At 36.1% G+C, this 265,896-nt stretch overlaps 29 protein-coding genes, 2 long non-coding RNA genes and 4 pseudogenes across 39 annotated transcripts; 16 read left to right on the top strand and 19 right to left on the bottom strand.

Annotated features, from left to right (window-relative positions):
- Positions 1–2,431: 2,431 nt before the first annotated feature.
- On the top strand, positions 2,432–3,329 carry LOC125218172 (agamous-like MADS-box protein AGL62 pseudogene; annotated as a pseudogene).
- Positions 3,330–40,004: 36,675 nt separating this feature from the next.
- LOC125223693 (uncharacterized) lies at positions 40,005–41,304 on the top strand. Its single transcript, XR_007176767.2, has 2 exons — positions 40,005–40,958; positions 41,036–41,304. It is a non-coding gene; the product is annotated as an uncharacterized LOC125223693 (long non-coding RNA).
- A 7,480-nt stretch (positions 41,305–48,784) lies between these two features.
- Positions 48,785–51,506, bottom strand: LOC125197929 (serine carboxypeptidase-like 14). Its single transcript, XM_089061885.1, has 13 exons — positions 51,373–51,506; positions 51,142–51,287; positions 50,957–51,033; positions 50,754–50,876; positions 50,566–50,668; positions 50,230–50,360; positions 50,023–50,109; positions 49,775–49,930; positions 49,629–49,700; positions 49,425–49,543; positions 49,237–49,350; positions 49,104–49,158; positions 48,785–49,070 (listed from the first exon to the last, which is right to left on the bottom strand). The coding sequence occupies exons 1-13, from the start codon at positions 51,504–51,506 to the stop codon at positions 48,930–48,932; spliced, it is 1,458 nt and encodes a 485-aa protein (XP_088918011.1). The 3' UTR covers positions 48,785–48,929.
- Positions 51,507–68,485: 16,979 nt separating this feature from the next.
- Positions 68,486–72,277, bottom strand: LOC125220616 (serine carboxypeptidase-like 7; annotated as a pseudogene).
- A 3,047-nt stretch (positions 72,278–75,324) lies between these two features.
- LOC125220133 (serine carboxypeptidase-like 13) lies at positions 75,325–78,063 on the bottom strand. Its single transcript, XM_048122272.2, has 14 exons — positions 77,891–78,063; positions 77,661–77,806; positions 77,488–77,564; positions 77,284–77,406; positions 77,067–77,169; positions 76,953–76,990; positions 76,765–76,866; positions 76,598–76,684; positions 76,358–76,510; positions 76,211–76,282; positions 76,016–76,134; positions 75,813–75,926; positions 75,677–75,737; positions 75,325–75,585 (listed from the first exon to the last, which is right to left on the bottom strand). Exons 1-14 carry the CDS (start codon positions 78,025–78,027, stop codon positions 75,502–75,504), a joined length of 1,416 nt encoding a protein of 471 aa, XP_047978229.1. The 5' UTR covers positions 78,028–78,063; the 3' UTR covers positions 75,325–75,501.
- Positions 78,064–89,990: 11,927 nt separating this feature from the next.
- Positions 89,991–92,716, bottom strand: LOC125220134 (serine carboxypeptidase-like 7; annotated as a pseudogene). The gene is made up of 14 exons (XR_016134723.1): positions 92,514–92,716; positions 92,280–92,425; positions 92,106–92,182; positions 91,902–92,024; positions 91,716–91,818; positions 91,609–91,646; positions 91,408–91,509; positions 91,231–91,317; positions 90,991–91,143; positions 90,844–90,915; positions 90,591–90,709; positions 90,392–90,505; positions 90,255–90,315; positions 89,991–90,172 (listed from the first exon to the last, which is right to left on the bottom strand). The product of XR_016134723.1 is annotated as a serine carboxypeptidase-like 7 (transcript).
- A 19,454-nt stretch (positions 92,717–112,170) lies between these two features.
- LOC125223261 (uncharacterized) lies at positions 112,171–114,144 on the top strand. The gene is made up of 2 exons (XM_048126330.2): positions 112,171–112,838; positions 113,243–114,144. Exons 1-2 carry the CDS (start codon positions 112,255–112,257, stop codon positions 113,946–113,948), a joined length of 1,290 nt encoding a protein of 429 aa, XP_047982287.1. The 5' UTR covers positions 112,171–112,254; the 3' UTR covers positions 113,949–114,144.
- A 1,865-nt stretch (positions 114,145–116,009) lies between these two features.
- LOC125223329 (uncharacterized) lies at positions 116,010–119,990 on the bottom strand. Of its 2 annotated transcripts, XM_048126428.2 has the most exons (3): positions 119,775–119,990; positions 116,881–118,327; positions 116,010–116,367 (listed from the first exon to the last, which is right to left on the bottom strand). In XM_048126428.2, the coding sequence occupies exon 2, from the start codon at positions 118,278–118,280 to the stop codon at positions 116,889–116,891; it is 1,392 nt and encodes a 463-aa protein (XP_047982385.1). In that variant the 5' UTR covers positions 118,281–118,327; positions 119,775–119,990; the 3' UTR covers positions 116,010–116,367; positions 116,881–116,888. The 2 variants fall into 2 exon arrangements, with proteins under 2 accessions (XP_047982385.1, XP_047982382.1); XM_048126425.2 differs by lacking the exons at positions 116,010–116,367; positions 119,775–119,990 and adding an exon at positions 119,622–119,763 and having other exon boundaries at positions 116,654–118,327.
- Positions 119,991–124,466: 4,476 nt separating this feature from the next.
- Positions 124,467–126,751, top strand: XTH10 (xyloglucan endotransglucosylase/hydrolase 10). The gene is made up of 4 exons (XM_048127156.2): positions 124,467–124,680; positions 124,762–124,862; positions 125,585–125,778; positions 126,172–126,751. The coding sequence occupies exons 1-4, from the start codon at positions 124,503–124,505 to the stop codon at positions 126,572–126,574; spliced, it is 876 nt and encodes a 291-aa protein (XP_047983113.1). The 5' UTR covers positions 124,467–124,502; the 3' UTR covers positions 126,575–126,751.
- A 2,810-nt stretch (positions 126,752–129,561) lies between these two features.
- On the bottom strand, positions 129,562–130,137 carry LOC125220618 (pathogenesis-related leaf protein 6-like). Its single transcript, XM_048122773.2, has one exon. The coding sequence runs from the start codon at positions 130,135–130,137 to the stop codon at positions 129,643–129,645; it is 495 nt and encodes a 164-aa protein (XP_047978730.2). The 3' UTR covers positions 129,562–129,642.
- Positions 130,138–135,633: 5,496 nt separating this feature from the next.
- LOC125224238 (pathogenesis-related leaf protein 4-like) lies at positions 135,634–136,259 on the bottom strand. Its single transcript, XM_048127601.2, has one exon. The coding sequence runs from the start codon at positions 136,247–136,249 to the stop codon at positions 135,776–135,778; it is 474 nt and encodes a 157-aa protein (XP_047983558.2). The 5' UTR covers positions 136,250–136,259; the 3' UTR covers positions 135,634–135,775.
- A 2,631-nt stretch (positions 136,260–138,890) lies between these two features.
- Positions 138,891–139,527, bottom strand: LOC125185217 (pathogenesis-related leaf protein 4-like). The gene has a single exon (XM_048081716.2). It carries the CDS (start codon positions 139,510–139,512, stop codon positions 139,039–139,041), a length of 474 nt encoding a protein of 157 aa, XP_047937673.1. The 5' UTR covers positions 139,513–139,527; the 3' UTR covers positions 138,891–139,038.
- A 2,811-nt stretch (positions 139,528–142,338) lies between these two features.
- LOC148933877 (uncharacterized) lies at positions 142,339–142,977 on the bottom strand. Its single transcript, XM_089061874.1, has 2 exons — positions 142,668–142,977; positions 142,339–142,556 (listed from the first exon to the last, which is right to left on the bottom strand). Exons 1-2 carry the CDS (start codon positions 142,975–142,977, stop codon positions 142,339–142,341), a joined length of 528 nt encoding a protein of 175 aa, XP_088918000.1.
- Positions 142,978–147,186: 4,209 nt separating this feature from the next.
- On the top strand, positions 147,187–147,825 carry LOC148933876 (uncharacterized). Its single transcript, XM_089061868.1, has 2 exons — positions 147,187–147,496; positions 147,608–147,825. Exons 1-2 carry the CDS (start codon positions 147,187–147,189, stop codon positions 147,823–147,825), a joined length of 528 nt encoding a protein of 175 aa, XP_088917994.1.
- A 3,378-nt stretch (positions 147,826–151,203) lies between these two features.
- On the bottom strand, positions 151,204–151,927 carry LOC125223589 (pathogenesis-related leaf protein 6-like). Its single transcript, XM_048126795.2, has one exon. The coding sequence runs from the start codon at positions 151,880–151,882 to the stop codon at positions 151,412–151,414; it is 471 nt and encodes a 156-aa protein (XP_047982752.1). The 5' UTR covers positions 151,883–151,927; the 3' UTR covers positions 151,204–151,411.
- Positions 151,928–153,941: 2,014 nt separating this feature from the next.
- Positions 153,942–157,657, bottom strand: LOC125218915 (protein trichome birefringence-like 13). Its single transcript, XM_048120719.2, has 6 exons — positions 157,174–157,657; positions 156,688–156,865; positions 155,655–155,792; positions 154,985–155,105; positions 154,601–154,735; positions 153,942–154,424 (listed from the first exon to the last, which is right to left on the bottom strand). Exons 1-6 carry the CDS (start codon positions 157,580–157,582, stop codon positions 154,161–154,163), a joined length of 1,245 nt encoding a protein of 414 aa, XP_047976676.1. The 5' UTR covers positions 157,583–157,657; the 3' UTR covers positions 153,942–154,160.
- A 627-nt stretch (positions 157,658–158,284) lies between these two features.
- Positions 158,285–161,728, bottom strand: LOC125217651 (putative pectin methylesterase CGR3). The gene is made up of 7 exons (XM_048119173.2): positions 161,576–161,728; positions 160,766–160,901; positions 160,517–160,556; positions 160,318–160,359; positions 159,302–159,676; positions 158,998–159,053; positions 158,285–158,670 (listed from the first exon to the last, which is right to left on the bottom strand). The coding sequence occupies exons 2-7, from the start codon at positions 160,883–160,885 to the stop codon at positions 158,518–158,520; spliced, it is 786 nt and encodes a 261-aa protein (XP_047975130.1). The 5' UTR covers positions 160,886–160,901; positions 161,576–161,728; the 3' UTR covers positions 158,285–158,517.
- A 7,281-nt stretch (positions 161,729–169,009) lies between these two features.
- Positions 169,010–172,231, top strand: LOC125222449 (CBS domain protein (DUF21)). The gene is made up of 11 exons (XM_048125070.2): positions 169,010–169,316; positions 169,425–169,501; positions 169,591–169,674; positions 169,794–169,907; positions 170,003–170,089; positions 170,163–170,302; positions 170,389–170,476; positions 170,919–170,992; positions 171,459–171,586; positions 171,680–171,933; positions 172,019–172,231. Exons 1-11 carry the CDS (start codon positions 169,139–169,141, stop codon positions 172,061–172,063), a joined length of 1,269 nt encoding a protein of 422 aa, XP_047981027.1. The 5' UTR covers positions 169,010–169,138; the 3' UTR covers positions 172,064–172,231.
- Positions 172,232–176,459: 4,228 nt separating this feature from the next.
- Positions 176,460–177,052, top strand: LOC125222451 (histone H3.2). Its single transcript, XM_048125073.2, has one exon. It carries the CDS (start codon positions 176,521–176,523, stop codon positions 176,929–176,931), a length of 411 nt encoding a protein of 136 aa, XP_047981030.1. The 5' UTR covers positions 176,460–176,520; the 3' UTR covers positions 176,932–177,052.
- A 227-nt stretch (positions 177,053–177,279) lies between these two features.
- On the bottom strand, positions 177,280–180,151 carry LOC125222450 (G patch domain protein). Its single transcript, XM_048125072.2, has 4 exons — positions 180,002–180,151; positions 178,814–179,030; positions 177,829–178,096; positions 177,280–177,716 (listed from the first exon to the last, which is right to left on the bottom strand). The coding sequence occupies exons 2-4, from the start codon at positions 178,980–178,982 to the stop codon at positions 177,404–177,406; spliced, it is 750 nt and encodes a 249-aa protein (XP_047981029.1). The 5' UTR covers positions 178,983–179,030; positions 180,002–180,151; the 3' UTR covers positions 177,280–177,403.
- Positions 180,152–180,683: 532 nt separating this feature from the next.
- LOC148933875 (uncharacterized) lies at positions 180,684–181,330 on the bottom strand (annotated as a pseudogene).
- Positions 181,331–181,504: 174 nt separating this feature from the next.
- On the bottom strand, positions 181,505–183,655 carry LOC148933874 (uncharacterized). Its single transcript, XM_089061861.1, has 2 exons — positions 182,431–183,655; positions 181,505–182,346 (listed from the first exon to the last, which is right to left on the bottom strand). The coding sequence occupies exons 1-2, from the start codon at positions 183,653–183,655 to the stop codon at positions 181,505–181,507; spliced, it is 2,067 nt and encodes a 688-aa protein (XP_088917987.1).
- Positions 183,656–183,712: 57 nt separating this feature from the next.
- On the bottom strand, positions 183,713–185,004 carry LOC148933873 (uncharacterized). The gene is made up of 2 exons (XM_089061859.1): positions 184,745–185,004; positions 183,713–184,658 (listed from the first exon to the last, which is right to left on the bottom strand). Exons 1-2 carry the CDS (start codon positions 185,002–185,004, stop codon positions 183,713–183,715), a joined length of 1,206 nt encoding a protein of 401 aa, XP_088917985.1.
- Positions 185,005–186,640: 1,636 nt separating this feature from the next.
- Positions 186,641–191,705, top strand: LOC125185561 (uncharacterized). The gene is made up of 4 exons (XR_007170171.2): positions 186,641–186,978; positions 187,358–187,426; positions 187,525–187,600; positions 191,314–191,705. It is a non-coding gene; the product is annotated as an uncharacterized LOC125185561 (long non-coding RNA).
- Positions 191,706–193,084: 1,379 nt separating this feature from the next.
- LOC125221668 (LL-diaminopimelate aminotransferase, chloroplastic-like) lies at positions 193,085–196,558 on the top strand. The gene is made up of 9 exons (XM_048123861.2): positions 193,085–193,338; positions 193,794–193,861; positions 193,962–194,078; positions 194,491–194,553; positions 194,722–194,826; positions 194,939–194,989; positions 195,158–195,478; positions 195,747–195,953; positions 196,103–196,558. Exons 1-9 carry the CDS (start codon positions 193,176–193,178, stop codon positions 196,394–196,396), a joined length of 1,389 nt encoding a protein of 462 aa, XP_047979818.1. The 5' UTR covers positions 193,085–193,175; the 3' UTR covers positions 196,397–196,558.
- A 113-nt stretch (positions 196,559–196,671) lies between these two features.
- On the bottom strand, positions 196,672–199,264 carry LOC125221666 (uncharacterized). Of its 2 annotated transcripts, none has more exons than XM_048123859.2 (2): positions 199,120–199,264; positions 196,672–198,718 (listed from the first exon to the last, which is right to left on the bottom strand). In XM_048123859.2, exon 2 carries the CDS (start codon positions 198,617–198,619, stop codon positions 196,862–196,864), a length of 1,758 nt encoding a protein of 585 aa, XP_047979816.1. In that variant the 5' UTR covers positions 198,620–198,718; positions 199,120–199,264; the 3' UTR covers positions 196,672–196,861. The 2 variants fall into 2 exon arrangements, with proteins under 2 accessions (XP_047979816.1, XP_047979817.1); XM_048123860.2 differs by having other exon boundaries at positions 196,672–198,759; positions 199,120–199,256.
- Positions 199,265–200,327: 1,063 nt separating this feature from the next.
- Positions 200,328–203,339, top strand: LOC125224033 (uncharacterized). Its single transcript, XM_048127374.2, has 9 exons — positions 200,328–200,625; positions 200,970–201,034; positions 201,119–201,180; positions 201,265–202,116; positions 202,198–202,276; positions 202,357–202,461; positions 202,540–202,671; positions 202,761–202,945; positions 203,023–203,339. The coding sequence occupies exons 1-9, from the start codon at positions 200,433–200,435 to the stop codon at positions 203,165–203,167; spliced, it is 1,818 nt and encodes a 605-aa protein (XP_047983331.1). The 5' UTR covers positions 200,328–200,432; the 3' UTR covers positions 203,168–203,339.
- Positions 203,340–203,381: 42 nt separating this feature from the next.
- On the bottom strand, positions 203,382–208,006 carry PIP (proline iminopeptidase). Its single transcript, XM_048127375.2, has 11 exons — positions 207,856–208,006; positions 207,173–207,390; positions 206,476–206,574; positions 206,283–206,393; positions 206,152–206,214; positions 205,930–206,023; positions 205,605–205,702; positions 205,124–205,225; positions 204,329–204,442; positions 203,965–204,039; positions 203,382–203,645 (listed from the first exon to the last, which is right to left on the bottom strand). Exons 1-11 carry the CDS (start codon positions 207,962–207,964, stop codon positions 203,541–203,543), a joined length of 1,188 nt encoding a protein of 395 aa, XP_047983332.1. The 5' UTR covers positions 207,965–208,006; the 3' UTR covers positions 203,382–203,540.
- A 257-nt stretch (positions 208,007–208,263) lies between these two features.
- On the top strand, positions 208,264–212,710 carry LOC125221849 (pentatricopeptide repeat-containing protein At5g15280, mitochondrial-like). Of its 6 annotated transcripts, XR_016134719.1 has the most exons (3): positions 208,267–211,999; positions 212,471–212,538; positions 212,639–212,710. XR_016134719.1 is itself a non-coding variant. In XM_089063280.1 (2 exons), exons 1-2 carry the CDS (start codon positions 208,315–208,317, stop codon positions 211,629–211,631), a joined length of 3,216 nt encoding a protein of 1,071 aa, XP_088919406.1. In that variant the 5' UTR covers positions 208,264–208,314; the 3' UTR covers positions 211,632–211,762. The 6 variants fall into 6 exon arrangements, 5 of the variants coding, with proteins under 5 accessions (XP_088919406.1, XP_088919405.1, XP_047980099.1 ...); XM_089063280.1 differs by lacking the exons at positions 212,471–212,538; positions 212,639–212,710 and having other exon boundaries at positions 208,264–211,438; positions 211,540–211,762; XM_089063279.1 differs by lacking the exons at positions 212,471–212,538; positions 212,639–212,710 and having other exon boundaries at positions 208,265–211,460; positions 211,540–211,744.
- On the top strand, positions 212,485–213,996 carry LOC125221851 (malate dehydrogenase 2, peroxisomal-like). The gene is made up of 7 exons (XM_089061853.1): positions 212,485–212,538; positions 212,639–212,755; positions 213,010–213,324; positions 213,441–213,530; positions 213,592–213,711; positions 213,764–213,853; positions 213,916–213,996. Exons 1-7 carry the CDS (start codon positions 212,485–212,487, stop codon positions 213,994–213,996), a joined length of 867 nt encoding a protein of 288 aa, XP_088917979.1.
- A 1,579-nt stretch (positions 213,997–215,575) lies between these two features.
- On the bottom strand, positions 215,576–217,525 carry LOC125221850 (protein TUNICAMYCIN INDUCED 1-like). The gene is made up of 3 exons (XM_048124143.2): positions 217,293–217,525; positions 216,822–217,169; positions 215,576–216,740 (listed from the first exon to the last, which is right to left on the bottom strand). The coding sequence occupies exons 1-3, from the start codon at positions 217,422–217,424 to the stop codon at positions 215,916–215,918; spliced, it is 1,305 nt and encodes a 434-aa protein (XP_047980100.1). The 5' UTR covers positions 217,425–217,525; the 3' UTR covers positions 215,576–215,915.
- A 6,217-nt stretch (positions 217,526–223,742) lies between these two features.
- LOC125220621 (transcription factor bHLH25-like) lies at positions 223,743–225,245 on the top strand. Its single transcript, XM_048122776.2, has 4 exons — positions 223,743–223,778; positions 223,875–224,090; positions 224,729–225,091; positions 225,177–225,245. Exons 1-4 carry the CDS (start codon positions 223,743–223,745, stop codon positions 225,243–225,245), a joined length of 684 nt encoding a protein of 227 aa, XP_047978733.2.
- Positions 225,246–227,300: 2,055 nt separating this feature from the next.
- LOC125224291 (transcription factor bHLH25-like) lies at positions 227,301–229,415 on the top strand. Its single transcript, XM_048127669.2, has 4 exons — positions 227,301–227,440; positions 227,512–227,817; positions 227,893–228,219; positions 229,236–229,415. Exons 1-4 carry the CDS (start codon positions 227,405–227,407, stop codon positions 229,311–229,313), a joined length of 747 nt encoding a protein of 248 aa, XP_047983626.1. The 5' UTR covers positions 227,301–227,404; the 3' UTR covers positions 229,314–229,415.
- A 7,126-nt stretch (positions 229,416–236,541) lies between these two features.
- LOC125219733 (transcription factor bHLH25-like) lies at positions 236,542–238,827 on the top strand. Its single transcript, XM_048121784.2, has 5 exons — positions 236,542–236,624; positions 236,738–236,805; positions 236,886–237,344; positions 237,653–238,024; positions 238,328–238,827. The coding sequence occupies exons 2-5, from the start codon at positions 236,770–236,772 to the stop codon at positions 238,391–238,393; spliced, it is 933 nt and encodes a 310-aa protein (XP_047977741.1). The 5' UTR covers positions 236,542–236,624; positions 236,738–236,769; the 3' UTR covers positions 238,394–238,827.
- A 6,295-nt stretch (positions 238,828–245,122) lies between these two features.
- On the top strand, positions 245,123–248,963 carry KPL (kokopelli). Its single transcript, XM_048122777.2, has 5 exons — positions 245,123–245,257; positions 245,768–245,889; positions 246,298–246,375; positions 246,483–247,203; positions 247,284–248,963. The coding sequence occupies exons 2-5, from the start codon at positions 245,788–245,790 to the stop codon at positions 248,756–248,758; spliced, it is 2,376 nt and encodes a 791-aa protein (XP_047978734.1). The 5' UTR covers positions 245,123–245,257; positions 245,768–245,787; the 3' UTR covers positions 248,759–248,963.
- The last annotated feature ends 16,933 nt before the right edge of the window (positions 248,964–265,896 follow it).

The raw sequence follows: 265,896 nt of genomic DNA, 5'->3' as shown, positions 1-265,896 counted from the left end.
TTCACCAATTTTTTACACTCACAGTCCAATATAAAACTAATACTTTAAATGAGTTTCACATTTTACTCACATTCTCTTTTTACTTTTCTTTACAAAGTTAAATAATTTTTTAAAATCTGTGTCGAGTCAATATATTTCTTTAAAATGGTGGACGAAGGAAGTATCTGGATATCATGTAATACTATTATCTAGATATTGTATATTAAAATATCTAATTGTTTTATAATAAAATATTTGTAAATAGAATATTAAAGAAAATAGCAGAGAATTCTAAAAATAGATGTCTATATATGTGTGTGTAAAGTCTTGTTTTTTTTGCTTATTTTCATTAAAGTCAATCACCACCGCTTAACAAATGCTTTATAAAATAACTGAAGATAGCCATAAACTTAATATTACTCCCTCCGTCCCCCATTAGCAGTTACAGTTTGACCGGACACGGGTTTTAAGAAATGTAAAGAAAATTGGTTGAAAAAATTGGGACCCACTTTTTTATATAGGTTTTATAATAAAATGTGAGTGAAGTGAGTTAGTGGAATGTGAGACCTACTACCATTTATGGTAAAAATAAAGTGTGACTCTTAATTGGGGACGGACCGAAATGGAAAAGTGTGACTCTTAATCGGAGACAGAGGAAGTATATGTTATTGAGTTGAACATGGTAAAATAAGAAATTGAAAGATTTCGTCGAAATTGTAAGTTTGGAAATTTCCTCAAAAGCTAATCATGGGTTCTTCTCTCATTCAGAAAATCAAATTTTTCCTCATAAACGATGTTATTACTGATTTTTTTAAAAAATTCATGCTATAAAATAAACTAAATTCAATTCCATGTTCAACTGAAATTTCTTCAACTTTTGATTAGTCAAAATCAAACTTTAATATTTAATATAATTTGTAATTTATAAAGCGGTTACAACTTACTCTTTAAATTGATATATACCCAATTTTTGTGAAAGGTTGACTTGTAAATGGCTATCGGAGTATTAATGTTGTCCGGATTTCTTTTTGTAGATAAAATAATTTACGATTTTTAGAAAATTTTATTTATATTTTTCTCTCCTTTTTATTAGTTGTGTCATATAATTTTGAGCACGGCTAGATTATTTATATGTCACAAGATAAATACTACTCCGTGTTGTATTGATAACCTTTATTAGTGGCACATCTATGAAAAATCATTTCGCTTTATATCATTTCATTAATTCGTTGTTAAACTCGTTCTTTAATTAATTCAAAATATGACTTCAGGCGAGGTGCATGTGAGTTGTAACTTGTAAGTAGAAGAATATGTTATAAAATTGATCGATTTAATCCATCTTTAACTCTTCACAATCAACATCGATCAACGTTAAAAGCAAACGTTTCTATGTAGTGATTCCCTCCCTTAATCATAACATCAATGCACAATAAATACCAATTTTTTTGTGAAAGGTTGACTTGTAAATGACTATCGAAGTATTAGTTTTTCTTAATTTTCTTTTTGTAGATAAAATAAGTTACGATAATTAGAAAATTTTATTTATATTTTTTCTCTATTTTTTTTTTCTTTTTAATTAGTTGTATTATAATTCTGAGTATGGATAGATTATTTATATGTCACAAGATAAATACAATCGTATATTTGTATTGATAACCTTTATAAGTGGCGCATCTATGAATAATCATTTCGCTTTATATCAATTCATTATTTCGATATACTTGTTCTTGAATTAATTCAAATTTTGACTTCACGTGAGATGCATGTGAGTTGTAAGTAGAAAAATATGTTACAAAATGGATCGATTTAATCATCTTTAACTCTTAACAATCAACATTGCACAATAAACAATAACTAGGTTGACCATATATGGCACAACTAAAAGATTATACTTCATTACTAATAAAAAAGGAAAATTATCAAAAAATCCGTTAAATTTGATTCACCTTAAAACTTCTAAAATTGTTCGAAAAAATCGATAAAAATTAACATTTTTCGCAACTATACTATGACAAAATATTTAGATCACACATGTGTAATATATTATTAATATCGCGCATACATGTATTATACCGAAGATGCGGTTGAGTGAATGTTAAATGTGTCTCCAAACCAAAAATTCTAAGTATAATGATTCGAATAAAGATTGATTATGAACTTAACCGTTTTTTTGAATGACTTTTAGAGTTATAGGACATAATTATGAACACTTACATCAATAAAAAACAAAATAATTGTAAGAAACATTACAAATTTACATATGAGGTTGACTTGTGCTCAAAAGCAATGATTGATTAATTAATCATCATTCAATAACGCCAACTAAGACACAAACTCACCTGAAAAAACAAAATCCACACAATAAATAGCAAAGATTTTCGAAACTCCCAAATCACACCCAAACAATCACCTATAAATCCATCACAAACCTTCCATTCTCTCTCATAAAAAAAACCAACACAAACCTCCCAATTCCCTCTCATCACAAACACAAACCATGGCAAAGAAGCCAAGCATGGGTAGACAAAAGATCAAGATTGAAAAAATCCTAGTGAAAAACCACCTCCAAGTCACCTTCTCGAAGAGGCGTTCAGGCCTCTTCAAGAAGGCGAGCGAGCTCTGCACCCTCTGTGGTGTAGAGATCGGCATCATCGTCTTCTCCCCGGCCGGGAAGGTCTTCTCCTTCGGCCACCCCAACGTGGAGTCCATCATCGACCGCTACCTCACCACCCGCCCCCCTCTCCCCGCCCCCCACGACCCGTTCCACCTCCTTGAGGCGCAGAGGAACGCGGCCGTGAGGGAGCTCAACCTCCAGCTGGGGCACATGTTGAGCGAGGTGGAGAGCGAGAGGAAGAGAGGAGAGAGCTTGGACGCGATGAGGAAGGCCAACCAGAGCCATTACTGGTGGGAATCGCCGATTGGGAAATTAGGGCTCGAGGAGCTGGAGCAGGTGAAGGAGGCCATGGAGGAGTTGAAGAAGAATGTGAATCGGGAGGCGGCCAAGCTCGCAGTTTACGCGGCCGGGAGAGGTGGGGTTTTTGAGCAGTATGAGACGAAGCCGAGCCAAGGGGGTGTGGGGTCAAGTATTAATAATATAGCAGCGGCTGCTGCCGCGGCCGCAGCCGCCGCTAATGGCAATTTTGGATATTGCCATGGATTTTTTTAATTTTTATTTTTATTTTTATTTTTGGTTTTGGGGTTTGCCAGTATCTCAGTGCATAAGAGAGATATGGTGTGGTTGATGGTTTATTACTTCTTTTTGTGTGTTTTTTGATCATTTTGTGGTTCATGGTTTATGAATTTATTCTGATCAAGAATCGCTTAGATATTCTAGTTATATTGTAAAGGCATTTAACCGACGTGCATCACTTAGCTAAGATAAATGCTAAGTGTTGTCTATATACTCCCTATGTTAGACCTTAATTGTTTCAATTTGCCATTTTCGTCTCTCATATGTGAACAATTGTCTAATTTGTTTTTTTACTATTTTTAGTAATGAATCATATATTTTACGAAATTTATCTTATTCGTTTTATTATATAAAAGTAAGACCGAATTTTTAGTTTTACTAACTTTGTTCATACAGTTTTTATTATATTTATTGAATCCATGACAAATCAAAGTGAGACTATTAATAACAGATGGAGGGAGCAAACTTTTTTACTTGCGCTGATTTTATAACAATAATCTTGGTTAGCTTAATGGTTTGGTGGCAATCGGTTTTGGTTATTGTTATTTATTATAACCAATTTTACTGTAATTTATTTTTGCTTTTTCTTTTTGTTTATTGCATTTTTTAAAAATTTTCTAAAAGTATCATACTTCCTCTCTCTTACTAAAATAGATGTATTTTTTCAATCAGGATTTAAAAAAAATGATGGTTGGTAAATTCAGTAGAGAAAAAAGTAGATTGGTAAAATGAATAATTATAATTGAAGTAAGAGAGAATAAAATAGAAATGAGAAGAAAAAGAAGATACATGAAAGAGTGAATGTATTGTTTTTTTTAAAAAAGAGAAATAAGTCAATCAGTTGGTCTTATAAAGTATGTTTTGGACCATATTTAACCGAACGTTCCGTCAAAGAGTTAACGACTCGGGACTTGAGAACACATCAATTAATACTTTTAGAATTTCTATATTAATAAAATTATGCATTTAAATTCAGTAGAGAAAAAAGTAGATTGGTAAAATGAATAATTATAATTGAAGTAAGAGAGAATAAAATAGAAATGAGAAGAAAAAGAAGATACATGAAAGAGTGAATGTATTGTTTTTTTTAAAAAAGAGAAATAAGTCAATCAGTTGGTCTTATAAAGTATGTTTTGGACCATATTTAACCGAACGTTCCGTCAAAGAGTTAACGACTCGGGACTTGAGAACACATCAATTAATACTTTTAGAATTTCTATATTAATAAAATTATGCATTTAAATTGGATCGCATAAAATATTGCTTTTCAAAATTTTGAGCTCGAAACTTATATAGTTCTTTTGCATTAAAAATGTCCTCTCTTCACCACTACCTACCTATGCACACATGGCATTTTACATCAATGGTGTAGAACAAATCTATCCGGTCCAAGGGTTGACCGATGCGAGGCTTAAGACCCACCAATTAATTCTTTAGAATTTCTAAATCTATAAAACAATTAACTTTTTCAGCAGTTAGTGTGAATCGTGTACAAAGAAGGCATATGCAATTAAATCGAATCACATACACTTTAAATTTTAAGCTCGAAGCTTATAAAGTTCGTTTATGTTAATAAGTGTCCTCTCTCGACCCCTACCTGCCTATGCACACGTGGCATTCTACTTTAGAATTTTTAAATTTATAATTAATTTGACACGTAGTTTATGCGGATCATAGTGCAAAGGCTTTTGCAATTAAATTGAATTACGTAAAATATAGCTTTTCAATATTTTTAGTTCGAAACTTTTAAGGTTCGACTTACATTAATAAATGTCCTCCCGACCGCAACGTGCCTCTATGCACACGCGGCATTGCTACATCAGTGATGTACATGTTAACATTCTTATATGTCACTCGCGATCAAGATATTTCGACGAGAATCGCATTTTCAATTAAGAACGAGCTAGAACTTCAAGTTAAAGAATCTTAATCTTTACCATAAAAATTTACTAGTACCTTTTATTTATGATTATAATAAAAGTAATATTTTAAATTTCATTTTAAATGTGTCCGCGACAAGAATTCCCATTTCTTATGTAAAGAAAATTCTGTTAATGTGTCTTTAATTTATCGTGACATCTATATGTAATTATTAAAAGAATCCCCAATTGTGATTTTCCAATAGTTGAAGAACTTTGATGAATGATTGCTATTTAACGAAACGAGCTAAAATTAATTATTGCGTTTCACCTGTCTTATATCTCCAAAAGGTTTCTCTCTTCCTCTGATGGATTCTCTGTTGGACATAATTTATCATCATATATTCAAGAAGACATAATTGAATATAAGTAAAGCAAGATCTTCGAACATCATGTATTTCACGTAAAACCATAAACATAATAGGATCGAAACATACCTTGGCGATCCATAGCGGAAGCGAATGAGGAAGGAGGAGACGATTTCCTTGAACTCCTTTTTTTTGGCGTAGTAGCGCAGCTCCAACTCGAAGGATTTGTTTCTCTCTCTTTTCCTCGTTTATGTGTTCTCTATAATGTGTGTGATTTGATGGGATCCCACACTTGTATTTATAGGCAGAGAGAGGACAAACCCTAATTATCAAACCCTAAAAGCCCTTTCCATCAAAGAGGCCCAAAATAATTTATTCATAATCATAAACTTGATTCTCAAGTCTCACGTAAATCACAAACATTATTCCTTACTTATATATTCCTTTCCTTAATATATGATAGGAAATATATTATTCCCAAATCAGTGACTATATATTAGTCAACTAACAATCGGCCATATACAATTATATATAACCTCAATTTCCTTGTTAGTCATAGGAATCATATTGTGAATTACCATTAATTGACTAATTAATCACATGATTAGGAAACATCCCAATTGTTGGTGCACGCAGCGGAAGAGCATGTAAATAAATCACATAATAATCAGATCTATTTAGCAGATTATTTAGACAAAATCTATTCGCGCAATTATCACATGTATCATGCTCATAACTTGAATTAATCATGCTTTAAGAATATTGAAAACCTAAAACATGCTTTTCTACGGAGTAGAATAATACCTAATTAATTCTCCAAAGAATTGAAGATGGCTAGCGACTTCTCCACGTGTAGCTTTAAGTACTAGACCACAAATCTTCTCTCTGGTTCCCGAACTGTACTCTAATATCAGTGTGGGCTGATCTTACTAGAATACTAGGACTTAAATAAAGAAGACAGAAGAAATCCTTTTTGGAATAGGACTCAAATTCGAAATCTCCTACAGCTGGGAGAGATCGAAATTTTCGAAAATTGCAATATGAGATATTGTGTATTTTCTGTCTCCTTTATTCTCCTATTTATATTAAGTTCCTTTTGGGCCCAGACAGGGATCTATGGAAGGCTTTGGATATGGGCTCATCCAATTTACTTTTTACTAATTAAATTGAACCCACAATTTAATATAAGTTATAATTGGAATATTACGAGCAGCCACTACAGAAGTAATATTGAACTCTCCCCATCCAAATCCGAAATTATAAGTAATCCGGGTTTCCGTTTATCTTTCATTTCCCGTGCTTAAGATTAATATGTCCATTAATTAATTAATGTCTGCTATTGACTTAATTAATTAACTTCTTATTAATTCCAAGAGTGGACTTAGCATGAAACACTCATTTATTATTCATAGAGTAATCATACTCCAACTAGCTAGGTTCCGAATAATAAAACTTAGTTTCGCGCTCCTCTTGAGGACATTATCAAACGAGACTCACCTCGTGCACGATTCAATATAATAGCAATCCTAGCACCGCTAGATATCGATCACCACTGCCCAATATATCAGGATAATTGGGCTACGAAAAACCCGCACCATTTGATAAGTCAAAGCAATGCATAATCAATACCGTATGCTCAATGCTAACCTACATTGATTAAGAAATAAATATTTATCAAGACCTCGCCTTTCAGTAGATAGCCCAAGGCAAGTCTTGCTGTTAGATCCGTTCAGTGCTATACCACACCAATGTCATCTTATTTCAGTAAGGCTTAGAAATATACGGACTGACATTGCAACCTTTCTCGATGGGTAGTCTAATTCCATCTAGGTTGTGAAATTCATATTTTTCTTTGTTTAGAACTGACCGTATTACCTTAAAGTGGACGACGCCCACAACCGGTCTACTAAAACAAAGACTTAGACTTTGTTAAGTTAACTTATACATTTAAACATGCATTAACATCCATTAAATGTAAAACATAACAACATTATGACAAAAATAATCTGTTTTATTCATTGGAAAATAAAATAAGAGTTTTACAGTATTCAATCACTCGAAACGTGATTTCTAGTATACAAACTCTAACAATCTCCCACTTATACTCAAAACACTTTCGAGTATACAAAATGTGCTAACGTCTAAATCTCCCACTTATACTGAAAGCGGATTGAGGTCTTGAATTAGTCGAACTCCCATTCCTTCAACATGGCTTTCATACGGCTTTACCGCTAACGCCTTCGTGAAAGGATCTGCCAGGTTGTTTTCTGACTCAATCTTGACCACTTGTATGTCTCCTCTCTGCACTATATCTCGAATGATATGATACTTCCTCTCTATGTGCTTGCTCGCCTTATGAGCCCGTGGTTCCCTCGAATTTGCCACAGCACCAGAGTTATCACAATAAACGGTGATGCGCTTGGGCATATTCGTAACCACACCTAAGTCCAGAAGGAAGTTCTTAAGCCATACAGCCTCCTTTGCAGCCTCCGAAGCGGCTACATACTCGGCTTCCATGGTAGAGTCTGCAATGCATTTCTGCTTTACACTCTTCCAAACTATAGCTCCACCTCCTAAGGTAAACACATATCCGGAAGTTGATTTTCTCGAATCCAGATCAGCCTGAAAGTCTGAATCTGTATATCCTAAAGGACAGAGCTCGGCTGCATTGTAAACTAGAACATAGTCCTTAGTCCGATTAAGGTACTTGAGTATGTTCTTTACGGCAGTCCAATGTCCTTGGCCGGGATTTGATTGATATCTTGCTACCATGCCAACAGCAAAGCAGATATCGGGTCTAGTACAAAGCATAGCATACATGAGACTACCAACTGCCGAGGCATATGGTATTCTTCTCATCTCTGCTATCTCAGATGCTGTCTTAGGACACATCTCTTGAGACAACTGGATGCCATGTCTAAAAGGTAGGAAACCTTTCTTGGCATCTTGCATGCTAAAGCGTCTAAGTACCGTTTCGATGTAAGATTCTTGGGATAAGCACAACATTTTCTTACCTCGGTTCCTAAGAACCTTGATACCGAGAATGTGTCCCGCATCACCCATATCTTTCATCTCGAACTGGCTGGACAACCAAGTTCGCACTGATGACAACATCTTTTTATTGTTTCCAATTAGAAGAATGTCATCTACATACAAAACTAAGAACACAACATTTCCTTTTTCAACCTTCTTATACACGCAGCTTTCATTAGGGCATTTTTCGAATCCAAACTTTTGAACAGTTTGATCGAAACACTGGTTCCATGATCTAGATGCTTGCTTGAGACCATAAATGGCCTTCTTAAGCTTCCAAACCATGTGTTCCTTGCCCTTCACTACATAGCCTTCGGGTTGTTCCATGTAGATGGTCTCCTCAAGACTCCCGTTTAGAAACGCAGTCTTAACGTCCATCTGCCATACTTCCCAATCCATGTAAGCTGCTATAGACAAAAGTATACGGATCGATTTGAGCATGGCCACTGGGGAGAAGGTCTCATCGTAATCGATACCTTCCTTTTGGGTATACCCCTTAGCCACTAGTCTTGCCTTGAAGACTTTAACTCGTCCATCGGGTCCACGTTTACGTTTGTATATCCACTTGCTCCCAATGGCAGTACAGCCTTCGGGTAGGACAGACAAATCGTAGACGTCTTTGTCTAACATAGATTGTAGTTCCGAATCCATTGCTTTCACCCATTCGCAATGATCGACATCAGCCTGCGCCTCTGCAAAATTCCAGGGATCCAGTACATTGCTGTCCGAGGAGTGATCCATACACTCACCCAAACCAATGTATCTATCGGGCTCATGAGAGACCCTCCCACTGCGGCGCGGCACTACAATATCTGGAGTATTAGTTGAAGTTTCTGGAATTGTTGTTACACTTGGTAATTGTTCTTGGTTAATGGAAGTTGAAACTTGAGTTAGCTCTTCTAGAGCAATCTCACTGCTGGACTTATGATTCATTACATAGTCTTCCTCTAAGAATGTGGCATGAGTGCTCACAATCACTTTCTGATCTCTGAGACTATAGAATTCATAAGCTTTCGTTCCTCTAGGGTATCCTATAAACACGCAAACCTCAGTCCTAGATTCCAGCTTAGTTGGATCCTTTTCCAATACATGAGCCGGACACCCCCATACTCTGAGATGTTCTAGATTGGGCTTACGCCCATTCCACAACTCATATGGGGTAGTAGGAACAGATTTAGAAGGTAAGACGTCTAAGAGATAGTTTGCAGAAAGCAAAGCATGACCCCAAAACGAAACAGGTAACCGTGCATAACTCATCATCGATCTGACCATATTTAATAAGGTCCTATTCCTTCTTTCAGCCACGCCATTCTGCTGGGGTGTGCCCGGCGCAGTCGTTTGGGATTCAATCCCAGCTACCGATAAATAGTCCAAAAACTCGGCACTTAGGTATTCGCCTCCGCGATCAGATCGCAGGCATTTGATACTCTTACCATGTTGCGTCTCTACTTTAGCCTTAAACTCCTTGAACTTGTCAAAAGTTTCAGACTTGTAGCGCATCAAATAGATGTATCCGATTTTCGAGTAGTCATCTGTAAAGGTGACGAAATATCGAAAACCGCCCCTTGCCTCGGTTGACATTGGTCCACACACATCAGTATGAATGAGCTCAAGTACTTCTTTGGCCCTATTCCCCTTTGATCTAAAAGATCTCTTAGTCATCTTGCCTTCGAGACAGGACTCACACTTCGAAAACGGTTCCTTCTCAAGACCTTTAATAAGATCTTGATCAACCATCGCATGAATCCTTCTTTCGTTGGCATGACCAAGTCTAAGGTGCCATAAGTACGTTTCATTCATTGAAGTTGAAGGTTCTTTTCTTTTCTTAGAAATTTTCGATGTAGCATTGAGTTCTGATTTACGTTGATTAAATTGTGTAGAAGTGATCGTGTACAGATTGTTTTCCATGATACCGCGACAGATATAAGAACCATCTTTCTTAATAACGCAATTGTCATTAAAAGAAATCGAATATCCATCATAAGACAATTTAGAAACTGAAATTAAATTTCTTCTAAAAGAGGGTATCAACAAAACATTCTTCAAAATCAAAAATCTATCACTAGAAAAACGTAAATAAACGTCTCCCACTGCAACGGCCGCCACTTTCGTAGCGTCGCCCAGCTGGACCTCTATCTCACGATCATGTAGCCGTCTTGTCACCTGCATCAAGTCAGGATCAAAACATATATGATCAGTTGCTCCAGTATCAATAACCCAAGTATGAGTAGATGTCAAAGCCAAACATGACTCGACTACTAGAGCATGGTGCATACCTGTAGCCTTGCCCTTTTTAGGACAATCTGGCTTCCAATGACCTTTCTCTCCACACTTGAAGCATTTTCCAGTTTGCTTCTTGTCACCCCGCTGTTTCTTCTTTCCCTTAGCATTGTTGACTGCTACTTGGTTCGGTGCCTTTTTCTTTCCTCTTCTAGCCTTAGAGCCAGAGGAATTAGGCGCGATACTCATCATAGCTACTTTAGCTTGAACCATAAGGTCCTCCGCCGACTGAAGTTCAGTCAGCAACTCTGCTAAAGTATAATTCCGTTTGTTCATCTCAAAGTTGAGCTTGAACTGCTGGAAGCTAGGGGGAAGACTCTGAAGGATTATAGTAACCTGGGACTCGGGATCGATCGTCCCTCCCAATACCTCAATCTGGTTGAGGTGACTCATCATCTCGAGGACGTGTTGCCTCACAGACGAGCCTTCCTTCATAGACTTCGTCATGATACTCCGAAAGGCTTGAGACTTAGCCGTTCGATTCTGAGTACCAAAAAGATTTGCGAGATTTGTCATGATCTCGGCGGCAGTTTCCATGGCAGAATGCTGATGCTTGAGTACTGATGACATAGAAGCCAACATGTAGCACTTAGCCATCTCATTCGCCTTATGCCACCGTCTATGCGCATCTCGCAATGCTTGGCTGGCACTAGCAGCCGGGACAGCTGGGCGTGGAGTAGTGAGTACGAACTTGTACTCTTCTGCTGTGAGAACGATATCCAAGTTTTGTTTCCATTCGATGTAATTTTGGCCTTCGAGTTTGTTTTCTTTGAGAATGGCAGAAAGAGGATTAAAAGACATCTTGACGAATTTTATTGCACTGCAAACAGAAGATTTTACTATTTGTCATAAACTTATGTAAGGAAATTGAGTAGATTAACCATAAAACTTTTCAAAATCTTACAACAGCAAAATTAATAAATTGTATCCTCCTCAGGAGGTTAATACGCATTAAAATTTCGACAATTTACTGGTCACAACACCGACATATCAATAGCTTCCTCCTCTGGAGGTTGACATGTCAAATGCTTCCTAAGCACGACCACCTGGTTTAGCATTACAGTATTTTATTTCTACAACACACTCCCATAACAATGTTCATGTGTTGATAACAAAATCAAGCTATCTCATAAATTCCGATTGAACCCTGAAACTCGCAATTCCTTAGGATTATTGTCCCTACTCTGTAGGTGGCGATAATATTAGGAATCACTTTCTAGTTCACTCTATTCATTATTTGAGAAGTCCGCCCTTATGAACTTACTGTTTTCGTAGGATTATTGTCCCTACTCTGTAGGTGGCGATAATATTAGAAAATCAGCTTCACAAAATTTGGCAGTCCAACCGATGGAGACCATATATAAACCATTAGTTCATAATTATCGCTTAGATATTTGGGTTATGGTTTTAATTAATTATCCTTTAGCCTTAAGGCAGATTAAGACTAATTAAATTCTGTTGGTATTTAATTTACTGGATAATTAAATCTTTTATAATCTTTAATATCTTAATATAGAAACTATTAATCTAGAATTTAATTCTCATTCATGTCTTACTATAAGATATATCTAAAATAAAATACATTATTTATAATCTTAATTAGACATGAAAAATCAAATTCATATAATTTCCAAGTTCAAGATTAGGAAGAATATCAATTATATTATTTAATGTATTCTTATATATATCATATCTTATAATAGATTCTAGATATATATTATAATTAGGAAACTATTAAATTATTCTTATCTATATCATCTAGGATATAAAATATTCATAGATATAGAAAATAATCCAAATATTCCTAAAATCTAGGGAAATCTTCCCAAAATGTTTTATTTCATTAAATAATATTATTTTTAATGATATCTATTAATTAAACAATTAAATAATCATTAAAATAATCTTTCGTCAATTTCTAGAGATTCGAGGTTGGCACGAATCTACACAACGAAGATACGAAGATATCCCCGGAGATTCTCGCCGGGACGGCGTGTTCGCCCCCCGACGACCGCCGGAAAACCCGCGCCTTACGGCGCGCTCTTCCTTCTCCCTTCTTCCTCCCGGCGGACAACCGCCGAGATTTCACCCTCCGTCGTCGTCGAGCCAGAAGGCGCAGCCAGAGCCACGACCTCCCGGCGATCTCCCACTGCCCGACGAGCTCGCGCGCACCAGCAGCCGGCGGCTGCTCTCGGTTGCGCCTCGCTAGGGCTGGGTCGGCTAGGGTTTCGGTATTAGGGTTAGGGTTAGGGTTTTGCGAAGAAGACCGGCGCCTCGGTGGTTCTCGGACGAGCCACCGTGCCAGGCTTCCTCCGTCCGACGCGTCTGGTGCCGCCTGGGCTCGCGGTCTCGATCGGCGGCGCGCGCGAGCCCCTGCTCGCATGCGCGTCGCCGCGTGATCGCACGTCCTCGGCTCCTGTCGCGTCGCATCGCGTTTGATCGGGGCCGGCTAGGGTTTGGCGGGCTTGGCCGGTGGCGCGCGCGAGCCCTTGCTCGCCGGCGCGTCGCCCCATGCCCGTCGCCCTCGGCTCCCACTCGATTGGCAACCCTCTTCGATCGATCATAGCGCAATTCGTCCCGGCGCAAGCGCCGACGAATCGCACATCTAGTTCGTTCGAATAATTCAAGTTCTATGATTCGAATGTTCTTGAGTTCAACATGCATAAACATAAAAAATAAAAACACAAGAACATGCTTCGTAATCAATCAAGACATGCATACATGAATTTCGCGAAATTTAAATCCAAATAATCAGAGCCAAAGACTGGCTCTGATACCAATTGTTGGTGCACGCAGCGGAAGAGCATGTAAATAAATCACATAATAATCAGATCTATTTAGCAGATTATTTAGACAAAATCTATTCGCGCAATTATCACATGTATCATGCTCATAACTTGAATTAATCATGCTTTAAGAATATTGAAAACCTAAAACATGCTTTTCTACGGAGTAGAATAATACCTAATTAATTCTCCAAAGAATTGAAGATGGCTAGCGACTTCTCCACGTGTAGCTTTAAGTACTAGACCACAAATCTTCTCTCTGGTTCCCGAACTGTACTCTAATATCAGTGTGGGCTGATCTTACTAGAATACTAGGACTTAAATAAAGAAGACAGAAGAAATCCTTTTTGGAATAGGACTCAAATTCGAAATCTCCTACAGCTGGGAGAGATCGAAATTTTCGAAAATTGCAATATGAGATATTGTGTATTTTCTGTCTCCTTTATTCTCCTATTTATATTAAGTTCCTTTTGGGCCCAGACAGGGATCTATGGAAGGCTTTGGATATGGGCTCATCCAATTTACTTTTTACTAATTAAATTGAACCCACAATTTAATATAAGTTATAATTGGAATATTACGAGCAGCCACTACAGAAGTAATATTGAACTCTCCCCATCCAAATCCGAAATTATAAGTAATCCGGGTTTCCGTTTATCTTTCATTTCCCGTGCTTAAGATTAATATGTCCATTAATTAATTAATGTCTGCTATTGACTTAATTAATTAACTTCTTATTAATTCCAAGAGTGGACTTAGCATGAAACACTCATTTATTATTCATAGAGTAATCATACTCCAACTAGCTAGGTTCCGAATAATAAAACTTAGTTTCGCGCTCCTCTTGAGGACATTATCAAACGAGACTCACCTCGTGCACGATTCAATATAATAGCAATCCTAGCACCGCTAGATATCGATCACCACTGCCCAATATATCAGGATAATTGGGCTACGAAAAACCCGCACCATTTGATAAGTCAAAGCAATGCATAATCAATACCGTATGCTCAATGCTAACCTACATTGATTAAGAAATAAATATTTATCAAGACCTCGCCTTTCAGTAGATAGCCCAAGGCAAGTCTTGCTGTTAGATCCGTTCAGTGCTATACCACACCAATGTCATCTTATTTCAGTAAGGCTTAGAAATATACGGACTGACATTGCAACCTTTCTCGATGGGTAGTCTAATTCCATCTAGGTTGTGAAATTCATATTTTTCTTTGTTTAGAACTGACCGTATTACCTTAAAGTGGACGACGCCCACAACCGGTCTACTAAAACAAAGACTTAGACTTTGTTAAGTTAACTTATACATTTAAACATGCATTAACATCCATTAAATGTAAAACATAACAACATTATGACAAAAATAATCTGTTTTATTCATTGGAAAATAAAATAAGAGTTTTACAGTATTCAATCACTCGAAACGTGATTTCTAGTATACAAACTCTAACACCAATAACAATAATTAATTAGGGAAAAATGTGTCTAATACCATGTTAATGTATTATATTAAATATCCAATTCTATTTAGGATTCTATCACATGTCACATATGTGAGACATAAAACTTACATTCTCCCACTTGGCGAACATGTGGGACACAAAGTTTTCGATTCTCCCACTTGTCACACGTGACAGAGCCACGATAAAATAGACATAACAAACATAAGGCGCGCATAATATTGGAATTTATAAATACTTTCATCATTGGTAAACATAAGTATTATATTAGAGAGACTACTAATGCGAGTCATGGCGGGCGTATATCATTCAATCGATACAGTTCCTTCCATGTACCACATCACCAATATCCACTCTAGTATAATCTATAAGTGACACCGTGTCCGTAATTGTCTTATTTCAAGACCTACTGCATTAATACTAAAAACGTACATATGCATTTCAAATAATAAGTATATGCAGAAAAAGTAGAAACAACTTTATTGAATTCAAAATATCCATAACTTAAGTGTCTGAACCAACATGGAAACATAAAGATTAGACGTTTCCATACCCAAGACCCATTTTGTTAACTTATTCCATAAATGTCTTAGGCGGTAACGTCTTAGTCAATGGATCATCAACCATAAGCTGTGTGCTTATATATTATATAGATATTCTTTGTTCCTGAACTTCATCTTTCATGACAAGAAACTTTAATTCCATGTGTTTTGCTCCTTTAATACTTGTCATACTTACAGAAAGATACGATTGCACTATCATCACAATATAATTTCAACGGCTTGGATATTGAGGAGACAATACCAAGGCCTGAAATAAAATTTTGCAATCATTAATGCTTCAAAGCAAACCATAAATTTAGCTTTAATGGAAATCCAATAATTTCTAGTTGATCAGATTTCCGTAATGTGAGCATAAAATCTTTTGTTCACTTTAAGTATCTCATTATTATCTTCGCAGTTCTCCAATGTTCAACACCAGGGTTACTTTGGTAACGGCCTAGCATTCCAACTGCAAAGCTGATGTCTAGTCTAGTACAGACTTGAGCATACATCAACTTCCCACAATAGATGTATAAGGAATATTTTCCACATCCTTACGTTCCAATTCAGTTTTTGGACATTGATCCAAACTGAATTTGTCACCTTTATGAATTTGAACAACACTTGGAGAACAAGCACTCATGCCATATCTCTCTAAAAGATTCGATCTATGTAGCTTTTATGAGATAATCCAAGAGTCCACGTGATTGATCACAAGATATTTCTATCATATGCCATAGGATGTCTCACACATATCTTTTATGTTGAAATTTTTAGAGAGATAATTTTAATACATGTAGTAATCCAATGTCACTATTAGCAAGCAATATATCATCAACATACAAAACCAAAAATATGAACTTGCTCCCACTAACCTTGAGGTATATACACCGATCAACAGTGTTTTCTTAAAACCAAAAGCAGTAATAGTGTCATGGAATTTAAAATACCATTGTCGAGAAGCTTGTTTCAGTCCATAAATTGATGTCTTAAGTTTGCAGACTAAAAATTTTCATTCCATTTCTTAATGAAGTCTTCAAGTTGTTTCATGTAGACTTCTTCTTACAAATCGCCATTTAGAAAAGCAGTTTTTCACATCCATTTGATGTAGTTCCAAGTCGAAATGGGCTACAAGTGCCAAAATGATTCTAAGTGAGTCCTTCTTTGATACTTGAGAGAAAGTCTCTTTATAATCAATGCTATTTTTTATGAGTATAACCTTTGGCAACAAGTCTGGCTTTAAATCGTTCGATTAAACCATTTATGTCGAATTTGGTCTTGAAGACCCATTTACACCCAATATACTTTTGTCTATCAGGTAATTCGACAAGGTCCCAGACTGTATTACAATCCATAGATTTTAACTCTTTCATCATGCATCAATCCATTTATTAGAATTATTACACTTAATGGCTAGTGAATATGAAACTGGATCATTACGTATTCATATATCACATTCGGATTCTTGGAGATATGCCACATAGTCATCAGAAATGACCACATTCGTTCTCATTAAGAAAACATCAATGACACTTCTAGAGATGCTTCTTCCACACCTATGTTCAATGAACTTGGCATCATCATTAGTCGTTCAAATGTTCAATATTGTTAGGCTATTCAACAATATTTGGCACACTTAATTCTTAAGGAAATGAGGGAAGAGGAAAATCTACCCTTATTTCACTAATGACCGCATTATGAGTGTTAAAACTCCCACTGATCTCACCATTCTCAAAGAATTATATATTTCCAGTTTCCATAATTCTCATGTTATCATTAGGATAATAAAACCTTTACCCTTTGGATTTATCTGGTAACCTATAAAGTAACCACTAACTGTCTAAAATTCAATTTCTTTTCTTGCGAAGAGTATACTCTAGTTTCTGCTGAACAGCCCCAAATATGAAGGTGCTGCAAACTGGGTTTTCTACCTGCCCAAAGTTCATAAGAGAGTCTTTGGTACAACCTTACTAGAAACCCGGTTTAATACATAAATAGCGGTTCTAAGAGCATAAATTCACACAACAATATGGGTAAGGTAGAATTATCATACTTTTAATCATTTCCATGAGAATTCAGTTTCGTCTCTTAGCAACATCATTCTGCTGAGGCGTACTTGGTATAGTATATTAAGCATAAATGCCAAGCTTTTCTAAGAATTTGGTAAAAAGTCCAAGTAATTGACTTATTTTAGTGGTACGATCATAACATTCACCACCTCTATCAGATCGAATAATTTTCACCTTTCTATTTAATTGTCTTTCAACCTCAGTCATAAAATAACTGTGTCTGAGATTTTTCTTGCAATAAATAAATCCATAACGTGAAAAAAAAAAAAATCATCAATAAAGGTGATAAACTATTTTTATCCACCAAAAGTCGAGACATCAAAGGTCCGCAAATATTTGTATATATAATTTAAGGAGCTCATTGCTTCTTATGGCATTTTTAGTATTGTGTTTGGTTTGTTTACATTTAATACAATCCACACAAACTGTAATGCTTGTAAAGTATAGATTCGAATGAATATTATCCTTTATAAGCCTCTTAATTCTTTCACTAGAATATGATCCAGTTCCTTTATGCCATAAGAATGATAAATTCGAATGAATATTATCCTTTAGATGCTCCTTCGGTTGCAGTGTGAGCATGAGATGCACCCATTCCATACTTCTTCATCTTATGCTCCTCCTAGACCAATACGTTTCCCAATTCTAAGAGTCCACTAATCTTTTATAGTGAATCAATTTGGAATGGTCCAGATTGAGGAGGTAAGGAAATTAGGGTCAATTGGACAAGGAAATCCTCATTCATCTATAATCCTAATTTCAGCTTAGAAGAGATGTTATTTATGTCCATCACATGCTCGTACATAGTCTGAGAACCATTATATTGCATGCTCATGAGATCCTTCATAAGTTTCCTGCAATAGACTTTATATGCAGTTGTGAAGCGATCCTCAACATTCTGCAAACATTCTTTTGCAATGTCAGTCGTTGAGAGACTTTATCTGCAACGAATATTCTAATGAACTGTAAACTTAGTCCTATTAGATTTTTCCCTAGTATTATGGGTAATCAGCCAACTACTTTGATCATAAAATAATTGGTTTATCATTCAACAGTGTTAGGTCCTAGTCCATTACTTCAAGAGTGAACTTAAGTTTCTCTTTCCATTCAGAGAAGCTAGTTCCATTAAGTGCGGGAAAATTTGAGATAAACATACTAGTAGCAAAAAATATATGTTTTTACATTATAAGAGCAATTAAGAAATGAATGCTCACATATAAAAGCTTTGAATAATAACACGAACATTAATTTGAAAACCCATATCATGAGGCAATTATGAAAACTCCTTTGGGTAGTCTTCATACAATTATAAAAATCATGCTTTTAATATTCATATCTTAGTTCAATAATTGAGTAATAAAAAATTGGCGTTACCTTTGGGTAATCGACACCAATTTAAATTATTAACTTCATAAGTGTTTATTATGTTGCAAAGACTATTTCCTTTGGGAATCTAGACCTTGTAACAAACAAACTATTTAGATAATGAATAGCCACAACAAGCATGATGATTAATTGCATACATAGATTTTCATATTAACTTGATTATAAACTCTTCTCATTTTACCTCACTTTGGTGATTGCAAAATAAACATAATATAATCAAGAATGTATAGCAATTAATTGCTTAAGCAGGTTTTTACTTAATTTGATTATAAACTCCTAATATTTTACCTCACTTTGGTGATTGTAAAATAAACATAATATAATCAAGAACATATAGAGATTAATTGCTTAAACAAATTTTAATATGAGTTTGATTATAGACTCTCCTTATTTTGCCTCACTTTGGTGATTGCAAAATAAACATAATATAATCAAAATACATATTAAAACGAGAATTGAATTATATAATCATTCATTCCACCGTCTCGGTAGATTCATAATCATGAAACATTTAATTGAAATCTTAGTTCATCAATGCATATATTCAAACTCAATTTACATAAAATATATACACAATCAAAATACCCAAATTAATTCCATATACATAAATAGAATCAATATGGAAACAATATATTTCAAACATGGAAGGAAAACCATTAGTTCACGATAGAGAACATTAAAATATAAATTGACAATTCATCAATTAAAATATCCATGATTAAAACTATGAAAATAAGATTTTGATAAACATAAATCCTCAAAATCAATATGCATATGATGCGTGCATAATTATATGAAAACATAAATATATTTTTCACTGTTTTCTTGGTAATTGAAATTAAGAGAATTAAAAATACACACTTACTGTACAACATATTCTCTCGAATCTATGGCATCAAATAACCATCATTCAATTTAAATTTCAATTTGATAAGCGTACATAATTAGACATATAAAAATACGTAATACACGAATTGAACCAACTGAATTTGAAAACACAATCCATTAAAATGCCGACAGAGATTTACCGAAACCAAATATACAATAATACATAAGTCTCAATTAAGCATATGAATTCATTAAAGTCACGTAATACATGAATTGAATTCAGAATTCATACTATGCCAACATATTAAAATCACCGATTCATTCATAGCAATTTATTAAAATAAATTAACAAATATGGTTTTCAATCATACGAAAATACATGAGTTCTCAACCATGCTCTGATACCACATGTTGGACATAATTTATCATCATATATTCAAGAAGACATAATTGAATATAAGTAAAGCAAGATCTTCGAACATCATGTATTTCACGTAAAACCATAAACATAATAGGATCGAAACATACCTTGGCGATCCATAGCGGAAGCGAATGAGGAAGGAGGAGACGATTTCCTTGAACTCCTTTTTTTTGGCGTAGTAGCGCAGCTCCAACTCGAAGGATTTGTTTCTCTCTCTTTTCCTCGTTTATGTGTTCTCTATAATGTGTGTGATTTGATGGGATCCCACACTTGTATTTATAGGCAGAGAGAGGACAAACCCTAATTATCAAACCCTAAAAGCCCTTTCCATCAAAGAGGCCCAAAATAATTTATTCATAATCATAAACTTGATTCTCAAGTCTCACGTAAATCACAAACATTATTCCTTACTTATATATTCCTTTCCTTAATATATGATAGGAAATATATTATTCCCAAATCAGTGACTATATATTAGTCAACTAACAATCGGCCATATACAATTATATATAACCTCAATTTCCTTGTTAGTCATAGGAATCATATTGTGAATTACCATTAATTGACTAATTAATCACATGATTAGGAAACATCCCAATAACAATAATTAATTAGGGAAAAATGTGTCTAATACCATGTTAATGTATTATATTAAATATCCAATTCTATTTAGGATTCTATCACATGTCACATATGTGAGACATAAAACTTACATTCTCTACGTGAGAAAATCAGCAAGAACTGTTACTCAAATTGATAATGAAGTAAAACCAATTTGTAAATTATACATCACCCTCGATTATAAATAGCAACTCAACCTAGTCATTTTGTACCAAACACAAACACAAATATTATCCAATCAATTATCACAATGCTTGCATCTGGTGACGGCAACGACCAACCCGGGAACAACAACCCGACGCGTCTCGAAAACGCGCATAGGAGGAAGGGCAAGGGGAGGAGAAAGGTGGACATGGAGAAGATCCAGAACGGCACCAATTGCCAAGTCACCTTCTCGAAGCGCCGCGGAGGCCTCTTCAAGAAGGCGAGCGAGCTGTGCACGCTGTGCGGCGCCGACTGCGCCCTCCTGGTCTTCTCCCCGGGCGAAAAGCCCCACTCCTTCGGCCATCCCAGCGTCGAAGCTGTCACCAATAGGTTTTACTTTTTATATAAATAAAATATGAAACAGTGAAAAAACGCGCAAAAGAGATTTTTTAAAATAATATTTCTTAATTCATCATATGATCTAGTAGTTCATAGTTGACTTTTCATGCAATAAATCAATAAATATATTTGTATCATTTTTCTTCTTATATAAATAAAATACGAAATTGTGAAAAAGCGCGCGAAAGAGTTTTTTTATAAAATAATATTTCCTAATTCATCATATGATCTGGCAGTTCATAGTTGACTTTTCATGTAATAAATCAATAAATATATTTGTATCATTTTTCTCGTTATATATAAAATACGAAATTGTGAAAAAGCGCGCGAAAGAATTTTTTTAAAATAATATTTCTTAATTCATCGTATGATCGGTCAATTCATAGTTGACTTTTTCATGCAATAAATAAATAAGTATATTTGTGTCAGGTTCCTCCAGGCTAGCGGCGGACTACTGCCTCCGCCGCCAGCTGGAGTGAATTCAGCTGAGAGGCTGATCAGGGCCCACAACGAAGCTGCCATGCAGCAGCGGAACCAGCAGCTGGCTAACATGGAGGCGGAGGTGGAGCGGACGAAGCAGCGGAGGAGGGAGATCGACGGCCTGGTCCCGATGATGGGCGACTTCAACTTCGAGCAGATCGGGCAGATGTGGAATATGGCGTTGCAGATCAACGGGCAGGTCGAAGAAGCCAAGCAGAAGGGTGTCGATTCTACGTCGGCGGCCGCTGGTGTTTATGGTTACGGCGGCAGTGCCGCGGGGCAGGGATATGGATACCCGGCCCCGCCGTTTCCGCCGATTGGGGATAATGGAATGGGGGGCTACAATTATGTAGATCCCTTCTCCATTGTTCCTCATGACGGCGGCGCCGGCAGTTCTAACCCGGCGGCAGACGTTGACGGCGCTCCTGACGAGGCTAATTACGGGGCTCCCGACGAGGATAGTTATGACAGATTTCCCGACAATTTCGGCCACCCTGGGTATTAGGGCGTCGCCGATCTCAACCGTCTCCGTCTCCGTCGCCACCAAGTTCATCCACACCACATAGTTTAAAATATTTTTCAATAAAATTTGTCTAATTTTTCGTATTTTATAAAGTTATAAAAATCTCTACAGTTAATACATTGAAACACCTATTGTACTGTTGTTAGAGTTATAAAGTATCCACAGTGATTTAAATAAAGCTATTGTTTTGCTTAATGTAAGTTATTTTCTTTATTTTATGTAAATTAGAGTCTTTTGTAGTTGTGAAGTATGGACAAAATAGAACTAATTCACCACTAATATAAGCTCTTTGCTTACATGCAAACTACACGAAAATATGATGAATTTATGACTAACCAACTAAAATGACTCTGAAATTTTACCTTGTTCTTGACTTTCTTATGAAAGTCACCATTGTATTCCTGTCTATATTTTGTAAATATATAAATTCACTAGTTTTATATCAATAAATACATTTAACTTGATTCTTGAAGTAAAGATTATTTGGTCAAGAATATATCACTCTCTCGTTCCCCTACTAAATGACTATTTTGATACGCTAAGAGTATTAAAATATATAATAAAATTTATATAGCTAAAATAAGATAAGTGAATTGAGATATGTAATGATGGATATTCCAAAATGGAAATATAAGATTTACTCGGGCGCGAGACGTTGTTTGGGAAATTAGGGTTGGAGGATATCAAGAAGAACGTAAAATGGGAGGCTATGAAGCTCGTTAACTCGTTGGCTAATGCGGTTTATGAATTATTCGGATCATATTCGTGTTTGATAATGATAAGAGGTACCTGCTTATTTATCCCGAATTGAGAATCGCATTGATGTTCTAGATATATTGTTTAATTATACGAATTATTCGGATCTAGATCGTGGCCTATTAGAATTAGATGGCACTCTGGCAGCAGATTTTTTTTTTTTTGCAGTCCGTTTCTTAATGATCAGGTTATCTTGCTTCTTTAATTGTAGGTCTATGTTTAGATCTAATTCGTGGCCAATTGGAAGAAGTAGAAGACACTCTCGTCGTTGGGGGATTTTCACGAACATCAAAAGATTATAATTCCTTTGGGGTCGCAGAATTAAATATGATGCAAAACGGATCGTATTCAATATTGTGAAGTTGGGCGTATGGGGATTGGAGGAATGTATAATACCTACATGCAAAAATATGTTTGATAATGTTTAATTATTGTGTAATTTTTGCGTAACGATTAATTCTTTTAGTGCAAAGACTTATGCAATTAAATCGAATTACGAAAAATATAGCTTTACAAAATTTTGAGCTCGAAACTTTTAGGGTACGACTTACATTAATAAATGTCCTCTCCGTCCGCACCCTGCCTATGCACACGCGGCATTGCTAATCAATGATGGTGGCGTTCGGTTTCCATGACTAAGTATCATGAGACTATCCATCTAGGATTAAGTTGTGGGATTATTTTAGTTGGAGGAAAGAGGCTATGACTAATTATCATGAGACTACCCATCTAGGATTAAGTTGTAGGGTTTAATTTTATGAACCAAACATGATACATCTTTAATCATGGGATTTAATCTTGGCAACCGAACACCCCCGATGTATACGATATTATGATATACACGTGAGAATCATTCTTTAAATAAGGCTACACACGACCATATGAATATGTTTAGTCGTGGGTTATCTTATCCAAAGGGCAATTTTCGTATAAACTTATTTTTGAAGAATCTTTTAGTCCAAATTATTTTCTTTTTAAAAGGCTAATTCACAACTAAATTTTTTCTTAACCCTAGAAATATCATCATATTTAAACAAAAAAATTTCAATGAATCCTATTATTGTTCGTGACTTTAGTCATGAAATTTTTTAATTATAAGAACGGACTAGTACTTCACGTTAAAAAAGTAACTAATCTTTACAACAAAATTGTAGTACTACTTATTATTTATGTTTAAATGTTTTTTTCAAATTTCATTTTCGATGTGTCCGCGTCAAGAATTCCCATTTTTTATGTTATGAAAATATTGATAATGTTTCTTTAGTGTGTCATCTATACAATTATACTACTAATAAAGAATCCTTTATTGTGATTTTCCCAATAGTTGAAGAACTTTGATTAATGATTACTGTTTAAACGAAACGAACGAAGATTAATTACATTTCACCTGTCCAAAATATATCTATCTTCCTATATGGATTCTCTACGTGACAAAATCAGCAAGAACAATTACTCAATTTCATAATGAAGTAAAACCAATTTCTAAATCATACATCACTCTCGGTTATAAATAACAAATCAACCATGTCATTTTTTACAATAAAACAAATATTATTCAATCGATTTTCACAATGAATGCACCAAACAATGGCAACGACCAGGCAATGCATCCCGGGCAACAGAGGCAGGGCGCGGAAGGAGAGATAGTAACGCTGACGACCGTGACGAAGACCGGCACTCACCAAATCACCTTCAGAAAGCGCAAGGCAGTCATCATCAAGAATGACTGATGGCGTACATGTATCATTTCAATATAATTATGTGGTTGAGTGAATGTTAAATGTATTTCCAAACTAATAAAAATTCTGAATATGAAGATTCGAATGAAGGTTGATTATGAACTTTACAATTTTGTTTGACTGACGTTTAAAGTTATGGGATATATCAAAATTCCCGCTATTTGCATTAATAGGAAACAATGACCGGTCAATTAATCAACGTTCAATACCGACGACTAGACACAAACCCACCTGAAAAACAAAATCTATACAAAAAATATACTATTGTAAAGGCAATTAACTGCCGTGCATCACTTAGCTAAGCAATGTGCTAAGTGTTGTTTATATAACTTTTTTACTCTTGGCTAGCCTAATGTTTTGATGGCTATCGGTTTTGGTTTTGGTTATTGTTATACATTAAAACCAGTTTTATTTTATTTTGTATTTTGTATTTTCTTTTTCTTTTTAATTTCATTTAATCATTTTTTTAAAATTTCTAAAGTTATAATACTTCCTCTATCCAATTAAATTAGATGTAATTTTTAATATGGAATTTAAAAAATTGATATATGGTAAATTAAACGGAGAGAATATATAGTAGAAAAGTAAAAAAAGAGTAATTAAGCAAGAGAAGAAATAGAAAGATTAAGAAAAAAAATATGAGATAGAATGAAGTATGAAAGAATGAATGTGATGTGTTTTTGCTAAGAAAAGAAATATATCAATTTAGGTGGTCTTAATGTTTTGGTCCATATTTAACGATTTTATAAAAAAGTTAACGGTCGACAATATTTTTACCAAATTATTAACTTAAATACCATCAAATTATAAACTAAAAGGAAAATAACCTCCTTTTATATTTTTTCCCTTTATTGTTTCTGTTATTTTTTAAATTTGTAAATCTGCATGTCGTACGAAAAAGTTGTAAATCTGCATGTCGTACGAAAGAGCATAAAACAAAACATTGATCCCAAAATGATCTTAAGACATCTTCTTCTTCAAAAACAAACAAACATGAATTTAATACTCTATTGATAAAAGTAAGATTGGAAAGCAGAACTTCAATTTCTAACTAAGAACACGATGATTTAGACATAAAAACAAAGATCTACGCAAACTGGCAACTTGCATGAGCGACAAACATAACCGAACGCAAAAGTGAACATCTCCAACAAATAACTCATAATTAAAACATGCACACAATTAAAACTATTCTAAATCTGCACTTCAAATATAAACCAAAGTAGAAGAAAACATTTTAATCAAACGTAAACTACGATAATCTTGAAAAGGTTCATAAAATTCAAGAGATTCAAAGCCTAAACGGTATTCAACAAAAGTATGATTATCTAAGAGATTAAGCTAGAAATATCCAAATCATCAAGCAACTAAAATAATTCAAATCCCAAAAGTAAAGGAAAAACGGAAATGTAAATTGTTTATCGCTCCTAAGAGCGACAAGAAGTGTTAAACTAGCTAATAGACGACATGCTCAATGTTTTCCCTCTCCTCTGGCGATGGAGGTTGAAGGCTTCAAGTATGGAGTGAGAACCAAGTGGAATGATAGATACTTTCTTTGTGGTAAGTCCTTCTATCTATAAGGCGGCTTGGCTTCAATCCCTAGTGATATTTTCTTCTTATCTTAATATTTGTGCCCTCCAAAGGGATCTCTTCTAGAAGCCTGGATTGCTTTCTTGCATTAAAATTCCAAAGTGCATAATTCTGACGAGTTTGACACCTGTTTCCTATCAACAACCCATTGCACGTATTTCTATCCCTTTTTTGTAAGCAACTCATTTGCACATATTATCTTAAAGTACTATCAAACTGACTAGTAACCAATGCATGAAACATGCCTTATCAAAAGGCATATGCAATTAAATTGAATCACATTAATAAATGTCCTCTCTCAACCCCTACCTACCTAACACATGGCATTCTTGATAACGGTGTAGATCAAATCTATCAGTCCAAAGGTTGATAGACCCCATGCTTAAAACCCACCAATTTATTCTTTAGAATTTTATATTCAGAAAATTATTAGCTTTAAACGTTATTTGAATGGATCATAGTACAAAGACATATGCAATTAAATTGAATTACGGAAAATATAGTATTCAAAATTTTGAGCTCGAAACTTTTAGGGCTCAGCTTACATTAATAAATGTCCTCCCTTGCCGCAATTTGCCTATGCACACGCGTCATTCTACATTAAAGATGTACATAAATTCTATCGGTCCATGGGTTGACCAACCCCGGACTTGAGACCCCACCAATTAATTCTTCTAAAATTTCTATATTTATAAAATTATTAACTTCTTTTAGTAGTTAGTGTGAATCGTTGTACAAAGGCATATGCAATTAAATCGAATCACATAAAATATAGCTTTTCAAAATTTCGAGCTCGAAACTCTTAAAGTTAGGTTACATTAATAAATTTCCTCATTGGACCTCTATCTGCTTGTGCATAGTTGGCATTTTCGATGAACGATGTAGATCAAATCTATCAGTCCAAGGGTTGACTAACGACTGGCTTAAGACCCACCAATTAATTCTTCAGAACATTTTTATTTATAAAATCATAAGCTTTATACAGAGTTTACGTGGATCATACTACAAAGGCTTTTGCAATTAAATCGTATTTCAGAAAATGTAGAATTACAATTTTGAGCTCGAAACTATTAGGGTTCGGCTTACATTAATAAATGTCCTCCTCGGCCGCAACCTGCCTATACACACGCGGCATTCCTACATCAATGATGTACATGTTAACCTTCTTACGTCTCACCTATTAATTACTCGCGATCAAGATATTTCAACAAGATTCGCTCTTTAAATAAGGAAACTCACGACAACGAATATGTAATTTTCCCTTTTTAAAGGCTAATTCACAACTAAATTTATTCTTCCACCCTAGAAATATTATCATATTTAAACAATACTAATTCTCAGTGAAATTTATTATTGTTCGTGATTTTAGTCATATATTCCCAACTAAGCACGAGCAAGTACTTAAAGTTAAAAAGTAACCTACTACTCCCTCCGTCCCACAAAAGATGTCATACTTTCCTTTTTAGTTTGTCACACAAAAGATGTCGCATTTCCTATTTTGGATAAAGTTCCTTCTCACATCAATTATAAAATTATATTTTCTCTCACCACTTACCACACAAAATAACATCTCCTAAAATCCCGTGCCATTTCCCAAGTGTGACATCTTCTCTGGGACGGAGGGAGTACTTTTTACATATAATTAATTATAATAAAATAATTTTTCAAATTTCATTTTAGATGTGAAGAATTTCCATTTTTTATGTAAAGAAAATACTAATAATTATAATGTGTGTTTATTGTGACATCTATATATAATTATAACAACGAATCCTCTATTGTGATTTTTGAAGAACTTTGATTTATGATTACTATTTAAGCTAACGACGCAAAATTAATTACATTTCACCTGTTTTATATCCCATAAGATTTCTCTCTTCCTCTTATGGATTCTCTACGTGACAAAATCAGCAAGAAAAATTACTCAAATTAATAATGAAGTAAATCCAATTTGTAAATGATACATCACTCTCGATTATAAATAGCAACTAAACCTAACCTTTTTGTACCAAACACAAATATTATCCAATCAGTTATCACAATGAATGCTTCAGGTGACGGCAACAGCAACTACCCGATGCATCCCGACCGCATGATGCATCCCGAAAATGAGCAACGGAGGAAGGGCAAGGGGAGGCAGAAGATCGAGATGACGAAGATCGAGAACGACACCAATCTCCAAGTCACCTTCTCGAAGCGCCGCGCAGGCGTCTTCAAGAAGGCGAGCGAGCTGGGCGTATTGTGCGGGGCCGAGTACGCTGTCGTGGTCTACTCCCCGGGCGAAAAGCCCCACTCATTCGGCAACCCCAGCGTCGAAGCTGTCACCACCAGGTTCTTTTGAAACAGTGAAAAAAGCGCGAGAAAAATAATATTTCTTAATTCATCATATAATAATAACCATTTGAAACAGTGAAAAAAGGGCGGGAAAAATAATATTTCTTAATTCATCATATAATAACCTTCTGATACAGTGAAAAAAGCGCGAGGAAAATAATATTTCTTAATTCATCATATAATAATAACTATTTGAAACAGTGAAAAAAGATAATATTTCTTAATTCATCATATAATAATAACTATTTGAAACAGTGAAAAAAGATAATATTTCTTAATTCATCATATAATAACCTTCTGATACAGTGAAAAAAGTGCGAGGAAAATAATATTTCTTAATTCATCATATAATAACCTTCTGAAATAGTAAAAAAAGGGCGAGGAAAACAATATTTTTTAATTCATCATATGAATAACAGGTTCCTCCAGGCTAATGGGGGTGGCGGTGGGGCGCCGCCAGCAAGAGGCACTATAGCCGACAGGAGGGTCATGGCCCACCAGGAGGCGGCCGAAAACCAGCGCAACCAGGAGGTGGTCACTGCGGAGGCGCGGGTGGAGCAGGCGAAGCAGCGGAGGAGGGAGCTCGACGCCATGCCTCCGGTGCTGCAGATGGAAAATCTCAGCTACGAGCAGCTCGAGCAGCTGAGGAACTCGGTGCTGATGTACAAGCAAGGGGTCCAAGCCAAGTTCAGTGGCGGCGGCGGCGTTAATGCGGCGGTGTATGGACAGAATGTGCAGTATCCGCCGATGGGGTACAACTATGGAGGTCCCTACAACGCCGCCACTGGAAGCTTCAACGCTAATTATGGGGGATTTCCCGGCAGCTCTGACGCTAACATTAACAGCGCTCAAGGCGGGCTTAATTATGGAGGATTTCCCGGAAGCTCTGACGGTAGCTTTGACGGTGCTCAGGGAGGCCCAAATTATGGAGGATTTCCCGGCAACTATTATCATGGCCACCCTGGGTATTAGTTAGTTGCATCGTCGCTACCAGCTTCACTCCACCACAGTTTACAGTTTTTCAATCAACTTCTTCTCATCTCTACCGTTACTTTTTTTATTTTACTGTTTTTAAGTTATAATGTATCCCCAAATTTTCAAGTGAAGCAATTTGTTTGCTTTGTGTTTTTTATTGTTTTTTATTTATTTAAATTAGCCTATCTCTAGCTCTTTGTGGTTGCAAAGTATAGACAAAAATACAACTAAATATAAGCTCTTTAACTACATGCAAATTACACGAAACTAAGATGAATTTATGACTCACTTTTTTCGGTTTATCGTAACGCAGATAACTAATTCAAAATTTTAAATGAAAACAATATCTCTGAAGATTCATTCTAAATTTCTAATTCTATTCCCTTTATTTTTTCAGAAAACCGAAACAAAACCGTCAAATAATCCATGTCTAATCACCAAACTATTATTTGTAATTAAGATTTTTTTTCATACTAATTGGGTTAATGAAAAAATGGAAAGGAAACGATTTAGTTACACCTGATTTTTGTGGGGAATTAAATATGAATTAGGGTTGGAGGAGGTCCTTAACACGTCAGTAAGCGCAGTTTATAGAATGGCGGGTAGAGGTGGGGTTTTCGAGCAGTATGAGACTCAGCCTAGCCATGGGGGTGTGGGGTCAAAGTAGCGGCATTCGCAGTAATGATCCGAAAATCAGCTACAAGCCTACAACCCATTTTCTCCCGTCACGTCAGTATTTTTAATTTTAGTCACAACACCTGTATTAAAGCAGTCTCATTTTTAGCCTCAAAATTAGTCACAACTTAATATGTACATCAAATGTATCAGTCCATGAGGTATCCGACCTGGGGCTTGAGACCCTATTCTTTTACAATTTCTATATTCATAAAATTACTAACTTCTTTTTAGTAGTTAGTGTGAATCATTGTACAAAGAGGCATATGCAATTATACCGAATCACATAAAATATAGTTTTACAAATTTTTTAGCTCGAAACTTAAATGTTCGCTTACATTAATAAATGTCCTCTCGGCCCCTACTTGCCTATGCATATGTGGCATTTTCGATCAACGATGTAGATAAAATTTATCAGTCCAAGGGTTGACCGACCTACGGCTTAAGACCCGCGAATTAATTCTTTAGAGTTCTCTTTTTATATAAAATTATTATTTTATACGTAGTTTATGTGCATCATAATATGAAGGCATACACAATTAAAATGAATTACAGAAAATATAGCTTTCCAAAAGTTTGAGCTTTAAACATTTAGGGTTTGTCGTACATTAATAAATGTCTTCCCGGCCGCAACCTGCATATGCACACGCGGCATTGCTACATCAGTGATTTACACGTTAACATTCATGTATCTGACCTATTAATTAATTCGCAATCAAGATATTTCGACAAGAATAGCTTTGTTAATAAGGCAACTCACGACAACGAATACGTGTATTCTAAAATTTTCCTTTTTTAATTGCTAATTCACAACTAAATTTATTCTTAACCCTAGAAATATTATCATATTTAAACAATAATTCTCAATGAAATTTATTAACGTTCGCGACTTTAGTCATGTATTCACAATTAAGAACGAGCTAGTACTTATAGGTCAAAAGTAACAAATGTTTACGACAAAAATTTTACTAGTACTTTTTATTTATCATTTATAATAAAATAATATATTTCAAATTTCATTTTAGATGAGTCCGAACGTGCCGCGTTAAGAATTTCCATTTTTTATGCAAAGAAAATACTGATTATGTGTCTTTTATGTGACATCTATATAAAATTATAACAGAGAATTCTCAATGGTGATTTTTGTAGAACTTTGATTAATGATTACTAACCAAACGACGGAAAATTAGTTACATTTGACCTGTCCTAGGATTCCTCTCTTGGTCTCACGGATTCTTTACGTGACAAAATCAGCAAGAGCAATTACTCAAATTAATAATGAGGTAAAACCAATTTTCAAATTATACATCACTCTCGATTATAAATAGCAAATCAAGCTTGTCATTTTGTACCAAACACAAATACATTATTCAATCAATTATCACAATGAATCCATCAGGTAACGGCAAGAACGACCACACCATGCATCCCAGTGTCGAAGCTGCCATCAACAGGTTCTTCTCGTACAAGTAAAATATTATATCAATTAGTTAAAAAGCGCGCGAAAGAGTTCAAAAAATAATATTTCTTTATTCATATATGAAAATAAGTTTGAATAATAATATGCAGATTATCAGCTCACAACTAACATTTTCTTGCATAAAATAAATAATTACATTGGTCATGGCCCACAGCGAGCTGGCCGCCATGTTACAGCGCCAACAGGAGATGGCCAACGTGGAGGCGCAGTTGGAACGGGAGAAGCAGCGTAGGAGGGAGCTTGAAGGCATAGTTCCGCCCCTGCAGATGGACGACGTCAGCTACGAGCAACTCGGACAAATGAGGAACTCGGTGATGATGTTAAAGCCCGGGGCTGAAGCCAAGGTCAATGGTGGCGCGTTTTCATCGGCGGCCGCCAGTTTTAGGGCGTCGCCACAGTGATTGCATTATCCTGATCTGGCAACTTCACTCCACCACAGTTTACAGTTTTTCAATAAAGTTCTTCCCATCTCTACAGTTACTATATTAAAATACCTAGTATTATACTAGTTTGAATTATCAAATATCCACAAATTTTTAAATAAAGTTATATGTTTGCGCAGTGTGCCTTATTGTGTTTAATTTATGTAAATTAACCTTATTTATAGTCTTTTATGATTGCGAAGTATAGACAAAATATAACTAATTCACCACTAATATAAGCTTACATGCAATTTATACGAAAATATATAATGAATTAAAAGTTTTAAATGAAAACAATATCTCTAAAGATTCACTCCAATCCTAGTTTGTTAATTCTTATACCTTTATTCTTTCACTGCAGAAAACAAAACCGAAACAAAACCGTCAAATATTCAATGTCGAATCCACCTAACCTTTATTTGTAGTTAAATATTTTTTCGTACTATTTGGTTTAATGAAAAATATTTAGTGGTTTTTTCTGGCCAATATAAAGATTCAATCTTGAACTTTTATCTTATAAAATTAATTACTTTTTAGTAGTTTGTGTGAATCGTTGTACATGTTATCATTTAATTAAATCGATCACATAAATATAGCCATTAATATTTTGAGATCGAAACTTACAAAATTTCAGCTTACATTAATGAACGTCCTCCCTCGGCCCATATCTGCATATGCACACGCGGCACTGCTACATCAATGATCTACATGTACATCAAATCTACCGATCCAAGGGTTGACTGACCCGAGGCTTATAATATTACAAATTAATTCTCTAAGAATATATTTATATAATTATTATTGTTTTAGTAGATAATGTAAATTATTTTGCAAATGCTTATGCAATTAAATCAAATCACAAAAAATATAACTTTTCCAAAATTTTGAGCTCGAAACTTAGAGCATCCGCAACGTTGCCTCGTTGCGGACTCGATCTCGTCTCGACGAGACGAGACGCCATCGAGACAGCGTTGCGGCTCCCGTCTCGTCTCGACGAGACGAGATGTCTCGACGCCCAACGCGTCCCGGCGAGGCAAGTCTTGAGGTCGCGAGACACGCGCCCGGCGCCACGTGGCGCGCGCGGGCTGGTGGCGTGACGCCCACTCGCCGACCCGCGAGTGGGCGTCGGATTTATGACGTCATAATTCAATTTTTTTTAAAAAAAAATCAGATTTTTCAAAAAAAAAAAAAAAAAATTAAAATAAAAAACTGTAATATTACCGTTGAACGGTAATATTTTTTATTTTTATTTTTTATTTTTTATTTTTTTATATTCTATATATACTCTTCTCCATTCTCAATTTTACACACAAACACACATTTATTCTCTCATCTCTCTTTCTTTCCTCTCCAATCACTTCTATAAAATCGTTCCTTTATTTTTTTCTTCTCCCAAATTTAATCAATTATGGATCCATTTGAGCAAATGCGTCGAATAATGGAAGAATCGCTAGAAGCAGATCGACGTAGGGAGGAGGAAGCCGCCGCGCCTCCTAGGCAACGCCGGACATACATCCACCGTAACCGGGAGGAAGCCGCCGCAAGGTTGGAACGTGATTACTTCAGTCCGAACCCGGTGTGGGGAGATATCTACTTCCGTCGCCGTTTCCGTATGTCACGCCCGCTATTTTTGCATATCGCGAACACATTGGCGGCACGGGAAGAGTTCTTCAGAGAAGGGTTCGACGCTGTTGGCCGTCCTAGCCACACGACGCTCCAGAAATGTACTGCGGCGATCCGTCAGCTTGCTACTGGACAAACGGCGGATGCGTTCGACGAATACCTGCACGTCGGAGAATCCACTGGGCGACTTTGTTTGTTGAACTTCTGCAAAGGCGTCCGGGCAGCCTTCACCGCCGAATTTCTGAAGAAGCCAACCACCGCAGATTGTCAGTTTCTGCTCCGTCTTCACGAACAAGTGCACGGATTCCCCGTGATGCTCGGGAGTGTCGATTGCATGCATTGGCAATGGAAGAATTGCCCTGTGGCGTTGAAGGGGTCATACACGAGCGGCCACAAAGGCACCCACCCCACCGTTATACTCGAGGCCGTCGCCGACTACCGGCTATGGATTTGACATGCGTATTTCGGGGTCCCCGGCTCGAACAACGACATCAACGTGCTCAACAACTCCGACCTCTTCGCTGAAGTTCTGAATGGTAAAGCGCCGGCCATCAACTTCGTCGCTAACAATCGCCAGTATAAAATGGGGTACTATCTTGCCGACGACATCTATCCGAAGTGACCAACCTTCGTGAAGACGTTCAACAGGCCTACGGACGAAAAGCAGTCTCTTTTTGCGCAGAAGCAAGAGTCTGCTCGCAAGGATGTGGAGAGAGTGTTCGGGGTTCTCCAAGCTCGATGGAACATTATCAAAGCCCCGGCTCGACAGTGGTTTATAGAGAATATGGTCGACATCATGTATACGTGCATAATCTTGCACAACATGATTGTCGCCGACGAAGGACCTGAGGCGGGAAATTGGTTCGACCCTGAAACCCCGGGAAGCTCAACCGCAAGTAGTCCGCCTCGAACGGGAGTGCATCTGTCTTTGCAAGAGCGGTTGTCTATTCGGGCAAGGACACGTGATTCTACCGCCCACGCCCAACTCCAGGAGGATCTAATGGAGCACATTTGGGAAAAATTTGGCAACCATTAGATGATTTTCACTAGAGAACTCCTTCTTCTGCTTCTTTGCCTCCATTTTTTTTTATTTGAGTTTAAGTGTGCAATTTGTAATTTCTAGTTTTTTAATTATGTCTTTTTTATTTTTTTTTATGTATTTTAAATTGTAATTTTATTTTATTTATAATGAAGTGTGTTTTTTATTAATGGAATTTGTTGGAATTAAAAATAAAAAATGAAATTGAATGAATAGTTAAGAGATGGATAAGAGATGGTTAAGAGATGGAGGGTTGCAGGTGCTGTCTCTTAGTTAAGAGATGAGCTGAAAAGTACAGTGGGGCCCATGAATAGTGAAGAGATGAGATGGTTAAAAGACGGATAAGAAATAGCGTTGCGGATGGCCTTACGAAGTTCGCTTATGCCCTTGCGACATTCGACATCATAGATGTACATCAAATCTATTAGTCCCAGGGATTGACCGTCCGTGGCTTAAGACCCCACCAAATATTTTTTTATAATTTTTATATTTGTTAATCATTAACATTTTTAGTAGTTTACTTAATAGTTGTGCAAAGGATTATGCAATAAAATCAAATCAATCTCATAAACACACTCAAACATTTCACTAAGTGAGGTATTTTTTTTTTTTCAGCGGATTTAAGAAATGGAGTTTTGTTATTAAGATGAGGAGAATAAAGCAAGAGAGAATAAAGAAAAATTAAAAAATAAAGATGCCAAAGAATGAAATGATGTAGATCAAATCTGTCAGTCCAAGGTTTGACAACCTAGGGCTTAAGATCCACCAATTAATTCATTAGGATTTATATATTTATAAAATCATTGGCTCTATACTTAGTTCATGTGAATCAAGCCTATGCAATTAAATCGAATTACGGAAAATATAGCTTTTCAAAATTTTGAGCTTGAAAGTTTTTGGGTTCAGCTTACATTAATAAATGTTCTCCCCGGCCGCATCCTGCGAATGCACACGCGGCATTGCTACATCAATGATGCACACGCTAACATTCTTATAGCTCCCGTATTAATTAATTCGCGATCAAGATATTACTGCGGGATTCGCTCTTAAAATAATATAACACACGACCACAAATATATTAGCTTAAAATTTTCTTTTGCCAAAGGCTAATTCGCAACTAAATTTATTCTTGACCCTAGAAATATTTTCATACGTAAACAATAATTCTCAATGAAATTTATTATTCGTGACTTTAGCCATGTATTCACAATTAAGAACGAGCTAGTACTTCACGTTAAAAAGTACTATTCCATAACTAATATTTACGACAAAAATTGTAGTACTTTTTATTTATAATTATAATAAAATATTGTTTCAAATTTCATTTTAGACGTGTCCGAACCAGCGTCAAGAATTTCCACTTTTTTTTTATAAAGAAAATACTGATAATGTGTCTTTATTTTGACTCCTATATATAATTATAACAAAGAATCCTCAATAGTGATTTTTGAAGAACTTTGATTAATGATTACTTGCATTTGACTTGTCCAAAGATTTCTCTCTTGTTCTCATGGATTCTCTACGTGACAAAATCAGCAAGAACATTTACTCAAAATTAATAATGAAGTAAAACCAATTTCTAAATTATACATCACCCTCGATTATAAATAGCAAATCAAGCTTGTCATTTTGTACCAAACACAAATACATTATTCAATAAATTATCACAATGAATCCATCAGGTAACGGCAACAACGACCACACCATGCATCCCATCGTCGAAGCTCTCATCAACAGGTTATTACGATATAAATAAAATAAAATAGTGAAAAAGCGCGGGAAAGAGTTCAAGAAAATAATATTTCTTTATTTATATATGAAAATGAGTTTAAATAATTATATGCAGATTATCAGCTCATAACTAACATTTTCATGCATAAAATAAATAATTATATCTGGCCATGGCCCACAGCGAGCTGGCCAACGTGGAGGCGCAGTTGGAACGGGAGAAGCAGCGTAGGAGGGAGCTCGAAGCCATGCAGGTTCCGCTGCTGCAGATGGACAACGTCAGCTACGAGCAACTTGAGCAGCTGAGGAACTCGTTGATGATGTTCGAGTACGGGGCCGAAGCCAAGCTCAATGGTGGAAAGTCTTCGGCGGCCGTTGTTGAGGCGTCGCCACCGTGATTACTCCACCGCAGTTTACTGTGTTTCAATAAAGTTGTTCTAGTCATTTCTACAGTTACTATATTAAAATACCTATTTTACTATTGTTGAAGTATCAACTATCAAGTATCCACATATTATTAAATAAAGGTATTTGTTTGCTTACTGTTCCTTATTGTCTTTAATTTGTAGTAAAAACTAGCGTTAATTATACTCTTTTGTGATTGTGAAGTATGGACAACATATAACTAATTCACCACTAATAAACTCTTTACTACATCGAAATTATACGAAAATACAATGGATTTATGACTCACCAATGACTCACTTTTTTACGGTCTAAAACAATCCAGAGTTACCTAATCTATTGAATGAAAAAGGAACAAGCAATTATTCAAAGAACTTATGAATTTAGTGCATCTTGATCAAGAATCCTACAAAGTGGTTAGGTTCCTCATATTCATAGCTAATTCAATGTTCAAACAATTAAACTAAGAGAAAAGCAAACTAGATAATCCCAACAGATGAATTATCGGAGTAGAAGCTTCAATCCTTCAATCTTCGGCTTCAATCTTCAATCTACAATCTTCACGTCCAAGAATGTTCTTGAGCGTTTAGGTAGTGTGTGTGGCAGCGGGTGCTGAATGGGGATAATGTTAGGTATTTTTTTTCTTATTTCCCTCTCTCCATGTAAAAAATCACGCAAGGAGTGTGCAATTTACCTGATCGAGTTGCAATAAGGGCCAAAATGACCAGGCCGGGTGGAACCTTCTAGACTGGCGACACTTTGGATTTAAGGCCCGCCCAGAAGAGTGTGTTGCATAAAGACACCCGGGGCGGTGAAACCTTTTGGAAACTCAACGTTCAAATTTTGACCCCCGGCTGCTCGGGTGGTCTGATGAACCAATGCATGATGCAACCAGGGCAGGTCTTCGCCTCTAGGATCCAACTTCTCCAATTTTGTTTATTTTTTTTTTGTTATCTATTTTCTCTACAACTCATCAATCTCTAAAGTAATCATTAATTGCCTGATAGTACAGAAATTAACTACAAAACTCGGTAGTAACGGGAATGGATCCCCTGCTGTGTTAAAATCACAGCAGGGGCTGCTGTGGAACTAAACGCAGCCAATTCCTCTAAAAACTCAACTCCCCTTTTATTTATCACTGCTGCAGCTCACAGCCATCACTCAAATTAATACTCCCTCCGTCCCCCATTAGGAGTCACACTTTGATCGGGCACGGGTTTTAAGAAATGTAAAGAAAAGTTGGTTGAAAAAATTAATGGAATGTGGGACCCATTTTTTTATATTGACTTTATAATAAAATATGAGTGAATTGAGTTAGTGGAATGTGAGACCTACTTACTATTTATGGTAAAAATGAAGTGTGACTCTTAATTGAGGACGAACCGAAATGAAAAAGTGTGACTCTTAATCGGGGACGAAGGGAGTAGTATTATGTATTTTTCTTAATATAATATTTGTTTGTATTGGTATTGAATATAATAATTGTCACGACCACAACTCCCTAGTGCTAGTGAGCGTAGCTATTTCGCGACTAAACAATTCTCAGTAATCAAGGAACAACAATAAAAAGGATGGAATCACTTAAATCAATAGTATTAAAGGCATATGGGTACATAGTCAAAACGTGTTCAGAGTATCAAGACTAAGTTCATAGCTTTCTAGCACAAAATTCTAGATTTGCAGCGGAAGAGTCCAAGACAAAATAGCACGTATGAAGACATGCTACCTTGGGCTACCTATCTACTTATTTAAAAAGCTTGTCCCAACACCTTCGCCTGCTCGTCCACGTTCAACCTGCACATTTGAAAATAACATGCAAGGTTGAGTATTTGATATACTCAGTGGGCACATTGCCAAAAATGGTTCTATCTTTAATTGTCAATGCCACAGTTGAGTGATCACGGGGTTTTACTTAAAAGACCCGAGTCACTAAAATACTTTTCCTTGAGTAAAGATTTGATTGCGCAATCACATAACATAGATATACCATATCTGAAACTGATGTGAACCGGGAATGTGGCCACATTCCACGACGGTCACTGGACCGGCCAACTCCTTTGTTAGCTCACGGTCCCCTTATGTGTACACTAGTCCGAGTAGGGTTTGCGGCCCTACTGGGACCCGAATTCGATTTAACTTAAATTGGCATAGCCAAGCAGATAGGTAATTATAAAACAAAACATGGCATGACAACATACTTGAGCAAAGATTCACATTTTCATACTGAAATCACGTTTTGAAAGAAATGCCCACCTCAAAAGCTAAAGCTCCTTCCGTAATTTCCTTAACTTGGCCTTAGATGACGTTCGTAGACGCCCCTTTAGGAAATAACATAATACTTAATTAGATTCTGATAAATCAATTAAGCTTAAACGTGGATGCATCCTAAGTGCGTGCTCTTTTGTTCTTTTCCTTAAATTTTTCTAGAAAGGTTCTAGAATTCTTGAATATTAATTAAATCAGTAGATTTAATTAATTTAAACCAAATGCTTAACTAGAGGGTGTTACCTCCTATGCCATTTATTCAAGCACTAAAATAGACTCGAGGTCTATTCATCATTTCGTACCATAAATTATTCGAGCGCTAATACTAAAGTCCGGGAATTTAATTTACCATCGTAGAATTAATTGGCGGACCATTACTTAACCTCAATTATTTGATTGAGCAACATAGGTGGGCTCATGATTTAATTAAATTCCTAGTCCATACTTTAATTTGTTGGTGGCCCAAGACAATTAAAATAAAGAGGCCCAACAAAAGAAAAAGGAGAGGCCCAATTCCTTCTTTCTCTCAAACCATCGGCCTCTCTCTCAAAACTCTTCTCAAGAAAGGAAATCCCCAAATTGAGAAATGAAACTCGTGCCAGCAAGTTCCGCCGTCACCGCATGGCTGAGGCAGACGCTCTCGGTCGCCTTCCATCGACGTCACGGAGGAACTCTCCACCTCCCGTCGCACCACCGCCGGACAATCTCTCTATAAGCTAAGTTTTTCTGCCTTCTATTGTTTGGCTCAATTCGTGGGTTTATTTAGCAACCTATGTGAAATCGATTCTTGACTATTGGTGATGTTCCAGCTTTGATCTTGTGAGAGTTTGATTATTGAGTCCATTAATTGGGTTTGTGGCAGAAGCTTTATGTTGTGATTCTTGGCAGTAGAAAAGAGAAATGCTCAATCTTGTGGAAATTCCTATAGCAAGTCTAAGTTCTTGCATTTGATTACTGTGGTGAAAGCTTGGTTGTTGAGCATAAGTGTTGTTGTTCTATGCTTATCCTAAATCCGTTATTAGTTTACAGCCCAGGGGTTTTAGATACGTGCTTTAACATGCTTTGGGTTGAAATCCTACATGATTGATATGTAAAATTGACTGGGAAAAAGGGTTAGAGGTGGAATACCTCTTGAAGCTGCGGCTGCCTTGAGGAAATCAGCTCTTAAAACCTCAGTTTTCTTCCTCTCAAACTTGCTACTGCTTGTTCTTGGTTCTCACTAGAGTTGCTAAAATTTGAGATGTGTAGGAGGGTGTTTAAAGGTGGTGTGGAGGGGATTTTATAGGCTGGGCTTTGGCGTACTATGGGGGAATTAAATGGGGCTGATCTCTCTTGTCTTCATATCACAACATATCTCTCTTTTTCTGATCATGCAGCCCCTTTGTCTTAATGTAGTTTGTTGGCTAGTTTGGGTACTTGGTACTTGGTGAATAAATCCCATTGTTTGATTGTGGCTAGGTATAACAGGTGCTGCATTAGTGAAGGGCTTTGCAGGCTGGACTTGCCCCCTTTTTGGGTAAGTCCTTGGTCTTCATAGGAAAAGAAAGGTTGTTTCTTCCCCTCTATAAGTATTCCATTAATTACTCTTGTCCCATGGCCATTAAAACTTGTTTTTATCTTGCAGGTGAGAGAGGAATCTTAGCTCCCACCTAGCTGCACTTCGAGCGGGCCTGGATTTGATGTCTGAGCCGACGGGCTGCCCGAAACGGGCCCTAAATTGGGCCTGGAGAAAAGGCCCGAAATGCACTCCACAATTTATATTTTCCTTTCCTTGTTTTCTTTCTTTAAGGACTTTGATCCATGTAACCTATTCCATTAGTTGTTCATTTTGTTGCCTATGTAAACCATTCGAAACATTTTATTTTTCCGAAGTGTGTCTTTAGTCTGTTTTAACTTGCTCACTTACTTCTTTAGTTTTTACTTCGCAACTAAAAAGATTAAGTTTCATTAAAGGCTCGAGATCCACTAAAACTTCACGAAAAGAGAAGACGTTATATTTCTAGTTTCACATTAATATATCGAAAGCAAACTAATGGTGCGGGTATTACAATAATAATAATATTACTATTCGTGTTTTTTAATTGAAAAAGTGCTGCTGTGCCGGTCACAAGACGGCACCAAAACTAATGGTGTATCATTATTTTACTTTATATTAGGATTTTTTAGTAATAAAAAGAGTAGTATAATAATTTAATCATTATCCATGCATTTAAATGGAAGGGAAGTTGCGTTTTGAGAGGAATTGGCTGCGTTTAGTTCCACAACAGCTGCTACTGTGATTTTAAAATCACAACAGGGGATCCATTCCCGGTAATAACTACGTCAACAGACCAATCAAATCTATTAATCCAAGGGTTGACCGACCTACGGCTTAGGACCCACCAATTAATTCTTTTGAATTTTTTTATTTATAAAATTGTTTGATAGATTTATATGTAGATTATATGGATCGGGTTTATGCAATTAAAACGAATTACGAAAAATATAGCTTTTGAAAATTTTGAGCATGAAACCTTTTGGGTTCGGTTTACATTAAATGTCCTTCCTGGCCGCATCATGCGTATGCACACGCGGCATCGTTACATGCATCAGTGATGTACACGTTAAAATTCTTATAGCTCACCTATTTAAAAATTTGTAATCAAGATATTACGATGAGAATCGCTCTTAATTTAAATAATGCAACTCACGGCCACAGATATGTTTAGCCTAAATTTACCTTTTTAAAAAGCTAATTCAGAACTAAATTTTTTCTTAACCCTAGAAAAAATTATCATATGTGAATAATACTTCCTCCGTTCTATAGTAGTAGAATTATTTTTCCATTTGATACGTTCCATGATAATAGAGTCATTTTTCTTTTTTAGTAAAATGAAACATTTTTTCTCACTTACTTTATTATCTCTACATTTCTCTACCTTTTTCATTTCCTACTTAATTCTTCATTTATTTAACCCACTTAACACAAATTTTCTTAAATCGCGTGCCAAAAGAAATCGTCTCCACTACCGCAGAACGGAGTTCACAATGATTTTTATTATTGTTCGTGACTTTAGTCATGCATTCACAATTAAGAACGAGCTAGTACTTCACGTTCAAAAGAAACTAATCTTCACTTTTTATTTATAATTATATTAATATTTTAATTTTCATTTTAGATGTGTCCGAACCCACGTCAAGGATTGCCATTTTTATATTAAGAAAACACTGATAATGTGTCTTTATTGTGACACCTATATAAACATAACAAAGAATCCTCAATAGTGATTTTTGAAGAACTGTGATTAATGATTAAAATTCAACTAAACGATGGAAAATTAATTACAATTCACTTGTCCAAAGATTTGTCTCTTCCTCTGATGGATTCTCTAGGTGACAAAATCAGCAAGAACAGTTACTGAAATTAATAATGAAGTAAAACCAATTTGTACATTATATCGCACTCTCTATTATAAATAGAAACTCAACCTAGTCATTTTGTACCAAACACAAATATTATCCAATCAATTTTCATTTTTCAAAATGAATGCATCAGGTAATTACGGAAACAACGACTACCCGATGCATCCCGAAGACGGCGACGACCACATGATGGTGCATCCCGAGAACGAGCAGCGGAGGAAGGGCAAGGGGAGACAGAAGATCGAGATGGCGAAGATCGAGAACGACACCAATCTCCAAGTCACCTTCTCGAAGCGCCGTGCAGGCGTCTTCAAGAAGGCAAGCGAGCTGAGCATACTGTGCGGCGCCGAGTGCGCCCTCGTGGTCTTCTCCCCGGGCAACAAGCCCCACTCCTTCGGCCACCCCAGCGTCGAAGCCGTCACCAACAGGTTCTTCTGAAATACTCCCTCCATCCATGAATAGGAGTCCCGTTTTTTCCTTTTTGGTCCGTCCACGAATAGGAGTCCCGGTTCATAATTACCATAAATGGTAAAGAGACCCCACATTCTACTAACTTATTTCACTCACATATCATTTAAAACTAATATATACAAGTGGGACTCCTATTCCACTAACTTTCTTCCACCCACTTTTTCTAACATTTCTTAAAACCCGTGTCGGATAGAAATGAGACTTCTATTCGTGGACGGAGAGAGTAGTTAAAAAGAGCAAGGAAAATAATATTTCTTAATTCATCATATAATAACCTTTTGAAATAGTTAAAAAGCGCGAGAAAAATAATATTTCTTAATTCATCGTATAATAACATTCTGAAATAGTTAAAAAGCGCGAGGAAAATAATATTTCTTAATTCATCATATAATAACCTTTTGAAATAGTTAAAAAGCGCGAGGAAAATAATATTATTTCTTAATTCATCATACAATAACCTTCTGAAATAGTTAAAAAGTGCGAAGAAAATAATACTCCCTCCGTCCCAATAAATATGCAACATTTGGTTTTCGGCACAAGATTTTATGTAGTGGTGTTTTGTGAGTTAATGAAGAGAGAGTAAAGTAAGAGAGAAGAAAAGGTAGAGAGAGTGTTGTTTTCATTTTAGAAAACGTTTCATTTTTATTGAGACAATTTAAAAAGGAAAACGTTTCTTTTCTAATAGGACAGAAGGAGAGTATTTCTTAATTCATCATATAATAACCTTCTGAAACAGTTAAAAAGGCGCTGAGGAAAATAAGACTTCCTCCATCCCTCATTAAGAGTCACACTTTTCCATTTCGGTTCATCTCCAATTAAGAGTCACACTTCATTTTTACCATAAATAGTAAGTAGGTCCCACATTCCACTAACTCAATTCACTCACATTTTATTATAAAACCAATATAAAAAAATGGGTCCCACGTTCCACTAACTTTTTGAACCAACTTTCCTTTACATTTCTTAAAACCCGTGCCCGGTCAAAGAGCGACTCCTAATAGGGGACGGAGGGTGTATTTCTTAATTAATCATATGATCTGTCAGTTCAAAGTGGACTTCTGTGTCAGGTTCCTCCAAGCTAATGGCGGCGGTGGAGGGGCTCCGGCGCCAGTGAACGCAGCGGAAAGGATGATCATGGTCCACAGCGAGGCGGCCACGGCCCAGCGCAACCAGGAGCTGGTTGCGCTGGAGACGCGGGTGGAGCAGGCGAAGCAGAGGAGGAGGGAGCTGGACGGCATGGTTCCTCCGCTGCAGATGGAGAATCTCAACTACGAGCAGCTCGAGCAGCTGAGGAACTCGGTGTTGATGTACAAGCATGGGGTCGGAGCCAAGTTCGGTGGCACCACGTCATCCTCGGTGGGCCCCGGTGGTTATGGCTACGGGCAGCCGGGGTTAGGATACACGGTGCAGTATCCGGCAATGGGGGATAATAATGGTATGGCTGGCTACAGTTACGGAGATCCCTCCGATGTTGTCCCGTATGACCCTGCCACCGGCAGCTCTAACGCTAATTACGGAGGATTTCCCGGCAACCACCACCACTACCACCACCCTGGGTATTAGTTGCATCATTGCTACCAGCTTCACTACACCACAGTTTACAGATCTATAGTGTAGTAGTTTATTAAAGTACCTATTTTATGTTGTTGAATTATGAAGTATCCACAAATTTTTGAATAAAGTTATTTGTTTGCTTTGTGTTCTTTATTGTCATTAGGCTATGTAAATTAGCCTTGGTTAATATAAGCTCTTTACTTACGTGCAAATTATACGAAAATATGCTGAATTTATCACTCGCCAATTAGTCATTTTTTTGGTTTAACTCATTAAAATTATAAATGAAAACAACATCTCCAATGATTCCTTTAAAAGGGATGTAATCAAATGCAAACTCTATTCTATGATCTGGACCGTTAAAAAATGTCAACAGAGTTGTGTTAACATTTTTTGTTGCTGTTATTTTGTCATCTGTTGATATTTTCTAACAGTCCAAATTATAGAATGGAGTTCGTACAATATTTAGAGTTTGCATTTTATCACTATCCTATCCCTTTACTCTTTCAACGCACAACACAAAACCGAAACAAAACCGTCGAATATTCCATGTCTAATCACCAAACTTTTATAAGTAAGTAGTTGAGAACTTTTATAAGTAAGTAGTTGAGAATATTTTTTTTCATACTATTTGGTTTAATACTCCCTCCGTCCAAAAAAAAATATGACATATTTATTATTTTTGGCTGTCCACAAAAAATAGAGCACATTCATTTATGGAAAGTTTTCAACAAAATAATAACCTTACACATCATTTTATTTACCACTTATGCTATTAGAACTAAAACTTCTCTCTTATACTAACACTACTTCTCTCTTATTTTTTTCCCTTCTCTTTTACTTTACCAATTTTACATTAAAATCTATGCCATATAGCAATTGTTCTATTTTTTATGGACGGAGTGAGTAAAAAATATCAAGAACCTGATTTTTTGGGGAATGAAATATGATTTAAGGGCCTATGTATAGGTTGGGCCCATATTTAGTTTCATTAATCCATATAGCAGCCCATCTCTATAAGCCATATACTATACGGCTATACCACTTCTCATTCTCATTCTAATTCTAATTTTTAAATTGAACTATTAATCTATTGATTCAAATTATTCAATGGGAAACTTCAAGTTTTGCTTTATTTTTGTTTAGTTCATGACAACCCTATGGTGACACCAATTTAAATATTAATTATGTCTTTTAAGTTTGCTTTCTTATAATGTGAAGAGTAATCATGATGTAATGAGCTTCTTAACTAGTTACATTGATTAATATATGTCTCATTTTCACTCACTATATTAAATGGAGTACATTAGAATGTGCATATGAGAATCATTATTAATAAACGTAAATCATTTATTATTCTCTCCGTCCCACTTTAGGAGTCTCATTTTATTTTTGTGTGATTGCAAACACGAAAAATCGTAAGGAGCAGCCTCTACTTGTGGAGGAGCACTGCATACATCTATGCTCATCACGGTTGGTTTCTATAGACTATAGCTATCTGTTTGATTACACAATTTGTCAAGTTGCAGTGGTAAAGGATGCACAATTATTTGATTTCCATGTAAAGCTTTTTATTGGTTTGGAAATAGGAGAAAAGTTAAATGGTACTAATTCACATGACCTCTGTCTCACCGATAAGCGAACCATTTTTCTTTTTGGGATGTTTTACTCAAAATGACACATTTCTAAAACTATAAACATCACTCTCTACTTTTTTTATCTTTCTCTTACTTTATTCTGTCTACTTAACTCACAAAATAACAATACATAAAATTTCGTGTCGGAATCGAAATGTACCACTTATAGAGGAACGAATTGAGTATTACATTCGGTGAGTGAATAGTCCATTTATTTTTACTTTTTGGTGCCTTCAAAAATTTTATGGTAGGACATTAATTTGGCCAATAATATTCTACCGTAAAAGCTATTTAATCATAATAAATTGTCACGCACTATTTATAATTCTCACACCTACTCCATTCGTCCGCAAATAAAAGTCTCATTTCTTTCTGGCACGAATTTTAATAAACATTAGGAAAAATGAATGAGATCAAGTTAGTGGAACATGAGTCCACTTATATGCATTAGTTTTAAATGATATATGAGTGTATTAAGTTGGTGGAATGCCAGACCTTTTTACCGGGACGAAACCAGAAATTTAAATAAGTTGGTGCTGATATTGAACCACAAATGCAACGAGCCACATATTTTTGATTTGTGAGTTTAGACTAATCATGTCGCCCAAACATGAGCGACTAGTCTTCTCTAGTTGTATAAGCGTTATGAAGTGACGCGTCCAACAATTTAAGAATTTAAACAAAATATTAATAGTATATTTTGATATTACTATAAATATGATATGAGATAGCTTAAGAGTTTACAAAATAAGCAGTTAACATAGTAATTTATATAGACATGATAATTGACTATAAATACAAAAAAATAATAAATATATTATTATACACATAAATAACGGGATGTGATCAAATGCAAACCATTAATCTGATACAAACCCCAAACTCCAATCCTAGCCATTATTTTCTACAGATTTGTGGTTAAGATTGCGTAGATATTTGATGTCAACAAAACTATGTAATTTGGCAACAGAGGGTATTTTTGGGTATTTTTGTGAGATTATTTTTGAACGATTTATGCTTCCTGATTTCTTTCCCACCTTCCAAAACTGAAAATATTGAGATCTTAACACATAATTACGTCAAAACTTATACGCCGGTGAATTGAAGAATTTAGTTTATGACTTTACCATCACCTCCGCCTGAATCTCATAGTATGGAGGTTTCCATCACTGATAAAGGTAATGACTTCGCCGGACGTGATTTTGATTTTTCATTTCCAGATTCTTGTTTTCTATATGTTCAAGATTCCACAATCGTGATTCAAAATTTCCATACGTTGAAGATTGACACATTCGTGATTCGTGATTTCAATATGTTGAAGATTTTTCATTTTCAGATCGCGTTTGTTGAAACTGAGTTGAAGATTTTTCTGTTGAACCTGTGTTGAAACTGCGTTGAAGATTTTTCTGTTGAACTTGTGTTGAAATTATTGGAATTTTTGTTGATATGTCGTATACTGATCCTATATTGAAATTTATAAGCTACGGTTGAATCCGCGTTGCTATCTTCGTCCCTGTAATTATGAACCGAGATTCTATTTGCAAGACGGACCATAATGAGAAATAAGATTCCTAGTCATGGACGGAGAGAGTATTACTCCCCCGGTCCGCCATTAGGAGTGTTATTCCTTGGCGGCACGAGTTTTAAGAAATGTTAAAAAAAGTGGGTAAAAAGAGTTAGTGGAATAAGAGTCTCACTTGTATATATTAGTTTAAAATGAAATGTGAGTAGAATGAGTTAGGTGAAGGTGAGACCTTATTACCATTTATAGTAAAAATGAACTTGGACTCTTATTCGCGGACGGACTAAAATGAAAAAACGGGACTCCCATTCGCGGACGGAGGGAGTATTTTTCAAAGAAAATAGAATTATGATATAAATGAATCGTGAGGGAAATATACTAGCTGGAGTAATATTTATAGATGAATGTGTGATTTAAAAATAGAAAAAAGACCGTAAAGACTATATGCCATGACTCTTATATCCTTATTTTGTCTCTTATTTACTTTCTTTTCATTTTAATTATTTATTAATATCATTTTCTCAAAATGAGTGTAGAAAATGAAATGACTTAACTACCTACACCCGTCTAAAATGTCGCCAACGCACCACAACAATTGGTGGAGAAGAGTATGTCCTCAGCAATGACTATATGACATGACATACGTTGCAACATAATTTTACACGTTGCGGTAGTGTAGCACGCATGTCGACGTGACAACGTCATATACTTATTTTCCTTGCGCGTGGTGCGTAGTGCGTGCGCATAAGCGTTACGTTGTCAATGCCCTTAAGGACATAAAAAAGAATTCAAAAACATGATGCACATAAAAGAGTGATGATAAAAAAGATCTTAAAAGATCTACAATGGGTACAAAGATAACCATCCTCCGTTCATTTCCAAACATTTTCTACGTTGGGAAATTTATTATTGAAATGAAGATGAGAGAGATTCTAGAGTGGGGAGAGAGATAACCATCTTCTAAACATTTCAAAACACTCCTTAGGCTTGTATGATGGTGCTGTATGCCCTGCCCCCTGCAAATATGCATTCCAACCATAAAAAATTGTTACTACTTCATTTAAAATTAAATATATAAAAAAGTTGCATCTTTATCTTGCCTTAACTGTAGCAAACATGAGGTAAGCCTCTTTGATCTTACTCTTGTATAGCTCTGTGTATCTGCGATTCATATAAAACACAAGGTTGAGCAATGAGATTTTTGCTTCAATCATCAGTTGCTATAGCAGAAAAATTCACCCTGCAACTTGACCATCAACGGTCCACGCCCTCCACTCATCATTCACGGACAAATTCAGTTGGCGTATCCATTTCAACGTGGCCATGTAAGGTACGCGCATGTCATGATCACCGCTGAAACAAAGAGGCGTATAGCTTCACTAACATTGTCAAAAAATATACGTGAGTATTAAGACACTGGATTTCACCTATACACCAAGGCTTGGAAGCCTCTATCACTCAGATTTTGATGATACTCGACAATGCTTTCTATGTCAAATTCGTAGATGAAGCTCCGGTTACATCTATTCCATTCACCTACCGTTCCCTGATAGATTGGTTAATGTTCAAGCAAAACAACATCTTAATAATGTGTTATACTAAAATTCAAAAAGTTGGGTCATGTTTTGTACCTCTCTGATGTGCAGAGCTTCTCTGACAGTTTCGTCGTTAGCCCACACGTTGGAGGCCAGATATGTGTGTTCCTGCAAAAGGCGACAACTTTGAGTTAGGTCGATGATGACATGAAGGCAATGTGACAGACAGAGTGGAGGAATACACGGCATGGTGGTTCATTTTGGCTGGAGACGGAGAGGAAGTCGATTGGATCATCTACTATAGACGGTAGGAACCTTCTAGAACCACTTTGATATGGTGTTGTGATTTCTTTGCACTTTGGCTCTAGAATATGATCACCACAGATAAGCTTGGTGCACTGCACTTGATTAAACGGCAAAGCAATCAGCATCGTCTAAAACATCAAAATCAATTGACATATGCAAAGAAAAGATCATTAGTGATGTATACCTGATTGATACTATACAGAGCAAATAAACATTCGAGGTTATTTGGATCTGGATTCTTATACTCTTCGTTGCAGCTGCTTCTTGCTCGCTGAAATCATTATTCAAGTCACGAAATTAAAGAATATTTAGGCAACAAGTTCACCAATAGAGATATAGTAATATATATAGTAGGCACTAGTTTAAATTTGCAAATAAACAATGAAAACACCTCAAATTGTTTGTCTGAAATGAGTGCCACTCTGTGAGCATAAGGTATCCGTTCATTGTTATCCTGGTCTTCATATGTCACTGGATTACCAACAATGTAGCCCCGTTTCCATTCCACAAAATAATTACTATCTACTTATATCTTATTCATATGATCATAGTATAGAAGTACTAATAAAACAAATTCAAGAATGAAATAATTAATATAGCAAGAACTCCCATTACTTCGAGAGACATTGTTGGCTCTAGTCCAGCTTCATTTCCTGCAAATTTTCAACTTAAATGATGAGGAAATATACAAACCATAAGCATATTTATGTGAGATGCAACTAACTACCTTTAGCTATTTCAAGTGCGAGCATGGGAGCCATCTTTCCCCCATAAGAGTCACCCGAAACATAGAGACGATTCTTGATAAACTCAGGATGAGCTAACAACCACTGTATTTGTTTTTCCAAACAATGACAACAAAAATAAGCAATCTTCCATAAATAAAACAGCTAAAGAAAGGGAGATGATGATAACCTTGCGAAGAAATGCGTAATTATGTTGGTTCGAATTAGTGTCGGAGGAAGGGTAGCTTCCTGCATTGTTGGAATATGAGAATCCAGCTCCAACAGGGTAATCTAGGAATATAATGCTGGCAACCTAACATCATCACCATCATCATTATGCAATGTGGATGAATTAAAGAATGGCAATCAAGAAAGGAGATTTCTGTGTCAGACCTTAGTCCAAGAATATGGGTTCAATACAAGAGAAGGTAAGCTTCCATCAAAGCTCTCAAAATCAAACGCCAGTGGACCTACAAATTAACATTAAATATTCTAATTTGCACCAAATCCAACTTCCCTCATCAACAAATCCTACTCATTTTCTCTGTATGTGTGAGAGAGAAGAGAAGAGAAGAGACCGATTTCATAAACGAGGCTGGAAAAGGCAGAGCAAGCGGGGCCACCGCTGAGCCAGATGAGCAAAGGGTCTCTAGCTGGGTCGTTTTCGGACTCGATGAAGTAGTAAAAGAGCTGAACTTCATCATCCTCTCCAACACCAATATACCTGAATCCCACAAAACAACATCTATTCTTTCCAATTAAACATAGAAAAAACAGAGAAAACAGAGTGAATTGAGAAATGGAGAGACCCTGTTTCGAGTTTGAAAGGCAGAGATCCGTCGTAGCCGGGAAGGGTCTCTACGATAGTTTGTGAAGTAGCAGACTTGATTCCAACAACGAAAGCAACAAACAGATGCACGAATGTCTTCATGCACAGTGACATTGCATTCCTGTTCTACTTTTTCTTATTTTGCTAAAATAGGAATCCTAATTAAATTTCTAATCCAATGAATACCGACGCTCAATCGGCTTGAGCACATGCATGTCACGTTCTGTCATGTTCATGTTTACGTTCTGATCACTCGGCCACACTATCCGAGGAGAGATCCCCTGCAGTATTAAAAAACACATGCTGTATTAAAAATACACGCAGGAGAGGAGATGGTGGGCCTTTTCTTTTCTTTCATGTATACTAGTAGTATTAATTTATTCAACACACTCTTACTATACTAGTACTATTAATTTAATCTTTACAGGAATCTTTTCAAAATTTGCCGATATTTTCGAAATGAGTTCGTATTTTAGTTTATTGATTTCATTGAAAATTATAATATATTTGTGTGTGTTAACAAAAAACAAAAATAATACAATAAAAAAAATACTACCTCGATCAATAAAAATAGATTAATTTTACCATTTTAAATCGTCCATCAGAATTAAAGCAATTCTAAATATGGAAAGTTTTTAAACAAATAGTACTCCCTCCGTCCCAAGGTATTAGACCAACTTTCCTTTTTGGGATGTCCCAACATATTAGACTTATTTCCTTTTTTAGCAAAAAGCATCTATCTTATTTTATTCTCCACCTATTTTTTTCTCTCTTCTCTCCCCTACTTTTTCCCTCTCTCATACTTTACTCTCTCCACTTTAACTATTTAAATATCAATTCCTTAAATCATGTGCCCAAAAGAAGTGAGTCTAATACTCCGGGACGGAGGGAGTAACTCTATATATCATTCTAAATATGGATCCCACAGTTTATTAACACTATTTCTACAATCTTAGTCTCTCAATTTCTCTTACTTTATTAATTGCGTATTAAAACTCTTGTCATTCACAACTTTGTCAAAATTTTTTAGAAATCCTAACCCTATAAGTATTTTAATTTGTAGATATAATTGAATTTAATTGAGTTATTGAGTGTTCAAATAAAAAATATTCCATAATGAAAATAAATAAGCTTGTATTCTATTTATCTTTAAAAAAGGAAGAGAAACTAAATAACTAATACAAAAATAATGATATTATTAAATATAAAAGAAAAAGAATGTTGAAATTTGACTTGTATATTTTTTAATACGAGATCATTTGAAAAAAATTAGATATTGAGCTCCTAGAGGCAAAGGGTCATTTGGTGCACACCCAAGGTTGGCCTTAGAATCTAACAAGCACCCTTTACTCACTTGTGCTTGTGGATTTTCTCTCATTCGATATTTTTCTTTTCTCTTACCCCCACCACTCTCTATTGACTTTTGCACCTCACACTCTTATCTTTTCACGCTCTCTTGGCTTTTTAGACTCACTTTCACTCTTAAGCCTTTTCTCACTCTCTCGTTCTTTTTCTCTACTAATTTAGTTTAAGCTCATCAAAGAGGAGACATTTCCATATACATTAAGAGGCTTATGTGAGAAATGAAAAGAAGAGGATGTAGTCAAATGACTTGATGAGTTACCCATTTGGTTTGTGTCAACACCACCATGTGGGTAGGTAGGCCTCAATCGAGCTCTATATGAGACTTCTTCTTAATTTGGCTTCTCAAACCCCTTAAAGCTAGCATGATTTCTCACCCTCTTAGAATGCCATTGTCCATGAGAATTTGGAGCTCGTTCCCCACGACTTCCCCTATCAAGTCCATCTTCATTGAACCTTGATTTATAGCTACTTCTATCATCACAATAGAGCTCAACTCTCCCTCATTGATTGCCCATCTCAAATCTACCATAGCCCCCTATTCTATCCCGATTTCTCCCCCTCCTTCAATTTCCCCATGCCACTCTTCAAAAAATTCCTCCGGGACCTCGATGGGTGCCACATTGCCCCTAGGAGTGGGAATACTCGACTTCCGTTCACCCCTCAAGGCGGTGATCTCCATTAACAAACTATTTTGGATGGCTTGGTTGCACTCTTTGAAACCCTTCACTTTCTTGAATTACGGTCTCTAGAGTTATTAGGTTGCTCTATTAGATTAAACCCCCTCCCGATGTGAGAAATCCATAGATTAGATGTTGAAACCAAAGTCCCCTTTAAATCTCTAACATCTAACTCCCAAAATATTGTTAATACCAATGACCTCACGTGAAACCTCAACTCTCCCGAGTTCTTTTGAATTAAAGTGCGAATTATCCATTTTTCAAGTCAATTATTTCGGCTCCCGAGTATTCTAATCAACTCTAACATGTATTCAAAAGGTAGCTAATCAACTGAATATAGAAGGCACAGGGATTAATCAAACAATTGCAAGAGCTAACAAGGAAAATCAATTGAATATCTTCACCAAAAATTCTACAAAAGATGTTTAACTCATAGACAAATAATTACAACAATTAAAGTACGAGACATGAAAGAAATTGATAAAACCCAAGGTTGAATCTTCAATCTTCAGTCTTCTCTTGCCTGGATTTGCAGAGCTCCGCTCCAATGGAAGATGGATGATTATGTGTGGAATATGGTATGGATGAATGTGTAAAGGGGGAGAGGATTGGAGGCTCTGAGATAAAGATTATGAATTAGGTTGGAGGTATTTATTTAGAGGTTGGAGAAAGGTTTATTTTCTGATAATTTTTGTGGCCTTCAAGAAATGGGAGAGATTTGGCTTCAAAATATAATAATTTCTTTTCTTCCGTGAATTTTTGCCTAAATTTTCGCCAACTTTCTCCACAGAACTCCGATTGAGACGTGCGAGATATCCACGCGAGGCTCTTTCTAAAACAAAGAGAATGGTATGCATTAAGCACTGAGTGGACTTCACATTTGCTGGAAAAATCGGCTTGAATTGGTGCTGCTGCACTTTGGCCTTTTTTCACCTTTTTCTATATTTTTCTATCATTTATCAACAAACATGTCAAAAATACCAAATGTATAAAATATGCAATTTAAGAACATAATTTGCATGATTGACGGTTAAAACAAGTCAAATCTAGTCCTTAAAATCATGCAAAATCCGTGTTAGTCAGTTTCTAATTTAGTTTTACTGATCTTGTTAATTTGTTTCTTAATATTCTCCTTCTTTTATTTTTCATTATTTTTAGTTGTTTTATGCCCAGTAAAACCAACAAAAAAAAATACTCCCTCCATTCCCAGTAATGGAGGCAGTTCTTTTTGGCACGGAAATTAAGAAAAAATTGTGTTAGATGAGTTAAGCAAAGGGAGAATAAAGTGAAAATGAAAAAGGTAAAGAGATGAAAAGAGAAAAAAGTAAGAGATAGTAAAGTAGGCGTGGAAAAATATGTTGACTTTTACTAAAAGCTCATTCGTGCCTAACTTTAATCCATTATTTCTCACTCACGGGGAATCGGATTTGAGAAGACGAATATACCACGGTCATCTACTCCGAACGTAGATCGACGCTATATCATTTAATTTTAGAAAATTAAATATTTCGTTGAAATTATTATTGGTCAAAACCTTTGACCGGACATAGATTTCAACAGATTTTAGAGAAGGAAAAAACAAACCGTAAGCATATTTATGTGAGAAGCAACTAACTTTAGCAATTTCAAGAGCCAGCATGGGAGCAATCTTGCCACCATAAGAATCACCAGAACCATAAAGACGATTCTTGATAAACTCGGGATGAGCTAACAAGTAATAACCACTATGTTCGTTTTTATTTGTTTTCATACAATTAACAGTGAAACCAGGAAAACTAAAACAAGGTAAGCTTCCATCAACAGCAACCAACAAATGGATAAATAAGGCAAAAAAAAAAAAACAAAAAAAGAGGGTTTCACGATTGATTGTGAAGCAGCAGACTCGATTCCGACAAGAAAAGCAACAAGCAAATGCAACAACATTGGCTTCATGTCTCTCCAACTCATGCTGATGAAGTTTCACCGTGTCTTAATATTTCTAGAGAAAAAGGCCAAAATTGGTCCTGAATATTATGCTCATTTTATGATTTTGGTTCTAGACTTTATCTTTTGATTTTTTAGATCCCGAACATTTTAAATCGAATCACAATTGGTCCTACACTAGTTTTTAACGGTCAACGAGTTTAAATCCCGATTTTGACCAAATTAAGCTATTAACTATGATTACTTACTCCCTAATTATATCCTTAATTATTTTAATAAGTTATCATTTAAATTATAAAACAAATAATATACAAATACACACTTCTTCCTGAAACTGAAAGGGTTTAAGGAGGCGGCGGATATGTCGGAGAATCAAGCAGAAGAATCCCTCTGTGAAGCGGCGAACTCGAGCGAGTGAATTCTCTGATTGCATCTGGAGCTGATGTCACCTACTTCGACGCTGAAGGCCTCACGCCGCTGATGCACGCCGCCAAGAATGGCTTCTCGGAAGTGGTCAGAGCCCTCCTCAACGGCGGTGCCGTGGAACGCTCTCATCCCCTCAAATCTCTCCGCCAGAGACTTCGCCATGGATAATGGGCATAATGTTCCAGACCAATTTTTGTTGTGACAAATAGGGCAATTGTGAAATCGAGACAAACAGAAACGTAAAGAAGACACAGATTTACGTGGTTCACCAACGTTTTTGGCTACCTCCACGGGCAGGAACGAAGAACAAATATTATTCAGAGTATTTTCGGATTATGGCTACAGATTGGATGTGATTGGATTTCAGATCACAGAATTATGTGCTCTACTCCCATATAAATAGGCACACATGAGACAGCCTGGGTCTAGGATATTCCTATCCCAATTAGGAAACCTAATCCTATACAGATTCAAGGCATAGTAACAAATCTCCATCTTGACTGAAATTCTTCCTTGCAGATGCATCATTACAATGCCAGACTTCTCCTTCCTTGCCTCAGATTTGTCGACCTTCACGTTCAGAGCAGACATCCTGATCGATTAACACATAAACCCTAACAGATGCGGAATTCAAAACCCTAGGTTCGAAAACCAGGCTCTAGATAACAGTTTGTTATGACAAATAGGGCAATTGTGAATCGAGAAACAAAAGAACGTAAATAGACACAGAATTTACGTGGTTCACCATGTTTGTGTCGACTGCGTCTGTCCCGATGTGATCTAGTTTGAGGGGGAGGTTTGTTATGTACAAACTCCATCCCACATCGGGTGTCTGAGGGAAGTTGGAAGGTGTATATAATTCCTATCCAACCCCAATTAGTTTGAGGCCTTTTGGGAGTGACAAAAACAAATCCGTGCGGGCTTGACCCAAAGCGGACAATATCAAACTAATATTTGTCGGCGCCGACAATCCTGACAATTTTGACGTTTACTCATATTTCTATTTCAAACATCGGCTAAAATGTCAAAACACCAATTTTCGATTATTTAACATATTCCATTTTTATCTTCTTTCAGTATTCTTTTCATTTTTTAAAATTTCACGTAATTATCTTTATTTAAAACTCATTTCATCTCCGAAATTTCTCTCTCTCTGATGAAGTACTAGTACTCAATTTTCACTTATACATTTTTGTTTCTATTCATCTGTTATTTTATCAATTTTGAATTTAAACCGTCAAAAATTCTTATTTTTAAGAGGTGGAAGGAGGATTATTTTTCAAAAAGTTTTATTGCTGCTTTGATTTTAAGGCTGCTTCAATTATTTAACATGAGGAATATTTGAGTAGCATATTATTATGCCTTTAACTTTGGACAAAAGGTCTACAATCATTATTTCACCCCTGGCATTTTTCGTTTTTTTCTTTTTTTAGTATTTTGGTGTTCGGTAAACAATTCTTTTTTGTTAGTGTATGAAAACCACATTAACTTTTACCGAAGTTCGAAACAAAATCAATCATATACTACTATTATGTATACACAATGGTCACATACCTCCCATCCTCACAATAATATAGCTATCCAAAAGTAAACATGGATTGAAAAAACAATTTTAATAATTAGGTAAAAAGAATTATTGCAATGTACAATCAAATACTCCATCCGTCCTATTAGAAATAAAACATTTATTTTTCAGTACGGAATTTTATGAAATGTTATTTTATGAATTAATGATGAGTAAATAAAGTAAGAGAAATGAAAATTAGTGGATTGCTGCCTTTGAAATTTTTTTAAAGAAAGATACAAGGCCTTGAAAGGTAACCTTGAAAAGGATTTTCACAAATTTGGGTTTTCAACTAAAGAACTAGCTGTGGGCTTTCAGAAAGGTATGATTTTGTACCAAACGGCAAACACAATATAGTTACCAAAAAGTTAGTCTATATGTATGTGAAAAGCCCACTATCTAGGAAAGAATGAAAACGGAAATAGTATTGGTTTTTTTTTTTCTCTAAATCATGAAAGTGATGGATGTAACGAGTTCAATGACGACTGGAGTGCATCGGAAGACATTACTCGGGCCTTATTCGATTGCGTTAATGATGCTGTTGTTGGTTTCTGGATTTATAGGGAAATTACAAGAGATAACCGGGCGTAATACAACCCAAGAAGGAATATAGAAAAAGAACTGAAACAAAAATTACAAACGGAAATCGAAACTGTAAACTGTAGAACAGGAAATAGCCGAGTCGAGGAGGTCTCTTTCCGCAAGACGAGATACGCCCCGGTAGTGCTTTTCGGATTGGCGTTTCGTCCCCAAAGATAAAACGGCTACGTCTCTGGTGAAGCAGCACCGCTATCAACAGAGCTCCGGCGAACTGGATGGAGGAGAGGGCAGAGCTTTCGACAGAAAAACAATGTGGAGAGGGAGAGAGCTTATGATGCAGAATGCTTTCTAGTGTTTGATGTGTGTAGAATGCATGGAATGGCTAGCCTATTTATAGGCTCAGTCCACTGCAGGGGTCAACACAACCTTGATGGCTGTCATCAATGCTAGACCGTAACGGTCGTCGGTTACGAGGCGTTACAAGCCGTTACATGACGTGGACTGTCACGTGTCAGCCATGTTGGCTTACCACGTCATACTGACGAGGTGTCAACCCGCTTGGCTCGCTGACATGGAAACGGTGGTGGTCTAAAAAGAAATAGACCCACTAGCCTTGGGCCAAGCCCACAACTAGGCCCAAGCACCAAGCCCACGAACAGGCCCAAAGAACAGCCCAAAGACCACCAAAAGACAAATTGCCAAGATCCAAGGACAAGGACAAGGACACGGACATGGGCACGGGCACAAGCACGATCACGGGTGCGGGCTCGCGGCTCGCGGCGGGGCGGGCGGCGCGCGCGCGTGGGCTCTTACAGCCATCTTAGTCCACTATAATTATTACATGTAATAATCCTTATTAAATACTAGTTTAATAAGGTTGTAACTTTCAATGTGGGATAATTAACTCTCTTAATTATTCCCTAATCTTCTCTCATAGCTCATTAAGTTTGCAATTTTTGCATGACTTTAGTCCATTATTTCTCACTCACCGGGAATTGGATTTGAGAAAATAAATATACCACGGTCATCTACTCCGAACGTAAATCGACGCTATATCATTTAATTTTACAAAAATTAAATATCTCGTTGAAATTATAATTGGTCAAAGTACATTGACCGGGCATAAATTCCAACAATCCCCCACATGAGTGGAAATAGCCAAATGCGAATGCATGCGGACACAAGCTCAACCCTCGAGAGGTATATAAGCATAAGGATAGGTAGCTTTTAGGTTTAAACCTTCCATAGTCAACGCCATCGGATACACAGGCGACCTAGTAGCGCGATGCTTTGAACTAGTCCCCCACGGCGTGCACCGAGACAATGGTGTTAACACTTAAACACATCAACCTCATCCGTTCTCACGTTTTGTGTCCTTTGCGGCCTTGGACACCACTTTGGATTCATAAGTGTGTGATTTGAAGCGGCCACACTTCACACTTACATACGTGATTCCTGCTCGAGTATCTTGCCCTACTCGGTCACTTTGAGAACTTAATCTCCTTGAGATCCTTAGGAATCATTAAAAGTCATAGACTTATCCTCACCACAAGGCAAGTTTTCGACACTCTACTGCTCCTTAGGGAATAGATGTAGATGAGTGTTTCATACGAACTCTCATAGCTTAGTTTTCCCATTGAACCAAGTTCTTGGGATCTCCAGTCATCATGGTTGGGTTACCACTATGACAGTTCTTTAGTTTGTGGATTTCAAACCCATTCCCTCTAGCAACTTATTCATTTGATCACGGTTTAACCCTTTGGTTAGCGAATCCGCTAGATTATCTATTGACTTCACATAGTCAATTGTAATCACGCCTGTTGTGATCAAATGTCTTACGGTATTATGTCGTCGACGAATATGTCGAGACTTACCGTTATAGAAGCCATTATTTGCCCTCCCGATAGCGGCTTGGCTATCACAGTGAATCAACAACGGAGGCACTGGCTTACACCAACCTGGAATATCCTCAAGGAAGTTTTTAAGCCATTCGGCTTCTTCCCCAGCTTTATCTAAAGCTATGAATTCTGATTCCATCGTTGAACGGGCTATACATGTCTGTCTGTTTCGTGGATTTCCACGAGACAGCACCACCCCCAATAGTAAAGACGTATCCACTTGTTAAAAGTGAGTCCTTATTGTCGGATATCCAATTCGCATCACAGTACCCTTCAAGTACCGGGGGGTATCTCGAAAAATATAGCCCATGATTTTGAGTATGTTTTAGATATCTCAAAACCCTTACAAGAGCTCTCCAATGCTCTTTGCTTGGATTACTCGTGTAACGACTCAACTTGTTCACGGCACAAGCAATGTCCGGCCGAGTGCAATTAGTTAAGTACATAATGCACCCGATGACCCGTGCATATTCTTCTTGTGCAACGGGTTCGCCCTTGTTTTTGCTCAAGTGAACATCGAGTTCAATTGGAGTCTTAACCGGCGCGCCATCGTAGGCATTGAATTTCTTCAATATCTTCTCAACATAATGAGATTGGGTTAAGATGATTCCATCGGATGTTCTTAGAATTTTCATTCCAAGAATTACATCGGCTAGACCCATGTCTTTCATGTCAAAGTTTCTATGAACATGGCTTTTGTTTCGTTAATCACTTGAGTGTTACTACCCATGATTAACATGTCATCAACGTAAAGACACACTATAACGTACCCGTTATCAGTGCTTTTAATATAGACATATTTGTCACACTCGTTGATTTTAAAACCATTTGATAACATTACATTATCAAACTTCAAGTGCCATTGCAACGGCGCTTGTTTCAATCCATATAGGGACTTTACGAGTTTGCATACTTTTTTCTCTTGTCCAGGTACTACAAACCATTCGGGTTGTTCCATATAGATTTCATCCTCTAATTCACCATTTAGAAAAGTAGTCTTAACATCCATTTGATGAATCTCTAGATTGTGCAACGCAGCAATCGCAAGAAGCACTCGGATAGATGTAATCCTCGTTACAGGTGAATAGGTATCGAAGAAGTCATGTCCTTCCTTTTGTTTAAAACCCTTTACAACCAATCAGACTTTATACTTATCCAGTATTCCATCAGCCTTAAATTTTCTTTTAAGCACCCATTTGCACCCTAAAGGTTTGGCACCCTCGGGCAAATCAACCAACACCCAAGTGTGGTTTAGCAAAATTGAGTCAATTTCGCTTTGAACAGCTTCTCTCCAATGTAACCCGTCTGGGCCATCGAATGCTACTTTTATTGACGTTGGCTCTTCATCCAACATAAAAGTAATGTAGTCAGGACCAAATGTTTTTGGTGTTCTGACCCTACTACCACGTCTTAGTACTGCATCACTTGGATCGAGCCTCACTCGCTTGCGCGATTTAGGCTCTTCATCCGCGGATTTAGAACTAGTGGCTTCATCCACTGTTTTAGAACTAGTGGCCTCATCTTCAATTCTTGTCTCAGAATTGATTGTGACTTCTTCTTTATCCTTGCAAGGAAATGTGTTTTCGAGAAATACGACATTACTTAACTCGATTGTTGTTTCTACTGTAATAGTCGATATTTCAGACTTGTGAACAACAAATCTATATGCACTACTGTTAAGTGCATATCCAATGAAGATACAATCAACCGTTTTAGGTCCAATTGTAACTTCCTTGGGCAGGGGAACCATCACCTTCGCCAAACACCCCCACACTTTGAGGTTTTTGTATGATGGTTTCCTTCATTTCCATAACTCATAAGGAGTGATGTCTTTTCCTTTGAGTGGAATTTTGTTTAGGATATAGTTGGCTGTCAAAATAGCCTCCCCCCACATGTTATGGGGTAATCCTGAACTTAGTAGCAACGCATTCATCATCTCTTTTAGAGTTTGATTTTTGCGTTATGCTACACCATTAGATTATGGTGAATATGGAGCTGTCGTTTGGTGAATTATACCACTTGCGTTGCATAACTCCTCAAACGGGGCTACATACTCACCTCCTCTATCACTTCGAATCGCTTTGATTTTACAACCAAGTTGATTCTCAACCTCGTTCTTATAATTTTTGAACGCTTCAATTGCTTCATCTTTACTTCTTAAAAGATAGATGTAGCAATATTCTGTGCAATCATCTATAAAAGTGATAAAGTACTTTTTACCACCTCTAGTTTGCATCATCCTTTAATCACATACATCCGTGTGAATTAGTTCAAGGGGTTTCGTTTTCCGTTCAACTGAGTGAAACGGTAATTTAGTCATTTTAGCCTCAAGACATATTTCACATTTGTCTTGGGTATCCCCATCAATTGCCTTTAGTAAATCTAAATTTACTAATCTTTTCACGGCTTTTGAATTCACATGTCTCAATCTACAATGCCACAAATTTGAAGACACAGTCAAATAAGAGGAAGTAGATGCTTTATTATTATTGTTAGCCAAAGGCTTTGGAACAAGGTGCGTAGCCACACTAAGCTTGAAAATTCTGTCGGTTACATAATCTTTTCCGAGGGACTTCCCAAACTTGTACAAAGCAAACCTATCAGACTCGAATACAAGTTTAAACCCCTTACTAACTAGTATTGGTCCTGACACTAGGTTCTTGCGGATGTCCGGGACATGCAGCACATCCTTCAAAGTGATAGTGACGCCAGACGTCATCATGAGAATCACGTTGCCAATGCCGAGGACCTCGGACGATGCTTGATTCCCCATGTTGATCTTCCTCCCTTCAACAGCAGTGTAGGAGGAAAACTTGCTCCTATCTGAGCAAACATGAGCAGTAGCGCCGGTATCGATGTACCAGCCGCCCTTGTTGTCAACAATGTTGACTCTTCAGTAATCACGGCAACGAGGTCATCTTCATTCCAGTCCTTGAACTCTTTCTCAACGACGTGGGCTGCCGGCTTCTTCTTCTTGCTGCGGCAGTCTTTGGCAAAGTGGCCAATTTTGCCACACTTGTAGCATTCGCCTTCAAACTTCTTTGTAGGCTGCTTTCCCTTCCCCTTGTCCTTCTGATTTGGGCGAAGGCGTTTGTTGGATGGACCGCCCCGCTCCAACAAGTTGGCTTTGGCATCAAGTGGGCTAAAGCCCTTAGCCTTTTGATCGATCTTGCGCACATCCGCTTCAATGTGCAGCTTCACGATCAAGTCTTCAAGACTCATCTTCTTTCGCTTGTGCTTGAGGTAGTGCTTGAAGTCCTTCCAACTAGGAGGAAGCTTCTCAATGAGTATGCACCGCACAAAGTTGTCGGGCAAACATCCCTTCAGCCACGAGTCCGTGGATGATCATTTGGAACTCTTGAACTTGTTCCATGACCGGTCTAGAGTCGACCATTTTGTAGTCCATGAACTTGGATACTACAACATGTTTCGTACCGGCAGCATTGTCTATACTATACTTCTTTTCTAGGCTTTCCCACATCTCTTTGGATGTGGTTACAAGGGAGTATACATTGTACAAGCTATCATTTAAAGCACTTAGAATGAAACTTTTACAAAGATAATCTCCTTTGCTCCATGCTTCATAGTCCGCCATGACCTCAACACTTGTCTCTTGATCACTTGGCGCGGGCGGCTCGTTCTCCGTGAGGAAGTTGGCGATGCCCAATGTTGACATGTAGAACAACATCTTTTGGTACCACCTCTTGAAGTCAGCTCCTCCAAATTTAGGTGGCTTTTCGGTGGGTGGCATCATTCTCGGTGCCAAAGGTGCCGCACTTGGTCCTTGGAAGGAACCAATTCTGTTGCCCCCGAAGGAGCCAACAATATGGTTGGGCATAGAGCCCCCACCATTCATGTTGGGCGTAGAGCCCGCCATGGTCGCATTGGTCCCGAAGGAGCCAAAGCCCGTGTTGAACCCGAAGGTTCCAACACTCGCATGAGACCCGAAGGCCCCAGCAGTCACGTGAGACTCGAAGGTCCCCGCATCCGTGTGAGACCCGAAGGCCCCAACACTCGATCCATTAAAGGATCCGAAGGAACCACTAAAAGTGGAACCAACCGATCTACTCGAGGTGGATCCACCAGTGAGCCCCTGGGTATTAGTATACACCCAAGGGGTTGTTTATGAAGATGGATAGAGCCCGGGAGTTGGCATCATCGTGGTGGATGCCATGGTGGAGGAAATGATGGCGGCGGTGGTGGCCGGAGTGGTGGAAGCGGCAATGTTTGATTCGGTCGAATCTCCAAGCAAAGGTGTTAAGTTTCGAAAATTTTAGGTTCAGTTATGTCCAAATTCTTTCAAAGGCAAGTTATCTCGTCTTGCGATTGTTGGTTTCTGGATTTATAGGGAAATTACGAGAGATAACCGGGCGTAATACAACCCAAGAAGGAATACAGAAAAAGAACTGAAACAAAAATTACAAACGGAAATCGAAACTGTAAACTGTAGAACAGGAAATAGCCGAGTCGAGGAGGCCTCTTTCCGCAAGACGAGATACGCCCCGGTACTACTCATCCTATTGGCGTTTCGTCCCCAAAGATAAAACGGCTACGTCTCTGGTGAAGCAGCACCGCTATCAACAGAGCTCCGGCGAACTGGATGGAGGAGAGGGCAGAGCTTTCGACAGAAAAACAATGCGAAGAGGGAGAGAGCTTATGATGCAGAATGCTTTCTAGTGTTTGATGTGTGTAGAATGCATGGAATGGCTAGCCTATTTATAGGCTCAGTCCACTGCAGGGGTCAACATAGCCTTGATGGCTGTCATACGAGGCGTTACAAGCCGTTACAGAGCTGAGAATCTGAATCTAGAAGCTTCTAGATTCGTTCATGACGTGGACTGTCATGTGTCAGCCACGTTGGCTTACCTCGTCATACTGACGAGATGTTATCCCGCTTGGCTCGCTGACGTGGAAACGGTGGTGGTCTAAAAAAAATAGACCCACTAGCCTTGGGTCAAGCCCACAACTAGGCCCAAGCACCAAGCCCACGAACAGCCCCAAAGAACAGCCCAAAGACCACCCAAAGACCAATTGCCAAGATCCAAATCCAAGTCCAAGTCCAAGGACACGGGCACGGGCACGGGCACGGGCACGAGCACGAGCACGAGCACGGGCGCGGGCTCGCGGCACGCGGCTCGCGGCGAGGTGGGCGGCGCGCGCTTGTGGGCTCTTACAGCCCATCTTAGTCCACTATAATTATTAAATGTAATAATCCTTCTTATTAAATACTAGTTTAATAAGGTTGTAACTTTCAATGTGGGATAATTAACTCTCTTAATTATTCCATAATCTTCTCTCATAGATCATTAAGTTTGCAATTTTTGCACAACTTTAATCCATTATTTCTCACTCACCGGGAATCGGAATTGAGAAAATAAATATATCACGGTCATCTACTCCGAACGTAGATCGACGCTATATCATTTAATTTTACAAAAATTATATATCTCATTGAAATTATAATTGGTCAAAGTCCATTGACCGGGCATAGATTCCAACAGCTGTGGCGGAATATTTGGCGGAAATGGAGTCGAGCGGGAAGCGGCAGTGGCGGCGGCGCAGGTCCCTCGGCCGATTCGGCGTCGGACGTATGTTCGCCGCGAGCACGACGTAGCTCACCAATGTCTGTTCAAAAGTATTTTTCCGAGCAAACACGGTGGGGCTCGACGGTTTTTCACCGCCGGTTTAGAATGCGGCGAGATCTTTTTCTCGGCATTGTCCAGACGTTGGAGGCATTTGATGAATACTTCCAGTATCGGAAAGATGGCGTCGGAAGACCCGACCTTACACCGTTGCAGAAGTGCACGGTTGCACTCCGGCAGTTGGTCTACGGCACCACGGTGGATATGTTCGACGAGTACCTTGACGTCGGGGAGACAACCGGCCGCAATTGCCTGAAGAATTTTTGTAGGGGAGTTGTGGAGGCTTATAGCGACACATATTTGCGAAGGCCGACTGCTGAGGATTGCCAGGCCCTAATGAAGATGCATGAGACGGCGCACGGCTTTCCTGGAATGCTAGAGAGCATCGATTGTATACAATGGGAGTGGAAGAATTGCCCGACGGCGTGGAGAGGCTAATTTACTAGTGGCTACAAGGGCAGCCACCCGATGATGATCCTCGAAGCCGTCGTTAACCATCGGCTCTGGATCTGGCATGCTTACTTCGGTGTAGCGGGGTCAAACAACGACATTAACGTCCTCAACTCATCCAACCTCTTCGCCGATCAATGCAATGGTCGGCAGCCCGACCATCGAGTTCACTGCCAATGGACGCCAATATCATACGCGGTACTACTTGGCCGATGGCATATACCCAGGTGGCCTGTTTTTGTGAAGACAATCAGCTGCCCAATGGGTAATAGGAGAGTGTTATTTGTGGCAAAGCAGGAGGCTGCGCGGAAGGATGTGGAGCGGGCTTTTGGTGTGCTCCAATCGCGGTGAGCAATAGTGAAAGGTCCTGCGCGTTTCTGGTTCAAGGATGTCATCGTCGATGTCATGTATGCGTGCATCATCTTTCATAACATGATAGTCGAACAAGATGGTAGAAGTGTCACCGTTTGGGGCGATGATGAAGGTGGATCTAGCTCCACCACAACGACCTCGCCTGTCGTTCGAGGATTACCGATGGACTTCAAAGAGGTTATTGCCAAACAGATCTCAGTGCGCAGCCAACAAGACCATCCTCAGCTCATGAACGATATGATTGAAGATGTTTGGAAGTGTAACCGCCATTGAGAATTTGTATTTTTTTTTCGTAGTGTAATTTGAATTTTCAATGAAATGAAGTTGTTTTTTCCAATTTTTGTAGTGTTCTAAATATTCAAATAAAATAAAATGCTTAGGGCGGACTTTAGGGTGTCCCACGTGGAAGGGTAGGAGTATAAAATGTTAATGTGGCGGTGCATAGGGCGCCCTATAGGGCGGACTATAGGGCGCCCCATTGTGGATACCTCGACAAAGTGCACCCAGGTAAATAGCGACAATTCGAACTCCCAATTTGGTGTTAATTCTTGGAAATGCCATTTACTTATGATATTCCAACTCGACTATATTATGACGTAAAACATCAAAATCAACATTTTTTTGAAATGTTGGAAGAGGGATGTCCAATAGTGAGAGGAAGCATGTCACGAGATCCTTGGGCAAGCATTGAGATATGTTTCATTGACCACATCGTTAGTACTTCAAAGTCACTTGAGAATATACAACGTACAAGGATGTATTGCATTCTGTCCGTCTATTCATTCCATATAATACATCGATCATCCTCGAGATGTGATTGAGCTCATGGCGGAGCAATAATTTTGAGATGTAGCTATGGCATTTCCAATTAACCCTAAAATTGAGTTTATAGGGTAGTCTGGGGAGCGATCGCCCCCCCCCCCCCCCCCCAATTCTGTCCTGGCCAGGTATATACCAAAATTAAAAAGTTGCATATGTTCTATACTTCTATATATAGATACACAAATTTTATTATGAGTACGATACTATCAACCATTTATAGTCCTATATTTATCCACCATTTGTAGTCCTATATTGATTGATATGATCTTTCAAATTCTGGATTCGTAGCGATTGGATTTTTTATCAATGAAATGTCTTGATCATTTTGAAATGATAAACAAAATAACAACCCATAAAATTTCCTAGTCATATATACTATAATTACACTTTCTATTTTTTACGTTTGTAAGGAAGATGTAGCCAGTTCTGCCATTAAATTAATTAGAAATATTGCAGGTTTGAACATTTCTTCCTTTTAAATGAAAGATTGATTACGTTTTATTATGCAAATATGGAAATTATACTCATGTAATTATATTTCCAAGTCCTCTTTTCCTTATAGCATTTTCGGGAAAGATTTCCTTTCCTTAACTTGATTATTCAACCTTTTAAAGCATTTTGACTATGAAAAATATTTAAGTTAATTTCCTTTAATTTGTTTCTCCTTTTTCTCCTGTATACGAAAATTGAATATAAAGTTGTGAACTCAATTGAGGGATAATGTTATTATATGATAATAGAAGCTTAATTCCTTAAAAGACGGATCAAAATGAAAAATAAGACTCCTAGTCATGGAGGGCGGAGTATTGTTATTTTAAGAAAATTGAATTACCGTATAAATGAATCGTGAGGGAAATATACTAGCTGGAGTAATATTTATAGATGAATGTGTGATTTAAAAATAGAAAAAAGACTTTAAAGACTATATGACATGACTCTTATATCCTTATTCTTTCTCTTATTTTCTCTCTTTTCATTTTAACTATTTATTAGTATAATTTGTTCGAAACGAGTGTAGAAAATGAAATTAGTCAACTATCCGGGCCCATCTAGAATGTCCTCCACACACCACAACAATTGGTGGAGAAGGGTGTGTCCTCAGCAATGACTATACGACGTGACATATGTTGCAACATAATTTTACACGCTGCGGTAGCATAGCACGCATGGCGACATGGCGACGTCATACTTATTTTCCTTGCGCGTGGCGCGTAGTGCGTGCGCATAAGCGTTACGTTGTCAATGCCCTTAAGGACATCTACAAGATTTAAAATATATGATGCACATAAAAGAGTGATGAAAAAAAAAGATCTTAAAAGATCTACAATGGGTACAAAGATAACCATCCTCCGACCATTTCCAAACATTCTCTAGTTTGGAAAAATTTATTATTGAAATGAAGATGAGACAGATTCTAGAGTGGGGAGAGAGATAACCATCTTCTGAACATTTCAAAACACTCCTTAGGCTTGTATGATGGAGTTGTATGCCCTACCCCCTACAAATATGCATTCCAACCATAAAAGATTGTTGCTAATAATAGTGGGGGATCCAGAAATTTCATATTGGGGGTGCGATAAATAATTATATTAATTTGAAAATATAAAATTCAAACGATCTTTTTCTTTTATTATGTCAATTTTTCGATTAAGTCATTGCATTAAAAATAATTATTTAGGGTTATTACTTGAAAAATTTTCACTATTAAATTATGGATTCTTAGATATTTATATAACAAAGAATTTATATTAGTTTATAGAAAGTTCAAAACTAAAAATAAAATGCATCATATTTTCTATATAATCTAAAATATGAGTATAATAGTAATCATAAATACTACTAATAAAGATTATATTCAACCATATAGCTTTATCATGTATGAAGTAAAGGAGAAAACAAATAATATATATTTAATCAAATTTTGATAGAAACTATATGAAGTAAATGAGCAAACATTATCAGTAAAGGAGAGAAATGGCCAAAAACGTGCTTTGGAGGAGTAGATCCTGGTCTATGATGTGGAAGGGTGATGCATTTACCACTAGGCCTACTACCATATTTTGGGGATAGAATGGTATCCCCTTGTTTTAATTGAATCTGCCAGTGGCTAATAATATATACTTCATTTCAAATTAAATATATAAAAAAGTTGCATCTTTAACTTGCCTTGACTGTAGCAAACATGAGGTAAACCTCCTTGATCTTACTCTTGTATAGCTCAGTGTATCTGCAAATCACATAACACAATGTTGAGCAATGAGATATTTGCTTCAATCATTAGTTGCTAGAGCAGCAAAATTCACCCCGCAACTTGACCATCAACGGTCCACACCCTCCACTCATCATTCACGGACACATTCAGTTTGCGTATCCATTTCAATGTGGCAATGTAAGGTATAGTCATGTCATGATCACCGCTGAAACAAAGAGGTGTATAGCTTCACTAACAATGTCGAAAAATATACGCAAGTATTAAGACAATGGGAATCAGATTTGATTTCACCTATAAACCAAGGCTTGGAAGCCTCTATCACTCAGATTTTGATGATACTCGACAACACTTTCTATGTCTTTTTTTGTAGGTCATGCTCACGTTACATCTCGTCCAATAAGGTACCATACCCTGATTGATTTATTTGCAAGCAAAACAACATCTTAATAATGTGTTATACTCAAATTTAAAAAGTTGGCTAATGTACCTCTCTGATGTGTAGTTGCAAATCACATAACACACAAGGTTGAACAATGAGATTTTTACTTCAATAATCAGTTGCTATAGCAGCAAAATTCACCCTGCAACTTGACCATCAACGGTCCACGCCCTCCACTCATCATTCACGGACAAATTCAGTTGGCGTATCCATTTCAACGTGGCCATGTAAGGTACACGCATGTCATGATCACCGCTGATACAAAGAGGCGTATAGCTTCACTAACATTGTCAATAATATACGCGAATATTAAGACTGTGGATTTCACCTATACACCAAGGCTTGGAAGCCTCTATCACTCAGATTTTGATGATACTCGACAACACTTTCTATGTCATATTCGTAGATGAAGCTCCGGTAACATCTAATTCAATCACCTACCGTTCCCTGATTGATTGGTTAATGTTCAAGCAAAACAACATCTTAAAAATGTGTTATACTCAAATTCAAAAAGTTGGGTCATGTTTTGTACTTCTCTGATGTTGGATATTTTAGTGTAATTGGGTTAACTTGATTGATCAGTATTATCATAATGATACATCATATAAGTATGGAAGTGCGGAGTGACGCTTATTTGAATTCATTATGATGGACGGGGGTCCGGGGGCAGAGCCCCTGGCTGGGGTCGAGCTGTGTGAGAAATTCATCCGAAAATGTAATTTCTGAAAGTCAAAGGACTAGTTTGCAATTTCGGAAACCTTTTGAAAAACAGTTAATTCAGTTTTTTCCCTCAACAGATGCACTGGTTCATCTTCTTCAAAATCTGATCGATTCCTTTGGTTCTATATACTTTTCGAACATTAACATAGAATAGTTCTGAATTTTCTGAATTGTATCCGATCAAACATTTTGGTAGAACCACCGAAATTGATTTGATCTGAAAGTGATATCATCACGACTTTCAGATTATCCGTTTGGTTCAATATTCTAAATCTCCCTTACATCTGATGTACAGAGCTTCTCTCACAGTTTCGTCGTTAGCCCGCCAGATATGTGTGTTCCTGCAACAGGCGACAACTTTGAGTTAGGTCGATGATGACATGAAGGCAATGTGCGAGGAAGAGTGGAGGAATACACGGCATGGTAGTTCATTTGAGCTGGAGAGGGAGAGGAAGTCGATTGAATCATCTACCATAGACGGTAGGGACCTTCTAGAACCACTTTGATTTGGTGTTGTGATTTCTTTGCAATTTGGCTCCAGAATATGATCACCATAGATAAGCTTGGTGCACTGCACTTGATTAAACGGCAAAGCAATCAGCGTCGTCTAAAACATCAAAACCAATTGACATTTGCAAAGAAAACATCATTAGTGATGTATACCTAATTGATACTATACATAGCAAATAAACATTCAATGTTATTTGGATCTGGATTCTTATACTCTCCGTTGCAGCTGCTTCTTGCTCGCTGAAATCATTATTCAAGTCACGAAATTAAAGAATATTTAAGCAACAAGTTCACCAATAGAGATATAGTAATATATATAGTAGGCACTAGTTTAAATTTGCAAATAAACAATGAAAACATCTCAAATTGTTTGTCTGAAATGAGTGCCACTCTGTGAGCATAAGGTATCCGTTCATTGTTATCCTGGTCTTCATATGTCACTGGATTACCAACAATGTAGCCCCGTTTCCATTCCACAAAATAATTACTATCTACTTATATCTTATTCATATGATCATAGCATAGAAGTACTAATAAAACAAATTCAAGAATGAAATATTTAATATAGCAAGAACTCCCATTACTTCGAGAGACATTGTTGGCTCCAGTTCAGCTTCATTTCCTGCAAATTTTCAACTTAATTGATGAGGAAATAAACAAACCATAAGCATATTTATGTGAGATGCAACTATCTACCTTTAGCTATTTCAAGTGCAAGCATGGGAACCATCTTGCCCCCCCATAAGAGTCACCCGAAACATAAAGACGATTCTTGATAAACTCATGATGAGCTAACAGCCACTTTATTTTGTTTTTCCAAACAATGGCAGCAAAAACAAGCAAGCTTCCATCAATAACAACCACCAAAAAGCAACAAAAATAAGGGTGAGGATGATAACCTTGCGTAGAAATGTGTATTTATGTTGGGTTGAATTAGTGTCGAAGGAAGAGTAGCCTCTTGTAGTATTGGAATATGAGAATCCAGTCAGAACAGGGTAATCTAGGAATATAATGCCGGCAACCTAACACCATCAAAATCACCATCATCATGTAATGTGATGAATTAAAGAATGGCAATCAAAAATGGAAATTTATGTGTCAAACCTTAGTCCAAGAATATGGGTTCAATACAAGAGAAGGTAAGCTTCCATCAAAGCTCTCAAAATGGAGTGAAGTGAGAAATGGAGAGACCCTGTTTCGAGTTTGAAAGGCAGAGATCGGCCGTAGCCGGGGAGGGTCTCTACAATTGTTTGTGCAGCAGCAGACTTGATTCCAAGAACGAAAGCAACAAGCAGATGCAGGAATGTCTTAATGAACAGTGACATTGCATTCCTGTTCTACTTTTTTTCTTATTTTGCTACAATAGAAATCCAAAGTAAAATTTATAATTCAATGAATACCGACGTCCAATCAGCTTGATCACTCGACATGATGGCCACACAATCTGTCAAGTTCTGTTCATGTAAAGTTTTTTATTCCCATGCTCATAGCCCATCGTCTTGAAGAAAATAGTACTCCCTCCGTCCATAATAATTCGTCGGTTGAAAAAGTAGGTGACATGTGAGTTCTACTTTTATATATTAGTTTTATAATAAATTGTGAGTGTGAATGACTTAGTGGAATGTAGAGTCTGCTACTAAAAATGGTAAAAGTGAAAAGTGACAAATTTTTAGGGACAAACAGAAAAGGAGAAAGGTGAAAAAATTTCAGGGACAGAGGGATGAAGTATTATGGTATGAATGGACCATGAGGAAAATATGATACTAATAATATATGAATGTGATATTTAAAATGTTGGAATCGTGCTTCAGGGTTTTGATCAATTAGTTTTGTGAAATTAAATGATTTACTGGGGATCTTGGAGAGTAGATGACATTAATATATTCATTTTTCTCTAAATTGATTCCCGGTAATGAAAAATAATGTAATTGGAAATCAAATTTGTTATATAAGTTTATATTTAGGTTATGTAGTTGAATTAATTGATTATTTTTACATAATATCATTAATAAAGTCTACAATTATCTTTTATATATATAAATATAAAATAATCATCCATCTAATAGAAAATATACGAATATATAGATATAATATCGAATCTTCTTACTCATATACATATATACACGTAAGGCATAGGGATGTAATCAAACGCAAACTTTAAATATTGTACAAATTTCAAACTATGATCTGTACTGTTAGAAAATGTTAACAGATGGCAAAATAGTAGCAACAAAAAATGTCAACACGGTGTTAACCGTTGATGTTATGTTGACATTTTTTGTTGCTATTATTTAGTTATGTGTTGACATTTTCTAATGACATTTTTTGTTGCTATTATTTAGTTATGTGTTGACATTTTCTAACGGTCCAAATCATAGTTTGTAGTTTGTATAATATTTCGAGTTTGCATTTTATCCCTATCCTGTATGCATATTACATACACATGAATAACTAATCAATCACTATATTTATAGAAGTATTTTTAATAGAGATAAATCATTAACAACTAATCCCTATAATTATGCAAAGTTATTAAAACACGATTAATTATAAGATGCACTTTTTGAAAGAGAAAAGTAGTTAATTATTATTCTTTATAATTATGGAATTCAAATTTGTTACAAATTTTGATTTAGATTGATCAATTAAATTTATCTTATAATAAATAATATATATTGCAAAAAATAAATATATTGAAAGAATTAAAAAAATAGAGTATAAAACTAAGTATATTTGGGCCCGTGTTGATCCTAGATTTGTAAAAATGTCCAATTGGAGCCCGATTAACCTTCTTAGCCCAAGCCCAAGCCCGCTCCATTTCATTGGTCAGTCGAGCATGGGGCGGGATGGGCCGACCAAATAAATAGGAAGACCTTTTATGCATTTCCATACAACAATACAAAATAGAAAATCTGCATTCATAAAGCATTAGCTCTCTCTCTCTAATTTTTTTTTTACATCAAGGCTCTGCCCTCCCCATCATCTAGTTCGCCAGAGTTTATTTTGTCTGAGGTTTTGCAACAAATAAGACAAAATCGTTTTATCTTTGAGGACGATACGTCAAACTGAGAGCACTACGAAAGCATATCTCGTCTTGCAAAAGAGGACTTCTCGACTCGGCTTGATCAGTTTACTTGTTTCCAGTTTTGTTTCTAATTTAGTTTAACTGATCCTGTTAAGAGCATCCGCAATGGTCGGTAGGCCAGCCATAGGCCAGCCATTCTCTCCCCTGCCACGTCAGCAACACTAAAAAAAACCACCTGCCACATCAGATTTAGGCCAGCCATAGGCTAGCCATAGGCCAGCCGCAATAAAAATAATTCAAAATATACTACATTTACGGAATTAAATTTACGACACATATACTGAAAAAATTCGTTAATTTTATTTAAATAAAAAAAATACATTAACCAAAAATAAAAAAAATTACATAATAAAATAAAATCCGGGCTTCCACACACGAGCCACCGCCCCACTCTACTCCTCACTAATTTATTAAAAAATACATTAACAAATGTTAGTATGCTTTGAATCCATTATAGTTTGCCGCTAGCCGAACGGGGGTCTCGCTGGGTATTGGGTCGCGGAGAGGCCGCCGGCCCGACGGTATGACATGTTTCTGTTTTAGGTCTTAAATTTGTATTGGGTCTAGCCCGTCGTCTGTGTGCCTATTTAAAAATTACATAATTAAAAAAAATTCATAAAAAAACATTTAAAAAATACATTATATATTTTTTCAAAAAAAAAAAATTAAAAAATAGCGCTGGCCGATCGCTGGCCGATCGGCACGCCACAATGGCGGCCAGCGCATCGGCCAGCGCAACGCGATCGGCTAGCCCACGCCGAAATTTTGGCCGATTTTCCGCTAGCCTACTCCAATGGTTCGGCTAGCCGATCGGCTAGCCACGTCAATCGGCTAGCCGATGGCTAGCCTACCATTGCGGATGCTCTAAGCTTGATCAATTTGTTTCCTTATATTTCTCCTTCGTTTATTTTCCATAATTTTTAGCTGTTGTATGCCCAATAAAACCAACATAAAAAAATTTAAAAAAGACTATAACAACTATGCTTCAATACAAGAAGTAACTTTTTTTTATTCAAATTGCACTATTTCATTTTTAATCCGTCCTATAAGAGTATATACTTTGTAATTTTGTAAACTTTTTTTTTTCTAATAAGATGAGACTCATTCTCCACTAACAATACATTAATTATTTTTTCTTTCTATTTCTCTCTTATTTTACCAATTATACATTAAAAATCGTGTCCAACCATATGTGCATATTCTTGTAGAACGGAGAAAATAATATTTATTTTAATAGATTATTAACTAATTTCTAGAAATAGAACTAGATTATTAACCATATGATCGTGATCGATGCCATGCCCTTGCAACAAATGATAGTACAATATGTTGTTTTTGGAAATGAAAGGGGAATGATTCGACTAACGAAATAGTACAAGTTTAGTAAACAGGAATACGAAATTCCAAGTGCTTTAATTCAAGCAAGAATGGAAAATTATTACAGAAATGAAGATGAGAGAGATTTTAGAGTGGAAAGAGAGACAACCATCTTTTTAACATTTCCAAACACTCTCTAGGCTTGTATTCTGGTGCTGTATGCCCTGCCCCCTGTTTATATGCATTGCCAACCATAAATGTTACTAATATTTAACTTCATTTCAAATTAAATATTTATAAAAAAGTTGCATCTTTATCTTGCCTTGACTGTAGCAAACATGAGATAAGCCTCCTTGATCTTACTCTTGTATAGCTCTGTGTATCTGCAAATCACATAACACATGGTTGAGTAATAAGATTTTTACTTGAATCATCGTTGCTATAGCAGAAAAACTCACCCTGCAACTTGACCATCAACGGTCCACGCCCTCCACTCATCATACACGGACAAATTCAGTTGGCGTATCCATTTCAACGTGGCTATGTAAGGTACACCCATGTCATGATCACCGCTGAAACAAAGATCAGGTGTATGGCATCACTAACATTGTCAAAAAATGTACATGAGCTTACAGACTGTGGGATCAAATTTTGAGGTCACCTATACACCAAGGCTTGGAAGCCTCTATCACTCAGATTTTGATGATACTCGACAACACTTTTTATGTCATATTCGTAGCTCAAGCTCTTGTTACATCTCGTCCAGTCAGGTACCGTCCCCTGATTGATTGATTAATTTTAAGCACAACATCTTAATAATGTGTTATACTCAAATTCAAAAAGTTGGTTCATGTACCTCTCTGATGTGCAGAGCTTCTCTCACAGTTTTGTCATTAGCCCACACGTAGGAGGTCGCATATGTCCTATACTGCAAAACATGACAGCTTTGGGTTAAGGTCGATGATGAAATGGAGACAATGTGATAGGGAGAGTGGAGTAATACGCGGCATAATAGTTTATTTCCGCTGGAGAGGGAGAGGAGGTCGATTGGATCGTCTAATTGAGATGGTTGGAACTTTCTAGAACCACTTGGTCTTGGTGATAGGTATTTGCATTTTGGCTCTAGAATATGAGCTAAGTTGACAAGCTTGGTGCACTGCACTTGATTAAAAGGCCATCACCATTGTCTAAAACATCAAAACCAATTGATATTTGCAAGGAAAATGTGTTGAATGATGTATACCTGATTGATACTATAAAGAGCGAATGAACATTCGATATTATTTGGATCTGGATTCACATAATCCCCGTTGCAGCTGATTCTTGCTTGCTGAAATCATTATTCAAGATATGGAAGATCAAGCAACGGATATAACACTAGTTTAATTATGCAAATAGACATGAAAGCACCTCAAATTGTTTGTCTGAAATGAGTGCCACTCTGTGAGCATAAGGTATCTTCTCATTGTTATTCTGAGCTTCATCTGTCACTGGATTCCCAATAATATAGCCCTGTCCCCATTCCATGAACTAGCTATAGAAACCAATGACAAGAAAACAAATAAAGAAGGAAATAAGATATCAACAATTCCCATTACTTTGAGAGACATTTTTGGCTCTAGTCCAGCTTCATTGCCTGCAAATTTTCAACTTAAATGTTGAGGAACCAACAAAAGGAAATAAGCAAATTTATGTGAGATGCAACTAACTACCTTTAGCTATTTCAAGAGCAACCATAGGAACAATCTTGCCACCATAAGAGTCACCGGAAACATAGAGATTATTCTTGATAAACTCAGGATGAGCTAACAACCACTGTATTTGTTTATCCAAAAAATGACAGTGAAAACCAGCAAATAAAGGTAAGCTTCCATCAACAACAAAGATGCAAAAAACCAGCTAAAACAATCGGGGGCATTGTAGAGCAACCTTGCGTAGAAATGAGTAATTATGTAGAGTTGAATTAGTGTCGGAGATCGGGAAGGTTCTTGCATTGTTGGAATATGAGAATCCAGTTCCAGCAGGGTAATCTAGGAATATAATGTTGGCAACCTAGCACCATCATCATGTAATGTGGATGAATTCAAGAATGGAAATCAAGAACTATTTAATGTAGCAATAATGGTATGAAACCTTAGTCCATGAATATGGGTTCAATAGGAAAGAAGGTAAGCTTCCATCAAAATTATCAAAATCAAAGGTTAATGGACCTACAAATTAGCATTAAGGAGAATTCATTAGAACCGAAATGACATCTCCGTGTGTTTTTGTTTGTGTGTGAGAGAGAGAAGAAGAAGAGAAGAGACCGATTTCATAAACTAGGCCGGAAAGGGCTGAGCAACCAGGGCCGCCGTTGAGCCAGAGCAGCAAAGGGTCTCTATTAGGATCATTTTCAGACTGAATAAAGTAGTAAAAAAGCTGAACTTCATCATCCTCTCCCACACTAATATATCTGAATCCCACAAAACAACATCAATTCTTTCCAATTAAACCGAGAAAAACAGAGAAAACAGAGTGAATTGAGAAATGGAGAGACCCTGTTTCGAGTTTGAAAGGCAGAGTTCCGTCGTAGCCGGGAAGGTTTTCCACGATTGTTTGTGAAGCAGCAGCACACTTGATTCCAACAAAAAGTAAAACAAGCAAATGCAAGAATGGCTTCATGGCTTGTGACATTGCATTCCTAATTTATTCTTAATAGTGTTGGCATGATTCAAAACACCATTCATATATGTTATGCTTCTCCTTAAATTTAGCATTCAATGAGCACCGACGCGGGTTTGGTTTCTGTCGCTATCAGTTTTATTACACAATTTGTCACGTTGCAGAATTAAATTATTTTCATGTAATGTTTATTTTTTTCTTTATTGGTTAGAAAATAAACATTCGATTTCGATGTTAGTTGGATTTGGATTCTTATACTCTCCGTTGCAGCTGCTTCTTGCTCGCTCAAATCATTATTCAAGACATGGAAGATCCAGCCTATGACGAAATGCAAACAACTTTGAGCAGAAACTTCAGTAATGTAACCATGCTTCTAGTAATTTCTAAACAACAATTGAGATATAATTTCTATAGAACTAGTTTAAATTTGCAAATAACGCAGAGCAAGAAATGGTGTGTGGTAACACCAGGAGCAACCAGCGAGAATCTGTATGCGTTTTTGAACGTAGCGTGTGAACGATTAGTGGACTGCAAAGAAATCAAATGAGGCGGTTCGTGCTACCAACCGTTTACGTTGCACAACCACCTATCATACATTCTCAATTTGAACTTTAACAAAGACATTGGCATCTTTGTTGAAACCTTCTAAGTTTTTTTTTTCTTTTAATATTTTATATACGTTTAGTACTTGGTTTGATTTGATATTTTTTCTAGCAGCATTTGGCAAATGCAAATATACATGAGGTAGCAATAAAAGAATACGACTCAATTACGACAGAACACGGAGCATATAGCTTAACTAGAGCTAATTAGATCCAATGCACCATGAATCAGGAGTATGCTTCTTTCTTTATTATTTTAATTTGCTAATTATGTAATGTAACTATTACTCCCTCCATCCCATAATAGATGATCCGCTTTCCTTTTAAGTTTGTCCCACAAATATTAGTACATTTTCTTTTTTGAAAAAGCTATTTTTCATATTAATATAAATATATACTATCTTCTTTCTACCTAATACACAAAATAACATTTTATAAAATTTCGTGTCATTACCCAAATCATGTGTCATTTATTATGGGACTAGTATGAGCTTAGTAACATATAGAAAATTCCAAGTGATTTAATCAAAGCAAGAACGGATAAATTAGACTGTGTTACATTTATACAGAGTCTCCGAATATTAATAGCTTGAAAATTAAGTGCACGCACTAACAGCAATTTATATCATTAGTCAATTTTTATTTGGTCCTCTTCTGCGTGAGATATAATATACAGTATGATAAATTAAGATAGATTATGAAGCCCCGCTTTACCTTTCATATATTTTTTTTCTAGTACATATATTTTCTCTTTTAGATCCACTTGGAAGAAAGCCCCGCTTTACCTTTCACATAACAATGCAAGAGATTCTTCAATTTCAGTCCAACAGAACTACAGAAGTAGCTGCTGGCCGCTGCAAGAAAGAGGAGGGGAGAAAAGGCGAGGGAGAAAGACTCTTCTTGGTTGTTTCCCACCTAGGGTAGAGTAAGGGCACCTTAGGGATTATGAACATTTTAGAAGGATAAATATGTAACTACTTATTATTATCTTGATATAAAAAATTTCTATTAAACATAAGTGGCTTATATAGAATTATTTAACTAGCTTATCAAACACACAAAAGCAAAATCATTTTTGTTCCATAACTAGGACATAAATCTCTCTCGGGCCCTACCTTGACAATATCCCACACCACTTATCAAACGAGCCCTTATTATTAGGTTATCTAGAATCAGATGGTATTTAAAATAATTTCATTGTTTGGCTAATAAGATTGAAAATAAGATTTGCACTCCCTTCGTTCCATTAGAGTTAGAACCTTTTTTTGGGGGACAGAAATGTCCCGACTCTAATGGAACATTCCAGAAAAGAATGTGTTCCAACACTAACGGAACAAAGGAAGTAGTAATTTAAGTTCATTACTCTTTTCGTTCGTGGATACATGTCTCACTTAAATGAGTGAAAAAAGTAGATTTTTCCTTGCTTGATTTGTTTCTTGCACACATTGCCAGACCATCCCATTAAATCTTTTCTATTGCGGGTTTTTGATGTAACCTAAATCCTACTTTTATAATTAATTTTATAATGAAATTTGATGGAAAGAAGTTAATGGAACTTAAGTGAAACAAGACATTTAATCATAATAGATATCTTATAAACGACAATACAATAAAACATTTAACGATGGACCAATGCAGTATTATTTATCAAATTCAAGAGAGAAAAATTTCAAACACAAATACACAACTTATACAGAGGGAGTATCCAACAGGCGTTTATATAAGTTAATCGTCACATTTGACAGTCGTGTAACATAGAAATTAACATCAACACAAATTAACGTAGATATTAACTTATACAGAGGGAGTATCCAACAGGCGTATTCCGATTGAATGAAGTAGTAGTAAAAATGGTGAATTGTAGAGGCCGCATAACGTAGATAACGGAAGTAACATGGTGGCCTTTCCATAAATGTTAATTATTGTTTCAATGATGATCGTTGGATTGATGTCATGCCCTTGCAACATTCAACTAAATAATTGTACAATACTCCCTCCGTCCCCGAATAAGAGTTACTAATTTTCATTTTAGTCCGTCCTCAATTAAGAGTAGCACTTCACTTTTACCATAAATGGTAAGTAGGTCTCACATTCCACTAACTCATTTCACTCATATTTTATTATAAAACCAATATAAAAAAGTGGGTCTCACATTCCACTAACTTTTTCAACCAACTTTTCTTTACATTTCTTAAAAAACGTGTCCGGTCAAAGTGTTACTCTTAATGGGGGACGGAGGGAGTATGTTGTTTTTTGAAATGAAAGGGGAATGATTAGACTAATGAAATAATAGTAGTTTTAGTAACATGCACAAATAGAAACATATAGATACAAGAATACGAAATTCCAAGTGCTTAAATCCAAGCAAGAATGAAAAATTATGAGAGATTTTAGAGTGGGAAGAGAGATAACCATCTTTTTATTATTTCCAAACACTCCCTAGGCTTGTATTCTGGTGCTGTATGCCCTGCCCCTGCATATATGCGTTGCAACCATAAAAAGAATGGCTTCATAGCAAGCCACATTGCATTCCTAATTTAGTTCAAACGTAATGGCACAAGCAAAATAGTGTCGGCTGCTGCTCAAATGAACATGTGATATTACCTTATCCAATAGTGGTCCAAAACACCATTCATATCTTTATACTCGTGTTTTTTTACTATTATTGAGCATCAATACATCAATACGTTGATAAAATATCTCCCAACAACTACAATCAATAAATTAAAAGATTCGTATCTATTAATGAGGTTAGGTGTGAATGAGTCTCACAATTATTTTTACACATAATAACACTCTTCGCAACATTTCAGTACGATATACCATAAAATCAGTACGATAAAAGCATTTTGGTCTTAAAATTGAAAATTGAGATTATTTTTCGTAGAAAAAAAGTGAGCAAGATAACTGACAAAAAACTGAATTTTACCAAAATGACCCCTGCTTTATCAACACATCTACATTATTAGGGGTGGGATACGATACCCAAACCCGAAAATCATGTAAAATACCTACCCTATACACGACCGGATATATTTTCGGGTACCCAAATACTCATTCCGGGTATCCAAACCCGACGAATCGGGTACCCAAATATGAAATGCCCGACTCTTTACATATGTTAATAACTAATAAAAATTCAAATTAATATTATATTATAAATATAGAGAATATTTAAATAGACTAATATCTTTAATATTCCATACTCCTATATTTTATTGTACACCCTCCGTCCATGAAAATAAGGACACTTTCCTTTTTCGTTCGTCCCATAAAATTATCTCATTTTCATTTACGGAAAGTTCCCCCAAACTTATTATTCATAGACATATATCAATTTATTTACAAATTATACCACTAGGATCCACTATTAAACAATAACAAAAATACGAGTCTCACTATCCACTAACACTATTTTAACTACATTTCTCCTCATCTCTCTTACTTACCAATTATGCATTAATTCCCGTGTCATACCAAATGTACTTATTTTTTTGGATGGGGGGTACAAAACTACAAAAATGGGTCATGTTTATTTTAAAATACACGATTATCTTTGTCTTTATGGGAATTGGTTATGCAATACATAAATGTTATTACACATCTAATCATATACAAAAAAATCACTAATATAATTCAAAAGTCGAAAACCAATCGGGTATTAAAAAATAGACTAAATAATGAATCGGGTATTTGGGTAATACGCAATACCCGACCGGATATCATACCCAAATTATTTTCAATTTCATTACCCGATCTCATATCCAATCCCATAGAATTGGTTATTGGATATAATTCCTAGCGGGTATCGGATCGGGTTCAGATAACCCAATACTCAGATATCTATATTCCCAGCCCTAACGTTATTGTAAGCATCAATCTCATGTGCTCATTTTCTCGACCGTGCTACCCAAATTTGGTCTTGATTCATGACTATGATTTATTGAGTGGATATTGTGTGGCTTGTAACGTGTGACTTGGCAACATATATCCACCGCCCAATACACCAAATAATCACTATACGGTGGCAATCCAGAATCCGAATATGGAGAGGGCAAAAATTAATTATTAAAAATAATAATATAATTTTTTAATTATTAATTTAAATAATATATTAATTAAAATATAAAATACAAAAGCAATGTAGGTAAAATTGTAAACTAGATCCCATAAATATTTTAAATGTTTATTTTGATATACAAGTAATAACATAAAATAAAGTATTGTATAGTACTAAATAACAAATATTGAAAAAATTATTTAACTAAAAAATAAGTAGCAAGTATTGCTAGGATTGGTATACTGAAAAGCATATATTTCGAGCATGTTGTACGGATAGAATTGCTTGTATACAATAAATTCTACAATCCACTTTTAACTCAAGGCGAGAAGAAGTAATTTTATCGCATTGATGTTTGTTTGTGCATTTATAACATGTCTCTCAAACATTTAAATGTATAAGAAGCAAATAGGTCTGACTCTTCTGCATAGTAGACTGGAAATACGAAAGGTTCGTATAGATTCATAATTATTTTATGGTTTGATTTGATACTTAAAAAGCAATATGAATTGATAAAATAAAATAAAAAGGTTAAAAGTGAAAGAAAAATTGCTTTCAGTGAGACTTGATACATAAGACAAACAACTCAACCACCTGCTTACTAACTCTAATACAACATTTATTGAAAATCCATATTTTTCTATCAACAGAGGGGACGATTTTCCTATTTTCGGCTGGACCCTAACAGATATCTAGGCTTTCCGGACGGCCATGGAGGGGGCAGAAACCCCTTCCCCCCCAATCCACCAGTGTTGATACCTATACTCCAACTACACCAATAACATCATATGTTTAATACTCCTTTCGTTCTATAAAAATAAAGACTATTTTTATTTTAGTCTTTCCCATAAAAATAGGTCATTTTTATTGTTAGGGTGTCTCCGGTGGCGCCCCTCCCACTCGTCCCTCCACTAGCCCTTCCCACAAAAACTGCATGCCACGTCAGCACTAGCCCTTCCCATTTCACTGACACATCACTAGCCCTTCCCACTGCACTAGCCCTTCCCACTAGCCCTTCCCACAATTAAATTAATTCACAATTAAAATTAAAATTCACGGAATTAAAATTCGACACGAATACGAACGGGAAATACGAAAATTACATTACATAATTAAAAAAAATTACATAATTTAAAAAAAACATAGTTTAAAAATAAAATTACATAATACCCTAGGCTCTCACTCTTCCTCCTCGTCCTCGTCCCCATCGCCCGTGCCGCTACCGCTTCCGACGTCCCCGCCCCCGATCTCGACGCCATAATCATCAATGGGTGGCAGCCTTAAATCGCGCCGACATTGGTCGACCACCTCCTTGCACAGCCTTTTCAACACTGGATCCTGCGCGTTATACCACTTCATAGTGCTCTGCATCAAGGTCTTCGTTTGCTGTACGCGGGCGAGGACGTCGTCCTCTGGGCCTCCTGGGGCCTCTGATTCGACCTCGTAGGACCCGCTGCCGCTGCCGCTTCCCCTCCTCATCCGCTGCGCAGCCTGTTGCCCCATCGGGCGCCGACGACGGCGAGAGTCTGTTCGTGGTAGCGGGGCCTCTTCCTCGGCTTCGGGGAGCTCGTGCGAACCAGCACTGCTGCTGTACTCACCGGAAGAGTTGATTTTCGTCCGCTTCCAGCCTGATTCGACACCAAGCGCAAACTTTTGCGAATCCTTGACCACGAGAAAGGCCTCCCACTGGTCAAACTCTCTGATGTTCAAGTCTCGGTTGGGGTACTGGGCCAAGGTTTGTCTCTTCACATCATCCTCAGACATGCCGTTGGTTACCATGCGCATGTTGTTTTGGTAGAGGGCGGCAAAACGACTGAGCTTAGGCCTCAACTGAAGCCACTGTTTCCGGCATTGCTCGGGTATGCGAGGCTTCGCCCCAGGCGGTTTGACGTTGCGGTAGGCGGCACTAATACGATGCCACATTCGGTCAACATACTGGTTCGCCCCGACATAGGGATCCTCTACAACACCGATCCATGCCTTCGCAAGCGCGGCATTTTCCCACACGGACCAGATCGTCCTCCTCTCAGTCTCATCCTCGCCCTCCTCCTCCTCTGCCCCCGTGTGCGATGAAGAGCTCGGGACTTTGCCCTTGCCCTTGCCCCTACCCCCGCCTCTGGCCTTGCCCTGCCTTTGCTCCTGCCCCTTGCAGCTGGCTCCGCCTCATCGGGAGTCTCACGGATCAGCGATAGCCCCAGATCCTCAAAAGAGAAAGTCTCGATGCCGGCGTACTGAGTCTCCGGAACAGTACTAGGGGAATCATCGGCCAACAAATCTATATATGGCCGATACACAGATTCCCTAGGCGTCCCCGGGCTCCGCCTCTCCATCGACCCACCCACCGACATATTTGGCGGCGTACCGCCCATCCCCACTGCCCCGGGCATCATCCCTCCCACCCCCGCCATATTTGGCGGCATACCGCCCATCCCCGCTGCCCCTGGCATCGTCCCACCCATCCCCGACATATTTGCCGGCATACCCACTGCCCCTGCCATCTGACCCATCTGACTCGTCCAACTGTACATAGTGTAGAACATTTGGGGAGTCATCGCCGGCATACCGCCCATCCCCGCCATCCCCACCATCTGGGGATTCGTCCCCGCCGTCCCCGCCATCTGGGGATTCATCCCCGCCATCTGGGGATTCATCTCCGCAAAATTTCCCTTCGATCCGATGGGAATCGAGGGTGTGTTTCCTCCGCTCGTGATGGGGGAGTTTCTATTGTACTCCATTGTAGTAGAAATGAAATTTGTAGATTAGAGAGTGAAACTTGTCAACACAAGTGGTGTGAATGAAATGAAGTTGGGGGAGCCCTATTTATAGAGTTTTTAAAAAAATTAAAAATTAAAAATGTCGGATGTCGACGCGAAAGGCGAGCCCATCGCAGGGGCACTCGGGACGGGCGTGGGCGGATGTCCCGCTCACTACGGCGGCGGGCGGACGGGCAGGGCGACGGTGGAGACACCCTTAGTAACTTCCTTCTCACGAATGATGTGACTCATTTTCCATTAACAATATTTCAATTATGTTTTATTTTTGTATCTCTCTTTATTTTTATAGATATGTGTGAGTATCAAAAATCTAGCTCAACTTAATTAATACTCCCTCCGTCCCACAAGAATATGCACTCTTTCTTTTTTGACCCTGCAACTTGACCATCAACGGTCCATGCCCTCCACTCATCTTTCAAGGACACATTCATTTTGTGTATTCATTTCAACGTGCCAAGGTAAGGTGTATTTTTGAAAAGATTTAGATTGAGTAGAGAAGAAATATGCTTATATCGTTATACGGAGTTTTATTTGATGTACTTTAAAGACAAAGAAATGCTATAAGAAAAGAAATAAATTTAAATACTATAACAAAAAAAAACTATTAAGGATATTTTTTAATACAATTAAGGACACTAATTTGTATTTATAAATATACCACCAATGCTTCAAAGTGCATCCTTATTGTTAGTGTTCCAACTAAAATTAGAAGACGCAAATGAAAGCGTCCTAAAAGAACAAGAAATTAAATTAATTGTCCTTAATTTAGGAACTCTTTCTTTTGCTTCCTAAATTGTAAATTTTTTAAAACTTTCGAAATGCAAATACATTTCAATTTTTGTGTCTTTAAAATAGCATGTGTTTTGTAATTAAATATGTAATAAAAAACTTAAATATCATATAGGTATCTAAAGTATAAATACCCTCAAGGGGTATATTTTGGTCCTAAGAATCGTCAAAAGTGGAAAAGGTTCTCATATAGTATTATTACATGTGCCTTCTCATCGAGCGCGGGCCCTTTCTCTTTCCCATCAGCTTCTGCAGAGGTAAGCGCCGCAGCCAATTCTTGTTGTATGAGGATTGCCTTCATCTTTCATAAACCATAATCATTATTTCCTGTGAATTTTTCGGCCTCTAGACGTGCAGCCATTGCAGTGATTCGTGGATTTCGAATTCCCACCGGACGGCGCCAATTGTTGAAGATAAAGAATGATTATGATCGAACAAGAAAACAGAGTTGAATGTGGAAGATGATTTAATGTGAATCTTGAAGAGAGAAACTTTTATTGAAGGATTCTTGAAGAGTTTTACGACTGAATCTACCGCTACAAAGAGCAAATCTCTAAACTACTTATACAAGAGATCGAATGAAAGAGACTTCACAAAATCTGTTACAACCATGAAGATAACCGCCTAAAATGGCTAGTCTTCCTAACTAGCTTTTGAACTCTTCTTGATATGCTACAGCGCATCCTTCGACTTCTTCCCATGCACACTCGATTGCTATTCTCAGTCACCATGCATGCACAACACCCACAAAACAACATCATTTCTTTCCAATCAAACAGAGAAAAACAGAGAAAACAGAGTGTAGTTAAGTGTAGCTAGTGAAATGAGAAATGTAGAGACCCTGTTTCGAGTTTGGAAGGCAGAGATCCGTCATAGCCGGGAAGGGTCTCTACAATTGTTTGTGAAGCAGCAGACTTGATTCCAACAACGAAAGCAACAAGCAAAAGCAGGAATGTCTTCATGAACAGTGACAAACAACGAAAGCAACAAGCAAAAGCAGGAATGTCTTCATGCACAGTGACATTGCATTCCTGTTCTACTTTTTCTTATTTTGCTACAATAGAAACCCTAAGTAAATTTCTGATTCAATGAACATCGACGCCCAATCGGCTTGATCACTCGACATGATGGCCACACAATCTGTCAAGTTCTGTTCATGTAAAGTTTTTTTAGTCCCATGCCCATAGCCCATTGTCTTGAAGAAATAGAATTATGGTATGAATGGAGCGTAAGGAAAATATGATGTACTAATAATATATGAATGTGATATTTAAAATGTTGGAATCGTGCTTCGTCAAAGGGTATTGATCAAGAGTAAAAGCAACAAAACATTTAATTTTGTGAAATTAAATGATTTAGTGTCGCTCTACTCTGAAAATAGATGTCCGTGGTATATTTATTTTCGCTAAGTTGATTCTCAGTATGTGAAAAATAATGCCTTGTTGGTCACATATGGGAGCTATAAAGGAGGTATGAGAAGTCCAATGTATTAATTAAGAGTGTATTAACTATCTCATATTCGAGAAGAGAACCATATAAAAATGGACTCCCTCTGTCCGTCATTAGGACTCCCGATTTATTATTTTAGTCTGTTTGTCATTAGGAATCCCGGTTCACTTTTACTGTAAATGGTGGGTACACCTCACTTTCCACTAACTCATTTCACTCACATTCTATTTTGGTCTCACAATAAGAGTCACACTTTGCTATTTTGGTTCGTCTCACAATAAGAGTCGCACTTCGTTATTGTCATAAATGTTAAGTATGTCTCACATTCCACTAACTCACTTCACTCACATTTTATTATAAAACCAGTATAAAAAAAAGTGGGTTTCATATTCCACTAACTTTTTCAATCCACTATACTTTACATTTTTTAAAACTCGTGCTCATAATAAGAGTGACTCCTATTTTGGGATGGGGGAGTATATAAAAATGGGTCGCACATTTCATCATCTTTTCACACCTATCATTTTTCAAAATTCATGCTAAAAAAATAAATATACTGAAAGAATTAAGAATATAGTATATAAAACTAGTACATAAGTTGTCGGGCCTGGGCTTTGAGTGGGCTTGGGCCCATGCCGATCCTAGGTTTGTAAAAATGCCCAACTGGAGCCCGATTAACCTTCTTAGCTCAGCCCAAGCCCGTTCCATTTCATTGGTCAGCCGAGCCTGGGCAGGATGGGCCGACCCAATAAATAGGAAGACATTTTATGCATTCCATACAACAATACAAAATAGAACATCTGCATTCACAGAGCATTAGCTCTCTCTCTCATTTGTCTTATCCGTCAAGCTTTACCCTTCCCATCATCTAGTTCGCCAAAGTTTGTTTAAACCGCGGTTTGCAATGAACAAGATAAAGTCGTTTTATCCTTGGGGACGACACGCCAAACTAGGAGCACTACCAGAGCATATCTTTCGTCTTGCAAAAGAGGACTCCTCGACTTGGGTTGATCAATTTACTCGTTTCCAGTTTTGTTTCTAATTTAGCTTAACTGGTCCTGTTCAGCTTGATCAATTTGTTTCCTTAGTGCATGTTCGGTACTTCGGTTGGTGACACTAAATAATCATAGATATATTATGAGATAGGTTAGGATGGGCTTTGTCCAAGATTAAACTAATATTGGATTAAGGATTGTTGTTTGGTTTACTTGATTAATCGTATCTTATACTATAACTTTAGTTTGATGTTTGGTAAACAAGATATTAGATTTTATGTTTTTTTTTGGGTTACAAGATTATATTCAAGATAGTTTTTTTATCCAATATAAAATGTTGGATTGATAAGGTTATTATATTTATATCTTGCAAATTTAAAAAAAATTAAAATTAATTAATCTTAATTATGTACGTGTGACCAAAAATATTACGTCTACTCTATCAATTAATTTTATATTTGTGATTTCACCATTTCGATTAAACTTCATCAAGATTACATGTAAAATTAATAAAAATTGTCTCCACTTAATTGTTCATTTCAAATATTATAGATATTATCAAATAATCAAAATTATGGAGGTTGGGATTGCATAACTATTATATGTGCATGGTTCCACTGGACTTTTTATAAAAAGTTTATCTTCATTTGTTTTAATATTGAATTGAATATCAGTTTAGGCAATGGTCTTCAATTGACAATAACAAACCACATCCCAAAAATTCTCCAACCTCAAATGCAAAAATCAAAATTTCCCAAACCCCAAGAACAAATTGTCGACACCATCCACATCCACGAAGACAGTTAGCAAAGGTAGAAGAAGCCAGATAAGTTTAGTCGCAGGGGTGGGGGAGAGATGGACAGTCGCGAGATTAAGGTAAAATATGCAACACCGAGATGGGCCGAGACAAAGAAGACGCAGGCCAACAGGCCGGCGGAGCATGACAATAATGCCAACCGAACAGCAGATTATCCATGGAAAGATACGAATCCAGACTTTGACGGGGCAACCGAACAGGGGCTTATATTTCTCCTTCTTTTATTTTTCATTATTTATACATTAAAAATTGTCGCAAACCAAAAATGCCTAGTGGGACAAAGTGAATAATATTTATTTTCATAGATTATTAAATAACTTGTAGAACTAGAACGTTGCACCGGTTTAACATATCACCCACGCACCACAACCATTGTTCGAGGAAGGTGTGTTCTCACTTCTCAGCAATGACACTACGTTGTCAATGCCGCTATGCTTTTTAGAAACATGATACACATAAAAGTGGTGGTAATGGGTACAAAGATTAAAAAAAAAAAAACCAATACTACACAAATGAATACAAAATTCCAAGTGCTTTAATCCAAGCAAAAATGGTAAATTATTACATAAATGAAGATGAGAGAGATTTTAGAGTGGGAAGAGAGACAACCATCTTTTTAACATTTCCAAACACTCTCTAGGCTTGTATTCTGGTGCTGTATGCCCTGCCCCCTGCATATATGCATTGCAACCATCCACATATTTTCTTTCATTTCAAATTAAATACTAAAAATAAATTACATCTTTAACTTGCCTTGATTGTAGCAAACATGAGGTAAGCTTCCTTGATCTTACTCTTGTATAGCTCAGTGTATCTGCAAATCACATAACACAATGTTGAGCAATGAGATATTTGCTTCAATCATTAGTTGCTACAGCAGAAAAATTCACCCTGCAACTTGACCATCGACGGTCCACGCCCTCCACTCATCATTCACAGACAAATTCAGTTGGCGGATCCATTTCAACGTGGCCATGTAAGGTATATTAATGTCATGATCACCGCTGAAACAAAGAGGCGTATAGCTTCACTAACAATGTCGAAAAATATACGTGAGTATTAAGACTGTGGAATCAGATTTAATTTCACCTATACACCAAGGCTTGGAAGCCTCTGTCACTCAGATTTTGATGATACTCGACAACGCTTTCTATGTCATTTTCGTAGCTCAAGCTCAGGTTACATCTAATCCAATCAGGTACTGTTCCCTGATTGATTGATTGATTAACTTTTGAGCACAACACCTTAATAATGTGAGCACAACACCACCTTAATAATGTGAGCACAACACCACCTTAATAATGTGTTGTTATAGTCAAATTCAAAAAGTTGGTTCATGTACCTCTCTGATGTGCAGAGCTTCTCTCACAGTTTCGTCATTAGCCCACACATAGGAGGTCGCATATCTCATATACTGCAAGACATGACAGCTTTGGGTTAAGCTCGATGATGACATGGAGACAATGTGATAGGCAGAGTGGAGTTATACGCGGCATGTTAGTTTACTTCCGCTGGAGAGGGAGAGGATGTCGATTGGATCGTCTAATTGAGACGGTTGGAACTTTCTAGAACCACTTGGTTTTGGTGATAGGAATTTGCATTTTGGCTCTAGAATATGACCATCGTTGATAAGCTTGATGCACTGCACTTGATTAAAAGGCCATCACCATTGTCTAAAACATCAAAATCAATTGACATATGCCAAGAATATATCATTAGTAATTTATACCTGATTGATACTATAAAGAGCAAATGAACATTCAACGTTATTTGGATCTGGATTCTCATACTCTCCGTTGCAGCTGATTCTTGCTCGCTGAAATCATTATTCAAGATATGGAAGATCAAGCAAAGGGCAAAAAGACTATAACACTAGTTTAAATTCGCAAATAGACAACGAAAGCACCTCAAATTGTTTGTCTGAAATGAGTGCCACTCTGTGAGCATAAGGTATCTTTTCATTCATATCCTGAGCTTCATATGTTAGTGGATTCCCAATAATATAGCCCTATTCCCATTCCACAAAATAGCTATCTTCTTAGGCATAGAGAATCAATATCAAGAAAACAAATAAAGAAGGAAATAAGATTTTAAGAACTGCCATTACTTTGAGAGACATTATTGGCTCTAGTCCAACTTCATTGCCTGCAAATTTTCGACTTAAAATTTTGATGAGGAAATAAACAAAACGTAAGCGTATTGAAAAGCAACTACCTTTAGCAATTTCAAGAGCAAGCATGGGTACAATCTTGCCACCATAAGAGTCACCCGAAACATAGAGACGATTCTTGATAAACTCGGGATGGGCTAACAACCACTAAACCAGCAAAAGAAGGTAAACTTCCAACAACAACAACAACAACCAAAATAAATGAAAAAAACATGTGAAGCAAAAGCAACCTTGCGTAGAAATGTGTAATTATGTTGGGTCGAATTAGTGTCGGAGGAAGATTAGCCTCTTGTAGACTTGGAATATGAGAATCCAGCTCCAACAGGGTAATCTATGAATATAATGTTGGCAACCTAACACCATCATGATGTAATGTGGATGAATTCAAGAATGGAAATCAAGAACTAATTAATGTAGCAATAATGGTAAGAAACCTTAGTCCATGAATATGGGTTCAATAGGAAAGAAGGTAAGCTTCCATCAAAATTATCAAAATCAAAGGTTAGTGGACCTACAAATTAAAATGAAATATTTTAATCAGAACAAAAATCCAGCTGCATCACAAAACGACATCTCCGTGTGTTTGTGTGAGAGAGAAGAAAAGAGACCGATTTCATAAACGAGGCCGGAAAGTGCAGAGCAACCGGGGCCGCCGGTGAGCCAGAGCAGCAAAGGGTCTCTATTAGGATCGTTTTCAGACTGAATAAAGTAGTAAAAAAGCTGAACTTCATCATTCTCTCCCACACCAATATATCTGATACCCACAAAACAACATCAATTCTTTCCAATTAAACAGAGAGAAAATTAACAGAGAGTAGTGAATTGATGAGAAATGGAGAGACCCTGTTTCGAGTTTGAAAGGCAGAGCTCCGTCGTAGCCGGGGAGGGTTTCCACGATCAATTGTGAAGCAGCAGACTTGATTCCGACAAAAAGTAAAACAAGAAAATGCAAGAATGAATTCATGGCAAGCCAAATTTCATTCCTAATTTAGTTCAAACGTGTCTGCTCAAGTAAAATAGTGTCGGCTGCTGATCAAATGAACATGTGAATATGCGATCTTACCTTATCCAGTAATGGTCCAAGACACCGGTAGCGCCCCTCCCACTCGCCCTTCCCATGCCACGTCAGCACTAGCCCCTCCCATTCCACTGCCACATTACAAGCCCTTCCCACTGCACTAGTCCTTCCCATTAGGGATGTCAATGTAGCCTGCAACCCGTGGGCCGGCCCGAATAGCCCGCCAAATTTACAGGGCTAGGGCTGAAAATTTTTAGCCCCCCGATAAACTTACAGTCCGATTAGCCCGCACCCGATTAACCCGCAACCTGTTAGGGCCAGACCCGAAAATTCGATAAAATTTCTATCGTTCTATTTGTTTGACTCTAATTCGACACTTCATTGGTTATTTTATAATATAGATTACTAAAAACATAACTTTTATTTTTATATATTAAATATATAAATTATCTGTTAATTTTTTATTAACATAATATTAGATATATAAATTAGAAACTTCAAATTCACTAAAAAATATATTTAAATTTATAAAACATGCTTTAAAATTTCTTGATGTTTATGTTTTATTTTACATTAATCTCAAATATTAGTATTTAATCATGTTTATGTTTGAATTTAAGCATATATCTTAAATTTATCATAATTAAATATTTTACATTCTATAAATATAACTAATTTTCACCATCATTTATTGGATTAGACATATGTTAGTTTTATCGGTAGCAACCCGATTAGCCCGTTGGGCTAGCCCGAAACCCGAGCTTCTAGGGTTAGGGTTGAACTTTCATAACCCGAAAAAATCACAGCCTGATTAGCCCGCACCCGATTGACCCGCAACCCGAATAGGGTTGGCCCGAAACCCGATTGACATCCCTACTTCCCACTAGGACTTCCCGCAATAAAATTAATAAATTCACAATTAAAATTAAAATTTACGGAATTAAAATTTCGACACGAGCCGTATTTATAGAGTTTTTTTTAAAAAAAATATAAAATAAAAAAAATCGGTGGGACGTCCGAGTGGGACGTCCTACCAACACCACAGTGGCGCCCGTCAGGTAGGATGTCGACGGGAGGGGCGAGGCCATCGCAGGGGAACACGGGACGGGCGTGGGCGCCCTTCCCGCCCACTATGGCGCTCGTCCCCGACGGGCGAACGGGAGGGGCGCCGTTGGAGACACTCTTAGGTGTCTCTGGCGGCGCCCCTACCACTCGCCCTTCCCATGCCACGTCAGCACTAGCCCCTCCCATTCCACTGCCACATCACTAGCCCTTCCCACTGCACTAGCCCTTCCCACTCGCCCCTCCCATTAGCCCTTCCCACAATTAAATTAATTCACAATTAAAATTTAAATTCACGAAAATAAAATTCGACACGAATATGAACGGGAAATACGAAAATTACATTAAAAAACAAAATTACATAATTAAAAAAAATTACATAATTTTAAAAAAAAACATAGTTTAAAAATAAAATTACATAATCCCATCGGCTTTCACTCCTCCTCCTCGTCCTCGTCCCCGTCGCCCGTGCCGCTGCCACCTCCGACGTCCCCGCCCCCGATCTCGACGCCATCATCATCAATGGGTGGCATCCCTAAATCGCGCCGACATCGGTCGACCATCTCCTTGCACGGCCTTCTCAAGACTGGATCATGCGTGTTATACCACTTGAAAGTGATCTGCATCAGGGTTTTCGTTTGCTGCGCGCGGGCGAGGCTGTCGTCATCTTCTCCTCCTGGGACCTCCGATTCGACCTCGTAGGACCCGCTGCCGCTGCCGCTTCCCCTCGCCATCCGCTGCGCAGCCTGTTGCCCCATCGGCGACGACGACGGCGATTGTCTGTTCGTGGTAGCGGGGCCACTTCCTCGGCTTCGGGAAGCTCGTGCGAACCAGCACTGCTGCTGTACTCACAGGAAGAGTTGATCTCCGTCCGCTTCCAGCCCGATTCGACACCCACAACAAACTTTTGCGAATCCTTGACCACGAGAAAGGCCTCCCACTGGTCAAACTCTTTGATACCCAAGTCTTTGCTGGGGTACTGGGAGAAGGATTGTCTCCCACATCATCCTCAGACATGCCGCTGCTTACCATGCGCATGTTGTTTTGGTAGATTGCGGCAAAACGACTGAGCTTAGGCCTCAACCGGAGCCACTGTTTCCGGCATTTCTCGGGGATGCGAGGCTTCGCCCCAGGCGGTTTGTTGGCGCAGTAGGCGGCACTAATGCGATGCCACATTCGGTCAACATACTGGTTCGCTCCGGTGTAGGGATCCTCTACAACACCGACCCATGCCTTCGCAAGCACGGCATTTTCCCACACGGTCCAGATCGTCCTCCGCTCAGTCTCATCCACACCCTCATCCCCTCCCTTCCTCGTGTGTGAGGAAGAGCTCGGGACTTTGCCCTTGCCCCTACCCCCGCTCCTGGCCGTGGCCTTGCTTTTTCTCCTGCCCCTTGCAGGCCCCGCCTCCTCCTGGGGAGTCTCACGGATCGGCGATAGCCCCAGATCCTCAAAGGAGAAAGTCTCGATGCCGGCGTACTGAGTCTCCGGAACAGAAGAAGGGGAGTCATCGGCTAACAAATCTATATATGGCCGATAGACAGATTCCCCAGGCGTCCTCGGGCTCCTGTGCTGCATCGACCCACTCACCGACATATTTGGCGGCGTACCGCCCATCCCCTCTGCCCTGGGCACCATCCCTCCCACCCCCGCCATATTTGGCGGCATACCGCCCATCCCCGCTGCCCCTGGCATAGTCACACCCATCCCCGCCATATTTGGCGGCATACCGCCCATGCCCGTAGTCCCACCCATCCCCGACATATTTGCCGGCATACCCGCTGCCCCCAGCATCATCTGACCCATTTGACTCATCCAAGTGTACATATTGTAGAATATTTGGGGAGTCAATGTCGGCATACCGCCCATCCCCGCCATCTGGGGATTCATCCCCGCAAAATTTCCTTCCGCGCCGATGGGAATCGAGGGTGTGTTCCCTCCGCTCGTGGTGGGGGAGTTTCTATTGTACTCCATTGTAGTAGAAATGAAATTTGTAGAGAGAGAGAAACTTGTTAACACAAGTGGTGTGAATGAAATGAAGTTGGGGGAGCCCTATTTATAGAGTTTATTATTTATTAATAAAAAAAATTATTAAAATGTCGGACGTCCGAGTTGGACGGGCGACCTTCGCCACAGTGGCGCCCGTCCCACTCGCCCGTCGACGGGAGGGGCGAGCCCATCGCAGGGGCACTCGGGACGGGCGTGGGCGCCCTTCCCTCCCACAATGGCGCCCGTCCGGTCGGACGTCGCCGACGGGCGAGTGGGAAGGGCGCCGTTGGAGACACCCTTATACTCCTCGTTTTGTTTGGAGACATCAATACGTTGATGATAATATCTCGGAGGAGGATCCTCTGCTGTGCCTCAAAACGCAGGAATTTATGAACTAAACGACAGCTATGTCCTCTCTACTTCCATATCTATCCTTTTCTTTACATTTTTCATTCCCTTTTTTCAACTTTTAATTAATAATCATCATTCCTAAATATGAATTGCTGAATTTTAAAAAAAGATTTACAGAAACGAGTATAAAAACAAAAAAGAACAGATATCATTATTTTCAAAACCAGAAAACCACTTTTAAAATTTAATTACAAGTAAAGAAAAAGAAAAGTAAAAAAGCATACCTATAGTTTAGTTCCTAATTTCCTGCGTTTTGAGGCACGACAGAGGATCACGACAGAGGATCGTACTTCATCTCCTCCTAATATCTCCCCACAAATATAATTAATTAATTAAAAGATTCATATCTATTAATGAGGTTAGTGCATGAGCCAAAATTACTTTTACACATGTTCGCAACATTTCAGTACGGTATACCGTAAAATCGGTACGATAAAGGTATTCAAATTATATAACTACTGAAACTTCGGTATATAGTACTCCCTTCGTCCGGCTAAAATGACATATTTCTTAGTCGGCACGGGATATTAGGACCAAACAATTGATGTAATATTGGCTTATACTTGTTCAAGTTAATTGAGTTATTTCTATTTTTGGCAAAAAAATAATTCTCCTTTTACTTTATTCCTTCTTCATCTCTCTTTCTTTACTCTATCTTACCTTTTTCACCATCTATTTAATACACTATTCTTAAACTCCATGCCGAAAAAAAAATTCTCTATTAACAAGGAACGGATGGCGTAACTTTATAGGCTGATAAACTATTATACACAATGATCACATACCTCCCATCCTCACAATGATATAGCTATCCAAAAGTAATCATGGATTGAAAAAACTATTTTAATAATTAGGTAATAAAAAATACTGCAATTTACAATTAAATGTTCCCTCCATTTCATAATAAAAGTCTTGTTTGGCATTTCGGTCTGTCCCACAATAAGAGTTCTATTTCACTTTTACCCTAGATGATAAGTAGGATCCATATTCCTATATATATAAATGAGATTCATATTCCACAAACTTATTCAATCACTAAACGGAGGAAGTATATATTAGTGGATTGCTGCCTTTGTAAAATTTTTTAAAAAGGGCCTTGAATGGTAGGCTTGAAAAGGCATTGTTCACCGTCTTTACCTGGCGTTTGGTAGCTTTGAAACACATTCTCCCAACTCAGTGAAAAACATGCAGGTTTCAGACTTCCAGCTACTACTATCCTTGTAGGTTGTGTAATTCTATCATATTTGAAACCAGTTATATAAGGATGACAAACACGGATTTTGCATGTTTTTAAGGGCTAGACTTAACTCATTTTAAATGTCAATCGTGCAAATTATGTTCTTAAATTGCCTATGCTATACATGTTGGTATTTTTACGTGTTTGTTGAGAAATGATAGAAAAAGACAGAAAAATTTGCAAAAAGTCCACGGTGCAACAGCTAGTTCAAGCCATGTTTTCCAGCAGTGTTGAATTCCAATCAGTTATTAATGCATACAATTCTCTTCCTCTCCGAAAGAGCTTTCCCGTGAATACCTTGAACGTCTCAATCGAAGTTCTGTGGAGAAAGTTATGACAATTCTACGAACATTGCGCAGTTTAGTCAAAGCTCACTAAAATTTAGGCAGAAATTCAAGGAATAAAATAAATTGTTGCCCAAATCTCTCTCATTTCTTGCAGGGCACAAAAATTATCAAAACTAAGCCTTTTTCCGGCCTATAAATACCCACTAACCTAATTCATAATCTTGATCTCAGAGCTTTCAATCCTTCTCCATCTTTACACATTCTTCTAGGGATGTCAATCGGGCCAGTCCATCGGGTTTCGGGCCAACCCTATTCGGGTTGCGTCTTAATCGGGTGCAAGCTAATTGGGTTGTATTTTTTCGGGTTATAAAAGTTCAACCCTAACCCTAAAAGGTCGGGTTTCGGGTTAGCCCAGCGGGTTAATCGGGTTGCTGCTGATAAAATTAACATGCGATCAATCCAATAAATAATGGTGAAAATTAGTTATATTATAAAATGTAAAGTATTTAATTATGATAAATTTGAGATATATGATTTAACTCAAACATAAACATGATCAAATACTATTATTTGAGATTTATGCAAAATAAAATATAAACATCAAGAAATTTTAAAGCATGTTTTAGAAATTTAAATATATTTTTTAATGAATTTGAAGTTTCTAATTTATTTATCTATTATTATATGTATAAAAATTTAATATATGAAATTGAAAGTTATTTTTTTAGTAATCTATATTATATATTATAAAATAACCAATGAAGTGTCGAATTAGAGTCAAATATATAGAACGATAGAAATTTTAGCGGGTTTTCAGGCCAGCCCATCAGGTTTTCGGGTCTGGCTCTAACGGGTTGCGGGTTAATCGGGTGCGGGCTAATCGGGCTAAAAAATTTCAGCCCTAACCCTTTAAATTTGGCGGTCTATTCGGGCCAGCCCACGGGTTGAGGGCTGTTAGAGTTTAGTATACTGGAAAAACATCTTTCGTATGCTTGTATATGTAATAACTCTTCTATCCATTTTTATCATTTAATGAGAAAGAATATTTTGTTACATTGTGTTTTGCTTATGGGTTACTTATGTATTTATGAGATGTTGAAATATGTTTTCCATTTAAATACATAGTTTAAGCAAAATAAGTCTAGACTTCTGCACAGTAGACGAGTTGTGAGCAGCGTTCACAGTAGGTAACTTGTCGGTTCTTGCAGAAAGAACTGTTTCACAACCTAGATAGGCTTTGACTGCCTATCGTGAAAGGTTGCGACGTCAGTCCGAAAATTTCCTTACCTAAGGAAATGAACGACGTCGGTGTGGTATAGCACTGAAATAATCAAACAGTGAGATAAGTCTTTCTTGGCTATTTACTGAAAGACGAGGTCTCGGTGATTGTCATTTCTTAATCATTGTTGACATAACATTGAGCATACGATATTAATTGAAAACTACTTTGACTTATCAAATGGTAAGGGTATTTCGTTGCCCAAGAATCCTGATAGATTGGGTAGTGATCATTAATGTCTAAGTGGTGCTAGTATTGTTATTGCAATGAATCGTGTGCTGGGAGAGGCCAGTCTGATAATATCCTCAAGAGGTGTTTAGAAAAAGATTTTATTATTCAGAAAACTGGTCAGTTGGGATTTATTCCATGAATAATAAATAATGTTTCTGAACTAGACCACTCTTGGAAAAAGAAATTAATTAATAAAAGTCAGATAGCAGACTTGATATTAATTAATGGATATTTATATCTTTAACACGGAAATGATTTAATTAAAGAGGAAGTCTTGAAATACTCGTAATTTCGGTTTGGATGGGCAGTCAATATTATATCTATAGTGGATGATAATGATATTTAAGTTTGGGCTTGAATTAAATTAGTTTTAATTTAATTAGTGAAAGCCTAAAGTGTGGCCCAATCCAATCCTCCATAGATCCCTGGTATGACCCAAAATAATAACTTAATATAAAATGGAGAAGAAGAGAAGACAGATTAGATAATTCTACTGATATTTTTCATTCTCTGCAATTTGTGAGAGAGAGTGAATTTTCGAGATTTAGGGTTCTTCAACCCAGAGATTTCTTTCTTCAATTCTTCTCCGGCTTTTGAGGATTTGACAAGCTTTGTCCACACAAAGGTCAATTGCAAGTTAAAGGGAACAGATCAGAAGATCAGTGGTTGAGATCAATTGAAGAAGGTGATAGAATTCAACCATTGAATTCTTACGGTATGTTTTTATTAATTGCATATATTCAGTATGATCTGTGATTATATGCTTATGAACATGTTTCTAGTTTACAATCTGAAAAAGCATGTTTAGATGTAAATCTTTCGATCAATCTAAATAGATTTCCGCTGCAAAACCAACACGGGCTACATTGACATCCCTACATTCTTCCATCCATATTTCATACTCCCTCCGTTCCATAGTAATGGAGGTGTTTCTTTTCGGCCCTGAGATTAAGAAAAATTGTGTTAGATGAGTTAAGTAAAGGGAGAATAAAGTGGAAAATGAAAAAGGTAGAGAGATGAAGAGAGAAAAAAGTACTACCTCCGTCCCAAAAAAGTTGAGTCGTATTCCTTTTTAGTCCGTCCCAACAAAGTTGAGTCATTTCCTTTTTTAACAAAAGACAAAACATCTAATCACTCTTTTTTTACTCCATCATTTACTTTACTCTCTCTTATCTTTCCTACTTATTTCATCTCTCCTATTTATTTAATATAAATTCTTAACTTCCATGCCCAAAAGTTTTGTCTCAACTTTTATGGGACAAAGGGAGTGAGAGATAGTAAAGTAAGTGTGGAAAAATGTGTTGACTTTTACTGAAAAAGGAAATGACTCTATTACTATGGAACGTACCAAAATGGAAAAATGACTTTATTACTATGGAACGGAGGGAGTATTACATAATTCATCCATCTTCCATTGGGGCGGAGCTTTGCAGATCCAGGCAAGAAGAGACTGAAGATTGAAGATTCAACCTTGGATTTTATCAATTTCTTTCTGTCTATTACTTTTGTTATTGTTTTTACTACTTGTCTATGAGTAGTTAAACATTCTTTGTAGATTTTTTGGTAAAGACTATTATGAACATGTTTTGATTTATTAAATTGACCATTTTCCTAGCTTGTGATTGTTTTGCTTGTTCTAGTGCTCTTATTGTTCTTTTATCTGACCAACTTTAGAACTATGTCCGCTTAACTAGATTAATTGAGAGATAGCTAGTTTTACGTGGTAAAAGGAACGAATACAACACATAGGTTTATGCACTCGAGAGAAGGGACCCTTTGTGAGGGCTTGAGTTTTAGGAACTTAAGGATTTAGAATCTAATCTATTGGAATGAGACTTTGATAGTTAGAATCAGATCTACTGGATAGGTGCATTCCAGAGAGGGCTCATCCTAGAATCGTGATTTTCCTAATAATTATAGAGATACATAAAGGTAAAGGTTTTGTGCTAGGTTATAGTAGTTGAATCCTAAAACTCTACATTCTTTAGCCTATTTTGTACTCCCTGTGTTTCGCCATAGTTGAGTCATTTTTCCATTTGCGAAGTTTCTTCATAGTTGAGTCATTTCTATATATGGTAACTTTTTTCTCTTTCTTACTTTACTCTCTTTACTTTATTCTCTCTACTTTATTCACTTTATACTTTATTCTCTCTACCTTTTCCTCTCTCTTACTTTTTTATCTATTTATTTAACACACCCAATATTTATTTCTAAAACTTCGTGACGAAAAGTTTCGCCTCAACTATGGCGAAACGGAGGGAGTAATTTAATTTTTATGCATTTTGTTATTTTTGTATTTATTTCTGTCTAGTTTATAAAATCAAATAAAAAACCTTTACATCTCTAAATAGTATATGACGCTTAATATATGATAGACAATTGCAATCTTATTCCTTGTATTCGATATCTTGATATTGACATTTAGCTATACTAGATCTACACTGTCTTTAGCTATACTAGATCTACCATGTATGCTTGCAGGTATTTTTAGTGATAATAAAAGGTGCATAGGATCGATCATTTTCTTCATTCTCGTGAAAACAAACACTTCTTGTTAGACATTATTTATCATCATATATTCAAGAATACATAATTGAATATAAATAAAGCAAGATCTTCGAACAACATGTATTTCACGCAAACCATAAACATAATAGGATCGAAACATACCTTGGCGATCCATAGCGGAAGCGATTGAGGAAGGAGGAGACGATTTCCTTGAATTCCTTTTGGCGTATGGCGCAATTCCAACTCCAAGGATTTGTTTCTCTCTCTTTCCCACGTTTATGTGTTCTCTGTAATGTGTGTGTTTTGATGGGATCACCACACTTGTATTTATAGGCAGAGAGAGGACAAACCCTAATTATCAAACCCTAAAAGCCCTTTCCATCAAAGAGGCCCAAAATAATTTATTCATAATCATAAACTTGATTCTCAAGTCTCACGTAAATCACAAACATTATTCCTTACTTATATACTCCTTTCCTTAATATATGATAGGAAATATATTATTCCCAAATCAGTGACTATATATTAGTCAACTAACAATCGGCCATATACAATTATATATAACCTCAATTTCCTTGTTAGTCATAGGAATCATATTGTGAATTACCATTAATTGACTAATTAATCACATGATTAGGAAACGTCCCAATAACAATAATTAATTAGGGAAAAATGTGTCGTATACCAAGTTAATGTATTATATTAAATATCCAATTCTATTTAGGATTCTATCACATGTCACATATGTGAGACATAAAACTTACATTCTCCCACTTGGCGAACATGTGGGACACGAAGTTTTCGATTCTCCCACTTGTCACACGTGACAGAGCCACGATAAAATAGACATAATAAACATAAGGCGCGCATAATATTGGAATTTATAAATACTTTCATCATTGGTAAACATAAGTATTATATTAGAGAGACTACTAATGCGAGTCATGGCGGGCGTATATCATTCAATCGATACAGTTCCTTCCATGTACCACATCACCAATATCCACTCTTATATAATCTATAAGTGACACCGCGTCCGTAATTGTCTTATTTCAAGACCTCCTGCATTAATACTAAAAACGTACATATGCATATCAAATAATAAGTATATGCAGGAAAAGTAGAAACAACTTTATTGAATTCAAAATATCTATAACTTTAGTGTCTGAACCAACATGGAAACATAAAGATTAGACGTTTCCATACCCAAGACCCATTATGTTAACTTATTTCATAAATGTCTTAGGCGGTAACGTCTTAGTCAATGGATCATCAACCATAAGCTGTGTGCTTATATATTATATAGATATTCTTTGTTCCCAAATTTCATCTTTCATGACAAGAAACTTTAATTCCATGTGTTTAGCTCCTTGAATACTTGTCATACTTACAAAAAGATACAATTGCACTATCATTACAATACAATTTCAACGGCTTGGATATTGAGGAGACAAAACCAAGGCCTGAAATAAAATTTTGCAATCATTAATGCTTCAAAGCAAGCCATAAATTTAGCTTTAATGGAAATCCAATCATTTCTAGTTGATCAGATGTCCTTAATGTGAGCATAAAATCTTTTGTTCCCTTTAAGTATCTCATTATTATCTTTGCAGCTCTCCAATATTCAACACAAGGGTTACTTTGGTAACGGCCTAGCATTCCAACTGCAAAGTTGATGTCTGGTCTAGTACAGACTTGAGCATACATCAAACTTCCCACGTTAGATGCATAAGGAATATTATCCATCTCTTTACGTTCCAATTCAGTTTTTGGACATTGATCCAAACTGAATTCGCCACTTTTATGAATTGGAACAACACTTGGAGAACATGCACTCATGCCATATCTCTCTAAAAGATTCGATCTATGTAGCTTTTATGAGACAATCCAAAAGTCCACATGATTGGTCATGAGATATTTCTATCCCCATGACGTAGGATGTCTCACACATATCTTTTATGATGAAATTTTTAGAGAGATAATTTTAGTGTCATGTAGTAATCCAATGTCACTAGTAGCAAGCAATATATCATCAACATACAAAATCAAAAATATGAACTTGCTCCCACTAACCTTGAGGTATATGCACCGATCAACGGTGTTCTCTTTAAAACCAAAAGCAGTAATAGTGTCATGGTTTAAAATACCATTGTCGAGAAGCATGTTTCAGTCCATAAATTGATGTCTTAAGTTTGCAGACTAAATTTTCATTCCATTTCTTAATGAAGTCTTCAGGTTGTTTCATGTAGACTTCTTCTTACAAATCATCAATTAGAAAAGCTATTTTCACATCCATTTGATGCAGCTCCAAGTCAATATGGGCTACAAGTGCCAAAATGATTCTAAGTGAGTCCTTCTTTGATACATTAGAGAAAGTCTCTTTATAATCAACGTTATCTTTCTGAGTATAACCTTTGGAAATAAGTCTGGCTTTAAATCGTTTGACTAAACCATCTATGTCGAATTTGTTCTTGATGACCCATTTACACCCAATACACTTTTGTCTATGAGGTTATTCGACAAGGTCCCATACTTTATTATAATCCATAGATTTTAACTCTTCTATCATGCATCAATCCATTTATTAGAATTATTACACTTAATGGCTAGTGAATATGAAACTGGATCATTACGTATTCATATATCACATTCGGATTCTTGGAGATATGCCACATAGTCATCAGAAATGGCACTTCTGTAGATGCTTCTTCCACACCCATGTTCAATGACTTTGGCATCATCATTAAGTGGTTGGTCATTCAAATATTGTTAGGTTGTTCAACAATATTTGGCACACTTAATTCTTTAGGAAATGAGGGAAGAAGGTTATACCCTTATTTCATTAATGACCGCATTATGAGTGTTAAAACTCCCACTGATCTCACCATTCTCAAAGAATCATATATTTCCAGTTTCCACAATTCTCATGCTATCATTAGGACAATAAAACCTATACCCTTTGGATTTTTCTGGTAACTCATAAAGTAACAACTAACTGCCTAAAATCCAATTTCATTTCTTGAGAAGAGTATACTCTAGTTTCCGTTGGACAGCCCCAAACATGAAGGTGCTGCAAACTGAGTTTTCTACCTGTCCAAAGTTCATAAGAGAGTCTTTGGTACAACCTTACTAGAAACCCGGTTTAATACATAAATAGCGGTTCTAAGAGCATAAATTCACAACGATATAGGTAAGGTAGAATTAACATTCTTCTAATCATTCCCATGAGAATTCGGTTTCGTCTCTTAGCAACATCATTCTGCTGAGGCATACTTGGTATAGTATATTAAGTATAAATGCCATGCTTTTCTAAGTATTTGACAAAAGGTCCATGTAATTGACTTATTTTAGTGGTACGACCATAAAATTCACCACCTCTAGATCGAATAATTTTCACCTTTCTATTTAATTGCCTTTCAACCTCAGTCATAAAATGTTCAACTGTGCCTGAGATTTTTCTTGCAATAAATAAATTCATAACGCGAAAAAATAATCAATAAAGGTGATAAAATATTTTTCTTCACCAAAAGTCGAGACATCAAAAGGTCCGCAAATATGTGTATGTATAATTTTATGGAGCTCATTGCTTCTTGTGACATTTTTACTATTGTGTTTGGTTTGTTTACACTTAATACAATCCACACAAACGGTAATGCTTTGTAAAGTCTAAATTCGAATGAATATTATCCTTTGTAAGCCTCTTAATTCTTTCACTAGAAGTATGCCATAAGAATGATAAATTCGAATGAATATTATCCTTTAGACGCTCCTTCGGTTACAATGTGAGCATGAGATGCACCCATTCCATACTTCTTCATCTTATGCTTCTCCTAGACCAATACGTTTCCCAATTCTTTAAGAGTCCACTAATCTTTTATAGTGAATCAATTTGGAATGGTCTGAGGATATAAGGAAGTTAGGATGAATTGAACAATGAAATCCTTATCCACCTATAATCCTAACTTTTCCAGCTTAGAAGAGATGTTATTTATTTCCATCACATGCTCGTACATAGTCCGAGAACCATCATATTGCATGCTCATGAGATCCTTCATAAGTTTTCCTGCAATAGACTTATATGCAGTTGTGAAGCGATCCTCAACATTATGCAAATATTCTTTTGCAATATCAGTCGTTGAGAGACTTTATCTACAACGAATATTCTAATGAACTGTAAACTTAGTCCTGTTAGATTTTTCCCAAGCATTATGGGCAATCAGCCAACTACTTTGATCAAAGATAATTGGATTATCATTCAACAGTGTTAGGTTCCAAGTCCATTATTCCAATAGTGAACTTAAGTTTCTCTTTCCATTCAAAGAAGTTAGTTCCATTAAGTTGGGGAACGTTTGAGGTAAACATACTAGTAGCAAAAAATATATGTTTTTACATTATAGGAGCAATTAAGAAATGAATGCTCACATATAAAAGCTTTGAATAATAACACGAACATTAATTTGAAAACCCATATCATGAGGCAATTATGAAAACTCCTTTGGGTAGTCTTCATACAATAATAAAAATCATGTTTTTAATATCCATATCTCAGTTCAATAATTGAGTAATAATAAATTGGCGTTACCTTTGGGTAATCGACACCAATTTAAATTATTAACTCCATTAGTGTTTATTATGTCGCAAAGACTATTTCCTTTGGGAATCTAGACCTTACAACAAACAAACTATTTAGATAATGAATAGCCACAACAAGCATGATGATTAATTGCATAGATAGATTTTTCATATTAACTTGATTATAACTCTTCTCATTTTACCTCACTTTGGTGATTGCAAAATAAACATAATATAATCAAGAATGTATAGCGATTAATTGCTTAAGCAGATTTTCACTTAATTTGATTATAAACTATTATTTTACCTCACTTTGGTGATTGTAAAATAAACATAATATAATCAAGAACATATAGAGATTAATTGCTTAAACAAATTTTAATATGAGTTTGATTATAGACTCTCCTTATTTTGCCTCACTTTGGTGATTGCAAAATAAACATAATATAATCAAAATACATGTTAAAACGAGAATTGAATTATGTAATCATTCATTCCACCGTCTCGGTAGATTCATAATCATAAAACATTTAATTGAAATCTCAATTCACCGATGCATATATTCAAATGATTCTCAAAAAATACATGCACAATTATGTATACAAAATTACAAATATAATTCATCAACAAACATGGTAAGCGAGCATATAATACAATTAATACATCCAAATCAATTTTATATACATAAACAAAATCAATTTGAAAATAATATATTTCAAATTTATGGCATCATTAAATTTGACATAATCCAAAGATATAACAATCTCTCGAATTATGACACAGAATTTGAGATAATTAAACAAAAATATACACACGCTTAAATATTCGGCAGAAACAACTTTCCATTAAAACCATCCAATCAATACATAAATTTTCAATTTGATTAGTGTGTGTAATTAGACATATGTATTCATCATATTTGAATACGTAATAAACGAATTGAATCAACAAAAATTGAATCGCTATTCATTAAATTTCTTTGACGAAAGAGCACTACCGAAAAGCAAAGTAAAACGAGAACCAAATATACACAGACATGATTCTCAAACAATTAAATTCAAAAATTATGGTTTTCAATTATACGAAAATACGTGAGTTCTCAACCATGCTCTGATACCACATGTTAGACATTATTTATCATCATATATTCAAAAATACATAATTGAATATAAATAAAGCAAGATCTTCGAACAACATGTATTTCACGCAAACCATAAACATAATAGGATCGAAACATACCTTGGCGATCCATAGCGGAAGCGATTGAGGAAGGAGGAGACGATTTCCTTGAACTCCTTTTGGCGTATGGCGCAATTCCAACTCCAAGGATTTGTTTCTCTCTCTTTCTCACGTTTATGTGTTCTCTGTAATGTGTGTGTTTTGATAGGATCAGCACACTTGTATTTATAGGCAGAGAGAGGACAAACCCTAATTATCAAACCCTAAAAGCCCTTTCCATCAAAGAGGCCCAAAATAATTTATTCATAATCATAAACTTGATTCTCAAGTCTCACGTAAATCACAAACATTATTCCTTACTTATATATTCCTTTCCTTAATATATGATAGGAAATATATTATTCCCAAATCAGTGACTATATATTAGTCAACTAACAATCGGTCATATACAATTATATATAACCTCAATTTCTTTGTTAGTCATAGGAATCATATTGTGAATTACCATTAATTGACTAATTAATCACATGATTAGGAAACGTCCCAATAACAATATTTAATTAGGGAAAAATGTGTCGTATACCAAGTTAATGTATTATATTAAATATCCAATTCTATTTAGGATTCTATCACATGTCACATATGTGAGACATAAAACTTACACTTCTCTCAGATTTACCCTTGTCTGTCTCCAAATTGAAGCAACTATTCACGGATCCGTCATCCTTCGTTCTTCATTCCTTCGCCGAATTGGACTTGATCTCCGCACCCGGTTTGGAAGAAATCCTAATTTATTTGTTGAATTCGATTTGTTCGCGTCGAGATGACGACTCCGTGAACAATCAACCCACTCAATCTCGTCCATGGAACAATCAACACTTAATTTCTGTGAACAATCAACTCACTCCTTCATCTGCTTTACACCTCAATCTCTAGCAACAATCACCTCCGATATTCATGGCGGAAACCCAATCAGTTCGTAATTATTTTCACAAACTTGGGCTTTCAACCAAACAACTAGCCATGCATGGCTTTCAGAGATGTATGATTATGTGAAAAGCCCACTATCTAGGAAACCATGAAAACGGAAATATTGCTTTTTTGGTCTAAAGCATGAAAGTGATGGATGTAACGAGTTCAATGTTTGCCAGCAAAGCCAATCATAAGAAGTCTGTTTGATTTGAGACATTATTCCTAATTTTGCTCATGTGAACAAAAATAAAAATAAATAGGCAACACACATAACAATACTTATGTGGCCAACAAACGGTTCAATTGTATAATTTTATCATAACATTTTCAACTTACTAATTTTTATCTAATTCTTCTCAACCTATAATACTATCAATTTTATCAATTGAATTCCATTCTGGTCGTTAAGTTGTAACACGACCTGTACGATAAACTATTACTAGTATTTTATTTCTAAAAATAAGTTATGTGAGATATTGATATTTAACTTAAATTTTTCTTTTTGAGAAATGATTTTCTCAAAAAGTAATTGATGAAATTAATACAAGCTCAAAAGATAGATAAAATTAACAAAATAAAAATGTTGAAACAAGATTGTGATATAATCGATAAATTTGATAAATCGTTAAATGTCAAGATATATTCGATTATTAACCTTGGTCTATAGTTTGATCTTGGCCAATATATTGATAAATTTGAAATGACATCAATATTCAATACCACATTAATTTTCAATTTACTTTTTTAAATCCAGTTCAATTTCCACGAGGATTGAATCTCTCAATTTTTAGGAATTTTATTAGTTTAAATACGTAATTATTAATATTTTTTAATCAAGTACGTAATTATAAATATATCAACATACTCGCATAGTTTTAAAAAAAGTACTAATTAATAGATAGTGATGATAATAATTGAAATATGTGGATTGGAAATCTGTGGGTAGGATATGCCCAACTCAATCCATCCAATTCCACATTTGCAAATGGGATTGCTGTCTTAATAATTTGTTACTACTATTATTTGAAAGCAACAACTGTAGGTGTGTTGTCAATCACATCTCACAGCCGCAATTCCAGTTCCTCCATTTATCTATTTCCCCACCTTGCCTCGAATTCTTTCTGAAAATTTTCATTTATTTTTTCATACTCATTTTTAATGAAGGCAAAATGCCAAAACCACCAACTTATTGAGTCTAAAACGGGAACACAGAAAGAAGCACACGGTTTAAAGATAGAACCAAAAATAAGAAAAAAAACACAACAAAAAATGACAACTAATAAATAAATAACACAACCTAAAGATAGAGTCAAAAGCAAATGATATGAAATGACAAAAGATCGTTGGTTCGAGTATATAATGCTTGATGCCAAAAGTCTCGGATTCGAGCCTATTATCATGCAACCTTTAATTTTATATTTACCCATAAAAAATAGAAGCAAATGGCATGAAATGACAAGGAATAGTGCACCCACCGGTAAATCGCAACGATTCGAATTCCCAATTTGGTGTTAATTCTTGGAAAGTCTATTTACTAATGATATTCCAACTATGTAGAACATCGAAATCCACAATTTTTTTGAAATTTTCGAAGAGGGATGTCCAGCAATGGGCAAGCATTGAGATAATTTTCTTTGACCACATCATTAGTACTGCAAAGTCACTTGAGAATCTACAAGATACAAGGATGTGTTCCAATTCCTTCCATATAATACATCGACCATCCTCGAGAAGTGATTGAGCTCGTGGCGGAGCAATATTTTTTGGATGTAGCTATGGCATTTCCAATTAACCCTAAAAATGAGTTTATCGGGTAGTCTGGTGGCGATCGCCCACAAACTACCAAGTATATACCAAACTTAAAAATCTGCATATGTTGTATACATAGATACACAAATTTTAGTATTAGTGCAATACTATCAACCATTTGTAATCCTATATTGATTGATCTGGTCTTTCAAATTCTGGATTCGTAGCTATTGGATTTTTTTATCAATGAAATGTCTTGATAATTTTGGAATGATGCACAAAATAACAACCCATAAAATTTCCTAGTCATATACTATAATTACACTTTCTAATTTTTACGATTGTAAGGAAAATGTAGCCAATTCTGCCATTAAATTAATTAGAAATATTGCAGGTCTGAACATTTCTTCCTTTTAAATGAAAGATTTTTATTATGCAAATATGGAAATTATCACCAACTCATGTAATTATATTTCCAAGTCCTCTTTTCCTTGTAGCATTTTCGGGAAAGATTTCCTCTCCTTAACTTGATTATTCAACCTTTTAAAGCATTTTGACTATGAAAAATATTTAAGATAATTTCCTTTAATTTGTTTCTCCTTTTTTCTCCTTTTTATACGAAAATTGAATACTATAAAGTTGTCAACTCAATTGAGGGATAATGTTATTATATGATAATAGAAGCTTAATTCCTTAAAAATCAAAATCAATCTAATCATGTTTGTGATTAAAAAAGAAATATCTGGGAGTGGGGCCGGAGTCCATTTATGTAAGAAGAAGACTAGCGTCCAATCCTAGTCATCTTCATAACATAATCCTCTCTTACAGCTGTCTGCCAATTCAAACGTATGCAATATTGAGGAGAGAGAAGAGACGTTAATTCAATTACCAGCTGGCTAGTGTTACAACATTCCATATAGCCAATCATGAAATAGTACATAGAAAGACAAAACACCAAAATAGTATAGGATGCTTAAGAACATATGATTGTTATATTACACGAAGCTTGAATTGGTTCGAGATTAATATAGAATAGGGAAATGTCGAGATACGTTAAGATTTAATCCATCAAAACGTATCTCTAATCGAACAATATATTTATATATGTTAACATTCAATTGGTTCTTAGATAAATTTAGCTTTAATTTATTCAGAATTAATTTATGATTGTAAAATATCATGATATGTTAAAAACTAATCCATCGAATCATATCTCTAATTGAACAATATACATCAAAATTAATCAATTGAATCATATCTTTAATCAAAACAATCAATTCTTGTTCAATACTCTGATGTCTCATTATACTAAATACGGTTTCAGTTTGACATGAAAATTTATGTACGGTTGTTATGTTAAATGGAGAAACTGCAGAATGATAGAAGAAAAAAATAAATAAATAAAATAGTGTTTTATTTTCTGAAAAATCTTCAAAATCGAATGACACATCCGATAACAAAAAATGCTTTAAATAGAGTGCGACGAATTAAACAATAATATACGCCGCGGGTGGGAAAACTGAACTCACGAATTTTGTATCCGCCCCGCAAATCTAAAAATCAATCATAAAAACCACGATCTCTATATTTGTTCGAAGTTACCGGACAACAAAAAATTTAGTGATCTACCGTATAATGTATCATTGTCTTTTTCAACTATTCGATATCGTTTTATTCATAAACAAACTGCATTATTCATTTTATAAGTAACGACGTTCACATCTAACTTTCTTTTGCTGCCTTATCAATTACAAACTCAAGATTTTTACCAAAATTTGTTCATTGTTGCTCTCACAATTTATCATTTACATATTCCTGCATTCGTAGTTAAATACCCAATATTTCTTATTTAGCCTGAAATATGCGGTTATTATTAGTGGCTAAATAAAAAAAGAAAAGAGGAAGGAAGAGTGATTGACAGATGTGTGTGGGATTCCCCTCAGCTGGCACACACAGTGTAGGTGCAGCCCAGCTCATCCCGCACGCCCGCCCCCATCCAGCCTGTCTCCTTCTTCTCCCTTCTTCATTTTCCCCATTTCCTTCATTTATCTACCTTCTTCCTTTCCCCATCCATCACTCTCTCCTCACAATGGATCCCTGCCCCTTCCATCGCATCCTCATCTCCAATCTCTCCCTCCGATTTCCCCTAAACCCTCTCCTCCCCCTCTCCTCCTACTACTGCAAGCTCAAATTCAAGCCCTTCCCCAACCAATTCGCCGACCTCTCCCTCCAATCCTCCGACTCCGACGCCCTCGACAGCAAAATCAACGCCTGCTTCTCCCTCAGCAAGCCGGAGCTCGAGAAATTGGCCGACAAAAGCGGCGGATCCTCCTCCTCCCTCAAGATCGAGATCCACCGCCGCGGCGCCGCCGGATGCGGCCTCCGCCGCGGCGGGAAGCTGGTCGGCTGCGTCGCGGTGCAGCTGGACCTGAGGGAGATTCTCGACAAGATGGGGAAGTGCGTGATTCATAGCGGCTGGGTCGCGGTCGGCGGGTCGGATTTGAAGCTGCATCTGAATGTGCGGGCCGAGCCTGACCCGAGATTTGTGTTTCTGTTTGATGGAGAGCCTGAGTGCAGCCCGCAGGTTTTTCAGGTGAATGGGAATGTTAAGCAGCCGGTTTTCACTTGCAAGTTCGGTTTGAGGAGTTCTAATGAGAGGATCATCAGATCGAGGTGAATATCTTCATTCCTTTCTTCAATTATACTACTAATTGATTAGAGATTTAGAGCTGTAGTGTTTTCCCCTCAATTTTAGCAATTGCTTTTGAGTTCTGAGTTTGATTTTGATTTTGATTTTGATTAGAAAATGAATATTTTTAGGAATGAAATCAGATTCAGATGATTACTTGTATAGAATGTTGATTATAGCGTTGATTGAATTAGTAATATGAGAATTTGATTGCAGATTGGATTTTGCCTTAATTCGATTAAAAATTATGAACACATTCATGGCATCTTCTTCCATGTGTTTGTTAAAATGTTTAAACAGATCTTCTATGATTAATTAGCAGTGTTTGATTCGCAAAATGTTATTCATATCACAAAATAATCTGATCTTTGAATTTGTTGATGAACAGATCTTCACTATCAGAACCAAGCACATCGGCGAGCTGCTTCGGCTCCGGCGCTGGCAACAAAGAGCATCCCTTGAAAGAGCGGAAGGGATGGTCCATCACCATCCACGACTTGTCCGGATCCCCCGTCGCGGCCGCCTCGATGGTCACGCCGTTCGTGCCATCGCCGGGCACGGACCGAGTGAGCCGGTCCAACCCGGGGGCGTGGCTGATCCTGCGTCCGGGACACAACACGTGGAGGCCGTGGGGGCGGCTGGAGGCGTGGAGCGACGGCGACCACCTCGGCTACCGGTTCGACCTCGTCCCCGACGGCGGCATCGACGCAACCACTCTCGCCAGCTCCAGCATCCCCACCAAGAAGGGAGGGAAGTTCACCGTCGACATCACCACCGGCCCCACGCCGATGACGAGCCCCAACAGCAGCTTCGACCTCAGCTCCGGATCCGGGTCCGGGTCGGACCTCGGGTCGGCCTCCGGGTCCGGGTCGTGGGCGCATCTTTTGTACCGAGGGTTCGTGATGTCGTCGACTGTGCAAGGCGACGGCAGGTGCTCGAAGCCGGAGGTGGAGGTCGGGGTGCAGCACGTGAGCTGCACGGAGGATGCGGCCGCGTTTGTGGCATTGGCGGCCGCCGTGGATCTCAGTATGGATGCTTGCAGGCCGTTTTCGAAAAAGCTCCGCAAAGAGCTGCGGCAACCGGATCTCGAATAGGGCATTGCCCTATTCGGGTCGGGTCTCGGTCGGTCCGAGACGCGAGAGCCAGAGTTTTACATCAGTTTTTCCATTGCTAGTGTATAGTCATCGACAGCTATTTTTTTTCATTTTAAACATGTTCCCATCTTCCAATTTTATTGAGTCAATTCATTTGTACAATTGCGAGTTTTCAATTCGAAACTTTAATTATTTATCCGGGGAGTAGTATTTTATTGTAAATTGTGGTTAGCTAAGAATGAAATAAAAGTATTGGTGACAGGTTGGCTTATGCTAAAGATCTGTATATATAAATTCAAAATTTCAATAAAGGTGTCCATCTACCCACTCTAAATGTAATTTGTTGAAAAAGTAAATAAATCCGACCAGGCGACCAGCTTGTTTTGCCTTTTGGTCATTGAAAAAATGAAATAAATTAAAAATTACTTATGTTCGAGAAGAAATCTTATTGAAATTTGATCATCCTCTAAAGTCCAAACCCTATCATGGTCATGGATTCTAGTATTTTCGTTCAAATATGAAATTTTATTGAAAATAGATTATCCTTCTAATGTCTAAAGTCTAAACCCTTCATTAAGATATTTAGATTCTGTGATCTGCAAAATTACCATTACAAGTCCATATCTTTCTCAATTTATGGTATTTTTGTTTAAGAATGAAATCATATTGAAATTAGATCATTATTCTAAAGTCTAACCTACAATGATTTACATTCATCAAGGCATTTAGATGCTATGACGTGCAGATTACCATTATGAGTAAGTATCGTTTCTTGTTTCGGTATTTTTGTTCAATAATGAAATCTTATTGAAACTAGATCATCCTTCTAAAGTCTAAACCCTATCATGATTTACATCTCGTCAAGACATTTAGATACTACGATGTGCAAATCACCGTTATGAGTCAACATCTTTCTATGTTCCAGTATTTTTTTTAGATGTCATAATGTACAAAATTAAAGTTACTACTCCTTCCGTCCCGGCTAAGATGACACATTGCTTAGCCGGCACGGGATTTTAGGAGTTATTGGTTAAAGTGTTTAATTGGAGAAAAAAGGTGGGTGTAAGTATTAAAGTAGAGAGATAAAGAAAGATGGATATTTTAATAGGAGTGATAAAAAGTGGTTGAGTGTATTAATTGGAGAGATAAAGTTACCAAAAAAGGAAATGTGTAATCTTAGTTGGGACAAACTAAAAAGGAAAACGTATCATTTTAAGCGGGACGGAGGGAGTAGTATAATTGCAAAGCCTACGAAATATTAATGAACAATTAAAAAGCAGGACATGCGAAATTATTATCACTATCAACAAATCAAAATCCTAGATCTAATTCAGTGCCCTCTTTAATTCCAAAGCTCTCTAAATATAAGTAACAGTGTTTAATGAACCGAAATAAACTATGGCTTATTACTAGTGGTAAATATTGTTGTGCAAAATTAATTCAATGCGTGAGTGGAATTATAGTCATTTTTTAATTTTTTTCACTATATCATTAAATATAGGTAATTTATCGGGAAATTATGATTTTTTGATAAATTTTGACCCCTCTCGGCCGGAACTTTCAAAATTAATCATAAAAATTATATATTTTAACATTTTCTCAATTTTCCCTTGACAAAATACTCAGATTTCTATTTGCAAGTATGTTGTTAAATTAGTGCACATGTTTTAAAATGATGATGTGATTGAATTATTTACTAAATGTGTTCAGAAAATTGGTAAAATCACAAAAGGTCTCCTCCAAGATTTTTTCGACGCCGAATTAAATACAATTTCAATTAAATTAGACCCCATGAGAAATTTAAGAAAAATATTAAAATTTATCATTTTGAAACTGTTCTTAAATTGCGAAATGAACTAGAATTTGATCAAAATTCATAATTTTCCCCCAATTTGTCTCCTTTTTAGTAATTTAATTGGTCAGTTCCTGCCTTCGTGGAGTATTTCGAGACTATACAAATAACACTAATCTTGTTGTTTAGCTAAAACCTCAATTATGTATTTTAAATTCCTTATTAGTGGTCGACAGTTCAGATTGCACGGCTTGTTTCATGTCCACATATTTTGACCTACCCACTCTTTATTTTATTTCATCAAAGCTTAATATAATCTCCACTCATCCAATAAATTACAGCTTATGAGTTAGGTTGGAAATAATTATAAACTATACTATCTACATAATGAAATGATCGAATATCAGAGAGTTCCAAGCCTACAAGTTTCCTTCTCTTTAAGTATATACTATTAATTTAATCGCTTTCCACTTATTTATCGGGGCAGAAGTGTCTTACCTTCTGAGTTGCATTTTGACATTTCTTCATACCCATTTTCTTAGGCTTACTTTGAGGTTTTGATGTGGATTAGCTAATTCTTGACTTCAACTAAAGTCTTCAATGCTTCCAGAGTATATTGCACCCAACCTGTACCACAATATTATTAAATTCAACAAACTATTTCGAAAAATGCATTCAAGAAACCTATCACAATGAATAGCAAAACAAACAAATACTACAACTAATGCTGCAAGTCCCTTTCAACTAATTCTGATATAGTAAATAGTTTCACCTAATCTTAAACCACATTAATGCTAACATTTTGGCTCCAAGTGCAGCAACAGATACCCTTGATGTCAATGACTTCAAATCCCATACTCAAGAAGTCTTTGTACAACCATGATTCATATATCAAATAATGTAGCATGAAGGATTGAAGAACATGGTTGCAAACTTACTAACATAAGCAAATTAGATTAGTTGATTCATACAATATGAGGCAGAAGCCGGCTGCCATCACCTTGCCTAAGTTCTACGCGTAAAGCTGGAAGCAGAAGCTTGACATTCATACACAGGAAAAGGGACCAAAAATATACTACGGGACCCTGATATTAAAGTGGGAAAACAAGGAAATCGATGCGATTAACAGTACCCTGCTACCTATATATTCACTCTGCAGCAACATCTTTGCTGTTGCTCCCCTCTGTTTGTATCTCGGGGAGTGTGTCGAGATCCACTCGAATATCTTTCTCCTCCATGGAATCGGAAGTATCAGATATATCAATAGCATCCTCTTGAACTTCTTCTTCAGCATTATCAGTCGGTGTAGAATCCGAGCTTTCATCTGTACCATCACTTGTATCTGATATCTCACCATTAAATTCAGTTTTCACTTCTGTAGTGTTGTCCTCTTCTACATGTGAAGCCTCTAATTTTGAATCGTATGATACAGAAGAGTCTGTACTATTATTCAAGAACTCCTCAGGAAGTGATTCTGCCTCGTTTGTATCAGTAGAACCTGTTGAATTAGAGTCCGAACGAGTATTGTCTACATTTAAGGTAGACTTATTGGCCTCCTCTGGATCAACAGTTTTAGAGTCAGATTCTTCTGCAGATGTACGCTCGGTGCCTAACTCAGACTTGCTCTCTGTTGCATTATCTAAGGGCAACGTCGAGTTCTCTATTGTAACATCAGCAGTTGTGCTATTACTAGTCAAATGATCAGTGGATCCTTCGGTTATTGCATTATTAGGAGTAGAGTCATTCTCAGGGTCGTGTAACGTATCATCCTTGACTGAAGTGGCTGTGACATTTGGTTGATGGACATCTCCAGCTGCCTCGTTGCCATCCACCTCCGAGTCTTTCATGTTCTCACTTTTATAAGTTTCTTCACTCTTATTCTCTTTCGAGTTCTCCACTTTTTCATTCTCAATTTCAGTTACAGCACTAGAAGCGTCATCTGCCTTGTAATGTTCCTCACGTGCTTCGTGGGCACTCCTATCTTTCGTATCACGGTCAGTATCGTCAACAGTTGTTTCCTTCTCCGTTTGGGCATGACCTTCAAAATCTGTTTCTTGAGTTTCATTCTCCTCACCATCTTCCCTCTTCCCACCATCCACCAAACCATGTTCTCTATCAACTTCGGTATCAGATTTCTCTTGTTCGTGCTCTTCCCTTTCATCATCTCTATCTCCTTCCTCGTCGTCATCCCTCTCATCGACCTTCTTGTCTTCTGGATCATCTTCATCATGCCTCTCTTCCTCTAATTCTTCAGCAGTTTCCTCTTCTTCAGATATTTCATCATGAATCTCACTCTTAGAGTCCATGTTGTCTACTCGAGGACGGATATCTTTCCTTCCAAGTCTTATAAGATCGTCACGACTTGTTTTTTGAAGCGACCTTTTGGCATTAGTTTCATCAAATTCTGCCTTCTTGTCATGGGAATGTTTAAGTTGGTATAGCAACCAACAGCAAACAGCAAGCAGCAAACAAACTTGCAGCACATTCTTAACCTTGACCCCTTTGGATCTTTGGTTTCTGCTGGATGATTGTCTATACATAATGATTTCTACAAGTATTCTCCTTTCTCACCGCTACTCGAAAGAATCTGCCATTTAAGAGGAAAAAGAAACATAAAAAAATGGAATTTTCATTATGACAATCACATTATTAAAAACTTAAGATGATCAGGAAATCCTTTTCACTGATAAATTCACAGCATTGCAAGTTAGAAAAGGATCATTCGTGGAAAATATCTTCCCATGGGACATGGTTCCGATTCAAGAAATGGTTTCACATATATTTGGGTTCGTACGAAAACAAATTCATGTGCATACCCAAATCATGATTTCCAGCCTCAGGGCCATTTAATTGTATACAAGCTTATATTTGACAGAAGTTAGAGATAATTAATTTATGAGGACATCAATGATACACAGACGGCATACTATCAATATGCTCAGGGTGGGACGTAAAAAGAGAGTGATATATCTTTAAGTAACTAGTGGGAGCAACAAAAAGTCCTAATACAGTTTACATCACCACAACAGATCAAACCTCACGAAATGTATTCAATATCTCTTGCAATCTTCCACAACATATGATTTGAAGGATTCTTTATTTCGAATTAATCATTTTGTTTATAATCAATTATTTGAACCAGAGTACTTGAGAAAAGGGACAAACTGCATATGTTTTTTTCCTGGACCCCAGTCATGTAACGAACCATGCTTAAGAAAGCGATCACAAGAAACACCTCAAATCACACTAAATCACATGTAGAATGTAAACCTCAGAAGCATCAGTTTGACTAACATAACATATAGAAAGACGATACTCTTGTAAGCATCGTAGATGCGGAACAGAATTACGAAGAGGAACAAAAGATCCACACATTAAATTTTGCTATATTGCAAACTGAAGCTTCATTCACGACCACGTTAATTACCCCGACCTGACCCTTCAGGGAGGCAAGCAAGCTTGCATTTGACTGAACAAAGTTACTTACCTTCTTTAGCACACACAAAAACATTAAAGATCAAATCACTCTTTATGGAAGTTAAATACTGAAAGCATCTATTAAGTAGCATGATTAAATCATGATACCAAATAGTTTAGACAAAGCCAGGGAGACTCCACATACTTTATTCCAAAAACAATTCTCAATCTATCTTAGGTTTTCTCTACTGTAGTCTGCAGCCAAAAAAATCTAACAAAAACAGAAAATCTACAAGAACAAGAATTTAGGCATAAATTAGAGCAGTCAATTGTAAAAGGCCTTTATCTCCGATACAACAAGAACATAGAGAAAAATGAGAGACTATAAAAATTCACCGCTGAATTAATCGTTGAAGCAAAATCCCAAGCAAATGAAGTCAGAAACAAATCTATACAGCAATTACCCAAAGCCGAAGCAGGAAACAATTGATCACCACGACATTGAAAAATTCAATTCCACCACAGCCATCATTTAACGAAGTAAACGAAAACACTCAACAAATTGCGAATTTAATTAATCAATTACGAATTTACAGAACACAGAGCCAATGGCATACCTTCAAGCGGTCCCAAAGAAAAACAGGAAATCGATTAAAAAGAGACAAAAGGATGGAAACTTCGAAGCTCGAAATAGCTGGAAAATGTCTGTTTGCTGTAAATAGGAGGGCTTGCCAGCTCCCTCTCTCTCTCCTCTGATCTACTGATAATGATAGAAGGGACTAGGGAGTGTTCCTTGTTCACTCAGAGCAGAGGGATACGACATACAGTTGAACCCATATAATGACCAGGTTATATTCAGTTTCTTCCATATAGTACTTTACAATTTCGCCATGAGTCGCTTCATGCTGGCTTTAAATTTCTGATGCTAAGAGCACTCCCAATGGGTTCCCTTAAAACTCTCTTATTTCTCCCTTATTTCTGCCACATCAGCGCCACATCAGCACCATAATTTATCCCCAGTTTTTAGCCAACTTTTAGCCAACTGCTCCAATGGTTTCTCCCTTATTTCTCCCTAACTCAACATTTCATTTTTACATCATCATTTTTAATATTATTTAATTTTCCCTACAAATGTGTTTAATAAATAGATTTATAATGAACAATTCATCGTTGTATTAATCATTGGAAAATATAATACAACGAGAAAAAAAAAATTACAAATAAAAACCGCAAATAAACAAAGATTTAAAAAAAAAAAAAAACTAAGACGGAGGGGCCGGAGGGGCGTCGGGCTCGAGGCCCATCCTAATCTGCAGGCCTTGGATGCATTTCCAGAGGGCCGCCTTTTCTTCAGGGGTCCCGCCGCCGGTGAAGTACAGCGTGTACATCTGCGTCAGATTGGCGACATTGCTCGAATAAGTGGCTTTTTCTAAGTCGATGTGGGATTCCGAACCGACTTCCGACGTTGTGCCCTTCCCCTTCCGCCTCCCCTTCGCCTTCTTCGCTCCCTCCGGGCGCTCGTGCGGACCATCCCCACTCAAGTCGATGTGGGCCACGCTCCCCTCGCTCTCCGAAACGCTAAGGCGCGAGCGCACCGATTTCCCGTGCATCGCGGCATGCATTCCCGTCCGGAATTTTGGGAGATCCTTCAGCTTATCGTAGATGTTCCAATACTTGAACCCCTTCGACAAGTACTTGCCACAATACCTCTGCATGGCCTCATCTCGGACCATATGCTCGTTCTGGCCACTGGGCATGTCCGCCAACAAGTTAGAATAAATACCGTTGAAGTGGCCGCAGTCCCTCATGAGGCGCTCCCAATGCCGACGGATCGCCTCGCTGCCATGGTCTTTCATTGAGGCAGTCTTGTGGCTCCTGTACTTCGCGGCAACCCACTCCCAGAATATGATCTCAGTCTGGTAGTTGCTGCGCTCCGCGTTCTGTGACGTGTCCGCCCAGCAGGTGGCTATCAGCTCGGACTCTTGAAGTGTGTAAGTAGTCCTTACCCGCTTCGGCCTCTCATCGGAACCCGTATCAGTCGCAGGCGGCTCGGTGGGCGTTTCTTCCACCTCGAAGTCCTCCGCGCTCAGTGTCGCGGCCTGAGATTCTTGGTCGCCTGGGGTTGATCCGGGGGGTGTCGAACTGGGGCCGATACACATCGTCGGCTGGAGAGGGCATTCTGCCGGCATAGTTGAAGTACGGAGAAAGTCTCCGCGCCGGAGGAGTCTGCAAAGGAGACGGACCCGCGTATGGAAGTTGGCCGGGAGGAGAACCCATCGCCAACAACGAGTGCATCCACTGCTCGTTTGCTTCATCCATGTTGGGAATTTGTGAACTCGACTCTTTCCCCTTACCCTTACCCTTACCCGAGCGGGAATTTTTCTTCCAAAAGCTCATAATTTGATGAAGATTGAAGATTGGGAGAAGAGATTGAAAATGGAGAGAATGAAGATTATGGGTGATGAATGGAGGAAGTGGAGGAAATATTTATAGGGGTGGGATTTAAAAATAGCCGTTGGCCGAAAAAAAAAAAAAAATTTAAAAATCGCCGGATTATCGCCGAGCGTCGCCCACAATGGCCGGCGATCGCTCGGCGATAATCCGGCGATAAAACGCCGGTTGGCGTAAAAACGGTAACTTTATCGCCGAATTATCGCCGTTTTCACCACAACGGCCGGCGATAATCCGGCGATGATCGGCGATTTATCGCCGGATTTTCGCCACCCCCATTGGGAGTGCTCTAATGTTTTTAGGAAAAGTGACTAATTGAAGGCGGCAACAATTATTTAAATTTCAATTTGAACTTAATGTAGTGTGCTCAATTAGTTAGATTAATACTTTTATTCATGGTAAATTTATTTTTTGGAGAATTTATATGCTATTGATGCTTATTTTGACAATTTATAAATTGTTATTTTATAGAGGGAACATTTTTTTTGGTCCACGAAATTTATCAAAGTATCATTTTAGGTCCGTGAACTTTGAAAATATCATTTTAGGGTCCGTCAACTATGAGTTAATATCATTCGAAGTACTTTTTTACTACTTCCAGGTTTTTATGGACGAAAATACCCCCAATACCTCGAAGGGTATATATTTTTAATAAACTTATCACATATTCATATATTTTTTAAATATCTTTACTATATATTTTTTGATGAATTTTTTAAATATAATTTAACCTTCGATATTATCATTTAAAATTTTGTGACATGCAAGAAAAGTTCCTTTTTCAACTTTTTATAATTAAAGAATTTCAAAATATTTTTAAGATATGGATAGTCGTAAAAATTAATGTCACAGTCAATAGACGATACTTGAATAGACAATACTTGAATATTGATACACTGATATATTTTTAAATAATATATCAATATTCAAGTATCGTCTAATGACCGTGATCTTGATATTTTACGAGTATCCATACCTCAAAAATATTTTAAAATTCTTTAATTATAAAAAGTTGAAGAAACGTTTTTTTGCATGTCACAAAATTAAGTGGTAATATTGAAGGCCAAATTATATTTAGAAAATTCTTCAAAAAATATGAGTATGTGATAAGTTAATTAAAAATATGTACCCTTCAAGGTATTGAGTGTATTTTCGTTCATAAAAACTTAGAAATAGTAAAAAAGTACTTCGAATGATATTAACTCATAGTTGACGGACCTCAAATGATATTTTCAAAGTTCACAGACCTAAAATGATACTTTGACAAAGTTCATGGAAAAAAAAAATGTTTCTTCTATTTTATATTGCTAAATACTTTTGAAGTGTCCATAAATTTCTATACAACTTATAATCTAGTTTATATTCTATCTCTCTTATTTTTTCAATTATACATTAAAACGCGTGTCGAATTAAATATTCATACTCTTCGGGGGACGAAGAGAAGGGAGTATTAGCATCCAAAACACACTAACAAAGTTTGAAATCAAGCAATAAATTTTTTTTCGATATTATTGGGACAATGCACTCTGTTCTGATCTAGCCCATTGCCCATTTGGGCTTGGGCTAATTATTGTTTAAATCAATGGAGCTGAATTTTTCGAATTATCAATTGTTGGCCATAACCTTTATCGGCCATTAGTTTTGGGCTACAATGCATTCTTGCTAACACATTTAACACCAAAAAATTCAATAAAAAAGTAAAAACATTTTTAAAAGTTACTCCTTCCTCTCACTCCAGAAAATCCATTTTGAAAATTTTAATTTATAATGGATCAAACAAAAATATGCCTAAATTATTTAACAAGTACAAAACCTTTAACTTTTAGCTAAGTATAGGAGTGAAAGTCGGTGCATAGACAGAGACAAAGAGCAACTCTTATTAAAGCGGAGGCGGACATTAATGTGTCGAAACATACAGAAGGGAAGTGATTCCAAAAGTATGCATATATGAGACAGCATATTCGAGAAAATTGATGTTATTTACATCAACAAAGATGCATCTATTTTGGCATTCCTCTAAAAAAAACTCTAAGTTAATTATGTGTATCTTTGAGTGATTGGTTCGTGGGAATAGACGTCAAAAATACAAATATTCTTAAAAAAGTACACATTTCTCTCACTTTCATTTGAAAATTTTCAATTTATAATATCTCTAACCAGAAAAAATCCTAAATCATAGGAAATTTTTAATTTTTAGCCAAAAAACTACATTTAAGAGGCATAAATAAATAAAAACCAGTAAATAAAAAAGTAAAATTCAAACCGACCACGTGGAAATTAAAGGATAGATGCATGTTTGTCTCATTGTAATTTAGTTTAATGTTTTAATTAATCATTCTTACATATAAATGTGGCCAAAAAATTAACTACTTATAGATGAATATAATAGGAAGATCATATCCAAGGAAAAGAATATTTGCACTCACAACAAAGCTGGTTACAAAAGTGATCAAATTATTTTCCAGCTCAGGTTTTCCTCTTTTCTTACACTTTCTGCAATAGGAATACCATGAAAATTGAAAAGCCTATCGATAATGTTTATGTATGCCAAAAGCTTGGAATATTGCAAAAGAAAAAAAAGAAATAATAAATAAACAGCCACATTTTGCATTTAATTAATTTCTGTTTTAACATGATTGTAGTTTGTTACTAACTAATCTAAGGTTGTCTATTGATGTAACTCCAAGCAAACTTAATTAGTTAAATTGAATCTATAGATGTGCTTAATTATGGTTGGTGGTATATAGTAGTAGTATATTTCATTGCTTGCTACTAAAGATATTCTTGCTTAAGCAAAAAAATCTAAGTGGTTCTCTTCTCATTTTGACACCCCTACCATGCAACACCTATATCTAGTCTTTTACACTCATTCTTCATCACACAAAAACAAAATCATGAATAATTTATCTAGTTTTTTCCTTTTGGTCTCAATTTTATTGATCCAAGATTGTTGGGCATCAATTGTTTCAACAGGAGATTTCAACAAGGATTTCTTTGTGACATGGTCACCTAGTCATGTTAATACATCTATTGATGGACATAGCAGAAGTTTAGTTCTTGACAAGGATTCAGGTTAATTAATTGATTATCATATTTTAGTAGTTATGTTAATAAATTTATGTATTAATTGTTTTTTTTTTTTTTTTTGTCTAGGTTCTGGTTTTGCTTCAAATGACATGTTCTTGTTTGGACAGTTTGACATGAAAATTAAGTTGGTGCCAGGGAACTCAGCTGGCACAGTTGTGGCTTTTTATGTAAGTCCATATTTTATAATGTGTTTGTTACGGACTCTTGTAAGATGAAACGTGTCTCATATCGATCGTGTAAAGCAATTGATATGATGTTTCTAGACCAAATGGGTCATTTTTTGAGACAGGACTAGTCTTTTGGGATAAATTTCATCCTTGGTTTATAAAATTAAGGCTTTGAGTGAGACGTCCGACTATATAGTGTGGTGGTCTGGGGAAGGAGGCAGTCGACCTACATAGAGTTGCTAAGTTTTAACCGAACCACCTTGCTTAGTCGTAACCGGCCCACCGGTTCCAATTTTGGAATCATGAGTTGTGCTACCCAGATAAACCGGAATGGCATATCGGTTCTACCGGTCCAATTCCGGTTAACTTACGATTTCAGTCCAAAATTGGGAAAATTGACGGTTTTGAAAAACCAACCGAACCACCGATTTTTCAGTTCAAAACTGGAACCGTGAATAAGGTTTCCGGTTTGTTACGGTTCCATTCCAATAGAATCGGAACCAACGGCAACATTAGACCAACAAGAACGTTTGGTAGCCAACTCTGGGAAAGAGTCTGTCGTGACCAAATAGGATGTTGACCCTTAAGGAGTTGATTGTTACGGACTCTAGTGTAATGAAACTTGTGTCATGTTACTAGTTAAACTACGTATATATAGATAGATATGTATTAACTTCATGATCATGAGTTGTTGAGATTAATTTGTTGTGGTGTGAACGCAGTTGACATCTAATCAACCCAATAGGGATGAGCTGGATTTCGAGTTCTTGGGCAACGTAGAAGGACAACCTTATACACTACAAACTAATGTGTATGCAAATGGCTTTGATGAGAGAGAGCAGAGAATCAAGCTATGGTTTGATCCAACCAAAGATTTCCATACATATTCTATACTTTGGAACCTCTACCAAATTGTGTAAGAATTTCATTAGTTTCCTTCAATATGCCTTTTGGAATGCCTTTATCTTCAACCAAAATCAAAGAATCAAAATTTCACAAGAATCTTAAAAATCCAAATGGTCCTAGTATAATATGATTTGATAGTCGATAAAGATTTGTTTGGTCTATATTTAATAGCTAATCAATGTGATATGGAAAATATAACCAAATTAAAACATTAATCTCACTTGTCGCTTGGGACATTTGAATTTAATATTTTCCAAATTATTTTTCTGCGTCCGCCCCAGCAAAGGCAGATTTAGAAGGTGTTTGCCACCCCAAAAACACATATGATTGTTTTTATAAAACTACCTTGTGAAATTATAGTTTTACCTCAGGAAAATAAACCTGGTCATATATATATGTTCAGGTTCATGGTAGATTGGGTCCCGATCCGAACCTACAGAAACCATGCGGACAAAGGCGTGGCATACCCTAGGTGGCAGCCGATGAGCGTGCAAGCGAGTTTTTGGGACGGCGAGAGCTGGGCCACAAATGGCGGGAAAGACAAGATAGACTGGAGCAAGGCGCCGTTTGTGGCCCCATTTAAGGACCACAAGATCGATGCGTGTGTTTGGAAGGGGAATGAAGGAAGCTGCAGCGACCCGAAGCCCACAAATTGGTGGAACAATAAGAGGTTCAACTCATTGACATGGGCACAAAGGAGGCTGTTCAAATGGGTTGAGAAATATTATGTCACCTATGATTATTGCCAAGATTATCATAGGTTTAATAATACTCTTCCAAAGGAGTGTTTGCTTCCTAAGTATTAATCAATTATCAAATTATATGTTACATGTAATCATGCATGATTGGGTTGGATTATTATGTACTCCCTCCCTATATGGCACAATTTCCTTTTTAGTTTGTCCTACAAAAGATGTCATATTTCCTCTTTTGGAAAAAGTTCATTCTCACATCAATTAGTATAAAATTATATTTTCTGTCGCCACTTAATATACAAAATAACATCTCCTAAAATCCCGTGTCATTCTCACATTTTCTCTCGCCACTATGGGACGGAGGGAGTACTATTCAAATTACTAACGATATATCACACATAAAGTTATGTCAATTTATGCAGGCATGCACTTTGTTGATTTAAATTCGAAAGTAAAACTAAGATAGTTTAGTAATCAAGTTTAAACTTTGATTGAACGTGGTGTTATGTTTGGTATACTGAAAAGCATGTTTCGAGCAAGTTTCGCGCGAATAGAATCTTGCTTGTATACGTAAAACTCTACAATCCACTTTTAACCCGATTCAGTATTATTCGAACAATCTCGCACGAATAGAATCACTATTATTATTACATTGTGTTTGCTTGTGCATTTATAAGATGCTTTACAAACATTTAAATGCATAAGAAGTAAACAAAGTCTTTTGCTTAATAGACCGGTTGTGGGCGTCGTCCACTTTAAGGTAACATGATCAGATCTATACAATGCTTTGCAAAAGAAAAAGAAGAATTTCACAACCTAGATAGGCTTTGGCTACCTATCGTGAAAGGTTGCAATGTTAGTCCGCATATTTCTAAGCCTTACTGAAATAAGATGACATTGGTGTGGTATAGCACTGAACGGATCTAACAGCAAGACGTATCTTTATGTTATCTACTGAAAGACTAGGTATTGATAAAATACTATTTCTTAATCTACATATGTTAGCATTGAGCATACGGTATTGATCATGCACTACTTTGACTTATCAAATGGTGCGGGTTTTTCGCAACCCAATGATCCTGATATATTGGGTAGTGGTGATTAATATCTAGCGGTGCTAGGATTGCTATTATGTTGAAATGTGCGCGAGGTGAGTCTCGTTTGATAATGTCCTCAAGAGGAGCTCGAACAAGGTTTTATTATTCAGAAAACTGGCCAGTTGGAGTTTTATCGCTCTATGAATAATAAATAAATGTTTCTTGCTAAGTCCACTCTTGGAATTAATAAGATGTTAATTAATTAATTCCATAGTAGACATTAATTAATTAATAGACATTTATATCTTAAGCGCGAGAAATAAATAATAAACAAAGTGAAAACCCGGATTACTTGTAATTTCGGATTTGGATGGGGAGAGTTCAATATTACTTTTGTAGTGGTTGCTCGTAATATTCCAATATAAGCTTGTATTAAATTGTGGGTTCAATTTAATTAGTAAAAAGCTAATTGGGGGAGCTCATATCCAAAACCTTCCATAGATCTCTGTGTGGGCCCAAAAGGAACTTAATATAAATAGGAGAATAAAGGAGACAGAAAAGACACATTATTATTTTTCTTAAAAATTTTCGTCCACTCCATCACACAGAAAGAGAAGATTTTTTCTTGTTATTTTCTCCTCCGTGAAAATTTCAGCTCCTCCTCCGTGAGGAATTTTTCTGTCTTCTTTATTCGAGTCCTAGTATTTTGATAAGATCAGCTCACCCTGATATCGAGATACAGTTCGGGAACCAGAGAGAAGATCCGTGGTCTAGTATTGAAGATAATCACGTGGAGAAGGCGCGAGCAATCGTCGATTCTTTGGATAATCAAATCGGTAACCCTAAACCGTAGAAATCATGTTTAGAATTTATATTTCTTTCAACATGAATTATTTGCGTTCTAGCATGCAATTATCTGTTTAACATGTGAATTGATTAATCGCATAATCGGTCAAATAGATCCTTATCTGATTTATTTGTTTTGTACAAGTCTTCCGCTGTGCAAAGGGCTCCAAACCCCAACACATAGGATAGTTGTTATCGATTCCGTAGGATTCTACCTTCTCAATTCTTGATCTATATCATTTATCTTTTAGAGTGAACTACAAAAATGGTCCCTGGACTATGGGTTTATCTCGCTCATAGTCCTTGGACTTTAAAAATATCTCCAGACATCCTTGGCTAAGGGTTTATCTTGAAAATGCCCTTTAGGGAGGTTTTGGGGGGTTGGGCAATTTGGTCTTTTTACACTTTTAACATTTTAATTCTGATATTATTACAATTATGTACTAAATCTGATATTATTTCAAAATGATCATTCTTCTTCCCTTTTGTCATCCTTCACTTTGTTTCTTTAAATTTTGATTTTTAAATATCAATAAGTCTTTTTTTTAATTAAAATTATTAATTCATGAACATATAAATATTGATTAAAACTATCAATTTTTGTTATTTAATATAATATTCAACTGAATTGAAGAAGTATAGAAAAATAATATTAGTCGTGATGGAAAAATAAGAGCTAAACTATTTAGCTTTTGTTCAGTTGTTATAATTGCATGTGATTGAATATTATGAAGTTGACTAAAAATTTGATCCTACTAAAAATTTTATATAGGAGTATATTTGTTGAAATTTTCTAATAAATTTTGATTGTTTTTAAATTAATAAACGAAAATTATTAGTTTTACATTAGATGTATATTTATTTCAGAATAAATCGTGTTATATGATATAGTTACTTTGACGACAAGGGATGTTATCTATATGGGAGAATTTTGTTATCTTTTACTTCTTCTCAATTCCACAAAGCATTATTATATATAGTTTCCAATTCTCAAGAATTAATTAAGTGCCCCACTAGTTCCCTATTTCGGAGAAAAAATATGCTCAAAATCTTGTATCAACACATATATACATAGAGAGAGATAGAAGATCATATATAGTCATAGATACGAATAGTTATGATCAAAGAGTCACATCCTTAGCACACACATATATATATAGAGATAGATCCTCTTAATTATTCAAACAAACAACAACTTTCACAAAATAACATGATTGAAATAAAGGGCCACTTATTTAATTAGTACTACTATTGTAATTTAACATTGACCCTATTGATTAATTAAGATGTGTACGTTCAATACGGACGTTGTCTGACGTAGTTGCCCGGTGGGGCGTAGTTGCACGAAACGAGCCACCACCCATTGTTGCACCGAGCCCTAGCGCAGCCTAGTCTGTTGGAGTTGCGCCACACCACCTGAGTGTAGTGGCGGCACTCCCCACCAACACATGAGTTCGAACCGTAGTTATAGTTAGCCTTCTCACTCACCCACATGTCCACAGCTGCACGGCCGGTGAAATCACCCGAGCCCTGGGCAAGGTTCTCACCGTATTGCCTGTTGCCAGAGTGGACCATGTTGCAGTCTCTCAGCTTAGAGTTCACGTAGTCTCGTGCGAAATTTGCCACGCTTTGGTCCCACGTCATGGGCCCCGCACCGACTTGAGCCCGGGCACTATTGTGAGCACTGAGGAAGTCTTGTTGTGAGTTTTGGCCTTGACATAAACCTTGTAGGGTTGTTAGGGCAAGGAAGAAGAGAATGGGTAGGCAAGGTTTGTTTTGGAATGTTTTCATTTTGGTTAATTATGGGGAGTGTATTTATTAAGAAATAATAGTAATAGTGTGTGAGATTTTTGGTAAATCTTGGAATTGTGATCAATCAACTAGGATGATTAGTGCAATGGAATAAGTCGATGTGACTGGAAATAGGAATTTTGGTTATGTTGTTAGTACTACTACTATTTATTTTCCTACTATTTGTATTGTCACAGTTTTTCAGTCACCATTTGAATATTTTATTGGAGCGGAATCATGTTTTAGCCATTTTTTAACGGGAGATTTTTTTTATTTAAATTACATAATTTTTGGTTGACTTCTAGTCAATTCTATATTTTTTTTAAGTAACTAACTAAATCATAATTTTTGTACATTTCTCAATTGTCCTATACTATTAAATTTTTTAGAAATTTTTTAATTAAATCAGGATTTTTAGTAAACTTCTTAATAAATTTAGTACTAGTATTATTTTATATCATGGTGGTTGAATTTAAGATGATTATTATGTAAGTGGTGAAAATATAATGGAAAAAGGTATAAAAATGACAACAAATTTCATCAAAATTTTAATTGTATGAGCAACTAAAAAATATATACAAAAGTTATTTTTTACTTTTGAAATATAGGATTGCTCAAAAGTCAAGTAAAAATTACTCTACATGTCCACCATTTAAACAGTTATTTTGTCATTTTTGAATGTTCATGATTTAAAGAATCATTTTTTTCACTTTTTGTATGTGGATGTTTCACTTAACTTTTTGCAATCTATTAGAGTATTAAAAATGAGTTCCACATTCTATTTACTTTTCTTTACAAAGTCAAATAGTAGTAATTTCTTAAAACTTATGGCAAGTTAAAATAGTGTTTTAAATGATGGACGGAAATAGTATGATTTAAATGAAATTTTTTTCCTTATCAATAAAAATAAATAGGTGTAATTGAGTTGGCCGGGTAATTTAAATTTGTGACTTCTTGCTACTAGGCCAGCTCAAAAAAATGCAGACTTTAAAACCACTCTTCACAAGTCCGAATAATGTAATATAGAAAATTAAATTAGTTTGGTTTTTCACTCTCCTCTAATGTATGAAACAATTTTTCAAACAAAACATACGAAATTCTCTTGTCAAAATTAAAGCTAAATAAGGTATAGACGTATAGTCGACTTAGACTTCATGACTTTATAATGCTCATTAGAGAGAAACAAAAAATACTAATAAACCCGTCTAAAAAATAGTACTCCCTCCGTCTTACTTAAGATGACACGTTTTCCTTTTTAGTTTGTCCCAACTAAGACGACACATTTCCTTTTTTAGAAACTTTCTCTCTCCAATTAATACACTCAACCACTTTTTTTCTCACCCCTATTAAAATATTCATCTTTCTTTCTCTCTCTATTTTGATACTTTCACCCACTTTTTCTCTCTCCAATTAAACACATTAACCTATAACTCCTAAAATCCTGTGCTGGCTAAGGAATGTGTCATCTTAGCCGGGATTCAGTATTGTTTTTACTTTTTAATTTGTCTACCAAAGTTAGTCTTTATTTAATTAAGAAACCTTTTTTTTCAATAAAGTGAGTCTCATTTTTTAGCAATAATATTTAAACTAATTATTTATTACTATTATTTTATTAATTTTATGTTAAAAGTTAAAAAAAAAAAGTCAGAAGGCACGTGGCCGTCTTGGGCCGCCGCCGTCTAGGATGGGTGAGAAAAATAGGGTTTTTGTCTAAGTTCTTTGTTTTACGATAATTTTTTTTTAAGAAAATTATGGACATAAATTAATGGTATTTTATATCCACTTACAAAACCGAAAAGGTAACAGAATATATACTACAAAAAAAATCATAATAATTAATCTAACTATATTAATATGGTTTTCGGTTTATAGTTTGGTTTATATACATTTTTCAAAAACAAACCTAAACCATAAATCATACTCAAATCAGTATTTCTTAACCGTCAACGATAACAAATCGTACAAACACGATTTAATTAACCAGTACAATTAACGATTTAAATCAATTCAATCTATATTGAATTGCCGATAAAACAAAACCCGATTTAAATCAATTTATGAACATTAATTATAAATATACATTTCCACTAGAATAACACGAATTGTAGCGTAGATATTTTCGCCGCCATTAAGATAAGAATGGAAAATGTAAAGTTTTTTTTTTAAGTGGAATACTTTTCTCTGTAGAATTTAGTAAAATGGACCAATTTAACAGTAACTACTATACAAAATGTGGAAATTTTCGTAGATAGTAAACCCTAAGTTTATTATAGCATTTAGTGGAGTACTATTCAAAAGACAAAAAAAAAAAAAAAAAGTTTACTGTTCTATATATTATGTAGTCTCAAATTAAATATATCAAATAATACTACATCTTAATCCAAATAAAAATTGTATTGCTCCTGCAGTAAGTCTGTATGTAATTCTTCCCACATTACCATAATACCATTTTGTTAGAGAATATTGTCGAAAGATTTAATTAAACATTTTATTAATCTTTGATGATATGTGACTTCTTCATGCAAATTCTTTTTCAGTATGTGGACAGTGGGACAAGCTTTTATTTTTCTTCTAACTTAGGCACATAATAACTTCTTCGTGAAATTTCTTTTTCCATGAAAAAAAGGTTAATTAATTAATTGTATGAGCAAAATTCTAATTTTTGAAGAGATTAGCTTCCCAATTAGTAGAGATTTTTTTTTTAATTCTAGCTTCGTGAGAGACGCATGAGTCTCATGGAGTCCAGACACAGAGTTTTGGCCCTTGGATGAAGGTAGGAGGATGATAGTGCAATTAAGAAAAGAATGGCTAATGGAAAGTTCTTATGGAATTTCATTCTTGGTGATTGCCGATTGGTGCAAAATGATGGACAATTATATGGGAATTTATAGTGGAGAGCATAGAATTTGTTTCAAATGTTCAAATTTTGAATAATAGTGCAAGAATTGTGATACTATAATTATAAATGTTATTGAACGAAATTGTGATATTTTGTGACGGGTACGTAGTTATATACTTATGTGTAGTCGTGTAGAACAAACATAAAAATATACTACTATTACAAAATTGGTGAAATTTAAGAGTGTAGTTAATTATTATGTTTCTAAATAAAAATAAATTTTCATCGTTTGTTATAATATGTAAAAGATTATGTAAATGCATGGATGGATGCATTTGACTAAATTATGCTATACATTTAAAGATCTAATTAGTATTATTTCATTTCTTTAGAAATACTTAAATTAAATAATACTAGTACTTTCATCCCTATACTATATCCCTAACTATAAGTGGCATGTTTAAAAGTCTCGTTTCTAAATGCAATATCAATCGAATTGGAATATAGTTATGGACTTATAGCACCTTCGATATGGGGTGACACTGTGTTCAGATTTTCCCTTCTCTTCGATCAATAATTTTGGCATTAGTAGGCTTGAGCATTGATCTTTTAATAATAATAAAAAAAAAAGTGGCATGTATAATAAAATTAAACTCTTGTTACCATTTTGAGTACTCCATCAAAATTAGATCAATTTTAAAAATAGAAATGTTTTAGCACTACTAACACTATTAATAATATGGATCCACTAAACATTAATACAATATATGTTACTTTATCATGGTGTATTAAAACTTGTATCATTTACAAGTTTATCTATTTTTTTTAGTACTGTACTGCATAAAAAGTTAATCAATGTAATATTGCATCAATTTGAAGCATTTATGTTTTATTCAAGTCCAGTTGCTGTGTGCATGTTTAGTGTTTTGAGATCATGTGGTTAGTTAAAATAAGATTTAATTATTTATGGGTCCCTAATCCTTGGAGAGTAGCCCTTAAATGGTGGAAGACTCAACGTTTCCTGAGAATTCCATGTGTTTCTCAACCAATTCTTCCACAAATTTGTACTATGAATTCTTTATTGTCGATTGTTGATGAGTTATTTAAATAGTAAAATTTAAGGTACTCAATAATCAATAGAAAAATTCCCTTCATAGACCTATTAATGCATATAGACTTTTTTTTATATACAAAAATGCTTCTATTTACGTACGAATAATATCCACGCTTCTATTTGATACTCCCGCTGTTCCACGAGAGTATATACTCTTTCCCTTTTTAGTATGTGCCACTAGAGTATACACTTTCTAATTTTGAAAACTTTTTTTTCTCAATGAGATCCATTCTCTCCACTAATAATGCTACTTTAATTATCTCTTTCTATTTCTTTCTTACTTTATTAATTGTGCATTAAAACTCCCCAACTAAAATTTACATACTCATGTAGGACAGAGGGAGTAAAAGTTTGATTTTACTTTTTTATCGTTTAAACTTCATATTTCAAATTTAAAAAAAAAATTCAAACCCGTCGTTATTTAGAAAACTAGTATTTTTATAATTTTAAAATTTAATTATAGAATATTACTACTATTTTTAATACGCACAAATTAAGTCGTTAATTCTTCGTTATACGTAGCATCGTCAAAATAATTAGGCATAGAAGGACATAGATAATTAAGGTAGAAATAATTGAGAGGCGGCTAGGCAATGTTTGATCTTGAACATTTTTTTATTCTATATTTAATTAAGAGTATTAGTGTAGATAAATTTAAATCAAATTACGGTTATTACATATTGCATCGTTGATGAAAATAGTAAACAGTACCAATCATATAATTAATTATTCATCTCTATTTTTCATTGTTGATTTGATAAATTAAGTGCAATTTTATTTATTAAGAAAAATGTTCGAACCGCATACTGTGAACAAGGTCACAAAAAAACAGTAGCATAATTATAATCAAATATCAAAACACAAAACAATGCCAACCACCTAATTAGTCTAAATAAAACACAAGCATCAATAACCACCGACAAAATACACCACCAAAAACATACTACTCCCTTCGTCCCAGAACAAGAGTCCTATTTTTTTATAGCATGAGTTTTAAGAAATGTAAAATAAAATGAATTGAATAAATTAGTAGAATATGAGTCTCATTTATATGTATTAGTTTTATAACAAAATATGAGTGAAATAAAGTGGTAGAATATGAGACCTACTTACCATTTATGGTAAAAATAGAACTTTTATTGTGGGACGAAAAGAGTACTATGGAGCAACCAGCACAATAGAAATATATATAAGCAAACTGTGTCAATGTTTTGTATTAGTAAAACTTTTGCAACTAATCTTGCCCTATATTATTCGAACGGTATTTTACGGTCAAATTATATTTAGAAATTGTATATTGGACTTTCTACTCTCCCTTTTACTTCTTCTCAATTCCACATAATTAATTACTGACTATTATAAGTGACAAATCAACTTTTCCAATAATTAAGTGACCACATGGAATAATTTCATATTTGGAGTCAAAATATGCTCATAATCTTGTATATGATCTTACTCATATTTAATTATTTTATTATATGATCATAAAGTCACACGTTAATTAGTCATGCATGTCCCCTAGCTGGCTCACATATCACCAAAATTTTACTAGCACAACATCATTTTTATTCATACAAACATTAATAGCTTTCACAACATAACATGATTGATGTAAAGGGCCACTTATTTAATTAGTACTATTGTAATTTAACATTGACCCTATTGATTATTTAAGATGTGTCCGTTCAATACGGACGTTGTCCGACGTAGTTGCCCGGTGGGGCGTAGTTGCACGAAATGTACCACCAGCCGTTGTTGCACTGAGCCCTATAGCAGCCTAGTCGATTGGAGTTGCGCCACACGATCTGAGTGTAGTGGCCACACACCTGGCCTCCAGCACATGAGTTCGAACCGTAGTTGTAGTTAGCCTTCTCACTCACCCACAAGTTCACAGCTGCACGGCCGGTGAAATCACCTGAGCCCTTAGCAAGGTTCTCACCGTATTGCCTATTGCCAGAGTGGACCAAGTTGCAGTCTCTGAGCCTAGAGTTCACGTAGTCTCGTGCAAAATTCGCCACGTTTTGGTCCCACGCCATGGGCCCCACACCGACTTGAGCTCGAGCACTATTGTGAGCATTGAGGTAGTCTTGTGGTGAGTTTTGCCCTAGGCACAAACCTTGTAGGGTTGTTAGGCCAAGGAATAAGAAGAATATTTTCATTTTGATTAATTGGTGTACAAAAAATGTGTTAGATGGAGAGTATTTATAGAGAAATAATGTATGAGATTTTTGGTAAATCTTGGAAAATGTCATCGATTTGTGTATACGTGTAGCCATTCAAATATGAAGATTATTGTATAGTGGAATATTTCTATGTGCCTAATTAATGAACAAATATCAGAGCTAGTACATGAAATTATGCAACCTACGTTACTACGTTGTCATTAATTAGGTTTGAATGGCTATATTCCGGTCTTCTCTTTTGCTATTTTGGATGAGTTAACTTTGATCATTCAAATATCTTACTATAAATTATTTAAGCTTATAATTTTAAAAATAAGATTGATACATCTCCGTGGGTCTAAAATTGTTGTGTAATGTTTTCATGTATGGTGTTTGTTAGTTCGGTTCTTATCATTCATTAGCTTCTCTATTGTTTTTAATGTATTTTTTATTACTACTACTTTGTATATTTATTGCCACCACTTTTGGTGGACCCTACTTGCCAATTCTCGACATTTAGCATTTTTCATTTGTACTATATAACATCTCACCATTTCAAAATGTTATTGGAGCGAAAATTGTGAAATTGATCATAATTTCATCAAAATTTATGATTTTTTTTAAAAAAATGTCCTTAAATATATAGACATTTCTCTTTTACTAAAACTTCAAAGTAGAGATTAATATAACAATAGAGGTCATTAAGCCGGGTGATTCAAATTTGTGACTTCTTGCTACTAGCGAAAAATGTAGAGTTGAAAATTACTCTTCACGTACGAGTCCTAATAATGTGAAATAATTAAGTTTTAGATAAACTTAGTTTGATTTTTCATCTCCTAATCGTCCTCTAATCCATGACACCATTTTTCAAAATAAACATGCAAATTTTCTTGTCAATAGCTAAATAAGTGTGATATATAGTTGGAAGAGCAGAAGGTTTAGTCGACTTAGAGGTCTTGATACATAAGTATTTAATCAACTTATTAACTTTATGATGAAATATTTGCAAGAACATCTACAACAATACACTCTATGTGTGTATTACAAATTTACATATACTAGTAGACTTTCCGGTATCTAGAGAAATTAAAATACATAGTAATCATACTACTAGCTATTAGTTATTCTTCAACAATCAACCCTACATATCACGTTACAATAATTATTGTACACCACATGTGCTTACATATAATTTACATCATGCTACATTTTAAATAGGGGATGGGTGGCCAATTTCTAACACGCCCCTTTTGTGTGCGCCGGAATGAACATCAAACTAGCAATCGTGAGGTAGACAAGACAATAGATAAGAGATATAGAGATCCATCATCGACCTGAATCTGCTCTTATACCATATTAGACCAGACATGATCATTATCAGGTCATTATGGGACAAGATTTAAGAGAATTTTAATGCTTTGTATATTTATTTCAGAAGTTCCATATTGATTGCTCTTGGACTTTGGATTCTGTGCGATTCTTATTTTGATTAATTGATTCGTTAAATAGAGTTTTAAAGATGTCGGAACAAAATTGAAAGTTACAAATAAAATAATTTTATTTGTACAAAAAGAATTCTCATATAGAAGTTATATCACTGCTTTATTTTTGGAAACTATACTAATGCCGTTTTACACACATTGTGGTTGGAAGTTCTTGTGGAATTCATTTTATCCACAAAAAGTTAGTCGATTTTCGATTATAATAGCTGGAAAAATGGACTTGTCACTATAACTTTTTTACAATAACTTTGTTACAACTGTAATTTAAGGTAGTACACTAATTACACATTGTTCAACATATGTTTCTCAATCACAGGAGACTAGTTTTCATGTGTTTCTCAATCTTCCACAGCCTATAAGCATAAAAAAAAAGCACCAAAGCTAATGAATATACCGTAACAAGAGCATAAATAATAGCCAAACATTTATGGAAGCAATGAACTTTGTCCAAATAATAACCACAAATTGTAATAAAAAAACTTAATATAAATTAATATTGAATCTACCGTTGATAAATTGTCCGTTAAAAAAATTGTAGGTATATTTTTGAGTAACATTAACCTCAATTTGGAGTCTGGAAAAATCATAGTAAATTTTTAATGAAACGTATAATAATCAATAGATATAGTCTCTCTAAACCGCGGCAACCGGAGCCTATTTTTTGACTAGTGTCGGCTAGAAACTACACAAGTGACACTCCGATCTGAAGGATTTCTCGAAGAAGACGACGTCAAGCAACTTCGTTTCTTAATATTTTTAACTTAATTTGTGAAATTGAAGTTTTAATTAAAGTAAAAAAAATTTTATTCCTTTCTTCCTCTGCGTTTGGTTCTATTGATATCAACCACTCCAAAATTGTGTCATGGTATTTGTCACCGTTGTTACATGTGACATATCCAATATAACCATAATTCCAATTTAAATTAATGCTAATTCTGCATAGTTTGACGACAAGGGATGTTATCTAGCTATATGGGAGAATTTTGTTATCTTTAATTTCTTCTTCTCAATTCCCCAGCATTATTATAATTGCCAATTCTCAAGAATTAAGTTCCTATATATTTTGAAGGAAAAATATCATAAAAACGAATAATTATGATCATAAAGTCACATCCTTAGATCACATTTCAAAATAATTGAACTAGCAAGAGATGAAGATCATCTTATTCATACAAACATTAATAAGTTTCACAACATAACATGATTGAAATATAGGGTCACTTATTTAATTAGTACTATTGTAATTTAACATTGACCCTATTGATTTTATTAAGATGTGTCCGTTCAATACGGACGTTGTCCGGGGTAGTTTCCCGGTGGAGCGTAGTTGCACGAAATGAACCACCAGCCGTCGCTGCACTGAGCCCTAGCGCAGCCTAGTCGTTTGGAGTTGCGCCACACCACTTGAGTGTAGTGGCCACACACCTCGCCTTCAGCACATGAGTTCGAATCGTAGTTATAGTTAGCCTTCTCACCCACCCATGAGTCCACGGCTGCACGGCCAGTGAAATCGCCCGAGCCCTTGGCAAGGTTCTCACCGTATTGCTTATTGCCAGAGTGGACCATGTCGCAGTCTCCCAGCTTAGAGTTCACGTAGTCTCGTGCGAAATTCGCCACGCTTTCGTCCCACGTCATGGGGCCCACACCGACTTGAGCCCGGGCGCTATTGTGAGCATCGAGGAAGTCTTGTTGTGAGTTTTGGCCTAGGCACAAACCTTGTAAGGTTGTTAGGGCAAGGAAGAAGAGGAATATTTTCATTTTGATTGATGTTCAAAATGTGTAATTGGTGTACAAAATATGGGTATTTATAGAGAAATAGTGGTAATAGTGTGTGAGAATTTTGGTATATCTTGAAATTGTGACTAACTAATCAACTATGAAAATTAATGTAATGGAATAAGCCCATGTGGCTACACATATCATTTACATGAAAGTATGCAACCTACGTTACTACGTTGTCATTAGGACTATGGTTTAGTGTATGATAGTAGTATTATGTTTGGATAGGCAACACTCATTTTGGGGCTATGGTTTAGTTTTTGTAATAATTTCTCAGGTTCTTTTTCTTGTTACTCGTCTTCATCAGCTCTCGGTTTGAGGATTTTGTATATTTGCTATATGCAGATCGTTTGGCCTGGTTGTGTAGTGTACTGTAGTTATTTGGTCTTCATTAATTCGTTGAGACTCAGATGGGAAATTCCGTTGGTAATTTTACAAAATAAATAGAGGTAATTGAGCCGAGTGATTCAAATTTGTGACTTCTTGCTAGCTCGAAATTATTGTAGTGTTGGAACCCACTATTCACATACCCTAATAATTTGAAATGGAGTAATTAAGTTTGAGATAAATTTAGTTTGATTCTCATCTCTTATCCTCTAATTAATGAAACAATTTTTCAAAAAAAAAAAACAAGCGAATTTTCTCGTCAATAGCTAAATAAATGTGATAATCGAGGGTTTAGTCGACTTAGACTTCTTGACTTTAATATGCAATATCTATAAGATCATCTTCAGCAATTCACTCTAAACCATTAATCTTCAACATTTGACGCTACATTTAATATTATGAATCTGTTTTAATTCATGAGAATATTTAATAAAATTGAACTAATATTTTTTGTTAACCTAATTATTGTACATCAAATGTATGTGTTTGCATATATATATATATAATTTAATCATTATGCTAAGTTATAAATAAGCGTGTTCAGGGTTTGGTTTTGTTCGATATTAAAAACTAAAATCAAAGCAAACTGTAAAATACGGGTCGAAATGTTGCATCATTAGTAAAGAATGAAACTAAAAAAAAGATAATTGAAAGATTTTTCAAGTTGAATAGTACTATTTTTTTCTATGTGGAATTTATGATAGTGTTTTCATCGACATGACGTAATTGAGGAAATTAATGGACCATATAGTGACTACAATACAAAATGTGAAAAATTTCACCGTTAAATATTTATTATATAATGTATATCTTTATCAAAATAAATAAGTATATATTGCTCATGTAACACCTTCAAACCCACACATTAGTTAGTAGTTACCCATTTTGTTGGAGAATATTTATGTAATGTTTGTGGAAATGTTCTTGATCTCAAATGATTGCAGAATTTTGTAACCATTTTCTTAAATCTTTGACGATATATAACTTCTTCATGCAATTTCTTTTCAATATGTAGAGAAACATCTCATTTTCAGCTAACGTAATGCACATGACATCTTCATGAAATTTCTTTTTCATGAGAGAGAATTGTACGTAAAACAAGATGGGAAAGAGAGAGACTGAGAGAGAGGAGCGTGTGTGGAAAGAATAGCAGCCGTGATGTCGTATAATCGTGTTGTGTTAAGTGGAGAGAATAATAAAAGTAATTATATTTCTTGGTTTATTTTGTCTTAGGCAGGGAGGGTTGGACAAAAGGGGAGAGTATAATTTGTGTAGTTAGAAACAAAAAAAATATATATATAGAATTCAATTTTAGAAGTCATTTTTTTATAAAAGAATTGCTAACATATACTAGTTCGACCTATTACACTTGACATAACTCTTACACATATATGAATATTATTTTATGTATTTTTTGTGTATTTATTTGAACTTTTAGGTATTATTTGCAATATATCCATATGTTGGATTATTATTTTATTAGTATTGAATTATTTAAACTTATAAATAAATTCGGATTAAAATTAAATATCGGTTCCGGTTCAGAACTGGAACCAACCGGTTCCGGTCCCGGTTCAGGTTCTAGGATTTATGAAAAATTAAAACCGATTAACCGGTCAACCGATCCAGTTAGAACCGGAACCGTCCGAATATGTAGGCCTAATATCAGTGAAAGAAAAAGGAGGTCAAGAAGATTTTTTTACCAAAATGGTAAGAATGTACATTACTACAGTCAAAATAATCTAATAGAAACAGTTAGTGTACTGATTTTGTACTGCAACAATAACTATAAACTCCATATATGTGTAGGAAAAAAGCTACAAAAGGGGAGATATTAGTGAAAGAAAAGGGTAGTCAAGAAGATCTTTTACCAAAATAGTAAGAATGTAAATTACTGCAATCAAAATAATTCTAATAGAAACAGCTAGTCTACTGATTTTGCATAGCAACCAATAACTAAAAACTCCATATATGTACAGAAATAATGCAACAAAATGGGAGATATCAATGAAAGAAAAGGGAGGCCAAGAAGATATTTTAACCAAATGGTAAAAACGTATATTACAGCAATTAAAACAACTCTAATAGAAACACTTAAGGTGTCCACTATAGTTGGCCGGGCCAAGCCACAAAGTGTGGCCAGACCACAATTTGTGGTTTGGCTAGGCCACAAAATCGTGGCCGGACCACCAATGCTCATGTTTCCCACTATGGTGGACATGGCCAAGCCACCTAAAATTTTATTTTTTCCATTTTGTTTATATTTTAATTCTACTACAATAAAAGTTATTGGACTATAATAATTGAAAAAATACATACGAACTAAAATTAAAACAAAATCTTCGTTGTATTATACAAAGGGGTAAAATTATACAACGAAAATGTTCGACTTCTAATAAACTACTTTCCCAACGCATATCACGCTCTACGCCCTCCTCCCCTACGATTCCAAACCTCTTCTACCATATCAGCCTGCAGTGTCGTATGTGATGTTTCCCTCCGCATATCGGCGAACCGTTGGATCAAGTATGCATTACTACGCGGTACACCCATCTGCAGTGGGGCGGTTGCAACACCGTGACTCGTACTTGCACCCTCTTCCGGTGCCCAGTTCTGTGCAGAATATCCTTCGTCCTCTATTATCATATTGTGCAATATGATACATGCATACATGATGGAGGCGACATCATTTTCGTGTCATTGTCGAACCGGGCACCGAAGAATGGCCCATCGCGATTGGAGGACACCAAAAGCACGCTCAACGTCCTTCCTAGCACTCTCTTGTTTGGCCGCAAAATAGGATTGTTTCGGCCCAACCGGCTGCCGGATCGTCTTGACAAACACGGGCCAACGAGGGTATATCCCATCGGCTAAGTAGTATGCCCTGTTGTACTGCGTCCCGTTGGCCATGAATCTGACCGTCGGACCCTCACCCTGACACTCATCATTGAAGAGATGGGACGAATCCAGTACGTTGTTGTCGTTGTTCGACCCTGCGACACCAAAATAGGCATGCCAGATTCGCATTCGGTAGTCAGCAACAGCTTCCAGTATCATTGTTGGGTGTCTTCCTTTGAATTAAGATGTGAACTGCCCCTTCCAAGCAACCGGGCAGTTCCTCCACTCCCAGTGCATGCAATCGATGCTGCCCAACATCCCCAGAAAATTATGCACTCGCCTGTGCATATCTATCAATATCTGGCACTTATCGGCATTTGGCTTCCGTAGATACTCCGGACCGAAGATGGCCTGGATACAATTACAAAACTGCCTCAGCGCCGTCAGAGCAGTTGTTTCACCCAACTGTAGGTATTCGTCGAACATATCAGCGGGTCCGTCATAGGCAAGCTGCCTAATTGCAGCGGTACACTTCTGATATGTCGACAACCCGGGTCGGCCGCTAGCATCATTGCGCAATGTGAAGCACCTGTACCGCTGCGCCAATGTAGTCGCTATATGGATGAATAGCCGTTGCGACATTCTGAAGCGGCGACGGAAAATCTTTGCTGGGTAACGAGGGTTATCGCCAAAGTAGTCTTCTATCAACCGCTGGTGTGCCCCGACATGGTCACGCCAGATGGTCCGCCGATGATAGAACGGGCGAACGAACGCCGCCGCCGCCTCCTCCTCTTCTGCTTCCCGTTGCACCTCTTGAACGAGTTCATCGAACTCCGTATCCACCAATTGTTGGAACTCATCGTCGGAACTCATTTTTTAAAAGTAGAATTGGTGATAAAATGAAAAGAGTGGAGATTGGAATGGTGTAAAAAATTGGGGAAAAATGGGTATATTTATAGAAGTAATTAAAAAAAAAAAATCAGAAATAGGGGAGCCGCGGCTGAGCCGCGGCCCGTGGTCAATGCAATAGGAGGGCCGCGGCCCGCGCCCAAGCGCGCGGCACGCCACCCCCCGTCACTATCGGGAGCCGCGGCTCGCGGCTCGCCTATAGTGGATAGTTACCGGAAAGTCTAATAGTACTATGAGATTACTATATATGTATTTTAATTTCTCTAGTTACCGGAAAGTCTACTAGTATATGTAGTACGATGTAGTGAAATGTTGGAGATGTTTTTGCAAATATTTCATCTTAAAGTTAATTAGTTAATTAAATACTTGTGTCAAGACCTTCTGTTAATCCAACTATATATCACACTTATTTAGCTGTTGACAAGAAAATTTGCATGTTTATTTTGAAAAATGGTTTCATGGATTAGAGGACGATTAGGAGATGAAAAATCAAACTAAGTTTATCTCAAACTTAATTATTTCACACTATTAGGACTCGTACGTGAAGAGTATATAGTTTTCAACTCTACATTTTCTAGCTATATAGTAGCATCTAGCAAGAAGTCAAAAATTTGAATCACCCGGCTTAATGACTTCTATTTTTTTTTATTAATCACTAGTTTGAAGTTTTAGTAAAAGAGAAAAGCCTATATTTAAGACAAATTGAAAAATAAAATCATAAACTTTGATCAAATTATGATGAATTTCACAACTTTCACTCCTCCAAAAGTGGTGACAATCACTGATATCTCCTCTTTTGTTGCATTATTTCTGCACATATGTGGAGTTTTTAGCTATTGATTGTTGTACAAAATCAGTAGACTAAGAGTGTCCACTATAGGCGAGCCGCGGCCGGGCCACGGGAGAGCCGCGAACCGCGGCTCCCTATAGTGACGGGGGTGGGCAGCCGCGGCGGGGGGAGGGGGGACGTGGGCGCGAGCCGCGACCCTCCTATTGCATTGGCCACGGGCCGCGGCTCCCCTATTTTCGATTTTTATTTTTTTAAATTACTTCTATAAATATACCCATTTTTTCCCAATTTTTTACACCATTCCAATCTCCACTCTTTTCATTTTATCACAAATTCTACTTTTGAAAAATGAGTTCCGACGATGAGTTCCAACAATTGGTGGATAGGGAGTTCGATGAACTCGTTCAAGAGGTGCAACGGGAAGCAGAAGAGGAGGAGGAGGCGGCGGTGGCGGCGGCGGCGTTCGTTCGCCCGTTCTATCATCGGCGGACCATCTGGCGTGACCATGTCGGGGCACATCAGCGGTTGATAGAAGACTACTTTGGCGATAACCCTCGTTACCCAGCAGAGATTTTCCGTCGCCGCTTCAGAATGTCGCAACGGCTATTCATCCATATAGCGACTACATTGGCGCAGCGGTACAGGTGCTTCACATTGCGCAATGATGCTAATTGGGCAAAGCACCTGTACCGCTGCGCCTGTACAAGCACCTGTACCGCTGCGCCAATGTAGTCGCTATATGGATGAATAGCCGTTGCGACATTCTGAAGCGGCGACGGAAAATCTCTGCTGGGTAACGGGGGTTATCGCCAAAGTAGTCTTCTATCAACCGATGGTGTGTCCCGACATGGTCACGCCAGATCCAACTCATCGTCGGAACTCATTTTTCAAAAGTAGAATTTGTGATAAAATGAAAAGAGTGGAGATTGGAATGGTGTAAAAAATTGGGAAAAAATGGGTATATTTATAGAAGTAATTTAAAAAAATAAAAATCGAAAATAGGGGAGCCGCGGCCCGTGGCCAATGCAATAGGAGGGTCGCGGCTCGCGCCCACGTCCCCCCCCCCCCCCCCCCCCCCCCCCCCCCGCCGCGGCTGCCCACCCCCGTCACTATAGGGAGCCGCGGCTCGCGGCTCTCCCGTGGCCCGGCCGCGGCTCGCCTATAGTGGACACTCTTAGTCTACTGATTTTGTACAACAATCAATAGCTAAAAACTCCACATATGTGCAGAAATAATGCAACAAAAGAGGAGATATCAGTGATTGTCACCACTTTTGGAGGAGTGAAAGTTGTGAAATTCATCATAATTTGATCAAATTTTATGATTTTATTTTTCAATTTGTCTTAAATATAGGCTTTTCTCTTTTACTAAAACTTCAAACTAGTGATTAATAAAAAAAAATAGAAGTCATTAAGCCGGGTGATTCAAATTTTTGACTTCTTGCTAGATGCTACTATATAGCTAGAAAATGTAGAGTTGAAAACTATATACTCTTCACGTACGAGTCCTAATAGTGTGAAATAATTAAGTTTGAGATAAACTTAGTTTGATTTTTCATCTCCTAATCGTCCTCTAATCCATGAAACCATTTTTCAAAATAAACATGCAAATTTTCTTGTCAACAGCTAAATAAGTGTGATATATAGTTGGATTAACAGAAGGTCTTGACACAAGTATTTAATTAACTAATTAACTTTAAGATGAAATATTTGCAAAAACATCTCCAACATTTCACTACATCGTACTACATATACTAGTAGACTTTCCGGTAACTAGAGAAATTAAAATACATATATAGTAATCTCATAGTACTATTAGACTTTCCGGTAACTATCCACTATAGGCGAGCCGCGAGCCGCGGCTCCCGATAGTGACGGGGGGTGGCGTGCCGCGCGCTTGGGCGCGGGCCGCGGCCCTCCTATTGCATTGACCACGGGCCGCGGCTCAGCCGCGGCTCCCCTATTTCTGATTTTTTTTTTTTAATTACTTCTATAAATATACCCATTTTTCCCCAATTTTTTACACCATTCCAATCTCCACTCTTTTCATTTTATCACCAATTCTACTTTTAAAAAATGAGTTCCGACGATGAGTTCCAACAATTGGTGGATACGGAGTTCGATGAACTCGTTCAAGAGGTGCAACGGGAAGCAGAAGAGGAGGAGGCGGCGGCGGCGTTCGTTCGCCCGTTCTATCATCGGCGGACCATCTGGCGTGACCATGTCGGGGCACACCAGCGGTTGATAGAAGACTACTTTGGCGATAACCCTCGTTACCCAGCAGAGATTTTCCGTCGCCGCTTCAGAATGTCGCAACGGCTATTCATCCATATAGCGACTATATTGGCGCAGCGGTACAGGTGCTTCACATTGCGCAATGATGCTAGCGGCCGACCCGGGTTGTCGACATATCAGAAGTGTACCGCTGCAATTAGGCAGCTTGCCTATGACGGACCCGCTGATATGTTCGACGAATACCTACAGTTGGGTGAAACAACTGCTCTGACGGCGCTGAGGCAGTTTTGTAATTGTATCCAGGCCATCTTCGGTCCGGAGTATCTACGGAAGCCAAATGCCGATGAGTGCCAGAGATTGATAGATATGCACGGGCGAGTGCATAATTTTCTGGGGATGTTGGGCAGCATCGATTGCATGCACTGGGAGTGGAGGAACTGCCCGGTTGCTTGGAAGGGGCAGTTCACATCTTAATTCAAAGGAAGACACCCAACAATGATACTGGAAGCTGTTGCTGACTACCGAATGCGAATCTGGCATGCCTATTTTGGTGTCGCAGAGTCGAACAACGACAACAACGTACTGGATTCGTCCCATCTCTTCAATGATGAGTGTCAGGGTGAGGGTCCGACGGTCAGATTCATGGCCAACGGGACGCAGTACAACAGGGCATACTACTTAGCCGATGGGATATACCCTCGTTGGCCCGTGTTTGTCAAGACGATCCGGCAGCCGGTTGGGCCGAAACAATCCTATTTTGCGGCCAAACAAGAGAGTGCTAGGAAGGACGTTGAGCGTGCTTTTGGTGTCCTCCAATCGCGATGCGCCATTCTTCGGTGCCCGGTTCAACAATGGCACGAAAATGATGTCGCCTCCATCATGTATGCATGTATCATATTGCACAATATGATAATAGAGGACGAAGGATATTCTGCACAGAACTGGGCACCGGAAGAGGGTGCAAGTACGAGTCACGGTGTTGCAACCGCCCCACTGCAGATGGGTGTACCGCGTAGTAATGCATACTTGATCCAACGGTTCGCCGATATGCGGAGGGAAACATCACATACGACACTGCAGGCTGATATGGTAGAAGAGGTTTGGAATCGTAGGGGAGGAGGGCGTAGAGCGTGATATGCGTTGGGAAAGTAGTTTATTAGAAGTCGAACATTTTCGTTGTATAATTTTACCCCTTTGTATAATACAACGAAGATTTTGTTTTAATTTTAGTTCGTATGCATTTTTTCAATTATTATAGTCCAATAACTTTTATTGTAGTAGAATTAAAATATAAACAAAATGGAAAAAATAAAATTTTAGGTGGCTTGGTCATGTCCACCATAGTGGGAAACATGGGCATTGGTGGCCCGGCCACGATTTTGTGGCCTGGCCACACTTTGTGGCTTGGCCCGACCAACTATAGTGGACACCCTAATCTTCTACAATCAACCCTACGTATCACGTTACAATAAATGTTGATCTATTTCTACTATTGAACTAATTTTTTAGTGAACTAAATATTTTGCACCACATGTGCTTATATATAATTTACATCATGCTACGTTATAAATAGGGTGTGTGTGGCTCATTTCTAATACGCCCCCGTATATGTGCGTCGGAGTGAATATCGGACTTGCAATCAAGAGGTAGACAAGATAGAAGATAAGAGATAAAGATATTTATCATCGACCTGGATCTGCTCTAATAATACCATATTAGAAATGAGATATCCACCCTCTTAAAATACCTCATAAAAGAAGAGTTATTATCCACACTTACATTGATAAAAATTACATTATCGAGTCATTGTGGGACAAAATTTAAGAGAATTTTAACGCTTTGCATATTTATTTCAGAATTTCCATCTTAATTGCTCTTGAACTTTTGAATTCTATTCGACTCTTAATTTGATTGATTAGTTTGAATATCCTTTTTTTCAAAATCCACATCGGTATAATATTTTGTTTTCCAATGCCAGTATGCCACACTATATTGATAAATAGAGTTTTAAAGATGTCGGAATAAAATTGAAAGTTACAAATAAAATAATTTTATTTGATATAGAATAAATTCTCTTATAGAAGTTATATCACGGCTGACTTAAATAAAATAGCTATGATTTTCTATTAAAATGAATCTCTAAATTTGTTCTGGTTTATTTTTGGAAACTATACTATTGCCGTTTTACACACATTGTGGTGGGAAGTTCTTGTGAAATTCATTTTTATCCACAAAAGGTTAGTCAATTTTAAAGGGCCACTTTACACATAAAACACAATTTTTTTCATTCCACATTCTCTAGATCAATAATAGCTTGACAAATTGACTGCTTATATCTGGTTATTTTTAATACTTAAATTCATGGCTCGTCAATTTAAGGTAGTACACTAATCACACATTGTTCAACAGAGACTAGTTTTCATGTGTTTCTCAATCTTCCAAAAACCAGCTTAATTTCCACAAATTTATAATGCTATATTTATTGTCGATTGTAGAAATGTAATGCAGTCTTTTTTTTTTATCTTTGTTCGTTATAACGTGTTTCAGTATTGTTGGAAATTTATGATTTTTATTAGTTAAGACTAACATTAATTTCTATTCTTTGATAAAATTAAATGCTTCGAAAAATAAGAAAGCAAAAGTCCAGGCAACAAATCTAGAAGATAAAAACCTAATAAAGCCAAATATGTAGACATATGGCAGCAATAAACTTTGTCCCAATAATAATAACCACAAATTGTAAAAAAAAAAAATTAATATAAAGAGTGAATTACATATTTAGGACCTATACTTATCACGATGCATGTTTACAGTCCTTATACTTATCATTTGTGGTCCCTATACTTATATTTATGCACGTTTTAAGGTTCTTTTCTTTTTTTGACATTTTTTAGGACAAAAATACCTCCAAATAAATGAAGGGCAAATTTATATACTACTATTTTCTCTCCTTTTTCTTTCTTCTTCATTTTTTCTCTTTCTTCTTTCTGTAAATGACTTGTATAATTACAAGAAAAATTGAGATGAGACATATTTCAAGAAGGAAATTAGACAAATCAAATGTTCAGCTAAGAAATTTATTTTATATTATTTTGTTAAAATTGCGAAGAGAAATTTCTGATATGAACTCACATAAGTCGCGGGCATTGCCAACTTGCTAAATACACACAACCAAAATTACCATAATTTCATCCATTCCATTTATCGTTTAGTATTCCTCACTTTACGATTGATTAGATTCAGATATTCACTTGTTGGAATTCGTCGTTCAAATTTTTAATCTTTTATTTACGGGATCATTAATTATAATACTCCACATTTGAAGCATAATCACAAATACTCTAGTGTGATGAAGGAAAATGACGTGAAATGTAAAATTTATCATCATATGATTAAATTTCTCAAAAAATTTAACAGAACACAAGGAAATAAGATTAACAAACCCATAATTTTAGTTCTAATTCTATTATAGACAAAGGAAAAAGAAAGAAGGAGGATGAAAGAGAGAAAATAGTGTACAATTTTTTCCTTTGGGGGTATTTTTGTCCAAAAAAAAGATCAAAAAGTGAAAAGGACCTTAAAACATGCATAAGTACAAGTATAAGGACTGCAAATGATATTTTGCAAGTATAGGGACCGCAAACGTTCGTCGTGATAAGTATAGGTCCTGAATATGTAATTCACTCTAATATAAATATTAAATCTAATTTTTTTTAGTAACATTAATCTCAATTTGGAGTCTGCGAAATTCATATATTTTTAATGAAACGTATAATAATCAATGGATATAGTCTCCCTAAACCGCAACCAGCGCCTGTTTTTTACCTAGTATCGGCTGGAACCAGTGGCGGATCCAGGATCCGGAAACGGAGGGGGAAGAATATATAGTATTAGCTTGATTTAGTGCGGACGTGGCTATTTTTTTCGTTGTTCGGGGCGACGCCGGAGGCAAACGGAGGGGGCGGACATGATATTTTTACATCCCGATAAGAGGAAAATAGTCGCACGGAGGGGGCGACCGCCCCCTCCTGCCCCCCCCCCCCCCCCCCCCCGATCCGCCACTGGCTGGAACTATACGACTGCCACCCCGATCTGAAGAATTTCCGAAGAGGAAGATGTCAAGCAATGTCGTATCTTAATACTTTTAACATAACTTGTGAAATTTCAGTTTTAAAGTAAAAAAAAATTATGCCTTCCTCCTGCCTCATCCACTCCAAAATTGTGTCATGGATTTCTCACCGTTGTTACGTGTGACATTTCCAGTATACATATAAACATAATCGTAAGAATATTCCAATTTATATTTATGCTAATTCTGCATATATAGTTTAATTGACGACAAGGGATGTTAAGCTATATGGGAGAATTTTGTTATGTTTAATTTCTTCTTCTCAATTCCACATAGCATTATTATAATTGCTAATTCTCAAGAATTAAGTGCCCCACATAATAATTTCCTACTATTTTGAAGGAAAAATATGCTAAAAAAACACACGTACATATAGAGATAGATCATAGAAACGAACAATTATGATCATTAAGTCACATCCTTAGATCACATTTCACAACTAATTGAACTAGCACGAGATGAAGAACATCTTATTCATACAAACATTAATAAGTTTCACAAAATAACATGATTGAAATATAGGGCCACTTATTTAATTAGTACTATTGTAATTTAACATTGACCCTATTGATTTTATTAAGATGTGCCCGTTCAATACGGACGTTGTCCGGCGTAGTTGCCCGGTGGGGCATAGTTGCACGAAATGAACCACCACCCATTGTTGCACCGTGCCCTAGCGCAACCTAGTCGGTTGGAGTTGCGCCACACCACCTGAGTGTAGTGGAGGCACTCCCCACCAACACATGAGTTCGAACCGTAGTTGTAGTTAGCCTTCTCACCCACCCACAAGTTCACAGCCGCACGGCCGGTGAAATCACCCGAGCCCTTGGCAAGGTTCTCACCGTATTGCCCATTGCCAGAGTGGACCATGTTGCAGTCTCCCAGCTTAGAGTTCACGTAGTTTCGTGCGAAACTCGCCACACTTTCGTCCCATGTCATGGGCCCCACACCGACTTGAGCCCGTGCACTATTGTGAGCATCGAGGAAGTCTTGTGGTGAGTTTTGGCCTAGGCACAAACCTTGTAGGGTTGTTAGGGCAAGGAAAAAGAGGAATATTTTCATTTTTATTGATTGATGTACAAAATGTGTAATTGGTGTACAAGATATGTGTTGGAGGGAGTCTATTTATAGAGAAAAAATAGTGTGTGAGATTTTTGGTAATTCTTGAAATTGTGACTAATCAACTATGAAGAGTGTTGTAATGAAATAAGTCGATATGTGCCTACCAACATCATGCACATGAAAGTATGCAACCTATGTAACCACGTTGTTATTAGGTTTGATTATTGACTATATTCCGGTCTTCTCTTTTTGTAAATTCATTACATTTAAATTTGAAGTTGGAAACTAGTACTATTCACATGTCCTAAGTATAATGAGAAATAGTTAGGTTTGATTCATATCTCGAACTTATACTCTAAATCATGCATGCATGAAACAATTTTTAAAAATAAAACAAGCTAATTTTCTTTGTCAATAGCTAAATAAGTGTGATAATCGAGGGTTTAGTCGACTTAAAATTCTTGACTTTAAAATGCAATATGTATAAGAGCATCTTCAACATGAACCCTACATTTCACGTTACATTAAATATTGTAAATCTTTTTTATAGAAGTATTTAATGATATTGAACTAGGGTTTTGATCTTATGTGAAACTAGATCTTAATAAAAGAACGTAGAACAAAATCATACGGAGGGGATGTTTTAGGTTATTGTTAGTGTATATGTAGGTCATTTTTAATAATGGATGACCTAAAATGAACTAAAAATAATATCAAACCCAGCTTTTCTAAAATGACCTAAAACTGATTAATAATGATCTTCCGTGTTTTTGATCAATTATTGACCATTAGATCACATAATCCTAGGGCCAAGGTTTGGGTTGCATTCCTGAATTTAGATGCATTCTTGTTTGGACATTCCAAAAAATTGACTAAATTTTTGTTTGTGGTTTACATATATTTTTCATTTTTCGGCATATTAACGATAAAAAAAAAAATTGAATATGTGATACTGAGGCCATTTAAAAGAAAAGTTGCATCATTAATAATGAATAAAACTAAAAAAAAAAAGACAAGAATGGAAAATTGAAAGATTTTTTTCTAAGTGGAATATTTTTTTTCCATGTGGAATTTATGATAGTGTAGTCATCGACATGACCACACAGTAACTATGATCCAAAATGAGGGAAATTTCATGGATAGATGTTTATTAAATACTAGTAAATAATAATAATAGCAATTTAATTATTATTCTATCTCTGCAGAAGTCCCAAATCCAATGTATATCCTATATAATGCATCTTTATCAAACTAAATACTAGTAGTAGTTTATTAGTTACCCATTTTGTTGGAGAATATGTATGTAACGTTTGTGGAAATGTTCTTATCTCGAATTATTGCAGAATTTTGTAACCATTTTTATTAAATCTTTGACAATATATAACTTCTTAATTCATGCAATTTCTTTTTCAATATGTTGAGAAACTTCTCATTTTCAGCTAACATTATTTATGCACATGACTTCTTCATGAAATTTCGTTTTTATGAGAGAGAATTGTACGTAACAGAAGATGGGAAAGAGAGAGAGAAGCGTGTGTGGATAGAATAGAAGTTAAGTATAATATTAATAGTGTTAAGCAGAGTGAATAATAAAAATAATTATATTTCTTCGTTCATTCATTGTTGGATATAAGGGGTGAGTATAATATGTTTATTTGGATAGAGCTAGTAATATTATTATTAAGAAATAGGTGTTAAATTATAAGATTAACCATTTTTTTATTGTTGTTTGAATAAAAGATTATAATTACTAAAATGAGGGGTCTAATAGAATAGAATCAACCATTTTAATATTGAGTATAGTCTAGTGAAGTTGAAAATTACGTTACATATATAATTCTTCCCAACGGCCTAACTTTATTGAATAAGGTAGTATATCTGAATTTTCTTATCAAAACTAAATTACTATGAGTAGGAAATTAGAATAAATGAATGTAGAAAAGTCAGACTTAGATTTTTCTGTGGAAATTTTGATTTTTTTCTGTGAAAATTTTTATGATAATTTTAATAAAATTACAACCACACGAAATACAAACGTGGCCAATAGAACTTTTTAGGATGGTATAGATCAAAGTCTAGCTCAATTATGCATTTATTAGTTTACAATAAAACTTCATGGCTATAATGATCGTATAATTACATGCTCCTAAATCCAAAAAAGCCAAATCTCAAACCTAAGTGAAAATAGTAAACACAAACAAAATCTTGAGAAGTTTGAATCAAATCTCATCAAAATCAACTAGAAAAAAAAATGTTAAATAAATAGGAATCGGATTGATCAATTCCTAACTTTGATGTTGTTCAAGTGTGCTATGAACAAGTCATTCCAAGTATCGGTGAGTCCCGGTAAGCACCAGTGCATGCAATCGTCGTGTCTTTTCCCACCAGCAGTGGATGGATGGGCATCAGCTCTGAACTCACTCATTCGGGTTATCTCCAATATTTGGAATTTTGAACCTTCAAGGGCCCTGTATAGATGCCCGTTTACAAGCCGTGTCTCTACATTTGTTCCGTTGTTCTCAATAGAGAAAAGTTGTTCGACCTGGAGATAATGAAACGTAAGTTCTTGCTTGGATTTGCTGAGGCAATGTGATATGTAAATCAAAGTCTTAGCGTCAGGCACATCCCGTTGCTCTATATTACAGGCATATATTAGAAACTCGATATGAAATGACCAAACAGCACCAGACGTACAAAAAACAAGAAGGAAAAGCTTACTTCTCGCGGTGCTAGAGGCTGTACTCGAGGACATGAACCACCTTGGTCCCAATTACCTCCTTCAAAATGCCTTGGTGATTGTGTTCGAAAGAAAAGAATAGCATTTTTGCGTGCATTCATTTCCACAAAAGATACCTATAGGAATACATCGCAGGCATGAATCTTGCAATAAGGATGAATGAAGCAAGATAACCTAAAGATGGGAAATAATAATGAATTACTGAAAAAAAAAACATAATTACTATTACTATTCATAAAAAAGAAAACTTTGAGTAGAGCTTGAATGAAAATGGATTCATTTCTTCAAATAACAGAATTAGTATATTTTAATTAGGTAACAGGATCAAAATTGAGCATCTGAGAAAGAGAAGCAGAGAGTTATACCATGTGTCGTAACACCATATCAAGCCCAGCATTAGGTGTAAGTGGAGGAGTCACAGGTACTCCCTTCTCAAAGAAGAGCATCGGTGTTTTCAAAGGATCAAACTTTGAAGGAGCCCACCACCTAAAGAATTAAGCAGAAAAAAAAATGAAAACCTATGAATTATAATCTCATATATGATGAAAAGAAAAGTATGATGCTGAATTTCATACAAGAAAACTACAAACATGCAAAGGATGATGTTATAGCATTCAAAAAGTACTTTATCCTGTCAAGGTTTAGAGCCATCACTTGTGTTCAAATATACTCCATTTATCAGTAACTCAGCAAAGATGTAATTAATGTGTGTTTGACATCTAGCAGTAAAAGTGTAAAAACAATCTATAATAAAGCAGCATTTAGTGAAATGGAGAATATGAATAACATGATTCTTTTTACTCCCACATATATCCGAGAAAGCCACACTGTCTGTTTGTCGCACAAAGACTGGGAAATGCAACTGCGTAAGGAATATGAGGACTCAATTGAGCTTTCAAATAGCAATACATATATTGATTTGATTCCAATAACTACTTCACTAGGCAGGCGAGGGCTTCAGCGCAAGTGAGAAAGAGTCTCATCACTAATACTGGATCAGTCTACTCAATAAAAGCACACAAAAACATGAATTACCAGTGCCCTGTATTGAAAATGAGTATGTCGTGGAAATGTGGAGCCGCAGCCCAACTCCCATCTGGCATATCAACATCAATTCTATAGCCATCCTTATAACCAAGTGACTCCAGTACACCACTGGTACCGCCTGACCACCTAGAAATAACATATACAAAGTACTACTTTGTCAAAAGGCACAGACATACAATATAGTGAAATAGCAATTGCAGTATCATGACTATTGTAAGCATACAGAAAAACACATTAAAACATATGTAAGGGGATGAAAGAGCAGGAGTTCTTCATAGATGATCACATGAATCATAAGCTCCTCGATGCAAGAAAAGGAAAACCTCTGAAAAAGTTTTCAATAGTTATTCTGAAGGGAAAGTGGCAACTCATAAATGAATGGCTATACGCAAGACTGCAAGAGACAATCTGCATTTAGAAATACAGGGTATAACTCTATATCTATCTCCACAGTGTGCTGAGGCTCCTATATGTTTCGGTTTGTGTATGCAAACTCATTAAACTTCACTCCGAATCATTCTCAACGAGTCCATAAGAAGTGATCCCATTTTTTTCATCGGGTCCGGGTAGAGACCAAAGATCTTGAGCGACCTAATGTTCAGTTTTCTTATTCAAGTTTATGACTACATTGCAAGCTTCAATGAAAAAATTATACTCCATTAACCAAGGAAAAAGTAAGGTGGTTGACTTTCATCTAATTTTATTCATTTTTCCTTCTAAATTAAAAGTAAGATATAAGTTAGAAGATTTTACAATTCTATAGGAAGAAACGATCTGAGTTATATGTTTCCAGTTCCCAAAGCAACCGTATCCGAGTGACATATAGGTGACCTCCTAACATAATATCAAGATTCAAACTTTAGGCACCTATAATCTTATCAACATAATTAGCTCCATACACAGCATCGACATCGTGTGACCGTGTCAGTGTGTGAGTGGTGCTCTCCTGGGGATATAAGGCAACACAATGTAGCTACATCATCAGGGGGGATCACGACTCAAGTTATTTTACTTGGCTTACCTACCATATCGAGCCAGAAGATTCGTCCGGTGATATGCAATAGTTAGGTTGTACTTAAGGAACGTAAAACCGCGATCAGCTCCAGCAGGCCGCCACTTTTTCACCTCGGCAGAAACTTTTCTCAATGCACAAAAAAGAGAAACAAACATGTTCCTATTCAAGGAGTCTCCAACAAATCCTGCACTGTCAAAAATCCATAAGAGCTACAAACAGCACTAATTTTTACACGGAACACAATTAGTAAGAAAGAAAAAGAAACATATAAGCTGATATGACTTTTTTCATTATGGAGCTGGAAAATTTTTAAGTGGAAAAACAATTAACTTAGCTACTACTGCTCAAATTAAAATTCAAATATCAAACCTTTTCTCTAATCAAAGATCTCCAATTTAGTGTAACCAAATGCATACCAACACAAGGATATTCCAAATCCCTAACTGAAAATGCATAACATTGCCAATTCACTTAATTCAGAGATGCACTCACCAATGCTTGTGTCTCTGAATTGCTCGAGGAATCTCCACGGATCAAACGGAGGCAGATCGCAGCCGCGAGGTTTCCACCGCCACCTGAGGATGTCGACGGCGTTCGATTTGTTACCTGCGATGCAATTCCATCCTTTGAATATCTCCTTGCACGTGTGATCGTAGCGCGGAGGAGATCTGATTGATTGATCATAGATCCAGCGCCCTCCCGAGTAGTTGCAGCTACCACTGCTCTTCGCAGGCACCGCTGGATGGAATAACGGCGGTGGTGGCGGCGCATCCCTCCGGAAGAGAGAGAAGCAGAAGTAGAGAGAGATGGCGCAGAGGAGAGAGATAAGAGCGCGGGGTGCGAGTGAGGAATTGGAAGGAACGAGCTTCTTCGAGCTGTGATGCGGTGCTCTAGCGGCCATGGCTTGTGAGCGCGAGCGCTACGCCGGCGCACATTAGCACGCGCTGTGATGTGTGTGACGTGGATTAACCGACACCATTTTTCCTAATTAATTTATTTTGCTGAAAACATAATTACTTATTAAATACCGATTAATAATTAATAATTGGAAGTTTATATCACCGGTTATGATTCATTAATTAATTTTTTAATCCTAAATCTAGAAGTTAATAATTTCCAATTATTAGTAATTAATTGATTATCATTGTGACTCAACTCCTTGGCACAGTGGATTCATTTAGTGACGTATTTTGGGGTTGATTTCAATGTGCATGTGTTTTTTTTGGGTAAAATATTATAGCTAGTGATAGAACCAGACATTTAACGAGATCTAATAAAGCATTTCTTTAAAAATTAAAACATTTTAACAGAACTCTAAAAAAATTACTAATTAAATAATAATAAATATATTTAAAATTTTGTAATTTAAACTTAAAATTATTAAAATAACCCCAAAAGAATTTAAAATAGTTAGTTGGTTTATAATGCACGAGCCTCGCCACAATTTTGGTTTGCAAATTGCAATCAAAACTTCTAAATTTTGCAGATAAATAGACTTAATTTGTAAATTTCTAGTAATTTCACTTTCCAGAGGTAAATATGATGTTTCTATAAGGCTATACTGTCTATAATAAACACATTGAAATGAGAAACAGCCAAAACATTAGCAAAACATTAATTAATTAATTTCTTAAGTGAACATGAGAAAGTACATTTGAGTTCCCAAGTCCACCTAAAGAACATTTGAGTACAATTTTGTATGATACTAAATAAACATGAACAAAATTTTGAATTCAACAGTATATCAATGTCTGGTGTGTGTATAGTACAACAGATTCAACACACAATAACTTAGCAGTGTAAGAACTAAGAAGCAGGCATGCTAGATTGGTTCCATCACTGCAAGGGTTTAAGGTGGAAAACTTGGCAGCCAGGCTTGTAAGATTGCTTCATCACCGCCTGTTCGAATTTCTTGTGTGCAGCTTCATTCTCTTCTAAGCTGGTTTGGATGAAAAACCTAATCCACCATGATGAGCTCCGGAACTTGGCCTGCATAACAAACACCCACTTGCTCATTCAACAACTCATTTATTTTTCGCTTTACTATGTTTTCATGACATCTTGTGAAGCCATCGTCACAGTAACTGGAAACCAAACTTCCAGTCTAAACATGTTTGCTTAGCGAAAGAATAAGTTGTGATCAGCCCCTGCCCTCCCACTAAGTTAAGTTGTGATCCACCACCATCATTCTATAAGCATCATATGGCGTATGTGCGTGTGTGAGGGTGGGTGGGTGGGTCAGGGGAGCGAGAGTAAAAGTCGAACTCAAAATTTCCAAGTGAAGAATTACATGTAAAAGAGACAATTTATACTTACAGGACGTCCGAATTTGGACAGCTCTGCCAATTTAGCTCTTTGATGGCCTGGATAACCTGCATTCACATGAAACTGGTAAAGCTCGACTGCGAAGTAACATGGGGCAGAGCAGGCACTCATGCCATGTTACTCTACTAAAAGCCTAAACTTGTGGAAAAATAAAACATTGGCACGGTAAATGGAAGAATGACCACGTAACAGCTGGAAAATACAAGAATGGTTAGGACTCACTACCGTAGTGCCGTGTATCATTAGGTTAAAGACTCATCAAATGAATTCGGAACCAAGATTTCTGAGGAATTACCAGATAATATAACTAAGCCATCAGATGCCACCCGTGCTAAATCTGGGACAGTCTTATTAAGATATTTCGGTGACAGGTAATCCAATGCATCTGAGACAACCACGAGAGAAAATGACTTGGGCTTGTACGGGAGGGGAAACTTAATATCAGCTACACGTACAACGCCCTTGCTCACAAGACTCTTGCAGTTGGCATCAGCATCGTCTAATTCATATGGCTCTACACCCCAGGCTTCAGTGTCCTCTTCTTTTAATATTTGAGAGACGACTGAGCAGGTTTCCGGGCCTACATGTAGTACCTTCCGCATGCTGTCACCATATGATTTCTTAAGGATAGGTATCAATCTTTGAAGTTCTGCAGTACAGGAAACCCCACCTGCAGGAACAAATAAACACAAGAACAGTCAACATACCAGAGGTGATTTGTCTGAATATAAACCCAAGCAAAAGAACTGACAAACACCAAGTAGTGTGCCAAGAATAATCCGAGCAGATACAAAGTAATGGTACGTCTATGGAAGCAGGATTCACATCCTCATCAAGAACAATACTTAGTAGATTAATTAAATGCATAACAGCAAGCAGAACTCTCATGGGTTAGAAAAGAGCCCTTCAGATAAAAGAGTCCTATATTTGCATGTATTTTACCAAGGTTAACTGTTTAAATTCTCTAATATGTGTGATTACCAATACCGGGCATGGAAAATAAATAAGTGCAGCTAAAATTATTGCAATACAAATATGGATAGTATTATGTGAATTTAATTAAACTTAAGTACCCAATTACCCATTGATGTACTAACAACGAATGACTACTTTTTGTTAGAGAGAGAAGTCGATATAGTGTTTATATAAAGATGTCTTCATTTGGTTACGCGGATATGATATTAATCCTTAGGCGCACTGACAGCAAAATCACAAAAAAGTTGCCTTTATAACAAATAAAGGAAAAGGGGAGGAATAAAAAAATAATTTCCTATAATAAAAGAGGGGTGAGCTTCAGTTATCGGAAGTTACCCTCAAGTCGATTCAAAGCAGCAATATCACTACTCCTGCCACCTGTCAGGAAGCAATTTCAAAGTCAAATAACACCAAAAAAGAACTTTGTACCAATTATTTACCACCATTATTATCAAATGCAACGGTAACAATTATCGAATGTCAAAATTCTATCAATAGGATGTGTATTTGAAGTCCAAATAGATCAGTAACTAACCTGAACCATGATACATATACCCAACAATGAGCAGTGCTCCCTGAAAATATGTAGAAAATCAAGTCATAAATTTTCTCAGAGTGAAATCAAAAGTTACAGTTACAGACACGACAATCAATGCCAGACAGCTCTTATGAGAAGTAGAATGGGAAGATACGGACGTTGACATCCTTGTTAAGCAGTATGCAGAAGTTTAAAAAAAAACACAGTATGAGAGTAATACAAAAGGTAAAAAGGCACAATATTTACCACCACAACGAGTCCTATAGATAATAGAGGAGATGGACGAGACTTGTGATGCAATGCGCCCATGAAGGGAACACCACTGTCTGCAAAGCGGCGGGAAGCATTGGGTCTCCTTGACGCCATTTGCAGATATAATGACCTGTTAGGAATTGGATCAAAAGCACTAGAAAATAAGTCCAACTCTTTGACCAGAAATACTGAAGCACTTAACTAGCAGAATCCTACCAAATATGATCTCAACCACATATAGACACAAACTATCCACCAAAATCAGCACGCAAACAGATAGTAAATAAGAAAACCAACGACAAATTATCAGCTTCTTTTCAATTCAAGATCAATCATGAAGACATAAGTTGCAAGTTGCAAACTTGCAGTTCTACATCAATGATATCTATCAGAAAAGCTCAAAAAAAGGCAAATTGGGCATTTTCATCTACTGATGAACTAACACAAATTGCATCAACTGATATGATTGATTAAGCATCCGCTTTATAAGCACATCATTTTTTTCGCAAGAATCTCAAATCCAACACACCAAGTCAAGTAAATTCAAACCACTAAAAAGGATCAGCTAGTTCGAGCCCATCAAATGGCGGGTAAATCCGCATTGACACATGAAACACCTAATCTCTCAGTTAAACGCATTTCTCTACAGCTCAATTTCACACAATCAACCGCCAACAAGACAACAATCACCAATCAACAAAAACGAAGCCATAAACCAGCAGAAATGCACAATTTAACTCAAAAACATACGCTGAAATGATCAATTGAAACGGGAAAAGATACATAATTAAGCGAGGAAGCTACCTAGTGCGAAAAATGTAAAGATGGGAGCGCACGAACTGAATTTGGGATCTAGATCTGCTCCGATTCGAGTGGAAAAGCGCTCTTAGTAGAACAGCTGCATTTATCTTATTTTCATTATCATATTTCCTTTTTTGCACTTAATAAATGACAAGATGGAGACGTATATAATTATAAATTTTATACTATGATTTTGGAATAAATTAGGATGGAAATTACAACTATTTTAAGTTAGGGATTAACATTTTTTTATTTTAAAATTATGTATTTATTTTTGTGATAATGGAAACATCAATCAAATTTCAATAAATTGGACTTATTTTATTTAGACTATTGAACTGTCGGTTGAAGCCTAAAAGTCCGATTTTTCATTCACATAGCATGTTACTTTATTATTTGCCTATGAAATATTGTACACTTAATTTGCTATTTTATCATTTAAATAAAACAGATTATATTATGAGCTGTAAATGTATTACTTTAAATATGGACCATATTTGCTATATGGAGTATTATTATTTATTTGGATTGAATATATATCTATCTCCGTCTTTGTATTGTATTTTTGCTTTGTTCTTTTTTGCATGAAATATCGAAATTGATGAACAAGGCATAAAATGTCTAAATTATCTTTTATTATACTCCTACATTTGATCAAATTGTGTTTTTTTTTTTTTAACTTTGAATAGGATGAGGGAGGTACAAATGATTTTTAATAAAATTATCATGCGACTCATTGTGCTAAATGGGCCAAAGCTTGGCATAAATGGGCTCTTTTCTAATACATTAGCTATGTCTCATTACACTTTAATATTTGGGTCCTAATTTGGTCTGTTTTCTTTGTAGTTTGCTTATGTCAGTAAGTATGGATGCCAATTGAGTTTTTGTGTTGCAGACTAATCTGCCCAAATGTTTGGATTTCGAGCTATAATAGTCCAATTTCGGTTTGTTCCATATTTTTTAAAACTGAAATGATATATCACTACGATTCAAAATTTCACAATTATCTCATATGTGATTTACCAGATGCTTGATGCTACCCGGTAACAATTAGAGGTACAAGAGTTTAAGCTCTTACCATATTTTTGTACTAAATGTCCCTTTAAAATAGAAACAATGTCTATTTTGGTTCGTCCTTTAAAATTATAAACTTTCAATTTTTGGAAGAGGACCTCATAATCCATGTGCAACACTACTTTCAATATTTTTTATTTTCATCTCTCCTACTTAATCCATTTTTTCTTCTCTCTTAGAGCATCCACAATTGGACGGACGATGCGCATCGTCCGCCACTGTGGCATCGCGGACGATGCGACGCGTTTTTTATTTTTAATTTAACTTTCAAAACCTATATATATCTCTCACTGTTCACTTTATTTTTCACTCCTTTCACTCTCAAATTCACACTACATATTCTACACTTCAAACAAAATGAATTCCGGAGATTACCCAAGTCCGAATAGTCCGATGTTCTGTGGTGCACGATGGTCGGGTACAGAACCCGACGAATACCTGTCATTCGACACCAACGCCCAGTACGATCCTGAGTTCAGCACAGACTCGTACGGGCTGTCAGACATGAAACATTCTCCGAACCGCATACCCGCCGCCGCCGCACCTCGCGGCCGATCCACCACCGCCGCGTCGGGCTCCGCCACCAAGAAGAAGCAGCCCAAGGCACGAGCCTAGAGATTGCCGCAAACGGCGGTGTGTGAAGAGTTCGCCCCGGGAAGGACGAACTACGCTGCGGACGAGTCCTTCGTTTTGACGAGATGTTGGATTGATGTTTCAGAGGATCCGGTGTTCGCCAACAACCAGAAGGTTACTGAGTATTGGGAGCGAATCGCCGAAAAATACAACGAGGCCAAGCCGTCGACCGCCTACAAGCGCCATAGGGAGCAGCTCCGCAAGCACTGGGATCAAATAAAGAAGCAAGTCAATCTGTTCGCGGGGGAGTACGACAAGTGCGAGAGGGAGCAGGCCAGCGACGAGAGTCTGTCGGATGTGCGCGACAAAGCGGTGAGATCGTACACATCATTGTACGGCGATTTCAAGCACTACCAGTCATGGGCGATCTTGAAGGAGAAGCAAAAGTTCGTTGGTGGTATGATTCTCCAATTGACGGCAGCGAAGAAGAGGGCGTCGAAGCGCACCTTCGCTGATTATACAAGCAGCGAGAGCGGCGCGTCTCCAATAGACCTCAACAATCCGATGTTCGAGGATGAGAGTTCCGGCACTCTGATATCTCGGTGTCCCCCTGGCATCAAGGCTGCCAAAGCCAAGGGCAAAGCGACCACATTCGCCGCGGCGCCGCCATACCATGCCGCAAGCCCGGCCGCGAGCGCGACCCCGAGCGAGACTTCGGCTGCGTCACATGCCTACACGGATTTGGTGGCCTCCTCCGACTACGGGACGTTGTTGGACGCGCACAACGCCCTGATGCAGGCAACCAACCCGGCTCAAATCGAATGCATCCAGCGGATGATCGTTGGCCTCGGCCGCAGGTTGGGACTACTCTAGACGAGCCGGGGTTTAGTTTATATGTAGTGCACCTTTTTTTAAAATTTCTTAGTTTGTAAAAAAAAATTAATTTCTTATTTTGTAACTTTTATTAATTAAGTAAATGTAGGATTTGCTTTAATTGTGTTGTTTTTATTTATTTATTTTTCTTGGCATATTTGCATAAATTATATAAATACAAAATAGAAGTAAAATGCTTAGGGCGGAGCTTAGGGCGGGCTATAGTCCGCCCCATTGCAGGTGGAAGTGGCGGAGGATAAAATGCTGACGTGGCGGTGCATAGGACGTCGCTTAGTCCGTCCCACTGTTGATGCCCTTACTCTATCAACTATGCATTAAAATCAGTGTCGTTTCAAAAGTTCTTATTTTTCAAAAACGGATATAGTAATCGTTAATTTTATCAAAATTCTTCAAAACACCATTAGCCCTTACAAATCATAAGGGTCGCTCTGATACATTAAATTGAAATTGAATTGAAATAAATTTGTAGTTGTGCAATTTCGAACCATGACCCAAACAAACCCATCACAAAATCCTTATTTAAAAGTAGTCAAACAAAAATGTTTAATTCATTGCATACATTTAGATTTAGAAAAAAATCATGGCTAAAACTCTTGAGTTGTAGATAAGCATGTCTGAATTGCAATAAGCATTCATGAATTGACATATCTACACATTGTGGTTAACGTAGTCTTGTCGTCTCATAAAAGATGTCTCATTTTTCTTTTTAGTTTGTCTTACTAAAGATGTCACATTTCCATTTAAAAAAAAAAATTCTCTCTCAAAATAATATAAACATTATATTTTCTCTTTCCACCTAACACATAAAACAAAACTTCCTAAAATCTCGTGTCATCCCACAAGTATGACATCTTTTGTGGAACGAAGGGAGTTCTAAAGATCAAGTACAAACTTGAGCTTCCAAAGGCAGTTAAGACATTGAATCATATCCAACGATAGTCATTAAAAACACCTCCTTGATTCTTCACATCACATTCATCTGCAGGTTTCTATATGTATATCACTAACTTTATCACTTCAGCACATGGAACGAGTCGGGTCGGGTACCCAATATTGGGTCGGGTCAAGACCCGCCAATGAATTGGTCGGTTTGAGTTTCTTTCTATAAAAATGCTATATTCAGTAATATTGTAGTACATCTTTAGATTTAGACACAAATCATGCTAAAACTCTTGAACATATAGATAAGCATGTATGAATTGCAATAAATTATATTCATAAATTAAAGAAATGAACAATCGGTTTCTTACTATGAATATTGGGAGAACTCGAGAGCAATCGTAAGAATGTATGAATTGCAATAAACATTCATGAATTAAAGAAAATGAACTAACCATAAGAGGCGAACTGATATTGGGCATTGAATCTTATCGAAATTGTCCAAAATCACGATTAATTAGCCCTTGCCAATGTATTTGAGTTTCCAAATACTATTCCATAACTTGCACTGGTATTGGGCCTTAGAAAATCAAATCCATTTATTTTACAATTCCATGCATGAAAATGATTTTAGTTCTCAAATTAATGACTGATCTAAGGGATCAAATAAGTGTACCTATAAGAGCATCTCCAATGGTTGGCTAGCGACCGGCTAGTCGATTCGCGGCGCTGGCCGATCGGCTAGCCGAACCATTGGAGGCAGCCAGCGGGCGACCGGCGAAAATTTCGGCGTGGGCTAGCTGAACGCGCGTCGCTAGCCGATGCGCTGGCCGCCATTGTGGCGGCCCGATCGGCCAGCGACGATTTTTTATTTTTTTTATTTTTTTTAAAAACCTATATAAACGCGATTTTAGTTTCATTTTCATTTGCACCACTTGTTTTAACGAGTTTTCTCTCTCTCTCTAACTTTTTGTACAAGAGCATCATCGAGCGATGGATCACAACAACGAGTCCAGTCTAGCGACGAGTGGATCTCAGACTCCCACGGTACCCGTGGGATCTGGATGGGGCCAGATGGGCGGGCAGATGGGCCCAGGGTTTAACATCCCCTGGAATCAACTGATGGGGATGATGGCCGAAGCGCCAGGGGGTGGGAACCAGGGTGGGATGCCGTGGGGTATGCCGGGCGGCGGACAGGCCAGCGGCGAGCAGGGGTGGGGAGGTATGCCCCAGATGCAGCAGATGATGGGTATGCATCCCGGGATGCAGGGGTCACCGGGGGGGGGGGGGACACGGTCTATCGTCCCTCTCTAGATTTTTTGACGGCTTCGTCTCACACGTCGACCCCAGTGGAGACGCAGTTCACTGGCGATGACCTTTTGTCATTGCATGACATGGGGATCGATCTCGGCGATCCGGACACTCCCGTTCCAGCGGGGCGGGCCGCGGCGAAGAAGAAGAAGACGAGGGGGAAGGCCAAGGCGGTCGGCGAGTCGTCGCAGCCCGTTGTTGACGACACCCCCGGCCGGAGGAAGTGGACGGAGGATGAGTACGCCGGGGTGGCCAGGGGTGGTTGGAGGTGTGCGACGATCCGCTGGTTGCGAACAACCAGCGGGTCGTCAACATGTGGGCGAAGATTAGAGCTGCCTATAGGAGGCACTGCCCGCACGGGAAGGACTTCAGCGGGGAGGAGGTCCGGAAGGGATGGGAGCGCATCAAGGCCGCGGTCGGCCGTTTTTTGGCGTTGTACGCCAACGCCCTCCGTCAGCTCACTAGTGGGCAGAATGAGGAGGACGCCCGGAGGATAGCCGAGAGTCAGTTCCCCTTGGCGGGGAAGTACAAGGAGTTCCACTTTTGGGAGTGCTATGAGTTGTTGAAGGACTCCGAGAAGTTTCGGGCGGGGTGCGACGTTGGGTGGCCGAAGAAGCAGAGGCTGAACTATACCGGCGACTACAGCGGCAGCAGCGGCGGATCCCACGACCTCTCCCCGGATGCTGAGGAGTTTCCAACCCCTCCTTCATTTGCTGGTCGCCCTCGCCCGGTTGGACAGAAGCGGGCGCAACGGGCTGCGAGGGGAGGATCCCCACTATCGCCCCGCGAGGTCCAGTCCTCCGCCCTCCCACCCGCCCCACTCGAGTACACTCTCCATTCGCGTAACCAAACGCGGGATCAGATGTACAAGGTCTTCCAAGATTGGAGGACCGCCACTGACCCCACGGAGAAGATGTTTCTTCACTCGATGCTCGAGAGCATGCGGGTTGATTTGGATGTCGCGATGGCACGGCTAGGGGGTTCCGACGTGGGCTCAGATACCACGGGTGGCGGCAGCGGTGGCGGCGAGGAGTAGAGAGTGGCGGGGCTCGTGTGTGGAAGCCCTTTTTTTTAAAAAAAAATCATGTACTTTTTTTTTAAATCTTTGTACTTTTTTTGAATGGAATGGATTAATTTTCCCGTATATGTGTCGTAAATTTAATTCCGTAATTTAATCGTAATTTTAATTCGTAAATATAATATATTTTGAATTATTTTTATTGCGGTTGGCCTATGGCTGGCTTAAATCTGATGTGATAGGTGGATTTTTAGTGCTGCTGACATGGCAGGGAGAGAGAGTGGCTGGCGTATGGCTGGCCTATTTGCATTGGAGATGCTGTGAGCCTAACTTAAGCTATTAATTTAAAATAAGCGGTTGCGTGGATGAAAGTTGTGCCATAATGTAAAGTGTCATTATTAATGGTCAATAATAATATGTCATCACGCATGTATTATTCGAATCACATGCGCCCAAATATTTGTGATTCGATGGTAGCATCTTAATCTTATTATGTCATGCAATACTTCGAATCGATTGTAGCGAAATTATTTGAAATCCAATAATTAAAAACAGCAACTATTTATGATGATCTTAGGTGAAATGTTAGTTATTTTTAGTATCTAGTGAATATTTTTTAGAAAAATTTGGCACTTAAGTAAATAATTCAAAAATCCATTAATACCAAAAGTAGACAAATAATCATATTATAATAAGTTATAAGAGAGAATAGCTATAACATTGACTATAAGACCCTCTTGGTGAAATTAAAAGGTTACTATTATTAAAAAATAAAAAAATAGCCCCAATTTTGACCTAATGATTATTAGTTAACTCGAGTTAGACTTTTACCTAAGTGCCGCATATAAAACGTTTTCCCTTCATCGCATCCATTTCAACATAAATTATCATGAATGTGTGATGTCATTATTATTTTATTTTATAAATTAAATCAATTTTGGCGGTGTATGCAAATGCAATGATGAGAAGTTTGTTATAGGAGTATTTGTGGCCATATATTATTTAGTAGGCTAAAAGTCGCCAAATAATCAAAATTTACGTTAGTTTTGAATAAGTAACTCAAAAATAAATTATTACCTTATGGAATTTGAAATTAGAAATCACAATAAATAAGGTTACCTTTGTGACGTCATATAAATTCAAGATATTTTAATTTTAGCATGATATCTTCGAGAATACGTTTTTTCACTATGATAGTAGTATTAAATGTAATTTTACTTGACTCAGACAAATTATTGCTGGTATTAAATATGAATGTAAGTTTGTCCGTGGAGATTTAGCTGGCCTTTGCGAAATATTGCCCCACAAATTAAATAAAGTTCCTTTTAAATTAATTTCCTAGTTGCAATAGTGATTGTGATCTGTGGGGCCCCATTCCCGTATAACTGTAACTTTATGGCTGATAATAATCGTGTTTCTAATTACGTACGTAACTCTTTAATCAATTTTCTGTTATAGTCTAAATTTGGATTGAAATTATTTTCTTTTCATTCAACAAAAATGTGGTATAAATAAAATAAATTGTGGAAATAAAATTTTGGCAGGAAACAAATCACTAAAATTAATTGAAATAGTTGTACTACAAAATTATTGATAGTAAAAGACAAATCAGAAATAATGAGAAAATGACACGTGGACCACATTCTTCCAGTATATAGAAGAGTAGAGAATCAGCACCAATTGAAGAAGCACAATCCAATCCAATCCATTCTCCAATTCTAAAAAATAAAAATAAATAAATAAAATTTCAGTCCAGTCCATTCTCTTCTTCACCAATCTCCTCCATTTTACACAGGCAGAATCCAGAAATTCGGTGAATGGGGGTGGAGTACACCTGCTGCGAGGCGGAATTCTTCATTCACATTGCCGTGATCGTGCTTCTGGTGCTGTTCGCAGGGCTCATGTCGGGGCTCACTCTCGGCCTCATGTCCCTCAGCCTCGTCGATCTCGAAGTCCTCGCCAAGTCTGGAACTCCAAGGGACCAGATATACGCCGGTGCGTCTTTTTTATTATCACTCTAATTAGGCAGAAATTGAAGCACAAATTCGGAAAAAATTTCAGTCGGGAGATGGAATTTCATCGATTTTGTGTTGTTATTTGCAGCGAAGATACTTCCGGTTGTGAAAAACCAGCACTTATTGCTCTGCACTTTACTGATTTGCAATGCCGCAGCTATGGAGGTAGAGTAGTAATTTCTCTTCTCTGTTTATTATGATGCGGAATTCAATAATCTGAGATTAACGGTGTTAGGTGTTTTTTGTGAAATCAGACGCTTCCTATTTTCCTCGACGGCATCGTTTCGGCTTGGGTTGCGATTCTTGTATCCGTCACTCTGATTCTTCTGTTTGGTGAGGTAGGGCTTTTTCGATTAAACTATTGAAGAAGCTCGTGTGATTGCTAATTACTTTACCTTTTGCGATTAAATTATGTAAGAGTCTGATAATCTAATGATTGATACCTAATTTATCTCAGATTATACCACAATCCGTTTGCACTAGGCATGGGCTTGCTATTGGAGCAACTGTTGCCCCAGCCGTTCATGTTCTTGTTTGGATTTGCTTTCCTCTTGCATATCCCATAAGCAAGGTAGCATTTCCCTCTTCTTCACTCTCCTATGTGGAGTATATTTGATTTTCATAAGTTTTTACACTTTTTTATAATCTGTATTTTTCTTTTTGAAGTTGTTGGACTTCTTGCTTGGTGATGGCCATAGAACTTTGTTTCGACGCGCTGAGCTGAAAACACTTGTTAATTTTCATGGCAATGAGGTAAGGACATGTATGTTAATGCTTTGGCTGTGTAATTTCCATCAGATGTTGCTCTAATTGGTGGTGTGTGTAGGCTGGTAAAGGTGGAGAGCTGACACATGATGAGACAACAATTATTGCTGGGGCGCTTGAACTCAGTGACAAAACTGCTAGTGATGCCATGACCCCGATATCGGACATCTTTTCAATCGACATTAATGCCAAGCTTGATAGGTATATGGATGATTTGGGACTCAACAACTTAGTTCCTTTGATCATTATATGTGTTGTGAAATCGTGTTATTCTTCCTCTGTTGTAGGACTATGATGAATCTCATCTTGGAGAAAGGGCATAGCAGAGTGCCTGTCTATTACGAGCAACCTACAAATATCATCGGGCTTGTTCTGGTACATGTTTTGTATTTTGGTTTCAGATTATAAGTTCTTATGAATTTGGATGCATTATTATGTTAATATTCCACAAACTAAGCAATCAGGGCATTGACTAGGATCTGTAATTTTAAATTCTTTAGATAAGCTTTTTTCTTACGTAGTGGGATCCCAATATTTAGTGATCCTCAGTCAATATTCCAGATATGAGAGGAGAATCAGTAAATGAGCAAGTCATAAAACATGAAGTAGTAACAAATGTAAACTAGTAATGGGACTTTTATAGTATTTCACATACTCACCTACTTTTATGAGAATTCTCATCAGATTACCTCAGCTATCACATTCTTTTTCACACGGCATCTGCATATATAGTTTTATCTACATTGTTTTTTAATTTTTACTAGAGAGCTTAATATGCAGTACCTCCAACTTTTCTTGTTTACCTATGTCCTTCCAGGTAAAAAACTTGTTAACCATTCATCCAGAAGATACAGTACCAGTAAAAAGTGTCACAATTCGCAGAATTCCAAGGTACGTTTGAAACACTGAAACTCCAAAACTTTTATCCACAAATGAGGCCTTGAATGTGTTACCAGAAATTAGTTATTTCTATGCTTCATTAAGACGATTATCATCAGAATACTGCTCGTTGTTAGTCATATGAGCTAGCAACTGGATACATGTGCAGCTATTCTTACTTATGCACTTACTTTACCTGGCTATTTCTGTTTAACGCTCCAGCTCGAGCCTTAGGCATTCTTCTATTGTTGTTTAATTGTTGGTGAACATATATGTGGCCTAATATGTAGAGTGAACTAAACAATCCAAGTCTTGATACTTGATAGTTGCACATTTATCATTTGATGAGGTGTAGCTCGAATCGATAGAATCTACCCCATACCAGCTGGATTTGAACTTAAATTTGCACCAAAAGTGAACGCCTCCCGATTAGTTTTGACATATGGAAAATGTGCTAATACCTCTACTTCCTCTTAAGGGTTGCAGAAACCTTGCCACTATATGACATCTTGAATGAATTCCAGAAGGGTCACAGTCACATGGCTGTAGTCGTAAAGCAGTATACCAATACAACCGACAAGCCTGCTAGCCAGGCGCCACTAGATAGTAAGTCACATGCAATCCGTGTTGGTTTCTAGTTGTAAGATAAATGTCAATGCAGTTACAAAAAACTTAACCACTTATTATTACACCCTGTAGATCCAACCAAGGATGTGAGGATAGACGTGGACGGTGAAAAAACTGTGAAGACAAAGAGACCCCTACAGAAATGGAAGAGTTTCCCAAACAATGGAAACGATTCTTTCAAAAACCCATCTAGGGCCAAGAAATGGACCAAAAACATGTATGCGGACATTCTGCAAATGGATGGAAGTCCGCTGCCGAAGCTCCCCGAAGAAGAAGAGGCAGTAGGGATTATTACCATGGAAGATGTGATAGAAGAGCTTCTGCAGGTGAAGTTAATACATTATAATGTGCTTATCCATAACCCTTAATTTTCACTTTCTCTTACATTATTTGGTGGATTGCTTCTTGCAGGAAGAGATATTCGATGAAACGGATCACCATGTCGATGAGTCGTGACCATATATACATAGCGTAATTATATGCGAGAGCTAGATATGCAACATTGATACTACGTTGAAAATGTTGTTGTGACTTTTTTCGTATGGAGTATTAGTTTTGGTTGAATATATGTAAGAAATTGAAAGAATTATTCATTGATTAATGAAATTCGATTGAAAAAATCAAGGTGAATCGTGCCACATATAATAATGGCACGTCGTGATTATATGTAATTTTATCTAATATATATATGGACTACACGTTTAATAGGAAAAATGTTTATAAGAGCATCTCCAATGGCCATACGCCAGCAATAGCTTAGCCAAAAAACTCCTCCTGCCACATTATCTAGGACTAGAAACTGCCTGTCATATATCAGGACAAAAATCTGGACAAGCAATAGTCTAGCCATAGACCAACAAAATTATGAAAAACAAATAAATTACAATCACGCAAATTACAGAATTAAATTTACGACACAGATACGGGAAAATGCAATAATTTTATTTAAATAGAAAAAGTACATCCTAAAAAATGACATAATTAAAAAAAAATCTATCGTTGTGCAATCTTCCGCGCCCACAACTCTTCAATTAAATCCTTTTGGAGTTGAATATGAGCATCCACTTGGCGCATGTCGGTATGTGCCTTGAGGCGGTCGGCTTCATCGTGAGGTACCCCCATTCGTACGTTGGGGGTGGCCATGTCGTGGCTTGGACCGGCTGCATCAGCATCGTCATTGGCCCAACTAGTCAGTTGTACACCTTCATCTTCGACTTTCATGTTGTGCATGATAATACAAGTATACATTATATCAGCAATGCAGTCGACATGCCACAAACGCGTTGGACCCCTAACTGCCGCCCATCGAGACTGGAGCACACCAAATGCCCGCTCCACGTCCTTGCGCGCCGACTCCTGCCGTTCCGCAAAGTAGGCCTTCCTTTCATCAGCTACGCATCTGATCGTCTTCACAAAGACGGGCCACCTAGGGTATATCTCATCCGCCTAGTAGTAGCCCATATCATGCTGGTTGTCGTTGGCGACAAACTGATGGTCGGACCGACGACCTGACACTACTCGTTGAAAAGGGTCGACGAGTTGAGGACGTTGCGGTCGTTGTTCGACCCAGCTCCCCCAAAATACGCATGCCAAATCCACAGCCGGTAATCAGCTACGGCCTCGAGGATCATCGTGGGATTCTTTCCCTTGTAGCCGGTCGTGTAGAACCATTTCCAGGCGGTGGGACAGTTCTTCCACTCCCAATGCATACAGTCTATGCTGCCCAACATCCCCGGGAACCCATGCTTCTCCCCGTGCATCTGCATCAGATCCTGACAGTCTTCGGGGGTAGGGCTTCGAAGATACTGCTCAAGGAATATTTCAATGACGGAAATACTTCAGACAATCTAGGGCAGTCGTCTCACCGATGTGGAAGTACCCGTCCCACATGTCTGCCGAGCCTTCGCATGCCAACTGCCTGATTGCCGCAGTGCACTTTTGTATAGGTGTGTGGCCAGACTCGCCAGCCGCATCATACCTGAACCGGAAACACATATATCGAAGCTCTAAAGCGTCAGCGATACGCATAAACAGTGGCCTCTTCATCCTAAAACGCCGCATGAAATGATTGGCCCCAAACTGCGGCTCCGGAGCGAAGTAGTCGTCATATAGCCGCTGATGTGCAGCGACGTGATCCCGATCAACCACATTTCGGTGGTGGACAATGGGTCAAGGTACCGCCGGCTGCTGCGGCTGCAAGGCCCTTTGTATCAGCCAATTTATCTCGCGGGACGTATAGGCCGCCAACTCTTCGTTAAATCGTCGGTTGAACTCCTCAGCATCATCACCACTACCATCCACGCCGCTGCCACCCGCATCACTCATTTCGCGATATTGCTCTTGTACATAAATTAAGAGAGAGAGAGAAACTCGTTAAAACAAGTGGTGCAAATGAAAATAACGTTAAAATCGCGCATATATAGAGTTTCGAAAATTTTAAAAAAAATGAGGGGGGCTGGCCGATCGCTAGCCTAGCGATCGGGACCATACAATGGCGGTCAACGGAGCGGCGTGGGCTAGCCGATTTCGCGCTCGCTGGTCCCAATGATCGGCTAGCGCGCGCGGAGCGGCTAGCCGGCCCGCTAGCCGCCATTGGAGATGATCTAAGGTATCGGTGTCACTAATTGATCAATGTTTATTGTGTTTAAATGTTTAATGATATTTCATGTGATCTGTATTATTCAAAATAGCATTTTATGTCGTCTATCGTATATGTACTAAGCTACTAGTTAATTGTATACGTGATATGTAGGTATTTATTTAATAAACTAGTCATTACATATATATGTAAAGTAGGAGCAACTTTTTACTTAATAATGAAAAGTTAGTTTTAAGTGAAAGTAAGTAGTGAGTAAAATTCAGTCATAGGCAATGCAATGCTATATTATAGTGGTTCAAATTTGATTAAGAGCTAATCGATCGAATCCATCCCTAATTTTATATCCCAACTTTAAAATTCGTCTACAATACAATTTTTAGCAATTGCATTATTCCATTTCATGTTTTTCAGTCAACAATTCTATCCAAATCATTTCAATTTATATCACTTCAAGCAATCTTTTTTAGCGAATTATTAAAAAATAAAAACAAAACATTAGTTTGCGTATACATTTTATTTTTTGAAAAATATAATAGATCATCGTCTCGATTTGAGAAAATATTCTCTAGTCTAGGCTTACCATGATGGCAATATGAGGTGGTATGCCTCACCAATACTGCTTTGACATGTGGAACTCAAATTGATTCACATTTTGCATATGGATACTTTCCAAATTAGATTTAAACTACTATTAGGCGGCATTCGATTGGAGAGATTAGCATGATATAATTTGGCTGACAACTTTAACGTGTTCAATTGCTAATATTAGAAATTATGTCGGCCCAATACAAATAAAGGCCAGTGGTTTGCCCATCTACATGATATAATTTTCTGCATTGCAATACCGACTATTCATCGGAGCTTCAACCCTCCGACTATTTTATCTCTCCGCATCTCTCTTTTGTTCTCCATTATCTCTCTCCAATATTTATTTAGTCTTATAGAAAGCCCATTTCAACCGATCCAACTACTAATTTATAGTTTAAGCAACCGAATACAACCTTAACATGTTACATCTTGTCATGCTTGAGTCTTTGTCTAATAAATTACAAAAATATTATCTAATCCTATAACAATTTTATAATTATGCCAATAAATCAAATTAGATGATTTTTAATATTTTATGAATTTAATATGCAATATTTTATTAAAATCATAATTATATCTGTCAATTGATATTAATATCACATTTTTCCTTTATTTTTTCCCTCTCAAATTTTCTTATCATATTCATTATTATTTATATAATTTGAATTAATAATTCATTAAAATTTAATTGAATCATATCTCAATTTTACCGGATATTAATTATATGGAGAGGAGTCAAACACATTTATAGGTTTTTTATTTGAAAGATGGAATTAGGATATGATTCAATTAAATTTTAATAAATTATTATTTTTCATTACAAATAGTAATAAATATTAAATATTAAGACAAGATAAAGTGAGGAGAAAAAAAAGTTAAAAGGACAAATATGATTATACTATCAAGACATAATTAAGGTTTTAATGAAATGTAGAATATTAAATTTGTAAAACATTAAAAATCATCTAATTTGATTTGAGGACTTAATTATAAAATTATTGTAAGTTTGAATATCATTTTATAAGTTATTAAATATTAATATTAGTATTAGAAAAAGACTCAAACGTGACACGATGCAACATGTTAATAGTAGTTGTAGTTTAAATCTAACTTGGAAGGTTTTCATATATAAAATGTGAGTCATTTTTGAGTTCCACATGTCAAAGAAGTATCGATGGGGCATACCACCTCATATTGCCACCATAGTATGCTTAGACTCGGGAATATTTTCTTGATCTGATTTATTTTCTCCGTCGCAATTCCAAAGTAAAGTTTCAATAATAAAATTCACAAAATTGATAAGTTAAAAATTAGAATGTGATTGATATAATTAAATATTGATAACTTTCACATATTAAGATAAAATAAATAAAACTATTTTACTTAAGTGAAATTATATTTTGAGTTGGTTGATATTACTAATAGAGATAATACTCTACTAATGCATCCAGGTTGCCCACATCATCAATCCGCGATCCGCCCCACTCTCAATCTCAACCGTTGATAAGCTCCCATCCGACAATCCACATTTCTCATCCTTCCATCTCAATACACAATCTCAGCCGTCCACCAAAAATTTCAAAATCCAACCGCCCCAATTCTCCCTCCCTCCCGCCACTTCAAATTTCACACAAACTTCACTATAAATCACCACTGAAATTCCTTTCCCTCTTCATCCCCAAATCCCCAATCTCAAATCTCCATTTCCCTCTCACAAACCCTAGAAATGGCTCGCACCAAGCAGACCGCCCGCAAATCCACCGGCGGCAAGGCGCCGCGCAAGCAGCTGGCCACCAAGGCCGCCAGGAAATCCGCCCCGGCCACCGGCGGAGTGAAGAAGCCCCACCGTTTCCGCCCCGGCACCGTCGCTCTCCGTGAGATCCGCAAGTACCAGAAGTCCACGGAGCTGCTCATCCGCAAGCTCCCGTTCCAGAGGCTCGTGCGTGAGATCGCGCAGGATTTCAAGACGGATCTGAGGTTCCAGAGCTCCGCCGTCGCGGCGCTGCAGGAGGCGGCCGAGGCGTACCTTGTCGGACTCTTTGAGGATACCAATCTGTGCGCTATTCACGCTAAGAGGGTGACGATTATGCCCAAGGATATCCAGTTGGCTAGGAGGATTAGGGGTGAGAGGGCCTAATCATTTTAATCGTGCTGTTGGTGTTAATCAGGGTTAGGTAGTTTGTTTTGATGTTATTGCTGTTGATTTCATCTTTGTTCTGCCGTTTGATCTCGTATAAATATATCAATGTTATTTGAAATCATTGCTATTTCATTTCATTCATAGCTATCCTTGTTATTTCAATCAAAATTCAACACAAGTATGAATCAATCTGAAGATGGATATGATCCTTTGTTCAGTTTGATTTGTTTGATTTGTTATTTTGATTCATTTTAACTTAAAAATCTCATTTATTTTTACGGATACCAAATTCCATTCATATTTAATCCTTGTTAGTTGCAATCCAACATAAGACAAATCTAGAGATTTCATCAATGGCGGAAGTCAGATTAACAAAGATTTAAATTAATGTACATACAACAAATGGCAACCATATAAAGATAGATAAATAGATGAATAATCTGATTTCCATTTGAAAACTGTTACATGATCACTTGTGATGTTTACTTCTCTTTTCCTTTCTCTTCTTTTTCTTCTTGTCTTTCGACGCCTCCTTCGATTTGTGTTTCCTCGAATGGCGTTTGCTCGAGGCTTTCTTGTTCTTGTGTGGATGTGGCTCATCATCCGAAGACAATTCACTGGATTTCAGGGAATAAGGCTTCTCTGGGCCAAGTGCGACTCTTGCTTTGTATGGAATCGTCTCATTATCGCTATCGAACTTGTTTTTAGAATCTGGGCTAAGGGGGAGGTAAGGGCCGGTTTCATCCATCCTCGACCCAACTGAACCCCTGCCTCGCTTGATTCTATAGGTCGAAACATGATGCAATCAGTACGGCTGATGATTACCATCTACTCATGAAAGCTGCTAAAACGACGAAATTGTATTCAGAATATAACGTGAATGAGCAAACGAACCTGGAGTGTAAAAATTGGTCAATTTCAGCATCCTTAAGACCTTCATCCTCCAATGGATCCAAACGGTCTCTTTTCTTTGAAGAGCGAGAAGAATTTGCACTGTTATCCACTTCATCGCTGGCTCTACTTGTACAAGTGCGAGACTCACGAATGTCCTTGTGACCCCTTCCACTATTGCTCTCACTTCTGATTCCTCTAAGCTTGTTGTCCAGTTCGAGCTGCTTATCTCTTAGTCGCCACATCTCATTAACTTCAACTACACGATTAGCTGCAGCACCAAATATCGAACGGGAGTTAGGATATTATTGAGATACATGAGATAAAAGAACTGGCTAAAAATGACAACTATGTTTCGGTGAAGATTCCCATACTTTCAAAAAAAGCTACTTGCAGTCTCAATACATCAACAGTAGCACAACTCAGGTTTTTCCCCACAACAACCAGAAAAAGAAGAAAGAGAAAAGGAGAAAGTTCAATTAACTGTCCTGCAACTAACATCAGGAGATGAAACAAACTTCTTAAGCATGAAAAAGTGATTTTGAATTCTTTAGTTGAATGGCCAATAAACAGGATTTATCGTCTCCATTAGTATGTTATATTTGCTGAATCAGTACTCAGATCTTGATTCAGAGTAAAATATAAAGCAGAAAATAATTTCTGAATGCATCTAAATAAATATTGTCTGTCTAGCTTCAATTCAGTAAATAATCTTAAAAAAGATTTAGGACTTGTGCTTCATAGTTATCTCACACAAAACAAGAAAAAGATTTATTTTTAAAAGACAACAACACCCAACTTTCCAGCTTAGCTAAAAAAAAGCTATTGTTCAGTAGCATCGTGAATTGTGGTTATCACAGTTCAGTACCTATATAAGCACAAACCTAAAGAACAACAACCACTATAGACAGTAAGAAAGAGAAGCCCCCACACATATAATTTATAGCCCATCCCAACACCAAACAAGAAAATAGGCAGCAAAACTCACCTTGTTGTACTCCACGAACAGTTGCAGTCAAGAAACGAGAATTTGGCCTGCACCTAACTGTGGGCTCACGAAGATAAGCAAGTGCACCTTCCTTCTGAGCCTCACGGCGCAATTCTGCAGCCTGCTTTAAGAGAATGGCAGCTATTCTGTTTTCCGTCTCCAAATCCATATTGAACCTCAACAAGGATGTTCACTAAGGCAGCTAAAGAGGATATTCCTGCATATAGCACAAGCAGATTTTGAGCATTCTCACTTATCAAAGATGGCAGGTGAATACAAAATCTACATGCCCAAGACGTGCACTTCACAGATGGGTGCACTTTGACTAGGTAAAAGAAAATAAAGAGATGCCCATAATTCAAACTGATGCATCTACAAAAATTCCTCTCCATATCTGGAGACAATCTCAATCTTGCAAACCTTAGATGTTGCAACTACAAATCAACCATGACCAGGCAGCAGGCAGAATCAAGAAAATGACTTAAAAAAAAAACTTCTTTACAGTTGAAACTTCAAAGGAGATTTGATGGTGTAAGGTATAAAAACTGTATTCACAATATCTTGCCAACTACTTTCAGCTGAAAGAACAGATTTTTAAGTCTAATTCATATCAGAGATTGAGAAATACATTATCTCTTCCTCTCTATAGACAATTTATCTCTGTATCTCAGATGATAGAAGCTGCAAACTGAAATCGGTGGTGATAATGCACTATATTTAATGGAGTATATTAAAACAAAGTATTCTTCCCCAATTTTTCTGCCCATAACATCTAATCCACAACTCCCCTTTATTCTAACTTCAGCAAAAAAGCTCTCAATGAATTTCAATTTTTCATCCTAAAATAAGTAACTTTTCATCCACCCAAATAACTTAATTTTCATTAAACCCAGAGTTTCCTCTGCCCCAGAAACGAATTCAACAATTTTAAATAGATGTTGTTTTCAATTTTTACAAGCAAAGTTTGAAACAATTTGAGTTCTGTAAATTCAATCTCTCCCTCTGTATCCAATTACAAATATCGATCGCGAGATTCGGAGTGTATTAGGTTACCCAATTACAAATCTCTGTAGTCAAGGGTACCATCATTCATTCATGTCCCGAATTTGCAGATGAGGAAAATAAAAAGAAGAAGAGAAACACCGGCATCTTTATGGATCAAAATAACAGAGAGTGGAGGAGAATTACCTTGATGGAGAAGTAGAAGCTGGACGAAAAACCTCGCGACGAAGAAAAGGGCTGAGCTTCGAGAAATCTAGAGAGGAAAGAGTACTAGCACGATTCTAGGGTTCTTTTTCTCTTTCGATAATTAGCGTTTGTATAATGTACTTTTATTTGTTGAATTTGATTAAATTAATCTAATATGGAAAGCTCATTTTGAAATAATTTCCTTATCTGTGTTATTTTTATAGTTAAAAGGTTTGGAGCTTTCGTTATTTATTTATTAAAATAAATAAATTCTCAAACACATGGAAATATAGCAACCCCTCCATTTCATAGTACTAGTATTACCACCCGTGCTATGCAAGGGCCAAATAATTTTCAAAAAATAAGAAAATATATTTAAAACAAATTAAATCAAAATAAAAAATTATATATAAAAAAAAAATTATTGCAAATCAAGAATAGAAACTATTTAAATTTTATATTCATAAGATTATGAAGATTTAAAAATCATACATTTACTTATATATCTATAAGTCTGTCAAACCACTGTAGCGAAAGAACATGTGGAAAAAAAATAGAAATAAAACAGGATATACATTAAAAAGACTGAGAAATACTAAATGCCAAAGTAAACAAAACACAACATAGAATTCAAACATCTTCTCGATAAAATCATTACAAACATCTCTCTAACGCCAATAATTCATACATTTTGAAAGACTTCTTTGTAAACAACATTAAGAGTAGAATCACTTCTACTATCATTCTCATCCCCACACACTAAAATCTTCAAACCTTCACGACTTGTGACTCTAGATATAGCAACATAAAGTTGTCCATGACTAAAGACCGGTTTTTTCAAAAATAATCCAACATGAGACAGAGATTGGCCTTGACTTTTGTTAATGGTCATTGCATATGATACAGCCAAAGGAAATTGGCGTCGTTGGAATCTGAAAGGTAGCCTTGGATCAACGGTATCAATGACATTCGCGGAATCAAAACTCTATGACCAATATTATGCCCCCCCAAGACACGGGCCTCCAAAACATAATCACCTAACCGGGTGATTATCAATCTGGTGCCATTACACAAACCATTAGAATGATCTATGTTTCTTAACAACATTACAGGAGTTCCAACTTTCAACATCAATTCATGATTAGGGGTACCTGAACACTTCAAATTATTCAAAAATTCAACTGAATGTATCTCAGCTAAACCATTCGATGTGGAATCTGAATTTGAAATGCTATCAGAGCTCAAATATACCCGACCTTGAGACTGATCCATCGAAATCATGAACTGGTTAACCTCATCAACAACATCAAGCGTGGGAGCAAGTATAGCACGATCATGCAAACAATTGCTCAACTCTTCAGGATCCATATAAGAAGGATATATGTTCTCAACAATGGTTTTAAGAGGATCTCCAGTATTAGACAGTAAAATGTCAGAGGGAAGATCAATTACGACTTCACCATCATTCGGACCACCAACAACTCCATCACCTATAGAAGCAACCTAAGATGAAAACTCCTCCAACTTAGAAGCTTCAAAAGAAGATTCAACACTCAACAGTCTCATGTTTCTGGTCAACCTCAACACTGTACAATTACTCCAAAGATATGAAGAGTTAATGGTGGCATTCACAACATTCTGTCGACTCCCTTTAGGAACAACAGGTAATATTTGTCTAAAATCACCACCAAAAACTATAGTTTTTCCACCGAACGGTTTGTCCATACTGGACTCACTAAACACACGAAGAATATCTCTAAAAGTCCTATCAACGGCTTCTATGCAATGTTTATGAATCATCGGAGCTTCATCCCATATGATAAGTTTCGACCTTATGATAAGCTCGGCAAGATCCGTACCTTGTTTTATATTGCACATAGAATCTTCATTAACATTGATAGGAATCTTAAAGCGTGAGTGGACGGTTCTACCTCCAGGTAACAATAAAGAGGCTATGCCACTGGACGCCACATTTAACACAATACCTCCCTTCGAACGAATCCCTGCTGACAAAGACCTCCAGATAAATGTTTTTCCAGTCCCTCCATAACCATAAACAAAAAACATTCTTCCTTCAGTCGAATTCACAGACGACATTATCGTATCATGAACATGAAGTTGCTCATCCGTGAACTTTGAAAGAAATTCCAAGTGTTCTCTTCCTAAAGCTTCACGATCATAACACAACTCATCGCTGATCAATGTATTTTGAGATGTTTCAAAATACTGCGATTCTGGATACGGCATACCATGGTAATCACGCAAACTTTTACCAACATTCATTAACAATTTCTCAATATCCGCCAACACAAAATTCTGAATTTCATCATCACTCAGCACCAAACCTGGAGTAATGAAAATATGTATGTAATTAGGCCGACATAAAAAATATTTAATAAATACAACAAAAATATTCAGTTAAAAATTACCTGGTTGATTCCTTAATATTCTTTGGATATAAACAACATCATCGGATAAATGTTTCCAACACTTTTGCCATACAACATCCGGTCGAGAAACAGATTCCGATGACAACAGACTTACAAACAACAATCTTAGTGAATGGGCAGATGACCAAAAAGAAGCCTCAACAATTCCATCAATATACTCCTTATCATCATCCAACAATCCTAAAGCGAAGCATGCATCTCTAAATGTATCATATTGAACACCATTAACAAATCTAAGATCCTCATAGCATGTAGCTCCCTTAACGACATTCAACAAACATCTCAAGTAATACATATCACCAGAACCAGGAGCAACATAAAACAACCTCCCAATCGAATAACGTTGTTTTCTAGGTTGCCAATGATCTTTCTTCCACACAAACTTGGTCGGAAATTCGCCATATGTCAAATTTCTCCCTTCAGAATATATCTTATTTGCCTCCATCCAACCTAAGAACTTACTCTCATGAATTGTCCTACGATTCAGGACATTATCCAACGAATCGGCTTCATCAAAAATGATATGTTGTTCATTAGGAAGATGAAAACTCAACCGTTCAACTGAAGGATCCTTGTATTGAATCTCAAACCCAAAAATTCTCCAAGCAGCTTCACAAGATGATACATATCTACAATCATAATACAAACTTACTTCATCCAGATTTTTTTCAACACCATCAACTCCAGATTGGAAAAAAGATGTTGTCACCCTATCATAACCCTTATGTACATATTTGAACAAATACTTGATTGACCGGGACTGATTGCACCACTCAACATTAATATGACCACCATATTTCATAAGGAGAAAACGATTGTGAGGAACAACATATCTGTTATCCAAAGAAACACCATCCTTCAACACAACCAGACCATTATCTCTACGCCTATAAATGGGATAACCATCGTCATCAAAGATTGTATCAGCAACAAATTTCTTGGGATAATACTTAGTGCAACGTCCATCACGCATGCAAGGGGATGATTTTCGAACAACACCACACGGACCATGCATCATAAGTTCTTTGACGCACTCATAATAATAAGGATCAATCAATGGATCAGGAATTTCAGCAGATATAATTTCATCAATGCGTCGAGGATGAGGTTGTTTATCCTCATTGCTTAAAAATAATAAAATATGTGCATGGGGCAATCCACGTTTCTGAAACTCAATGGTGTAAATAACTGCATCACAATACATAAAAAGAATATGGTTTAATTATAAAATAAAGTACTTAAATTCATGTTTAAAAAAACTTTAAAAAAATGCAAATGAACCTGCTTTAACGGCTCCAAATATTTTTTTACTCTTAACATCCCTTATGAAACCATCCAACTTCACTTTAAACATTCTACTAACGATATCAGGACGGTCATCTGATTTTAGACCCCTAGGCCCAACAAACCTCCCAATCTCAGGCCACTTAGGATTGCACGTAAATGTTATAAAAAGATTTGGATATCCAATCCATCTACATATAGCCATCGCATCTTGGTAATTCTGAATCATATACCGGGCACCACCAACAAAACTGGAAGGCAAGATAACTCGTTTCCCATGTCTGGAACTATCAGTTTCACCACGTAGAACGGCCTCCTCCAACCCGCTATAAATTTCAGCACGCAATTTCTTTTGTTGGGTTCGAACAAACGTCAATCGTCCAGATTCAATCATAGTGTATGCGTCCACAATAAATTGTTGAAACAATCGCTTTGCATACAAAATAATAGAACACTCAGCAACTCTATCATGCATGCGATACGAAAAAAACTCTTTAGGGCTAACTCTCTTTCTATTGGTCGATGAGGAAGTAGCAGAATCAGAAAAACCTATGAATTCTGTATAACCATCCTCCCCATAAGGGAACAACAACGGATATTGCAATGCAAGATAAGAAGGATGAAGTTCACTAATGCGCTGTAGATTCCCTGACTGTTTTTCAACAATAATGTCTCTATCACCCAATGCGTGGTCAAAATCCCCAACCACAAGCATGGCTACCTCAGAAACAGAAGGTAGGTTATAAGTCCTTCCATCCCTACCTCTTTTACCAAGCAACCTCAATTTCACATTTGATGGATTTTGTTGATTGATCATTTCTTTAGCCAAACGGAATGACTTTACCAGCACATTATACTCATCCAACATAAATTGTAAGTCACATACAATCTCAGAGTGAAGATCATTAACAATATTTCTCTCCCTGCAAAGATAATAACTACATTAAAATTAAATATAAAAAATTCAACTAAATTTTAACACTGAAATCATATAAATATAAATACATACCTCACAGACTTCATTCTATGATTGATCTCATTATCCGTGTCATAAATATACAATTGAGCAAACTTGGGAGGTGCACCATGCAGTGGTAGCAAACTACCAATTAAGTGGTAATTTTGACCATATAAACGAAAAACAGGAGGAGAACGACCGGTGTTCAAACTATTATCAATTTTACCTCCCAAAGAAGTAAAACAAAACATAGAATTATATGAACGAATATTTTTCAAGAAGTGAACACTTTTGGCATCGTTAGAGAACATCAAACGCAATAAAACTTCGGGAGGAGTTATCATCAAAGGAAGCTCAATATTCCCATTCATACAACAAAGGGAATATCTCGGACTCTTGGGTTTATTCGGTTTGCCAAGACGTTCCTCATACCAAAACAACGCACCACAATACGAACAGGAGAACAAAGCATCACCAATATCCCAATAATCTACAAATAAAAAATTAAATATCATTAAATTTGTACTTCTATTAACATATTTACAAATGAAAATAGAAAACAAAAACTAAAAAACGTTAGGAGCAATGAAATGGTTCAATATAATAATTTTAATTTTCAATTATTATAATAATATTAACAAAGATAAACAATAAAAATAGTTATCAAATGTAGTATACTCATATGCATTACATTTACATAAATCAAAAAATAATAAAATTAAATCCCAATAGAAATAAAAAAATACCTCCACATTGATACAATGAAGACGAAACAATAGTGCTCTCTTCCGTAAGATCATCACGAACAACATCACTTATAATAATAGGACTTTCAACGGATCCACCAACATAAACTTCAAAAAAATAATAATATTAGTACATTTGAGTTAAACAAAAAATAATTCAAGGAATACTTCTATAAACCAAATTATAGAAAATTATGAGCCCAAACTTATTAACTATAAAAATTTAATAGTATAGTTCAAATAATGAGCCCAAATATATTACATTAGATTAGTACGAAATTAATTCAATGAATTAGACTATAACTAATTAAATTAATATACTTGTGATTAAAACCATAATCTATACAACCATATAAAAGCTATTCTCTCCCAACACACAACCACCAAATTGCCGTAGCTGACGACACAAAACCAACGCTCTCTTCTTTTCTTTTTCTTTTTTAATTTATCTTACATTAAATATCTATTCCCCCTCACACTTTCTCTCCCACATTAAATTTGATCAATTTATTAATATAACCATAAACTCTAATTTTCAAATTTGACATTAGTTAATGTTTTTTATGTAAGCTAAATTATAGTAATACCAACTATATACATTGCATAATATATTTTTTTCTGCATTAGACATGTTGTAAAGATATATAATTAATAAAACATGCATAAAACCTCCAAAAAACTAAAAGAATAAAATAACTAATTATAAATCAAAACACTGAATATTATTGTTATTTTGATTGATTGATATGTCAAAAAAAAAAAGGAAAATGGAAAATATAATGGAAAGGGTGTTGTGAATTCCTCCGTAGCATAGGATTCTTCCCCAAAATATTATACACATATTACTTCCCAAAATAATCGATACACATACTACACCTATACTAATCCGTAGCATAGGATTCTTCCCCAAAAATATTATACACATGTGATGAGAGAGAAGTGAATGCAAACAATTAGGCATTATTTTTATCTAGTAATGGACTAAAAAACGCCTCATCTACCAAAAGCCCACAAAATAAATGCTCATTAATATGAGCAAACCCTAATGGACTAAAATCGCCACATCTACCAAAAGCCCACAAAATAAATGCTCATTAATATGAGCAAACCCTAAATTTATCTTCATTTATAATATCGATTCATATTTTCTCCAGTGCTCAAATCAAACGGATTCTCTCTCTTTTTTTAATATAGGTCTTGTTGCAATATTCACATTCACTCTATATGAAATGCATCCTTTTTTTATTTTTGTTAGATTTATTTTAAAATAGTATTCAAAGATTAACCCAGATTGCTTATTTTTAAGAACAATCGAGTTGAAGCTTTTCTATAGTTTTCGATTTTTTTGATCAGAAATGGTGGAAGTGGCTATTTCCTACACCTCAATGGGTAGGATTCCACAAAAATGCTCCTGATCTGTGAAGAAAAGGTCATCCTACACTAATCTCGGTTCTAGATCTACCTTATAACCATAGATCTATGACAACTGCGATTGTTAGCTTGACTGTAGCGCATCACATTTAGATCTATATTGAACTTGTAAGTGTTTGTTATAATTTTGAATTTTTTCTAGAAATGATGGAATTGCCAATTTCCTGCCCCTCAATGGTTAGGATCTAACATTCATACTCCAGATCTATAATTTTTACCTTTTTGTACTTTACTCTACATTAATCTCGGCTGTAGATCTATCATTTAAGCATAAATCTACAACTATTGTTAGAGCTTCCTTGATTATGCGATGGAAGTTCGGTCGTATTCTAGCTGTGATTTATATGGGCATGTAAAGTATGCTCATTCCGCTTGGAATTTTTGCGAAATACTACGATTTTTTTTTGAATATCCAGTCGCATTCTAAATTTTTTCTAAGATTTTGCACATATGGATGTTGACCTCAATCTAATCTATGTCTCTTTAGGATTGAAACAACGCCAAGAAGATGATCTGGAGACTAATTTGCCGTGCATACAAGCTATTGTATCAATAAGTTAAGTTTCTTATTCCTTCTACTCATTAGTATTTACTCTCTATTAGGGAACTATTTCATTAACATTTAGGTATTGACATCAAACTACATATATGCAGCTTAAAGAGAAACCACCAGATAAGAAAACGATCAGTATCGATTTTCTTCCAAATTCAGGCTAATATGCTGCAATAGGTATGTCCTAAACTTCTTCCTAACTGCATAATTTTCATTTTACAAAGCTTAAAACATATATTGAAAATACCTGTCTTGTTTTGTGTCTGGGCTTCAATAGATGAAGTAAGCTTTGTAGATTTTGTAAGCCTTTTCATAGTTGCAGAGTGTGGCATATAATGTCTTCTTCCTCAATCTTTGATTTCTGTTAACAACAAACATGCGCATACTTAGTAATGGTATTATTATTACGAAATAAAGGAGTAGCAGAATATCTAAATGATTAACTGAGGGTTGAGTCTTCTGTGTGATTTTAAAAATTTTCTTCTGAGAGTATTTATGGTTGTCCACTGATAAATAAATATTTTAAATTTTAATTGTGATCACCTATGTAATTCTTAGTTGATATAGGTATTAGTTAGGGTTTATCACAGATCACGGTTAACAATGCAACTGTATTAAAAGTGACCAATAACCATTGGTCAATGAATGCTTCTTTAGTGTAATATAGAGTTAACTCAATTTTAAACAATTTTTCTAACTTATTAGATAACTAATGGTCAAAATATCTGCATATATCACCTTTTATTAGGTGAATATAGAGTACACTTAAATTTTAGTAATTAGTCTATATGTACGCTTGTAAGTTTAAGAATTAAGATTATTTGTTAATTGTTTATATTATTTCTTTTTATGTTGGATTGTTTTACTTTCAAACTTTTTTTCTATTATAATATGTAACTCAATTTAGTTAATACTCTCTTCTTTAAAATGACCCGTTCATTTAGAATAAGAATCCTCAAAGGTCTATTTATGTTCTGAAACAAATTAAACTCATGTTTAAAATATTTATTTTTTTATTCCACTACATGTTATTTTTAACTGATTGAATTTTCTGTTATCTTATATGTTGCATTAGTTCAACTTTTGGATGTAACATTGCACCTTAGTGTATTAGTAAATAAATTTCTACACCTTAGTGTATTAGTATATAAACTAAACATGTTATTTATTACTGATTGAATTATCTGTTATCATATGTGTTGCTTTAGTTCCACTTTTGGATGCGTATTAGTAAATAAATTACTACACCTTAGTGTATTAATAAATAAATTAAATTCATTTATTATTGATTGAGTTGTTTTTTCTCTTATGTACTGCATTGTTTCAAGTTTTGGATGTTTCACAATACCTAAGTGTATTAATTAATTAACTACTTAACATAATATTTATTCTATTGTTTATTTGTTCCCTTAAATTCTGCTTTTATAAAATTATTATATTTATAGATCGATATATAAAAATAGTTTTTAATTATATTTAGCAATTGAAACTAAAATACTAATAGACATTACTTATATTCCACATACTAAAAGAGCATACTAAAACAGCAGCAGGAACATCCTAATACATAACAGGCCAATCTTAATTGCATTCACTACATCTAAGTGATGGTATTACTAATACCCTCTATTTACAGTCTAATGCTTTTAATAAAACATCAGATCCAAAAAACAAAAGGATTGGCCTTTCCTTGATTTTAAACCCTAAGCATCTATCTTCAACCCTCCTGCTCATCATTACTCTTAAGCTTTTTTTCCTGCACGCAATTATCAAAATCTTCCTCCAAGTTTCTTTTGAGTGATGCTTTCATAATCCATTCTTCACCTTTTGCACATGTTTTAGTTGATGCAATTGGTTTATGCATGCCATCATCTCCCATCTGCCAATACAACAGCCAAAAATTATGTTAGCCCTTTGAAATATTTATTATATAAATTTTTTGTATTTGAGAATATATACCTCATTAAGAATGTCTGATCCAAAGAGAAGGTCACTGAAACTTAAGCTTGATTCTCCTACTTCAGTATTGTTTGAGTTAAGAGATGCTGGCACATATTTCTCTATTACATGTGGTATAGTGCATATTTTGATAACACTAAAAGGGTAATTCACTCTGTATTCCATGTCATTACGCAGGATTATTTTGAATAGAAAAGTTTTTCCAAGGATTTTCTCTTCAATTTCTGATGGTATGAAGTCCTCTTTTCCTATCTGAAAATAAAATTATATTATTCAATAAATAATATTGGTTTACAAACCTAAAATATTGTTATATAATACTTATATATATACCTCATTATCTGCTAGTACAACTTCTCCAACTTTTTTTCCCATCATTTGGCGACTCTCTCTGTCCCATATCAATAGTGATGCATTGTAGGTTGGATCTACTACATTAACAACAAACCTATATCTGTAATAAACAATTTTATTAGTAGTTCTTTTTTGAAATACAAATATGAAACAAATAAACTGCTTTAAAAGAAAGAGTACCTTTCAATTGCTTCATGATAGTGTTTTGTGCATTTGGTGCAGTAGTATTGTTCTCCTTTTTTATCAACTTTTTTGCCACATATTTTGCATGACAAATAGAACCATTTCCCATAGTGAGGAAGCATTGTCTCTATCTTTCCACAAATCCAGTAGTTTCCTTCCTGTGTCCATGCATCAACAAACTTAATTACATAATAATTTTTTTCATTTACTATGCAATTAGAAGATTGCAAATGTGTAAGTTATATTGCAAAGAACCTCTAAGCAGAGTACATCCTCAAGGCTTGTTATTTTTAGATCCTCATATTCATCAAGAGCCTTTTTGATAATTTTTCCAACATTCTGTTTTGTAAGACTAATCCTTGTATCTCCAGAAATCCTGTGTAATATGGTTATTAGAATAGATTTTGTAACTTGTGTCTATAAAATGTTTTTCTAATAAGTGTTGTTTACCATTTGCGTAGATCATGTACTTCTTTGCAGTCAAAGTTTAGTAGCACATTAGAGACATTAAAATATGTTCCAACCCTGTTTTCACCTGCATTTATCATACAAATATTAGAATACAAAATATATAGTTTCTGTGATATATAAAAAATGCTATATGTTACTGTACTCAAATCATTACCTTTAAACATGTTGACTTTGCAGAATCTCACAATTATGATTGGAATGGTTTCAATTTTAAAAGTCTCCATTTGATGTAAATAAGAGTCTACATGTTCTCCCCACAATGTGCAATAAATTTTCTTGTGCCTAGTCATAGAAAATATAATATGTTACTTAGTATGTGTTTAAAACATATATCAAAGCAAAGATGTCTTACTTATCCATAATCTGCAACTCTAGGAGTTTAGAGTTTCCTTGTGTCACCACATTTCCAGTATCCACCACAACACCCATTATATCTGTGTCAATAAATAAATTGTATTTGTATATAATTTGTATAAAGCTTTAACAAAAACCACAAAAGATTAAAGGAATTATACCAAATAGTGGCTCCTTGTCAATTCTTTTTATCTCTGCCACTTCTTTGAAATTTTTGAACTGAAAGACATGTTCTGGAAATTTCTGGTCTTCCACTTCAAGAACTTCAGTTTTTGGGTTCATAAATAGGCGGTGTTCGTTTGTAGTGACTCTGTTTGTTACACGGTTTCTATTCACAAAGAAATTGCGAATACATAGCACTTTGTTTTCTTTGATTTGGTCTTTGAATTTATGCATTATATCACGTGGGAAACTTGCATGAATCTGAGTCCCTTGCAATAAAAATATGTAAAAATTAGAATATCTTATTACTGATAATGAAGCTGTAAATCTGTAAATTTCGATGCATACCTCCTTATCTTCAAGAACACAATCAAGGGAGCTTATATTTGCCTTGTTGCTTCCTGCAGAAACTTCATATGCTCTAACACATCTAGTTTTGATTACCCACTTTGAAGTGTGTGGTTGAAGATCTTTGAGCAAAGTAAACAGAGGCATTGTTGGTCCTTGTCTTTTGTTCTATATATAGAGGAGTGTGTGTGCTTTGGCTCATTTTTTGAAATTTGAATTTGAATCTGGTTTTACATATATCCTTTGGATAATTGGATTAAAATTAGTTTTTCAATAGAATCATGTGTAATAAGCACTGTTTATTGTTGAGCTCATAGTTTAACCTCAGATTTAGTGATGTTTTTAGTTTTGTTGCAACTTTTGCTCTTATTATTTATCATGTAAAACTTAGTGTTGTACTACATACAATTAGTATGTACTTGTGAAATTGTTAAGGTGTATACCTGTTAACTTCTTTCTTGAGATTTATTTTTAAATATATCATTGTTTTAGTTAATTATAATAAGGTCTGTATAATGTTTCTTATTACTCGTACCTCATGTTTGTTTTTGACTAATTAATATATCTATTGGATCTTATTACTTTGGTCTTATTACTCCCTGCCTCTTGTTTGTTTTTGTGCAGGAATTCAGTGGATTGAATTGTTAAAGACTAAGCCAAAGATATCTTATTTTAGATTATAGATGTATAAGGGAATATGAAATGTACCACTTACTTTACACAGAATCTGACAGCTTAACTTCTGTCATTCATATTGCACCAATTTACACAGTTTGTCATTCATATACCACTTTACACAGTTCAGGTCTTTTATCTATTGTCTAAGAAGTAATTTTAATAGCTGTTTCACTTGGACTTATTTATATATCTATTGGATCTTAAATGTTTGTTCCTTTACATCATTCTTTAAAGCTGTTTTTATCATTTGAAATTGCTTTCTTGTATTAAAACAATGGAAACATGGAATAAAGATAATTATATAATATGAGAAAATTTTATATGATATGATCAGTACACATTTTATTAAAGTTGGAGGGAAAAGTGGGCCAGCCAAAACTGTGGCTTTATATATGTATAGATTGGTTAGGTAATTTTTTGCCTAGTAGTTCCATAGTATCTTTTTAATAATTAACATATTTCTTCTCATTTATTCTCTCTCCCTCCCAACTAAATGGAGTCGCATTTCTTTTTGGGATATCCCAAATAAGTTGAATCATTTTTTTAGAAAAAAAAACAAAACATCGAATCACTCCTACTTTATTCCACTATCTACTTGCTCTCTTTTTATCTTTCCTACTTTATTTATCTCTCATACTTTTCAACACAATTTTCTTAATCTCCGTGTCCAAAAGTTTCGTGTCCAAAAGTTATGTCTCAAGTCTCAACTTAGTTGAAACGAATGACATATTATTTTACTCTCTTTTACTTTATTCTATTTATTTTTTTATTTCCTAGTACTACTTTATTCTTTATGTACTTAACTCGTTTAGCATAATTCTTTTAAATTATGTGCCGAAAAAAACGCATCCACTGGACGAAGGGACTACTAGTATAACTCAAATTTGCTACACTTATCTAAATATCAAAATAAATGCCCCTATTTAATAATGATTCTTAATTTATTCTATGAACTTTTACATAGTGTAGAAAAGTATTTTACTTACTAAATAAATAATTTTTTTTTTATCAACTAAGCTGCAATTTTATTACCAAAATAACATCTAGACAAACTTTAATCAGTATTCCGATCAAACAAATTTGTAAAAGAAGCATAAAAAAACAGAATTAGTCCATCTGAGTCTAGGGTTTCAATTAAACCTTAAAAAATTGCAAATCATCACAATTGGCGGCTTTGAACTCTGTATAACTCTGCAACACAGCAGCAGCCTCAGCCTCTCATCCTCCACACTCTGAGCTCAAAATGTCGGCGATTCACCAAAATGTTTCCACTTCTCTCTCCGCATCCACCTCCACTTTCCTCGCTCACAACAATCTCAAGTCCCTCAGGCCTTCTCATGTTTCCGTGGCGGGGAGAATGAGTGCAGTTGTCAAATGTGTTGCTACGCCGTCAGCTGAGAAAACTGGTGCCTCATTTCTCTCATTATTCAATCACGTCCTCTCTTTTTTCAATCCTTCTGTTATCAATTATCAATCAAGTTGCAATTTTTTTTAATTTTATCTGGAATTTACGAATTCTGTTTGTTTCCCCCTTAAAAAAATTGTTTTTTTTTTTTTTGGTGTTTAAATCGGAGTAAGGAAGCTTGGTAAGATGAGAGAGCTGAATTTTAAGAACAATTTGGAACTTCTGCTTGAATTAGCAAAAACAATAAGGAGATGTGGCAGCTATGGATGTGTAGTGACGAATGCAACAGATTGATAAGACGAATATTGGAGTTGGGCTTAAAGAGAGAGTTTTGCTCATGAGGATGTGAATGTTATTCTTGAATGTGCTCTGATTGGTTTCTTCCATTATGTAGAGATTGTTTAAGGCATTAATTTTAGTTCAGTATTCTGACTGTTGGTGCTACTTTTGATGAAGCTTACAAGACGAATGTGGCGCGCAATGAAAATCTAGCTAAGCTTCAAGCTGGCTATCTCTTTCCCGAGGTCTGTTTCGGGTCTGTTGTTTCTAATTTTGTTTGATGATTCTTGTTTTATCTAATGCAAGTGTAGTTGATTAGAATCTCATTATGCCTGTGCTATTTAGATAGCAAGACGGAGAAATGCACACATCGCTAAAAATCCAGATGCTAAAGTTATCAGCCTTGGAATTGGTGACACAACTGAGCCAATTCCAGAAGTCATTACTTCTGCCATGTCAAAGGTATTGGTTTTGAGCCTCATGAATAATTCTTTATAGATTTATTGTTTTACGAGGGTAAACTTGATATGTCGATTGGACATCACCATATCATGCGTGTGGGGATTGAAGCTTACTCTTATATGGGTGTGCATGTGGACTCACTCCCCTGAGAAGTAAATTTAAGGCGAGATTGATCTCTTCTTGTATCTTCCCCTTGTGTGTGTTTGCATCAGTAGAAATTATGGTCCTGGTCCCAAAGGCTGTACTTAGTAACTAGTTTAATCAAAATTGTCAGAAAACAATTGGGTTTGGTAGATTGGGACACTATTGTTTCTACATGTTTAGCATAGTATGTAACTATGTTGTGCTCTTATTTCTTATTGAATATTGATGCTCTTCCACATATTATGATGACCATTGTTCTTATTATCAGAGATCAGAAGTGCTGTCGACAGTCTCTGGTTACAGCGGTTATGGTGCCGAACAAGGTGAACAGGTAGTAATCTTCATATCTCTTCTGTTTTATGCTCCTTGTTTTCTTTTGCCCCCTTTCCCCCTCCACCAGTATCCCATTTTTTTCTTTTTCCAATCTGAGTGAGAGGTTTGGTGGCCATAGATATGGAGAAACAAATACACATATTTTTTCTAACTTAATTCTTAACAGAAATTGAGAGCTGCCATTGCTTCAACCTATTACGCTGGCCTTGGCATCGAAGAGAATGATATATTTGTATCTGATGGTGCGAAAAGTGACATATCTCGCCTCCAGGTTAGCCTTTTTCACTTCTATTTTGGGTAAAGGTCTGCAATGTACAAGGGCATTTGTTACTGGATATAGCTTGTTGGTTGCTTAGAGTTTTTATCTGATTCTTGTTTGGCAGGTCCTTTTTGGATCTAATGTGACAATGGCTGTTCAAGACCCATCTTACCCGGTAAATATATTATGCTTTATTTTATTCTTGCTTGCCTCCTTATTGTCTGCTGCTAATGAACTGTTATACGGAGTAACTGTTAGCAGCATGAGGATCTATTGGCTGTCCCACATAGAAAATTTACCTTTTATCGTCTTTGGAATTTTATGAAATATTGCCTCTCTGTAGGCTTATGTGGATTCTAGCGTTATTCTGGGCCAGACTGGGATGTTTCAGAAGGACGTGGAGAAGTATGCCAATATTGAGTACATGAGGTGCACGCCAGAAAATGGGTTTTTTCCTGATTTGTCCACTGTTGGCCGGACAGACATCATCTTCTTTTGTTCTCCAAATAACCCTACCGGTTCTGCTGCATCAAGAGAGCAACTAACCAAGCTTGTACAGTTCGCTAAAGAAAATGGTTCTATAATAGTCTATGATTCTGCTTATGCTATGTACGTCTCAGATGATAGTCCGAGATCCATTTTTGAGATTCCTGGAGCTAAAGAGGTTTGTGCTATATCCAAAATTTCTAATCCAACGAAATTATTATTTGTATGCTTGTGTCTTATATTTATAAGATGTTATTAGATCCATCCTTTCTTTTATTTCTACACTACATACACTGCAATAATGGTACGCTTGTCATAAATTTGTAGTCTCTCACATTTTTCAAGAGAAAGCATGAAAAATGTTTGAAGATGAGAACATGTTCATGAAGATAGAGTTCCCCTTACTAATCTTTTGTTCCTAAGTTGGTCATTCCTATTGGTTGCAGGTTGCGCTTGAAGTTTCTTCTTTCTCCAAGTATGCTGGATTCACCGGAGTTCGTCTTGGCTGGACAGCCATTCCGAAAGAGCTCCAATATTCTGATGGTTTTCCAGTGGCAAAGGACTTCAACCGCATAGTGTGTACCTGTTTCAACGGTGCATCTAACATTGCTCAAGCTGGTGGTCTCGCCTGCGTTTCACCTGAAGGCATCAAGGTCGATTCGTTGTCCAAATCTTTTCTTTTTCTTCCCCATTTTCAATCTTTAGCAATTTCTTCAAGAACATCACATTCAAGAAAGCTTAAAGATGATTAGAAGAAAATGAATGATCCTTGGAATGATGAGCATGACTCTTCTATGTGCAGGCAATGCATGAGGTGGTTGGTTTCTACAAGGAAAACACAGCTATCATCGTTGACACGTTCAATTCGCTCGGGTTTAAGGTTTATGGAGGCAAAAATGCACCATATGTTTGGGTGCACTTTCCCGGCCGAAGCTCGTGGGATGTGTTCAGTGAGATTCTGGAGAAGACCCATGTCGTCACCACCCCCGGAAGTGGCTTCGGGCCTGGTGGCGAAGGTTTCGTCAGGGTCAGCGCTTTCGGGCACAGGGAGAATGTTCTCGAAGCCTGTAGAAGATTCAAGGAGCTGTACAAGTAAAACCCTATCAGCAATGGCTCTAATGCTTGAATTGAATCTTGAATCTTGAATCTACATGCTTTGTTCGTTTTCTCCATCACTAGTAAAAAGCCTGTGTTGTAACAGACTGTTTAACACACTTTTCTTTGAATAAAAAGTATCAACTCCATTTTACAGTGGAAACCATGTTTTCATATAGTGAAAATGATTTGAATGTAAAGACTCAACCTTTCTATTTAGATTAGAAAAATAAGATTCAGGGAAAAACTAATGTAGAAGCAAAAACACTAAAAAAGTTGAAAGAAAAATATTGAAAGTTTGTATATTTACATACATACAAACAACCCTTCTTGAGTTCTTGTTATAATCTAGGCACATTTGAAGTGCATTAAGAATTCTATTATACAAAACATTTACTACTCCCTATTTTGGAGAGAGACAGGAGAGAAGAGAACAGCTTCAACCTAAATTACAAAACTGAGAAACCTACATCTGTTGTATGCTCTTACAAGCCTCCGATTTGCAAGTGGACTTATAATGCCCGGTTCGATTGCATCGACTACAATGGACGGTATGCTTCTCCCGGTTGAGATCCTCCACGCACATTCGCTTCTTCTCGGGGCGTCCGGGAGGCCGCCTAACCTTAGGAGGCCGTACAGTCCTTGTTTCATCGTCCATGGTGGTCTCGCCCTCGCCTTCCTTCTTCAAGTCGATCTTACCCGGTATGGGATTGATCTCTTCGGCATATGCAGCAGCGTAGCTAGCCACAGTGAAGTGCTTTGCTGTGAAAGCATGTATATGGTTCTTGGAGGAGATGAGGGCTGCCACAGCGTGCGAGCATGGCAGCCCGTAGAGCTGCCAGTCACGACAAGAACACGAATGCGTTCTGATGTTGACGATGTCAGAACGCTCAGCTGAGAGGACCTCAAACTCCACCTCATCTGATCGAAGAACTCGATAGGTGGAAGCGCGATTCATGGCCTCGATCATGTGCTTCTCCGCTGACGGGGCGAGAATGGAGAACCACGACTTGCACCTGGCGCGCCTCTCCTCAAACTCCATTATCAGCTTACAGTGGATCTGTTCGATCACCTGAGTCACTGGCAGCTCCCGGGATTCAAGTATCCACTGGTTGAACTCCTCGACGTTGGATGAGAGATGGCCATAGCGAGTTCCCTCAAAATACAACAACGCCCAACGAGAAGGTGGGTGTTGTTGTAGCCATTTCGATGCTTCTGCCGAGACCTCCTCGAGTTCAGCCATTTTCTCCTTGAACGCAGAAGCAGTAGTGGCGTATGCTGCTTTCCAGAGCAGCTGGACAAGCCGGGGGTTCTTGAATTCTCTAACAATGCTTTCGCTCAAGTGTTTCATACAAACGGCGTGACAGCAAGCCGGGAACTTCCTTTTCACAGCATCCCCGATACCTTTCTGCCATTTGGATAAGAAGGTGAGATGCGGTATGATCTCCGTGTGCATCTCAAAGGCCTTGCGTAGCTCAGACAAGAACCACATCCAACTCTCATCGTTCTCCACATCAACAACACCAAAGGCAAGCGGAAATAATCCACCATCCGCATCAAAGGAAGTTGCAGAAAGCAACGTGCCAAGATATTTACTTTTTAGCGGAAAACCACCAAGCCCAACGATAGGGAGGCAACCCTCAAAGAACCCCTTCAAAGAAGCATAAAACGAAATAAACACACGTTGGAACCGGTTGTCAGAGCCAGCGGTAAACACCTCAGCAACACTTCCCGGGTTGTTCTTCCTGATCTGCTCACAGTACACCGGAAGGAGGTAATACCCTTCTTCAGAAGAGCCGTATATGGCTTGCAGTCCGCGCTCCTTGGCACGCCAGGCCTGCTTGTATGGTATAGTGATCCCGTATTGCTCATACACATCGTGCAAGATATCCTTTGGCTTGTAGTTTATGTTGTCACGCAACCGTTCCTCTATAAAGCTGACGATCCAGTCCACAGAAGCCTGATGATGCCCAGCATACGCGTTCTTCCCACAAGTGTGTGCTCCATCTAGACTTCTTATAGTGAAAGTCGGAGCATTTGGAAGCTTCACAGCACGTATGCGCCATGGGCAGCCCTCAGCAGCACATTTAGCTATGTAACGGATGAGATCACTCTTAACAATCCGAAGCTCAAAGTGCTGTGCAATGGCGGCCTCTTTGATTGCACTGCGGAAGGCCTTAACGTCTGGAAACTCCTGGCCAACAACAAAATCGCGATCTTCCATACAACAGAGTATCAACAGAAAGGTTCTGTTTCTTCAACACAACCATTAACCAATCCGCTTATTCGATTCAATGATTTCCTTAGCAACTCTACAAACACTCTAGAGTCCACAAAATCACAAACAATAAACACAGTGTTATTCTGCATTCCAATGGTAGAATGGTGAAATCAGCAACATTAACACATAAAATGATAATTTTAACCAAACACACCAAAGATTCAATAACCTCATATTTTGTGTTCTTAAAAAAAAATCCAAACACAATAATACTAATAATAAGTAAATAGTAGTACAAGAATTACTGTTATTCATCACAAAGGCTAATTAGAGTGTAAACAGCTCGGACTACTCGAAAAGAAAGCGAATTGCTGCAATCAAATTGAGAGGAGATTTTCATGGAAATTAATAGAGAAACCCCAGAAAACAGGAAATTGTATGAAATTAAAGTTACAATAGAGCTAAACAGACGAAGAGGGAATGAATTGGAGTATGATACTGACCTGAGAGTTACAGTGGGGAGTGATCGATGAGAGAGAGTGAGGTGGGATTGGGGTTTGAGAAGAAAGGAATAGGGCTGAAGGAGAAGGAGAAGGAGAAGGAGAGGGAGAGGTCAAGATTTTAGCTTTCGACATTTTCATGTTCTTTTCTAACTTTTAGATTTTGGAATTTTCTATTTTTTTCTCAACATCAATTTTGGACCCATTCACTTTTTTTGTTTAGTTTTATTTTATTAGGAATGATGATCACTTTTATAAAATCACATTTATTAATAGTTTGTTCTACAATTTTTAAATAATAAATCATAATTTTAAAAATTCTCAATCGTTCAATCTTACTAACGTATTTTATTCTTCATATATTTTTTAATTTTTTGACACAAAACTACGTTGTCTGATTATCCACGTCTGTCATATTAATACAAATTTATGTTACTATGAATTGACATAAAATTTTACACATTTTGCGCCGATTTGAATTTAGTTTCAAATTTATCCCAAAAAAATTTGGATAGTAAATGACTGAAGGCCATAAACATATGTTGATTTTACGTTTTTGGTCAAAAACATTATCTTTTAAATTATTGCATCTTGAACAAATGAAAACGGTCTGAATTTAGTCCATTTTGGATGGAGCCGTCAAATTTTTAACCGTCAACGACAATTAAGTGAATTTTGACTGGATTAACAACTTTTAATTAGAATATGAAGTACGAGACCGCTCAATTTTCTTTTAATACTACAATAACCTATCATTTGTTATTGTTTTGTTATAAAAAGACTAAAAGCCATTTGCGGTGCTAAATATTCTAATAAAAAGTTGTTAATCTTGTCAAAATTCATTTAATTGTCGTTGACCGTTAAAATTTTGACAGCTCCATAAAAAATGGACTAAATCCGGAGCGTTTTCATTTGTTATGGACCAAAATCGTAAAATCGTCATATGTTTAGGACCATAAATGGCCTTTAGTCCGTGGTAAGATTAAGACATCGGAAAATGTAGAAAAAACAATGCGAAAAATGACAAATAATTCTATAATCAATTTTGCGGATTGGGCCAATAAATTCGGTTGGGTCACTACATTCTGGCCCAATAGGCTGAAGGCCCAATGAATTGCATTTCTCCTACAACCAGCAGCCACGTAGGATAGATCCCAACGGCTACTTTCCGACTGCTCCTATTTGAATTTTCTCATTTCTTCTTGTGCTGTCGCTTCACACAAGTGCACAACGCTCCATCTCCACCCCTTTTTGCTCCGTTAATAATTCACAGAGAGAGAGAGGTTTATATCGGTGAAGGACTAATCTCACTGAAAATGGAGGAGTGTAATGAAATTCCGACTAAATTCTCATCAGTTTCATCATCGGAAAACCGAGACTCGATCGGGTCACTCAACGGCGGAGAGGACGACGAATTTTACGATAAAATTGAGGCGCCGAAGTTTGTGGACTTCACTGTTCCGGATCACTACAGCCCCGACGACCATTACTGGTTTTGCCTCCGCGTCGGTTAGTTCCCAAATTCCAGATCTCGGCTCTCTTCTCTACTTTCCGAATTTTGATTTTTCTGAATCTAGGTTTTGCAGTTGGCTTTGTTTTTGTTGGTGGTAATTTTGCAATGAGAGCGAAAGAGAGGGGTTTCCTCAGTTAACTGCAAATTTTGTGGAATTCTGAGCTTATTCATTGTATTGTTGATTGAATTGCTGCGGTTAGCAAAGTAGATTTATGTATTGATCTTTGGTTCTGTATCACTTTTAACTCTCTGTTGAAATTGATCTTCAATTTTCAGGATAATATCCTAAAAATCTTTGAATATTAGTGTTTAAGAAGAAGAATGTTGATTTTTGTTTCAGGATGTGACCAAAAGCATGAGGAAGAAATGGATTCTGAAGCAATCTACAACAATTTTGTCCTTAGGGTTAGTCATCAAATCATTGATTTCACCACTGCATTGCCTCTTCTCGTGTGGATTACTAAATCTTCTTTTGTTCTGCTCAAACAGGTGATGGCAGCTAGGAGTCCCAATGTAAGGCTTCGAAAAGCACTAGATAGAAATGCTTCGAGGTATGTTTTAAGTCTCATCGTGCAGGTTTTTTTTGGTAGCCATTCTACACTGTCATCTTGTTAATTGAATGATATCTTTTGCAGAACACCTACAAAATGCCCACTTTCAGCTCCTCCGAAATCATCCAAACCAAGACTGTCAAGGATGGCTGTCATTTCATCAATGTCTAAGAAGATGGATGAGGGCAAGAAAAAGGTCGTTCGGCCCCTTTTGAAGCCTGGATCTACACCAGTGACAAAGACGAAACCGGTTGCTGCAAAGTATCTCACCACTCCAAGGAATAAGAAGAGCATATCTGATCAAAGTTCGTTTAGAAGTGTTCAGCATCCAAAGCGTATCAATGTTGAAGTGCCAAAGAGTCGAATGGTGGCGAAGGCGTTGGTTTTTCGCTCTCCAAAGAAAGCCATCAAGGTGAAGACATCTTTTGAGCTGCGTACACCTGTCTCTAAGTTATGCCAAGGGATGAATAAGCTTGAGATTTCGAGTCAGAGAAGAAAACCACTACAAACTTGCAAAGGCCAAGAAGATAAATTGGGAAGATCAGTTAGAACAAAGACCAAAGGACAGTTATCTCAGAAGCAGGAGTGTGAGAAATTTCTGGGAAGGGATGAGACACATAGCTTGAAGAAAGAAGAAAGTTGTGCTATTGGAAAACAGTTGGACACAAAAGTCAGTGAAGAGTCTGGACTTCAAGAATCTAGTCATGAAGAAGCACATTCGACAGTGCCACCAGCGACACAGTGCTTGGATTCTGCCTCACCAGATTATTCAAAGGGAGAAGTTGCAAAAGCTGAGGAGTGTAATGGGAATGAAAACATTACTTCAGAAAGTTGTGTAGACCATCATGGAAACAATTCTTCTGAAGGAGAACGAAACGGACTTGACTTTGAGGATGGAGATGACAAAGAAAACGTTGCAGCTTCTGATGAGAACAGGTTCGAAACTCTATAAACATGTTGAAAAAATATTTTCAGCTCTTTTTGAAGTGATAATAATCAGTATCATATTGTATGCAGAATGCCAAGCAACATTCTGAAGCAAAATGAAAGAAAAATCTTTGGAGTGCACCAGAAATGCGACCAAGTTAGAAAGAAGGTTTCTTTTTCGGACTTTGTTGTTGGTTACATTTTTTCATGCAACATGTTACCGATTGCAATAAATTATTGATTGCATAGGTTACGCAAGCACATGATATTCTGAAAGAGGGTTTGAGTGGTCCGGTGATGAAGCTGAAGAAACCAAAGGCCACAAATCCTAAACCATTTAGACTACGAACTGATGTGAGGACCCATCTCCACATAGCAGCTGAATTTTTGAAAATTAAAGCAAACAGAGATCTAATCACATTGTAATTTCAGGAGAGAGGTGTTCTTAAAGAAGCCACCTTGGATAGAAGAGTCGGTGTAGACTCCCCAGCTAGCCAATGTGAAAATACAAATGTGAGCACCCCAGGTGGGAAGTTACAGAAGAAAAACGCTAGTGATATTCAAGTAAGCATTTTTCATTCATTAGGAGTAATTCAGACTTCCTTCAAGTGTAGCAGTAGAGGATTTAGCTGATGCGAATTTAACTTTTGCAGAAAGGGAGCCCGGCAGTGGTTTCAAAGACTCCAAAGCGGCAGGAGAGATTGAAATCAGCAGCTCCGATGACACCAGAAAGTAATAAACCTAAAGAGCAAAAGGTGAAGAGTAGTGCTATGCAGAGGTTGGAGAAGTTCAGGAAACTCACATCATCTTCTGTTCCCAAACGCGTGAGGCCTCAGGGGTAAGTCTCTCTCTTCAATCAAACATGCCTTTACTTAGATGGTTGATAGATAAAAATGGATATTTTGATATTTGCAGGGTTGAATCGAAAAAGCAGGAATTGGTTTCATTGCTGATTCCCGGTCAAAAGCTGGACGTGATACACGAAACTTCACCCCAAGTTTCGGAACCACAGAGCACTGGAAAGGCAGGTGCGACTGTGAGGAGGAACGGTTGGCGCTGAACCTAAGTTGAGCACACACAGCGACACAGTTTTGTGACCACGATTGCTCCTGTTTGTTCAATTATTTATTGAATTATTATTTGGTTGCTGCCATACTTCATTTCTGTTATTGTAAAGTGTAAAAACCAAACTACCGGCATATTGGTCGATTCTGTTTTATGCATTAAGGCAAGTGTGTTATACAAACTCAGTTGTTTAACTTTAGAAGATGAAATTCATAATTTCAGTAGTATATCAAAATCATACTTATAATCCTTCCAAAGACCAAAGTCGAAATATTCGGAACCAGAAATACACTAATTCCCAACCGAATCTGTTTGATTCGACATTATCACCAGAACTAGAAAAGGCAACACCGGCTATAAGAATAGGTCTAGGGAGCACCCCCCTTGATGATAACCTTCATCTTCTCAGTTGCAGCAACAAGTTCTCTCGATATTCCTGGTTCGTTAGCCGAATGCCCAGCATCAGGAACCACCTGTGCAATCCAACAAATTCACTCATATAAATCAAACTTATTCTTTTTCCATCCTTCAATTTCTCATACAAAAAAGCTTCATCTATTCAAATGTATTTTCCTTTCTCCAAAATAACTCTCCTCAGTCCTAAGGATTTAGAAAATTTGGTAATTCTGTTGTACTAGTCATATTTACCTATATGTTAGCTTCATTAGTCATTGCAAGACATATCTCTTCGATATTTTCAGCATCAGAAAAAACAATAGTACTGATGTCCTATCACGCGGATTTTTTTTTTTAATTGACAAAAATGTCGAAAAAGTGGAAATGCATTCTCACCCTAAAATCAGCCTCAGGCCAAGCCTTATGAAGATCCCATGCTGACATCATGGGGCAGCAGACATCATATCTCCCCTGCACGATGAATCAGAGACTTCAATATCACGCGTCTCAAACTCAGTATGTTTTTTCTTCTGGCGTAAACTCAAACGCTCCCAATTATGACAAGACAATGTAAGAAAAACTATCTGGCACGCAAACACATATGCTACAAAATATCGATATATAATAGTTCCTCAAAATAATTCAACATTCTGAATAACCATATCGAAGTCTCTGGACTGCAAATATTATTCTCCACATTCAAGAATTATATTTAAAGATTTTATATATTTTACCATTAAAAAGGTATTAGTAAACAAACCTGCACAATTACAGTGTTGATATGCTTTATTTTGTCAAGATTGTCCAACAGGTAGGAGTCTGAAGGAAAAAAACCTTTGTTGACAAAGTAGTGATTCTCAATCCTTGCAAAAGCCTGGAGAAAGAGGAAAAAGTTAATCTAATGGAAAAATCACAAAAACAATTAGACAGATACAAAATTCCAAAGCAGGAAGCTCTCAGCCAAAATTTATGTTGCAGATACTGAAGGAACAGAAACCATTTGCAGAAACCTTGCAATTTCATGAAATTTGGACTACATCACTACTGTGTTCAAATGAATCCAGCAAACTGAAAAGAAAATAATTATTTTCACGAAGATTACATATTTCTGATAGATCTGGTGGCATTGATAATCATTGAGTGAAATACCAACACTTCATCAATAGTTAAAACATTGATGTCCTAGACTAAAAAACATTGATAATCATTGGGCGAAATACCAACACTTCATCCATCACTTCTCGAAAACAAGAAAGTTGCTTCAGTTGCATGCATTAATTGAAACAAGTTTTGACATTTTGGGAGAATAAGTAAGTACTTGTGGCTGATTATGTTTGGAATCCCATCTTAAAATATGCAACTCAATATAAGACACAGAGTACTTCCATTTAAGATTTTCTAACTGTTATTCCAAAGAGAAACAAATGGTTCTGGCAGAAGATGACTAAATGTGAACTAATTTGATATTCAAGCTTTTCTACATATCTTGCGTAGCTTTATAAGTCTTTCATAAAAGAATGAGAAAAAAATGCTAATTACATGCATCTGAACTCACCAAGCAAAACTTATCATCCTCTCCTCGTCCAGCGGTAGCTTCATTGGGCAGAAGATGAGCTGTCATCATTTCCCATTTGGTCCATGCCCTAGCAGCTGCATACTACATTATCAAGAGATAGAGATAAACAACTTTAAGGCAGACCATAAAAATGCTTCTAAGTATACTTGTAAGATAATGTGGCCCAAATCCAATTAAGATGTGTAACTGTAGGTTCTCCAAAACCCACAATTTCATGGGATGCATAATGTTAAAGATAAGGATTGAAAAAACACAAAAATTAAGAAAGGAATAAGAAAAAGAACAACAACTTAGCATGACCAACTTCAGCAAAAAAGGCACTAGGATCTCATAAGAACACTTTTTTCCAAAGGCTTTTCTGACAAAACTTATGGCTTCGTGGAGAATGGAGATATTTAGTAACAACAAGCAATCAACAAAACAACTGCGTAGAAAGCAAAACGAGAATGTCAATACTTACTTGTGTCTCCTTGTCGCTGGAGTCTAACCTCTTGTGGTAGGCATCAACGAAACATCCTCTTTCACTTTCAGGAATAAGATCTCTAAATGGTTCCCAGGCTACAAAAACAATGATTTTGAATTAACTTGAGAAATCCAGATAAACCAAACAGCACAATGGAGAATATGCATTACACTTTCTACCTAATACTATGTTCCCATTTTTTCAATCATCAAGAGCTCTGTACATACAAGCCAGAAGCCACACTAGTCTAGTTGCCATGTCGGACATACCTTTATAAAGATTACAACTTCTAGGTGAACTATTAAGAAAATGAGTAGCATACCATCAGGATATATGGCAGCAGCTCCACCCTCGTAAAACCAATCAATTTCTTTCTTGCGCAACAGAAAAATTCCTCTCAATACAAGGCCAGTCACCTTGAATATAATGCAAGTTAAAGGCAATCAACAGTCAGTTCAATATAACGAGATGATTATTTGTCATTATAATATGCAAAAAAACTATAATCTCTTTTGAGAAGTATGAAAAAGGATAAACAAGAAACCTTGTCAGGATGTGATTGACTATACGCTAGGGAGAGTGTGCTTCCCCATGAACCACCGAAAACCTGTAAATGTATATTGATATGAAACACATAAAGCGGCATCCACCAAAGCATTAAGAAGTAGCAGTTACCAGCCATTCTGAAACTTGTAAGTGTGTTCTTAGTTTTTCAATGTCTTCAATGAGTTTCCAAGTTGTATTCTCCTCCAAGCATGCATGAGGTGTACTTTTACCAGCGCCTCTCTGGAAGAGAAATATTTAAAATTGAAAACGTCACCCATTGTGTTCCTTAGCTTCGTTAAACCAAATAATTAAAATCACAAACCTGATCAAACAAAATGATCCTATAAAACTGGGGATCAAAGAATTTCCGGTTCTTAGATGAAGTACCACCCCCTGGACCTCCATGCAGGAAAATCACTGGCTGCACGAATAAAAGATCATAAAAAAGACAGCACATAGTTGATCTTAATCCATAAGATGCCAAAGCAAAACTTTGAGAAATTCATTATTGCACAACATGACAACACCCTATATAATGTAATCTACTGAGAATAAATTATCACAGTAGAAATGATCCAGACAGTTAAGTTAGAGAGGAAAAAGTGACTGTTGACACTCTGCCTTATATAGATAGCATTTTTTTCACAAGCTTAGTGGAAGAAGACTCAAAGCAAAATCTAGAGAAGCAGGTTGCGGCTCATACACATTCCTTCTCATCAAGACTGATTGGGAATGCATCAACCTTCTGACACCAATTCTGTTCCACCAAGCATGATCTTAAATGCGGAAATTGATCATATGTTCCTTTTCATTTTTCAAGCATCTAATTAGTGCCCATCTAACAAAATTTGGGCCAAATTAAGAACTCTCCCAATAATTAAAACAGTTGCACCCTTGCCATGACCCAAGTTAGGAATTTACACATAAGACATCCACGTGCATTCGATACTAACACAAATCTTATAGCAGCTACGACACAAGACAGGTACACATGATGTAGAGAGGTAACAAAAACTCACATGCCCATCTGGATTCCCAGACTCCTCATAATATACTGTGTGAATGTCCGAAACCTTTAGAAAGCCAGTGTTGTACGGCTCTATATCCGCATAAAGGCTCGTATTCACTTCAGGAGACACTCCCTTGGATGCCATAGTCTCTGAGATCACTAGCCTATCACTGTTATGGTAATCAAGATTACGGTTTCGACTGAGCACCGCTAGATTTCTTCTCCTTCCTGCACACATGACACACCCCTCACAAAGTCAACCAACGAAGCATCCAATGACAGACAAAAGATAACCATTTTCACAGTAAATAATCTGAAGATAAAGATTCTCTAATCAACCAATTTCTCTAGTAACCAAGATTAACAGAATGCAAAATCCAATACCACAGAAATAATCAATCTGACAGTCATTCACTTGTTTCAGTATGTGTGTGCATATGCTCTATCTAACGCAGCATAAGCACTGATTACCACCATTGATGGAGAAATTAAAAATTCAATCTTTGTGGTTATCTAATTCTGGGACGGTCAAATCTTGATCCCTTTCGCCCCCAATAATCATTACCCATTTAATTACAAAAGGAAACCTATCTATTTGTTTTTCTTTCTTCAATGTTACGATGATCACAAGGAAAAATCAGTGAGCTATAGAGAGAGAGAGAGAGAGAGAGAGAGAGAGAGAGAGATCGTGACCTTGAGTGGTAGGATTATTGATCGGAGGAAGAGCGGGAGTTGAAGAAATATGAGTGAGAGAGAGACAAAGAGGATTATTGTGAGGGACAACTGCGACACCAATGTTCATTGCTCAATCCGATCAATTTCAATTGGGAAATTAGCCATTATATTCACCAATTAAAAAAAGCCACGAACTTCGATGAAAATTATGATACTAAATTTTTTTTAATCTTATTTTATCATTTTTATTACACTCATCTACTATCTTTTCTCATAATTATACATATCGAAATTCTCTATTCAATTAATATGAAAAATTTCATTATGAATTAAATATCATTGAAATGTGAGATAAATTTCATGTGATAAAATTTCTGCATTGAATAAATAAAAATAGGATTACAAATAAATACACCGACAGAGAATAACCTCTTCTCAAATATTGCAACTTCTATTGCAGCTGGTAAATTTTCATCAATGTATGTTGTTTTTTCACGAAACCTTTCCAGACAGCCTTCTCGCAGGATTCCACCACTTCTCACTCACCTACGTAAAACCCATTTTCCCACTGAAACTGATCTCGCCCACGAAGACTTGTCTCCACAAATTCTCTCTGGAATCGCAAAATCTGCGATATCAAAGTGTTCAGATATCAAGGCTTCAAACAAAGGTGATAAATCTACCTCTCTCTTACTCAAAGATTATATTTTTAGACTCTCTGACATATCCCCTAAGATAGTGCGTCGATTTTGGAGAGTGTCTGTGTTAAGACCTCAAGATGTTCTTGAGTTACTGGTGGGGTTTGAATGTAGAAGTGAGAAATCTGAGATTGAGGTTAGAAAGGTCGAATCTTTGTGGGGAATTTTCAAGTGGGCCAGCAATCAATCTAGAGAGTTCGAACATTTACATCGTTCATGTAATATTATGGCTTCGATGCTCGTGCAGGCCGGGTTTTATCGGGAGGTGGAGAACTTGTTGTCAAGGAGGGAATGCCAAGGATTTCTGTTGGCTTATGAGGAAGTTTTCAGTGGTTTGATTGAAGGGTATGTGGGGGAATTTGAATTGGATAGGGCTGTGTTGGTTTATGAGAGAATGAGGGGCCTAGGTTTAGTGCCGTCTAGGGAGAGTTATCGAGCCCTGCTTAGGTATTTGATTGAGGTTGATGCAGCACAGTTGATGTATCATGTTTACGAGGATATGATCAATGTGGGGATAGGAGGGAGTTTGGAGGAAAAATGGATTCATGAAAATGTGATTCGAAGGCTTTGTGTGGATGGGAAAGTGCAGGAAGCTAGAGATCTGTTTAGGAAGGTCATGAGTTTTGGAATGAAACCAAGTAGTTTAATCATAAGTGCAATCGTTAGTGGGTATTGTGATAAGAAGGACTACGATGATCTGTTGAGTTTTTTCGCTGACTTTAAAGTTGTACCGGATGCTATACATGGGAACAAGATTCTGTCTTCAGTGTGCAGAAACTTCGGTGTTGAGGAAGCAAGTGTGTTCTTGCGGGATTTGGAAGAACTTGGTTTTCACCCTGATGAAATATCGATAGGTATCTTGATCGGGTCCAGTTGTCGTGAGAGGAGACTGAAGAATGCTTTCTTTTATATGTCAGATATTTTGTCAAGAGGTCTCAAGCCGCATCTATATTCTTATAATGCACTGTTGAGTGGTTTGTTTAAGGAGGGTATGTGGATACATGCTCGCGGCATACTTGTTGAAATGAAAGATATGGGAGTGGCTCCCGATTTCTCCACCTATAAAGTACTCGTGGCTGGATTTTGTGAAGCTAGAAAATTTGACGAAGTAAAGGCAATAGTTTGTGAGATGTTGGATCATAGCTTAGTAAAACTCTCAGCAACGGAAGATCCACTAGCTAAAGGATTCGAGCTCTTGGGGCTGAGTCCATTGAGTGTGAAGATTAGAAGGGACAATGACAAAGGATTTACTAAAGCAGAGTTTTTTGACAAACTTGGTAATGGACTCTATTTACAAACGGATCTGAATGAGTATGAGAGAGCAATTACTCAAGTTCTCGATGATGCCATGATGCCGGATTTCAACTCCTATATAATGGAGAAAATACATAGTTTAGGCACAGAAAATATTCTCATAATGGAGGGTGAAATGACACGGTGGGGCCAAGAAATATCTTTACCTGCCTTGTGTTCGTTATTTTGTTGCCTCTATCGAGCTCCCTACAATGCCAAGGTCATTAACCATCATTTCGAGACCATCTCCAAATCAACTTATCAACTCGATGAAAGCACTTTAAATTTGCTCGTTCGGACTAACTGCAAAATGGGATACACTTTTAGGGCAAGGACACTTTTTGATGGTATGACACGAAGGGGTTACAAAATTGATAATGGTACATACTCTGCGTTGTTGGTTGATGCATGCAAAAAAGGTGACTTGGCGAGCCTTCACTTCTACTTGAATCTTGCACGCAAATCTAATTGGTCGCCTGAAGTGAAAGATGGAAAGGCCATTCTACGTCATCTCTGCAAGAACAAGTTGTTAAATGAGGCACTAGAGTTATTTGAGGCCATGCTCTTTGTCAGCTCTTGTGATATTTTGGATATTTTTGACTCATTACTTGAAGGGCTTTGTCGTCAAGGATTCACTGGTACTGCTTGTGTTTTGATAGACGAGTTTTCGAAGCACGCCACCTTGTCTTATTACCACATACCTTATAGCTGTATTGTGAGTGGGTTTTGTCAGGAGAAAAGGTTCGCAGAAGCCTACAAGGTTCTCGAAACTATGATCCCTAAGGGCCTGCCTCCGCCTATGGATGCATTGACTCGCTTAATTTCTCACTTCTGCAGGACTAATTATGAGAACGCTGTTGAACTGAGAAATATGTGCTTGAAGAATCAGTCTTCTGCAAAGCTCCCTTTCCACTCTGCTTTCGTGAATGGGCTCTGCAAGTTGGGAAGGTTTGAAGAAGCTGCTCGTATATTCATGGAAGTGAAGGGCTTAGTTCTGGATGCTGAGATGTGTAACTCTTTCATTACAGGATATTGTCAACGAAATAACTTGAAGAAAATTCGAGAGACCCTCGGGGTAATGATACGAAAGGATTTAAGTATCTCCCCTTCTAGTTACAGTAGTATGGTATGCCTCATATGCAGAGATGGAAAGTTCTCTCTTGCACTGAGCTTGAAAGAGCTTATGCTTCGAGTAACTTGCATCCCAGAGCTCGTGCTGTATAATATTCTGATATTTCACATTTCATCGAGGCGGAAGACATTGGATACAGTGATTGGTGCTCTTCAGAATAAAGGACTACATTTTGATGATGTTACTTTCAATTTTGTCGTTCGAGGACTCCTGTTGCATAAAGATGTATCACACGCTCTTCACTACCTGACAACTATGATGAGGAAAGATCTGAAGCCAACTAATCGTACGCTACGAGGAGTTATCAATTCTCTCTGCCACAAAGGAGAGCTTGAGCCAGCCTTGAATTTGAGTCGAGAAATGGAATTGAGAGGTTGGATCCATGGTTCGGCCATTCAGAACGACATCGTTGAGGCACTTCTCAGTAAGGGTCAACTCCATGAAGCTGTAGGATTTCTTGACAGAATGGCGTTGAAAGGTCTGATACCGAACGACATCAAGTATGATAATTTAATCAAACAATTTTCCCAGCATGGCCATGTGGATAAAGCAGTCAACCTTTTGAATGTCATGCTGCAGAAAGGAAGCCATCCGGAGGCCACCAGCTACGACTGCCTCATTCAAGGTTTCTGCAATGGCCAGAAGTTGGATGTAGCTCTGGATTTTCATAAGGAGATGCTGTGTAGGGACTTAAAACCGAGTATGACTACTTGGGACACTCTTATTCGTGCATTGAGTGCAGGTGGTCGAGTGGTGGAAGCAGAAGATCTGCTTAAATCCATGATCCAGTTAGGTGAAACTCCACAGCGTGAGGCATTCAACTGCGTGATTAATAGATATCGGTCAGAGAAAAACATTAGCAAGACATCGGAGCTCTTGAAAGTGATGCAGCAGAAGGGCTATGAGCCAGACTTTGACACACATTGGTCTCTGATAAGCAACTTGAGCCATTCCACTAAGAAGGATGGAGGCAGTTTCCTGTCGAATCTCCTGTCCGGTTTCAGCTCTGCAGGGAAGAACAACCCCATAACTGGCTGATGTAAGTTTATATCAGTTTAGTTTCTCCTGTTGTTAGTGATTTCACATCTGTATAAATTTAATGTTTAATTTTGCATGCCTTATCCAATTAAATTTGTTGTTTCCCCCTTAAAAACTTGTTTTTTGTGTTTAAATCGGAGTAAGGAAGCTTGGAAAGAGAGAAAGCTAAATTTTAGGAACAATGTTTCACTGCTAGAAAGAAGATGGACTGATGGAGTACTCTCACCAATTTGGAACTTCTGCTTGAATTAGCAAATACAATAAGGAGATGTGGCAGCTATGAATGTGTAGTGACCAATACAACAAATAGATAAGACGAATATTGCAGTTGACCTTAAAGAGAGAGTTTTAGGCATGAGGATGAACATGTAATTCTTGAATGCACTTTGATTGGTTTCTTCCACTATATAGAGATTGTTCAAGACATTAACCTCACTTCAGTATTCTGACTGTTGATGCTACTTTGATGAAGCATACAAGACAAATATGGCGTGCAATGAAAACATAGCTAAACTTCAAGCTGGCTATCTCTTTCTCGAGGTCTGTTTCATGACTATTGTTTTAATTGTGTTTGATAATTCTTGTTTTATCTAATGCAAGTGTAGTTGATTAGAATCTCATTATGCATATGCTTTATTAGATAGCAAGATGGAGAAATGCACACATTGCTAAAAATGCAGATGCTAAACTTATCAGCCTTGGAATTGGTGACACAACTGAGCCAATTTCAGAAGTCATTGCTTCTGCCATGTCAAAGGTACTATTTTCTGAGCCTCAGTAATAATTCTTTATAGATATTTTTTGTCAAATGATACATTTAGTAAGTTAAAGTGTAGAGAGAAATAAAATATTAGTGAATGAAGTGTTGATTTTTTATCAAAAAGAGGAAATGGCTCGGGACTCCACGAAAATGAATATCGTGGGACGGAGGAGTATAATATTTTCCCTTATGTATGTCTCTGTATTTCTTGAAGAAAACTGAAAATGGGATATTGGCATGTTTGGTTATAGGTGAGAGGGTTTCTGGGGCAGGGGCAGCTGGAGAGTGCTCTGGAAGGTATGGATCTTGTGATCATACCTGCTGGATTTCCGAGGAAGCCGGGGATGCCAAGAGACGATCTGTTCAATATCAATGCCGGCATAGTTAGGACACTCTGTCACGGCATTGGTATGAGCTGCACTAATACGCTCATTAACTTGATCAGCAACCCGGTGAACTCCACTGTCCCCATTGCAGCCGAGGTCTTCAAGAATGCTGACATCTATGACCCCAAGAAGCTCTTGGGAGTCACCATGCTTGATGCTATTAGAGCCAACACATCCATGGTGCTGTGCTTTTAGCCTTGAATCATTCCTTTCGAGATTCAGTTCAAGAAAGCTTCATGGTTAGGATATTGTTTCAACTGAGCTGATCTATGTTCTTGTACAAAAATGAATTTTAGGCTCAAGTTTTGGGACTTGATCCTAGAGAGGTTAGTATTCCTGTTGTTGGTGGGCATGCTGGAGTCACAATTCTGCCCCTTCTCTCACAGGTACTAAAGATTGAATTTTGCTGTTTCCATCTTCATGTTACTGAGCGAAGTTGTGTTGTAGGTGAAGCCTCCTTGCTCGTTGACACCGGAGGAGACGGAATACTTAACCAAGCGAATTCAAGATGGTGGGGCTGAAGTGGTTCAGGCAAAAGCTGGTGCAGGCTCAGCAACTCTATCAATGGTAACAATGATTTTGGTTCAATGATGTAAGAGAAGAAGGTTCAATGATGTAGGCATATGCAGCAGTGAAATTCGCAGACGCATGCTTTCGCGGCCTAAGAGGGGATGCTGGCGTTGTTGAGTGTGCTTTTGTGGCTTCACAGGTACCTCTACCTGAGCTTCATGAAATCCCACCTTCATGTCTCTCTGAATGATCGGTTTGTAGGTAACGAACCTCCTGTACTTCGCAACCAAGGTGAGGCTTGGCTGCTTGGGCGCGGAGGAGCTGAGAAGGTTTACCATCTAGGGCCATTGAATGAGTATAAGCAGGGACGGAGATAGCCTATGCGAAGCCCCCGCTTCAGCAGGGGCTTGGCCGGTGCCATCCTTGTAGATTCGGTTAGTGTGTTTTTATGCTTTATTTTACAGAGATAGAAGGAATTGATGAAAGAAGATGGTCGAGAAAGAGAGGGGAGAAAGGAGTATGATTATGAGTCATGACGTTGGGAATAAGAGAGCACCGTTTGCACCATTCTTTTGTTTTGTGGGATTTGGAAAAAATTAAAAATTGACATAGTTTAGCTCCCTTTTTTAGGCAGCAATAAATTCTGTTTTACCAAATTTTTGATTTGATAAATTAAATCCAATATATTTACATGGATATATTGCCAATCCAAACGTACAACGAAGTATAATTTAATGGTGGAAAATGAGTAGTACTAATAAAGAAGACATTGACTTAATTTTTTCTGCCGTTTAAGTCACTAATAGTCTATTATTTTAGGAATACATTAATATTTGTTCTTCTACTATAAAAACGTTTGGAGAATCAAATTGTACTATTTAAAGTTTTATTATTTTATTTGTATAATAATCTTTTGTATTTAATCAAATTATTATTAATTTTTTTTTCTGTAATTATTCATCTCATATTTTATATTCGGTCTGTCTACTAATACATATTCATTTATTTTTTACTAATTTTTAAAATAGGTTTCACATTCCACTCCTATTTTATTATAAGATAATACTCCATATAAAATATGCACATTCCATTAACTTTTTTCTTTACATTTTTAATATTTGAAATGAGCCACAGTGGGATAAGTATTATTAGAGGTGCCCACGGTTCAGGAACCGACGGTTACGATTTGGAACCGCCGGTTTCGGTTTTGAAAATTGTTGAACCAAAACCGAACCGTGAGGGTGTTTCGCGGTTACGGTTACGGTTCCGGTTCCGAACCGGTGGTTTTTCGGTGATTTTTTTACGGTTTTTCACGGTTTCGAACCGTCGGTTTTTTGCGGTTCAAGCTTGATTTCACGGTTTTTCTGCGATTTTTTGCGGTTTCGATTTGGAACTGCTCGAAACCGACGGTTCCGGCATCGTTTCGGTTCGAAATTATTTGAACCTGAACCGAACCACGGTTCAAAAATTAACGGTTTCGGTTCGAAACCGTAACCAGCGGTTACTGTTTCGATTTTAACCGCCGGTTCGATAAACCTTGGGCAAGTCTAAATATTATCAAATATATGAAGTACCATATTTATACATTAAATTAATATTATAACAACTCAATTTGGGACTCTTAGGATATCAAGATATCATGTTCTTCGGATTCTCAAATCGAAAATACTAGATGCACCATTGTGGACTACTAGTACATTAGAGAAGGTTAGTCACTACCAGAGATTCAAAAGCATCACATGTTTTGCCGTATTTGTCGTTAATTTTCAGCACCGGCTCATCTCAATTTCTAGTTCCGTCCCTCAGTATAAGAGGTATGGAATGTTTGTGACATGAAAAGTTGCTTGGTGAAAACCTCAATTCACTGCTTGGTGGATGGATATGGACAGGATTGGATTGGAGAAAGCAAAAGAACTTGCAGTAAGCATTCAAAAGGGAGTTTCCTTCATCAAGAAATGAAAATGGAGATGGCATCAAGAACCCCTTTTTAAGATGTATTCTGTGTCCTACAGTAGAAGTGAATGAGACAACTATACATGCTTATAGAATTCATGAAGGATCAAAAGCTGCTAATTCGTACAAAGCCATTGAGCCCGCCCTACCAGCAATGGTCGGGATTATTCAATACAACAAGTATAAACACGAACACGATGGCAAGGCAAACCCATGAAAAATAAACACTATATTACCTAAACTACTTATAAAAAGGAACAAAAAAGAATCTTTACAATATTTACAGTTTCCTCATCCTCCACAATAGATCACAACATAAATGGATTTGGAGGGTGATGAACAGCAGGCATCTTTGACATAGTAACGTTGCCCAAGAGTGCGCTCCGCGCCACGGAATCCTCTGCTATCACGGGATTGACCTGCGCCACCCTCTCCGGGACAATCCTGTCCCCATCAACCTTACCCAGCACTTCAAAGTGCATCCTCATAGTTGAGGGCTTCGTCCTCCATTCAGGCATGCCAACCACATCGCCCTCTCTCAGCCTCTTCTCGACCCCAAAACCAATCTTCACGAAAGTCTGAGCCGACACATCCGCTTTCAACACCTTGAAAGACCCCTCCTTGCCCCCTCTAGGACCCAACACAGAAGACAGCAGTGCCTCAAAGCCAAGCAAGTTCGGGTTTGAGCCATTGAGGGACACAACGGGCCACAGCGTGCTAAAATGGTCCGGTGCAAGAAGGGCTGTGGCTTCTCCTCCTTGGAGATCAACGGGAGATATAGCATCACTTCCCCTTGCCTGGTTCTTCGAAGCAGAGGACAGCTCCACTAGGCCAGGCGCAAGGCGCTTGAGCTTGAGGCGGTTGCTGGAGGAGGAAGGTGAGGGGGCAGGGGATGTGAGCGATGTCGGGCCAACTATACGAAGGGAAAGGACAGGAGCATCTTGGGAGCGAGCAACATCTTGGAGCCGCTGAGCCAGAGATAAGAGGCCTGAGGCAAAGCCATTGTCTGTGACATTGAGAGGAAGTGGAAGCTCAACCGGATGGCGCAGACTAACTGATCTAGCCCCTTTAACAGTGACAACAGCGCCATCTGCTAGGATCACCTTCTTCAGCACACCAGCATCCACATCGTGCTGAACGAAAATCGAGCAAAATCAGCAACCAACTAAAGATATCAAAAAGGGGAAATATCAACAATGGTCAGTTTCTATTACAGGCAAGGATATCCTCATGTTTTTGGCATCCTGAATCCACAGTTCCATCGGCCCGGCCAGCTGGAATGGAGCGAGCACGGGCATCTGATCGTCTACTTTCTGTCTCTCAGACAACACATTTTCCTCGCCCGGCCTCGCAGGATTTTCCATTTGGAAAAGGGGCAAATCCACATATTCCCATCGGTTCACATCCTCCAGAAGCTTCAAGGGAAGAACATTATTTTCAATCTCCACGTCGAATTCGTATGCTACTGATCTCCCCACAAGCGCATCTCTCAAATCGAAGCCTGATACCTTGAAATCGTCAGCTTGGAGCCCTAATCCCTTCACAATCGCTTCTTTCAAATCCTATAACATAAAACCATATGAATTTGAGCAATTTAATTCAATTAAAAATAACCCTAGATTGATTAGGACCTCAATTCATCAATCACACCTATACAAACCAAAGTAAATGGAATCAAAACTCACGGAAATGGCTTTCGGATAGGGAGGATTGAAATCTGGGGCGGCAACCAAAGCCGACGATTTAGATAATTGAGCTCCGATCAGAACAAAACAGAAGGCGGCAGCAATGACCGTAGATGGCCGCTCTGAGTCCATTGATGGATGAGGAAAGAATCGAGATTCTGAGCAGAAAATCAAGGGGCTGCTGATGATTGAAAATTTCTTCTTTGATTTGTTGAGAAGGAAAACTGAATCGGAGCCTGTTAACGTTTTTCTGTTAAAGCGCGGCCATTGGTTAAAAATTAAAATGGATGACGTGGATGTGGGCAGCCAATAGGAATTGAGAGAGGCGTAAACCAAGTAATGTGATTGGTTGAGAGTGACGTGGTTGCGCGGGAAAACTGGGGTGGTGTGTGCATAGATACGACGTCGATTGTGATAGGATATTTAAATTCGTGATATTTAAATCATTAATATTGATGTTTCTCGATGAATTGGATCGTTTCTTTACTATCATATGGTTTGATTTGATACAAGAATATATATGGAGAAATATTATTCTGCATATATTATGTGGACATGAGTTACGAGCTTCGTACTCGATTAAACCAGGGGTGTTGAAACGGGTAGCGGGAAACCCTCAACTTGACCCGCTATCCGTTACCCGACGACAATGGAAAACGGGGCGGGATCGGGTAGTTTGTTTTAAATTTTTTGCGGGTATGGGTATACCCGCTAACCGTGCGGATATACCCGTTAAACCCAATAATACCTGTTATTTTTAGGATTATGTTTTCAAATTTTTTATTTTAGTTAATTAATTTCAAATCTATTTATACTCCCCAATGATACACTTTATTTTCAATTATTTATCCGCTGCCAAATGAAGGATTGCAAGTTTTGTGAAAGTGAAACTTTTATTAGTTTAGTGTCTTTAGTTTTGAGATTTAAAATATTTATACTTTTAGTTGAAATATTTAGACTTTTGATGAAAGTGAATTATTTTTGATTTTATATTAAATTTTGAATGGTGATCTACTTTTAGACGTGCTTGATGTTTCTATCATATTTGATTATTTGAAATTTGGATTTGCATTATATTTCATTCGTAGTCATTTTATATTTAAGAGATGAGAAATCACCATATTTGTGCGTAGTTAATAGTTGGAAATTATGCAAATACAATAAAGTAAAAAAAGATACAAATCTAAAATCATAGTGTAGCAACTAGCAACAATCCCAAAATTTATTCTAGAATTTCAAACATGTACATAAAATTATTGTATTAGATGACTAGCATTGATGATAAACGAAAACTAAAAACATAATACCATTGAATAATATAATACACAATTCAATTTATGCCTGCGGGTTTGGGTACCCGCAACTACGGGTTTGGGATACCCGATGCGGATATGGGGTTACCCGTTTAACTATACGGGTTGGGATTGAGTAGTATAATATTGAAGTTTTTGGATACGAGTATCCGCAAAATTGGGCTTGGGTACACCCACAGGTACCCGTTTCAACACCCCTAGATTAAACTATATTTTCATTAAATTTTTTGAATTATCTGTTTGGTTTGATTCTATAACCTTAAGAATTGTTATTGATGTCAGTTAATTTTTAAACATTACCTAAAACTCAAAATTTGGTTTGTTCTTTTATATCAACTTTTTTGAAGTTACAAAGAATTTGGACACATCAAGTTTTGATTTTTTAATGTATTTCATAAAATTAATAAGAGTATTAATACTCCCTCCGTCCCAGTTTAGGAATTGAAATTAGTTATGATACGGATTTTAAGAAATTTGTGGAGTGTGTAATAAATGAAGTGAGATGGTGAGGGTGTAATAAATGAAGTGAATTAGTGGAAAGTGAGATGTTTTGACTTTTTGGTTTTTCATTTTTCTTTTTGGTTTATTTTTTTGTAGATAATGGTATTTGGGTTAGGGCTGACAATTTTTGATCCGACATGAATCCACACGAAGTTAACCCGACACGAACACGCACGTTTAGGATTTGAGTCCTTATAGGGCCGACCCAATAAGAACCCGAAAATTTTGGGTTGGGTTGGGTCGGGTTGGGTTATCCGTTAAGAAAAAAAAAAATTATTTTGATTATTTTTTTAATTAAAATAATATATAAAATTTTTATTTTTATTATTTTTATTAATTAAAAAAATATTATATTTTTAATTTTATTAGTAAAAATATGATTAATGCTATTATTAATTATTTTTTATGATAAAAAAAATATTGCTGCATACTTAAATTTTATTAAAAAATAATTATTTTAACTTTATTAGTTAGATTTAATTTTAATATACTTTAATTTTATTATTTGGATTTAAAAATTGTTCAAATTAATTATTTTAATTTTGTAATATCTTATTTTATCGTGTAATATCAAATTTTAATTATATAATATCATATGCATGTCGTAATCGTATAGCATTTATATTGTGTAGTAACTTACTATCATAAAAATATGACTGATATTTTTTTGGATAACACGAAATCTGCACGAATCCGCACGACTGATATTGTTTTGGATAACACGAATCCAACACGAATCTGTTTGGGTTGAACCCGATAAGAACACGATGATTTGGGTTGGGTTGGGACCCGATAAGATTGGGTCGATATTGGATTGACCCAATAGCGATCCAATATTCCGCACGATTTGCCAGCCCTAATTTGGGTGTATGAATAATGGGGTAAAATTTTATGTCCAAATATGGAAGATTCTAAATGTGACTCTTAAACTGTGACAGACTTTTATGACAAACTGTGACTCTTAAACTGTGATGGAGGGAGTAATTTTATGACAATCCAAATAAATGGATAAAATAAAAACAAACTAATATTAGCATTAACTAAATGATCCAGATTCATGTGCTTACATAAGATTTATAGTATGACATTTGTCTCTCTTAATATACTTTAATTATATAAATAACAAATTTTTTCTTCATGTTTATGACACTTTATAAATTTCAAAATATAATACTTTATTTTTATTAAATATTAAATTTAAAAATAATACTCCCTCCGTCCCCCATTAGCGGTCACAGTTTGACCGGGCACGGGTTTTAAGAAATATAAAGAAAAGTTGGTTGAATATGAGGTCCACTTTTTTATATTGGTTTTATAATAAAATGTGAGTGAAGTGAGTTAGTGGAATGTGGGACCTACTACCATTTATGGTAAAAATGAAGTGTGACTCTTAATTGGGGACGGACCGAAATGAAAAAGTGTGACTCTTAATCGGGGACGGAGGGAGTATTTTGCTATAGTACACTCTACCTTATGAGTAAAAATTCCATGCTCCTTCCATACCAAATTGGCATGGTGACTTGGTGTACTTCACCAATAATTTCTTGACAAATGGAAATTAAAAACACCCACATGCAAATTCAATGAAACTAATTGCACATAATAGACACCCATTAATTATGGAAAGTGGCATTATATTAGGCTTGCAATATACTGCTCCTACAATATATATGTATACTAGTGTTAAATATGGAATACGTTTATATACTTCTTAATGTAATAATATTTCACATAAAAAAAAGTAATCATATTACATTATTTTTCATGTAAAATAATTACTATATTACAACTCTTTGATAGCATTTAAGATTTTATTAGTGAGACCATTTATTCTTATTTTATATTTATATATATATAAAATTTTTATACAAATAAAAATTATGACTATAAATTATGACCATTTAAGATTTTGTTAGAATACTAAGTCATCAATTATATTTTTAATATTTTCTTATTAACATGTAGTTAAGAAATATATTGCAAGTTATCATCATGTAAAAAATCAAGATATACTTAAGAGTATGATAAGAAATTATAAGCTATAGTCATAATTTTTTTTGTATAAACATTTCGTATATATAAATATAAAATAAGAAAATAGTCTCACCAATAAAATCTCAAATTAGTACACTATCAAGGAATAATTTTATTTTCTTCACGTGAAAAGTATAGTTATATGATAACTTTTTTATATGTAAAATATTACTCCTATTATATTAAGAGATTAATATACATATATATTATAGTAGTATATTGAACGCTTATTATATGAATGTAAGCTATATTTAATTGTAGTAATATAATGTCACCTTCCACAATTAATGGACGTCTATATTGTGCAATTAGTTTTATTGTTTAATTGATGTGGCATGTGAATTTTTTTATTTCCATTTGTCATGAAATTATTGATGAGGTATATCAAGTCACTATATCAACTTGGTACGGAAGGATTATGAAATTTTTACTCCTACCTCATCATTCCTAAATGGTTTAAGAGTTTTAGACTATCAAAAAGAAAAAAGTGCGAAAAGGATATCTCTTAAACTTAATGAATCATTCCTAAATGGTTTAAGAGTTTTAGACTATCAAAAAGAAAAAAGTGCGAAAAGGATATCTCTTAAACTTAATGACTAATCAAAATGTAAAAAATAACAACGTAACACGACCTATTGACACTCGCCACGCAAACATCAACTTTATGATAAATGCTAAATAAAATATAGCTATTAATTAGTCAAAGCTCTAAAGTGAAAGAATTAATAGTATTAGTTAGGTAACTTAGGTTGGTACAAATGAAATTTCCTATGATCTTCATTGAAGTTTCTTGTGTTTTTCTTACGTCTTTTGACCATAGTCGAAGCTAGTAAATAAGCGCGTCATATATGATATACTAATAATTACGTTTTAAAAATAGTAAGTAGAGAAAAACAAAAAATTGGATTGCAATTTAGGAAGATATATTTGTAATTTCATGTAAAAAATTTCTCCCAAAAAATTCAATTTGATGCAGCAATGTTAATTAATATGACGAAATAACGACGTCCTTTTGATTTTTTTTTAAGTCCTTGTATTATGGTTATTGGTTAATATCACTCGCTATATAATAATATAAAGTAAAGTACATCATCGAATATATATTGTTCATGTGACTCAGTCAAAGAGTTAGAGCATGACGTGGCTTCCATTTGGATAAAACTTCAAAATGACGTCATACTCTTGTTTTAATTATGAATTACTAATAAATTTAAATCAGTTAAAATGCTGCCTTTCAAGATTTATTTAGAAATGATATAATTAAAATTGAATCGGAGAACATTGAGAACAAAAACGAAATTTTCAATATAATTATAAAGTAAACATTAAATCATGAAATGATGAAGTGCATATAAGATCAAAATGTTGGTATATTGACACCCAGCTAGTTAGTATTATTAACTTAAAAACATTTTAATCATCCGTCCCTGAAAATTTGTCACATATTTTCTTTTCCGTCCGTTCATAAAAATTTCACCTTTCACTTTTACCATTTTTGGTAGTGGACCCTACATTCCACTAACTCTTTTACACTTATATTTTATCATAAAACTAATATATAAAAGTAGGACGTACATGCTAACAACTTTTTCAACTCACTTTCTATTATATTTCTTAAAATCCGTGTCAGGTCAAATAATATATTAAAAAAAATGCGTATATAGTTATAGTTTCTATGACATAAGACCATCTCCAACCGTAGTCCAAAAATGAGTTTTGGTGTAGAAATCTTTTCCAACCATACACCAAACTCAAACCCATTTTTAGTGTTTTTTGTGAAACAACACCAAATATGATGTTACTGCAAAAATTTTATGAGACAAAAACCCAAAAATGGTGTAAATGGTTGGAGTAAAACTAATTTTTGGTGTGACGTATACTCAAAAATGAGTTTGAGTTTGGTGTAAATGGTTGGAGATGGTCTAATGATGTAGTAGTACCTTTTATTAACAATAAAATATTATCATAAAATTTATAATTCAGTTCTAATATAATTAAAATAAGTATGAGTGTCATATGCACATAGATTAGAAATCCAATTCCGACATCTACTCGATCCACTTCAAATTTGAAGATTTTAGAGTTATGTTAACAAATTGAAAGCCTTTTTAGTTGAAAGTTTGCAGTAATAACTATTTGTAACTATTTGAAAGTTGAAAGTTTGCAGTAATAATTATTTGTATAATATACAAAGATAAAAGTTGAAAAACATATACCATGTCAACGTCGTTATCCAAGACGCGGTGTCAACCTAGACACAATCGAGATTTCGTATCTAGAAATAAATCCAATTCATTCTATGAAATCATAATTTAATGTTAATTCGAGAACATGTGTTCCACCTAATATTAATATTTTTAATTTACCTTAGCCGCAATCGAAGTAGACTTTTGCAATTAATGACTTTGTTGGCACTATAAATGCATCCCAACAAAGTTGGAACTCTTCATCGTATCCAATTCTTGAATCGGATAAATTAGGTAGTAGTTATATTTACATTTACATTTACATATACATAAATAATTAATTAATTTCAACCCCAATCTCATATTTTCTGATTTTATGAATGCAGGTTAATCACATACTTGTATATTATTGGTTGATGGAGATCTCAGGCTTCAATAGGTCAAATGATTTGGTAATTACTACTACTACTATAATTTCTATGCTTCCACAACAAATAAACAAAAAACTTAACTCTCTCTTCTCTCTACAATTAATCTTAATTGTGCAGCAATATTGGAATTGGGGAGTAGAGGAGATGATGGCTTGTATGTTTTCCGATGAAGAAAGTAGGCCGGTGAAGCAGTTGAGAAGAAGTTCAGAGTGTTCATCATTTGGAAACACAAATTGTTCATTAAAAGATCGTAACTTAGCTGAGAGAAACAGGAGAGAGAAGATGAGTCTGAGATTCACAGCATTGTCTTCTCTTCTCCCTCCATCCAAAAAGGTATGTCAAACTTCACTCTTGTCTTAATACACATTCATCAATATCATCATGCATTAGTGTTTATGTACTCCATATCGATATAGTTCTTCAACTAATTTATTAATATCTTGATTCAAAATCTAATACCCCCTCTGTTCGTGATTTAATGCCTCATTTTGATACGACACTGATTTTAAGAAATGTAAAAAAAATGAGTGAAAAAAGTTAGTGAAACGAGTTTTCTACTTTTATAATGTGATTGAAATGAATTAGTACGATGCATATAGTTCGTTTTACCAATAATAGTAAAAACGAAATAACACATTCAAGAGTGAGCACCTGTTCACCACAAAATGGCATTATGTGACATTTAATGGCAGACAAAAGGAGTATATGGGATTAGTTTTAGAATTTTCTAACTATCACAACAAGACACCGTCGTACGATGATAATCCGAGATATGCAACGCGGTAATCTTAAATGCAGAAACATACACTACACGATATCTACATTTTAAACTCGTTTTTGTTTTTATATCCTTAATTTTAATCAATCATTTTAATTTTAACTGAGCCACCTAAAAATAGTCACACACATTTAATTGGCAATATGTTAAGCTCTATACTTGAATTTTTTTGAACATTTAATGTTAATTTCAGAGGGACAAGGCTTCTATTCTAGAAGAGGCTATCAATCACATCATACACCTCCAAAAAAAAGTGGACACTCTTGAGAAGAAAATGACCACCAAGAGCTGCCGCCACGGTGGCGGCGGCGGAAACATAAGATCTTGTTCAAATGAGAGGTTATTATGTGCAAATACTCAGCCTTCACTCCCTCTAATCAAGGCAAAAAGCTATGATTCTGAGGTGCTAATCAGTGTTGATCATCACTATGTGAGTAAGAAAGGGGTGTTGGAAAAAATTGTTGGCATAATTGAGAAGCTCCATTTATCAGTTGATAGATGCAATGTTGTCAATTTTGGAAAGTCTGATCTCAACAATATCACAATTATTGCAGAGGTATGCATATATACATGTCATAATATATTGACTTCATTTATCAATTTGTGTAGCTGATTTTGTGTAAAAATTGATTTTGTTGCAGATGGGGGAAGAGTATGGTATGAACATCAAGGAAGTAGTGAATAGATTACATATTGCACTCAAAATATAAATTAACTTCAAGTAGGAAATCATGCATGCATGTATGCTCACATGTGAGCTAGTTAGTAGTTAGATATCGATCGTCCATCAGCAGTGCTCTCGTTTAATCGTTATTAGTATTATTTGTTCTGTTTATAATATTTTTGTTCGAATACCTCAGAATTTAATGTTGATGTCGTTAATTCTACAAATTATTTAAAATTAAAGTTTGATATAGTATCCATTTCTCTATAATTTTAAATATATAAATAAAATATCAAATCGAGCTTCAGTTTTTATGAAATTTAATCGAGCCTGGTATGTGTTTCCACATCGGTGAGACAATTTAACATAGTAGTATATGGCAATCTTTAGTAGTATTAAAATTAACATGGGCCAAGAAATTCCCCTAAAATATTCAATGTTCTTTTAATGGGCCTAATTGTATGGACATTTGCATTTTCATTTTCAATTTTAAAACTTTTGGGCCCATGTATTGGTCTCAAGTCTTTTGGGCTTAAAAGATACATTAACACATTTTTGATCATTTCCATTTTCTCATATCATGTGGTATTCATATATGTAGAAGGTGTTTGAGTGATATACGAGTCAATTACATGCAAAAGTAGTTTAAATAGGCCAAAATATGGTAGATCACACATTTGGGCACCCCACATTCACGGGCTCGTCTATGGTCTCTTCGTCAAATGTCATTTTGGTAATAGTTGTCAACGTATCACGCGGGTGAACCAGTGGTCGTATTAACTAGTATAATGAAAATGCACTTCAAGAATAATGAAAATTAACGATATGTCTAGTATTTTTCGAAGTATTATGTTTGTAAATTAACGAGGAGGCATGTTTTGGTGTATTCGTCGAGTTTGTAATTACTAATTTGCTAGTGAGTAATCATGCTAACCACTTGGCATATACATACATTGAAAACTCATTATTGTACATGGGATTAGTGATAATTCTAGTCTCTAATTTAATCTTCATTAGTCCTTTCATTTCTTTAATTGAATTTATTTCATATATATAAATGATAATGAGATCATACCATATCGTATTATCATAACATAGATAATATCATATCAGAGCAAATCATATCATATCAAATCAGATAATCTTCTTGTTATAAATAACATAAAAGAAATAACCCCATTATATGATTATTACTAGTATAAATTTATAATATAACCAAAAGGTCGCGGTTGTTGATGTTTCGTCTGTCTATTTGATTTATAGTATGCGATTTTCCTTGCGTGCGAAAGATATATACAACGTGTTCTTATTCAATACACTATATATCTTTGCTATTTTTCCAGAATTTTATTTTGTTATTTATTACTCTATGTAAGTACAATCAACGATATACGCATAAAATGTTAATTTTAAAGATACAATGTCGGTTATAATACTAAGTTTTTGTGGATAAAATTCAGGAATGACTGAAATTTGTATATCAATGGCTCCTCAAACATATAGTATTAACAATATCCAAATTTTGATCTTGCATCTTATTTTAACATCTGTCAAATAGTAGTATTAAATGAAAAAACTGCTATAGTTCGGCTGGCTTGGAAAATCAGCCCACTTGGCATCTAAAAGACATTTTATACACATTTAATATCTTTAATTATATTTACTTTAATAAAATAAAATCAAGAAATTAATTCACACCCCATGACCCATCAAGATTTGTGTATCCACTTTTGGTGGGAGATCAGTTTTCCAGCTGCGCCCCTTCAAATTTCAAAGCATATAAAAATTAATATCCTTCTTTAATTATTCGGTAAAGAATTTTTTAATTTTTCTGTTGCTTTTACACCCTGACCATAAAGCTATAGCTACCCACTATATATATATATATATATATATATTATTAATATAAAGATTAATTCATTAAACTAAATATACACGTTTAGGTGCAGTCACACATCATGAGCAAGTTCCATGGATAGACTTTGCAATAAAATAGTTAAAGAGATACCATCACAATTTCTAATTGATGATCATTTCTGTCAAACTTTAACTTATTTTTTATTAATATTGCTAGAATAAGATAAATTAAAGTAGTTTAGAATGCTTTGTCCAAGAAAATTTGAAGGGCAATTAATCCTTCTATTCTCAAACATTTAGCTAATACCATAAATCTAAATTGAATTTCATTTAAAATCTTTATAGATCATGGATATTTCAGCCTTCAGAAACTTAGCTGATTTGGTAAGAAAACTCCTCAAAATTAGCAATAATTCTTACACTATTCTCTATTATTGAGTCATGATTTTATGAAGGAGATGGAGTCTTCATTTCATTACGAATCTTTCGAGCAACCATCTGTATACGATGAAGATCGGCCACTGAAGCAGCTCAGAACGAGCTACCACGTCCCAAGTGCTCTTCAGGTTGATGCTATCCCAACTTATTATGACCACAAACTGCTCAGCATGATGAAGCCTAAAGAGGAAGAAGCGTTCGTCGTGTCTGAGCATGTCGCTCGTTTGTCGTCCACCGACCATTCTTTAGCAGAGAAAAAGAGGAGAGAGAAGCTCAGCCAGAGGTTTGCAGCCTTGTCTGCTCTGATCCCTGGACTGAAAAAGGTGAATAATTAATTAAATTAATTTTATTTCAACATAACCTAATTAATTAATACTATTGTGTAATGATTTGTTTAGATGGACAAGGCTTCTATTTTGGGAGATGCAATTGAGCATATGAAGGGTTTGGAGGAGAGAGTGAAGGGGTTGGAGGAGAGAGCTAGGAAGAGAAGCATTGAGCCAGTGGTGTTTGATGTCAAGAAAGAGGAAGGCGGCGACGACGATTTTCCATTGATTAGGGCAAGGTTTTGTGACAAAGAGCTGATGGTTAGTGTTCACTGCCGGAGGGGGAGAGGTGTGTTTGAGAAAATTGTTGGTGAAGTTGAGAATATGCAGTTTTGTGTTGTTAACAGCAGCCTTATGAGTTATGGGGATTCCTGCCTGAGTATAACACTTACTGCTGAGGTAATGCTCTATCATAGTGTTTGGGTTATGGTAAAAACCTAATCTTTAGTCAAAGTTACAAAGTCTTGCATTGATCAAATAAAGCAGGTTATGGATTCTCATTCTAGTGTATGGAAACTTGTCTAATATGGGTTGTGTAAGACAACATAAATGTGGGGTTTATAGGTTAAATAAGCTCTCTATCTTTGACAAAATAGTCTAATTTTAGGATGAGTACTCATGTTTCATTTATGTAACACTGGTGCTTTCGTTGAGAGGCCTGACGATTGGGTGTAGTGGCTCATTAAGTGGTCATTTAGGAATGAGTAGGTCGTGATCAACGAGGACGAAGAGTCAATTCAGAGTGGTGCGCCGGGGAAGGAGCCAATCTTGACCGGCGAAGACATTGACCTTTTGGAATCGATTGTTACGAACTGTAGGAGCTAAATCGAAAAGATGGCCCAGGGAAAGAATCAACTGTGACCAATGAGATGTTTCCCCTAAGGTGGGTTGATAACGGACTTTAGGAGCCAATTTGGAGTGGTGGCATCGGAAATGAGTCAACCGTGACCAACGAGGCGTTGGCCCCTAAGGCGGGTCGATTGAGATCCATGCAGTGAAACTTGTCCCGACATCTTTTGTGAATTTGCGTAACACAACATATGTTGGGTTTATAAATTAAACTGCACTAAATTGATAAAATAACTGCACTAGCCATTATATGAGTCTAATAGGTCTTTCCTCCTATCACCAACTGGTTTTAGGTAGAGAGGCTCATTAAACTTATAAAGTGTTCCAGTTCTCTCTTTACACCGATGTGATGGTTATATTTTTATTTTTGGTTTCAATCGTCAACAATTATACACTAAGAAAATATCATTACATGCTTGTTCGATGCAATTATTTTGTAGCTTTAATGCAAGAGTGCCGTTATAAAAGTATGAAACAAATAGGTCTTATTTAATCTTAAGTGTGTATGTGTGTGTGTGTGTGTGTTTTAGTACGATGTTTATGGATTAATTCTTGTTTTCTTACAGAAGAAGGACGAAGAAGACAACATGAACATTGAGAAGCTTGTGGAGAATTTACGAGGTCTTCTCAAAATGATCTTGTGAAATATTAATGCATTCCTTGAATTCATAATATCCTTTTTTTTTTCCTTTTCAAAGACCATACAACATATTGCATAAATATATAGTAATAGACATAGTAGATCCCTTTCATAATCTTTGCTTTGCTTTTATATGTACAAATAATGATGTACTAAATCTCATTGATGTAAAGCTCATAATCTTTGCTTTGGCTCATAGTTGAAAATTTCAACTAATGTGAGTGCATATGTTAAAAGTTAAATTAACAAAGTTTGTTTTTATATGATTTTTTTATTCATTCTATAATACAACATTAATCAATTTATATGAGATTTTATCAAATGGAAATATACAAGGGACATTTTTAGTGGAACGACATCTCCTCCATCTTTTACTTTTATTCACCCCGAATTTTCATTTATGCTTTCTTAAATATCGAATAATAATTACAACAATAATAATGATGATATCCAATTACCACAAACTTATTTTAAATTACCAAATTAATAAAATTAATTTTCAACACTTGATAAAATAAAATGTAAAGAAAATTTGTATAATGATTTTAAGATGTTATACAAGAAACATATCAAAACTAATAATATCCCTCAATCAACATATATAAACAACTTTTCTAGTTCTGAAAAACTAATGAAAACTCTTCTAAATTACTCGACAATTGTGATTGGACTATTAATTGAACAACAAAATTAACTACTAATGCTTCTACTTTAGGTCTAATAAGTAGGTTTAATTAAGATGCGGGCTGTGGGACATTTCTATCATGCTTTTGAATGAATGAATCAGAATAATATAAGTGATACTCTAGATTATACCACGTGTACGTCAACAATTTGTAACACTAAAGTTCCTTCATTTAATTTAAATTGTATTATACTTTTTGTGTCTTGTCCTTGATCGAAAAAATATCTCTTTAATTTTATCATATGATCAATCACTTAAATATATCCAATTGAAAGTAGACAAATAGCCAATATAGATATCTAGACATCCTTTGTTGTTGGGCTTCATGGATCATTGTAGCCATAATCAGTTTGATGCCTCGATTTAGTTAAAGAATTAAAAGGGCAGTGGAAGTTCTTGTTAACATATTTTCTTAAATATGTATGTTAATTTACGATTCAATCAAACAGTTCAAAAAAAATTTCTTCCTATTTTTTTAAAAACACAATCAATTAATTAACCTTGAGAAGTAATATAATATCTGTCCTTGAATATAAACAGAGTATTATGCAGTTTCAAATCCTTGAGAGGGTATGAAACGGCATAATTGCGTCTGGAGCTTTATAATGAAGTCAAGCAATATTATTGATTATAAATTTACAATTAAGTCATGCTTTATCATGAAAATTTGTTGGTTGGGATATTATTAATTATAGTACACATATGTATTGGGGAAGTATATGATTCATCTAGAAACTTAATCATACACTATTGAAATAACTATATGTATATACTGTATACAGGATTCCAACTTCCAACTGGAACTCTTCTTATTGTGAGAACACGAAGACCATTTTCAACTCTTGGATTGTGAAGAACTATGGTAATGCGACACTGGATCTGGATGAATGTAATACTTGAATCTCAAGGGTTATAGTATAGGAAAATTTTGTTGTTTTCAATACAATTAATTTTATAATAAATGCAATAAACTTTATATGTCCAGTATAGTGCTCACACGTGGCCAAAGGACTCAGATTCGAGTCCCCCGTGACGCGTCCTTTAAATTTAAATTCATTTACTTATAAAAATATGTATACGTGTGCGCGCGCGCGCTTGTGTTAATTTCGTGAGAGTATAGAATAGAGAACTCTTAAATATTGCCATAACTCATAACTAATTATTAACGGTCATTTGATCATGAAGAATGAAGATCAATGGTTGTGTATCTTAAGGGCATTCACAATGGGGTGGAGGATGCGACGCTCTAAGCCCCGCCCTATGGCTGCCACATTAGCATTTTATCCTCCACCCCTTCCACCTGCAATGAGGCAAACTATAGCTCGCCCTAAGCCCCGCCCTAAGTATTTTATTTATTATTTGGATATTTAAACACTACAATATTTATTTTTTATGTTTGTAAACATATCAATTAGCAAGAATAAATATAAAAACACTATAAATTAAAGGCAAATCCTATTATCAATATTTATCTTTTATTTAAATTTTTTGGGCTTGCAAAAATGAAAAGTTGTCGGAATTCATTATTGAATTTAGAGAGAAATTGAGATGAGGAAGAGAGTGGAGTGAAATGTGTGAAATGAAGTAAAAAAATTGGTGATATATATTAGAAGAAAATACAAAAAAAATTAAAAATTAAAATAAAATGTGTGCATCCTCCGCCCTATAGTCCGCACCTTCTGCAATGGCGGACTAAGGGACGGAGGATAGGCCGGAGGATGCATCCTCCGTGTCATAGTCCGCGGACGATGCTTAGGGCGCGGAGGATAAAATGTGCATCGTCCGTGGTGCTGCAGTGGCAGACTAAGGGACGAAGGATGCATAGTCCGTCGCATCCTCCGGCCCATTGTGGATGCTCTAATAAATAAAGCATTTGGGAACGAACTTCGTGCAGAGATACAAACTCATTTTTCAGTGCGATTAATTTCATTGTATAGACAATAATTAGTGTTGCATTTATGTCACGCATATGAGAATCATTAAGACTTTTTTTTTATCATTTACAATATCTCACCACTAAATTAATTAATTTAATATTTTTCTATTATAAATAAATAATTTGTCAAAAATATAATAAATCCTAAATAATACTAGTAATATTTTTCTAGTATATTATATATAAATTTTAAATTGTACCCTATTTTTTTAAAAATTCGACCCTGACATTCATCTTTTTCTAATAAAAGTGACTATAAACTGAAAATCCGATGATTTGAATACCCATGGCGGGTATTTGGGTATCCGAAAAATATATCGGATAGGATATTGAATATGCATTTGAATTTTTGGGTTTGGGTATCCAGTTTTTTCGGATCGGGTGCCCATGGATACTAGAATTCCAACTCTTACCAACTAGCGTATACAATGCAATATACCATGAATTAATTAGTTGCATTTTGGGGTTCAAAAGAAACTATACATTGATTGCCAAAATCTGTTGGGTTAGTATTGTGACTATAATTATACTATTAATTTATTTTAAATTTAGATTTGTTCCATCATCATAATCCCGAAAAAATTATCCGGTCTAAAAAATAATGATGGATTATCCATCGATCGGATTTGCAATTCGAACCTCCATGTATATTCCTTTTACTAACCACACCTAATTAATAATCTTAATTGTCGGAAGTTTCTTGAACACTGGGATTTGTAAATTAACAAAAGGAACAAGAAGTTTTATTATACATTTGTCACTTGTGCTTTAAATATGAGCTGGTCGCAGTGATTCCAACTTTTAATCTATTGGTTGAATGAAATTAATACAATTAACTTATAAGTTGTCTTATATCGTGTTCAATTATGATTTCTTTTTGGACTCTGGGTGATAATATAATACATTGAGAAAATAATTCAAATACAAATCCTTATTACATCAAAGAAAGGTCTAGAGAAAATTTGAACATCCAAACAAAATCAAGATTAAAAATGATGAGGAAGAATTAAAGCACTTCATTTTCAATTGGAAATTTAAAAAACCACTAAGAAAATTGGAAAATTGGAAAAGGACCCCATTCAAGATTTTATATACTCATCACAAAAAGAATATTTGATTTTAAATTAATTTAAAGAATAGAATAGTAGCTAAGAATCAACTTTTCAACTCTTAAACTTTTACTTTTACTTTTACTTTTACTATATAGTATGCCTTTTGATGCCAGCTTTCAAGAAATTTCCTGTGGTTTTCTAAAGTCTAAATCATTATGCTTCAATGCGTAACTTTTTCTAGCCAAATAAATCTAACCACCGATTCACCGACAGCAAATTTCTTCTTTTAAATAGAGAAAAAAAAAACTTCAATTTACGATAATTAATCACATTGATCAATCCAAAATTAATGTTAACAACATATATATCTCGACTTAAGATCACCTTAATTATCATCTTTAATTTCTTGTACTTTAGTTGTACTATGAATACATCCAAATGTAATTGTAATTAGGAAATTACAGAAAACATTAAAAAAATCATCCAATTAATCAATTGCTCCACCAAATTTTCTATAAAATTAATCTTATTGAATTATTTACATGTCTTACAAGATATGGGCACGGCCTACTTGATTTTAGTACATATAATATGCAGGCTTAATTATCCACCAAATCAACTTGCTAAACCACTAAATAATGGTAACATAATCACATCGTATCCTGTAGACGATACTCCCCTAAATAGTAAATGCGTGTATAAATTAATTATTTGGCTTATTGTAATTAATAATTGGTGTTAATTTAATTTAATTTAATTTGTCTGTTTGCATTAATTTGGTCTTCTTAAATAATTATTGTTACGTGCGCACATATATCACCTATACATAACCACGGCTCATTGTCGCCTAGTGCATAATAAAAATAAATATATACATTTATAGCTAAGAATTTTGAGTTGTAAATGCTGATGACAGACAAGATGCAGGCTGTGGGAGGATCCAAATCCTAAATATGATAGTATATCATGATGATTCCAACACTTCCTGTTGCATAATGTGTTTCCCCCAAATAGATTATAGGGATAATTGATTGCCAACTAAATGATGTTGTAATCTTTCATTTGTTAATTACAATTAAATTAATGAGACATTTTTATATGGGTATCACTTCACATAATATTTTCTAAAAGATTGCCCTAAAAATAGTCTACTTCTCTAGGGATCTCTAAACCGAACCCAATGGTCTCGAATTCAAGTATTCCATGAGAAGTGGGGGTTCATGAGTAGTAAATTAGAAACAGACAACTAAGAAACGTATGATGATATTAGAATTTCTCCTTAAACGTATATGTAAAACTACTCTTCTCAGGTGGATGAGATCGGTAGACGACGTAAAGATATGTTAATTCAGTTTTCTCGTGTTTAAACAACTTTATTCCTAATTTTTTGTTGTCCCATTTCTGATTTAGAATATTTTTTCATAGCTTTTAATCTTATACGAAAGAGAACTACTAGCTACTAAGACACGAATATATGGTGCGGCAAATTTAATGTAGAATATATTCTTACTCTTTATTAGTAAAGCTTGAAATTTTTTTAATACTCACAGAATCTATCGTGACAATTTCCCCCAACTAAGGTGGAAGAAAATATTCCACACTACTCAAAGTAAAAATTAACAAATATACTCCATCCATCCAGCATTTAAAGAGTCATTCTAACTGGGCACGAGTTTTAAGAAATTGTTTGACTTTATAAAAAAAAGTAAAGGGAGAAAGTGAGTGGAATGTGTGACCCATTTAAAGTATTAGTTTTATATTGGATTGTGAGTGTAAAAAGTTGGTGAGATGTGGCATCGGCATACTAAAAGTAGAATAAAATAAATGGTTCTATAAATCGTGGAAAAACCAAAATGGCAAAAGAGTTCTTTGTATCGTGGACGGAGGGTGTACTATATACTCCCTCCGTCCCGCTTAAGATGACACGTTTTCCTTTTTAGCTTGTCCCAACTAAGACGATACATTTCCTTTTTTGGTAACTTTCTCTCTCCAATTAATACACTCAACCACTTTTTCTCACTCCTATTAAAACATCCATCCTTCTTTATCTCTCTACTTTAATACTTACACCACCTTTTCTCTCTCCAAATAAACACTTTAACCAATAACTCCTAAAATCCCGTGCCGACTAAGCAATGTGTCATCTTAGTCGGGACGGAGGGAGTAATAAAATAGGTATTGACACCTAATATCATAGAACTTTCAAAAAGTTGGGTTTTCCCACGAACTTTGAAATTGAAAAATAATATCACGAACTTTATCCTGAGTTTGTTTTTTCCTACCAATGAAAAAGTTAAGGCAAAAATTTTATTTTACGATTTTTTTTTCGTAATTTCTCGACAACAACTTCGAGAGCTTCAAGTTTTTCAATCTTTGAAGATAGTTTTTTTTGAAGCACACCCTCCAAAATTATTCTTCAATCTATTAATATAGGCGAAATTCTTTTATTGGTGGAAAATAACAAACTCAGGGTAAAATTCGCAATATTATATGTCAATTTCAAAATTCGTGGGAAAAACCTAACTTTTTTAATGTTCCATGATATTAGGTGCCAATATCCGATAATAAAAAAAATATCATAAATATAAATATAGTCTAAAGTGTGGATGACGATGTTTCGGACTCAACCCGACCCATTTACCGCACACAAACCTTGACACACGGTTGTAATGGCAATGAAATCATTTGGCCGGAGAGTCAAATCTATTAGTTGACTATTATGAAAAGAACTTTCAAAATTTAATAATTAAACTCTAATTTATATTTTAATCAAGATGAGCATATTTGATCATGTGCCCAAATTGGATTATTTAATATCAATATATGAGTCATCACGATGTGGATAGGAAACCCCCGAGAAATGTGGAGTTAATGAAATTTGATTGGAAATATTACACTACTAATCATCATTATTGGTTACTCTAAATCAAAATTTGTGAAAACCAAATATCTAATCCAAACTAAACCTAATTTAAAATTTTAAAATTTGATTAATTTTTTGAATTTTTTTCAATTTGATTTTAATTTTTTGGTACATTTTGAGTTTTCAAATCGATTCGATTTGGGTGAATAAAAATCGAAGTAGTCATAAATTGAATTTTCATATATATGTTTATATGTACTTTATAGAAAATTACTAATTTTTAGATTTTTGGATTTTCATATCAATGAATAATTTATTGCCACCTCTAATTATTGGTGTGGCTGAAATAAAATGTTGAAATCGAGAAACAAAAACAGGTATGATTATTGGTAAAGCTTTTCCACTAGCAATTTCAAATCCAACTTCTAAAAAGTCTTCAAAAATTCTTAATAAGACAGCTCTACTTGATCGCTGCTTTACACCTGCCTTAAAGTTTTGGATTATCCCATTTTTAGATCCCAATAAAACGGAATTATTACTTTATTACAACAAGTTCATATATAATTGATGAAAGATACGTTGAAATTAATTAAATGTCCACAACGCCAGTTCACATCAGCAGACTTTGCAATAAATTAATGATACAAAGATTACCAAATCACATTAGTTAGACCTATAAAACCAGCACATGTTCTTATCAATTTGAAGAGATTAATTCGTGAGTGGAAAATAACATAAAAAGACAGAAAAAAGTGCGGTTTTGTCCATAGAATTTGGAGGTAAGTTGTTCATTTTTTTCAAAGCTTGAGACTTTATGCCTTGAGAGAATATTGACAATTTTGAAAGGAAAAAAAAAGTCACACAAACTGATTTTTATTTGATTTTTATGCAGGTTACCTTAATTATAAATTTTCTTGTGAAGAAATGGAGATTTCCACCTTCAGAAACATAGCTGATTTCGTAAGAACGATTTTGATTTATTCCAATTTTTACACAATTCATCAAGTAAATTATTTAATTTTTTGTATAATTAATTGCAGGGAATTATGGATGATTCTCTCTTTTTCCAGCAATGGCCAATAATGGATGATTTCAACTCAATTTCTTGTGCTTTTTCGGAAGGGTTTCATCACTCCTACATCCCGAATCCGCCTCTGCCGGACCTCAAGAGGGCGGCAGAGGCGGGCCCAGGCGGGGAGACGCGGCCGTCGAAGCAGCTGAAGCAAGAGAGGATGTCAAATTCACCGCCTCCATTGACAAGCTTTGCACATAGCCCTATTGTGGGAGTTGTGAGGCCTAAAGAGGAGACATGGTTCCCTCGAACCATTGACCAAACCTCGAATAATGTGATCAAGCCATGCCACGGGATCAAGAGGATCAATCCGTCCAACACCAAGCTTGCTCAAGCACAAGATCACATCTTGGCTGAGAGAAAGAGGAGGGAGAAGCTTAGCCAACGGTTCATCGCCTTGTCGGCCCTAGTCCCCGGCCTCAAAAAGGTAAATACGAGGTTTCGATTTCATCTGATTTTGCTAACAAGTTGGATTTAGCCCCAATTCGTATAATAAAGTTGGTATGCAAAATCAGAATTTGATCAAAAATTCATATCCTAATTTCACATACAATTAGTATTTTTTATTTATTTATATAATATCGGCGAATTTTAGTTTTTTTTTTTTTAAAAATAACTGTGTAGAAGCTCTTTCCTTAACAAAAAAAAAAAGTTTGAGAAAATTACTGTCTTGCCACTTTGAAATTGAGAATATATAGCTTTAACTAAAACAATTTTCTGCGTCCGCTCGTGTAGATGGATAAGGCCTCGGTTCTTGGAGATGCAATCAAGTACATGAAGCAGCTCCAGGAAAAGGTGAAGGCGCTAGAGGAGAAGGCGAAGAAGACGACCGTGGAATCCGTGGTGTTCGTCAAGAAATACGAGGTGAGCGGTGGAGATGGCACCGGTGATCGGGATTCCTCCAACGAGGCAGCCGTCTGCGAGCCGCTCCCGGAAATCGAGGCGAGATTCTGCGACAAGGATGTGCTGATTAGCATCCACTGCGAGAAGAGGAAAGGGGTTTTGGAGAAAATCGTTGCAGAGATTGAGAAGCTCCATTTGTCAGTTGTCAACAGCAGCGCCATGACTTTCGGAGATTCTTCCCTCAGCATAACAATAATTGCACAGGTATACACCGATGTCGGATATTGTTTGCTTTTTTCATTAGCCAGTACACCCTCCCTCAAACCCTTCGAACCTGTTCAGATATATTGTTGACCTTATTAAAGTTTCAGCACACAGTCGACGATCCAGTCTGATACTATGTTAGAAATCCATTTTAAAACCACTCTCCTAGATATACTGTTGGCTCGGTTAAAGTTTCAGTCTAATTAGTCCATATTATGATCAATTGATGATTGGAATAGTTTAGGAGAATAATAGTGAAATAGTCAGTTCTCTCTTTATACTGATATGTTGGTTTATTTACAGAAGGATGGCAGGTCCAGTGTGAACATGAAGGAACTGGTGAAGAGTCTACGCAGTGCTATCGTATGAAGGAATGCAAGTTGTTGATGGCACGCTGACGATATTTCTATATCTATATAGTCTTTTTACTTGATTTTCCTGTTGAGTAGCTATCCACCATTTTTGATGGCATCGATCATCACCTCTAGAGTTTTGTTATGGGGTTTATTTTGAAGAAGGGTTTTCTTTTTTCCCAACTCTCTCATGAGTTGGTGTTTTTTTCATGGTTCCAAAAATAGTTTTGGCCATGTTTCTATAGATACATACCCTTCTGTTGTAACTACCTCATAGCCTAGTTAGCTAGGGTTTTCATTTTGGTGGATGGTGAGAGACAGGAAGTTAAGGTGGTTGTGTTTTTTGAGACTTTTGAGAATCTTTGTTCTTGATTTGGTCTCTTTATGCTATGTAAAATGTTATCATCACTTGTTTTGTTCAGTAATGATATCTAGCTATGTGTTTCACAATTTGTTGTTTCATAGTTAGAATTAGAAACATGTTACATAAAGATTAATAATCTGCATTTCAGATACAATCATGACCAATTCGTGGAAGATATTTTTTGTAATCAAATTCAAAATTTTACTGTGTTATGCACTAAATACACAAAATTTTATGATTGACACTATAGATGATTGAGTGTTAAAATTTAGCTCTATCACTGGGGTTTATTTCTAATAAATTTACTAATTCAAAGGACATGAATAAAGTAAAACTAGCTCAAATGATAGAAATTATCAAATGTCTTTGAATATCACAAAATTTCAATTAATCCATCTAAATAGTAAATAGTACTATAATAGATTTAACTAATACTGTTTTTATCAATCTAGACTATTCTCAATGTAAACGTCCCCTTGTAATTGTTTGGATATACTTCTAATAAACTTTTAATTGCCACGCAAAAACTATATGCATCCTGCAAACTATAATGAAAATAATAAAAGTTGAAACTTAGAATTTAGAATGCATGAATCCAAACAATTTGTTCACCGCCAAATGCCAATACCAGTCAGAATTATGCATGATAATCGAGAACCCATTAATACAAATTACATGTGCATAACACTATAAAGTTCACGCATAACAAATTCTCAAATAATGTGTACTTATTCGTTGATTTCTTATGCAATAAATTGCCATGCGTTGCCCGCAGGGGCGTAGCGCAGTTGGCAACGGAGTGGTAGATCTTGCTGCAATGAGTCTGGGTTCAAATTCCATTGCTGTCGTGTAGTTGCTTCCATCTCTTAGGCACAAGTGTGAAGCTTTGGGAGATGAGCTTCTGGCAGCCAGTGGGTTAAGGTCTTTCCCTTAACGGACTACTGCGTACCCTGAGTTAACCCCCTCACATATGTCGGACCGGAGTGTGGGGGCCGCCAAAGCAACGCAATCGCCTTTTTTGCTACAATGAATTGCCATGCGTTAGCTGATATTCATAATTCGTATTTATGTTTAATTCTCAGTTCTCACAAATATTTATCATATCACTTGATCTCTCTCCTATACATATATAATATTTTTATTGATAAAACGTTTTTATACATTTGATAATAGTGAAATTTATAGTGGCATATGATGAGACGGGCAGGGACCCGAACTGGAAATTGGGAACATACTACAGTAACTTACAATCAATTCAAAATATGAAATGCGAGAAATTGGAAGATACTACTTCCGTCCTGGATAATTCGGGTCACTTTGATCGAACATGGGTTTTAAGAATTGTAATGAAAAGTGGGTTGAAAAAGTTAGTGAAATGTGAGTCCTACCTTTATATATTAGTTTATAATAAAATGTGAGTAGGAATGAGTTAGTGGAATATGAGGTCTTCTACCAAAAATGGTAAAAATGGAAAACTGAAACGAATTATCCGGGACGGAGGGAGTATGAAATTGGAAGAGATAGTTTTGTAGAAACTAATCCCTCTGTAAGTTATATGACCCATTTCTTTTTTGCATTTGTTTTGAACAAATAAAAATAAATAGTTAAAGCGAAGATAAATTAAAGTAAGAGAGAGAATAATATAGAATAAATTCTCCTCTTTATTTTTTCTCTTATTTTACTTTTTCTCCATTTTCTCTATTTATTATTATCATTTTCCCAGAACACATGTAAAAAAATGAATCATCTTGACTGGAACGGAGGGAGTACTATGTTAGATATGATGTTGTCATATATTAAGAACTCAAAAAATGTTGGGGAACTAAGAGTCACTATGCGTTCGAATGCATGGCATATTTGTACTAATTAATTTTAATTAGTAATTTAATTATAAAATTTTAATTAAAACCCTAACTAACCCATAATTAAAATAGATGCATGTTGATCGTCCAAATTACTCGACCAATATACTTATTCTATAGTTCACGTTGATTGGTCTAGGCATTGTCAATTGGTAGATTATAAAATTGTTGGATTAATTAGAAAAAAATACATTGGCTCCTAATTATAGATGTATATAGTGTGAAAGCTTATGCAACTTAATTAATAATACAGATTAATTTATAAGAGGTAGTTGAATATACCTTTAAAGAGACCAGCACAATCACAATCAACAAGCATACACGCAAAAATAAACAAATTAATTAACAAAGATAATGAACATGATGTGATTGATTAATTAGCATGGCAATATTGCAGTATTTTTTTTTTTATCTAACATTAGTATAGAAAAGGTTATTAAATAATGATTTCTTCTTCTTTTTCTACAATTTATTTATATACTGTATTTAGTAAAAAAGTTAACTAATTAGATTTTTTTTTTCTCAAACAAAAGTTAATTAGATTATCAGTATAGATTAATTACCAAATCTTGAAGGATCCATTTGGGGTTAATACGTCATATCCAATGTTATGTGTTTATTGCGACAGTTTAATACTTTAATTCTACAATTTGCAAATTGTGTGATTGAATTATTGGTAAGAAATAGTCATCACCTAATTTTACAATTATATTAAATCACAAGGCACTAGTGGCCGGAACTAAACTAAAAGTTATTCAAAAATACAATTATTAGGTAAATTATCATTTCATTACCAAGAATATTTGTATAAGAATTTACATAAAATTTGGATAAATTTAAAGATTCTATAAAAAATAAAAAGTGTAAAAATAGACCTGAAAAACATATATCGAATAATAAACAAACTAAGAATATAATGAATATGCTACCATATATGTGCAGACAAAATAAATGTTCCATCTGTAGACAACAGAATGTCTTCTTTACTGCATAATCTAATAATAATTTTTAATTTTATTTTAAAATGAATATTAGAAGTCGATCCCTATTATTTTGCAATTATCTTGTGAATTATGCTAATCAAATGTCTTTGGCTATCTATAAAGAGACAGAGTCTTGTCGTTTTCAAAATCCAACGCTCTATTATAAAACTTATAAAAAAGAGTAATAAAAGTCCCTATTATTTTGCAATATCTCGTGAATTATGCTAATGCTAATCAAATGTCTTAAGCTATCAATAGAGACAAAGCTTTGTCGTTTTCAAAATCCAAATAGATTGATAATTAATTAATAATGACTCCTATATTTAACTATGTCTTAATCCCAAGAAATTGACTCGACGAATTCAAATTGCTTACAGATCTTGATGTAAAAAATTAAAGAATTGTGAATTTTTTAATTCGTAATACAATTATTATTATGTTGAGATATCACTGTCCATGTATTTATTAAAGCACGATTACTTGATTTGAAAATCAAGTTAAACAATTTTTTTATTTAGTTGAATATTAATTAATATGTGTGAATGTGAGTGGAAATGCGGCCATTGGCATATAGTCAAACGTTGAAGACATTAACGAAAGTAGTAAATAATTTTTTGTAATGAACAAAATGTGCTTTATAATTATTTTAATTACGATTTGTTTAGTAAAATTTGGATAAATGTTATTAGTATATTAGTTTAGCCTTACACTGTTACGCACACTTGAAGTCACTATGACGATTTTTTTTATAATTAAACTATACTACTAAGTAGTACTCGTATATATAATTCATGTTCTAGAAGATGCTACAACGACGTATCTATTTATGTCTTATGATGAAAGTTTTAATTTTTGGGAAATAATCGGCTGATTAGATAATTTTGTATATTTACCACTCTGCATCATTGTTTTGTAGTTTTCTAGATTATATAGTGATATAGTAATTGTTATTTTACATTGTGACCGTAGAAAATACATCTCATTGTAGGCAGTCAAATATATTATTGTCATCATATATACTTTGAAAAGAACAGACATCAATAATGGTCATGTATATCTTCATATAATAGTTCACATTGGTTATTTTGTTTCATATAATGAATTTTTATTTCATATAGTGAATTTTATTGATCCAAACTCTAGTGTACACGTTTTAATAAAATTAGGTAGTGTATTTTGTTAGCGAATAAATAACCCCCATTTTATTGTTTTATGGGATAATTGGCATTTAATTATAAATTTTCATTGACTTTAAGTTGATTCCATAACTTTTCAATGTTTTACGATTGTCCTTAATAGTCCAAATCAAAACTAACGAGGCAAAATCATTGTCGCAATAAAATTACGTAGTTTTGGCTATACAATGAAAATATAATAATGTTATCTTTCAGTCACATCATATTTAATAATATAAATTAATATTTTGAACATCGTGGATAATTGCATAATATTGAAAAATAATTGTTTTATCGATTTTAATAGTTATGGAAGCATAAGTCGTCAAATTTATACTCCCTCCGTCCGTGAATATTATCCAGTTTTGCTATTTTGATTCGTCCATAAAAAATTGTCCACTTCTCCTTTTTTATTATTTTTGGTAAACAGATCACACTTTCTACAAACTCTTTATACTCATATTTTATTATAAAACTAATATATAAATATGAGACTTTTATTCCATTAACTATTTCAACTCGCTTTTCTTCACATTTCTTAAAATCCGCACCGAGCCCAAGTTAAACTTGAATAGTATTTCATGGACGGATATAATTTAAATGTAATCATCCTTTACTATATTGATTAGTTAATTAATATCGAGAATTATATTTCTTAGTAGTAACTATTATTGGGCTCTATTATGAAAGAAATAGTTATTGATTACTGGATTTGGACTATAAATTTGAAATGGGCCTTTGGTAGAGACGTATATAAATTTTTAAACAGTAAATATAAATAATACTTTAAATTAATGAGATTTGATTTGCTAGCACTCAAAAATAGCGACTCGTGAGCGTTTCACAATATATATATATATATATATATATATATATATATATATATATATATATATAAATGTTCGGTTGGGCGACACTATGTGGGCGTGAGGTGAGCGACTGCTGATGTGTTCAATAAACTTTCATTTGTTTAATGAATTTCCTTAAATATTCTCTCTTTATTTTATTGTAGTGGGGCCTTCAATTTTCTCTCTCACACGCTATTCTTCTTCTTCAACCATACGAGTGATAGCTCCACAGATCTTCAAATGAAGCAATACTAAAAAGTATATTTTGCTTGTTATTATATGATTTTATAGGCAATTAGGACCATGTAATTTTTGGCTTTTGATAGACTCCTGCAAAAGTCTGGTAGTCATCTTCACTATCCCCTTCCTACCCACCTTCTTATATGCAAATTATACTTTTTTTTGAATTTATTGAAAATTATATCCTCAATCTTAAGATTGAACAATGGGCTATTATTATCATCGACATGATTGCAAAAATTTGATTTTGGTTGTCGAAGGGAAAGAAACGAGTTCAAATGGAGATGACCATGGATGTCTCTTTACAAAGCGCAATTTTTATAAAATAAAATTGCAAAAGTTATCTGGTTTTAAAGAAATTTTATGATTACTTAAGTAGAAACTTGTGAAAATTAACTGCATAAAAGTATTTGGTTTCCAATTGATTAGGAATATTTGACGGTCGTTAAATCCAGGAAGCAAAGCATTGATTCCATGGTGAAAAAACACTCACTGGTCACTCGTATGGAGAAGAAGAATGTGTGTGAGAGAGAGAGAGAGAATTGAAGGCCCACTACAATAAAATATACTACTAAAGAGAGAGAATATTTAAGGAAAATTCAGTAAATAAATAAAGTTCATTGAACACGTCAGCAGTCGCTCACCTTACGCCCACATAGTGTCGCCCAGCTCAACATTTCTCTATATATTTTTAATCTTTTTCTCAATCTGAAATTCTGCAGTTTTAGATTTTGAAAGGGAAATTGGTCTCTAAAATCATGAACTTTGCCTAAAATTTGGTATTTCCCATGAACTTTGAAATTGGTATATAATATCACGAACTTTGCATTTTGTTTGGTATTTCCCGAACTCACTCAAATAAGATATATTCATCAAAATCTTATTTAACATAGGCAACCGTGATATGTTTTATAATATTTGAAATCACTTTTTAAGTTCATAACATGTAGCATAAAAAGTCACGTTGAAAACCACGATGATTTAATTGTGTCAAGTATGATAAAAGCCTCGTAAGTTAGTCAAATATAGTAATAAATATGCCGTGGAAAATACCAAATAAAATGCAAAGTTTGTGATATTATATACCAATTTCAAAGTTCATGGGAAATACCAAATTTTAGGCAAAGTTCATGGTTCTAGAGACCAATTTCCCATTTTGAAATGAGCGCTCAGGATATCAATTATTTTGAATCCGATATTTATTTTCTGAAATATAAATAATATTTTAAATATTCTCCCTCCCTTTTTGAATCCGATACCCGCCACCCTCTCACTCTGATCGACGTCGCCGATCGCCGTCTCCGCCGCCGCGCTTCCAACGCCGCCTCTCTTACTGCGCTTCCGTCTTCGCCTCCCCCATCCGATCCCTCTCGTACTGGCGAACGCAATAGTATCAGTGTACTTGAAGGTATCCTTCAATATCTCCGGTGTTATTTTATGTGCCTTTGCGATTATATGCGATTTTGATTTGTAATTTCGTTATAAATTGAGTGAGGATTTGCTTGAGACCTTGAAACTGGAATATGTCGTCTTAATTTCGAAGTTTCATTCACAATTTGATTTCCCTTTGCGCATCCCCAAATCGTCGTTTTGATCGATGATTGGCCCGCTGCTAGAAATGATGCTTTGATTGTTAAATTGATGCAGACATTGAGGCTATCCAATACTTGTGTGGGTTTGAGCACTGATACATTTATTTAGTAATTGTTCGGTGTGAATGGTGAAATACTTGCTGAATTACAGTGCCAACATTTTTCGTGGGGATTATCTTTAGATATGTAGTTCATTTTCCCCCTTTTTTGTCGCTAGACGCATGCTTTAGTACGTAGTTTGAGCGAATACTCGCATTCTGTTGTGTTTTCCAGAAATATAATATGCTCATTAACTATGTGTTTATTGTTGAACTTGGTGATATTAGGCAAAATTTTTTAGAAGGTAATGGATGGGAAGGACATCCAATCAGATCTCCATGCCCTTAAAAGTCTCTACGGCCTTCTCCAAAAAGATGAAGGCGAAGCATCAGACCCTGGCTCTGATTCGGTACTGTGTTATGCTTATTGAGATTATCCTGCTCATGTTATCTCTAATTTCAGATTATGACTGCTTTTGCCGAATCAAATTGTGTATACATATGTTTACATTCTTTCTTTGTAGGTACTTTTTGTTCTATATCCTTTTGTTTTTCCGGTAATAATAGGCCAGCTTGAAGTGAACTTGAAGCTGTTAAAAATGGAGTAGTTTAGTTTTAAGGCTGTTAAAAATGGAGTAGTTTAGTTTTTTGTACTTATTTTAGTAGTGTTTCTGTGTACCTGGTAAGAAAATGTAGCTGCTTGCATACAAGTAAAAACACAAGGGTCTTAGGTGGTTTTCAGAGTTTGCCTTCTTCATTCATTCAGGATAATCTTTCCATGTGTATGGAGGCTTGACTATCTTTTGTCATTTGGACAGCTAGATTCGCATTCGCGGGTTATCTTAAAGAATCTTTTGGATTTGGCGACTAAGAGAGTCCTCAAGACACATTCAGAAGTATGTATGCTCACTTTCTCTTTTATGTTTAGGTCCAAATGTAAGGATCTGTTCAGTTTATCCCTGTAAACATATCAAACTAGTTCTCTGATCAAGTGCTGCTACAGGTCATTGCAGGTCAAGCCGAAACATCAGGGGCACTTTCACCTGTTCGGCTTCAGCAACTAGATGAGACATCCTCTGAGGAACGACCTACTTCACGTTCAAGATTGTCATTAGCCGCAGAAGGTGATCAAAGTTTTAATGGCAGAAATACTCCTGACTGGAGTCAAGCAGGTGCTACGGAACACTCAATTCGTAGAGTGCCTTCAATTGGGCAGAAACGTTGCAGGGTTTGTCAAAGGAACACTGTCAAACAACTTGGATCCACAGGGGAGACTCATTTTCATGAACTGACTCAGAACTCAAACACATACGCTGATCATCAGCATCGGCAGGATAATGTTGAGAACCGTGAGAAAGAAGTTGGATGGTTATCAATTCGCGTGTCGGATGACTCAAAATATGAGAAGCGGAGGCAGAGGCCGTCCGATTTGAACGTAGTTGGAGATGCAGATTCATCTAATAGAATGGAAACTGACATCTCAAAAATGAGCCATTCTAATATGCAAACCATAAGTAAAGCTGATGTACCTGACTGCTTATCTCAAGAAGCCTCCAAAGCAATCAAACAGATTGAATCATGTATGTCCGCATTGCATATGGGAGCAGATCACTTGGACTTGTATGAGAAGACGTCTTCTTCTTCTCAACTGCAGACTCGCGTTCGAGAAACAGAGTCAACTGTGACAAAATATGATGCAGTTCCAAGCATTGGAACGAGTTTAGGTGAGAATCTGATGACCAGAAATAATCTGTTGTCTGAAATTTCTTACTTGAGAATCTAACGACCGTGTCTGAAATTTCAGGCCAAAGGGATATGGACGATTTCGTTTATCCAATGCATCAACTGTCTAGAATGTCAGCAGAAGAGGGAAACCAGCCACATTTCTCCTCGATTCAAAGGTACAAGACGGCTCAGCCTACTAAGGCTGTGTTGAAGCAATCAAAAAACAAAATCATCCAGAATGAACCAGTTCCGTACACTGAAGTCTTAGACCTATCAGAAGAGTCGACCGACAGATTCAGGTTTCCGACAGAGAAAGTAAATAAGATTTATGTTCAGAATCTGAATGCCTTTGTGGAGACAATCGAGCCAGGGAACTTGATAGTGAGTTCCAATGGTTATGTTCCTGGTGGTGTTACACTAATTCCGAATCAGACATCCTATGTTACCCCTTGTTGGCCAGCCACTTCTTCTGCTTCTAACATTGAGAGTATTTGTCAAAGCCGAACTGTCGTGGAGGACAAAGAAAGCAAGCCATTTGTCAGCTTCGCGAATCCAAAAAACCATCCACCTGTCACAAATAAGAAAGTGACTCGCCTTTTACCGAGCTCAGGCTTCCATGGAAATCAGTCGGATGCACGGGAAAAGGCTGGTGTTGGAAAGAACAGGCACTACACAGCTGGAGGAAGGACTTCTTTGCAGAATAAAGAATCAGTCGATACAGCTACTGACTCGTACTCCAGCTCGAGCAGTCAGCAAACAAGCAGTCGTGATAGCAATAGTGAAGATTATTCGGTGACAGATGGAAGTAGAGAGCCTCAGTATGTTACTTCGAGTAAAAGCAGTGAAAGTTGGGATTCCCCTCTGTCACATGGAAGTGCCAGTGAGGAAGATGTTTACTCCTCATCTAGCAGAGAGGGAGCTAGTGAATCGACTGCCAGTAGCAGCAGTAGAAACGAGGAGTACTCATCGTCTGAACAGCCAATCCGAAGCAATGCAACGGCCAAGCGCTCTACAACAAAGAAATCAGGCCCAAGCAAGGTCGGGAAGGCTGGCGCGACCCTTAAAAAGCAAACTGGGATACTGAAGAGGCTGAAAGATAAGCTGGCGCTAGTCTTCCACCACCACCACCACCATCATCATCACCACCACCACCACCATAATCGCGGTGGTCATACTAAAGATGACACAAATATGAGCCGTAGCTCCTCCTTAGACAAGCACAAAGGGAAAGCCGCAAGCCCTAAAAGACATGATGACGCGCATGGAGGAGCAAAGGCTGTTGAAAAGATTGGAAAATCCAAGACTGGTGAGAAAAGGCAGAAGAGTAATTTCGGTGGGCTGATGGGAGGTCTGGTGAGGCACGTACGACACTCAAAGAAGCCGAAACGAGAGAAAGGTACGAGTGAGTTTGGGCAGAAGAGGACAGTGAAGAAGTCTCACTGGTGGAAAGTGCTGCAACACCATCAACAATCCAAGTTGCACCACAAAGCTCATTTGAAGCTTGGACTAGGTAAGAAAAAAGCTCGCTTAAAAGCTCTCCCTACAATTGAATGATACCACACTTAGCTACTAAAACATGATTATGTGATCATAGTTATATATACTTATGTATGATACATATATGTGTGTGTGTATATATACATAGACTATGTAAATCCAGACTAGTACTTTTGTGCAATCTTCTGTAAAGCGTGGTAGTTGGTAAATCCTGACTTAGTACCTTTATCATAATCTTCTGTGAAGCATAGTGTTTTACTTCTTTTTCTCTTTATCACAAATGAAAGAGTATAATTTTTTAGTTTCAGATATATTGCTAGTCTTGTTTTAGTTGGTACATTGAGTGTATAGCGAGCTATTGCTTGTTTGTTAAACATTTTGTTAATGAATTCAACTGTTTTACAATATATACAATTCATTTTCTTGATAAATGAACTATTACTAGAGATTGAAGAAATTCTGAAGCCTGTGCAAAAACAAATATGGCCTAGTCACCCTAGTGGCATTCTGCAGAGCTGATCCTTTCCATTTTATTTGTCTATTCTTGTAACATGCCAGCTTTTTATCTTATTTTGACTTTTATTGGAGTAGCATATTTTTTGTAAAATATCTAAAGATTATTATTATTATTATTATTATTATTATTATTATTATTATTATTATTATTATTATTATTATTATTATTATTATTATTATTATTATTATTATTATTGTTATTATTATTGTTATTATTATTATTATTATTATTATTATTATTATTATTATTATTATTATTATTATTATTATTATTATTATTATTATTATTATTATTATTGTCGTCGTCGTCGTTGTCGTCGTTGTCGTTATTTGAATAGAACTTTAAACCTTTATCCGAATACTAATATTACTCCAGATTTAACTAAATCCATCATATTCTAGTTGTGAATTTTATGTGAGTAAAATAAGCAAATTGAACACCAAACATGATGCAATTAAGTATTGTGTTTTTTTAACACTGCCTTAAAAACAAAAAAAAAAGAGTGAACTACAAAAATGGTCCCTGGACTATGGGTTTATCTCGCCTATAGTCCGTGGATTTTAAAAATATCGCCAGTAGTCCCTGGACTAAGGGTTTATCTCAAAATTGGTCCTTTTGGCTTTTTTTGGTACGAAAATACCCTTTGATATTATTTTGGGAGGTTTGGACAATTTGGTCTTTTTACACTTTTAACATTTTAAATCTGATATTGTTTTAGTTATATACTAAGTTTGATATTATTTCAAATTTATTAGGGGTGTGCATTCGGGTTTAGGTTCGGTTTTTCGCCCAAACCGAACCGAACCCGAAAAACCGAATTTAGGATAAAATTGAAACCGAACTGAACCGAAAAACCGAAAAACCGAAAACCGAACTTAAAAAACCGAACCAAACCGAAAAAACCGAAATTTCAAAACAAAACCGAAAAACCGAAAAAAAATAGTATATTTTAATATACCTAATTTATTTTATTTTATATATACTAATAGAATATAAATATATATAATATAAAATTAATATAATATATATAATATTTATTATATAAAAATATATTAGAAGAATATATATTATATATGTGATATAATATACTAAATTAATAGGATAAAAATATATAATAATATATTTAAAATATAATTCGGTTTTTCGGTTTTTCGGTTTTTTTTTTTCGCCCAAACCAAACCGAACCGAAAAACCGAAATTTTTATATTTTTAAAACCGAACCGAACCGATAAACCGAAAAAACCGAACCGAATTTCAAAATTTCGGTTTGGTTCGGTTCGGATATTCGGTTTTCGGTTATTTTGCTCACCCCTAAAATTTATCATCCTTTTTCCCTTTTGTCATCCTTCACTTTGTTTCTTTATTTCAATATTAGATTTAATTTTACAAAATTTTAAATTTTAATTTTTAAATATCAATAAAAATTTTTAATTATAAAAATTATTAAATAGCAAAAATTAATAGTTATAATCAATACTCCCCCCGTCCACGAATAAGAGTCCCATTTTTCCATTTTAGTCCGTCCACGAATAAGAGTCCCGGTTCATAGTTACCATAAATGGTAAAGAGACCCCACATTCTACTAACTCATTCCACTCACATATCATTTAAAACTAATCTATACAAGTGGGACCCTTATTCCACTAACTTTCTTCCACTCACTTTTCTTTACATTTCTTAAAACCCGCACCATTTATAAATGGGACACTTAATCGTGGACGGAGGGAGTATTTGATAGTGTATAGTACTATGTAATCAATAAGGTATGACAACGCCTTAGTTTTAATCATAAATAGATTATATAACACAATTTATTCTGAAATAAATATGCATCTAATGTAAGACTAATATAATTTTCGTTTATTAATTTGAAAACAATCAAAATTTACTAGAAAATTTCAACAAAAATACTCCTATATAAAATTTTAAGTAGGATCAAATTTTTAGTCAACTTCATAATATTTAATCACAAGCAATTATAACAACCGAACGGAGGCTAAATAGAATAACTCTTATTTTTCCATCATGATTAATATTATTTTTCTGTACTTCTTCAATTCAATTGAATATTATATTAAATAAAAAAATTAATAGTTTTAATCAATATTTATAGTGTCCATGAATTAATAGTTTTCATTAAAAAAAATTATTGATATTTAAAAATCTAAATATTAAATTTAATTTTATAAAATTAAATCTAATATTGAAAAAAAAAAACAAATTCAGTGAAGGATAACAAAATGGAAGAAGAATGATAATTTTGAAATAATATCAAAGTCAGTACATAACTAAAATAATATCAGATTTAAAATGTTAAAAGTGTAAAAAGACCAAATTGCCCAAAACCCCCCAAAACAATATCAAAGGGTATTTTCGTACCAAAAAAAGCCAAAAGGACCAATTTCGAGATAAATTCTTAGTCCAGGGACTACTGACGATATTTTTAAAGTCCAGGGACTATGGGCGAGATAAACCCATAGTCCAGGGACCATTTTTGTAGTTCACTAAAAAAAAATGCCTTCTATACTCATGGAACTCTTGTCATTGCAATACGGTACTTGATGTGAGATTAATTTCATGCATAGCCCTCTACACTCAACACACGACTATCCCAATTCCCACGTATAAACACAAGTCTTTGGAATGTGCGGTCTCCTTACTTACACGCTCCCTAAAAAATCTTGGGCTCACGCGTCTCAAAATCTCCTCAAGCTATACATACTTAATCTTGGAGATCTTATGAGATTTAGATGCACGTAATTAGGTGGTACAGTAGTACCTATAAATCTGTTAATGCCTCCTCGAATATGTATCTGCATATTTTCGGAATTCCTATAAGCTTTCAACTTTTATTTGGATTGTTGAATTATGGTCTTCAATGCTTTCGCAGTTTCACATCCAAATAATAAGTTTTGCATGCAATTCATTGTAGTTGTTTGTAAATCAAAAAGCATATACAAATGATCTTCTCCATGATTGATTTATCATAGGACTTAAACATATACAAAATGAAGCATCAAAACGAGCTATAATATTATATGCATGCATATAAGCATGCTTAGTGCTTGTTTATCTACATACATTTTATTTTATTAGTTGGTGCATAAATGGAGAAGACTTTTAAGGATGATATGTTATATACCACCCCTTAACTGATGCTCACGACGTTAAACACCGGCACAAGAAAATTATAAATCGGACTGAACAACGAGTTATAGTAGGCGCTCAGAAGAACGGGACTGCCGGTAAGGGTGCGACCGACGGTGTGGACGACGGGGCAGTCTGTGGACTCGAGAGGAAGGTTAGCGAAGACGTTACATTGTGGGATTGTGGTGATGAGAGGGCCTAAAGAGCCAAGTAAATTTGGCAAAGTGAGGTTAAAAACACCAGTGGAGTTGGTGACGCCCTGGGCAAGCGTCGCCACGTTTCCCGAGAGAGTGGTGCAGTTAAGCCTCACCACTACTCCTGGGATTCCTTCCGCCCCGGGGGGCAGTTTCCGCTGGGATTGCAGCAGATTGAACCAGTGACGAAGCCAGTAGGATTCAGCAGTAATGTTTGGCCGTAGGTGAGGGGAGTCGCGGTGGCCAAGAGGAGGAGAGCCACCACAATCAAGGCCGGGGATTGCTTGTAACCCATTGCTTTGCTACCACCAAATCTTTAATTATGTTTCTGTTTTGATTTGCTGTGTTTCAATCTATGGGAATGCACTACTATTTATAAATTATAATGCTATTTGCTCTCCATTTTCATGTATTAGTACTATTTACATGTATGCGTTGAATTTGAAATTCGGTTATTCATTATTAAATACTACTACAATTAGACATGTTTACAATGATATTTTTTTCATCAAACGCATTTTGTCAAACAAAGCAATAACAAAATAAGTTATTGGCAACATTAGTGCTTATGTAAGACTAGTATTCTATATTTAGGCAATAGGCACTGCCAAATTTGATCCAATAATTCAATCTAAGTATATGTTATATGTCCATGTTCATGGCACTTGTTACTCTGCACTTGTTATTAATAATATTCATAGATATACTAAGAGAATATTGTGTTGCGAATTTTAAGATATAAAATTAAAAAAATATCAAGAGATAGACTTGCGATTTCACCATTATTTCAAGAATTTTCTTTTTATTAATAATATTCACAGAAATACTAAGAGAATGTTGTGTTGCGAATTTTAAGGTATGAATTTCAAGGATATATATATCTAGAAAAAAATGATAATTTAGCGAAATAATAATCAAAGACGAAGTATTTTGTGGTCGAACATATACATTTCAAACATCTCTCTAATTCTTACACTACATGAACTTGTAACGCCCGAAAAACTGCAACCTAGCATTGTAGAAATTGTAGTATAGTATGAAGATCAAGAATTATTATGACTATAAATATAGATGAGTATTGAAATTTAGTTAGTTGAGAAATATTTGAGAGACTAGTTAATATTTTGTAGTATTTCGTAGAAATGTTGTGTTAGCTATGTATGCGTAGAACTATTGGGCTTAAGAAAGAGAATACTTTAGTTATGAACATACATTAGTTGCTATTTTGCTTTCTTTTCTATTGATAATGGTAGTTCCATGACAGAGGCGAAGAGATAGGATCAATCAGAAAATGCTTGCTTTACAAGAACTTATACCTAACTTCAAAGGCATAATCGAGCAAGCAGGAATGCGAAGAGGTACACTACATATGCCTTGCCACTTTGATAATGTCTCATCCACTCTGCACTATGCTGTGTGTGGAGGTGTGGGGGAAATGTAATGCTTCCAGGTGATGATTGTTCATCCCCATTAATTTTTAAAATTATGTTATTAATTCCATGTCTGATAATTGATTCCTCTATGTAGAACTTCCGGAAAGATCATATGGTGCTAACTGCATAATTTCTGCCATACACCGGCTTTCCCCTCCCCTTCATGAGATGATTTAATAGTTTTATTGATAATATCGATTTATGTAATGTTGGAATAATTGAATGAACAATTACATAAAGCTCTCTATGATGATTAACCGAGAACGACGAAGAAGGAGCATAAACCGTAGAGCGGAAGCATACCTTGATTCATAATGAATTGAACAGCGGAATTACTTTGCAGCGGCTATGGATCTTCCAAACGATCAGAGACATTCTTTGCAATAGTCTGCCGAGAGAATACAGAGATATTGAATGTTCTTCTGACGTCTGGGGACCATAACCCTAGCTTATATTTATATTAAATATAAACCCCTTTATTTTCTATTCGGTCCCTCGTCAAATAGAAAATCACTTTATGGTATCTACACTTATTTCCATAACAATTAAATACACTTTAGCCCAAACTTTAATCTTTATTGGATCACTTTAATTGGACAACTGAAAGATAGCCATACACATTAAATTAATCATGTGGAAGCCCAAATTTCTAACAATCTCCCACTTGGGCAACACATGACACCAAATAAATGTGTACAAACTGAATGAGCGCTCAAAAGTGCTATCACATAGTGTATTTCCGAACAATCTTATTATCAACCATATCAACATAGGACTATAGGGGCAGTCACCATATTTTTTCATGATTAAACCCATCAGTAATCACATATGCAAATATAATCAACAACAGATCAATTATGGAGTGTAGCATGAAAATTTCATACAAGGTGATCATAGATGCCTATTTCCAACTGGTCCTCCCAAAGTGAGATCAAACCAAAAGTAATGGACAAAACATAATACTTTAATTCTGCAGAGAATAACATGAGTTTATAACTTCATGTTCAAAATACAATATAGAGCAATAACCAAAACTACTCCCACTGAACGGAAGTACCCTTAAACAACATAACACCCATTTGAGCTACGTGCCCATGAAAGACCTTGGGTGATAGTCCCTTGATGAGCGGATTTGTCATCATCAAATCCGTTCCCTTATGCTCTATATGTATTTGTCCATTCCGAACTCTTTATTTAACAATCAGGAAGCTCCTATTGTTTTAGAATATAATACTGCAGAGTTATTGTCACAACATAATTTAAGTGGTCTTTCATTACCTTAACAGTATGCAGCCTAGTGACAAAATTTCACAGTCATATTCATTAACTAGATGCCCCAAAACAAGTTACGAATTCTGTTATCATGGCAGAAGTAGCTACAAGTGTTTGCTCAACACTTCTCCACGAAATGGCTCTACAGCCAACAGACATACGTAACCTAAAATGGATCCTTTACTGTATTGGCATCTAACAAAATCAGAATCAAAATGCCTAAAGATCTCTCCAAATGATCTGATTTTCTGTATGTGAGCATGTAATGCTTAGTTCTCTATAAATATCTCATAACCCATTTTGCTGCTTGCTAATGATCTATATCGGGTTATTGAAATATCTTCCCAACATATAAACAATTAAAACCAAATTGGGTCTAATACACACTTGAGCACACATTAGGCTCTCAATCACCGAAGCATATGGAACCTTCTGCATTTTCTAAATCTCAAGATTTATCTTAGGACACTGAATGAGACTAGGTTTGTCTCCTTTAGTCATAGGGGTATTTCTTTATTTGCAATTTTGCATCTCAAATACTTTAGGGACCTTTTCACTATATCCCTTCTGTGACAATCGAAAATTATTTCTTTCGATTTTAAATACAAAAGAAGATGCATTTGCTCCCACTGAACTTGTGATACACACAACCATCAATAGCATTCTTTCTGATTCCAAATGAAAGAATTACTTCATAAAATTTGTGGTGCCATTGACGAGAGTCTTAATTGAGGTTGTTGAGATTGACTTTAAATGATATCATCTGCATGAGATTGAATGTTTACAACAATATCATCTTGAGGTTCTTGATATGCTTCTTCTTCAATGATAGTAATCGATACCTGATCATTGTCAGAAGCAGTAGTAGGTGTCTATACAGACTCCTCCTCAAAAGTAATGCTCCTTAACACATTCTTCCCCCAAATACAACATCCTCAAGGAATACTATATTTCTCATCCCAAAATTAGTTCCTTTTGTGAGATCATAAAATTAAAAAACCCCTAAATTTTCTCTAGAAGACCAAAGTGAGAATATATGCTACAACTTTTAATGCCTCTCCCTAAAGCGAATGCGACAAGGAAGAATGATAAATCATACTCCTTCACATATCTGTAAGAGTTTTATTTCGTCTTTTAGCTACACCACTCATGCAAGGCGATCCCGTCATGGTGTACAAAGGACGATCCCACACTCTTCAAAATACAAGGCAAAAGGTCTTTGACATTGTTCACCTGGGCAGTCATTTCTGTCGTAGTATTCGCAACAACAACCAGATTTGACTTTCTTAATGCCTTTGTTGAGTTGGAGCTCAACATCAGCCCTGAATATTTTGAACTTGTCTAAAGCTCCAGACTTTTAATAGATTAAATGTAGGTGCCCAAAACAAGAATATTCGCCTATGAATGATATAAAATATTGTTGATCATTCCAAGAAACCGAAGTGAATGAACCACAAATGTATGTATATATCAATTCTAAAATTTATATCTCTATTGGCACCTAAACTTTATGGTATCTAGATTAAATGTAGGTGCCCAAAACAAGAATATTCGCCTATGAATGATATAAAATATTGTTGATCATTCCAAGAAACCGAAGTGAATGAACCACAAATGTCTGTATATATCAATTCTAAAATTTATATCTCTATTGGCACCTAATTTCTTAAGTTTGGTCTGCTTTCATTCGATACATTGAACACACAAATCAAGTTTTGAAAAGATAAGTGTATTCAACACAACATCTGACACAAGTCTCACAATCCTTTATTTTGAGATATAACCAAAACACCTGTGTCATAAATTAACCAAATTTTCATTATTTAATTTGCTTAGTCCCTTTTGATTCAACATTTAAAGCTTCTGAATATGAAGTAACATAATCGAGCATACAAAGATTGTTATATGCACTTAAGAAATAGTGCCCACAATACTAGAATTATTTGAAGGAAGAACTTTACTATTTCTGAATGAATAAGAGAAACCAAATTTGTCCAAAGCAGAAATAGAAACAAATTTTGTCTAAAAGACAGTACAATAAAGTGTCTTTCAAAACCAAATAATTCCAGTCTTTAATAACAATCTACAATGCCAATAGTCTATACTTCCACCGATTTGTCTTATCCCACATAGATGTATCTTTCACCATCAATTGACTTTCGGTAGCTCAGACAACCTTGCATTGATAACCTTATGTGAGCAGTAGCACCAGAAACTACCCACCAAAATATCATTAGGGACTGAAGCCAAATTAACTTCAGAACAGACCAAACAAGAATTGTAACTTCCTTTGTACGTCATGCGTGATATTTGTCACAATTCTTCTTTTTATATTCATGTCTACCACAAAAGAAACAACTATCATTGTCCCTTATGTTGTTACCTTTGTGATGAACCCTTATCCATAGCAGCATTCTCAATACACTTTTTCTTAATGCCCTTTACTTTATTTCTTGAGATACTGACCAGATGTGCAACACCAAATGCGCAAACAAGTCTTTAGAATTCAAGCTTAAGTGAAGCAACGTGAGACATTTTCAGAATGTGCTCCCTTATGTTGCCCTTGCCCTTATACTTTATTGAGATCAAGCACGCTTGTCTCAACCTTAATGTTTTTCACAAAACGTTCCTTAATTTTGGCAAGGTATTCACTGGCTTTAGTGATATACTCAGATGCAGTGCCTTGAAAGGCTTCTGGGATGCTAAACCCAATGATCAGTAGACTTACACGATTCGAGTATTCCTACTTCTCGTAGTTTCTCCTTTGATAAGAAGTACTATTGTCCGTAGGAAAAGTAGGTTATTCAATCCTTGGCGCGTAATCTAGATCCATGCAATCCAGAGCAATCAAAATATAATCTTTGTAATCCTTAAATTTTGACTCATTCAATACTAACATATTGTTCATGTTGGAAGAAACTGCAGAAGTAGACATCACAATTGAATAGAGAACAAAACCAAATTAATTGTCATGCTCACATCATAAAATTCAAATAAAATGGTAGCATCTCGAGGTACTGGCACAACATTCAAATCAAGTCTGTGGACAGTAATATGAACTTGCTAGTGGCAACCTTTTGCAGTAATCAAATACTGACAATAAGATCATGTCAAGCAATGTCCACCTGTGGGCTTCACATTTACTCACACGAAAACTGGATAATCATCACATATTTATCACCACAGGTATGTGTGTATCTCGTGCCAAATATTAATCTTCCCGTGGGCCGACTAATATCCGCATTAAAATACACACATACTTACCGTCCTAACATTCGCAGTAAAGAAGTCTAGACAAGAGAGGTTACTGTTGCAACGTCTTATTTCGACTAATCTATTTGAACATTAGTAAACTATATCGAGGTACCGAGCACAACATTCACAATAAGTCCATTGACAGTAATGTGAATTTGTAAGTGGTATTCTCTTTATAATGATCAAACACTGACAATAAGATCATGTTAAGCAGTGTCCACCTATGGGCATCACACATTACTTACACGAAAACTAAATAATTGTCACGTATTTATCACTAAAGGTATGTGTGTATCTCGTGCCAAATATTAATCTTCCTGTGGGCCGACTAATATTCGCATTAAAATACACACACATCAATAAAGGAACATGAGATGCACCAAAATGATTGAATTTAAAATTTTAAAACTGAATACAAACGCTTGCAAGCAAGTCGTTGTTAACTGTCTGGAATATAGTGGCTAGCCAACGAGTCACTGGGTTCGCATACCTTGCGAACTCAGCAAGTCGCTAAATCCTGACGGCCAGCCCTATAGTTCCCCAGCAAATCGCAAATTGCTGACTCCTAATGGGATTTCATAAAATTTTTCCAAATCCGATTTTCACTAAAATCGACAAAATATCCGAATTTTGATGTTCCCAAGATCGTAAGCGACGAACATAAACACATCCAAAAGCAACATCAAAACAACCAAAAAATCCATAAAACACAAACTCTAAACTTTATGAATTCACATAGCAAATAAGAACATAAATCTTAATCTCCCCTTATGAGATTTGCAGTTTACAAGTTACAGACACTTTTGACCAAACATCCGTATGCAGAATTTTTTAATTTCTCAGTTCATCCAAGGCGATATGTATACGTGGATATAACAACAAAAAACTGAAATATCCTTCCTAAACCAAAAGACTAGATTTACGCATACATGAACTTAACCAAGAATCTGAACATGTAATTCCTAATTCTCAACCAAGACCACCAAAATTTGCAAATTCTCAACATAAACTGAAGTACGTAGCACACAAGTAATAACCAATTCGTAAACCAAATTAGACTTACCTTACGCCGTGTACATGAATTGAAATATCAATTCCTAAACCAAAGAAGTCAATTATGCAAAACATGTTTATACAACAAGGTCAATCATGCAATCTCGGTAAGTGTGCATAAACATTCATAATTAGAACTCTTTAAAATATGAATTGAAATAAGAAGAATCAATTCTAGTACACCGAAAACAGATTCCACAACCACCGAAACATTGATTCAAAATATTATAAACAATTCCTTTTGTTTATAAACAATTAATTTAAACGGCGGCTATAAATATACTTTAAGAATAAAACCCCAATATCAAGAAAACTAATTCCTTGAATTTCAAAATACAATCAAATTATAAACCTAATATCCTTTTCCCAATTCTCAGAGAATCATCAATAGAGTGGCTCTGATACCACTTGTTGGAATAATTGAATGAACAATTACATAAAGCTCTCTATGATGATTAACCGAGAACGACGGAGAAGGAGCATAAACCGTAGAGCGGAAGCGTACCTTGATTCATAATGAATTGAACAGCGGAATTGCTTTGCAGCGGCTATGGATCTTCCAAACGATCAGAGACATTCTTTGCAATAGTCTGCCGCAGAGACATTCTTTGCAATAGTCTGCCGGGAGAATACAGAGATATTGAATGTTCTTCTGACGTCTGGGTGGGGACCATAACCCTAGCTTATATTTATATTAAATATAAACCCCTTTATTTTCTATTCGGTCCCTCATCAAATAGAAAATCACTTTATGGTATCTACACTTATTTCCATAACAATTAAATACACTTTAGCCCAAACTTTAATCTTTATTGGATCACTTTAATTGGACAACTGAAAGATAGCCATACACAATAAATTAGTCATGTGGAAGCCCAAATTTCTAACATGTAAATCATTGGGGAGCTTCTCATTAGGGAAGTGAAGCTCGTGACACACTTTGAAACCGGTGGCACCTCGTTCTTAGAAGAGAAGTAGAGCTGCTGAATTCCACAATTTATCAGAAAAGGTGTGTGATAATCTTAGTTTATTGCATGTAGTTTGTGAAGTTTTTGGTTTCGATTGCAAATTTGTCTCAAACCATTACCTATTTAGCCTATTTTTGACAAAGGAGGTGAAGCCGGATCAACGAGAAACTCAAAGCACTTAAGAATTTTACAATCTTACAAGGTCTTTTAGCACAACTTGATTCTTTTTTTATCTATATTGTTATGCATTGAATTTTAGTTAAATGAGTGATATTCAAGATTTGAACTTCAGCTTCACAATCTTGCATAATGTATGTTGAAGTTCTAGTAGCTGAAACATGCCTTGTGTCTGCAGAATTTATATTTATTAGTATTTTTATGTTAGTATAAGGTATACTAATATGTTAATAAAATTATATTTATTATTTTTTTGTTATTGTTGAACAGGGGCATTAGTTAAGAAAATGAAAGCAAAGACCTTAAGGAAGGACTGGAGCATGTTTAGATATGTTTTTGTAAACTTCATATGCAAATTGTGACCAAGTCAATTAGCCTCTTATGGTAGTTTAGATATTTATCTTTGTCAATTCCCACAAATATGAAGTCACTCCATTTTGTATTAATGACTCATTTTACAGAGTGTTATTGCATTGCTTTTAAGACACCTACAATTGTTGCTTTCTTCTTTATTTGTTTAGATTCTCAATTATATAGTATATATATTATATTTAATGAATAATATCTTTGATGTATAATTGGAGATACTTTTAAGACCATTTAGGAACACTTTTTAATAGTGTCTTAATGTTAGGAAGGATGTGAAAACTGGGACGCCTATATAAATTGCGTTGGAAAATATTTTGGAGACGCAATTTAAAAGCGTCTCTAATCAATTCACCGATGCTTGCTATTTGCGTCCTTGTTCTTATTTGGCACGCCACCAATAAGGACACTTTTTAAAGCGTCGGTGAAATATTTAGAAACAAAAAATAGCGTCCCAAATTAACTAAAAAAACATCCTTAGATGTGTTTTTTGTTGTAGTGTATGCACGAGGCAATAAATTTTTCAATAATAGATATAAATAAAAAAATATTTAGAAACAAAAACCGAACAAAATAAGATGTTTACAAAAAATAAAAGTTCATAGGTTTAATTGTATATGTATTAATTTGAAATTAATTATTTTAATAAATCTTTAATTATATAACCATATAGTATGTGTAAAATTATTAGGTTTAAGAAGGAAATAATACCCTAATTTCCATTTGCAAATTTCAGATCAGGCCCTACAAAAGAAGAGAGATATCTATTTAGGCTAATGACAAATTCTAAGTACAATTTTGTTTTCTAATTGGGCTACAATCTAGGCCTTATTTATTTACATCATTTTTTCTTCCCCAAAATAAATTCAACCATCGCCAGCTAGTTACGAGTTAAGACAAACGTTATCAGTCCATTAATCAAACTCACAAATTAATTATTTTTTCTATTTCTAATTATTTTCTAATTAGTTAGTTTATTTAATTTAGAAACTAATACGGACTTCGTTTTCCAACAAAAACTAAATATTGGGGTAATTTCCAAAATTCCCAAAACTATTTAATTTCAGTATTTGTTTTCCTAGATGTTCTCCACTTCTCCTGTCATAACAATCACGATTTCCTTGTATTTGCTTTATTTCGATTTTAGAGTAGTTTATAGTTATATGATAACCAACACTTCATATCTAATGCACCTTTGCGTTTGATATATACTCCCTCCGTCCCATTAAAAATGCAACGTTTACTTTTGCGCACTTGTTTTGAAAAAATTATAATAAATAACTAAAATGGTGAAAAAATAAAGTAAGAGAGAGATTAATGCAGAGGAGAGTCCCCTTTATATCATTCTCTTTTTTACTTTATTTTTTCTCCACTTTAACTATTTATTATTATTTTTTCAAAATATGTGTGAAAAAGCAAACGTTTCATTTCTAATGGGACAGAGGGAGTATTACTCAAACCGTGAGCCTAAATTTACATATCTGGTTTTCTCACAAATTCTGATAAGTTAATTATTGTTTTTCGAGTAAAGGCCAAAATTGGTCCTGAACATATGGTCATTTTACGTTTTTTGGTCATAAACATTATCTTTTAGATTTTTTGGTCCTGAACATATGAAAATTTGATCATTTTGGTCCTAGATTAACTGTTCCGTTAAAAACTAACGGTCAACGAGATTTAATCCCAATTTTGACTAAATTAAATTTTTAATTCTGATTTTTTTTTCAACCTAATTAATTCTCTAATTACTTTTATAAATATTCTTTTAAAATTAAAATTAAATAATATGCCCTAACCCTTTGATTTTGAGGGGAAGGGGGCGTTAGACTTCGATTTTGCAACGAAGAACAAAGATTTCCTCTCAGATTTCGGCGAGCCTACATCCGTCCTTGACTCTGCAAGAATTGCGAGTAGGCCTACTTCCTCTTCAACCCTGTCTTTCTCTCTCGGCGACACGGCCGGCGTGGCGGCTGTTTCCGACACTAACTGGCACCAAGACTCCACCACTGCCACCAGCTCCAATGCCGGACCTCCTCACTCTGAACTCCCCCCCGTTCCGCCGCTAAATCTGGAGATCGGAACAGCAGTAGCCACCGCCAACCCGGAGAAATTCTCCATGGAGGACTGGGAGAGCGTGCTGTCCTACTCCGCCACCGTCTCGCCTAGCCAGGAGCAGGCCTTCCTCCTTGGGTGATGGGTGATGTGGAGGATCCTCATCTCAGCAAGTCCATCCAAATCGGAGGAGGAGGCGCGGCGGAGTTAGATTTCGGCAGCAGTGGCTTCAGAGTTGTAGATCAGGGGTTTAGCGGGGACCAATTTGCCTCCCAACCCTAATTTCAAACTTTCCCCAAATTTGATGAATCCAGCAGTGATTGAGAGAATTTTCCAGGAGTGATTGAGAATTTCATTTTAATTTTTTATATTCTTTATTTAATTCTAATTTTAAATGGGTATATTTTGTTAAAATAATTAGAAGATTAATTAGTAACTTAAAAATCAAAATTAAGAGTTTAATTTGGTCAAAATCAGGATTAAACCCGTTGACCGTTAGTTTTTAACGGAATTATTGACGGAGGACCAAAATGATCAAATTGTTATATGTGCAGGACCAAAAAATCCAAAAGATAAAGTTTAGGACCAAAAAGATAAAATTGCAATATGTTCAGGACCAATATTGGCCTTTACTCTTGTTTTTTAATCGATTCTGTGACAAATTTTAAAGTTAACACCACTATCTCAATCTTTTGATTAAATCAATATATCTAATTATCAATATCATGAAATTAGGCCTGCTTATTTGGCCGGTTCAGATTCTACCCGGTCCAGTTGATCGGGTACCCGGTTGCTAATTTTCATGAATCTTGGACCCAGAACCGGAACCAAAATCGGACGGTTTCAGTTCAGAACCGAAACCGATTTGTAGGAGGATCAAATTTCTTTATACTACTATTACTTAGTGGAGATGGTGTAATTTTTGTTGAATCTAAGCTAAATCTGGTGATGTTAGATTAAAATTAGGGTAAATAGTAAATAACTTACCGTTAATTATTATACGTAAATTAAGCTCACGAGTTGCTTGTGATGTCAAACTAGAAATATGATATTTCCTTCGCATGTTTCCTTGATGAAGTATAATATCCAAACACATAAATTGGAAAATCATATGGTCAACCCAAGCTAGCATTTATTTTTAAGTAATATCCAAGTAGCAAAAGAATACATTTAGTAAAACTAAAGAATTAAAACCAACCTTGATAAATATTAATAAATAATTTACCGCTAATTACTATACTTAAATTTTAGTAACAAATTTCAATTTTATAAAATCTAAAATTGAAAATATAAAATTGATATATTATTCGGTTCCGGGTAAGAACCGGTCGGTTCCGGATCTATCGGAACCGGCTCTCCGGTTCCCGGTTCCTCAATTACCCGGTCGGTTCCGGTTCCGATTCCGGGTACCCGAGAACCGGAGTACCAGTTAAGCAGGCCTACATGAAATTGGGCCTGCGGAATTGGAATTAAAATCTTTAATTCCAAATTCAATGTTTGATACTCCAAAATTTTTGAATTTAGAATTGAATATGGATTCCAATCATCTCAATTCTACAATTTGAATTACATATCAAAATTAAAAAAATTGAAATTCCATACAATTATCAAATTGAGCACCTTCTTACGCTACACACACAAATACATACACACTGCACACACACACACCCGCTGCTCACATACACATTACAATTTCGATTTCAATTACAGACGACACCATTGGAGAATCAACGAATTTTTACTCCATTTCATTTGTTCTCTTCACATCAAAATGGATGTAAATTGAAATTTTTTATGGAGGTTTAGGGTCTGAGGTTTGATAGTTTAAGTGCATCTGATTCTACTGTAGTTGACGAACATCAGCTACATTTTTTAAAACATATTTTATTTTTATTATTATTGTAATTATTATTATTATTATTTGAATAAAACTTTAAACCTTTATAATTAATTTCAATGAGACCTTTTTAAAATCGATCTAACGCTATTTACTAGTAGTAGTATGTTGCAAAATTCATCATATTCTAGTTGTGAATTTTATGTGAGTAAAATAAGCAAATTGAACACCAAACTTGATGCAATTAAGTATTGTGTTTGTTTAACACTGCTTTCTATACTCATGGTGGTAATTTGTATAGTACTGTTAAATTACACTGATTTAGATGCACGTTATTAGGTGGTATAGTACTAGAACACCTATAAATCTGTTAATGCCCCCTCGAATATGTATTTGCATATTTTCGGAATTCCTCTTTCTCAGACGTGTTTCGATTCATTCATATCCTCCCTGCTTCCAAAGTAGGAGTCGATCCTTGCTTGTGCCTCTGCACTGACGATCTGCTCTTGCGCCAATATTATAAAATATCATTTCCAATAATCGTTGTGATTATATAGTGTGTGTTAAAAATGATACTTCAACTTTGGTTTGTATATTTTTTATAATCCGGTAAAACATAGTCAAATTTATAATTGAAAATTACTGTACAAAATCGTTGAATCCTAAACTTTCAACTTTTATTTCGATTCTTGAATTATGGTCTTCAACGCTTTCGCAGTTTCACATCCAAAATAAGTGTTGCATGAAATGATTGTAGTTGTTTGTAAATCAAAATGCATATACAAATAATCTTCTCCACGATTTATTTATCATATGACTTAACCTATAAAAAATGAGGCAGGAAAACAAGCTATAATTATATATGCATGCATATAAGCTTGCTTAGTGCTTGTTTAAATCTACATACGTACATTTTATTTTATT

This window comes from Salvia hispanica, chromosome 1 (assembly GCF_029641045.1).
Source record: "Salvia hispanica isolate PSC_SH4W2 chromosome 1, Shi_PSC_v1, whole genome shotgun sequence".
NCBI lineage: Eukaryota > Viridiplantae > Streptophyta > Magnoliopsida > Lamiales > Lamiaceae > Salvia > Salvia hispanica.
Note: the sequence above shows the minus strand (reverse complement) of the source record. Positions and strands in the feature narration are given on the sequence as shown.

Excerpts from the sequence above, each read along its gene's own strand:
- LOC125197929 (XM_089061885.1), bottom strand. The coding sequence starts at position 51,506 with ATGTCACTGTGCATGAAGACATTCGTGCATCTGTTTGTTGCTTTCGTT. Across the intron at positions 51,034-51,141 it reads CAGCCTCGTTTATGAAATCG|GTCCACTGGCGTTTGATTTT; the intron begins GTCTCTTCTCTT and ends GTTAATTTGTAG. Across the intron at positions 50,669-50,753 it reads ATTACGCATTTCTTCGCAAG|TGGTTGTTAGCTCATCCTGA; the intron begins GTTATCATCATC and ends AAACAAATACAG.
- LOC125220133 (XM_048122272.2), bottom strand. The coding sequence starts at position 78,027 with ATGTCACAAGCCATGAAGCCATTCTTGCATTTGCTTGTTTTACTTTTT. Across the intron at positions 76,991-77,066 it reads TGCTCTTGAAATAGCTAAAG|GCAATGAAGCTGGACTAGAG; the intron begins GTAGTTAGTTGC and ends GAAAATTTGCAG. Across the intron at positions 76,283-76,357 it reads GAAATAAACTATTATGCCGC|TATAGGACATATGCGACCTC; the intron begins GTATTACTCCAC and ends CATGTTTTGCAG.
- LOC125223261 (XM_048126330.2), top strand. The coding sequence starts at position 112,255 with ATGGATCCCTGCCCCTTCCATCGCATCCTCATCTCCAATCTCTCCCTC. Across the intron at positions 112,839-113,242 it reads GAGAGGATCATCAGATCGAG|ATCTTCACTATCAGAACCAA; the intron begins GTGAATATCTTC and ends GTTGATGAACAG.
- LOC125223329 (XM_048126428.2), bottom strand. The coding sequence starts at position 118,280 with ATGTATAGACAATCATCCAGCAGAAACCAAAGATCCAAAGGGGTCAAG.
- XTH10 (XM_048127156.2), top strand. The coding sequence starts at position 124,503 with ATGAATAATTTATCTAGTTTTTTCCTTTTGGTCTCAATTTTATTGATC. Across the intron at positions 124,681-124,761 it reads AGTTCTTGACAAGGATTCAG|GTTCTGGTTTTGCTTCAAAT; the intron begins GTTAATTAATTG and ends TTTTTTGTCTAG. Across the intron at positions 124,863-125,584 it reads GCACAGTTGTGGCTTTTTAT|TTGACATCTAATCAACCCAA; the intron begins GTAAGTCCATAT and ends GTGTGAACGCAG.
- LOC125220618 (XM_048122773.2), bottom strand. The coding sequence starts at position 130,137 with ATGAAAACATTCCAAAACAAACCTTGCCTACCCATTCTCTTCTTCCTT.
- LOC125224238 (XM_048127601.2), bottom strand. The coding sequence starts at position 136,249 with ATGAAAATATTCTTCTTATTCCTTGGCCTAACAACCCTACAAGGTTTG.
- LOC125185217 (XM_048081716.2), bottom strand. The coding sequence starts at position 139,512 with ATGAAAATATTCCTCTTCTTCCTTGCCCTAACAACCTTACAAGGTTTG.
- LOC148933877 (XM_089061874.1), bottom strand. The coding sequence starts at position 142,977 with ATGATACTGGAAGCTGTTGCTGACTACCGAATGCGAATCTGGCATGCC. Across the intron at positions 142,557-142,667 it reads GGACGTTGAGCGTGCTTTTG|AGGACGAAGGATATTCTGCA; the intron begins GTGTCCTCCAAT and ends ATATGATAATAG.
- LOC148933876 (XM_089061868.1), top strand. The coding sequence starts at position 147,187 with ATGATACTGGAAGCTGTTGCTGACTACCGAATGCGAATCTGGCATGCC. Across the intron at positions 147,497-147,607 it reads GGACGTTGAGCGTGCTTTTG|AGGACGAAGGATATTCTGCA; the intron begins GTGTCCTCCAAT and ends ATATGATAATAG.
- LOC125223589 (XM_048126795.2), bottom strand. The coding sequence starts at position 151,882 with ATGAAAATATTCCTCTTTTTCCTTGCCCTAACAACCCTACAAGGTTTG.
- LOC125218915 (XM_048120719.2), bottom strand. The coding sequence starts at position 157,582 with ATGGCCGCTAGAGCACCGCATCACAGCTCGAAGAAGCTCGTTCCTTCC. Across the intron at positions 155,106-155,654 it reads ATTTTCAATACAGGGCACTG|GTGGTGGGCTCCTTCAAAGT; the intron begins GTAATTCATGTT and ends TTAATTCTTTAG. Across the intron at positions 154,425-154,600 it reads AGCCTCTAGCACCGCGAGAA|GTCGAACAACTTTTCTCTAT; the intron begins GTAAGCTTTTCC and ends CATTATCTCCAG.
- LOC125217651 (XM_048119173.2), bottom strand. The coding sequence starts at position 160,885 with ATGGCGTCAAGGAGACCCAATGCTTCCCGCCGCTTTGCAGACAGTGGT. Across the intron at positions 160,557-160,765 it reads CTATAGGACTCGTTGTGGTG|GGAGCACTGCTCATTGTTGG; the intron begins GTAAATATTGTG and ends ACATATTTTCAG. Across the intron at positions 159,054-159,301 it reads TGGCTTAGTTATATTATCTG|GTTATCCAGGCCATCAAAGA; the intron begins GTAATTCCTCAG and ends ATGTGAATGCAG.
- LOC125222449 (XM_048125070.2), top strand. The coding sequence starts at position 169,139 with ATGGGGGTGGAGTACACCTGCTGCGAGGCGGAATTCTTCATTCACATT. Across the intron at positions 169,502-169,590 it reads GCAATGCCGCAGCTATGGAG|ACGCTTCCTATTTTCCTCGA; the intron begins GTAGAGTAGTAA and ends TTGTGAAATCAG. Across the intron at positions 170,090-170,162 it reads TTAATTTTCATGGCAATGAG|GCTGGTAAAGGTGGAGAGCT; the intron begins GTAAGGACATGT and ends TGGTGTGTGTAG.
- LOC125222451 (XM_048125073.2), top strand. The coding sequence starts at position 176,521 with ATGGCTCGCACCAAGCAGACCGCCCGCAAATCCACCGGCGGCAAGGCG.
- LOC125222450 (XM_048125072.2), bottom strand. The coding sequence starts at position 178,982 with ATGGATTTGGAGACGGAAAACAGAATAGCTGCCATTCTCTTAAAGCAG. Across the intron at positions 178,097-178,813 it reads TGTTCGTGGAGTACAACAAG|CTAATCGTGTAGTTGAAGTT; the intron begins GTGAGTTTTGCT and ends TTGGTGCTGCAG. Across the intron at positions 177,717-177,828 it reads GACCAATTTTTACACTCCAG|AATCAAGCGAGGCAGGGGTT; the intron begins GTTCGTTTGCTC and ends TTCGACCTATAG.
- LOC148933874 (XM_089061861.1), bottom strand. The coding sequence starts at position 183,655 with ATGTATTGTGATGCAGTTATTTACACCATTGAGTTTCAGAAACGTGGA. Across the intron at positions 182,347-182,430 it reads AATATTAAGGAATCAACCAG|GTTTGGTGCTGAGTGATGAT; the intron begins GTAATTTTTAAC and ends TCATTACTCCAG.
- LOC148933873 (XM_089061859.1), bottom strand. The coding sequence starts at position 185,004 with ATGTTCTCTAACGATGCCAAAAGTGTTCACTTCTTGAAAAATATTCGT. Across the intron at positions 184,659-184,744 it reads CATAGAATGAAGTCTGTGAG|GGAGAGAAATATTGTTAATG; the intron begins GTATGTATTTAT and ends TTATCTTTGCAG.
- LOC125221668 (XM_048123861.2), top strand. The coding sequence starts at position 193,176 with ATGTCGGCGATTCACCAAAATGTTTCCACTTCTCTCTCCGCATCCACC. Across the intron at positions 193,862-193,961 it reads CTGGCTATCTCTTTCCCGAG|ATAGCAAGACGGAGAAATGC; the intron begins GTCTGTTTCGGG and ends TGTGCTATTTAG. Across the intron at positions 195,479-195,746 it reads AGATTCCTGGAGCTAAAGAG|GTTGCGCTTGAAGTTTCTTC; the intron begins GTTTGTGCTATA and ends TATTGGTTGCAG.
- LOC125221666 (XM_048123859.2), bottom strand. The coding sequence starts at position 198,619 with ATGGAAGATCGCGATTTTGTTGTTGGCCAGGAGTTTCCAGACGTTAAG.
- LOC125224033 (XM_048127374.2), top strand. The coding sequence starts at position 200,433 with ATGGAGGAGTGTAATGAAATTCCGACTAAATTCTCATCAGTTTCATCA. Across the intron at positions 202,277-202,356 it reads GCGACCAAGTTAGAAAGAAG|GTTACGCAAGCACATGATAT; the intron begins GTTTCTTTTTCG and ends TTGATTGCATAG. Across the intron at positions 202,946-203,022 it reads AAACGCGTGAGGCCTCAGGG|GGTTGAATCGAAAAAGCAGG; the intron begins GTAAGTCTCTCT and ends TGATATTTGCAG.
- PIP (XM_048127375.2), bottom strand. The coding sequence starts at position 207,964 with ATGAACATTGGTGTCGCAGTTGTCCCTCACAATAATCCTCTTTGTCTC. Across the intron at positions 206,575-207,172 it reads CTGGGAATCCAGATGGGCAT|CCAGTGATTTTCCTGCATGG; the intron begins GTGAGTTTTTGT and ends TTATTCGTGCAG. Across the intron at positions 203,646-203,964 it reads GGCCTGAGGCTGATTTTAGG|GTGGTTCCTGATGCTGGGCA; the intron begins GTGAGAATGCAT and ends TGGATTGCACAG.
- LOC125221849 (XM_048124142.2), top strand. The coding sequence starts at position 208,315 with ATGTATGTTGTTTTTTCACGAAACCTTTCCAGACAGCCTTCTCGCAGG.
- LOC125221851 (XM_089061853.1), top strand. The coding sequence starts at position 212,485 with ATGGCGTGCAATGAAAACATAGCTAAACTTCAAGCTGGCTATCTCTTT. Across the intron at positions 212,539-212,638 it reads CTGGCTATCTCTTTCTCGAG|ATAGCAAGATGGAGAAATGC; the intron begins GTCTGTTTCATG and ends ATGCTTTATTAG. Across the intron at positions 212,756-213,009 it reads TTGCTTCTGCCATGTCAAAG|GTGAGAGGGTTTCTGGGGCA; the intron begins GTACTATTTTCT and ends GTTTGGTTATAG.
- LOC125221850 (XM_048124143.2), bottom strand. The coding sequence starts at position 217,424 with ATGGACTCAGAGCGGCCATCTACGGTCATTGCTGCCGCCTTCTGTTTT. Across the intron at positions 217,170-217,292 it reads CCTATCCGAAAGCCATTTCC|GATTTGAAAGAAGCGATTGT; the intron begins GTGAGTTTTGAT and ends TTTATGTTATAG. Across the intron at positions 216,741-216,821 it reads ACATGAGGATATCCTTGCCT|CACGATGTGGATGCTGGTGT; the intron begins GTAATAGAAACT and ends ATTTTCGTTCAG.
- LOC125220621 (XM_048122776.2), top strand. The coding sequence starts at position 223,743 with ATGGAGATCTCAGGCTTCAATAGGTCAAATGATTTG. Across the intron at positions 223,779-223,874 it reads TCAATAGGTCAAATGATTTG|CAATATTGGAATTGGGGAGT; the intron begins GTAATTACTACT and ends TTAATTGTGCAG. Across the intron at positions 224,091-224,728 it reads TTCTCCCTCCATCCAAAAAG|AGGGACAAGGCTTCTATTCT; the intron begins GTATGTCAAACT and ends TGTTAATTTCAG.
- LOC125224291 (XM_048127669.2), top strand. The coding sequence starts at position 227,405 with ATGGATATTTCAGCCTTCAGAAACTTAGCTGATTTG. Across the intron at positions 227,818-227,892 it reads TGATCCCTGGACTGAAAAAG|ATGGACAAGGCTTCTATTTT; the intron begins GTGAATAATTAA and ends TGATTTGTTTAG. Across the intron at positions 228,220-229,235 it reads GTATAACACTTACTGCTGAG|AAGAAGGACGAAGAAGACAA; the intron begins GTAATGCTCTAT and ends GTTTTCTTACAG.
- LOC125219733 (XM_048121784.2), top strand. The coding sequence starts at position 236,770 with ATGGAGATTTCCACCTTCAGAAACATAGCTGATTTC. Across the intron at positions 236,806-236,885 it reads TCAGAAACATAGCTGATTTC|GGAATTATGGATGATTCTCT; the intron begins GTAAGAACGATT and ends AATTAATTGCAG. Across the intron at positions 237,345-237,652 it reads TAGTCCCCGGCCTCAAAAAG|ATGGATAAGGCCTCGGTTCT; the intron begins GTAAATACGAGG and ends CCGCTCGTGTAG.
- KPL (XM_048122777.2), top strand. The coding sequence starts at position 245,788 with ATGGATGGGAAGGACATCCAATCAGATCTCCATGCCCTTAAAAGTCTC. Across the intron at positions 245,890-246,297 it reads CAGACCCTGGCTCTGATTCG|CTAGATTCGCATTCGCGGGT; the intron begins GTACTGTGTTAT and ends TCATTTGGACAG. Across the intron at positions 246,376-246,482 it reads TCCTCAAGACACATTCAGAA|GTCATTGCAGGTCAAGCCGA; the intron begins GTATGTATGCTC and ends GTGCTGCTACAG.